This window comes from Hyaena hyaena, unplaced genomic scaffold (genome assembly GCF_003009895.1).
Source record: "Hyaena hyaena isolate Hyena2069 unplaced genomic scaffold, ASM300989v1 scaffold_30, whole genome shotgun sequence".
Classification (NCBI taxonomy): Eukaryota; Metazoa; Chordata; class Mammalia; order Carnivora; family Hyaenidae; genus Hyaena; species Hyaena hyaena.
In genome coordinates, this window is record NW_024080662.1 from 636029 (window position 1) to 919228 (window position 283200).

At 46.3% G+C, this 283200-nt stretch overlaps 10 protein-coding genes, 1 long non-coding RNA gene and 1 pseudogene across 30 annotated transcripts; 7 read left to right on the forward strand and 5 right to left on the reverse strand.

Annotated features, from left to right (window-relative positions):
• Positions 1-12848: 12848 nt before the first annotated feature.
• Positions 12849-40494, reverse strand: RBM5 (RNA binding motif protein 5). Of its 5 annotated transcripts, XM_039228058.1 has the most exons (25): positions 40376-40493; positions 38964-39033; positions 37203-37368; positions 36300-36455; positions 31567-31636; positions 31001-31074; positions 28467-28550; positions 27018-27078; positions 26289-26354; positions 25870-26030; positions 24721-24818; positions 24016-24103; positions 23773-23850; positions 23616-23688; positions 22001-22086; positions 21519-21603; positions 21212-21303; positions 18342-18503; positions 17280-17429; positions 17125-17196; positions 16324-16503; positions 15971-16045; positions 14629-14726; positions 14421-14550; positions 12849-13495 (listed from the first exon to the last, which is right to left on the reverse strand). In XM_039228058.1, the coding sequence occupies exons 2-25, from the start codon at positions 38978-38980 to the stop codon at positions 13370-13372; spliced, it is 2448 nt and encodes an 815-aa protein (XP_039083989.1). In that variant the 5' UTR covers positions 38981-39033; positions 40376-40493; the 3' UTR covers positions 12849-13369. The 5 variants fall into 5 exon arrangements, with proteins under 5 accessions (XP_039083989.1, XP_039083986.1, XP_039083987.1 ...); XM_039228055.1 differs by having other exon boundaries at positions 14421-14726; positions 40376-40494; XM_039228056.1 differs by having other exon boundaries at positions 14421-14726; positions 40372-40494.
• Positions 40495-47554: 7060 nt separating this feature from the next.
• RBM6 (RNA binding motif protein 6) lies at positions 47555-140163 on the reverse strand. Of its 6 annotated transcripts, XM_039228061.1 has the most exons (21): positions 140018-140163; positions 121837-121943; positions 116008-117286; positions 114320-114409; positions 113012-113081; positions 95080-95153; positions 67069-67143; positions 62238-62298; positions 60245-60520; positions 59050-59210; positions 57964-58061; positions 57257-57299; positions 57035-57116; positions 56713-56798; positions 56024-56170; positions 54805-54900; positions 53027-53287; positions 51251-51325; positions 50434-50531; positions 48416-48542; positions 47555-47801 (listed from the first exon to the last, which is right to left on the reverse strand). In XM_039228061.1, the coding sequence occupies exons 2-21, from the start codon at positions 121878-121880 to the stop codon at positions 47676-47678; spliced, it is 3369 nt and encodes a 1122-aa protein (XP_039083992.1). In that variant the 5' UTR covers positions 121881-121943; positions 140018-140163; the 3' UTR covers positions 47555-47675. The 6 variants fall into 6 exon arrangements, with proteins under 6 accessions (XP_039083992.1, XP_039083993.1, XP_039083994.1 ...); XM_039228062.1 differs by lacking the exons at positions 121837-121943; positions 140018-140163 and having other exon boundaries at positions 116008-117304; XM_039228063.1 differs by lacking the exons at positions 113012-113081; positions 114320-114409; positions 116008-117286; positions 121837-121943; positions 140018-140163 and adding an exon at positions 68097-68263 and having other exon boundaries at positions 95080-95156.
• Positions 140164-145185: 5022 nt separating this feature from the next.
• MON1A (MON1 homolog A, secretory trafficking associated) lies at positions 145186-158882 on the forward strand. Its single transcript, XM_039228402.1, has 6 exons — positions 145186-145441; positions 154377-154516; positions 155820-156305; positions 156879-157644; positions 158344-158491; positions 158591-158882. The coding sequence occupies exons 2-6, from the start codon at positions 154390-154392 to the stop codon at positions 158729-158731; spliced, it is 1668 nt and encodes a 555-aa protein (XP_039084333.1). The 5' UTR covers positions 145186-145441; positions 154377-154389; the 3' UTR covers positions 158732-158882.
• Positions 158883-162816: 3934 nt separating this feature from the next.
• On the forward strand, positions 162817-175747 carry MST1R (macrophage stimulating 1 receptor). Of its 7 annotated transcripts, none has more exons than XM_039228358.1 (20): positions 162817-164215; positions 167093-167281; positions 167362-167490; positions 167645-167815; positions 168103-168263; positions 168627-168792; positions 168906-169042; positions 169464-169625; positions 169721-169814; positions 169974-170183; positions 170284-170430; positions 170510-170672; positions 170823-170924; positions 171000-171206; positions 171569-171649; positions 171802-171983; positions 172070-172179; positions 172449-172614; positions 173019-173155; positions 175173-175747. In XM_039228358.1, the coding sequence occupies exons 1-20, from the start codon at positions 162983-162985 to the stop codon at positions 175420-175422; spliced, it is 4197 nt and encodes a 1398-aa protein (XP_039084289.1). In that variant the 5' UTR covers positions 162817-162982; the 3' UTR covers positions 175423-175747. The 7 variants fall into 7 exon arrangements, with proteins under 7 accessions (XP_039084289.1, XP_039084290.1, XP_039084286.1 ...); XM_039228359.1 differs by having other exon boundaries at positions 170841-170924; XM_039228355.1 differs by having other exon boundaries at positions 170510-170924.
• An 8696-nt stretch (positions 175748-184443) lies between these two features.
• On the forward strand, positions 184444-188210 carry LOC120229215. Its single transcript, XM_039228028.1, has one exon. The coding sequence runs from the start codon at positions 184444-184446 to the stop codon at positions 188182-188184; it is 3741 nt and encodes a 1246-aa protein (XP_039083959.1). The 3' UTR covers positions 188185-188210.
• Positions 188211-191552: 3342 nt separating this feature from the next.
• On the forward strand, positions 191553-203972 carry CAMKV (CaM kinase like vesicle associated). 2 transcript variants are annotated; one of them, XM_039228018.1, is made up of 11 exons: positions 191553-191705; positions 199526-199634; positions 199744-199875; positions 200056-200130; positions 200319-200457; positions 200593-200713; positions 200871-200946; positions 201033-201169; positions 201330-201408; positions 201644-201731; positions 202021-203972. In XM_039228018.1, the coding sequence occupies exons 2-11, from the start codon at positions 199540-199542 to the stop codon at positions 202600-202602; spliced, it is 1524 nt and encodes a 507-aa protein (XP_039083949.1). In that variant the 5' UTR covers positions 191553-191705; positions 199526-199539; the 3' UTR covers positions 202603-203972. The 2 variants fall into 2 exon arrangements, with proteins under 2 accessions (XP_039083949.1, XP_039083950.1); XM_039228019.1 differs by lacking the exon at positions 191553-191705 and adding an exon at positions 197236-197297.
• Positions 203973-204463: 491 nt separating this feature from the next.
• LOC120229406 lies at positions 204464-205227 on the reverse strand. The gene is made up of 2 exons (XR_005527722.1): positions 205020-205227; positions 204464-204646 (listed from the first exon to the last, which is right to left on the reverse strand). It is a non-coding gene; the product is annotated as an uncharacterized LOC120229406 (long non-coding RNA).
• Positions 205228-205343: 116 nt separating this feature from the next.
• On the forward strand, positions 205344-227862 carry LOC120229210 (TRAF interacting protein). The gene is made up of 15 exons (XM_039228022.1): positions 205344-205547; positions 213260-213317; positions 213831-213914; positions 215967-216006; positions 216608-216735; positions 217979-218073; positions 218566-218679; positions 219644-219731; positions 220355-220444; positions 220839-220927; positions 224463-224618; positions 226432-226480; positions 226751-226900; positions 227013-227063; positions 227275-227862. Exons 1-15 carry the CDS (start codon positions 205450-205452, stop codon positions 227392-227394), a joined length of 1410 nt encoding a protein of 469 aa, XP_039083953.1. The 5' UTR covers positions 205344-205449; the 3' UTR covers positions 227395-227862.
• LOC120229211 lies at positions 207299-207667 on the reverse strand (annotated as a pseudogene).
• A 6370-nt stretch (positions 227863-234232) lies between the features above and the next one.
• On the forward strand, positions 234233-243236 carry UBA7 (ubiquitin like modifier activating enzyme 7). 4 transcript variants are annotated; one of them, XM_039228311.1, is made up of 24 exons: positions 234233-234438; positions 234524-234692; positions 234788-234922; positions 235021-235127; positions 235469-235559; positions 235633-235762; positions 235967-236064; positions 236158-236304; positions 236737-236919; positions 237098-237205; positions 237362-237442; positions 237523-237678; positions 237772-237937; positions 238018-238223; positions 238322-238386; positions 238706-238889; positions 238963-239037; positions 239289-239472; positions 239984-240066; positions 240347-240439; positions 240534-240725; positions 242271-242369; positions 242447-242547; positions 243020-243236. In XM_039228311.1, the coding sequence occupies exons 1-24, from the start codon at positions 234383-234385 to the stop codon at positions 243147-243149; spliced, it is 3039 nt and encodes a 1012-aa protein (XP_039084242.1). In that variant the 5' UTR covers positions 234233-234382; the 3' UTR covers positions 243150-243236. The 4 variants fall into 4 exon arrangements, with proteins under 4 accessions (XP_039084242.1, XP_039084244.1, XP_039084245.1 ...); XM_039228312.1 differs by having other exon boundaries at positions 234384-234450; XM_039228313.1 differs by lacking the exon at positions 240534-240725.
• A 192-nt stretch (positions 243237-243428) lies between these two features.
• INKA1 (inka box actin regulator 1) lies at positions 243429-245214 on the reverse strand. Its single transcript, XM_039228279.1, has 2 exons — positions 245005-245214; positions 243429-244245 (listed from the first exon to the last, which is right to left on the reverse strand). Exons 1-2 carry the CDS (start codon positions 245053-245055, stop codon positions 243454-243456), a joined length of 843 nt encoding a protein of 280 aa, XP_039084210.1. The 5' UTR covers positions 245056-245214; the 3' UTR covers positions 243429-243453.
• Positions 245215-248492: 3278 nt separating this feature from the next.
• CDHR4 (cadherin related family member 4) lies at positions 248493-255709 on the forward strand. Its single transcript, XM_039228280.1, is given in 19 exon segments — positions 248493-248541; positions 248909-249093; positions 249236-249398; positions 249475-249566; positions 250088-250198; positions 251298-251401; positions 251575-251711; positions 251994-252177; positions 252276-252429; positions 252685-252778; positions 253080-253283; positions 253362-253501; positions 253723-253873; positions 253954-254174; positions 254407-254549; positions 255050-255106; positions 255208-255298; positions 255524-255593; positions 255596-255709. Coding segments are annotated over 19 exon segments (2418 nt in total). The 3' UTR covers positions 255664-255709.
• The last annotated feature ends 27491 nt before the right edge of the window (positions 255710-283200 follow it).

The window sequence follows — 283200 nt, forward strand, 5'->3', positions numbered from 1 at the left end:
CTGCCTTGAGTGAGGGAGGAGCAGGAGTGGGCAAGGCCTCAGACAGCCTAGGCCTCAATCTGGGGGCTCTTTGTAGCCCCTCTAAAGTCAGCTTGCCTGATTGTGTCCCCAGGAAGGCTACTGCTATGGGGTCTTGGTCCTTGAGTCCAAGGGACAGGGAAATTGGAAGTGACTTCCCTTCTGCCTTAGCACCCACCTGATGGCCCTGAAGTCCCAGGCTTTGAGAACCAAGCCCCAGGCTGATGGAGCTTTGGTGTCACTTTGCATCCATCCTTGGGAGGGGGAGGGGCGAGGCTCCCCCAAATTGACTGATGGGTGGGAGAACAGGCCTAGGGAGAGAGCAGGGGAGGTGGGAATACCCCTGGTGCAGGACTCTCACCGACTTCTTTCTCCTTGAAAACTCTTCTTTTGGGGGGCCCACCCGTGGAAGCACAAGACTGCTACAGACACAAGTCAAGGTGTGAAAGAGTTACATGCAGATGAGGGAAGGTCACACAGGGCATGGGACTTGGAGCCCCATTATCCCCTAGACCCAGTCTACTCTGTTCAGTCCATCCTGGGCTGTCAGCAACTCTTCTCCCAGGCAGGAGGCAGGTGGGGACAGGAAGGGGATGTTGGGCCTCATGGATTTACAATGACCAGACTAATGAAGCAGGTGCCTAGAGAGAGAGGACCCTAGTAGGGAGGGGAAGAGGCAGGTACTGGACAATATCTGCATCCCCTTCCCTCCATCCTTCTCGGATGCCCTCTGCCCAAATCCGGCCCAGGGTTCCATTAAGCTAAGCTCCTTAGCACCAGGATACAGTATAAACAACATTGTTTATAATAGGGCCCTGGTGCCCTATTGTCCTGGGGTCTGGGCCCTGGTGCTTGAGATCCTCAGATGAGCCTTAGGGACACAGGTCTGGGCGGGTCTCTGCTGACTCTCCCTGCTCCTGCACAGGCACATGGCCACACAGACTGCACCCTCGCCCAGGCTTTCCAGGTGAGCTGGCTTTTGCCTGCCCCGCCATGCAAAGCCCTCTTCTTCTCACCACAGACCTGGGCCTGAAGAGGGAATGGGGAAGAGGCTGCCCTGTTGGCTGGGGTCTAGTCTGGGTGGAGTAGTCAGGGAGGAATGGGGCCTGAATCTCCCACAAGCCCCTCTAACCCTCCACCTCTGGCTGGTGGCTGTGCAACACCCCCCGACAACCTTCTAAGATTCAGAGAAGAAAAAAAGAAGAATGAGGTGTCTGAGGATGAGGATTGAGGGGTGGAAATTACCTCAACTGAATTTTAAAAACCCCTGGCTGGTTGCCATGGTAACAGAAAGGTGCATCCCATTGCCATGGCAACAGGCAAACACCAAGGTCTGCTGCTGGGATTGGGGATTTGGGATGTGGCCGGAGGGGGCAGGCAATGGAGGCTGGGTCTGAGCTAGAGCAGTGGGGGATGCTATCCAGCCTGGGATCACCCCACCCCCCACCCCATTCGAGGGGCCAGAAATCTAATCATGGGGTCGGAGGAGAACAGACTGTTGGGAGAAATACCCTAGCCCCCACCACCCACCTCTATCTCACATGACTCCAGCCTAGGAGCCCCCAATGGGACCCTGAGCCTGCTTAACCCGGCTCCAAACTGGGCAGGGCCTGGGGCATGGAGACCATCCAAGTCAGCTCCTAACCTCAGGAAATGGAAGTAGGAGAGTCACCATTATAGCCACTGGTCCTGAGAAAGAGAAGCACACAGCCAGGAATCAGCTCTGTGAGGCCAGAAGGACAACTATGTAATAAATACCCTGAGGATAGTTACATGCACCTGGATGGTTGTTGCTACACACATCTGGAATATGACCACACATACACCTGGACGATGGCTCCTCAAGGTGGCAGTCCTGTCCTCCAGGAACCTACAGCCTCTGGGCCTCTAGACATCACTGGGACCCTAGTTGAATGTGAAGGTCCACGGAGGTGCAGAAAGACTCCTGTTCTGTCACCACCAAGGACACTGTCAGGAGGCCCAGGACAGCGGGGCAGCCAGAAGCACAGGTCACATTCAACAGGTCCTGGTAAAGACTCAGGACTGACTTGTGCAGCCGCTGGGCCCCCTAACTGACCCTCTCACACCCATGGGCTCCATGCAAGGGGCTGGACATTCAGACTCACGGGCCTCATGGCCTGATATCCTACCATCAGAGTCCATCTCTGGGGATCCCAGTGACGCCATAAGATGCATGTTAGACACACCTGGGAGCCACTGGGCTCCTGGAGTCTCAGGCTTTTCCATTAATGCATTAGTGTAGCCAGGTTCAGAGATTACATGAGCTGCCTGTGACCTTGGAGATGTGGCTCTGCACAGGCGTGTCTGTGTGTGTGCGCACTGGCAGGACATCAGCAAAGGAGGTGGGGGGTGTCTACCTTTCCAGCCTGCTAGCTTCAAGCAGGGTTGTCACATCTAGATTTCCAGACCCTTCCTCGAGAGCATGGCCTGGGCACAAGAGTTCCGAGGAGACACCAGAGCATCGGGGAGGCTGCAGCACCCCTGGGACTCCCTGGGGTGGGTGGGGAATGGAGGGGAAAGCAGCCCTCAGGAAGGTAAGAGATGCCTCCAGACTCTGGAGAAGTAGGAAAGAACCCAGGGCACTCTGAGGCCTCCTGCCCTCCCTCAAGGCTGCCTTTGCCTGCTCTTCTGGGCAGCCGCTCAGCAGCAGTGAAAGGGAAGCATTCCTTCCCCAGCTCTGCCAGGGCAAGGGCAAGGGCAAGGGCAAGTTAGTGCTTCAGACAGGGACCCCAGTCCAACTGCCCCTCCCACAGGTCCGAGAGCTGAGCCCCAGAGGGGCCTCCACGGAGCCCTGGGAGGGGAGATCCAGCCCAGGGAGATCCAACCTCAGATCCTGCCTTCCCACTAGCCCAAGTTACTCTAGGTTAACAATTTTGAGGTATGGCAATAGCAATCCTGCTAAACACACACACACAAAAACATCCTGATGAAGGCCCCATGCACCCTGACTTGGCCAGGTTGTGTGGAGGAAGTGCCTGATTTGGGTCAGATGGGGCATTCATCACAGGGGACAAAGGGAGCTCTGACACTTAGCTGGAGTGATGGTTGGCAGGTGGGGGCACTGACCCTGACGGTGGTGGGTGTGCCCTCAGGCCACACCTCTCTTACACACACGGGCACACACAGGGACTGATGGCACAGTGGAGCTGGCCGTGGGACTCAAGACCTTTGGCCACTTGGTACTTTGCCCACTTGGCTGAGCTCTCTTCAGAGCAGGGACCCTCACCTGCCTCCAGGCCAGGACTGCATCAGTCTCCATCCCCACCCTTGCCCTGGGCCATGCCAAATAGGGTGCAGTCACCTCTGCCCCAGGCATCTCGGACCACGTACAAGAGACCAGTCCAGGAGCTGAGGACCCCAGTCTGGGCCAGTCCACCTCGGCCCCTGCCTCACAGCAAAAGGAACCTGGCCTTTCTCTCAGAGGGCTCAGCTGGTGGCAGCTAGTCTCCCAGCACCAGTGAGCCAGAAGGACAAAGATCTAGGGCCCGCTAGGCAGGACCTAGAGACTGAGAAATGTGGGGACTGCTATCCCAGACCCCCGTGTCTTCATCACCAGGGCTTAGCTCAGCTTGGCAGAACCAAGTGGGTGGCCTTGTGGGACTGCACCCTGTGGGCAGGTTTAGAATCCATGGATGACCCCAAGGATCACCTGGGCCCCACTCCCTGGGCCAGAGTCCCATTGGACTCACCATTATTGACGTTTCCTTATTATTATTATTTTAAGTTTATTTATTTATTTTAAATTATTTTTTAATGTTTGTTTTTCCCTGGGGGGGAGAGAGAGAGAGAGAGAGAGAGAGAGAGCACAAGTGTGTGAGCAGGGGAGGGTCAGAGAGAGAGGGAGACACAGAATCTGAAGCAGTCTCTAGGCTCTGAGCTAGCTGTCAGCACAGAACCTGACACGGGGCTCGAACTCATGAACCGTGAGATCATGACCTGAGCCGAAGTCGGATGCTTAACCCACTGAGCCACCCAGGCGCCCCAAGTTTATTTATTTTTTTGAACAACAAACCAGTGAGAAGGGCCAGAGGATCCAAGAGCGCAATGCAGGGTTCAAACTCATGAACAGTGAGATCATGACCTGAGCCAAAGTTGGATGCTTAACTGACTGAGCCACCCAGGCACCTCTGAAGTTTCCTTTTTTTTAAAGGGGTGCCTAGCTGGTTCAGTCAGTGGAACATCTGACTTTGTCTCAGGCCAGGATTTTATGGCTTGTAAGTTTGAGCCCTGTGCTGACAGCTCAGAACCTGGAGCCTGCTTTGGATTCTGTGTCAACTTCTCTCTCTGCCCCTCCCCCACTCACTCTGTCTCATCTCTCTCTCCCTCTCAAAAATAAATAAACATTAAAAAATTATTTAGAGGGGCGCCTAGGTGGCTCAGTCGGTTGGGCATCTGACTTCAGCTTGGGTCATGATCTCATGGTTTGTGGGTTCACGCCCCGCATTGGGCTCTGTGCTGACAGCTCAGAGCCTGGGGCCTGCTTTGGATTCTGTGTCTCCCTCTCTCTCTCCCACAACCCTCCCCGGTTGTGCTCTGTCTCTCAAGAATAAATAAACATAAAAGAAAAGAAAGAAAGAAAGGAAGGAAGGAAGGAAGGAAGGAAGGAAGGAAGGAAGGAAGGAAGAAAGGAAGAAAGAAAGAAAGAAAGAAAGAAAGAAAGAAAGAAAGAAAGAAAGAAAGAAAGAAAGAGAAAAAGAGAAAGANAAAGAAAAAGAAAGAAAGAAAGAAAGAAGGAAAGAAAGAAAGAGGGAAAGAAAGAAAGAAGGAAAGAAAGAAAGAAGGAAAGAAGGAAAGAAAGAAAGAAAGAAAGAAAGGCACCTGGGTGGCTCAGTGGGTTAAGCGTCCAATTTCGGCTCAGGTCATGATCTCACAGTTTGTGGGTTCGAGCCCCGCATCGGGCTCTGTGCTGACAGCTCAGAGCCTAGAGCCTGTCTTCAGATTCTGTGTCTCCCCTCTCTCTGACCCTCCCCTGCTCATGCTGTCTCTCTCTCTCTCTCTCAAAAATAAATAAAACATTAAACAAATTTTTTAATAAAAAAGAAAGAAAGAAAATTAGAGAGAGAGTGCGCATGTGAAAGAAGGGCAGAGAGAGAGACAAAGAGAGAATTCCAAGCAGCCTCCTCACTGTGGATGTGGGTCGTGAACACACGAAATGTGAAATCATCACCTGAGCTGAAGTCAAGAATCAGACACCCAACCAATTGAGCCTCCTAGGTGTCCTTGATGTTTCCTTTTTAATTTCAGGGCTGCTTTAAATACCTGAGCAAAGGACTGACCCTAAATGTGGGTTCAGCCCCACCCTGGGTACAGTGGTAGACAGGGAACCATCCTGTCCACTCTAGAGCAGGAATTCAGTGTGTCTCAAGTATGTACCCATGCCCTCATACAAGACCTGCCAGGGTTGGAGGGACTGTCCTTGGCCAGTGTGGCACCTCAGAAGAAGCTTCTTCCCTCACCTCTGAATTCTGAACAAGGTCTCGTCCCAGGCCCCTCACTGGTATAGCGTCCAGGAGGTTACTACCCTTCAGGCCTGCCCGTACCCAGAACCTGGAGATCTAGTTCTGCCCCCAGAAACTCAAGTGTTGACTCTGCCTCCCCTCTCTGGTCCCCAGGACAATGGTTTGGGCTGGGACCTGGCAGATCCTGCTTATCTTATCATAAATATTTATCAGGCTCTAGAGGCCAGAGCCTGCAGCTGGCTTGGAGGGGGGGTGGGGGGGCAGATGCTTCAGAAGGATCTCAAAGCCCTTTCCTAATGAGGGTGCCATGAGGGAAGTGTGCCACCTGGGCCTTGGAATCCTTGGGGAGGGGAGGACAGATGGACAGCGGGACAGAGTGAGGGGGAGCCTGGGGGGACTTGGGCATGCTCCAGCAACCAGACCTCCTCCCCATGCACCCCAGGAATGTGGGGGAGGAGGAGTCAGAAGAAGCCAAGGCCAGGGGACACCTGGCAGCCTCCTCCCTGGACTGTCTTCTCAGAGTGTTCTTGAGAATTGTGCTCCCCAACCCCCCCACATCAGCCCCCTGACCATGCTCTTGCTCTCTGAATTCTCCCCACAATCCTCCCAGAGATGTGCTTCTGAACCACATCCTTTGAAGTGGTGCTCCCACCACATCATTCCCCCAGATTTGTGCTCCTACACATTCTCATACCTGCAGAGCTGTGCTCTCTGAATACTGTTCATCAGCACGGAGCCCGCACGGAACCATGCCCCATACAGACTTCTCCCCACCATCTCTCCTGACGCCACACCTGTCTCCTGGAACAGTCTTCCCAGAACTGTGACCCCAAAAGGCTACTCCCATCTCTCCATCCTCCAAAGCTGTGCTCTCCACACATTCAGGGAGGCCCCGATGCCCCCATTAGGAGCCCCTCCGCTTGCCAAGTGGGATTCTGACCACAGGGGCTCTGGTGAGGAGAGCGAGCAGCCTCCCCATCCCAGGGGTGGAGCCCGCACTCAGTCCCCGATCGCCTGTGCTGCACAGCCACCCCCCTGTCTCCCTCATTGGCATGCTAGTGGGACCCACAGGTGGAATCAAAGCCCTCTGCTCTGAGCTGGAGCCGAGCTGCACAGCAGGGAGCTAGGAGCCTTTGTCTCCCCAGCCCTGGGGGTGTAGGGAGCCAGGGGCAGGGAGGGCACATTTTGGGGCCCTGAGTCTTCTCACTGCGGAAGGCAAGCAGACACAGCTGCAGATAAGGGGGGCAGCCTGAACCAGTGAGCACCCCCAGTAGATAATGAGGGGCTGTGGGGGAAGGGATGGCCTCAGGCACAGCCTGGGGGGGTGGTGAAGGCTGCCTCCCAAAGCCCAGAGCGCTCATTAGTGGAAGCCTGGGAGGGGAGGCAGCTAAGTGGGTCAGTCTCCCTCCCCCAGCCTGCCTGACAGGTGTGGGTGGGAGGGAGGATTGCCAGCCTATTGTCCCCCGTTGAAGTCGGTCCCACTCTGAATTCCCCCCTCCCTGAGTCTCTACCCCTCCAACAGGCTCCACCTTGGAGCCCCCATTCCCTCTGGGACCCCCTCTGTGACCTCCTCCCCTTCCAGAAGCCCCTCTTCCCCATACTACCACCCCCTCCCCCAGGTGCTGGCCCCTCAGCCAGCCTCCTCAAGGCATCCTCCAGACTGAGCCACACCTGGGAGAAATTGAAATCTTAGACTCTTCCCCTACCCCCGCCAATGAAGCAGACATCCCCGTCCTGGCCACGAAAGGCAGTAAAACACAGCTCCACTGGGGCCGGCTGAGGGCTGTGCCAGAACAAGCATCCAGATTTGGGGGCGGCAGCCAGGCAAGGGGCCTTGTGGGCTCCAGACCAGGGCTTCTCTGTGCCCCCAACCTCACAGGCAACCGTCCCTGGGTGCCCACTCAGAGGTCTCCACCTCCCCTTTGCCCACTACTCCAGTTGGGAAGACGATTGCCTTGGCATATCTAGCTCAGGAGTAAGAGGCAGAGAAGGGATGGGGGGCAACACAGAGGTTAAGTCCCTGCGGGTGGAAAGGTTCAAAGAGAAAGGGTCTTGCTGCCTGGGTCCACCCTCCCAACCCAGGAGAGAGCCAGATGAGGGCAGGATGGGCAGCGGAAATGTCAGCCGCCCACCTCCTCAGCCTCCTTGCCCCTCCAGTCTTTTTGGCTGGGCCCCTCACTGATCAAAGACTCCCATTTCCTGTCAAGGCCACCTTCCTCAGGCTCCGAGAAATCTCTGGACCCGCCCAGCTGTTCCCAGGGCTGAGGGTAGAATATGTAAGGTGCTCTGCCACCCTTGATGTTGTGGGGACATAGTTCTGGGAGGAACTGAGTGACTATCCCACTTCCCCCAAGCCCCACCCCAGCCTGAGGCCAGAGGGTCACTGCAGTCTGATGTGTCTTGTCTGGCTGCACAAGAGTTAATCTCAGGGTGCCCCCCCCTCCACCACGTGTGCACAAATTCCAGGAACGCTTTCCATTAAGGACGCTTGCTCGGAGCAGATTTCATTTACATTAATAAGAACCAGAAAAATCTGGGTGGGGGGGGAAGCGACAGCGGCGTGTGGTAGCTACTCACGTTTTGCATCGGAGTCTGATAGAGCCCGGGGGGCTTGGGCTGGGGGTCCTAGTTTTGGAGGAGAGGCCTCATCAAGCTAGTGTTGGGGTGCTTAGTCCAAGGGGAGAAGACAGAGTCCATCTAGCCCTTGGAGATCCTTGTCTGAGGGAGGAGGCAGAGCCCAGTGGATTCTGGGGACCCAAAGCCTGAGGGGGGGTGGTGGGGAGTAGTAGAGCCCAGTGTTGGGTGGGATAGGACACCAGAATGACTAGGAGTAGGAGCCCTGGGTTTCCTTTTTTTAATGTTTTTTTGTTTTTGTTTTTTTGAGAGAGAGACAGCGTGAGCAGGGGAGGGTCAGAGAGAGAGGGAGACAGAATCAGAAGCAGGCTCCAGGCTCTGAGCTGGCTGTCAGCACAGAGCCTGACACAGGGCCTGAACCCACGAACCACTAGATCATGACCTGAGCCCAAAGCCGGATGCTCAACCGACTGAGCCACCCAGGCACCCCAGGAGCCCTGGGTTTCCATGAGCTGTTAATGAACTCTATTAGCCAGGGTTTGCTGCTGCCCATCTCTGAGCCTCAGTTTATCAGTTTGTTTGAGAAGGCTGCTTCCTCCACTCCCCACTAGGTGTGGTTGCGGGTATTAGGAGGGAACGTTTTCTGAGCTTTGAGCCAATCTATTTCAGGAGCACTATGCCACCTTCCTCAGCCTCTCCTTCCACTTCAGCTCTACCTCTCAACCTTAGAGCTGAGCAGTGGACTCTGTTAAGTGAATTCAAGAGCCTGTTCAAGGTGAGGACCCCCAAATCCTCCCACCTGGGGAGGAGGGAGCCAGAGTGACTGCATGCGTACACAAGGGTGAGCCTGTGCTCTGACAGCCTGAGCCCTGCCACACCATGGCCGAGCTCCCACCTAGCTGCTACACTAGGCTTCCTTCCTTCAGCGGCAGCTAGTCTGATTTCTACCTCCTTGAGCCAGAGCAGGCTGTAAGGCTCTGAGGCGGCGAGTTTCCTGACTGCACTCGGCCTGCCCATGTACAGGGCGTCAGGGAGAGGTACCTGTGAGCTTGTATGCTTCACACACGTGTGGGGCTGTTGGGGTCTGCAGGCATCTTGAGTGTCCTACCCCACAAACACGTCATCGAGGCTGCTGCTGAATGCCTGCTGCGGGATGACTATCTGGGCCTGTGCGTGCATGTGCATGCGCACTCTTGCGGAATGCTTGTGAGTACAGAGGGCTGACCCTCGGCCCAAGGAGTCGGCAGAAAGATAAAGAGGAGAAAGCCCCCAACCCTGGTGGCCCCCCACCCCAGATTTGCTCTAGGCTCCACAGATGGGCATCCTGGGGCACCCTGCACTGAACCCAACCCTTGCACAGCCGGCTGGGCTCACACATCTGCAACATCCCCATCAGGGCTGGAGCTGAGGGATTGTGGGGGGACATTTAATTACGTTCATGAATCATTCTCAAATAGCTCCTGTCTAGCAGGACTCTGGGGGTGGTGCTGCCTGCCCAGAGCTGGGAGCTGGCCTGGGTGCATCAGGCTCTTGGGGGCCTTTCAGTCTGGCAGGAGAGTGGGGGTCTGGACCAGACCTGCTGGCCCCTCCTCTCTCCCTGCCTGCTGTGGCCTCACCTCCCCCATGCAGCACGTAGAATTCACCACTGCTGCTCAGCTGTCTTATCTGGGCGGCTGAGGCCAGAGGGGTGGAGCGGAACTGACTCCCCCAGACCCAGCCACCCCTACCCCACGTTTATCTTGCCCCCGCAGGCTCCTCCCGCCCCTTGCAGCAGTGCAGACCTTTCCTGCTCCTCTTCCCAGCATCCTCTAGGCCTTGCTTTGTCTGCAGTTGTCTTTTTTCTCTTCGTCTCCCTGTCTTCTCTCTCCCCCCATGGCATTGTGGTGGTGGTGATGGGGCGTCCCAAAGCTCAGCTCTCTCCACCCTCAACTCCTCGGGTAGAGATAGTGCTGCCCAAGCCTGAGCCTGACCCTGTGCCTGCAGCCACGGACCCATCTTTGCTGATTTCCTTCTGCCCAGGAGCCAGCTAGGCAGGGGCACCTCAGTTGGAACTCAGGCTCAGCACTTGCCAGCTTTGTAACCTCCAGCAACTGTTCTGCTTTGGGCTGTTTTCTCTTTAAACCAGAAGAAAGCAATACAGGGACTAAGAGGATGGGAAGGCCCTGCCCTTGATTTGTGTCTCCTGCTGGAAAGCTCCCCACCCTTTCATCTTTGAGAGGCTGGGTGAGGGCACGTGAGTATCTCCCACCTTCAGCTGAGATCCCTGGGCAAGCTTGCCCCGATTCCCCCTAGCTGGAGACTGGCTGTGGATCTGTTTTGGGCTCTGCCCAGAGAGTATTTCTGTGAGTCAATAATCAGGCCAATGGTTAAGGGGAGTGTGAGAGGCAGAAATGCATTTTATCGACTGCAGAAATTATTTACCTAGGTTGGAAAGAATTGCTGAGACTGAAGCACTCACTGTGCATGGGACCAGCCTGGCCCATTTCCCACATCTGGGCAACAATTCTCCTTCTAGCTGGTGGGAATCCTGGGGGAACGGGGGTGGGTGGTGGTGGTGGTGGTAGGGGAACCTTCAAGAACCTGCAGGGTCTGAAAACTTGTTGCCTGCTTGGCGCCACAATTTCAAGGCCAGAGTTCTGATCAGGTCTTCCCTGAATCTCAAAGACCTGGATGTGGCCTGGGACCCTCTGGCACCTCAGAACTTGGTGAGTCCCTACCCCCCACTGCCTAAACCAGCCTAGCTCAATAGATGATGGAGTGCTGCCACCTGGTGGCCACCACCAGCAAAGTGCCCTCCTCCAGGGCCATCTCCCCCTCACACTCCACCTGTCCCTGAGAACATTCATCTCTCGGAATCTGGTTGAGTGGCTGGACTCTGGGTGCCCTTGAGACCCCCCAGTCAGACTGTGCATGCCTGGGGAGCTTAGCTCAGGCCTGGCTGCTCATCTGGGCTTTGAAACTTGTTTGATGCATGGCCATGACAGCTGCTCCTGGATGGCCCTCAAAGCCTGAATATTGCAGTTGTCCCAGCCAAGGGCAGGCTGGACTTGGGATCCCTGGAGGATCCCTCCAGTTCAGCAAGAGACCCTGCCAAATTTGGAACTTGGGTTTCCCTGATTAGGATGTTTGCACTGCCCTCACAGGACCCCATCAGGCATGGGGAGGGGCAGGCACTCTGTAGGCTGGGCAGGGCAGCACACCCAATTCCTTGGCTTGGGGTTGGAGCAGATCATGATGGGCTGAAGGTGGGATACCTGGGCTCTTGGAGCTTCAGCCTCAGGCCCTGGGGGATGAGAGCCATTCAGTACCCAGGAGCTCTCAAATTCAGCCTTGCAGGAGACCAGAGCCAAAGGTATGGCCTGCCAAACTTTTAAGAAATGGGCTCATGGGTTCTGTAGCAAGATGAAAGGTGTAGACACCTGGAGGGGTATGCTGGTGACAGGCTAGAAGTGGAAGAGGGCCTCCAGCTTCTCTGAGGGGTTGTCTCAGGCTGCTAAGAACAGACACAAACTTCACGTTTGAAGGAAAGCCCACACCAAGCTGAAAGATGCTATATGGTCCAGAGCAGTCTTTGTGGGAACCCTGAGAACTGGAAATGTCTGCACCAAGTAGCATGGGATAGATCCAAGCACCCTTCCTGATGTGGGGCAGCCGATATGAGCTCAAGATGGCTCCCCCAGGGACGAAGCTTCTACTCAGACTTCGAGGAGCTGGGTGGGTATGAATAATTAAGAGCTTCCCCGATCTCAGGATGCATGTCTTCACCTGGAAGAAACTTCCAGGCTGGCCATCAAGATGTGCCTAACCAGGTTGGTTATGTCTGCTGCTCAGGCGTAAAGAGCAGCAGCATGTCCATGGTGCATGAGCGCTTCAGAGGTGGGGCCAATCTGTGCTTCCCAGGGTGAGCCCTGGAAGGCAGGAATCAGTTGGTTGGACCCATTGTTGTGAGGTTCTCAAGTGCTATCCCACAGAAGCCCAGGCGTGGGGCTTCTGCATTTGCCTCAACATCTTCCAAGGCATCCCTGGGGAGGCTGGGCTGAGGGCACCTCTATGTCTTACAAGTGCCTCCTGAGCACTTTTCATCCTTTTACAATGGCTGGGCCTGCCTGAAGAGAAAACATAACCACTCATGAAAGCTATGGCGCTCTAGCTTTGAGATGTCCTCCCCCAACAACATGCAAAGCATGGAGCCCAGGCACTCAGTTCAGCCAGCCTGGCAGCGTGGATCCCCCATCACCACACTGGGTCCCGGAGCAGCCTCAGACACAGGCACACTTCTTGCCCTTGTCAAGTGCGGCCTTTGCTGGGGAAGATGATGACAAGGATGGGATGACCCATTTAGATAATGGCAAACCCTGCAACACAATGAAACAGCTCCTCAGCGGCTGACGTGAGAAGACAGGTGAGTGGAGTGCTGTGGGGGGTGGGGGACAGGGTCTCCTCAGCTGCTGCACCCCAGCAGAGCAGTAACACCCCAATGCTGCATGCTAGAATACAATCTGTGGCAACTGGAGAAACACAAGTGCTCATATTCACTTTGGTCTTTAGAAACGGCAAGTGGGAAAGCGGACTCAGATATGACTGAGTTTCCATGAAGAATTCTAAAACATGTTAACAAACTCTTGAACTTAAGAATCTGAGCATGACTGGGGTAAGGAAAATAGCATAAAATACTACTTATAAATAGCTTTTAACACACTTACCTCACCAACAGGCTCAACGAGCTCAGACATGCTCTGTACACCTGGTCACCCAAGAATAAAGAGACGCAGACACTCATTTTTCAAGGTATTTCTTTTGTAAAGGAGCCATATTTGGCAACTAGACTGAAAATCTTCCAAAATTCTGTACAAATGTGTAATATACAAATATACACAAGGCTTTTGCCAAGAAAAGACAGCACAACAAATGACAGAGGCGGCTTTGGTGTCACATACCACCTAGGGCATCTCAACACCCTCTAGCAATGAGAGGGGCTGATGGACCACGACATGGGCTACACATGTAAAACACACTACATTACACTATGTACACTGAAGTATAAAAGACTCACTGTCCCCTTGGCCAGCTCACAAGCCCTCTGGCAGGAAGGAAGGCCATTCGCCAGACAGCCCATATAAGGGGAACTCCTTTAAGTGGGAGAACCTTGTAGAATGGAGTGGTTCGCCCTAAAAACTATTAACAGCACAAGGCATGCCCTTAAAGAGACAGGCGCTAAGAGTGAATTCAGGAGATGTACCACTCCTTGTGCTCCGAGAAGCTCATCATCTTTCCCGCCCTCCCATTCTCTCTGAGCCTCACTCCATCTCCGTGAACCGAGCAAACATGGCCTTCCGGACAGCATCTTTGTAGGAATCTGCACCTGACAGTCCATATGCACTGCCTTTGGCTCCTAGGCCAGCTCCTTTTAGCCGGACTTGAGCCTAGGGGAACAGAATTTCCGTCAGTAGCTGGCAGGCAGGGTATAGACCGCGCCAACCCCGGCTCATCTAGCTGACTCCCAACCAAACAGGACTACCCACTGGGGACAGAAAAGAGGAAGTTTTGGAGACCAGGAATAGGGTTAAGGACTGAAGGAATAAAATAGACTAAGGAAGAGAGACAGAAACATCCCTCAACCCTATCCCCCAGTGCCTGGTCAGCAAACTTCTGTGCCTATCAAGGGCACTAAAACACTCCACTGAAGCCTAGGAAGGCCTTATAATCATGGGCAGATTGTAGCAGGACACACCAATGGTAGGAGAACTCGCTTGCACAAGACAAACATGGTCTAGAAGAGTCTGACCTAAGCTGAGCTGCTAGGTCGGGGAAGGAACAGTCCCTGGTGGTGCTCTTGTCTAGAAGGCCAGTGGGTGGTGGACTTCTGATCCTGAGATTATATCTCAATCTGAGCTCTGAGCAACTAAAGAACTTTCTTACCATGGATAAAAATCCTACTAAATCGTAACCAAGATCACCTACATGGTGATTAAGAAATTAAAGCACAGTATATCTTTAACAAAATCTAAGCTACCTGGATGAGTTAGTGTTAAGTAAAGGATTGTTTCTAACAGGAGATAAAACTACACAGATCTCAGAAAACAGCTTTTACCCCCAAATACCAAAACACCAGAAAAATCAAGTAGGGTACCACACCCATTCCTCCCAAATGACATCTTAAAAGGAGAGTGAAATAAAGGGAGGCAGCCGGAAACCAGACTCTCACTGGGTGGTGGTGCTTGCCTGAGGAGATGGCTCTTTGTGGTAAAAGTAAAGCTGCCCCTAGGTCCCAGCCTGTTTGGGTGCTTTAACCTCAACTCTTCACCAGAGTAAGCCTGCAAACCACTGAAGCCCAATCTCGCTGCTTACCTCAATGGGAGCTGTGATGCCTTGACATTTTCTTCCCAAACCTGAGCCTTCCCTCCAACCCATGGCCTGCAGCATCTTGTTGCCAATGTTACTGTGGTCAATACCATCTTTGGTGGGCTGCTCGTAATTCCTGCCAGTGGCAAACACACAGTTACTTAAAACAGCCACAGACCCTGCTAATGAAGTGGAAAAGGTGCACAACACATACACAGTGCCAGCATCAAACTGCTTCTTGCGCTTGGGCTCTGGAGGTTCTGGAATGCCGTATTTCTCCCGTCTTTCTGCGGCTCGATCTCGGTATTTCATCTACATGAGAGAAAAGATGGTGCTAGAGACATTCAGAGTTGAAGCTGCAACAATCTAACGCACCTAGACTTCGTGATTAACACCCTCAAACACTTCCCTAGTCTGGATTTTGGCTTCTTTGGAGTGGTCTGAAATACCAAACACCCTTGTTTCCTTCACTGTACTTAGCCACCGAAAATGGCGTGTTTGGGGGTGCCTGGGTGGCTCAGTTGGTTGAGTGTCCGACTCTTGATTTTGGCTCATGTCATAATCCCATGGGTTATGGGATCAACTTGGCGTCGCACTCTGTGCCGACGTTGTAGAGCTGTGGAGCCTGCTTGGGATTCTTTCCCCCGCCCCTCCCCTTCTCGTATGCACACATACCCTGTCTCTCTCTCTCTCAAAATGAAGAAACTTAAAAAAAAATATGTATAAGAAAAAAAAAAAGAAAATGGTAGGTTTGTAGGGATTAACTGTATGTGGAACTTGGGGCACAGCTACATCTCCAACAAGGAATTTTACTTCATTAGCTATCACTTGTCAAGCTCTTCAACAGACCTGCTGGGTCATGGGTACAGCCTCCCAGAGTCCTAGAGGAAGGGCAGGGCAGAAATGCCATTCCTCTTACCACTTGGGACAGGCCCATCTCCAGGGACAGATAGCACCATAAACAGTGGAAAAGAACAGAAAAGCAAAGGCCCGAACTACAGATAGCCCAAACTACAAAATTATTATGGAGTGAAAAATTTCACGTAACTTGCCCACTGGTTGATTTCTAACCATGGCCTTCAATTTGTATTTAAAGCCTGGCTGGCCTTCAACCTGCCTCATGAACCATCAAATGCCTGTCCATTACCGGCCCCACCTGCTTTTGCTACCTTCACACCAAACCCTGTCCTGCCCACTGCTTCCTTCTGTATCACTTGCGACTGTCTTATGCCCTGATATCCCCTGGGCCTAATTTGATATCTCCCTCGTTGCAAGCCAGACTATCTCTTTCTCTTTACTAAAATCCAGTATACTTCACCAGCAAGTATTTGGCATCCAGAACTTGTGAGCAGTCTTGAGGATGTGCTTCTGTGCATCCTCATGAAGAGATGGTGCAGAGAGCTCACAAAGCATCTATAATCTGACACAAGCCACAATGGTTGGGTGACATGTGGTGTGAGAAATCCTACCTTGCCCCTGGGACCTGGAATTAAGTCCTACAAATAAATGCTAAAAGCAAATAAAAGATACTTCTAGTGGCAGTGAACCTCATTCACCTCTCTCTCCCTTAGCTCCAAGGCTTCCAGCTCCTGCTCGCTCAGCCTGGATCGTCGGTAGATATCCATGTTTTGCTGTACAAGAGATTTGACAAACGTAGTAAGAATTCAGACCATCCTAATTAGAAATATCATAACATTATCAATCCCTATTCATTCTAAGAGTCCAAGCCCAATCAATACACTACGGCATGAAAACCAGAGCTTGGCTTTCAAGCTGCCATGCTCTTTGGCACTCTATGTTCTGGAACAGACTATAGTCAGAATAGTCTTCTAAAAGGCATTCACTCAATGTCAGGGCACCTGTATTGACTCCCCTCCCTGCCTCTGATCACTCAGAGCAGTATGGGCACCTTGTGAAGGTCTGAGAGCTGCTGGTGCCTGACCAGGGCGTCTCTGTTGGGGAACTGGCGCCGGCAAAGCAGGCAGGCCATCTTCTTCCAGTCAGCCAGCTTTTCTTCCTCACTCTCAAGTCTCTCCACCAACTCCTCTTCATTGTCACTGTCACCACTGTAAGCAGCAACCAGACCCCTCTGGGGACAAAAGGGCGGGTCATTGGAAATGTACAGTAGGAAGCAGTGATGACTATGTATCTGGATAAAGCAATGTGTAATCCAAGAAGTATGAGAACTCCCACTGCCCCATGCCATACTTTAACAGTGAATTGCATTTTATCCAGCTGTATACAAAAGTCAGGTCCTCAAGCTCTGGGCCTGATAGCCTCCTGGTAGTAAATCCCTTGGGGCCCAGGAAAAGTTCCTGGATGGCTGTTTTCAAAACTACTCACCACAGACGAAAACCCCAAAAATGACAGATCAGAGTAATGGCCCACCCAGACCAGTATCTATCAAGTAAAACACGTTTTATTGTCTTAATTTTCTCTTTCCAAACCGTTAAATCCCTCTATTTACAAATGCAGTAAAACTCAACTGAACTTAGGAATTTGACTTCATTCACTGCTCCATCTCTCCAGCTCTAACCCAGAAAACAAAGCTCTAGACATGGATTCTATGTGCAGAAGCTTTTCTATATACCCACCGACAGTGACCACATCCAGTTTTAAGTAGGAATCACATTAGCCAAGATGAAGCTGAGATTCATAGTGAGACACAAACCACAAAAATGGCCTTAACACACTGGTGGTCCTTCCTTACTTTGAGGGGATTCTCCTCGTCTCCATTTCGCACCAATTCTGGAATGAGCTGCTGTCTTTCAGCTAAGGCTCCCTGGGAAACAGAGAAACCAGTCGTAAGCTTCAAGTTTTACTTAAGTTCCCATGACAAAGTATGGCCATTCCTGCTACTGTTACCTTTTTCTCAAAGAGAGCGAAGCCAGCATCTGCTGCAGCAGACTCTCTTCTCTCTTCTTCCCTCAAGGAATTAACAGGTTGAAAACTATTTTTAAAATTTTCTTTCTGCTTGTTTAAACTCTTTGCCCAGCGTTCCATGTCTTTAGCGATCTAATGCCAAACAACCGTGGGAAAAAAAACCCAAACATTTAGATATAGGAGTTTAGACAACAGTCATCTTCTGTGCCACAGTAAGAAGCCATTAAGGATCTCACCTCAATCAGATACTCTGGAACAAAACCCCCTTTACCTTTACTTCTACCTACAAATATCATGACATGCTATCGCATATAAACAAAATCATTGTTTTAACTTTTTAATGTTTTTATTTATTTCTAGGACAGAGAGAGACAGCGTGAGCAGGCGAGGGTCAGAGAGAGAGGGAGACACAGACTCTGAAACAGGCTCCAGGCTCTGAGCTGGCAGTCAGCACAGAGCCCGACGCGGGGCTCGAACCCACGAACCGTGAGATCATGACCGAAGCGAAAGTCGGACGCTCAACCGACTAAGCCACCCAGGTGCCCCAATAAACAAAATCATTAATGAATGCTGCTTGAAAGCCTGGGAGTCTTTTAGGATATACTTCCCTCTAAGTATGTATACAGGCAACTAACAGACAACTATGGTAATACTAAAAAATTACAAAATGTTTTATGAACTTAATGTAAATTAAATGTGTGGCCCAGCTTTTTAAGAATCTAAATACAGCTGGGGCGCCGGGCTCAGTCGGTTAAGCGTACGACTTTGGCTCAGGTCATGATCTCACGGTTCATGGGTTTGAGCGCTGTGTTGGGCTCTGTGCTGACAGTCTGGAGCCTGCTTCGGATTCTGTGTCTCCCTCTCTCTCTCTGCCCCTCCCCACCTCAAGCTCTGTCTCTCTCTGTCTCTCTCTGTCTCAAAATAAATAAACATTAAAAAAAAAATATCTAAATAAATCTGAGAGGCCACAATTAAAAAAAAAAAAAAAAAAAGCCCAATACCCCAGAGAGAACTCAAAGTCCCCTGGCTGGGTCATGGTTTCACCTGCTGGGCTGTTTTGCTCTTGGGTTTCTCCTTCTTTTCTTTCCCTTCTTTTGCAGGAGGTAGGCCCGTCTGCTGGTGAGAGGTGGACTCCGCGGCTGGCACATACGTCTCTTTTTCTCCATCCCAGTAAAGGTACTGCTGGGTCAAGGAATTGTAGTAGTACTAGAAACAAAGCACAATTAATGCAGACTTTCTCTTTCGTCAAATCACTAAGGGATTATTTTATCATATAGGCATGAAAAATTATTTTGTCAAAAAAACCAAAACATACAAATTTTATAAAGTTTGTCTCACTCCTTTCCCTAGACTGTTTATATTTATACAAACCAGGAGACCAAAACAGGTGGTTCAGCAGGAGCTTTTTTTTTTAAAGATTTTATTTTTTAAGTAATCTCTACACCCAATGTGAAGCTCAAACTCACAATCCTGATATCAAGAGTCACATGGTATAGTGAATGAGCCAGCCAGACTCCCCTTGTTCAGAAGGAGCTTTTAATCACACATCCTACATGACAACCAGTTAACAGCTCATCACTAGGTTCAATCATCAAAACTTTTTGGAAACCCAGGCAACCAAACACAGGGTTTTAAAAAGCCAGGTCAGGAGCCTGGAAGACCAGATCTGATGTATGTACGAAGAACTGCAATGGCAGATACGTAGCACCCATCTCTCCATTTCTTTATTCTTTAGTTATTTGCTCTAATTGCTCAGCAAGTACCCATGAGAGACAACTGTTAGGTCTCTTCTGGGGAAGGTGGTATGGGTCAGACGTAGAATCCACAACAAAAACATGGCCACTAAGAATTGCCTGGATACTGGTCAGACTTCACAAGCAAGAGGAGCGGAAGAACCATGCAAGGCTTGGCTTGCTTAGGCAGGTCCCTCACAGCTTCACACCTCTTTCTCAGAAACCACAAGCTCTCAATACCAAGTACCTATTAAAAGCATTTATTTTCCTATTTATATACAGCCCCTGGTCATAAGTAATTGTTTATTTATGGAGTGTTAAAGTTGCCTTACCTCTTTAAAATAATCTACCACTACCAAAAATAAAACATCACCCCACAGATCTGCTAATTTCTACCCTCAAGAATATATCAGGATGTTAAGTAAAAGAGGCTGGACACCAAGAGGTCATATGTTATCAGCCTTCATTTATATGAAATGCCTCTTCTAAGGCAAATTTATAGAGACAGAAAGCAAATAGTGGTCACTGGGGTAAGGAGGGAAAAAGAAGTGACTGCTAATGGGTACATGGTTTCTTTATAGGGCGATGAAAATATTTTGGATTACTAAAATAAATAAATAAATAAACTTTAAGGGGTGCCTGGCTCAGTTGGTAGCAGCGTGGAACTCCTAATCTCAAGGTTGTAAGTTTATGGCCCATGTTGGGTATAAAGATAACTAAAAATAAATTTAAAAAATGTTTTGGAGTTAGTGGTGATGGTAGCACAACATTGCTACTATATTCAAATTATACATTCTAAATGGGTTAAAATGGGTGAATTTTAAGGGTGTTCGGCCAGCTCAGTCAGTAGAGCATGTGACTTTTTTTTTAATGTTTATTTTTGAGAGAGAGAAAGAGAGCGCGCGCGCGCGCGTCTCGGGGAGGGGCAGAGAGAGAGGGAGACACAGAATCTGAAGCAGGCTCCAGGCTCCGAGCTATCAGCATAGAGCTTGACCAGGGGCTCGAACCCACAAGCTGGGAGATCATGACCTGAGCCAAAGTTGGAGGCCTAACCGACTGAGCCATCCAGGTGCCTGAGCATGTGACTCTTGATCTCAGGGTTGTGAACTCAAGCCCCACACTCTGTTTATGCAAAAATAAAATCTTTTTTTTACTATTTTTTAATGCTTATTTATTTTCGAGAGATAGAGTGCAAGTGGGGGAGAGGCAGAGAGAGGGAGACACAGAATCCTAAGCAGGCTCCAGGCTCTGAGCTGTCAGCACAGAGCCCAATGCGGGACTCAAACTCAAACTGCGAGATTATGACACGAGCCAAAGTCGGATGCTTACTGACTGAGCCACCTAGGTGCCCCTATGCAAAAATAAAATCTTAAAAAAAAAAAGTGAATTTTATGTCATGTGAATTTCATCTCAACTAAAAAAAATACACAGAAAGACAAACTACAATTTAAAACTTCGATCTAGGTCTTTACATAATGACTAACAGCCCCCTATAATAACTGGACAAAATAATCCATGGTACTAGAAGTCAAGTCAGACTAGTGGTTACTGAAGGGGGTGGGTACTGACCAACAAGGGGCATAAGGGAACTTTCAGAGTGCCAGGAATGTTCTTTCCTCTCTGTGCTGATAGGTATATGAATGTGTATACATATAAACATTCAAAGAAATGTACACTTCAGCTCTGTATATTTTTCTTTTATATTTTTTGAAGTTTATTTTTGAGTGAGAGGGAAGGAAAAAGAGAGACTGTGCATGTGAGTTGGGGAGGGGCAGAGGGGGGGGAGAGAGGGAGAGGGAGAGGAAGAGAGAGAGAGAGAGAGAGATAGAGAGAGAATCCCCAAGTAGGCTCTGCACTGTCAGCATAGAGCCCAATATGGGGCTTGAACTCATGAACCATGAAATCATGAGCTGAAATCAAGAACTGGATGCTAAACTGACAGAGACACCCAGGCACCCCTCCTGTGTACTTTTCTGTATGTACGTTGTAACTCAAAACATTTTTTTAACCTTTAAAAATTAAAATTCTAAAATAGGAATTACATCTTGGTGGTTCTGAAGAACTTAAAACTAATCTGGGTCATTTGTTCCTTTATAGGAAGTATTTTATTTCATGTCTAACAGATGGACTAAGTGAAACAAAGTTATTTTTAGTGACGCTGAGGAGGAAAAGTGTATTTACCTGTGAATTGGGGTCATAGTACAGTCCTGTTGTCGGATCATAATAATATCCTGAAGATTCATCATACTGGTAAGTGGATGTGTCAGGCACTGCTGCAAAAACAAAATCCAGCATACGGTCATTCCAGATAAAGAAACTGGCTTTACTTCAAATTCTAAGCCACGGAGATGCAGCAGGTCTTAATGGTCATCTTCTCTCACATCCCCAAGTGTCCCTCTGACACCCACAAAGGGAGAGAAACTCTTACTAGACACAGACAACAACTAGGACCTTCCAACTGTCAATAGCCCCATGAGGTTTGGCTTACCATATTTGGTACCAGGAACTACACCAGTGGGGGAAGCGGCTGGGGCCTGTGTACTTGTGCTAGTGCTAGGCTGTGCTTCCTCAGTCTGGAAAGAACAGCAGCTTCAATATAATTTCAACTGTAAAGCCTCTTAAGAGAACTAAATCACTGCAATCATCCAGGAGGAAGGGCTCCCCTGACAGACACACTGTAGCAATGATCTAAGGCAATCCTTGAACAAAACACATGCTGACAACTTTCTTCCTAAAGGTCAAGTCGAAGCATGCAGAAAATATATAAATACACCTTGTTTGGAATCCTATGTTTTAAATACATACCCCAAATTATTTCATTACCTAATTCTACCAGACAGAGAGAAGTAAGGTTGGAATGTCTGTGTATTATTCAATCCTAGCTCAAACAGCAGGAAAGGATAATACTTGTACAGCAAAACAAAGTTTCCCCAACAGTCACCAGTTCTGTATTTAGGACGACAGGATTACCGGAGAGCCAGGCGGATTGGAGGTCTGATTATACAGCTGGGGACTCTGGGACACTACAGCCGCTGAGGTGGTGGTCACTGCTGTGCCTGATGACAAATGATATACGAGGGTTAGGAAGGGCCAAGGCACTGAACTCCAAGCCAACATCTTTATCTGTTAATACCCAAAACTAGCCTTCTGTCTTTTTGAGGTCAGTTCATTTTATTTTTATTTTGAATTTTTGTTATTATTATTTTTTTGGAGAGATACAGACAGAGCATGAGTGGCGAAGGGACAGAGGAAGGGGCAGTGAAAGAGATAGAGATAGACATAGATATATATACAGATAGATATATAGATATATAGAGAGAGATCTATAGATATATATAGAGAGATCCATCTACAGATAGATAATCTCCATTTCTAGATAGATATCTCTATATATTATCCATATATCTATATATATAGATTGAGAGAGAGAGAGAGAGAGAGAGAGAGAGAGAAACACAGAATCCAAAGCAGGCTCCAGGCTCTGAGTTGTCAGCAGAGAGCCTGAGGTGGGGCTCAAACCCATGAACCATGAGATTACGACCTGAGCCAAAGTCGGTCACTTAACTGACTGAGCCACCCAGGCGCCCCTATTTTTTTAATTTTTAGAGACAGCAAGTGAGAATGTATGTGCGTGTGCTTAAGCGGGGAGCAGGCACAAAGGGAGAAAGAATCTTAAGCAGATTCCACGCTCAGCAAGGAGCCTGATGTAGGGCTTGATCCCAAGACCCTGGGATTATGACCTGAGCCAAAATGAAGAGTCCAATGCTCAACCAACTGAGCCACCCAGGTGCCCTGATATGTCAGTTCTTAATAATCTAAATCCTACTAAACATCCTGGAACCTAAGACATTTTCATTTTTATAATCCTACCATGTCACAAAGTTAAATATTCTGTATGACAACTAAGAAAAAGGAAGAGAAGAATCTGTATCTGGTCTCGGGTTGAGAAAAGATTTAACCGTAAGGCTTTTATAAGTCTACAACAAAAAGGAAAGCAAAGGCTTCTTATAATGATCCTTGTGATTGATTTCTAGTCACCAGACTCTAGGGCCATACCCAATCTGCTCATTTGAATCTATGTGGGCACCCATGATTCCAAACAACAAAGAGAGGAGAGATACAAAGCTGAATTCCAAGAATGAATACTCCTCACAACATGGGTCTCTAAAGAGGTTACTATCCACTCTCAACAAACATCAAGTAGTCCTAATCTTCCCCAGAACCTTAGGCACATGGAGACAATGCTGAATGTGCACTCCCCCCGGCCCCCACCTTGCAGGGAAATGGACTCTTGGCTTGGGATCTAGTTAGAACATATATTTTGTTTTGTTTTTTTAATTTATTTGTTTTGAGAGAGAGAGAGAGAGCGAGAGCGAGCGAGCATGCCCACACAGGGGAGGGACAGAGAGAGAGAATCCCAAGCAGGCTCTACGCTAACAGCACAGAGTCCAACACAGGGCTCAATCTAATGACCGGGAAATCAACGCTTAACCAACTGAGCCATCCAAGCACCAAGAACATCTAGTTCTATCTCTTCAACCACAGCTACTTAAACAAAAGGTAAAACAGAGATGAAGTTTACTACCTGATGCAGATGACGCATCAGATTCCAATGCTCCAGTCTGTTGCTGATAAAACTGCTGGTAATCCTGTGAGTACTGAAGAAAAGCCCACTGTTAAAAGCTGCTATTCTCAGGTAGTCTGCTCTGGAGAGAAGTTGGATATTGGTCAGATCTACCTACCTGAGCATACTGGGCATAGCCATCTTGGCCTGGCTGCAGGTAACTGTAGTCAACATTGCCTCCTTCACCACTCTGAGACTACAGCATGTCAAAAGAGAACACACAGGCAAGCTTAGTAGACATCAAGGAAAGAACACAAGAAGTATTCCTTAAAACCGTCCTTAGAGAGCTTCTAAGGCACTACTTCTATGAATTTGGGCACCACCAACACACTACTTTGACAAAAAATATGCTTCATCTTACCTGGGTGGATGACCACTGAGCTGCAGCAATGGCTGTACTAGCCACAGAGAAGGCGCTGACCCGGTTACCATCTGGGAGGACCAAGTCTCTGAAACCACAAAAATCCAATCATGTGATTCCATCCTCAGTATGCTCCCAATGTGTGCCCCCCGAATGTCAAGGAAACAGAAATTCACTCTAGCCTTTGTTGGGAGCTCTCAAGTGCTAGCAAGGCCTTATTTCAGAGCAGGAAGGGGTCTCCATAGGCCAATTCCTCAGTGGGCAAATGTCTCTGTAGGGTCACCGTTTTACTCTGTATCCTGCCATCTAGTTAGGTAGCTGCTGGACGAGTAATGACACTACAAATGGGACACTTACATCTCTAGACCAAAGCTCTCTATACAGCTAGTAGCATGCTATTCTGGAAGGAAAAGATTATTTCCAGATGGGTTTGCACTATCTTAAAGCTGTTTGCATAGCACATATTCTCAACCCATCTGCCATGTCTGCCTTTGTCCTGCTTTGTAGTTTTCCAGCAACTGGTTCCTCAGGCCAGAAAAGAGTATGCTTTAAGAGAAGAAAGAAAACGGACTCCCTCCTGACTTGGCAACCAGGGAGGATCGTGTCTCAACGAGAAGAACATGGGCTTAGGGTACAGTCAGCAAAGCATCCCTGGGCAAGTGTGCAAGTACAGCAGTTTGAAATAAGGACACTGAAGCTACTCACTTTCTGGCACTTTTCGCAAAATCAACCCCAATAGTTTTGCCGTCAATTTTCAAAGGAGGATGGAGACTCTGCAATATCTGAAGAAGCTGAGAGGCATCCTGAAGGAGAATGTTAAGACCGTTTTGTCCTATAATTAAAAATCTCTCCCTACCACCCACCCCATTAAAAAAAAATATAGCTTTCTATTAAAAAAGAACAGTAACTCCTAATTGTTTGTGCACATGAAACGTCAAGGAAAAAATACAGCTCTCTCTCCTCCAGCACATGAAAGCATTCCATGTTATTAAAGGAGTAAATGCTGGGGCGCCTGGGTGAAGTCGGTTGAGCATCCGACTTCAGCACAGGTCATGATCTCATGGTTCGTGGGTTCAAGCCTTGTGTCAGGCTCTGTGCTGACAGCTCAAAGCCTGGAGCCTGCTTCTAATTCTGTGTCTCCCTCGCTCTCTGACCCTCCCCTGCTCTCGCTGTCTCTACCGCTCTCTCAAAAATAAATAAAACATTAAAAAAAAAAAAAGGAGTAAACGCTAATAAATTGTTCTAAAAAGTATGGCTCAAAACTTCAGTTCTACCAATTATTCATAGGTGTATGCATTATTTTTACCACTTATCAAAGTAACTGGTCCTCTAATTTAGCACTACAGTAACTATCATTATGCAGTCTTAAACTCTGGGCTCCAGGAGCCTTACAGAGTACTACAATTATATGACCACATTTGTCTCCCAAAGCCCAGTTTTTAAAATTTATTTACTTAAAAAAAAATTTTAATGTTTATTTTTGAGAGACAGAGTGAGCAACTGAGTGAGGAAGAAAGGGCAGAGAGAGAGAGAGAAGAAGAGAGAGAATCCCAAGCAGGCTGCATGCTGTTAGCACAGAGCCCAATGCAGGGCTCCAACCCATAAACCATAAGATCATGACCTGAGCCGAAATCAACAGTCGGAGGCTTACCCACTGAGCCACCCAGGTGCCCCAGAATTTATTTTATTTTAGAGAGAGAGAGAGAGAGAGAGAACATGAGCAGGTGAGAGGTACAGCGGGAGAAACAGAATCTCGAGCAGGCTCCACGCTCAGTGTTGGCTGCCTAACCGACTAAGCCACCCAGGCGCTCCAAGCCCAGTTTCTTTTTAAAAGAAAAGATTCAGTGAGCTCACCATTGCAGAAGACAGCTGCACAAATGCGAATCCTCTGTTCTGCTGGGTCTGTTTATCCTTTATGAGGCGAATGTTATTGACAGCTAAGGATGCGTAGGGAGACAGTGCTGTCATGATGGAATCCACCACAGTGTGCGGGGCTATGTTTCTAAGTATGATTGCTGGGGAAAAAGAGACAAATAACATTTATATACATTCCCACCACCAATGCTTTGGAAGGCAGGCTCAACTACAAATACATAAATCCATTTTGGGAGGTTCCTAGTATGTCTTGCACTTTGACATAGAGAAGATTCTAAAGACCAATCTTTCATAAGACTAACTGAAGCTAATGTTGTTCATTAAAAAAGTATAGCACAAAAACTCCCAACTGAGGTCAACTACTACCATAAGGGCCAAAAGAGCATACTAGAACTTACTGTCACAGTAGTAATCCACAGACTGAACAGATTCTGTGGTTCCAGGGGGCACTTCCTGTTCAGAGTCTACAAGAAGGGAAGAAGGCAGGGGGACTCAGTTACTGAAAACAAATAATAAACCAGTGTATTTTTAGTAAAGAAATACATTCAAACCCTGAAGTTTTAAATTTAAGTAAATGTAGCAGCCATTTTTTTTTTTTTTTTTTGCAGCCATTTTTTTTAAACATCTGTGACTATACTAAAACATTATTAATTTTGACATGATACATGTGGAATGCAAAAATTGGGCCAGGGGAGGATTGACATTACCTCAGTACTAAAGAATAGCAGATGCAGAATATAAACCAGGTGAGCAGGCTTAATTTTGGAAAATAAAGGTTCTACACCCACAACCATCAGAAGCATCTACCTAACATAAGGTAAGCCAAGTTTACAGAAAATACTTGAATTACTCATTGGAATGCTTTACAATCTATACTTTTACTCAGGTTTGCAGACAACCTAATTAATCAGGTTGTTTGTTTTTTTAAGTTTATGTTTGAGAGAGAGCAAGCATGCAGGGGTGCGCTACCAGCATGGAACCCAACTTGGGGCTCAAACCCATGAACTATGAGATCATGACCTGAGCCAAAAACAAGAGCTGGACACTCAACCAACTAAGCCACTCAGGTGACCCCTAATTAGTCAGGTTTTTAAATGCATATTCCAAATAGCTGAGTTTGGGCTTACCAAACTTGTCCGCTCCACATCGGAAGCATTTTAGTCTTTTCCTGAAATTGTTAAGGCAGCACTGGAAGAAAAAAAGTTTTCTCTGTAATTATTTCTCATAGTAGGCCAGGCTTACTAGTAACGAGGTGGGTTAGGGCTACAGGGCTATGAATAAGTCCCAATAATCAAATAAAAGAGCAGAGAGTAATAACATGCAAACAAGACACAGGGGCATTCACCTAAATATTTAAAATGTAAAATGTTTCACTATGTGAATTCTAACAAGAGAAACAAATCTTGACATAATCTGAAGTAGAATTCCCTTTTTATCAAGTTAGGGGAAAGTTTAAGTTCTCCCAAAAACCCTACAACAAGCAGTGGTGAAATCTGTTCTTCTATCAAAAGCACACTCTCCATATGGACACCTCTATACACACAAGCACAATGTGAATGGAATATGGTCAAGACCCCTTCTGGAAACAGGACACATAAAGAACAAACCATCTGGGGAGTACTCTCAGAATGGCAACCTCAAAATGGTGCAATGCTGACAGGACTACACTATTTTTGTTTTTGAATTTCTTTTAATTACTTTTATTATTTTTTTAAGTAAACTCTATGCCTGATGTGGGGCTTGAACTTACAACCCTGAGGTGCATGCTCTACCGAATGAGACAGCCGGGTGCCCTAATAGGACCATAACGGATCTTACATAACTTGAGCAGGGTCAGAAGGATTTTGTTAAATAATTAAGAGACTGTGCCACAAGTTGAGAGTTCTAAAAAGATCAAGAAATAGTAAAGTGGAACAAACCTAAAATCTTAATTGAACACTGGGCTTAGAACATGATCTTTCTTTTTCCAAAATGTTTATTTACTTATTTTGAAGTCAGAGCAAGTGAGCATGAGTAGAGAAGGTGTAGAGAGAGGTGGAGAGAGAGAATTCCAAGCAGGCTCCATGCTGTCAGCTCAGAGCCAATGTGGGGCTTGACCCCATGAACTGTGAGACCATGACCTGGGCTAAAATCAAGAGCCAGACGCTCAACCAACTGAGCCACCCAGGCAACCCAGAACCAAGGTCTTTTCTTTTTTTTTTAATATTTTTGAGAGAGAGAGAGAGACAGAGACAGAGACAGTGTGAGCAGGGGAGGGGCAGAGAGAGGGAGACACAGAATCTGAGCTGTCAGCACAGAGGCCAATGTGGGGCTCAAACTCGTGAACTTTGAGATCGCGACCTGAGCTGAAGCCAGAGGCTTAACTGACTGAGCCACTGAAGCATCCCAGAACCTGGATCTTAATAAAATCTCTAGCGTTCTAGGGATTCTAGTACAAAAAGAAAAGTCACAAACCAGGAAAATGTCCCTCTGATAAAAGGTGGCGATTGTACACTTTCTAGTTTCCTTGTTCAGACAGACAAAGAGAAAACAAAACTCAAAGGAGCCTGGCCTATTTGGGAAGAACATATGCTTACCTTGTTACAAAGCCAATCTTCAAACTTAGGCCTGGGATTGCTATAGTGCATCGCAATGTGCTTTCCTTGAATCACCAGCTTTTTCTGTAAAAAAAGAAGTAATTAGTTATTCCCATTGTGAGAAACATGTGTCCATTTTCCCAGGGCAGAGCACACTTCGGAAAAATCAGTGCTCTGGAATTAAATGGACAACATACGGGGAGGACCAACCACCGCCACCTATACTCTGCCCATCCAATCCTTCAGATAGGCAGTAAGAGAATGGGATGCGGAGTAAAGGTAAACGGAGTCAGGGAGTGCTGAGAAAGCTGCCAAACTCTAACCGCTGACATGCACCAGGCCGTGTCTCCAGCAGAGACAGAAGTCCTAACATTCAGCATTGCCAGGCTGCCTGAGAGTGACAGTCTATTTCAAAAAGCAGAAGACACAACTCTCCCAGTTCTGAGATTGCCTCCTACTTTAGCCTCAGCATGGTGTCCTTGGGCTTCGCTTCACTTCTCCCCCAGTCCCCCGTCCTTAAGTAAAGTAAAAGCCTTTCTATTTCCCCTTTCCCCAAACTCCTGCTTCAGCATGTGTCCTCTGGGGGACGAGGGGAGGGGAACTCATTTTTAAAGGGAATCTGGTTACAACTTTTTCTTAGGAGGGCCTATTCTGAATGCCATCCACTCTAAAACAGCTAAATGAGATTTCTTCCTGCCAACTGAAACCATGTCATGTCCTAGGCGATGGATGTGTTTTTCACTGAAATACATGGTACTCTCTTCAAGATGAGTAACCAGGAGGCCAATGAAGTTTCTTCAGGGGGGTCGGAAGAGTTTATAAATGCATACACCACCTTAACCTTCAAGTCAACCATGTGACTAAAAGGGAATCAACTTTGAAGGTCAAAACTCCAAGCTCAATCAGTCTAGCCAAGAGTATATCCAGCACCTGCCCCCAAAGAGCCTTCATTTAACAGGAGCATCTTTTCTTTTGCTTTTTATGGAGGGGCAAGAGGGGGAGGGTGTAGGATGTTTTGACACTATCAGAACAGATTTAGTAGGAGGTTAGATATCCAGATTTTTTAAAGGAGTCTAACCCCTCTAAATATACATACTGTTGAGCAATTTGGTTCTTGCAAATCCTGGAAGAGTTAAGACATGCTGTGAATGTTGTCTCTGCAATATCTAAAGGCAAGACTGCATGTCTGGCCAAGAAGGAAAGAGCTGAAGGGCCATCCACTCACTGTGTTGTACAGAAACAAAAATGAAGCTGGGAGATATGTCAACAGATCATCCCAGTAGGAGGGGTGTGTGCTGGGGGAGACTCCAAACTATCACTGAGTCCCTAATCCTATTAGCCTTTTATTTCTGGAGTGAATTTGAGCTGTAATAAAATATTACACAGTAACTTAGCTTTGTATACATTAAAATTGTGAAGACTTTTAAAATGTTTTGTGGGCTTTAATTTCTTTGGAGTTTAAAACTCCCAGGCAAGTCATTCTGATACCTCCACTGCATCAAAAGATGCTGTAACATCAAGAAAGCAGACTCACATGAAGCTTGTGTTTATATTCTGTATTTACTAGGATGGTGTCCATGGTATGAAATGAATGAAGCTTCACTTTTATAAGAGGCTGTCACCTCTGGGTTCAGAAAATGAGAGGCTTAAAAATCTAACAAATAAATCAAAATGATACCCTCATTAGTGAGTCTTGTTATACTAAAGAATATAACTCTTACTTATGGGTGACAAATAAAATGCTGCAGAAAAGCAACATAATGAGTTAAGCAAACTTCCGAGAATGCATTTGGTTAAGGCATTCAATACTGTGCTTTGGAGTTCTGGCAAAAAATGTTACTGAAGTGCCAAGTACTGACCGTTTTCTTGACAAACTGTGGAACACTTCAGTTAACGCTACATCAAAGAACCATCAATGATTTGCTTTGAACGGACTTTAAAAGGCATTCTCAGGGAGATTAGAATGTTAATGCCAGTTTAACTAGATTAGACAGCAGCAGGACACTAGCTCCCAGGCTAATCTCATTAGACTTATTGTTCATAAATTCCATGAGGTCCTTAAATAGTCCTGAAGACCCATATGAAGCTATGCCTCCAAGAGGCTTGTAGTCTCCAAGCAGAAATAAGGAATTACTTATAAAATGCCAGTAGCAGACTTCTACTATATCCTCTTCACTGTCAAATCGAGAGTTGGGCATTTTAAGATTACTCTCAACAGACATAATGAATAGGAACATAATCAACAGGGGAAAAGAGAACATTAAGATGTTTTGGTAATCATCAGGCAGGTATTCAGTGATTAACAAAGCCCTGCCAGGCAGCCATGTTTAAAGGCAGAACAAACTCTGCAATGCAGTCCTTGCTGCTGTATTTATTCTAGTATCAATTTTAATATATACAAAGCTTTTCTTTAAAAAAAAAAATCACTCCTTTGGAACAAACCACTCCTTCAACCTTTTTTTTTGTTTTTTGTTTTTAAATTGTACAGACTTGTTCCATTTTCATGAATATCTAGACTTGGTGAGTGAAGCAACCTGATTGGCTTCCATCCAGCTGGTAGCATCTTGCAAGTGATAAAACTCCACGAAGGCGAAACCACGGCTTACACCTAGAGACAGCATTCAGATATAGACGGGATACTCGTGTTAGTCAGTTCCTTTATAACAGGTGAATCTCTCTCCCACTGCTTCAACACTGCGTGACAAAGCCAATTGGGAAGCAGCTTTACAAATGTGACTTGACTTGGGGATCTTCTTGATACTTTGCCATGGCAAGGAACCAAGCCGCCTGAACTAAATGCCACTCGATTTGATTCCACGCTTAAAAAGTAACCATGCAACCGACTACAAACAGTCAAACAAGGAGTTTATAAATCACTACTTACCGAAGGAAAAAAAAAGCCCTTAAAAACAAAGTTTTTAAAAAGGTCCTCAGGTGCTCTCTAATATCGTTTTCAAAGAGTCACATTCCTTAGCCATGGCAAACCTTTCATTCTGAATTCATGTGCTTGAAGACTGGGGGAATCAGGATGGTCTTTAGGGGCTGAGGTGGGAATGGGGAAGAGGAGAGCCAGAACCGCTGGAACTATGCAAGCTCTCACCTGTTTTCCTCTTCATCAGCCTCACATCCGCAGGCTGAGGGCCTTCAAAGGACTCCATCATTTCTCGAATCTGCAGAGTTTTACATGTTTATAGTTAAAGCTTCAGCCACAAACTATTCCACACCAAAAAAAATTCAAGGACCAGGAACTGCATCAACTGCTTTAATCAGTCAAGTTTTTAACTTCTATCATCAAAATGCAATTATCCTAAAAACAGAATAAAAAAGGGAACGCTTCTCATACAAATGAAATGTATGCTTCAAAGTCATTCTTTATATGTTGCCTGGGAACTTCCCTCAGATACAAGTATTTATGTTATGATAAACAGTCTTGCCCATGGCATGCTGTCCTGCAAACTTCTCTTTTAAGTCTCACTTTGCTGTCCTTTGTTTAAAGGACAAGAAAATGAAATTTAGAAGGGGAAAAGGATATGCTATTGTCCTCTGAAGTATATGATCAAGAATCAATACCCAAAACACAAGAAACTCTCTCATACACATTTTGCACAATATGAAAAATAATTTTCTTCTATTTACATTAGTGGTGAAAACTAATAAAGCTCATAACGTTCCTAGGCTCCTAATAAATCAAAATAAACAATATTTTGGGGGCGCCTGAGTGGCTCAGTCGGTTGAACATCTGACTTTTCAGCTCAGGTCATGATCTCACGGTTTGTGAGTTTGAGCTCCGTGTCGGGCTCTGTGCTGACAGCTCAGAGCCCGGAGCCTGCTTTGGATTCTGTCTGTACCCCTCCCCTGCTCAAATTCTCTCTCTCTCTTTCTCAAAAATAAAACATTAAAAGAAAAATAAAATACAAATAGGTAAGTAATAATTGGTCTTAGAAGAATGAATTTTGGCTGGAAGGTTTGTTATTGATGTTAGACCAAGCCCATACTACAAAGGGCAATGAAATGCACTAATCTCTTTATCAATCATGCCAGGTAGCAATACTCCTAGGAAAAAAGAAAAATCAGGGCCAAATTTATGAAACAAAGTCTCCAACTTTCTACAATTAACTGCAAAGGCAATGGGATTATACACTGTCGATCCTTATTATTTGTGCATTCCATATTTGCACATTCACTAAAGTTTATAACTCCAAATCAATACTTTTGGCACTTCCAATTCATCTGTGGACATATGCAGGGGAAGGTAAGATTTGAGTCACTTGATGCACGTGTCCCAGGCTAGGGCGATGGTCTGCCTTGTTTCAGCTTTCTTAACGTAAGTAAATGTCTTTTTCACAATCTATTTAGTGCCAAGTATGTTACATTTTCGTACTTTTTGTTGATTTCACCATCTACAGATCTATGTAGTTGTTTTGTTTTGCTTTTAAGTAATCTGTATGCCCAACATGGGGCTTAAACTCACAACTCCGGAGATTAAGAGTGGCATGTTCTCCCAACAAAGCCAGCCAGGCACCCTGGTGATTTCACGATCTAAAATGGCTCTCCCAGGGTGCTTGGGTGACTCAGTTAGTTGAGCATCAACTTTTGATTTTGGCTCAGGTCATGATCTCAGGGTCATGGGGTCAAGCTCTGCGTTGGGTTCTGAGCTGAGAGTGGCGCCTGCTTAAAATTTTGTCTCTCCCTTTGCCCATCTCCCCTATTTGTGTTCTAAAATTAAAAAATTAAAGATAAATAAACAAAATGGCTCTCCAAATATACTACTGAAGTTCTGTCTACTGTTACTAAACGCAAGGCTGTGATGTCCCTTATAGAAAAAATATGTAACAAAAAAAAAAAAAAAAAAAGAAAAAATATGTAACATAAGCCTCATTCAGGCACAAGTTGTAAGTGTTGCTGGATATGAGTTCAAGGTTTATGAATCAACAATATATATTAAATAAGGTATATCTAAACCCAAATGCACCTAAAACAAGGTTATGTATTGATCTGTTGATGAAAATGTTGTGACCAGAGGCTCAGAGGAACCTAACTTTGTATTTTCTCTAGGAGTGATGATTCAGTATTCTATTCACAGTGACTTTATAAACTGACCATAACAACCCCGAATAAAGAGAATCAACTATGTCTATTTTTTCCACAGAGTAGAAGTTCTACATAGAGCCAAAACCCAGCATGTGACTCAGATCCATGCTTAGTAACATAGTAACTAAAAAGTTAGTCATCAGAATAACTATAGTTACTATAAAAGTATTGATAATAGTAACACATAGTAACATAGTAACTAAAGATAGTTACTGTAGGAGTTTGTCAGCCAGTGGGAGGGAGGGCTAAACTAAAAAGACAATCAATAATGAAAATGATAAACTGAAGTCCAGGAGATTAAATAGTATAATTTTAAAATATTTTAAAAATCTCAACAAGTGAATCTGCTACTACTGCATAATTTGGGGACCTGAGAAATTCTACTTTGAAAACCAGCCTTCTTATGGTAGGCAATTCTAATTTTCTCTGAAGAAGCCTGAAATACAAAAGCATTACAATCTTGTTTCACTGCCAGCAGGAAGGTCCCCAGAAGTCAGCTAGAGCACTGCTTCCCCAAGCTACTCACTTCCTCTGCAGACTCCCAGGATCACAGCTCAGCAGACTATTCAAGGGAACAAACTGCTTAACAAGCAAACTTTCCAAAATTGACTCCTGCAGGATTTCCTGCATCTCTTACTCTATACGCCCACTGCTGCCCCTACCTGTCCTCAGCTCTGCCTTCCCTGTCTACTCACTACCATTCTTTCCTCCAACATTCTAACTTGCACAGCTTTTGCTACCAGGCAAAGCCCTTAGTTTTGTTTTTTAGTTTTTCAAATTTTATTTGAGAGAGAGTACGCTCATGTGCAATCATGCATGTGCAAGTGGGGGAGAGGGACAGAGGGAGAAAGAGAGAGACTCAAGCAGGCTCCATGCTCAGCATGGAGCCCAACATGGGGCTCGATCCCATGACACTGGGATCATGACCTGAGCTGACATCAAGAGTCAGATGCTCCAGGGGCGCCTGGGTGGCTTAGTCGGTTAAGTGTCCGACTTCAGCTCAGGTCATTATCTCGCGGTTCAAGGGTTCAAGCCCCGCGTTGGGCTCTGTGCTGACAGCCAGCTCAGAGCCTGGAGCCTGTTTTGGGTTGTGTCTCCCTCTCTCTCTGACCCTCCCCTCCTCACGCACTCTCTCTCTCTCAGAAATAAATAAAACATTAAAAAAAAAAAAAAAAAAAAGTCAGATGCTCTAGTGTTTACACTGACTGAGCCACCTAGGTGTCCCAGTAACTTTATGCTTAGCTGGGCTTTTAACGATTCCAGCACCTGGCCTCAACAGCACCTTGCCACCTCCCTCTCCACTGCCAAAAGCCTTTAACCTTAGCCAAATCAACCTGGTTCAAGGCCTTGACTAGATTAAGAATCTTTCTATTCCCAGGTGTGCTTATGTCACCCTACTGCCTGGAAATACAATCTATTACACCTTTCCCCTAGTTCTCCACCAGACCCAAAACATTTCTATCCTTCAAGAATCTGTTCAACTAAGATCTCCCTGGAGCCCTTCTTTACCCTCCACTAGTAAAACCTCCTTTAAACCTCCAGAGACATTAAAAAAGAAGGGGGGGCGCGCGCCTGGGTGGCGCAGTTGGTTAAATGTCTGACTTCAGCTCAGGTCGTGATCTCACAGTTCATGGGTTCGAGCCTCACACTGGGCTCTGTGCTGACAGCTTGGAGCCTGGAGCCTGCTTCAGACTCTGTCTCCCTCTCTGCCCCTCTCCAGCTCACACTCTGTCTCTCTTTGTCTCTGTCTCAAAAATAAACATCAAAAAAAAATTTTTTTTAAATCTCTATTCCGGGCCACCTGGGTGGCTCAGTTGGCTAAGAGTCCAATTCTTGGTTTCAGCTTATGTCATGATCTCAGCATCATGAGTTCCAGCCCTAAATCATGCTCCAAGAAGCTGACAGTACAGTCTGCTTGGGATTCTCTCTGCCCCTCCCCTGGTTATGTTCTCTCTCTCTCAAAATAAATAAGTAAACTTTAAGTAACAATCCCTACTCCCAACGTGGGGCTTGAACTCACAATCCCAAGATCAAGAGTAGTATGCTCTACCAACTGAGTCAGACAGGCAACCCCCTTTTTCTTTATTTGTCCCCCAGAGACATTCTGCAGAACCTCCTTCAACAGGCCCTCTTCCAGTACCAATCTGCCTAGTAGATCAGGGAAGGCTTCACATAATGGAGACTTCAAGCAGAAAAAGGCACACTGGTAGAACAATGAACGTATTTGAAGGGTTTGCAAGGGAAGGCAGATGGTGGATGTCGCTAGAAGGAATGGGTAAGGGCCAAAGATGCCAGTAGAAATCAGGTAGTGCCCAGTATACCAAGGCCCTTGTTGGCGAGTCCGAGGAGTGGGGAGTCAGGGAAGTGCCTTCCTTTTTGACAGGGTTCTCAGGTCTCAAATGGATAGTGTAATTTTCATCAAATCAAAGGTGCTCAGATCATGAAGAAAATGTTTTGCTAATACATCCTCACTGAATAAGTAACCAATTCAATAAAAGTGTACTGACTACGTTCTAAGGGCTCCTGAAGGAAGAAGACCTCCTCTACATTGAGCTTCAAAGCCTAAATATAAATGGTACTTAACTTCTGAACGAATTTGAAAGAACTCCTTCCTAAAGAGAGAAATAAACTTCACTAGCTGAGATGTTAGCTTGAGATAAAACAGTGGCACAAAAAAATCGCAGAAGCTCCAAATCAGCTGTGCCTACTGGACTGCTCATTGTAACTGCTATCTCCCCTTACATCGCTCTCTGTGATGGTGATGGGAAGGCCGCGCAGCATGATGGTCTTGCTCTCCCTCTCATCACTGATGTCATGCCTGTAGTCATGCTCGCCATAGTCACCATCTGAATGGTAGCCATCTTCGGATCGGTCACTGTTCCTTCTTTCGCGTTCTCTCTGATTTATAATAAATAAAATTACAATTAAAATCACACTGGGTTTATTATACTCTTTGATCCAGGCCCTCTACTCCTAGGAATTTATCTTTAAGAACAGAGAGGATATTGGAACTCTATAATGGATGTTCATTGTAGTGTTTCTAAAATGGGGGGGGGGGGCATAACCATTAGTTCAGGAAGAATGGTTTAACAACTCACTGTACAGTAAGTACACTAACACGCAGTGAAATACCACATTACCTGTTACAATATGAAGATTGTATGTATGAAAAAAAACCTGCAAAATTATATGGGTAGCACAATTATTTCTAAACAAAGCTACATTTACATATGGAAACAATGAGGAAAACACTATGCTGACTGAAACCACAACTTTTAAAAGTAGCATCTGAGGCACAGTGCTGTATTGGTATATTATGCTCCAATAGCCTCATCTTTAAAATGGGAAGACATGTACCATAAGTTGTAGTGAGACCTACACGAATTCATGTAAGTCAAGTGCTCAAAAGAGTGCCTTGGTGCATGGTGAGCCCCACGTAAATCCTGGCCAGTATTTCTATTATCAGAGGCTCAGTTGTCTTTGAGGGTTAGAGTCATCTCAATAGATTTCAGAATAACAGAGTTTGAATTTAATACTCAAGAGAAAGTTCTACACTTGGTATACTTATTTCATTTCCAGAATCTTAAAGGCTTTGTGCATGTAATTCATAATCTAACTATTTCATTCCAACTGCTGACCACTTACCTCTGGGCTATCATAGTCTCGGTAGTCGTCGTATCTGTCGCCCCTCCGATCATCACTAGATCTTTTGTAATCTGAGTCCCTCCGCCTGCTTCTGGATTCACGCTCATCCCGGTCATCCCTGTCTATGATGGAACCGTACCTTCCACTACGCTCTGTTCTACTCACTCTGCCAGGAAAAATAATTTTCATTTACTCTGAAGTAAATCACACTTTATACCTTTACAAAACATGACTGAAAACACACACTCTTACAGATCAGTTTATAAGATATCAAAATGGTTTAAAATATCCAGTTGATAAAGACAATCACTAGGAAAACATCTACATCCCTTAAAGGCAAAGATAACTTTCAGGAAATCATGCTAAATTGGAAAATATGTGTATCAAAATGACTGGGTGTAATTTTTTTTTTTAAAAGGTCAGGGTGTCCAAGTGTATCCTGTGTATTCCCAAGCTTGTAGTCTACACACACATCACCCCCTTCTTCCCTGATTCAGTTTTTAGTGATCAAAAATAGGAAGAAAGCAATTTTTAGCATTTCACCCAATTTCAAAGGAGAGTATGTTCTGACTCATCCACTCTCCAGGGTATCACACTACTGGGAAATGGACCAACAACCTGGATGAATTAAATTAGTTTTTTTTCCTTAACTTAGTTAACTAAGTTCATTTGTTGGACATACCTAGCACCATCAGAGAACATTATTTCCTAGAACATCTGGTTTATTTCTGGTTACTGGGCAGCATTAAGTCTCACAGGAAAATCTAGTAATAAGAGGCTTAAACCCATTTGACCACAGATCTAGTTCTTTTATAAGGTTCATAAAACTACTATGTAAGGATAAGACAAAGGAAAGGCTTAGAAGGGCCTCATTTAGGGTATATAAATAAAAAGAAACCAACGGAACAAGTAATCTAGGATTACTTCATGATATGAACTATGGGGATTAGAAACCCTAAAAGGGTAAATATTAATTTAGTAAGTTATTTGGAACCACAGACTGCTAACAGCATTAAAACAATAATATAACATGACAAGAACTTTTCCTGAGTCTCTCTGGGCCATTAATTTGATTTGATCTACCACTGGGACCAGCATCAGTACTGAAGAGGAATGAGTAAGTAAAGGTATTGTATCTAAATCAAATGGTCTGAGTGGGAGAATCCCTAGATGACAGAGCAGTCAAATGCTTTCATCTTAATTTTCTACTAATTCTTTAGCAATTTTTCAACTCATTTATTTTTCATGTAACCCATGGTCCAGAACTTCTATAAATCTGGATCATCTTGCTATGGAGCAGAAAATAACAAGAACTGGCATTCACTGATTGCTTGCAACAGCCGGGTACCATGTAAAGTGGTAGACTATGATCTCCTGGCTTCCATATAGGCTGTTTTCCACACTGGGAACTCTCAGTGAACCACTTCACCCTGCCCTCCTTTGCTAACTCTTACTTATCCTCAGGCTTCACTTTAGAGAATACTTTCTCCAGGAAGCTTTCCTAGATGTCTCCAGGAAAACACATGCTTTCTATGTGTTCTAGCAGCACCCTCGACTTCTCTTATAAGACCGAGTTCACACAGTACTTCAATTCTCTCAGTAAACCACCTGCTTGTGAAAGCAAGGCTTATGAAGGTGCTAACAGCAATGCCTGGCACAAAACAGACACTTAAAAATATTTGTTTGATAAGCAAACAATTTTAATAGTTCAGTTCCTTCAACAAAATATTTTGAACAAAAACATGTACCCTAGTAACTTACCGTTTGTCTGAACCCATTGTCCTACTGAAGATGTAGCAAGCTGCTCCAAAAGGTTCAAATTTTGTTTTTTCTAGGAAACAAGAGAGGTTGGTCGCTAAAAATGTGAGAGATCACTTAAGGCCATCATTCCATAAGCTAGGACACTACTAAGGTTGGAATTTCATCAAACTATTAACAGTGATTATCCAAGGTGGGGGCAGGGAAGTGGTGGGGGGGAAGTGGGGTTCACCGTCAGTATTAAAATCACACTAAGGTTTTATTGAAATGAGCATAGCAGGAAGATAAAACATACTTTAAAATATTAGATTTTCTATTCGATAACAAACTCATAAGAGGATACAGGCAAAAAGCTCCTCTTCTACTTTAGGATTACGAAGCAAAAAAGGCAGAGATGCAATCAGCTCCCTGGGTTCTAATCAAAGCAACTCCAATGGGGTAGCTGACGGTTAAAACATTAATCAGGGTGTCTTTATTAATACAAGGAGCAGCATGAAATTCAAAATTTTTGATGAAAATTTTAAACATTTTAGAGGCCAGGATGCTGTGCTGACTGAAATCTACTACATTTATAACGCAACGGCTGATCCAAAGCTATTTCAGTCAGACAAGAGCAAACCTCGACACGACTTAATTCTTCAGTAACAATAACCACCACAAGCCCTTGAGGCGACTAGCTAGGCCCCGCAGCGCCCCGGCGGTGATAATACATCACACAGACCGCGTTCGATGAGTGCGAGGTCTGAGAAACTAGTTACAGTCGTCCCTGGCGCCTGTTCCAGAGCAGGCGCTCAACGAACATCTGCTGAATAAATAAATGGAAGAGAACCACCTGGGAGAAATAAGGCCCTGGGCAGAATCTCAGATGCCGTCCCTTGTCCCCCCGGCAGTGCCTGCCTGGACCCACCTCCGTGGGGTGTTGCAGCCGAGATGGCGGCGCCACAGCCTGAGCGACCCACTCCGGCGTCCGTCTTTCCCTTTCTGCCTGCACATGCCCCTCCCGAACCCCAAGAGGCTCCCAGCCCACAGATCAGCCTTCACCGAACCTCCCGGAGAGGGCGGATTCAGGTGCAGCTGCGGGGCGATGGCGGCTAAAAACTGCCGGACGCCCCCGAGGAGTACCCAAGGGACAGGCGACACTTCCACGTTCAGTTGCGTTGGGAAGTTGGAAATACGTTCCGGCAGGGGTACAGTCAAGAGACCGAAAAAAGTGGGCCTCACGCTGAGCGGTAGGACGCCCTCTAAGAGCTGACAACGCAGACGGCGAGGAGGGGCGCGGCCCTCCAATGCTTCGGGTAACTACCAGAGATACGGCTGGGGCTGATCGGCTGTCGCCTGCGGCTGTCAGGGAGGCTGCACGAGGCTTGCCTCAAAAGCAAGAACCGCTAATCGTTACGGGAGGCTGCCGCACTTACCCCCAGGAGAGACAGAAGTGGCAGAAGTAGCGGTTTTGTGCCCCAGAATCTCCAACAGGGTACGGCTGCCTCACAAAATGGCGCCTCGATCGACGGCCGTCTCCTACCCACAGTACCTCGCGCTTGTCCCCTCCCCCACACCACCCGCCTCCTGAGGAGGCATCCAATCCGCGACAGTGTCTGACTGCGCGTGGGCTGCTGGGAAATGTGGTCTCTAAAGTATCCTGTCACTCACGCCCTGTGTTAATTTCCTGCGTATTTCGTTGTTGTTGTTGTTGTTTTTCTTCTTGTTCTTGTTCTTGTTCTTGTTCCTGCTTTTCAAAATCAAGGGCGGAGTTGCCAATCTGCCATTTGCAGATCCAGATTAGAACTCTTACCTTTACTGGTAGTTCTTTGCCTTTGCTACAAAGGCCTTAAGAGAGTACAGTTTGTTTTCACTGACAGGATGTAGAAACTCACGTTTAACTCAGTTTTAAGAGAACTAAGATTAGTTGACCGACTATTTCATTATTGGACTCTATATTGTTGAGCTAGATGCTTTACAGATATCTATTTTCATTTTTATAATCTATGAGATGGTTATTAAACCCATTTTGCAGGTAAGGAAAATGAGGTTTATGGAAGCTAAAAGAATTCTTAAAATTTTTGTTCTCTTTAAAAACAATCTCTAGGGGCACCTTGGTGGCTTAGTCGGTTAAGCGTCCGACTTTCGCTTAGGTCATGATCTCGCGGTTCCTGGGTTCGAGCCCCGCGTCGGGCTCTGTGCTGACTGCCAGCTCAGAGCCTGGAGCCTGTTTCAGTCTGTGACTCCCTCTTTCTGCCCCTCCCCTGCTCACGCTGTCTCTCTCTCTCTCTCTCCTAGAAATAAATAAAACATTAAAAAAAATAAAAAAATAAAAACAATGTCTCTACCCAACATGGGCCTGGAACTCACAACCCTCAGATCGAGAGTCATATGCTCTTCTGACTGAGCCTGCTAGACACTCTGAAATTAAGAGAATTCTTGAAGGCAGATCTTCAGATTGTCATTTGATTGATATTTTCCAGTCTAAGGCAAAGACTCAGGAAAGTCATTTTCAAGAGTTAATTTAACAGTTAGTACTTGGATGTCTAATAGCATCTCAAAGTTACAGCCAAAACTCAAGATCATCTCCTTCACAGCCTTCCTCAGCTCCTAAAAGGCAATTCCCTACCTCCAGTTACTCAGGACAAAAGCCCTGGAGTCACTCATCCATGACTTTTTTTCTTGCACCCAATCTGTTAGTAAATTCTTTTGACTATCTTCTTTAAAAAAATTTTGTTTTTATTTTATTTCTGAGAGAGAGAGACAGCGTGAGCAGGGGAGGGTCAGAGAGAGAGGGAGACACAGAATCCAAAACAGACTCCAGGCTCTGAGCTAGCTGTCAGCACACAGCCTGACGCGGGGCTCGAACCCACAAACTGAGATCATGACCTGAGCTGAAATTGGACGTTTAACCAACTGAGCCACCCAGGTGCCCCTAAAGATTATTTTTAAAAAGTATTAAAAGTTAGACTATAACAAGGCAGAGGAAGATATCAGTTATAGAAAATTTCACCCACATTCCTCTCTGGATAAGAGATCTTTGAAGGATAAGTGGAAGGATATTGGTGAGTAGATTCCAAACCAGAAGCTTCGTATATACTGGAAAATCTTTTTCTTGGAAAAGCATCCAGGAAACATGTTCTTTAAACATCTTTTAACTATGGCTTATCTTTTTACATTAAGGGCATTAAGTGACAGACACTAGAAACTCTTTGGGAAAGGTAGAAATTTCTGATTTTGGAACAATGGGTAACATAGCTTTCTTTCCTTCTTCCTCTTTCCTCCTCTATAACATCTATCTATCTATCTATCTATCTATCTATCTATCTATCTATCTATCAGATAATTAATTTTGGTTCAGGCTGCTATAAATACCACAGACTGGGTAGCTTATAAACAACAAAAAATTATTTCTCATATAGTTCTGGAGGCTGGGAAGTCCAAGATCAAGGTGCCAGCATGATCAAATAAAGGTCCTCTTCTGAGTTGCAGACTTTTTGTTGTATCCTCACATGGTAGAAGGGTCTAGAAAGCTCTGTGGGATCTCTTTTACAAGAGCACTTTTTATTACTCCATTTTCATGAACTTAATAATTTTTCCAAAGGCCTCACCTACTAATACCTTTAACTTTGGGGGTTAGTATTTTAATGCATGAATTTGGTGAGGGGAGGGAACATATGCAGATCATTGCAGTATCTACACACACACACACACACACACACACACACACCTTTTCATATGTACTTATATATAAAGTCAAACTTACGGGGGACGAGTAGATATATGTGAAACTTATGTATATACTTATATATAGTGTCAAACTTAGAGGGAAGAGTAGATGTATGTAAAACTTTCATCACCAGAAAAAAGTAAAAAAGTATGTGGCCCCAAATATGGGTTCAATGAAATTTAAAAGTTAAACATAGGGGCACTTGAGTGGCCCAGTAGATTAAGCGCCTAACACTTGATCTCAGCTCAGGTCTTGATTTCAGGGGTGTGGGTTCAAGCCCTGCATTGGACTCCATGCTGGGTGTGGAGCCTACTTAAAAAGAAAAAAAAAAAAAAAGATATAAAAGTTAAATACAGATAAAGGTCATTGTAAACCCCAAAATGGATGATGTAGATGCTAAGAATCCAGAACCTGCTAGGCTTAATGACCATTAGCAGTTGACGGCCTCATTCCTAAAGCAGTTCAACAAGCACTTCTGAGTATCCCTGAAGTGCTTGCTAGATTGGGCTCATCACTTGCCATAAAAGCTGTACGGCTGTTCATAAATGGTACAAAATCATCTTTAAACTTGAAGGAGTTGCCTAGGGAAATAAAAAAAAGATGGACTCCATCCAGAATGAAGTACCACCCTCCCAAATTCTCTGGTAACTGATCTTTTTTGTGAGCACTGCCCAGTTGAGCTCCAGAGCAGTGCCCCCAAAGGCCTGTCCGGCAGCTGATATGGGTCTCGAAAAGTTTAACAAGTTCCCACCTAATAAAGAAAACAAAGACAATTATTGTTTGTTTAAGATTTTATTCTTAAATAATTTCCACACCCAACACAAGGCTCAAACCCAAAACCCGGAGATTGAGTCGCATGCTCTGACTGAGCCAGCCAAGGTACCCGTTTCTTGTTTTAAATAAAGCCACATATGTTCAATATAGAGCAAAGTCCTTTAAGACTGCTTTTCCTAATATTCTGAAGTAAAAAAAAAAAAAGTTCTCGGGTACTGGGTGGCTCAGTTAAGCGTCTGACTCTTGATTTCAGCTCAGGTCATGATCTCACGGGTTCGTGAGATTGAGCCCTCCCAGTGTCAGGCTCTGTGCTGACAACATAGAGCCTGCTTGGGATTCTTGCTCTCCCTCTCTCTCTGCTCCTCCCCTATTCAAACACATGTATACTCTCTCCCTCTCAAAATAAATAAGTAAATATGAAAAAAGTTAATGAAATGATCTTTTTTCCTTAATTTTCCACATCTTGGCAAAAGAAAAAAATTAGTTCACATATTTTGACCTCAGGCTGCTCCAGAATAAGTAGACTTATGTGAGAACTCTTGCCTATACCAAGAAACTGGTTTCTTTTGTCAGAGATGCACTTTGATGAACCGACAGAGATATGCAATCACACTTGAATTCAACTAGTATTATTCATGAGGCATTATTCTCTCATTTACTGGGTGCCTACTGTGTTAGACCCTAGGGATAGTAAAGAAAATTACTCAAGATCTCTGTCTTATGTAGCTGGCATCCTGATCAAAGGCTCAGAGAACTGCCCAGGGACACCATACACACCTTTCACATTCATTCCTACTTTTTATCAATACCCAAAGTACTGCTTTAAAAATATATGGAATACTTTACACCTTATTTCCAATAGCAAAATTTCCTTAAAGTAGCAAAATAAAGCTAGAAAACAAAACTAGGCAAACTACTCTGAGGTCTGAGCTTAGACACTTCCTTCAGGGAAGATGCTACCAATAGCTTGCTATACTCATTCCCTCATCATTTCAGTAATTGCTCAGTGTCCATCTTCCTCAGTAGATGATTCCCATGGACACAGAGACCAACACTGACTTTGCTATAAGCCCCAGTAACGAGTAGGCTCTTAACACATTCTTAGGGGGTGCCTGGGTGGCTCAGTTGGTTGAGCGTTCTATTTCAGCTCAGGTCATAATCTCATGGTTTGTGAGTTTGAGCCCCGCATCGGGCTCTGTCCTGACAGCTAGCTCAGAGCCTGGAGCCTGCTTCAGTTCTTTATCTCCCTTTCTTTCTGCCCCTCCCCAGCTCATGCTCTGTCTCTCTCTCAAAAATTAACATTAAAAAAATTAAAAAAAATTCATAAAATGACCACTAAATAACTTGATGGTGCTTTTGCTCGGCAGCCAATAATTGGTGTCAACTAAGCAGCCCATAAAGGAATCTTCAATAGTGAAGCATTTGATGTGTTCCACAGTTCAGTCTAGGCTCAACAGGGTAACACGAAGTTAACAAGGAAAACCTGGTCTTGGCAGTTTAGGACAAACTTGGACCAGCTTTTAAGAAGTATTTTGACATCCTCATTGATGTACTCAGAAAGAAATGAGATGCACCACAGATGTATCCATAGGCCATCAGACCAGAAAGGCTCTTGGAATGCATTTGTCTGGGGCTGAAAGAGTCAAATGGCCCATCTACTGTAATGCTACACTAGTGGTAGCAAGGCCCAGAACCCGGGACTCTTGATCCCTAAGCCAATGTGTTCCTGATTTCGTTTCCCTTTGGAAGGGGTAAAAAAACAAAAACAAAAACAAAACTTAAGATTAAGAAAAAGGGATTATATTGGAATGCTTGGGTGGTACACTTAGTTAAGCATCTTGATTTTGGCTCAGGTTACGATCCCAGGGTTGTGAGATGGAGCCCCGCATTGTGCTCTGAGCCGAGTGCGGAGCCTGCTAGGATTCTCTGCCCTCCAACCCCCCACCTGCCAAAATTAAAAAAAAAGAAAAAAAAAAGGGGATTATATCTGGACACAGCATGGCAAACAATGTAACTTCGTATTTATCATTCCCGTTGGCAGAAATGTTTTCTCCTAGGTATACATCTACTTCCTCTTACATCTCCCACCCCTCAATGCCGATTCCCTCCAAAACACCAACATCTCCAAACCCTATTTTACAGAGCTGTCCTTGGTTCTTCCTTATGCAACCAGACTATGCCCTTAGACCAGGGGTTGCAAACCACAACCTGTGGACCAATTCTGGCCTGCAACTTGTTTTTGTAAATAAAGTTTTATAGGAACTCAGCCACAATCACTTGTTTTATGTATTGCCTATGGCTGTTCTACCACTACAATCACAGGGTTGAACAGTTTCAAGAGAGATCATCTGACCTATAAGGCCTAAAATATGGACTTTCTGGCCCTTGATGGGTTGTTTACAAATTCCCACCTTACATCACCAACATGCTCTTATAAAGCTGTAGTTCTCTTCCTAAGAAATATTCCTCTGGGACACCTGGATGGCTCAGTCAGTTGAGTGATTCTGATTCTGGCTCAGGTCATGATCTGAGTTTGTGATTTCAAGCCCTGCATCGGACTCTGTGCTGACCATGCAGAGCCTGCTTGGGATTCTCCCTCTCTCTCCAGATAAATAAATAAACTTAAAAAAAAAAATTCCACCCAAGACATTTGGAAAGTGCAATTCTTAGTACTGTTACCTGGAGAATTACTTTTTTAAGTTTTAATACGTTTATAGGATATATAGTCCTTTTAACTGCAAAGAAAAAAAAACCTTCACTTTTGAGGCAAATCCTGTGAAATGGTATGAATGATATGGTAAAAACTTAAGAAAGATTTGAAAGAGGGTATCCAAAGATACCTCCTCTTTGGAGAGTTTTAGCCATGGAGGGTAAGAAAATCTAGGATATTGGCTGCAGGGGAGTGAAAATTCTTTTTTTATTTTTTAGGTGTATGAACTCTTTATTAACAGACAAGGCCTACAGATTTACTTCTTCTGGGACTCGCCCACAGTGCAGCCACGGTAGCCTATGGTCTTAGTGTGCTGGCCTCGGACACCAAGTCTCCAGAAGTGGCACAGTCCTCTGCAGGCCCCAACCAGCTTCAGTCGTTCCAGGTCTTCACAAAGTTTGTTGTCCAGACCACTGGCCAGAACCTGGCCGTATTCTCCATCCTCCACATCCTTTGTCTGTTCAAAAACCAGTCTGGGATTTTATACTGGCATGGATTCTGCATAATGGTGAACACACATTCCATTCATCCTCAGTGAGCTCTCCAGCGCTCTTGGTGAGGGCTTTTTTTTTTTTTTTTTTAAGTTTATCTATTTTCAGAGAGAGAGAGAGAGAGTGAGCAGGGGAGGGGTAGAGAGAAAGGGAAAGAATCTCCCAGCATAGAGCCAGATGTAGAGCTTGAACTCAAGAACTATGAGATTGTGACCTGAGCTGAAATCAAGAGTAAGAGGCTTAACCAACTGAGCCACCCAGGCACCCCAGTGATAATCCTTACTATGCCAACTCATTGTGGTGATCATAACTGGTGATGCACTGAGCACCCAGCAGGTCCCCAGAAAAAGAACTGTCACACTGCAACTATCCCAAAAGTGGTGAAGTCAGAAGACGGCTTAATGAGGTGCTTTTTCCACTGAATAGAAAAGGAAAGTAACTTTATTTATTTATTTCTGAGAGAGAGAGAGAGAGAGAGAGAGAGAGAGAGAGAGAGACAGCATGAGCACAGGAGGGTCAGAGAGAGAGGGAGATATAGAATCTGACGTAGGCTCCAGGCTCTGAGGTACCTGTCATTACCTGTCAGCACAGAGCCCAACGCGGGGCTTGAACCCACGAACTGTGAGATCATGACCAGAGCTGAAGTCGGACGCTTAACCAACTGAGCCACCCAGGCGCCCCGGAAAGTAACTTTAAAAACCTGATAGTACTGACACAAGTTAGAGTTCACAGGTCACAGCAACACATCTACTCACACTGAAGCAGGCCATGTCCCCAGGGCTCATGGTAGCACTTGCTGCCATTTCAATGTCACCTCAAAGGGCTGCACCAAGGCACACTCTCTCTCCTACCATAAGCCCTACCCCCACCCATCTATGGGAGAAAAATATAACAACCAAAAAAAAAAAAATCACATTGAAAAAAAGTTTATTTAAAAAAGTTCTAGCAGCAAGAACAGTAACAAAACAAAAGGAGACGGACAAACAAAACAAGAAGGAGGTTGTGTCCCATGGGACTTGTCTCTCCATCCTTTAATCTAGTTCTTTATACCGAGCAAACATGACTCTTCGCACAGCGTCTCGGTAAGTCTCGTTGGACTGTCTCTTGCTGGTTCTTCCTGGAGCTCCCACACTGGGGCCCCTCATCCGGCCTTCAGTCTATAACACAAAGACAAACAATGAAATGAGCTCTATGAATTAATTAACCTCAGGGCTGGCCTTTGATCACAAACATTTCTGGACCAGTAAGGAGCAGGATATAGGAAAAAATTTTAGAATGTTTAATTAATTAAAAAATACCTAAGATGAATAAGGAGGGCAGTGCTGCTATGGCTTCAGGATATGAGATTCAACACCAGACATAGGAGAAGCCAGTTTCCTATCTCCTATATTTGGCGTTTTCAGAGGGGAACCAAATCAACACAAAATGGGCAATGTTCCCTCCTATCACCTTTTCTCTCTTTTCGTCGTGAAATATGAGGGGGCAAAGCCCTTCATGCTCCTCAAACTTTAGCCATTTTAGCTCTTCTGATGACCTTCTCTCATAGATGGTTCTACTTTTTATTGTGGGTTCCCTGGTTCTTTTCACCACATTATTCATCAGTCTCAAACTGCTCAATTCCCATATTTCCCATCTTACCCATGTAAGAGTAAGATGAGCCCCATTCCCACTCCCAACCAAACTAAAAAGGACCCAGAATGCCTAGCTAGAATCCAATAATCAAGACTGACGGGCTTCACGCCACCCCCCAACAAGATGGAAACCATTTCACCTCCTCTGCTGAAGCCAATCCAGGATGGGCATATCCGAGGCCTGCCCCCTTCCTCCAGCCAGTGGTCTGTTGGACACAGCCTCCTTTGTTGCTGTCAATACCTTCTTTACCAACAGGTTTACGATCACTGCAAAAGAAGCAGAAATACTTAGATACCAACACTTTCAAAGTGACCATTTGTAAGCCTAATATAATCCTCTGTCCTCTTGATTCAGTTTTGCTTCCTCTTAAGTATATTAAACAACATTTTTGAGTGCCTACTGTCTACGCAACAGGGTTTGTCCTGGGGATGTAGAGAGATGACTAAGACCTGACCCTGTGCATGGGGAAGGACATGAAGAGGATAATATGTCCACAGATGCTTGTAACACACCGAAGAGCTCAGCCATGGACGTGGCACCAGGAGATATCTCCTATGGGAACACAGGAGAGAAAACACAAACTCTGAAGGTACATCACCAAAAATGATGAATTCCAACAAGAGGGCACATCTGAACTGACCAAAAGCATGAGAGGAAAGGAGGCCACAAATAAGTGAAAGAATACGATTTGTCCAGCAGAGCAGTGGTAGCCTTGAACATCATGCTAAATTATGACTCTGGACTGCATCCTTCAGGCAAAAACACAACAAAACAAAACACCAAAAAATCCCTGAATTCTAGGCCTCCCTCTAAGCAAGGTATACCTTCATAAAAAAAAGTGAGTTTTAGAGATTTCTGTTCATAAAGATAGTTTTGGTGGCAGAGTAGAGAGTACACTGAAGATTCAAGAACAGAGACTGAGAGTAAGGAGTCTAGTTTGGAGGTGACCTAGAATGGGGGACAAAGCTTAATTAGAGATGTGACCAGTAACAACACAGTGGATAAAGGAGGAAGATTGGGTTAGACCACGTAGACCAGGATGCAGTGATGTTATTAATCTGAAAAAGGAACACAGCAAATTTAGCAGAACTCGAGTATGACACATGATAAAATACTGAGTAATTGTTTAATATGAGGAGCCTAAGAGGTCTCCAAAAGAACATGCCCAGGAGGTAAATGGAGATAGTGATTTTGCACCTAGAAAACTGAACTGCCTTGGGATGGCTGAGGTCTTAGATACCTCAGACAGTCCAGGTCAAGAGGGTAGAGCAGCAAGAATAAAAGCATTGAGGGTAGCGTCCTGGAGAAGATCTGGAATTTCCCAGAAAACCAAGAGAAGCAGGAGAGAAGAATAAGAAGGAAGAGAACCTGTAGAATGTGGTAGGTTTGGTGCCAAGAATACAGAAGAGTGTCCTCCTGTGCCCAGCCCAACTGAGTCAGAGCTAAGGTGCTCTTGCTTCTCCTGACGGACTTCTTCATCATTGCCTTAGCCCAGTATATTTCAAACTGCGGAGAATGACCTAATACGGTGTTACATTGATTAAGTGGTCCTTCCTTAGCACTTCCTAAGAATGCAAACAGAAAAAACTAGAATAAAAATATCAAAGTTTTATTACACACAGTAAAGAAATATTTTTTAAATAAAGTTTATTTAAAACTTATTTTGAGAGAGAGAGACAGAGAATAAGGGAGGGTCATCAATAAATTCTATATAATTCTGGGCTCACGACTCAGGACTATCTGACTAAAAACAAGCACACAAATCTAGAGATCATGTATGTCTATCAGCAGCCAACCATTCATTCAGTGCCTATGTGTGAGAATGGAGGTTCTCTAGAGAAAAAGCCCAAGACCGTGACATCCTTATGAGGTACAGCATTACTGATGAGGAGAGAAAAGAGTTCCCAGTCATGACCACTCCAGCCCTGGCTTTGAGCAGCTAAGCAGCCAGACAGTTTTCATGCAAATACACGTATTTCCCAAATAAAGCCAGGTGGTCAGAGGCTGGAGTGAACCTCATGCTCAAGAAGTTCAGACAGAACCTGCTCCCGCTAATCTCAGTCACCCCTGACAGAAAAAGAGCAGCACAGCTGGAGAAGGAGACAGTTTCATCATTGGGCTCTGGGGCCAAGGCTGAGTGAAAAGTTCCTGGCTTACCTGTCAGTTTCCCTGGAGTATTTAATTCGTTTCCTTTCTGGAGAGTCAAAGGATTGGAGCTTTTCCCTGCGATCACTTCCTCTTTCTTTAAACCTTCCCTGTTGGTAAGCAGAATAAAAGATCTGAGATTTCCATCTAAGGGGGTGGAGGTAGTGGGGAAGCTTCACTTTATTCCTGATATTCTTTCTAACGTCAAGGGAGTTCAACTGGTAACTCTTGGAATCTCTTGCTACTTCAAATACTCTTCTTGAGAAAGCAGTGGCTTTTCTGACTGGTAAATTTGAGAACAAAGAGCTATTGTGCTGGACTCACAGCTGTGTTTTCCTCTTCTGAGGAGGAGGTGCTTTCCAGGGGGCCTTCAAATGAGGATTCCTAACAGTCACATAAGACCTGGCCCTGGCAGTGAAGCCTGTGGCTGTGTAGGTGAGTCTACCTAATTATGTGATCTAGGCAGCAAGTCCATTCAGCTCTAAATGAAACTACTTCCTCCAACCTAGCCTCAAATAGTAAAAGATGTCATTTCAGCAGCCCTATCCAACACTCATTTGTTAATTTTAAAAGCTGGACAGGAAAGAGAAATGCTATTTATTTGACCTATCTGAAGACCCTAAACTAACACCATTAAAAAAAAAAAAAAAAAAGATGTAATTTATAAACCATGAGCTGCACCCATTTTAATGTAGTTTGAGGAGTTCTGATAAACGTATACACCATCTTTTAGGGCCTCTTCATTTTCTTTCTTCAGCACAGCCTACAAATTCCATACCACAAAGTATAAAGGGTTGGGGTAAGGGAGTAACAGGTCACCAAAGCTTACCTCCTGTTCTCTCCTTTCCAGATAGGCTAGCTCCTGCTCAGACTGTTTTATCTTCCGATGGATTTCCAGGTTTTGCTGAGAAGAGAAAAAGTTCTAGGAGTACAGGTCTAGAAAAAGTGGACCTAGAAAGTGCTTCTAGGCCCTTCCTAATAGCTGTTTTAGGACTGTGGCTCCTTTCACGGACCAACTTTCCTGAGTGATCACTGTAACCTGTAAGCAACAATTCTTAGCTAGACTGGCTTTAGGCTCACAAATGAGAACCCCTAGTTCAAATGCTGGCTTGTCACACAGATTAGTTTTGCAGTGTAGCACGAGAGACCTTATTCTACTACTCTCTAAAACATAGAAAACACAAATCTGGGTTATAAAAATTATGAAAGAGTGGAATCTGAGCACACCAGTAAAGAAAATGAAATGCCCACAATGCTCTGCCTACCGCAATCCACAGCGCCCCCACCATTCTCAGACACTATTCACTTTTTCAACCCCCCAGAGAAACATGAAAAGGAGAAACCAAGGTCCTAAAAGAACAAACAGACTGCTCTGAGAGTCCTGTATTGCTTGAGGGTTCTACACTTCTCAAGCGTGGCACTATTACACAATACCCTCAGGCATATATAAGAAACTTGAGATGTCCAGAGCAGCTCTTGTATGGACAGGGGATTCTTTGCACTGGATCACTGCAAGGAAAGGAAAAAGTACTACGGTCCACTTTCTATGGTCCCAGGGTCAGTTCACCAGACTTCTGGCTCCTCTTTCCTGACATTAGCCATTTAATAGCATTTTCATCAGAGAGCTTAAATTTATTTTTATTTAAAAAAATTGTATTTATCCTTTTATTTTTTAAAAATTATGTCCAATGTGGGGCTTGAACTCATGACCCCAAGATCAAGAGTCACATGCTCTACTAACTGAGCCAGCCAGGCAACCCCAGAAAGCTGAAATTTAAATGTGTCAGTCTCATAAGTCAGAATTCTAGAAGGTCAAAGGGACTTGGGAAGTAATCTGTTGCAGGGAGTGTCAGGAGCTTCTCAACCCCTAGAAACTTTGCAGAGCCTCCACAGAGGCAGCTGGGAAAAGAGGTGTGCCTATTACCAAAAGCAGAGCTTCTTAACTTTTAGCTCCATAAGACTGTGTTTTATACTGAGGCAAAGTCTAAATCCAATCTCCTCACTAGCTCTAGCAACATCTGCTAGAGAAGGAGTGTGAAATAAATCACCCTATACTGAGAACACGAGTCTGTCTATGGGCTTTGTCCAGAATTTGGCTCCTTGGTCAGTATATCTAAATGGAAAGACTGCAGGGGAGGGCTGGTGTAGGTCAGTTTAACACCCCACAATAGACGTTGTGCCATTGCTTATAGCAATGCCTCACCACATGAAGAGATGGCAAAATGTACCCAGCTTTGGGGAAAACTGCACAGTATCAGAGCTAGACAGAACCAGGTGAAAGCACCAAGTATCACAGAAGAGGCTTATCTGAGGTCCAACTGTTAGCATAATTGAAGAGCTATGATGAGAAACTCAGCCAGTTAAGTTTCCTACTCTACGACCCCCTTTCCTCCTGTCTTCAGTGCAGCCTCCATGTTTGGTGCCCCAGTCCCAGCCATGCTGCTTGCCTTGGGTCTACACAGTGAGGCTTTGGAAGGTGAGCACAGCCTTAATGCAGAGCAACTCATAACAAAAGCTGGAGGAACAATTCATTTTGATACTGGACTGTGATGCTCATTGATAGTAAGGGTCCAAAGTCTGAAAGGTCAGAGCCCCTTCCCTATACCTTGTGCAGATCTGAGAGCTGCTGGTGTTTGATCAGGACTTCTTTGTTGGGAAACTGCCTTCTGCAGAGCAGACAAGCCAGTTTATTCCAGTCAGTGAGTTTGTCTTCTTCGTTCTCCTTCTTGGTCAGCTCCTCCCTTTGTGGGGTCTGTGCTGTGCGGGGCTGTGGAGGAGGGGTCTGCTCCTCCTCCTCTTCCTCCTCGTAGTCACTGTCTCCTCCATATTCACCCAGGAGGCCTATGAGTGGGTTTATCACCTTAGGCTGGAAAGAGAAGGCCAGAGATTAACACTAACCTAAATCTATATCGTGGGGCCTGTTCTCTGGATATTCCAATATGAGTATATCTCATTTCTTCTCTTTTAATTTGAATAATGAACAATGGGCTCAAAATAGGCCCACTGACCACACTGGTCCTTTCCCATATGGAAGGCAACATGGTTTAAGCTTGACTTTTCTCCTTGATCACTGAGATAAAACCAGAAAGCTTCCCTTAGAAGTGACTGTAACAACAGAACAGTGAAGAAAAAGAAGGGAAAGAGGAACTGACACAGACATGGCAGTTATGAGTTACAAAGAGGAAGAGATAACAACCCCCAAGCCACTGTAATCCATGAATAAAAGGAAAGATAAACTTTATTAAGGCTCTAGTAACCCCTATAGCAAAAAGGATTTAGGAGGAGAATTAAAAAAGCAATGAAGGAGAAACTAATTTGACAATAAACTATTTGTAAAAAAAAAAAAAATAAAATAAATAAATAAATAAATAAAATAATAAAATTAAATAAATAATAATAAAGTGTAAAAAAAAAAAAAAAGCAATGAAGGATAAGTTCTCAGGTAGACAGATACAGCTCCTGAGTGAGCCAAAGGCATGGATTGAACTGATGCTACAATGAATTATACTAGTACTATGGTGCAGACAAAGAATATTTACCAGTAGTTTATAGGAGCTGTGAAATAATGATGCACGGTCATTGGCCTATGATCAACCAAAATAAAAATAAGGCATGGCCACCACTGTTGTATATTTACACTTAACCTCCTGCGATTGGAGAAGACCATCATTTTAATCATCTAAAAAAAATGGGTACCAATTTTAGCACTGTTTACTCTGGCCAGGCAGGCAAACTGTCAAAATGACTATGCATGCACTCCACATCTGCAATTCTTATCTGGCACCAAAAAGGCAGGAAAAAATGGAGTCAGGAAAATGGATGTCCTGGGTCATTTAGAAAAGAAGGATTAACAAGACCAAGATTGGGGTGCCTGGGTGGCTCAGTCAGTTGAGCGTCTGACTTCGGCTCAGGTCATGATCTCTCAGTTCGTGGGTTCGAGCCCCACGTCAGGCTGTGCTGACAGCTGGCTCAGAGCCTGGAGCCTGTTTCAGATTCTGTGTCTCCCTCTTTCTCTCTGACCCTCCCCTGCTCACATTGTCTCTCTCTGTCTCTCTCTCAGAAATAAATAATAAAAACATTAAAAACAAAACAAAACAAAACACAAGACCAAGATTATAACTTGAAAAGGGCCAGACACTCCCCTGTCTGGTGGGAATGGCACAGGGTACAAAGAAAGAGGACAAATAAATGCCTCTGATTCTTCAATTATATCCCTATTAGCAGATAGGAACATTTATCCCAGGCTCATATTCAAGAAAAGTCCTTGTTTGTAAGACAGAGAGAACAAAAGGACCAGCACCAAAGTGAGGTATCAGCCTTTAAACTTCCTTTCCCATTTGGAACCAGCCCCAGCCTCAGCCCAAGGCCTTGGCTTAGCCTTACCGGTGGAGGGCTCTCTTCTTTCTTCACAGTGGGAGGCAGGGGCTTCTTAAAGACGTCCTCTGCGGGGGCTGTCCCCTCACTGGCATTTTCCTGAAACTGATCAAATCCATGATAATTCTTACATAATATTCATAAAAGCTGGGTTAAGAGTTAATCCTGTTGAAATTAGTCAGATTTTCCAAACTTCCTAATATGTAATGTTGCTATAATGCTTTCAAAATTAAAAAAAAAAAAAAAAAAAGCCTTTAAAAACATAACATTCAGTGTATATTGAGTGGTCACTATATGTCAGGCACCAGATGAGGCACTTATATGCATTATCATCCTCAGCCTTTACTACAACCCTCCCAGAGAGGCATTTACATCCTTATTTTACAAATGGTTGGGAATATGGTTAGAAAGACTAAGTGGTAAAAGCAGTCTAGGTTCTCAGAAACACACACATACTTTCTCTCTCTGTATCCCTAGATAAACAACCAGCAGTATTAGAAGGGGAAAAAAAGACGAGTTATGAATTGAGCCACAAGCAAATTCATCCATTTTCACTAATGCATAATTGGTGCCAGGGCAAATCAATATAATTTTTTGAAAACTAATGTGGCTCTATGTTAGGAGACACAAAAATGTTCAACACCTTCTATTTTGAAAATTTATCCTAAGGAAGTAATTTAGAAGGAGAAATAAAATACTAATTAAATGAATACAACATTACATATTACATACTGCATATTACAACAGAATAAGACTAGAAAGAAGAGACAATTATCGCAGGAATGATGAAGAAAATGAAGGTATAGTTTTACTGTGAGGTTTTTTTTTTTTTTTTAACATATAGGCATTAAAATAATTGAGTGTTATAGAGCCAAGGAAAAGCTACTTATGATCAAATATTAACTAAGCAGAAAACACAGAATGGCAGGTAGCCCCTACCACAATTACACCCACAGAAAAGTGTACAGAATCAAGCACTGAAGAGGGGGAACAGGAGAGTGAAACTGTGCAGTGCCCAGGCGTTAGGATTTGAACTCAGCGACTTTGTTCTACTAGCCATGTTTTTGACAATTGTGAAAGTAAAGAGTTACCACTGCCTGTAAGAGGCAACCGGATTACCAGGCTTTTTGGTCACTTGCCTCCTCAACTCCAGATCTCCTCTAGGACTTTATTCCTTTATTTGAATCTGTAATTATCTGGTAAAGAGCGGATTCACAAATCCTCTTACCCTTGTCACTCCTCGGTCTTTTTTCTCCTTGCCATCTCTTTTAGATGCCTCCTTCTTGCTGGCTGACCTTCCTTGAATGGTGGATTTCTTTTCCTTGATCTCTTCCTCTTCAGGTGACCCAGGGTCCTGGGGCACATAGACTTCTTGCTGCAGTATGATTAGAAACTATTAAGTCTACAGTCTCACTTTCCCAGTTAATTCTAGGTCTAAGGAGCAAGTTTCCTTCTATGGGAAAGAAGAGCTCTCTTCCTCACAAGCCTAAGAAGAGACCATATCAAACAATCTAGAAAGTCTCTCCAGGGCCAGGATACATCCAGATCACTCACTGTCCATTTTTCCAAGAGCAGCACTGTTCTTATTATAATGTCACAAAGCACTGATTTCCCATATAGGCAGCAGTTAACAGAAAGGTCACCATCTTTAAATCCTGAATGAACACAACTCAATAAATACAGCATGATATAACATGTGGACTTTAAAAGACACCCCCACCTAGGCATGAGGTACACACAATATAACAGAGCAGCTGCCAGGAATGGAGAAATATTGAAATTTCTCTAAATTTCAATGTTACCACTTTTCATGTAATGAGCAACCAGAAAATCCAGGGACTAAAATCTTCAAAGTAACAAATTACAGGTACTTTTCTCAAAAGAATCATTGATAAAGTAAACAAACCAAAAACCCACCTGAGTGTTGGGGTCATAATAAGTCCCTGCCAAAGGGTCATAATAGTAGCCAGTAGCAGAATCATATATGTAGCAGTCAGATGATGCTAGTGGGAACCAAACCAGAGCCAATGTTAGTCCCTGTCCAGTGAAGCCCTTGTTGGGAACTTACCAAGAACAACCTAAGAATCAGGTTGGCCAACCCAAACAGGTGCAGAACCCACAGATGGCACTCTCTCTGAAGAAGCACCCCCAGTCAACAGTATCTCTTGCTAACTTTGTGACTACAAATTAATGAGTAGTCAAGACAAAAAGACAAAAAGAAATAAAACCAGTCACTTACACTGTTGTCCTTGTCGATTTGTATCTGAAGACCAGTCTGAATTTCTGCCTCCTCCTCTCCTATCTCGGAAATACTTTTTACCCTATCACAGAAAGGCTAGTTAAAATTATGGAGCTTCTGATAGCTCTTAACCTTAACAGTTATCTACTGGAGAGAAATCAAGATCACTCTTTCAGTAACTTGAGGATTTTGACAGAGTACTCCCCAACTGCTGAAGCCTACCTGATAGTAGTGCATGTGGTCAGAATGGTCCCCAGAATCGTTTCTGCAACAAATAATACAATAGGTCTTGAGTTTGCTACAAAAAAACCCCAAGGACTGCCTACAGATTTGCCAAGAAACTTTCTTTCCCCCATTTTGTAGGGAAAGCTACCAACCCAGACAGCAAGCGGGTCTGGCAGTACAGAGACTCTTACAAAGCTGCTACTGAAGCAAAACAGCAAAGGAACTGAGGGTGCTAGTGCAAGATCTGCTCCATCCCTGTAAGCCTGCCTCTCTGATGCAGCCATTTCCCAGTTGCCACTCCTGGGGCAAAATAAATATAGGAGGAAAGAGGAATTAGATTTCCTAGTACTGTGGGGGTATATGAACAGAGTCAGGGGAGTGGGGAGTCAGAACATCATTTTTTTAGGATTCCAAGGGGCAAGGATATATAGAGATTTCTCTGCACATCCAAGACTATATCATCATTTGGGACCCAAAGATACCAGGCAGTAAAGAGGGAAAGAACTAAAGTATCTAGTAGTGCTTTTTAAGGGAGGAAAATCTAGAGTCAGAATAAGGCAAGCTTCAGAAGAAGAAAACATGCACACATATCTGAAGCAACTCACATCGGAAGACTCCATGTCTTACTATGTCCACCGTTTATCAATTTCCTCCCAAAAACTTGTGTAGGGGAACCACAAAGGAGCCTGACTCCTCTGCCTTACCTTCGTTTTCCAGTGGCTAAGTTTACAGCTACCATCTTCCCATCAATACTAAATGGTGGATCAAGGTTCTGTAAGATCTTCACTACACGAAGAGCTTCCTGGAGAACCAAAGATACATTTCAGCACAAAGAGAAAGAAAAGGCCATGTCCTCTGAAAGAGAACTGAACAAGGATTTTCCTTCTCAAAAGAAAAAAATTATTGAACATTATGTTCTGGTCATAACTGTAGTAGTAAGAGCACACTGGCAAACACAGGCAACTCTTGATGAAGTATTGATCAGAATAGTGTAGACATCAGTTTCTGGTATTGGTATCAGAAATTCAAATTCTCTTCTTTTAGGCTACAATTGTCATTACAGCAGATCCAGTTTACAAAGTCCCTTATGATTTATGAGCATGAAATCTAAGAAATATCAATGATTTTTATTACTACCTTCACATTGTTATGTAGAAAAGGGCCCCACAACTAAAAATTCAAGCCAAGCAAACTTTTGAGGAAAAAGGAGGAAATGTCCTATTACCATCAAATATAAAACCATCTATGGTTAAGAAAAAAATTTTAGAAATTAAAAAATTCATGAACTCTTGAAAAATTAGGTACACAGATTCCTCACAAGTAATTATGTTCTTATGTTTATCTATGTATCTATGTATCTATGTATCTATCTATCTATCGAGAGCATGCCAGCGAGTGGACATGAGGGTAGAGGGGCAGAGAGAGAGAGAACCCAGAACAAGCTTTGTGCTGACACAGGGCTTGAACTCACAATCTGTGAGATCATAACCTGAACCAAAATCAAGAGTCAGACGCTTAACTGACTGAGCCATCCAGGTGCCCCAGTTCTCATGTTGTTTCAACTGGACATTGTAATGCCATAAGACAAAGCCAGATTTGGAAAAACACTCAAGAATTCTAACTTTAAAGGATAGTCCCTTCATCTGAATGAGCATTAAACCCAAACGAAAGAACAAGAGGGACTGTGATACTAGATAGCACACGAGAATTCCAACAATAAGGAAGCCCCTCAAACCTTAAGGATTCTAGAGCCAGCTGTCCCTTGGCTATCCCAAAACAGAGAAACTTACCGCATGGGAGTCAAGGTCAATAAAACCGTAAGTGTGGCCCATGGGGCCAGTTCTGTTCTTGATGATACGGACATTGGCAGTAGTAAGGCGGACGTAGGGCTCTAGCACTTCCACTATGACCTCAGGTGGAGTAGAACGATAGATGCGCTTTAGCATGATTGCTGAACAAACCACGCACAAATGGGAAAGGAACAAAGAAAGCGTGAGAGGTTAATTTTCAAAGCCCTCAGAGCCTGAGTGTCTTATTTATTTGTTCATTCCTTCCTTCCTTCATTCATTTATATTTTTGAACAGCAGGCAAAAGTTTATTAGAGCATACAATAAGAAAGGATGAATAGTAGGAAAGCTCTCAGAGAGGGGACATTAGAAAGTGAATGCCCCTCTGATTATCTTTTTAAAAAAATAAATGCTTATTTCATTTCATTTTTTGAAAGAGAGAGAAAGCACGAGCAGAGGAGGGACAGACAGACAGATACACACACTGATCTGAAGCAGGCTCCAGGCTCTGAGCTGTCAGCACAGAGCCCAATGCAGGGCTCAAACCCATGAACCTGACCATGACTTGAGCCAAAGTTGCATGCTTTACCAACTAAGCCATCCAGGTGCCCCTAAAAAATGTTTATTTTTGAGAGAGAGAGAGAGGGAGAGACAGACAGAGAGCGAGTGAGCACACATGTCACGTGTGTACATACACATGTGAGCAGGGGAGGGGCAGAGAGAAAGGGTGACAGAGGATTTGAAGTGGACTCTATGCTGACAACAGAAAGCCTGATGCGAGGCTCTGACTCCTGAACTGTGAAATCATGACCTGAGTTGAGGTCGGGGAAGCTTAATTGACTGAGCCACCCAGGTGCCCTTTATTGTTCTGTTGTTTTTTTTTTAACTACAGATGCCATTCTGCTCTAGCAAGGCTGATTCTATAAAACAACACTGGTCATATACTTCAAACATTTCTTCACCAATATTCAGAAATCTAAAATGATACCTTGCCGCATTTGAATGGCAACTTACTATTTGGAGGATATAGATTACTTTGACTGGCATGGCAAGGCCTATAGAAAGCAAGAGCCTCTATCCTAACGTTGAGCAGTTTTAACAGGGTGTAAAAGAGAGCTGGTCCCTAGCCACACAACAGACCATCTATATTCCAACTGAGGTGGTCAAAATCTAGTACACCTCCTGACAAACCACTTACTTTTGCTCTCCCCATCCTGGCGTGTCTCCCCAGACCATGGCTCCTTCTCTCGGTCTCTTCGAAAGGTAAGCCCTTCCCTTCGAGAAGGAGGTAGATATCTTTCTGCTTCTCTCTTTTGATGTCCCAAGCGTGGTTCTTGTCCTTCTTCCCGCTTTTTAGATTCAGATTCCTTATCAGCTGACCTTGGAGACTGGCTGGGTTGTTTTTCTGATGGTGCTGGTATGGATGTTTTCTGAGGCTGAGGATAGGTTATTAATTCTTGTTTGGCCTCTGTCACTAGAGGAACAGAAAGAGAAAGAGAATCTCCATCAGGTTTCATCCAAAAAATACTACTGCTGTATTCCACCTTACCTGCATTGGAATGCTTTTAATGGTCTCAGAAATATCTACAAAAAAGTCCTCTAACAGATTTTAAGCAAGGCTAATGAGTCAGCACATGAAATACTTCAAGAAACCACTCAAGTATTGAAAAAATTTCACCTTACGAGTTCTCTATTACTTTCCAAACATTTAAATATAAATATAAGAAATCCTTCATGAGACTCTAGGCCTGAATATAAAACCAATGATAAGAATAGATTTGGCAACAAAATCACCAAAGATATGACCATTGCCAGAAGTTTGGTAGAAACAGACTTCCTGTTTATGTCTAGGAGCCTTGCTTCTTCCAGTGTTATGATACTATGACAGCTGCTTCAAATTCTCTACAACCATGGGCAGGCGGGCTCCCTCTTCTCTAGGGAAGTTAAGATTCACTTCAAATCTCTTTCTATAGCAGGACAATTAGTCCAACTAATTAGGAGCATAGTTTTGCAGTTAATTCATTCTTGGAGAGTTCACAAGAAGCCATGTGGCTCAAAAAAAAAAGACATTCTATAGGAGCAATGTAGACTTTACTTAATAGCAGTGATAGGCAACTAGTGAATACCTGCTTTACACGTTTCCAGGTTAAAGTCGTCTCAGCCCTCTCGGTGGTATGGTACCAAGGATTTTTATAAACCATCCATTCATTTGTTAGAATACATGGAGAAAGAAGTCTTTCTTGAGGGAGAAAACACAATTTTGCCTAATCTGAAGTAATACAAGTTAAAAATCTCACTTATTTACTCACCTTCTCATAGGTTGGTTTAGTCTCTACAGCATGTAGGGCCTTCCTTAAAGATTTTCAGAACACTTGCTTCACAGTCCTCACTAGAGAGTAGAATCTCCACTACAGCCCAAAATCCCAGCTAAGAAACTCTTTGAAGGCATACTAAGTTCTACACTTGGAACAAATAGGTCCTTCAGGCTATCAGGATCCGTACACTGAACTGTATTTTATGGCTGTGCCCTAGCTCTCCTGAAGGGGTAATATCAGAAACAGGCATATAACAGTCACTGCTATAGGACTGTTGTTAACAGATGCCTTTGAAAGACTCTTGAAAGCTGTCTTCCTAAAGGCTCTCAGCTCTCTGGAGAAATGTAAAGTTCAGGGGCTGAGAAGCTATTAGGTTTATCCTTCTATGAAAACCATATATACTCTCAATCCTATTTTCTCTTGTTCATATTTTTACTGTTATCTTAACAAATATTTTTCCGTTAAAGATCCTGAAATGTTTAGATAGAGTGTAAATAAGAACACCATTTCAATAAAAATGATCCCCAATAACTTCAAAGCAGTGGGGGTGAGGGTAACATGGACTAAAGCCACGTGGACTCTTTCTCGACATCCTTAACTGTATTCTAAATAGCATTACTACTGATCTCTGGTCAGCTGCTCACTTAGCCTCCTCAGTGTGAGGATCCTGCAAACCAAGCACTTTTCCCTAGTGGAACTCTGAGATCCAGTATCATTCACTAACAGTTCACATGAAGTCGGAGATCACAATGCACTTTGAAGAGCTTCACAGATCAACTTGTATTTAAGGATGACCACTCTTTCAAAACCTGAAATTTGTTTTGCTCAGTACACAAAATAGAAGCCACCACCACCGCCACCTCTGCCACAACTCACCTTCCCTTGGGCACTTGCAGAGTGAACATGAAGATCGGTACCCAGCTATGCTGGCCTTACACTGCATGGGAAAGGGAAAGACTTCAATTTGACCAAAGGCATTTTAAAAAATCTTACGTATATTGAACACAACAGTAACCTGCCAAACATGAAAGAAACAAACCATATCCCAGATCACCATAAAACCTAACAAATCTGACCCCCCCCCCCCCCCCCCCCCCCACCAGAGTGGGCAGACAGAATGTGGTGAGCTGCTGTTTGAGAGCAGCCTTCTAACAGAGCACCTAGCTCTGGAGCAAAAGCCCCAAATGCTTTTCCCAGAACAAAGACTTCTACAGGAAATAAATTTAACTAAGAAAACTGGACTGTTAGGGGCGCCTGAGTGGCTTAGTTGGTTAAGCGTCCAACTCTCGGTTTCGGCTCAGGTCCTGATCTCACACAGTTTGTGAGTTCGAGCACTGCACTGGGCTCTGCGCTGACAGCACAGAGCCTGCTTGGGATTTCTCTATCCCTCTCTCTGCCCCTCCTCGGCTTGCTGTCTCTCTCTCAAAAAATAAGTAAACATAAAAAAAGAAAAGAGAAGAAAAAAAAAGAAAACTAGACTATTAAATGGTTTATAGGATGGATACTGCCCCAAAACCATTGCCACTCACAGTGTGCATCCAACATTTCATCCTAAACTGCTTATGGCAGCCCCAACCAGGCTTGGCTGGAACTGAGAATTCATTTATCAATTCCCCCTTAGTCAAACACTGATTTAAAAAAGGGGCAACAAAAGAGGAGGAAGATACTGAAGTAGTGCCTCTGGCAGCTATTCTGAGGTTGTTGAAAAGGAACATTCATTAGCCGGAAAAGGGAAAAGACCCTTTGTAATGTGAATGTAGTTCTTCTTGTTTGAACCTATGAATAAAAAGGCAAGCACATGCCCAACCCAAAGACCCTGAACTTTTGCCAACGAGCTTCCACCAAGGAGTATGAGGACAGAGAACTGACTGGCAGGAAACCAAAGACCAGGAACACTGAAGAAAAGGCTGTTATTTGAGCAGGGCCTTGTAGGGCGAATAAGGGAATGCCAGATGGTGGAGAGAACAATAATCAGAGAAGCAGAAGCTAATGAGTAAACAGCACACACCAGGAATCAGGCCTGTTTCACACATCGTTACTTAAATGATTCGGACAACTATTATCTCATTTTGTAGAAGATGAAACTGAGGCCTGGAGAGGGTAAGTGACTTGAGTAAAGTCATTATAATCAATTATTTTGTTGTTCCCTTCTCTGTGAGCGCCACATTCCCTGTCCACTCTCAGGTGACTATGATACCTCCCTGCGGCCTGAGTGCACTCCCCTCTCCCTTCTCTATTGTCAGCTTTGGCCAACAGTGTGAGTGGGCCTGGCAGAAGCTCTAAGAGCCATCACTTTGTGAGAATGAGCCTCTCATCCTCTCCCTCAGCCAGGGGAAGAGTAGTGCAACATTGGGACTGTTCCATACACCTGAGTTCCAGAATGAGGCTGTGGAGCAGAACAGAAATAATAACCCATAGCTCCAAATATGTAATTTAAATTAACAATATGCATATCAATTTAAGTCACTGGTATTTGGAGGCTGCTTGTTATTACAGAAGAGTTGTAAGTGGTAGGTCAGGAACCTAACCTTGGTTGTTTTTTTGTCCCCCCACTCCCACACCCACTGCCTTGGTTGTTTTCAAGTACCATAACCTTCACCTGTTTCAAATGTCCAGTAATTTCAAGTATATGAGGGAGTGCAACGATCACTACAATCTAACTTTAGAAAATCTTCATTGCCTCCATTCTCACCAGTCCCATGAAATGGGACTATAAGGTCTTTTGTGTCTGGCATAGTGTTTTCAAAGTTCATCCATGTTGTAACATGTTTCAGTATTTCATTCCTTTTAATTGCGAAATAGCATTCCACAGTATGGCTGTACCATGTTGTCTATCCATTCATCAGTTATGGACATTTAGTTGTTTCCACTTCCGGGCCATTATAAATCATACTGCTATAAATATTGTTTTTATTATTTATTTTATTATTTTTTAGTGTTTTATTTATTTCTTAGAGAGAGAGAGAGATAGCGTGAGCAGGGGAGGGTCAGAGAGAGAGGGAGATATAGAATCCGAAACAGGCTCCAGGCTCTGAGCTGGCTGTCAGCACAGAGCCCGACGCGGGGCTCGAACCCACGAATTGTGAGATCATGACCTGAGCCGAAGTTGGACGCTTAACCGACTGAGCCACCCAGGCGCCCCTATCACAATTAATTTTTGTGCAAAAATCACTATAAGAAAGTGAAAGTCAGGAGGCGTCTGGGTGGCTCAATCAGTTGAGCATCCAACTCATGATTTTAGCTCAGATTGTGATCCCAGGACCCTCATGATCAAGCCATGTCATCTGGCTCTGTGCTGAGTGTGGAGCCTGCTTAAGATTCTCTCTCTCCCTCTGACCCTTTCCCCTGCCTGTGCTCATTTGTGCTCTGTCTCATAAATAAACAACTAAAGGGGCACCTGGGTGGCTCAGTCGGTTAAGCTTCCGACTTTCGCTTAGGTCATGATCTCACGGTTCGTGGGTTCGAGCCCCGCGTCAGGCTCTGTGCTGACTGCCGGCTCAGAGCCTGGAACCTGTTTCAATCTGTGACTCCCTCTCTCTCTGACCCTCCCCTGCTCACGCTGTCTCTCTCTCTCTCTCTCTCCTAGAAATAAATAAAACATTAAAAAAAAATTAAAAAATAAATAAATAAACAACTAAATAAAAATAAATAAAATAGAAAGTTAAGGACAATACAAAGGATAGAAGAACATATTTGCAAATCATATATCCGATAAGGGATTTACATCCAAAATGTATAAAGAACTCTTACAACTTAATAACAAAAAGACAACTCAGTTAAATATGGGCAAAGGACTTGAATAAATATTTCTCCAAAGAAGATACATAAGTGGCAATAAGCACATAAAAAAGATACTCAACATCATTAGTGACTACGGAAAAGCAAATTAAAATAACGGGATACTATTTCACACCCATTAGGATGGCTATTATCAAATAAGGGTTGGGGTGCCTGGCAGGCTCAGTTGGCAGAGTGCCTGACTCTTGATCTTGGGGTTGTGAGTTACAGCCCTACTTTGGCTGTAGAAATTACTTAAAAATAATTTTTTTTTAAAAAAGGGGGTTAAAAATTACAAATGTTGGCAAGGATGTACAGAAATTGGAATTCTCATTTATTGACGGTGGGCATGTAAAATGGTGCAGATGCTATCTATAGAAAACAGTTTGGTGATTCCTCAAAGAGTTTAAACATAAAAGTACCATATGACCTGACAATTCCTGGGTATATACCCAAAGAACTGAAAATGTGTGTTCAAGCAAAAACCTGTACATGAATTAACATTCACAGCAGTCTTATTCATAATAGACAAGATGTGGAAACAACCCATAAATTGATGAATGAATAAACAAAATGTGGTAGTCAGATAATATTATTCAGCCTAGAAATGAATGAGGTGCTGATACATCACAACATGGATAAACCTTGACAATATGCTGAGTGAATGAAAGCAGATACAAAAGACCACATATTATATGATTCCACTTAGATGAAATATCTAGAATAGGCAAATTCACAGAGCTAGAAAGTTAATTAGTGGTTTACTAGGAAGTGAGGGAAAAGAGAATGAGGAGTGACTATTGAATAGATAAAGGGTTTCTTTTTGAGGTGATGAAAAAGTTCTAGAACTACATAGTGTTGACAGTTGTACAGCATTGGGAATGTACTTAATGCCACCGAATTATACGTTTTAAAATGGTTAAAATGATAAATTTAATGTTATGTGTTAAGTTAAATGTTTTCAGAAAATGACACCATAAGGCAATATATCATGAAATATGATACTTTGGTTAATGACAACCACAGCTATCCAAATTATTTTTCACTGAGATTAACAAATTGTCAAGCTAAAGTTTTTACTGAATTTTATCAAGTTCTATAATGAACTTTTAATGAATCATGGTTCATGAACTTTATAATTTTTTAAAAAGTTTATTTATTTATTTAGAGAGAGAGAGAGAGAGAGCGAGTGCATGCGTGCGTATGTGAGCAGGAGAGAGAATCCCAAGAAGGCTCTGCACTGTTAGCATAGAGCCCAAAGCAAGGCTTGAACCCACGAACCGTAAGATTGTGATCTGAGCCAAAATCAAGAGTTGGCTGCTTGACTGACTGAGCCACCCAGAAACCCTGAAACTATAAATTTTTCATAATTATTTTTGAAACTAAGTAGGAATGAAAAATGACAAATTTTATTTTCATGTTCATTTATAATCTGGTTAGACTCCTCTAAGAATATAGCCTAAAATCTTTAAATGTGCTATTCAAGAAGAATATTAGAATTTAACAGAGGAAAGATGCCACAGTACCTAAATTTCTATATCCTTGGAAACCCTTTAATATCCAAAAAAATGTATACCTCCCACAGAACCAGCCTTTCCAAATACTAATTATCCTGTAACCACCCCCAGGAAGGGTAACCAAGGAGAGGCTGTAAGTCTAGGCACTGCTTTCAATTCATCATTAATAGAAAAACATGGCATATGTCCCTTGAGAATGTGTCTCCAACAGGCCAATAAGAACCCTCTATGGCCACAGAGAGCAGCTGGGACGTAGGAATGATGGCTGACCTTGCTCTGACCCTCAGTTCATCTGAACTAAGGAAGAAGAGCTCAGTCCTCAGCAATGCATACTACCAGGTAGCATCCTAGAGACATGGAGAAGCTATGATGCTGGATCCTTACTTCTAAGGAACAGAATTCCAGGCACTTACCCGTTTGCAGTACCAAAAATCCGGGCCTGATATATACTCAAGGATGACTTCTTTGTCATGGATCATTAGAGTTCCCTGTGAAGACAAAGACAGAAGCCATCAACGTCAACCCTCAGAGAAACCAAGAGACAGGAAGGCACAGCCATGCCTTTCCAGTCCCCAAGCCGAAACATTTTACAAAGAGTGACCTATTCATCGACAAAAGGAAATGGCTGTTTTAAGCCACAGACTTGGGGCAGTGTGGCACAGCAAGCTTAAGCTTAGGGAAAGGGTGTGGCAGAAGGTGAGATCAGTCTTCAGCCTTGGCTCCTGTGGGTCAGGGTGCTGTCCTTGGGCAGGTTAGGCCCAGTCTACTTCTCCAGAGGTCATGTAGTGCACTTTCACATGAGTCCCAGCAAGTCTCCCCCACCTGGCTTGGAGCTAGAACACTATCAAGAAGCAAACTCTTCCTTCTGCATCACAGAGGCACAGGAGCCCTCTCAATTGTCTTCTTTTCCATGGCTAACTTAAAAATCTCCTTGGGAGAGGTAGGTGGGGCTCTTAATTTAGGTGCCTGAAAACTTTCTTTGGAACACTGGCCGCATGGCAAAAGCACCAGGAAAAAGAGGTACAACCCCAATGACAGGCAGAAAGGAGAAAGGTGAAAGCTTCATAGCAGGTCACATCCTTATGGCAGGAACCTGAATGGCTGGTGGTGGCAGCACAGGTGCTGGCGGCAGTGGTGGCAGCAGCATCACTCTGGCTTGGAGCCTACGGAGTGAGCTAGCCATGAAATCTGAGGAGCAACCATCGGCAAATAAGCACTTTGGGGAAGTCTGGCACAGGAACGGGTAGGGAAAGGGGCTCAGTAAGCCTACAGTTACAGAGTTCCTTTGCCTCTGCATTTTAGAAAAGTCACAAATTCTATATCATATCAAGAAAAAGTTAAGTTTTAATAAACACTAGCCAGCAGATACGTGTTAGAGTAGAAGAAAAAAATCTCTGCCTACTGACAAGAGACCCTCACCCACACTGGTAAGTGAACTAACCGAGGATGCGACTCTGGAACTAGCCCCTGCGCTGTGTTCATTCTCCGCCCTCTAGGGTCCTCTGTGTCTCCTCAGACAGGGCTCTGAGTTCTACAAGGCATTTCTTTGCAATTGGACCTCAGTTTCTTGCTTGAATCCATACATCTGTCAAATAATGCTTTACCTCTCTGCTTTTCACACCAAAAGAGTCAAGAGAAATACATAGAATAAAATTATTGTCTTGTCAAAACCAAAGGAAATCTGCCCACCTGCCTAGGTCCTAGAATCTGGTCTCTGAGAAATTGTGTCTTGGCTTGTTCTCAAGGTTAGAGGATGATGATAATAAAAATTTGCTAACATTTATTAAGCACTTACTCAGAACCAGAAACTGTTAAGTATGTTATTTTATTTAATCCCCTAAACGATCCCATAAAATAACATTATCTCCACTTTACAGATGAGGAAACATGCTCAGAGCCAAGGTCACCTAGATGGTGAAAGGTAGAGCCAGATTCACACGTGGGGCTGTAGATAAGGGACCTCCTGCTGCATTCAACTCCTGTTCTGTGTTAGGGACAAGGAATCTGCTCTCAGAAACCAATCCAGAAAAGAGAAGAACTCTGCAGGCACGGAGGGTCAAGGAACTATCACTATGCCAAGCTCTACTCCTACAGGAGGTTGGTCAAGATAGTACCCTTCCACGCAGAGACAGTATGTCATGTCATTTAAGAACATGGACTCTGGGACAGGTGCCCTAAATCTGAATCCTGCCTCCACCTCATGACCTTTAAACAAGAACCTTAATTTCCATGTGCTTTAGTTTCCTCATTTGTAAAGTAGGGATAACAGTATCTATTTCATAAGGTGGTTATGAAGATTAAGTACATTAATACATGTAAAGAGCTTAGCATGGAATATAGTGAGGGCTTAATAAATGTATTTCAACTCCTAAGTGCTAAAAAAGGACTAGAATCAGCAGGCGAGATGAGACAAGGTCAAAATGCCACTGACTTCACCTCATTTGCTTGACAGGTTAATATTTCACAACCCATTTCAATCTACTAAAAGACCAAAGCCTTCACAGGAAACGGTCACCACAAATCAGAACCTCTATCTTCATGACACCACTTAGTGTTGGTTGTCAACTGCTGGGCCAGATCTTAGTGTCCAGGCTAAATCTTGCTGGCCTTTTATTATCAGTACCAAGTGCAGTACTTGGTACAGAAAAGAAACTAAAGCCCTTGGGGAATGAACAAAAGACTGGATCCAACCACCCCTCGACGGCTGAAGTGCTTAGCACACAATGGCTCCAAAGGAGGTACTGCTGTCATAGTGTGCATCTGTACACCCAGTCCACAGATGTGTGGGTTGCCATTTGAAGACTGAACGGTGCTGCAGAACAAGGCACTACTGTGAATACGGTCAATTGCAAATTTTGATTTACCACTTGAAGGCATCAATAAATAGATTCAGGAATTCCTAAGGCAAGGAGTGTAACAAATATGCCACTCCAGGAATCACGGATGACATTCTGTCTGGGGTAGGAAACTCCTTCTGCCAGGAGCACTCATTAGCATATCAACTTTGAGAAAATTGCCTTCACCTCCTCTATTACAAAGGCAATGATTTCCAATCCCTCTGAGTTCCATACAGGTAGGAAGACTCTTTCTTTTCAACCTGCACATTGCTAGACATAAAGCTGCCAGAGGAGACCACTGCTAAAGAATATGAAATGGTTTTAATATCACTATTGAAGAACAGCCAATTGTTTTGATAAGAATAAACTGACACAGAAATCACCTGAATGAGAACAATCAGGTTTATCTATGATTATCTCCCAGCTGCTATCATACTTAGGCTGTCCACATACACCAAGCACAGGTGTAACACACACTATACCCCTTCCTATCCTGGCCAGGCCTTTCTTCAGATTGCATAAACATCTGCCAGTGTCTCCTAGGGAAGCAAACTGTGGGGAGGTGGATTAATAAATAAGTTAAATATTAATAAGTAAAAAAGTAATGTCATCAATAAATGATTTAATCACTTTTGGTTGTCTTTTAATTGTCTATTATCTACCATCTTCACACATTAGGGTTTTTATTCATCATTTGAATTATTGGGTTGTGATTGTTAAACTACTAAAGCAAAGATACCATGAAAACCAGGAGTCTAATTAACCAGGACTGGCTCCCAAAGAGGAATTTCAAATTTTACATTTGAAAGTAAAACCGTAAAACCAAAGACAGACACCTCCTTTCTCAGTAGTGTTAGATTGGGCTCAAATTAGATTAAAACCTGTTAAAATTCTCCAAGCCTAAAGCCCTCCCTTAACCAAGTCACCTATAGATGTTCCTACATATAATCTCAAAGGGTTTTAATGTGAAGCTTCAGGAAGCTAGAGAAAACTGCGCTCCTGGAGAGTAAAGCAAGTCCTTATTCTCCACCTTAGGGACACCATACAGGAGAATACTCTGGGTCTTAGGGCTGTTGAACTCAACACAAACACTTCCATTTCCCTTTTCAGCTGCTGCTCCCAGAGACTTCATTCATAACTTCATTTTGTGACTGTCAACTTGTGAAAAAGACTTGGGTCAGAGATTTAAATAAGAATCTACCATATGGTCCATCTGGCTCATAACCAAGCCCCAAGAATTCTTAAGGTCCTGGGGAGGTACAAGAGCACATGTAAAGGAAGAACATTTCTGACCAGCAGCTCAGCACGTGTGCTGAAGATCTCCAACACAAGTGCAGTCCCAGTCACACTGTACTGACAGCATAGCTGCTGTGTGGCAGAACTGGTCATTCCATTAAAGCACGGAGAGGCACAGAAGGATCAAAAGGCAGGGAGAATGTATGTGAGCCTTGTGAATACAACTCACACTGAAGCATCAGCAATCCCTCCTCGTAGATTTGTGCTTCTTCCAAACTCAGGATGGGAGAATCAGGTTACTGGTGGCTGAGAACTGGTACTGTTTATCAGAGACAGTAATCTTAATTCACAAGGTAATTACAGTTTACAAAGGCATTTTTCACAAAGTCACCTTGCTCAATCCTCACATGTAGGGCATATGTAAAACTTACTTCCACATGGGAAAGAATGGATGGAATATATGGAGTATCCTGCCCAACGTTACAGAGCTAGTTAGCAATATATAAAGAACCAAATAGAACCAAAGGTTGGGTGTTCTTTTCGCCATACTGCTTTTGTTTTTAAACTTCCAGGGAGTCAGCCATCTCAAAATACTTGCCACACCGAAGAGGTGGCTTCTGATGAAAAGATGCATAAAGTTTAAAGAAATTTGCAGGCAATGGCCCCAAAGGGATTTCTTAGAGAGACTGTCGTAAAGACCCTGCTCCTTGACTACGTTGCCAATCCCCCCAAACTGGCCTGCTCAAGTGATCTTTATGTTCTTAAAGCACCACAATTACTTTAGGCACACGGCCTAGGACAAAGAGAGTTGGTAATAAGTTGCTACTACCAGCAGTTTCAACCACCCAGCAATCAAATGGTCCTGGAGAAAGAATAAAGCAAGAGGAACAAAACAGGTTTAAAACAGATGTATGTCATTCTTCTTAGTATAAAAGTGTACCTTTTTTTTTTCCTGTTAAGTGTAGTTTTTATAGAAATCTTTTGCAAAGCAGACAGGATCATTCTTTCTGGTGCAAGGATATGCTCTAGTTCAAACATTTTATAAAACTCAGTATTTCCAAAGGTCAAAACCAAAATGAGACAGGAGGAGGAAATGGAGGAAGGAGGTAAGTAGAGGTAGAAATCCAAAGATGAAATGCTCTGTGACAACTCTGTATTAGCTCTGTCCAGTTATCCCCATACCCACTGTCAGACTGGCTTTTCATGGAGCAGAGTCTAAGTGCCCCTCTGAGCAGCCAGGAGATGAGGATCCGATGGGATGTCCACCTGAAACAGAATCCTACTTCAGAGTCCAAAGTTGAGGAACAACATTGCCTGGCTAGCTCAGTCAGTAGGGCACGCAACTCGATCTCGGGGGCGTGAGTCTGAAGCCCACATTGTGTGCAGAGATTATTTAAATAAAAAGTAAAATCTTTAAAAGACACTTCACTCTCAGCTACTTCTTTTTATCTTTTCTTGTCTAGATGAAAGCACATCTTTTCCCCTAAGACACTTCCTAATAACATATTTCACTACCTGACCAGTTTATCTGTCATTTCCTAAGAGGACACAACCAGCATCTTGCTAAAACCTTATCTGTATTCTCTGAAGCAATATGGCTGACCTTGTTTCACTCAGCCCAATACACCAGGCTCAGCAAAGTCAGGGGCTCAAGATGAACTATGCTCCAGAACACAATACACTCTCAACCAGGCCCTGACAAAATATATTCTACCCGCTTTATGACCCCTCCCTGATAATCTTTGGTGCATTTTTTTTTTAAATTAGAGAGAGAGAGAGCATGGGTGGGGAACAAGGGCAGAGAAAGAGAGAGACAGAGAGAGAGAGAGTGAGAGAGGACAGAGACAGAGACAGAGAGAGAGAGTTTCAAACAGGCTTCATGTTCCATGAGGAGCCCAACAGGGGGCTCGATCACATGACACTGGGATCATGACCTAAGCCGAAATCAAGAGTCAGATGCTCAACGACTGAGCTACCCAGGTGCCCCTCCGTCTTGGTTGTATTTTTAAGTAAGATCTCAGTTCTTCTAGAAAATGCCTCTTGTCATTATGAAAGAACACCAGTAATCTACAGTCTTAGAGATAATTCAACAACTTAGCTCCTCGGAAGACTTAAGGAAGACTTGTTTGCCAAGGAATCCACAAAACTCTCCTATTCTAAGAGTCATTTGGGTCAAAAACAAGGATGGAAAATATAAACAAATTCATGAGTAAGCAAATAAGTAAATAACCAAAATAGCCCAGTTTTTTCTTTCATTGTGAGAACGTGAGGTTCTATCACAGAGGCTAAGACCAGGTAGATGGTTGGGGTACTCAGCAAATTCCTTCACCACAAACATATTGCTACAAATAAATAATAACTAGATCCACCTATTGGTACTTAGAATAATTGAACAATTGTGAACCACTAAAATGCAAATATTTTTGAAAATTTCACGTAGTTATAATTGTATATATTTTAAAGCAGTACTTCAGTCAATGTTGATAAGGACCTCAGTCTAATCAAACAATTTCCCTGGTTAATCAATAACTTATTTCCAAACAATTCTTAGTGGAAGTAGAAGATCACATTTGAACAGATCTTACTGATAACCCTCAGAATTTCCTTCAAAATTCAGGTTTCTATAACCTGTTTTATTTTTTTTTCTCAGTTGGTTTCAAGTGCATTGTAATGAAATCAAAGTACTCATAAAGTAGAACAGATACAAAAACAAGTTACAGATTGTTTCTTCCTAAGGATTTTCTCAGTTAACCCTAAAATAATTGTGAGGTATGCAGAGCAGAGGTTTTAATCCCAGATAAAAGAGGAGCTCTCTGCCTACTGCAGTTAGGGCCTTTTTTTTTTTTTTTTTAACATTTATTCATTTTTGAGAGAGAGAGAGAGACAGAGTGTAAGAAGGAGAGGGGCAGAGAGAGAGAGAGAGAGAGGGAGACACAGAATCCAAAGCAGGCTCCAGTCTCTGAGCTGTCAGCACAGAGCCTGATGCGAGGCTTGAACTCACTAAGTGCAAGATCATGACCTGAGCTGAAGTTGGACGCTTAACTGACTGAGCCACCCGGGCCCCCCAGTTAGGGCCATTTTCTCCCCACACTGCTGAATACTAGAACACTATATATAACACTCTTTCATATCCTGAGATGACTATTGCTCTAGCTCCCCCTACTCATTTCTCTGGAAAGAGTGGACCCTAAAGTAAACATCTACTCATGCTTCATTGTCTAGGTCTCTAAATCGACTCACTGTAGGGGAAGAAAAAGGGAGTATCTAAAATCAGTGTGGTAAATGTAAAGCTTCTTATTTTGTTTATTGAGTAACATAATCAAAACATTTCTCATTTCTTTTCCTGTATACAGAGCTCATGCTGGAAGGCGGGAGGGAAAGCCAAGAGAGAAAATGAGGCACACAGCTCCTAAGAAACTGCAGATCACATCCTGTGCCCACCACAAAGGCTAGAGTATTCCCCAGGTATCCCCCAAAGAGCCAGCAGCTATTCTTCCAGCCTCCCATTGAAGACATTATTTCTACTGCTACCTCCCACCCAAGAACCTTAGCTTCTTAAAGGCTGTCTCTATTATAGTCTCTCTCCCTTCAATGTCCTTCCTCGGCCATTTCAGAAAACCCTGCTGACATATTTTCTGCAGAAACAATGTCCTTAAAAGATGGGAAAAAAAACAAACAAAAAACACAGTGCCAGACTTCTGAACACACAATGTTCAATGGCCACTTCAGGAAGGTAACCACCCACCGTTCTTTTTTTCTTAGACAAAAAGCTACAGATCCAAGGTACAGAACCAGGCTAGCTCAGTAGGAAGAATATACGACTCTGGATCTTGGGGCTGTGAGTTTGAGCCAGCCCCATGTTGGCTATAGAGATTACTAAAAAAAAAATTAATAATAATTAAATAATTATTTAATTAAATATTAATAATTTAAAAATATTAATAATTACATAATTATTTAATAATTAATTAAATATTAATAATAATTAAAAAGAAAAAAGAAGTGCTACAGACCCAATGCCACTCTTGACAGTTGCTACAAGACTAAGAATGGAAGCTGAGTCAGAAAAGGTCCAATGGGACAAAAGATTAAGTGCCTAATCCTTTTTGGTCTACTCATTCTCACTTGCAAATAACAGAATTATCACACTTCAGTTCATAACAAAAACGAGGGTAGCTTTTCACATGTAAGGCATGCTCAAGTCAAATTAGTCCATACTGAGGAAGCAACATTTGCTGAGCTATATAATCGCTGCTATTGCAGCAGGTACACATTGAGAATGAGGGAATGATCTCTGCATAGGGCAGAAATCTCAGGTAATCCAGGAATTTGAGAGAACACAAAGCTAAGAGGTCTCTAATGATGTCCCAGCCAAGTGCTACAAAGGCAGAGCCCTCAGCCATCAAGAAACTCTCCCTGAACAGACCTGAATGCTCTGTCTGAAAATCTAACACAGACTTAACTCTTGAATACCGTTAAACACCCTCAGGGCTAAGATATACTATCCAGTGTATGAAAAGGCATCCTGGGATGCCTGGGTGGCTCAGTCAGTTAAGTGTCCAACTTCGGCTCAGGTCATGATCTTGCGGTTCATGAGTTCAAGCCCTGTGTCCGCTCTGTACTGATAGCTCAGAGCCCAGAGCCTGCTTCAGATTCTGTATGTCCCTCTCTCTCTGCCCCTTCCCTGCTCATGTTCTGTCTCTCTCTCTCTCTCTCTCTCAAGAATAAACATTTAAAAATAAATAAATAGGGGCGCCTGGGTGGCTTAGTCAGTTAAGCGTCTGACTTCGGCTCAGGTCATGATCTAATGGTTTGTGGGTTAGAGCCCCGTGTCGGGCTCTGTGCTGACAGCTAGCTCAGAGCTTGGAGCCTGCTTCAGATTCTGTGTCTCCTTCTCTCTCTGACCCTCCCCTGCTCATGCTGTCTCTCTTTTTCTCTCTCAGAAATAAATAAAACATTAAAAAAATAAAATAATAAAATAAAAATAAATAAATAAGTAAATAAAAGGCTGTCTAAAGAAGATCAGGGGTGCCTGGGTGGCTCAGTTGGTTAAGCATCTGACTTCGGCTTAGGGTCACGATCACAAGGTTTGTGGGTTTGAGCCCCGCATCGGGTTCTGTGGTGACAGCTTATACAGCAATATAAACCAATCTGAGGTTTTGTAGATTTAAAAAAATTTTTAAATGCCTTTACCCTTTCCCTACCACCTCCTCATCCTCCAAAAACATTAACCAGAATAGGATATGTATTCTTAATCAACAAAAACATTTTTTTATAGCTGACTAGGTGTGTTCTCAGTAGTGAACAAAACCTAATAATGCTCTCATGCAGATGATGTTTTAAACCACAAGGACAAATAAACAAGTATACTATTAAACAAATAGGAAACACATAATTCTTAGAGGAGAAGTACAGAATGGAAAGAGTTCTTTAAAACTGCTAGAAGTGAAGAGAGACAGAAGGAGAGTAAGAAAGTTTATGCTAAGAGGTCAACTGTGCTCATGGTTCAACAGGTATAAAGTACATTGTGAACAGCACGTATAATGGGCAAAGCTGGACATGACCCAGAGAGGAGAAAATGATCGACCACACTTAACAAAAGTAAAAAAGCCCAGAAATAGGTAAGATCAATATATACTCTTCTTCTTGCTAAGAAGGGCCTAGTAGAAATGCTGGTGCTTTCAGAGGCTAGTTTCTATCTTCTTTAATAACCTGTATATTTATATGTAAGACTCAGAACTAATGTAGAAAAACTACATCCAAAGCTGCCAGGGTAAAACATGGTCTTTATCACACTGTAACTTCTCTAGCTTCGGGATCTATTAATTTTACATTCATTCTTTTTTTTTTTTTTTAAATTCAAACTTTAGACATTGACGCCAACAATGGTCCATTCCATAGCATATGCTATAGCTGCTAACCATCAGTTTATGTGGTTTTAAAAAATTTTTTTAAGTTTATTTATTTAGAGAGAGAGCGTGGGCTTGAGCAGGGAAGGGGTAGAGATGGAGAGAGAGAATCCTAAGGTGGCAGCACAGAGCCCATTGTGGGGCTTAAACTTACAAATGGCAAGATCATGGGGCGCCTGGGTGGCTCAGTTGGTTAAATGTCCGACTTTGGCTCAGGTCATGATCCCACAGTTCGTGGGTTCGAGCCCTGTATCGGGCTCTGTGGTGACAGCTAGCTCAGAGCCTGTTTCAGATTCTCTCTCTCTCTTTCTCTCTGACCCTCCCCTGCTCACACTGTCTTTCTCTCTCTCTCAGAAATAAATAAAACATTTTTTAAAAAATTATAAAAACAGGGGCGCCTGGGTGGTTTAGTCGGTTGAGCGTCCGACTTTCGCTTAAGTCATGATCTCGTGGTTCGTGGGTTCGAGCCCCGCGTCGGGCTCTGTGCTGACTGCCAGCTCAGAGCCTGGAGTGTGTTTCAGTCTGTGACTCCCTCTCTCTCTGACCCTCCCCTGCTCACGCTGTCTCTCTCTCTTTCTCCTAGAAATAAATAAAAAACATTTTTAAAAAAATTATAAAAACAAACAAACAAACAAATAGCAAGATCATGACCTGAGCTGAAACCAAGAGTCAGGCACTTAACTGACTGGGCCCATAGACTAGGTGCCCCAAGTCTACATGTTTTTTTAAAGAATACAGGAACAGAAGTGTACATTATATTAAATTTATTAAATACATTTTACTATTATTTAGTATATATTTTATTATTATAAGGATAATTAAGGTTTGGAGAAACAAAATTCTATAACCTGAAAGAATTTGGAATTTGGTTCTTACTCTGGATAATTAAGAGACTTCAGGGAGTCTCCCAATGCCTATTTGCTTCCTTTTCCTTGGAAACAAATCCTTGATTTTTAACTGAGCACATGGCTAGCTGGAATAAAGAAGTCTCTCAGAGCCCCTTGCAGTTAAGCATGGCCATGATTAAATTCTAATTACCTGGACATAGACAAAAACAGTGTTTGCAAAGTCCAGTCAGTATTCTTAAAGCGGCGGGGGGGGTGGGGTGGGGGGTGCACATGTACATTTTCTTCCTGCTTCTTTCCTATTGGTTAGCAAGTCAAAGTGATGGCTAATACTCAAGCAGCCATCTTGAAGCCATCACTTTGGCTTGACAAATCTATGAACAAGATATACAATAGTCTTCAGAGTTATAGAATTTCTTCTTGTTCTCAGAACTGTTCAGTGCAATAAATATTATAATAAGTACTTATTATATACCTTCCATTTGCTTGTAAGAACTTCTCATCCACACCAAGGTACAGAAAACCAGTTTTTAAGTGATTCTGCACTTTCTCGGGTAGTTTTGAATACATTTTTAGTGCATGTAGATATTTAATACTATACTAAAAAGAAAAAAGCCATCATAAAGTGGTCATATGTTGAGGATGAAAGGGCTACATGACTGAAGGAGCCTGGGTCTCTGAGGTTCATGAAACCACCAGAAGATAGGCTGGATAGCTTAGACTTCATTTACATTAGAAAAAAATAAACTCATTTAAGCCAATCTAATCCTAACTGGTACAAATGCTTTTGGAAATTAGTGGGGACAGGGGTGCCTGAGTGGTTCAGTTGGTTGAGCATCTGACTCTTGTTTTGGCTCCATCATGATCCCAGTGTTGTGGGATCGAGCCTTGCATCAGGCTCTGTACTGAGCATTGAGCCTACTCAAGATTCTCTCTCTCTCTCCCCCCATGCTCCTATCTCCCCCAACTGTGTGTGTGTGCTTGTTCTCTCTCTCTCTCACACACACAAAGGATAAAAACTTTTAAAAATAAAGAAATTACTGGGGATAGGCAAAGGTAGGTATTTTGCTCAAAAAATATCAGACTATGAAATAAAGGGAAAGCTGTAGAATAAACTAGTTAAGTAGTGGAACAAAAGATGGCAATGGAAAAACCTCATGATTTTTCTGCTAAGCTACAGTGTTGTAAGGTTCTGATGCTACCTCACACTCAACATATCTAAAATAATCATCTTCATCCCTCCCTCCCAAATGCATTCCTTCTCCACATGCTTTATTTCTGTTTAAGGTACTACTTCTTCTGACCTGAGTGGCCCTTTGAATCTGCCCTCTTTTGGCCTTTCTGTCCAACATTCAGTGTTAACAGACATTAGAGATTCTTTGTGCAAACTTTTTTTTCAAACCTGACTTTTCCCTTACATACCTGTTGTCAGCCCTTAGTGGAAGCCACCACCTCTTCACATCTCTGTCCTAGATCTGCAGTTTCTCCCCGCTAGTCAAGACTATATACTATCACAAGAAGAGTTTCCCTAGAGTGTCATTTTGATTTTGTTTCACTCTTGTGGTTCTCCTATGTTTTCAAATTAAAGATTAAATGCAAGGCTCTTGATTACCTACCTTGCACTTTCCAAGTTATTCCTTTCATTACTCCCCAGCGTATGAGGATAAGAATCAGACAGGAGTTTGGAAGCTGTAACAAACAAGATGTGGCTACCTCTGGCAAAAGCAAAAACAGCATATTACTATTTGGTATTAAAGATTCTAGGGCAGAAACCTAATAGAGGTACCAGAATCTGGCAAGTCAAGAGGTTACTCAGGTAGGAAGGAGAAACTAAAAAGATCACTAAGAGCTTATGAAGAAGGAATATGGAGTCAGATACTATTCAACATTTATTAATCTAGTTAACAAATATTTATTTAGTACATCATATGTTGCCAGGTATAGCTCTAAGCCATTTGGGTAGTGAAGGGGAAAAAAAGATGAAAAGAAGAAAAGAAACACTCCATGCCTTCTTGAACCTTTCAATCTAGAGAAGTTCAATTACACCTGGTGGCATTTGCTTTACTGTACATAGACCTTTGCCAGTCATTACTCAGGTACTTTGTCTGATTTAGCAGTTTACCCCTTTATTCCATACTTCTAAAGATTCTGGTACTACCTTTAAAATACCTAAGAAATGCCTGACAATGGAGAGCCCCTTCATTCAAGCACTCAGAAGAGCCACAAGAAGCATTCTTCTAGGCAAGGTGGCCAATATAATGTTCCCTGATCTTAAAGAGATCTCCTGAGCCTGGAACCTTGATAGGAACAAACATAATATGTCTCTGAGCTGGCGCGCCTCCAGATTGCAGGGAACCCAACATATCCTGTATTGCTGTAGATTCACAGTATACAAGAATCAAGTCAAAGAAAAAAAGGAGACTTTTACTTTGTAACTTTAAATAAATACCTCAGGAATTAGGCAACATAAGCATTATTAGATGCATAGGTAGAAACAATAAATGTGCAACTTAATAGTTGCAGGAGAACCTATAAGGAATGGAAAGAAGAAAATTAGCTCTTAAAATGTCAACTGCAAATCCTGGATATGCCCAAAACCCAAATAATAAAAACAGATCCACATCTAGGGCAGCAAGTACTCGGAGACATCCCGTAAACAAAACAAAACAAAACACCCAACCAACCAACCAACCAAAGCACCCAACCCAAAGGAGAATTCAAATGGCAACATGAATGTCCAAAATAGAAATGAAACCTGGCCACTGGAACTGTGAGTATTCCATGTTTTTAATACTACACCACTCTAATACTACACCACTCTAATATGGGATCTAATGAGCTATCCATTTGGAGTAAGCTCCTGAAAAAAACAAACAAAAGCTTTACATTTCCACTCCTAGATATATAACCAAGAGAAATGAAAACATATGTCCACACAAAAGTGTGGACATGAATGTTCATAGTAGCATTACACACACACACACACACGCCTGCGTGTGTGTATAGCCAAAAGTGGAAACAACCCAATGTTCAACTAATTAACAGATAAAGAAAATGTGTTACATCCATATGATACTCAACCATAAAGAGATGAAGTACTAATTCATACAGCAACATGGATGAACTTTGAAAACATGATGCTAGGTGAAAGAAAAAAGTAAAAAAAAAAAAAAAGTTTATGATCCCATCTATATGAAACATCTTGAGTAGGCAAATGCATAAAGACAAAAAGTAGACTCATGGACATTTAGAAACTTTGGGTAGGGGAGAGTGGAAGGAAATGGAAAGTGACCGCTAACGGATACATGGTTTCTTTTTGAAAGGAATACTTATTTTCCCAACAAACAGATGGCCAAAAAGCAATATGACTAATTCTGAATGAATGAATTTTTAGTGATGTGAATGAAATAGACAAACATCCACTTATACTTAATTTATTAACTTAGTTTTATACATTTAAATTATAAATAATAAAGTCTTTATTATGACTATACCCCCAATACCTACACAATAGCAGACATATAAACATAGTGGGGGATCAACGGCTATTGAATGATTATATCTAGGCAGCAATCAATGAAACTTTAGTATTATTATTGTTGTTTTTTATTTATTATTTTTGAGAAAGGGAAGCAGAGTGCAAGCAGGGGAAGAACAAGAGAGAGGGAGACACAGAATCCGAAGCAGGTTCCAGGCTCTGAGCTGTCAACACAGAGCCTGACATGGGCCTCAAACCCATGAACCATGAGATCATGACCTGAGCTGAAGTCAGACACTTAACTGACTGAGATACCCATCTGCCCCAATCAATGAAAATTTAAACTATTGGGTCATGGATTGGAGATAACACACAAAATCTAGCAAGTCTACTCATGAATTTATATTAAGAAAAATGAGTATACCTATTCATCAAGAGAATTGATTTTGAAATAACACCCCCTCCAAACTTACATGTCCTTTAACAGTGGAACTAATGAATAAACTGTAATATACTCTCTCTCTAAAAAAATTTTTTTATATAGTTTATTTTTGAGAGAGAGACAGAGCATGAGTGGGGGAGGGACAGGGAGAGAGGAAGACACAGAATCTGAAATAGGCTCCAGGCTCTGAGCTGTCAGCACAGAGCCCGATGTGGGACTCGAACCCACGAACTGTGACATCTGACCTGGGCCAAAGTTGGACACTTAACCGACTGAGCCACTCAGGCGCCCCCCCCCCCTCTCTTTTTAAGTAGGCTTCATGCCCAGTGAAGAGGCCAACATGGGGCTTGAACTAATGACACTAAGATCAAGACCTGAGCTGAGATCAAGAGTCAGATGCTTAAATGACTGAGCCACCCAGGGGCCCTGTGATATAAACTTATACTGTAAGACTGTATAACAATGAAAATCAACCCAGCTATACAGAAGATGAATTTAAAAAATAATACTAAACAAAAAAGTCAGGTAGAAGAATACATCCTGTGTGACTCCATATACATAAGGCTCAAAACCAAGTCAAAGGCCTCTTCAGTATTAGAACTTACAACAGTGACTACCTCTGGTAGGGGTAGAAAGGAAAAGCAAGAGAGGCAGGAGGGACTTCTACATATAACACAACATTTTGTTTATTAACCTGGGTGGTGGCTACAGGTGTTATAGACAGAATGTCTGTGACATCCCCCACACACTTTCAATTTACATATTAAAGCGTTAATCCCCAATCTGATGGTATCTGGAAGTGGCATCTTTGGGAAGTAACTGGGTCATGAAGGTGGAGCCTTCATGAATGGAATTATTACTCAAAGAGATGAGAGACAGAGATCATCTTTCTCTCCACTATGTGAGGATACACCAAGATAGCCATCTACAAACCAGGAAGAGGGCCTTCACAAGGAAACGAACTGGCACCTTGATCTTGGACTTTCCAGCCTCCAGAACAACAACAAACAAATTTCTACTGTATAAACCACCAAGTCTATGGTATTTTGCAACAGCAGCCCAAACTGAGACAACAGGTATATACAATTTGTGATTATTCACTGAACAGTAATGCTTATGATGTATGCTCTTTTCTGTATGTATGCAATACTGAAAGAGAGAGAGAAGGAAGAAAAGAAAGGACTAATGATTTCAAGACATTACCCTTCCCATGTGTACCCTTCTATTTTATTCAGGCTCCTTATATGTTGCAGTTCTCTCACTGATAGTGCCAATTTAGGTCATCTAGCAATTTTCTAGAGCACATCATTTAAAAAATTTATTCATTTGTTTATTTATTTGTGTGTGCCCGCGCTCACGTGCGCACGTGAGAGAGAAAGAGAGAGAGAGGGAAGGGGGAGGGAGGGAGGGGGAGGGAGAGAGAGAGGGGGAGAGAGAGGGGGAGAGAGAGAGAGAGAGAGAGAGAGAGAGAGAGAGAGAGAGACAGACAATGAATGAATCTTAAGCAGGCTCCATGCCCGGCTTAGAGCCTGACACAGAGTTTGATCTCATAACTGTAAGATCATGACCTAAGCTGAAATCAGAACAGGGGGACACTTAACCCACTGAGCTACCTAGGTGCCCTTGGAGCACATTATTTTAACTGCCAGTGAACTTGCTTAAGGTTTACCACTTGGAATATTCTTGGACTGAGAATAATGTCACTTGGGGAAAGTTTATCCTAAGCCACGAGTACCTTTTGGCATAAAATTACGATAGCAAAGGTCATTCTTTTGTTGGTCCTGTAAGTGAATATGAATACTTCTTTTATTAAAAATGTTATCCAAGGGATGCCTGGCTGGCTCAGTCGGTTAACTGTCTATCTTCAGCTCAGGTCATGATCTTGTGGTTCATGAGTTTGAGCCCCATATATGGCTTTCTGCTGTCAGTACAGAGCCTGTTTTAGATCCTCTGATCCTTCTTTCTCTGCCTCTCCCCCACTCACACTCTCTCTCAAAACAAATAAATTAATTTAAAAAAAAGTTATCCAACATTTTGTGTGATTATAACCTCAGAATCATCACTGAAATTGTTAAATTTCTTTACTTCTTTAAAAAACAAACCCCAGGGGCACCTGGGTGGCTCAGTGGGTTAAGCGACCGACTTCGGCTCAGGTCGTGATCTCACAGTTCGTGGGTTCAAGCCCCACATCAGGCTCTGTGCTGACAGCTAGCTCAGAGCCTGGAGACTGCTTCTGATTCTGTGTCTCCCTCTCTCTCTGACCCTCCCCTGCTCATGCTGTCTCTCTTTCTCTCTCTCACAAATAAATGAAACGTTAAAAAAAAATTAAAAACCCCAGAATCTAAAATTAGAATGGGCTGAAATAAATGATTAATATATCATCCTTAAATAACAGTGACTCAAAAGAATTCAGAAAAGACTCCAGAACAGCAGACTTTATAAGATCTTAAAAAAAAGGAGGGGGTGGGGTGGGGTGCGCCTGGGCGGCTCAGTCGGTTGGGCATCTGACTTTGGCTCAGGTCATGATCTCATGAGCAAGGGAGGGTCAGAGAGAGAGGGAGACACAGACTCTGAAACAGGCTCCAGGCTCTGAGCTGGCAGTCAGCACAGAGCCCGATGCGGGGCTCGAACCCAAGAACCGCGAGATCATGACCTAAGCGAAAGTCGGACGCTTAACCGACTAAGCCACCCAGGCGCCCCACTTTCTTTTTTTTTTTAAATGTTTTATTTACTTCTAGGAGAGAGAGAGAGAGAGAGACAGCACGAGCAGGGGAGGGTCAGAGAGAGAGGGAGTCACAGACTGAAACAGGCTCCAGGCCATGAGCTGGCAGCCAGCACAGAGCCCGATGCGGGGCTCGAACCCACGAACCGCGAGATCATGACCTAAGCGAAAGTCGGACGCTTAACCGACTAAGCCACCCAGGCGCCCCTCTTTTTCTTTTTTAAATGTATTTATTTATTTTGAGACAGAGAGAGAGAGAGAGAGAGAGAGAGAGAGAGAGAGAGAAGGGCAGATATAGAGGGAGAGAGAGAATCCCAAGCAGGCTCCCTGCTGTCAGTGCAGAGCCTGACGCGGGGCTCAAACTCACAAACTGTGAGATCATGACCTGGGCTGAAACCAAGAGTTGGATACTTAACTGACAGAGCCACCCAATCATTCCAACACTGGCAACATTCTTAAAAGATATAAAAATGTTTCTAACACACACAAAATCAGAGAACACAATAAAATATCCATGAACCACTAAGGAGTATAAGTACTTTGTTGTTAATGCTTGGCACTGGTTGGGATGCAGGGAGGACAGGTGCACTCAAACCCTGATGGTAAAAGAATAAATAAGGAAACTTCTAGTGGCAATGTGACTACATTGAACAAGTCATAAAACATGTTTAACTCTTAATCTGGGAAGTCTATCTGGAGGAAATTCACTTAAAGAAGTAATGAAGGATGTGTGATGTGACTATTTAGCTATGGGGGTATTCATCAAAGCATTATTTAAAATGGAAAAAAAAAATTCCATGCTCCTGGATTGGAAGAACATTATTAAAATGTCGATACTACCCAAAGCAATCTACATATTCAATGCAATCCCTATCTAAGTAACACCAGCATTTTTCACAGAGCTAGAACAATCCATTCCAAAATTTGTATGGAACCAGAAAAGACCCCGGATAGCCAAAACAATCTTGAAAAAGAAATCTGAAGCTAGAGGCATCACAATCCCAGACTTCAATTTGCTGGGAAAACTGGATAGCGACCTGCAGAAAGATGAACCTGGACCACTTTCTTACACCATAAACAAAAATAAACTCAAAATGGATGAAAGACCTAAATCTAGGACAGAAAGTCATCAAAACCTTAAAGGAGAAAGCAGGCAAAAACCTCTTTGACCTTGGCCACAGCAACTTCTTACTCAACACGTCTCCAGAGGCAAGGGAAACAAAAGGATAAATGAACTGTTGGGACCTCATCAAAATAAAAAGCTTTTGCACAGCGAAGGAAACAATCAGCAAAACTAAAAGACAACTGATGGGAGTGGGAGAAGATACTTTCAAATGATGTATCAGATAAAGGGTTAGTATCCAAAATCTATAAAGAACTTATCAAACTCAACACACAAAACACAAATAATCCAGTGAGGAAATAGGCAAAAGACAGGAATAGACACTTCTCCAAAGACATTCAGATGGCTAACTGACATGTGAAAAAAATGTTCAACATCACTCATCATCAGGGAAATACAAATCAAAACCACAATGAGATACCACCTCATACCTGTCAGAATGGCTAACATTAACTCAGACAACCACACATGTTGGTAAGGATGGCCACCCAGGTGCCCCTAAATTTTTTTTTTAATGTTTGTTTATATTTGAGAGGAGGGGGGAGGCAGAGAGAGACAGAGACAGAATCTGAACAGGCTCCAGGCTCCGAGCTGTCAGCACAGAGCCCAATGTGGGGCTCGAACCCATGAACCACAAGATTATGAACTGAGCCGAAGTTGGATGCTTAACTGACTGAGCCACCCAGCTGCCCTGAAACCTTCTTCTAAAATAAAGCTAAATGAGGAGTGCCTGGATGGCTTAGTTGGTTAAGTGTTTGACTTCAGCTCAGGTCATGATCTCACAATTTTTGAGTTCGAGTCCGGCGTTGGGCTTTGTGCTCACAGCTCAGAGCCTGGAACCTGCTTCAGATTCTGTGTCTCCCTCTCTCTCTGCCCCTCCCCCATTCTCACTCTTTCTGTCTCTCACAAATAAACATTAAAAAAATTAAAAAATAAAATAAAATAAAGCTAAATGAAAAGAAGATCCAGAGAGACTTAAAATGGTTAATATACTATAATCAGGGCTATGAAAATCAGCACCTACATTTAAAATATTTCTTGGAAAGCTATCTGACATGTTGACGGTCAATTTGTCTTGAGAAATCCCAACTTTTTTAGTTTTTCTAGTAACTGCTCCAAATGTGCAATGTGCTGACCCAAAACCCCCATATCCAGCAGATATGTCTCCTGAATTAACGGAATATCTTAGTCTTGTGTCTCAGACTGAGTCTAAAAATCAAGTTTGGTTATTTGATAGTGAATACATTAGACAGGTCTTATTCTAAAGTTCCTCTCCCAAGGGCACAAGCTGGGCTTGGGATGCTAGTCTGGAGGGGGAGCAGGAGCATTGTCTGCACTCTTGCTACACTTCTAACCCCACCCATCACTTCTACTCTGTTAGGACCAGGAGGAAGGCAAGGAGAAAGATGATTCATTAAGAGACAACCCATGGCAAGATGGATCATTTTCTCTTTGGCTAACCACAACTCCTATCCTTTTAAATCAGGGTTACTCAACCTCAGCACTATTGTTGATAGTTTGAAGCAGATAATTTCTATGGGGGCTGTCTTGTGTGTTTTAGGATATTTAGCAGCCTTTCTGGCCTCTACCCTGTAGATGCCAGTAGCAACTACAAATATGTCTCCAGACATTGCCAACCGTCCAATGGTTGGGGAGAGGAGGAGGGTCAAAACTGCTTCTCTCTCCATCCCCCCACTGTTAAGAACCACTGTCTTGCAAAAACATTATCAAGCCAGTGCAGGTAATTTTGTGTCCCCTTTTCTCTGGTTGCTGTTGCTTCTTGGTTTAATGCTGACTAGCATGTAGTCCCTCTTTGAGTATCAGACATCTGAATGCCAGCTCTCACATGGAGAAACACATTTGTTGGTTTACTGAAAAGCCCCACAAAAATCTTCACAGTGCCCAAGCGGGACATTTGAATCTAGCCCTATTTCCTATCCCTCAAATTCAACTCCAACCTCAGCTCATGCCCAGCAGAGGACCTTCTTGGGAGCAAAGAAAGAGGGAGACACAGATTCTGAAGCAGGCTCCAGGCTCAGCGCTGTCAGCAGAGTCCCATGAGAGGCTCGATTTCACGAACAACAAGATCATGACCTGAGCCGAAGTTGGACGCTTAACCAACTGAGCCACATAGGTGCCCCAAATTCACTTTTTTATTGTGCTTTATACAATCCAATGGGTTTTAGTATATTCACAAGGTTGGACAACAATCACTACTAATTCTAGAACATTTTTCATCAACCTCAAAAGAGACCCTATTACCCATTAGCAATCACTCACTATTCCTTTCTTAATGTTTATTTAATTTATTTTTTTAAATTTATTTTTGAGAGAGATAGAGACAGCGTGAGCAGGGAAGGTCAGAGACAGAGGGAAACACAGAATCCAAAGCAGGCTCCAGGCTCTGAGCTAGCTGTCAGCACAGAGCCCGACGCGGGGCTCGAACCCAAGAATGGTGAGATCATGACCTGAGCCAAAGTCGGACGCTTAACCAACTGAATCACCCAGGCACCCCTTTTAATGTTTATTTTTGAGAGAGAGAGAGAGAGAGAGAGAAAGAGAAAGAGAGCGCGCATGCAGGCAAGAGGCAGAGAGAGGGAGACAAAGGATTCGAAGCAGGCTCCATGCTAAGAGTGGAGAGATTGATATGAGGCTCAAACTTACGAACCATGAGATCACGACCTGATGATTAACTGACATAGCCACCCAGGAGTCCCAACTCACTATGCCCTCTTGAGAGCACTTCCCCCTAAGTGGCTGATAAAACCAATAATCTACTTCTGTGATAAACTTCTTCCTCCCCTACTGATTTTCCTTTGAAAATAACATTTATACAGATTAAACACAAATTTCACATAGTCACAGAATTTAGAAAAATATACATTAGTATATGTTAGCATTGCTAACCTCACATTATGAGATTAAAAATTATTGATCTAGATAAGCTAACCCATGATTATCAGTCATATCATCAATGCTCTCAATAAGAAATAAGTACATATTATATACAATATGTATCTATTTCCTAGGTAAAAATGGAATCTGAACACTTAGCCTAGGGAGAATGAGACACAAAGACACTTTATAACCTCCAAGTTCATCTCAGATGGACAAGATGCCTACTAACGTTGAATGTTACCTGTAGCCTAAGTGAATTCTGTGATGGGAGAACTACCAGTAATGCTAGCCTCAGAAACAAGGCTCCCCCCCTGCAGGAGTGGTGGTGTGGCCACGGTCCTCTTCCCTTACATACCTGGATGCCCGTGCAATTATCCCACAGATGCTTTCAGTCTATGCATCCTAGTCTCAAGCACCATCAGAACCAGCTGCTAAAGATCTAGCTGCCACCCAAAGCAGCAATGCCACTTCTCAGGCATCCCTGGGTCCCAAGAGGTGGATAAGTAGCCAAAGAAAAGAGGGACAACCAAGCAGGGTCTAGCATTATAGAATCGCTCTCCTTAGTACCTCTTCTGCTAGTAAGCACGCACCACATGCTGGCCACCATACCAAACACTTCACACACAACTAATCTCACAACTGCTCTGAGGTGGGTACTGTGATTATCCCCCCATTTTACAGATGAAGACACTGAGATTATGAAGTTACAAATGAACTAGGAGGTGACAAAGCTGGAATTCCAAACCTTTCAGTGCTCCTAACCCTATACTCTCTGGAGATATACAAAATCAGAAACTGGTGGGGGAACCTGGGTGGCTCAGTTGTTTAAGCGTCCAACTTCGGCTCAGGTCATGATCTCACAGTTCGTGGGCTGAAGCCCCACGTCAGGCTCTGTGCTGACAGCTAGCTCAAAGCCTGGAGCCTGTTTCGGATTCTGTGTTTCTCTCTCTCTCTGACCCTCTCCTGCTCATGCTGTCTCTCTTTCTCTCTCTCAGAAATAAATAAAAACATTTTTTAAAAAATCAGAAACTGGTGTTATAATAATCAAGATCACAAAGTGAACTGTGCTTTTGTATAACCCCCAAGCTAGTTAATTAGAATATAAATATTGGGTGTTTTTCCAATAACTGTAATCAAATTCCAAACACTACAAGGCTGAAAATTAGCATTTCACACAATGCCGTTCTAATAAAAAGTACAAACATTAACTAAAAATATCAGCTAAAAGAGAAAGGACAACATTGAAGAACAAGGTTGAAATATATAGGTACATTTCCAATTTAGAACAAATTAAGAACTAAATTACTTCAAGAAATGAACGGAAATTACTACAGAAATGAATCATGATATATATATATGTATGACAAAAATAATTATAAACCTCATCACAGGAGACACACTGAAAGTTTCCCCTTAAAACTGCCAAAGATTCGGGGTGCCTGGGTGGTTCAGTTGGTTGGGCATCCGACTTCGGCTCAGGTCATGATCTCACAGTTCGTGGGTTTGAGCCCACGTCAGGCTCTGTGCTGACAGCTAGCTCAGAGCCTGGAGCTGTTTCAGATTCCGTGTCTCCCTCTTTCTCTGACCCTTCCCTGTTCACTTTGTCTCTCTCTCTCAGAAATAAGTAAAACATTAAAAAAAATTTTTTTTTAACTGCCAAAGATTCAAGAAAATTAAACTGAATCCAATTCAAACACCCCTTACAATTGTTGCAGAAAGTCTGAGATATGGCAAAGGCAAGGGCTGGTCATCAGAACTTAGGGTTTTAATGCCACAGGCTGGATTTCTGGTGTGGTCTAACTACACACCACATCCCTCGTATGGTGCATCTCCAGCTCTTTCTCTTGAGAGCATTTAAGATTTGAAGGTTAATGCAGCAGAAGCTCCTCAAGAGATCTCAAGGTGGTCTCCTGATAATCAATCCCGGTCAACAGGCTAAATGGGAAGTACCGCTGAGGTAAAAATAATCCTCCTGCACACTGCCACCAAATCCCTATTTAGCTAGATACTCCACGAAGCCAAGACTGAAGCTGCTGTACCTTAAGCTTTTCTTTCTTTCTACTCAGATGCGAAGTTGCTATGATAATAATAAATATACGCTCAATGTTACTGTGTGCCAGGCCCAGTTCTAATCATGCATTAACTCATTTAATTCCTGGAAGTGTGAGAGGACACTGAGACACAGAGACATTAAGCTACTTATCCAAATCACACAGGAAAAGGTGACAGAGCTGGGGACACAACACTAGGCAGTCTGCATCCATCTATTTAACTACTAGGATATAGGCCTCATGCCAGCCAAGACTCAGTTACTAGATAGGTAATTCTTTTACATATGCTGACAGAGAAAATCTTCAGTAACTAGTAATTTACACTCGGTTTAGAATGCACTTTCTTTTCTGTTTCCCACCAATAACCTCTGCTGAGGACAATCAGGAGAAGGCAATGAAATTGAGATTTCCAGGAAGAATGGCATGATTCAAGCCACGAGTTTTAAAGCTGAGCTCTGGCTGGGGTGCCACATTCTCTGCAGTGAAGTAGATTTGGGGTGTGGGTTTAGGCAACACCACAACCTTGCAGGAATTTATGATTATTACTTTTTTTTGTTACTTGGAATGTACACAACTTAAATACTGGAGTATTTCACACAGTACTGCTATCAACTTGAATAAGATTCCAACAAACGGGGTTTTCATCCATTTTTTTTCCATTGGGCTCACAAACAGTCTTCCTATTTCCCTAAATAAGCTTTTCCTATTGATCTCATTTTAATCATAAAGACAGATACCATTTAAGATTTGGCATCCTTCACATTACCGTCAGAAACACCCTGGACATCCTAGTATCTTTAAAAACCCAAATTCTCTTAACTTTGTTGACACAAAAAACAATTATTTCATATAACTTCATGTATTCTATAGCCTCCATTCCCCCTCCATGCCAGCAAAGGCCAGTGTCTGAAGGAATTTTCATGTTAGGGGATAATGGCATCTTTTCCTTACACTTCAGGCTAATTCTGTCATACAGACATGTCATCTTCAGCTAAAGAAGGCCACCGAAGCTAAGAAAGTTGAGTAAAAATTCCAGAAAAATTAATTCTTCCAAAGTTATCTTTTAAAAAGGCATTTTACTAAACATTTGGCTGAATGGGAACAGGCAACAAACACCACACCTACAAACTGAAGAAAATGAAATGCTAATTCCTTTAGACCCACTGACAACAGTTTCAAAGAGCTAATATATTCACAATTGGGCCGCTGATGAAAAGAATCAATACGCTAACAAATGCTCTTACAGCCCTCCTTCAAGTCCCAGTGAAATGGCACACACAGTAAGAGGAGACAATATTCACCCTCAACCTACAGGGACTTGGACAAGGAAGCCCCAGGTATGTGACACTGCTAGAAATACCTTTCCCAGTAGGGGTGGAATAAAAAACCCCACCTCACAGTGTTTCCTGACTTTCTACATCTCCTAGACATAAGATGGTGAAGGCATGAGCTGACAGATCTCTGCTAGAAATTACTTCCCCAGTCAGACAGCTGCCGGCTAAATGATGCCCTGAGGAGTCCTCTTGACCACAATGCTCAGTATTGCTGCAGAGTGTCCTACTGCTTGATGCCTCCATGAAGGCGCTGGGAAAGGGTTAGTGGGGCCTTGGTTATTATCCTGGACAACCTCAATAAAGAAGGCTCCTTTATTCCCTTCCCCTAGACTTGGAAGTATCAGTCAATGATAAATGAAAGGCATTTCACATCAAGAATCAGGATAACAAAGAATTATGAAACAAAACAACAAAAACAAAAAAAAACAACCCAAAGCATTTGATAAAAACCTCTTCAGAAGCATATGCACAGATTCTACTTAGGGGTGCCCAGTGGATGGTAACTCAGAATCTATACCAATTTGGACTAAAAATAAAACCTGGAGGGTAGGAGAATGAATGAAAAGAGAGTCATTCATCTTCCATAAACACTTGCTTTATATACTCTGAGAAGGACCTGTCTCACATTCTTACGTCTCTCATAAGATTTTGTATGGTGTTACTGAGAGCTTGAACCATATCCATTTTCTTAAAGAATATTCAGATAAAAAAAGTAAATTTATTTTCCTAGAATTATGATTAAAAATTACTTGACATGAAGAAGGGAGAGGGAGGAGGAGGAGGAGATGATCATCTAATTTCAAATGCTTTTATTAGGTACCAGATCCTATGTTAAGTGTTCTGTATACATTATTCACCAAACGTAATGTCACTCTTCAAGAAGCTTTCCTGATTACCCCATCTAAAACTGCCCTCATCATGCATTCTTTAATACCCTGCTTTGTTATCTTTACAGCACTCAGCACTTCATATATTATTTTAAATTTGTCTACTTGCTTATGCTCTGTCTTTAAACACTAAGACAAAGGTTATATAATCTGCCTTGTTTACTGCAGCATCTCTAGCATTTAGAAAGGTGCCTGGCACACAGCAGGCATTTGTGAATGTAGATCTCATTGAGTCCACACCAGAGCCCCAAGAATTATTGGTAACAGAGGGAACTGAGACTGAGGGAGGTAAAGAAACTTGTCAGAGAAAACTCAGCTAAGAAGAAACATCGGAATGCAGAACCTATACCCCTCTTTGTTGTGCTATACTACCTAGGTACAAGACCTCCCCTGGAGATCCCATTCTTAAAAATCTTTCCATCAAAATGACCTGCATACTCCCTAGGTTGTGGTAAGATTATTAGGAGGACGCTGAGTGGATCATGAAATCTATGCAGTTCAGCAAGAGGATTCTGTTGTGTGGCAGTGCTAAGCAGTATGCCCTCTGTCCCATGACTAGAGGAAGAATAAAAAGCTAGGAAAGGAGGCTGACTTAATAAGGATACGGTGCTACTTTATTAAGGAATAACTCCAGTGAATATTAAAAATGAGATCACACAAAAAATTGGTATTTGAGAGAATACTCTATGGGATCTATGAATATCACATAATGTCTGTCACCTTTCTTAGTCTGCTATAAGTTCCTAGAAGATAGAGCCTGTCTCTTACTTGTACTTCTGCACAGAGTACCTCATGATACCATATGCATAAGGATGGCTACCTGTCAAAAAATCCTATTTCACCCGGAAAGCATTTTGGCACTGTTCCTCCTTTGTTCTGGTATCTCATTCACTGGGCAACGGTCGGTCATCAGGGACCTAGGAGCCCTAAGAATGTTCACAGAATGTGTGGGGAGGCTGGGAGTAGAGATGTCTAAAGGCCACTCTCTCTCCATACTGCCTGTGTAAATGAATGTTTTTCCAGATATGGCTCCAAAAGAAACCCTGCCTCAGGATAAACTGTTTTTAAAGAAAGTTATCTTAATTCTATCTGACACTCCTCTTCAAGGGGCTAGAAATTTCAGACAGGATTTATTGTTGGGATAGAGGGAAAAGGCAATTAAGACACAATATTGTTATTTTTTAAGATCAAAGATTAAATAGCTCTGATAAAAAGTAACACCCTTCTAGGAGACACACACAGTTGGGAGATGGTATAAAACAGAATGGCATCTGCCATGGCTCCCTCATTTATGTTTCCACCACTCAGAGTATTATATAGCACAGTGGCAAAAGGACTTACTCATTATTCACTGATAACAAGACGTTCATAAATTAAATGAGTGTTCTCAAATTAGGACAATCAGAATAGAATCTAATAGGCAGAAAGATGAGGATCTTCATTCTTCTCTCAAAATATCGTTAGGCAGCACAGTTTCTAACACATAATTATTATCTATTAAATGACTGGCTTATTGGGCAGTGAACAAATCAGTCAACAAGAACTCTGTCACAGGGATATGGTCCTAATCCAGTCATTCTCTGAGGATCTAACAGTATTTATACTACTAACAAAAGGTATGGATACATCAAGTTTCCCCTAATTAGTGCTTGCCCCCAAAGGATTACAGTAGGTCATCTCCATACCCATAAGGGGAGAACATGGCCAAAGAAGGGAAAAGGTGAAGTGTATGAGCCATCCTGAATGGAACAAAGCTGATGAAAGGACATCGAGCTGTAAGAGAGGAAGAGTTCTCATACACTACTACTCTTCTCTGGCAGAGCCTTAAGATCTTGGACATACAGCTGTTGAGTCACACTGTTAAGTACAGGCAGTGAGTTCACAAAAATAAAACTGTATCATTAAGCTTCTTTCTCCCTAACAGAGAAACTAAGACACCACTTAGCAAATAACTTTCCCCAAAGAAGCACCATGACAAGAAAGACAATCCATTTCATAATTCCTTCCAAAATTATTAAAGATCCAGATGACAGCTCTAGGTGGCAAGCTGAATATATCTAGATATTTCAAACATAAGTTAAGTCCAGATTCAGATTCACCAGTTCTGTCTACATGCAGCCAAGAAGTTGAGTAGGAAACTACAGATTTGTAAAGAACCATGATGAATGCAATACACACGAAGAATCTACTCCTCTCTCCTCCCTGATGGCTCTCTTTAGAAAGCAGCACATGCAGGCAGGACCTGAGTGCCACAGGAGTTGCCATCAGTAGTCTTCACCCTAGGTCTGGGTGTAAATATTGACCTAGAATTCCTGTGCCAGGCAAATCCTTGAGATGACAGTCAAGGATTGTTCTTTGCATTAGGTTCTCTGGATCAGTCACACTCCAGACCTGTCATTTTTACTCATCTACTGTCTTTGGCATCTAGTCCGACTGCAATTGGGCTCTAGTTTTTAAAATGTACTTGTGCCCATTAACTCTTCTAGAGAAACTTTCCCAGCCTCTTCTGGAGTTTCTCCTCACAACACTTTCTGGTTGGAATGTGGTATGCTCGAAATACAGATTTCTGGTATCTTTCCAAAGTTCGATCAGGTGAAACCCTCCCTCCCCATATAGAAAAAATATATCCTTCCAGCATCATTTGACCGAAGTATAAAGCAACCTGGTTGGCCTCCATGCATCCGATGGCATCTTCCAAGAGTGAAAACTCCACGCAGACATAGCCATAGTCGTAACCTGGGGACAGCATTTAAATACAGACGGGAGTGGTGTTAGTGCCTTGCAAACACAAAAGACACACTTAAATCCCCTGTTTCTGAACCCCTTAACACAAGCCCTCCCAACTAGCCCCTCCCTCCCCTATACTAGGCAAAGCTGCTACCCCAAACAGAAAAAAGTACTGGAGGAAATCTGGATGTTTCTGGACTTTGAGAGTCATTCCACAATGGCTTTTTCTATTAACCGAGAAGATCCTTTGCCATCTTTAGCACTGATGGTCTGGTGAGGGTGTCCCAGAATTAGGTAATCCCACAGTAAGTTCAAGTGGGTACCTGAAACATTTTAATTACAGGCTGAATCTTCTGGGAAAACAAAGTCAAAAAGAACAGGGAAATATCTGGAAAAAAAAATGTATCCCAAGAGAGGAAGAAGAAGCAATTATCCCAAAGCTATGCTAATAGTCACCACTTTTCAAGCAGAAACCACCTTCAAACACAGAAGTGCTGACAGATTGAGGCAACTATTCTGTTTGGATACCACAGGAGGCTTCTGGTTGGCAGGGGACAGACCATTTCAGGTCTCCTCTTTTTTTCCTTGTTTCAACTCAAGTCATAAACCAGCTTAAATCTTTATGAAAGGAAGAAGGTGTAAAAGCATAAATAAGTTCAAATAGCTGGGTCCAAAACTGTGCTTGTGCACAAAGACTGGCGATGGGGTAGGCTGGGGGAGAGACAGCAGTTGTTAGCAATCAGTACATGTTCAAGAACTGTATGAACCATCAGAGTTACAGAATACCTTTACCTTTCTCCTAAGCAAGTGTCATTTGCAACTCTCATGACCCATGAGGTTGGAGGCTCATGGGATTTACAGGCTGCTGAGCTCTAATACTAACCCATCCTATCATTTCCCAGATACTGGCACCACATGACTACAATAACACACTTGGCAATGCAATGCTCCACCTTGGCTTCCATGCTTCCTCCACTGCCTCCAAGGATAAAGAAGCTCAATCTTTAGGAGCAACGCTGTGCAAATGAACAGCAAGAAAAAGATGTGACTTTTTCAGATGAGAAAAAAAAATCAGGGAAAGAGAAAGAGAAACAACACAAACCAGGCCAATTCTGAGCAGTAAGTATATATAAAAATAGGAAACTGAGTATCATTAAATTAAGGTATCAAAGACCAAAAAGTAAAATAAACAAACAAAACAAAACAAACAAAAACTAGAGCAACAGAAAATGTAACAAAAAAAACAGACCAAACTTGGTAAGATGGGCTAGGTTCTTTGTCACCTGGATTGAATGGCCTGAAATGTTTTATTATGATAATAATAAAACTGTGACTTCAGACTTGTTAAATACTTCAAATTCATTATGAAATGCTACAATGATATAGGCTGATTCTTGCTTAGAACTTTAGGAGATAACCAGGAAGAAGAAAACAAATCTACTAGAAATCTCAGCATCACCTTAGGCTGAGAGATTTTCTATTTGATTTCATATCTTTGACCAACACTAACCCCTGCAACCTCTACTAAAATTTACCACAAAATCAGCCTCCTCTGATTAGTAACTATTAGAAAAAATGAAACTACTTTAAAGAAATGGTGTATGTATTTATATATACCCTGTTAACAATGGAAAATGTTTTGTTATTTAAATCCTTTCAAGTGACTTTTCTTTTTTTCTTTTAATGATTTTATTTATTTCTGAGAGAGACAGAGACAGCGTGAGCAGGGTAGGGTCAGAGAGAGAGGGAGACAGAATCCGAAACAGGCTCCACGCTCTGAGCTAGCTGTCAGCACAGAGCCCGACGCGGGGCTCAAACCCACAAACTGTGAGATCATGACCTGAGCTGAAGTCGGATGCTTAACTGACTGAGCCACCCAGGCACCCCTCAAGTGACTTTTCTTGATCAAACTCGGTGAACATTTACAGAAAACATTGGGAATTTTGTAAAGGGCTCTGGATATTCTTAGGAAACACTGTAGAATAACAGAAGCAACTAAGGTGACTTTTATCACCAAATATTTACTACAAACACTGAAATGCATGTCCACAATCAGAAGGGGGTACCCAAGGAATAAGCAGATACACTTTCAAGTATGGGGGTCACCTTTACAGAGCATATCAAAGGTCAGGTGTGTGGAAAGCAACTGTCTCTACAGTTGCCAAAATGGACAACACAGGGAACTAACTCCAACTGGGAAAGCCCTGAGTTTCCTTTCTGTATTTAAAGAAGTAATTATTGTGGCCCAGAAGGGCGTATAGAATCCGTACACAGAGAAAGAGAAGATTCATGACAACATTCATACTTTGCTAAAGGACAGACAAGACTCTGATACTACACTCACTGGAAAAGAAAAGATAAAGTCTGCAAGGGACATTATGAGCATCTTTATACATCAACACTGCAATACTGTAGGTTTACAATGTGCTTCAGATTTAATATTAAAATCACAATCTCAACATTTCATTTCTTTGTTTGAAACATTAGCTATTACACAGTAACAAAAATTTAAAGTTTAATTATAATGCCTAAAATTTAAAAATTAAAAAAATACCCAATCTTGATCCTAGGCATTTTGTGTGTGTATCTCACAGCTATAGAAGGATTTTTCAGGAACTGCCAAAGTGGACAATACTAAGTAATACTTACATAGCACTTGTTGGTGCAAGGTTGCATTCTAAACACTTTACATATACTAATTTAATCCTCACAAGATTACCTTATGCGGTAAGTACTATTAATCTCATTTTACCCACAGGGAAATAGGCGAAAGAAGAATAAATAATTTGCTCAAAATCACCTCAATAGTAAGGCGCCTGGGTGGCTCAGTTGGTTAAGTGTCCGACTTCGGCTCAAGTTCTCACGGTTCGTGGGTTCGAGACCCACGTCAGGCTCTGTGCTGACAGCTAGCTCAGAGCCTGCAGCCTGCTTCAGATTCTGTATCTCCCTCTCTCTGACCCTCCCCAGCTCAAACTGCCTCTCTCTCTCTCTCTCTCAGAAATAAATAAAACATTTAAAAAAATTTTTAATAATTTTTTTTAAAAACCACCTCAATAGTAAGTAGCAATATGGGCTCAGAGCCAGGCAGTACAGAGTCAAATCAATGCTATTAATTAACTGCTACACTGAATAGCCTCTCACCTTTTAATAAAATCATAGAGTGATACAAATAATCTGAGTTCTGAACTTTACAGAGCCCAATCACAGAAAGGGCACAGACAGATAAGACTATGTCTATCGTTAAGAAATACTGAGATCTGGGGGTGCCTGGGTGGTTTAGCCGGTTAAGTGTCCGACTTTCGCTTAGGTCATGATCTCGCGGTTCGTGGGTTCGAGCCCCGCATCGGGCTCTGTGCTGACTGCCAGCTCAGAGCCTGGAGCCTGTTTCAGTCTGTGACTCCCTCTCTCTCTGACCCTCCCCTGCTCGTGCTGTTTCTCTCTCTCTCTCCTAGAAATAAATAAAACATTAAAAAAAATTAAAAAAAAAAAAAAAGAAATACTGAGATCTGGATGCCTGGGTAGCTCACTAAGGTCAGCATCCAACTTCAGCTCAAGTCATGATCGCAATGTTTATGAGTTCAATAACTTATATCGGGCTCCATGCTGTCAGTGTGGAGCCTGCCTGGGATTCTCTCCCTCTCTAAAACAAACAGAAATTGAGGTGCCTGGGTGGCTCAGTCAATTAAGTATCCAACTCTTGATTTTGGCTCAGGTCATGATCTCACAGTTTATGAGTTCAAACCCCGCATCAGACTCAGCACTGGCAGTGTAGAGCTTGCTTGGGATTCTCTCTCTGCCTGCCTCTCTCTCTCTCAAAAATAAATAAACTAACATAAAATGAAATGAAAGGAATACTGAAATCAGCATACCAGTTATTCTTATTCTAAAATACCTGTAGCAAACCTTTTGAGTGTGCCTGAGTAAGTTAGAAAGCATTCACACTCATGGACTGCTATACTGGCTACCAAAAGTCTTCTGCAAAGACAAAAGCCCAAAATTCTTATTGTAATGATGGTTCCAAAAGTACAATACAGTAAGATACTTGATACAGGATACTTAATATAGCATATTTTAAAATCTTTAAAAATGAGGACAATTATTTAAAACATGTATAGGAAAAAACTAGAATTAAACACAGCGAAGTCGCATCTAACTCCTAGGTTAGATATAAAGTCCGCATATGAGATGAAAACCATGCACTGTCAAAATCATACTCAAACACCCCAACATGAAGAACAACATACCATCTCTCAATATAGGTTAAGTCCAACACTGCCAGTTTTTCCTCCAGCGTCGCAACAGATCGCTTTTCTTTTGGTTGACACCAGATGAAGAGGCTGGCTTGCATTTAAAGGCCACAATGTATGAAAAACATATCACTATAAATAACAGAATTACAGCTAGCATATAGTGAATGCTCACACTTAGAGAAACGTGGAGACAGAGACCAACTGAAGCCATGACCAAGTCACATCCCACCTCTCATGCTCACTTCATGAAAGGAAGATGGGGTTGTAGACAGGGGTTGAGCAAGCACAGGTGAAATCTGAAAATGATGTAATGCAACACAACTGTACATGAACATGATTACAATGGTTGTATTGTTATAGTGGGATAATAGGGGATTTTTTAAATAATTCAAAGAAAGAAAAAGTTCTAGTAGACCTGTTCCACCCATAGATCTAAACATTCTGAAACCAACCAACCAACCAACCAACCAACCACAACCAACCAACCAACCAACCAACCTTGCATTCAGAATTGCTAGGCAACATTTGGAATAATTAAGATGATAAACTCAGTGTTGTTGTTTTTTTTAATGTTTTTATTTATTTCTGAGAGGGGGATGGGGTAGACAGCGTGAACAGCGTAGGGTCAGAGAGACAGGGAGACACAGAATTTAGAACAGGCTCCAGGCTCTGAGCTAGCTGTCAGCACAGAGCCCGACACAGGGCTCGAACTCACGAACCGTGAGATCATGACCTGAGCCGAAGTCAGACGCTTTAACCGACTTAGCCACCCAGGCGCCCCGATAAACTCATGTTAACAGTCCCACAGAAAGATTCTTACCTAAAGCGTAAAAATTCTTTTATTATGTTTTTCTTCTGCCACCACATGCTGGAAGAAGTCTGGTGAGCTGATGAGTCTTTGTGCTTATTTACAGGACTATTAAAAAGCTTATTTTACTCCATTTTCTAACCTAAATGTATAGATTTCTCAAAGAAATGTGAATTTGGGTTTGTTTAGTTTTTGGGGCAGCTGAGGAGGATGAGAACAGGGAAGGAGAAGGAAATCTATAAAGGTAACATTAAAATTTCAATTCTTGGGGAGTCTGGGTGGCTTAGTCGGTTAAGCATCTGACTTTGGCCCAGGTCATGATTTCACGGTTCATGGGTACAAGTCCCACATGGGGCTCTGTGCTGACAGCTCAGAGTCTGGAGCCTGATTTGGATTCTGTGTCTTCCTCTCTCTCTCTGCCCCTCCACTGCTCATGCTCTGTCTCTCTCTCTCTCAAAAATAAATAAATATTAAAAAACAGGTTTTTAAAAAAATATTTTTATTTATTTCTAGGAGAGAGAGACAGAGAGACAGCGTGAGCAGGGGAGGGTCAGAGAGAGAGGGAGACACAGACTCTGAAACAGGCTCCAGGCTCTGAGCTGGCAGTCAGCACAGAGCCCGAGGCGGGGCCCGAACCCACGAACCGCGAGATCATGACCTAAGTGAAAGTCGGACGCTTAACCGACTAAGGCACCCAGGTGCCCCTAAAAAACAGTTTAAAAAATAAATAAAAAAATAAATAAAATTTCAAATCTTCATATTCATTAATCATGTGGTTGTCTATTCTCCAAAAAAGTATCTGTGATAAAAACTAACTAGGTGCTTAATGGGGAACAAAGTACAGAAAACAAAGCCCTGATAAATAATACCCAGTATCTTTTAGTCTCTACTCCTAAAAAAGCTGACTCAGAGATGCTGACAAAGATGGCCCTCAATTGTTCAAGTGTAATGTCTATACCAAACCTCAGTTTTATAACAATTACAGAGCAATATTTACTTAAGCAAATGAGAAGAGCAGCCCTACGTTCAAACTAGTCTAGAAAAACTCAAATAACATAGTCTGGCTCAATTTCCCAACAGGAGGACTAACTGATTTTGATAAAACCCAGAATATACATACCAACTATGAAACGTAAAAAGAAATCAGGATTTTAAAGGACATAGGCAGAGGGAAATCATGATGAACACTGAGTAAGGTACAGAAATTGCTGAATCACTGTATTATATACTTGAAACTAAACTATACTGGGGTTCCTGGGTGGCTCAGTCGGTTGAGTGACTGACTTCAGCTCAGGTCATGATCACGTGGTCCATGAGTTTGAGCCCGCGTCGGGCTGTGTAATGACAGCTCAGAGCCTGAATCCTGCTTCGGATTCTGTGTCTCCCTCTCTCAAGCTCTGTCTCTCTCTCTGTCTCAAAAATAAATAGATGTTAAAAAATTAAAAAAAAAAAAACTATACTGAAATAATAATTAAAAAAAAAAAGACATACAGGGACAAAGAGTTCCTTTATTTTACTGGGTATCACTGAAGAAAAAGAAAACACAAATTTTTTTTCTCTAAACAAGGATTATTATTTCTGTGGGAAGAAAGCATTATGAATATAAAAAGCACCATGAAAAACCTTAGTTAAGATTCAACAGGACTAAGTTCTATAGGTTCTATTTTTGTAATTCCATTTCATTGGGGCTACAGGCTTTTAGAAGAAAAGTAAAATATTATCAAGTTAGAGACTTTAGCAAAAACTAAAACAATTTATCCAGGTATCTGAATTCCTATCAATGGGAATAATACAACAAAGGAGGCCGGTGTGCAAGATTTCTAAGAGGTACTTTGCCCTATTAAACCTGCAAGTGAATATGCACCTGCAGCTTGCATTATGAAAATTAAGAAAATATCTGATTTACGTGTCAACCTACCATGTGGGAAGAATAGAACTGGACCCAGGAGGGGCCCCTAGGTGGCTCAGTAGGTTAAGCATCCAACGTTGGACTTTGGCTCAGGTCATGATCTCCTTTTCCTGAGATCAAGCCCCACCTAAGGTTCCGTGCTGAGCAAGGAGCCTGCTTGGGATTTTCCCTCTCCCTTTCTCTCTCTCCCACCCTCAATCGTGTTCTCTTTCAAAATAAACAAACATTAAAAAAAATAATTGGACCCTATGAAATTCATTACTTTGACATCTTACAAGCACTTTCAATCCTTTCCCCCTCAACTATGCACATAAGGGTCGCTGGTTTCTAACAAAAAAAGATGAAACAAGGAAGATACACACTTATGACTACTTGCTAAATTTTTGAAAACTGCATATGGGGGCGCCTGGGTAGCTCAGTTGGTTGAGTGTCTGACTTTGGCACAGGTCATGATCTTGCATTTCATGGGTTCAAGCCTTGCATCGGGCTCACTGCTGTCAGCGTGGAGCCTGCTTCAGATCCTCTGTTCCCCTCTCTCTCTGCCCTGTTCCCTACTCATGCTCTCTCAAAAATAAACATTTAAACAAACAAACAAACAACTAAATAAAAGCTTAGAACTTTTGGCTCTAAAGCCTCTGTCCCTCAATTTGCAGGGAGGGGAAAGGAGCTGGAATTTAAGCTAATCACCAGTGGGTCAATGATTTAAACAACATGCCTGCATAATAGAACCTCCATATAAACCCCTCAATGATAAGATTTGGAAAGTTTCCAGGTAAGTGAAAGGATCCACATGCATCTGTGTGCAATTTTCTCTACTTTTTGTCTGATTATTTCCTATAACACCCATGAAAAGTCCCATTTTATTTTACCTCCTCTGAAAATCAAGGGACGTCATTAACAATTATTTACTGACCTCTCTAACCAATAATTATCTCTGAGCATTCATTTAGGTGTTACTCTTTTTGAAAGCCTGTTGTCTCTAAAATTTCTGTTTGCCATCTTCTAATGACTTTAGGATTAAAGTAACTGAACATTTTTCATCAAGTTATCCAGAGTAGTAAACTTCAATCTTAAAGCCAAAAAAGAATCCATGATGCATGAGAACTCCCAAATTCCTTTACAAAAATTGATTTTTAAGATACTGTAGCCTATTCAGAGGAGGAATACAGAACACTCATCCCATATGTCCATTTTTCACAGAAACTAAAGTCTCTAAGGTCAAAGATTATAGTACTAATGATGGCCAGCATATCCTCTGCACAACACACCATAGGTATTGGTTGGATAAATAAATCAATAAACAATAACATAACTCTGTCCAAAAGTTTCAAAGGTAGAGCCATACACTAAACAGAATGGCACAGACATAATCTGGCTGGCTCATCTGGTAGTGTGACTCTTGATTAAAAGGGGGGTGGCTCAGTCTATTCAGTGTCTGACTCTTGATTTCAGCTCAGATCAAGCCCTGCTTCAGGGTCTGCTCTAGGTGTGGAGCCTGCTTAAGATTCTCTCTCTCCCTCTCCCTCTGCCCCTCCCCTGCTCGCACTTGCTCTTGGCAGTTAACATCAAAAAATGAATCGTAAGCTTTTCAAGGCTATAGGGTGTTGTTTTATTTTTAAATGATGAAAAAAAGAGATGAAAATATAATAACATTTTCTAAGCATAGCATAATGAACTGAACTGAGACGAGGGACAATTAATTATCAACTCTACCAGTAAGTACCAGTTAGTAGGCCATTAATATCTGTGCTAAAACTTGGTAAATATTCTATATACTCAGGAAAATGCTTTTTAAGAAATCAATCTTTATATGACTTGTCAACCAATTTCCAAGAAGGCTTATCTTCTAAAATTGAGATGTAATTCAAACCATAAACTACACCCTTTTAAAGTATACAATTCAGGAGCTCCCTGGCTTAACTGGTGGAGCATGCAACTCTTGGTCTCAGGGCTGTGGGTTTGAACCCCACATTGGCTGTAGAGATTACTTAAAAAAATTTTTTTTAAAAATTAAAATAAAATAAAAGTAAAATAGGGGCGCCGGGATTGCTCAGCCAGTTAAGCGTCTGACTTCGGCTCAGGTCATGATCTCATAGTTCCTGAGTTCGAGCCCCACCTCAGGCTCTGCGTTGACAGTGTAGAGTCTGCTTGGGATTCTCTCTCTTCCCCCCTGCCCCTCCCCCAATGGCACACTCTCACTATCTCAAAATAAACTTAAAATGTACAATTCGGCAGTATGTATATTCACAAAGTAGTGCAACCATGACCATTATGTAAGTCCAAGGCTTACGTGTAAATTAAGACCTAAGTGATAAAATAGGAAACAAAGAAACAGGTAAATATTGCTTTAATTTACATTTTAAGTGTAGAGAATTTAAGCTAGAAAAGGTGAGCACAGATGAGATGTTCTCGTGCAAGTGGAAAGTTAAAGGAAGAACCCGATGTACTTTTTAAAAATTTTATGTTTATTTATTTATTTATTTTTTTTTATTTTTTGAATGTTTTATTTATTTCTAGGAGAGAGAGAGACAGCGTGAGCAGGGGAGGGTCAGAGAGAGAGGGAGTCACAGACTGAAACAGGCTCCAGGCTCTGAGCAGGCAGACAGCACAGAGCCCGACGCGGGGCTCGAACCCACGAACCGCGAGATCATGACCTAAGCGAAAGTCGAACGCTTAACCGACTAAGCCACCCAGGCGCCCCTATGTTTATTTATTTTTAAAAGAGAGACAGAGTGTGAGTGGGGAAGGAGCAGAGAGAGAGGGAGATACAGAATCCGAAGCATGCTCCAGGCTCTGACCTGTCAGCACAGAGCCCAATGCAGGCCTCGAACTCACAAACCACAAGATCATGACCTGAGCCAAAGTTGGACGCTCAACAGACTGAGCCACCCAGGCGCCCTGACTATGTATTTTTATATGCTGTAAAGAGTTTGTATGGATGGCCTCTATCTTCTGCCTATTGAAGGTAATTATATAAATGACTTTTCCTACCTAGACTGAAGCTGGGAGTCAACCAGGCTGCTGTATTCAGGCTGATCAATGACCCTTTTATTCCTGCTACTCCAGCGGAAGAAACTCTTTCATGAATTCTTCTAACCAACCAAAGGCACAGGAAGTGCCATCTCTCATATGACAGGTAACCACTTCAAATGAGGGTAAGAGTCACAAACCACTCATGCTCTCTAATAGAACCTTCCAATCAGTTTTTAGGGTGGGAAACTTTAAAGAATGAAATAAGGCAGGGGAGCCTGAGAGGCTCAATTAAGCGTCCAACTCTTGATTTTGGCTCAGGTCATGATCCCAGGGTCAAGGGATTGAGTCCTGCTCCATGAGGAGCCTAGTTAAGATTCTCTCTCTGAGGGCACCTAGGTGGCTCAGTTGGTTAAGTGTCTGACTCTTGGTTTCGGTTATGATCTGATGGTTCATGAGTTCAAGCTTCAACGTCTGGCTCTGCACTGACAGCAGAGTCTGCTTAAGATTCTCTCTCTCTCTTTCTCTGCCCCTCCCCTACTGGTGCTGTCTCTCTCTCAAAATAAATTTAAAAACTCAAAAAAAAAAAAAAAAAAAAAAAAAGATCCTCTCTCTCCTCTCACACGTTCTCTCTCCTCAAATAAAAATGAAAATAAAACAGACAAATCTCAGGTAATTCCAAAGACGAAAATTAACTAGTTGCATTCACCTCTCCCCACACTGACCTGATCCTTCCAGCACCACATGGGATTTTTCTCTAAGGTGTGCTGTTTGCACTTGGCCACAGGGTCTATCCAATTCCTCCACAAGACTCACCCAGCCCTAAATAAAACGTGTCTCTTGGCTTCCTAGACATTCTTATTTTTATTTATTTGCTTATTTAAATTTATTTCTGAGAGAGAGAGAGAGAGAGAGACAGCGTGAGCAGGGGAGGGTCAGAGAGAGAGGGAGACACAGAATCTGAAACATCTCCAGGATCTGAGCTCACTGCTAGCACAGAGCCCGAAGCGGGGCTCAAACCCACAAACTGTGAGATCGTGACTTGAGCCGAAGTCAGACGCTTAACCGACTGAGCCACCCAGAAGCCCCTAGGCATTCTTATTTTTAAAGATCTGCCACATTTGCTTAAGGCTTCTCTGTAAACATCCTCCCCAAATGTGGCACCAAACCTAATTAAGACTCCTGGCTGAAGACAACACCTTCTTCAGTTTTAGAAATTGACAAATGTGATATTTTCTGATTTGCCTATGATATTTCCCTAAAAACTAAAAATATTTACTTGTCTATTCTATAAATGCCAAAAAATAATGTAAAAAATGTTCACTTGCATTTTCCAACTCAGTTTTTTTCTAAGAGATGTTAAACTATTGTGTCCTTAGCTACCCCATTTGGATTATCATAAACTATGCATGTTTTGTATCTTCAGTGTCAATACATTTCACGATGGACTTCTGCCCCTAAAGTGACAGATTCTCTCTGGGTTTTTCTTTTCTTCAAACTTCTATTATATCAACATGGTCATAAAAACTAAAACCATTTCAGGTGGCTCAGTCGGTTAAGCATCCAAATTCAGCTTAGGTCATGATCTCACAGGTCTTGAGTTTGAGCCCCATGTTGGACTCTATGCTGACAGCTCAGAGCCTGGAGCCTGCTTAGATTCTGTGTCTCCGTCTCTCTCTGCCCCACCCCTGCTTGCATTGTCTCTCTCAGTCTCTCAAAAACGAATAAATGTTAAAAAAAAACAAAAAAAAAAAACTCGAACTATTTAAATTGTGAAAAATGAAAGGATAGGATATGAGCATGTCACAGAAACTGTACCCATTCATTATATGAATGAACACTGAAAGAATCAAAGCAAGATACTCCTTCTTCCTAATACCACTTACATCAGCCATCTAACTTTGCTACGCTGATTAATAAAACAGTACAATACTGTAGGGGTGCCTGGCTGGCTCGGTCAGAGAAGTATGTGACTCTTGGCCTCAGGGTCATGAATTCAAGCTCCATGTTGGGTGTAGAGATTACTTAAATAAATATATATATATATTTTAAATGTTTTATTTATTTCTAGGAGAGAGAGAGAGACAGCTTGAGCAGGGGAGGGTCAGAGAGAGAGGGAGTCACAGACTGAAACAGACTCCAGGCTCCAAGCTGGCAGTCAGCACAGAGCCCGACGCAGGGCTCGAACCCACAAACCGCGAGATCATGACCTAAGCGAAAGTCGGACGCTTAACCGACTAAGCCACCCAGGCGCCCCAATAAATATATTTTTTAAAGTTTTTAAAACAATAATTCTGTAACACTTCAGTGAATTGGAGAATTCACTTCTATGAAGAAGTGAAGAATTACTTTCTATATTTGAGACTTGTTAGGAAACAATCCAAAAACGATGTCATTTGTTGCTTAAATAACACAAATTCCTTTGGAAAAAGCATCACAGCAAGCTTATATACCATATAGTATGTAGTAAGTCCATCTAAAAACCAGGAGCAATTCTCTCTATATTCATAAGTTACAGAAACACTTTGAGAATGAGAACATCTACAACCATTCCAAGATCTCTGGAGGAGATATGCTACATACACAGAAAGTACAACAAAGGTCATAGAGTAGCATCAGCCCTACTCTAGCATCAGGTAGGCAAGGCAAGTGTTTCCCATAGGCTCCTAAAGCACAAAAGCATTATTCTTCTTTACTTAAAGTCTAAGAAGACTAAGTCTCTTTTAGAGACTTTCGGCTCACCAGGTCTCTTTTAAACTGTGCCAAAAAGTTCTAGAATAAAGAATATAAACATAGTCAATCTAATGCAGTGGTTCTCACAATTCAGGGCACATCAAAATAAAGTCGAAGATCTGTTAAAGCAGAGATAGCTGGGCCTCACCCGCAGAGTTTATAATCTGGCAGGTCTAAAGCAAGGTCTGAGAATTTTTATTTCAATAAGGTCTGAGGTAGTACTGACACTGAAGGTCTAGAACCCACTCTGAGAACCACTGCTCTATTGTTCACAGAAGCTGTTCATTATAATCTTTATCTTGCAAGATTTCTAATCACATAACAATAAAATACATCAGCTGTATGCCAGTTTTTAAAAATGTTTTAAATATTTTATTTCTGAGAGAAAGCGACAGAATATGAGCAGGGGAGGGGTAAAGAGAGAGGGAGACACCGAATCCAAAGCCGGCTCCAGGCTCTGAGCTGTCAGCACAGAGCCTGACATGTGCTCAAAGTCATGAACTTTGAGGGGCGCCTGGGTAGCTCAGTCGGTTAAGCATCAGACTTCAGCTCAGGTCATGATCTCATGGCTCATGGGTTCGAGCCCCACATCGGGCTCTGTGCTCACAGCAAGCTCAGAGCCTGGAGCCTGTTTCAGATTCTGTATCTCCCTCTCTCTGACCCTCCCCTGCTCATGCTGTATCTCTCTCTCTCTCTCTCTGTCTCTCTCTCTCTCTGTCTCTCTGTCTCTCTCTCTCTCTCTCTCTCTCACANTCTCTCTGTCTCTCTCTCTCTCTGTCTCTCTGTCTCTCTCTCTCTCTCTCTCTCTCACACACACACACACACACACACACACACACACACACAAGTCATAAACTTTGAGATCATGACCTGAGCCAAAGTAGGATACTTAACCGATTAAGCCACCCAAGGCACCCCAGTTGCTTATGTTTTTCAACTTTTTATTGAAAATAATTTCCAAGTTACAAAAAAGTTCCAAGAATAATAGCACAAATATATGCATACACCTGTTACCAAAATTCAGCTACTGATATATTCTGTTGTATCTACTTTATCATTATTCTCTTCCTCCCTTCTCCATATGCATCAAATATTTTCCCTAAACCACATGAGAGAAAAAAGTATACACCATGGTCCTTCGCTCCTAAAAAACTTTAGGAAGTTATTTCTTAATAAGGATATTCTTATTAATAAATTCTCTTAAATACAGTAGTTACCAATTTCAGTGAATTTAACATTGATGCACTACCACAACGCAGACACAGAACAGTTCCATTGTACCCCAAAACTCCCTCATGCTTCCACTTTCCAACTCCTCCCCCAACACCCTGGCAACCACTATTTTCTATTCCTATCATTTTGCTTTTTCCGGAATGTCAAAGAAATGGAATCATGTTGTATATAGTCTTTTTAAAAATTATGATTAAATACATAAAACATAAAATATACCATTTAATCATTTTAAAATATGCAATTCAGTGGTAGTAAGTACATTCACAATGTTACATGCCTATCCTCACTATTTCCAGAACATTTTTATCACCCAGAAAGGAAACCTTATACCCATTAAGCAGTCACTCCTCATTTACTCCCTTTCCAGCGCCTGGTAACAAACAAACTACTCACTCTGCTTTCTTTTTCTATGGGTATGTCTATTTTGGATAGTTCACATAAATGGGATCATGTCAGGGGTACTTGGGTGGCTCAGTCGGTTAAGTCTCTGGCTCTTGATTTTGGCTCAGGTCACGATCCCACAGTTTGAGGGATTGAGCCCCATTATTGGATACTGCACTGACAGTGCTAAGCCTGCTTGGGATTCTTTCTCTCCCTTTCTCTCTGGCCTTTCCCCACTCCTGTGCGCTCGCTCTCAAATATATAAACATTTTAAAAAATGGGATTATGTGAGAGTATGTGCTCTTTTGTGCCTAGCTTCTTTCACTCAGCACAATATTTTCAAGATTCATCGAAATTATAGCATGTTCCAGTATTTCATTCCTTTTTATGGCAGCACATAGCCTTCTGAATTTGATTTCTTTTACATAATACCTAAAATTTATCCATGTTGTTACATATATGTGTAGTTTCTTCGTTTTTAATGCTGAGTAGTATTCCACCATATGTACATACCAAAGTTTATTCATTCAGTCACCAAAAGACATGTCACTCCTGATACTTTTTCCAGGAATGTAATCATGTTACTCAAGGCAATTTACACCTAATGGGGTTATAACATATTTGCAAATGGTAAAAGAAAACCTCAAATATACACAATATTATGTAGGTTCACGATTCTTAACTGCAATTCTAAAATCCTAAAATTTCTTAAATATCATTTTTTTTGGTAAATTTTCAAGTCATGTGAAGTCATTTGGAGACAAATCCTGACCAGTCTATTTACTGTCTTTAGTCAGTCCTCTTAGTGAGAATATTCATATATTTTGCTGCAGAAGTATTACTATGTTTGATATATATCCCACCGGGGATAGAATTCATATATGACCTATGTATCACATCTTTCTATATTCAGAAAGTTATAATTTTGACTTTTGCCCCCACATATCTTGGATAAAAGTTGTAACCCTGTACTTACAAAGCTCTAAATGAAACAAAAATTAAATTCATAATTACTGAAGTCAGTGAGCAGGCATTAATCTTTTTTCTGTTACAGACTGGCTCCCCCATTACACCAGTGAAAAGGATGAACTCTACAGTCCCCTTAGGAGCAATGTCCATCTTGCAAGATCAATGTAGGTTATCACACAACCTAAAAAAATGGACCGCCATTTATAAAAGTCACCTCTTCCACTAAAATCCACATACAGTCTTTTAACAAGCAACTGTTAAAGTTGTTAAAACATCTGATTGGTCCAAGGCGTACTCTTCAGCAGATGTAAGACTGCATTGCTATGGAACCTAAATAACCCTTTACTATTGGTCACCTGAGAGGAGATCATAGCTGCTCTCTGTACACATAATAGATATTCACTCATTCCATGTGTACTGGGAACACATCAGTGCCGGACAGAGTGGCAAGCATAACAGGAGGGAACAAGACAGACAAGGCTCTTGCTATCACGGAACTAACTTTCTAGTGGGAGGAATAAGATACACAAAACCACTGGAAAACATCAAAGTGATAGATCCTATGACAACAAACAAGAATATGATGAAAATAACCAAGGAGTGATTTTGGAGTGGATGGTGAGGCAAGGCCCTGAGAGGTGAAACTAAGGCCAAGAACTAAATCCCAGAAGACAAGTGAGGATCAGAGGGGAAAAAAGTGCAAGAGTCCTAACAGAGAAAGAAGTCTGTATTTGGTCAAGTCTCGAGAAAGGCTCAGTGTGGCCAGAGCATAATAAGAAAGGTGGAGAGCAGTATAGGATGAGGTCAAACAACCAAGGGCCACCTCATGCAGGATTCTGTAAGTCAGAACAAGGAGTTACGAATTTCTTGCAAGGGAGATGGAAAACCATTAGAGGATTTCTGGCATGGCAATAACATGATCTGACAGGTATTTTCAAAACTTCATTCTACTTGCCATGAAGAAATGTATGATAATGTGGGACTGGTAATCCAATTCTCTCATTAAAAAAAAAAAAAAAAAAAAAGAGCCAAATATCTACTTTTAATACAGCATCACTTCATATAATAAAACGCCAAGAAAATATTTTATTTCCTGAAAGGTGGTTTTTTTTTTAACCACGGTCTTGAATGATTTTACATGAGTATTAATGTCTCACATCTGCCAGTTACTATTCTAACAGCTACTACAATAAGCAAATTTAAGAACAACTTCTATGGACCTTATACGTTAATGTAAGTATTACTCTGCTAATAAATCTGATAACATAAAGTCCGTGAGTACTAAAGAAATGAAGAGTTTAAGGTGCTATTTATACATCAAGACATCTCCTTTCCTAAATATACCAATCCTTAAGGAAAACACAGTTCAGGAAACAAGGCCAAAGCTGAGGTTACTGCTGTCAGCTGAAAAATAACTGCAGCCTATAAATTCTGCTTTTAGTTCCTAAAGATAATAGTGAACTAAGAAAGTGTGCACGAAACACGCGCACAAAAAAAAAAGACGTGAATGTGTAAGAACATAACTACTCTTCTGTTTCCACAAATTCAGAATTGATGCTTTTAAAACAAAAAAAAATTAGCTTTCTAAAAGATAATGTTTCTGAGTTTATTCTCAAATTACAGACCAACTATTTCTAGACATGACACAAATGCCAAATTATTTCAAGCACAAAAACTGATTTTTATGGATAGTTTCCCTCTGCAGAACCAAACTGAAGAAGAAGCTAACTAGTAAACACAAAAAATTTATTCCATATGAATTGTTTAGAAGTAAACTATATCCTCAAAATACAGCACATTCTTTCTTGAAGAGTTCTTTAATTTGGATTACTAAAATTCTGTAAATAGATTAACGCTCTACGTTTTTCAATTTAAAATTCTGCAAAAGAGATCACTTAAAGATTACTTTCATTTTTAAACCATTTCATATTACGTAACCTAAAAACATCAGTCAATGCCTTGAATGCCTAACATTTCACTTCCACTTTTTCTGTAATGTATTAAGATTTGAAGGAACTGACTGAACTTGGTACTCTAAAACACTAGGAGGATATTATGAAAAGTTTAATCTGCAGTTCAGACCACAGAGCAGAGGTCAAAGAGAAAGCTCTTCTGGATCTATTCGTGGATTTCAACAAAACAGCTGTTGCAGGACTTCATTCTCAGAGCAAGACTAAAAATTCAAGAAACCACTAAGTTGTACAATTTCTCTGCAAAGTTTTAAGTTTCACGCTGAAGTAATGAAATGTAAATTTTTAAATATAGTAAGTGTATTAAAATCTATGGGCTTAAACATAAAAACACCACCACCATGAAGAACATAAATAGCCAGTTAAATGATTATATAAAATATATTCAGGGATAAATGCTACAACACTCACTTTATATCTCATAGTCACCCAGAAGAACTGGAACATGCATCCTCATCGCCCACGTGTGGACAAAGCCACAAAGAACCACAGCTAAGACTAAGCTGGCTGTTATTTGAAGGCATCAACAGGAGGCTTCTGGAAATCTTAACTGTGGTTTCTTAAAAAGATTGAGTAGCACATGATGCAGAGATCTGACAAATACCCTTTCTAACCCAATGCCACATGCATGTCCAGAAACTCACCTGTGTTATACTCCTTCAACTGCAAGTCCTTTACAGGCATGCCATCAGGAGTCCGAAAGGCATTAAGAATCTGCAAGAACACGGTGTTTACACTGATGACACAAATCATTATCCGACATGAATATTTAACTTTCCCTACTGGTTTTTATTCTACGTAATTTAAAGCTATCATTACTTTATAAAGGCAAACTTAACCCATGCGTACTCTAGGCATTCAAACTGTTAATGAGTAGAACATAATTATTCAAAACTTCCTAAGTATGTAAAAAAGGCAGAAAGAGCATAACTGTCAAGAACTTGGGCTCTGAAATCAGACTGTCTACATTTCAAGCCTCCCCTGCTCTCTTGCTGTGTAACTTTTCAGTGCTGAGTGTCTCATGTGTTAAAGAGAAGATGATGCCCTGGGCTCAAGTCAGTACAAGGCAAAGGCACTTAACTTCCTCATACCTAATCAGTTCTTTTCCCCATCTTCAAATGGATTGTTCTCTCACAGCATTCAAGCTTGGCTCAAATGTTATTTTCTTAGTGATGCCTTCCCCAACTACCCAATCGAAAACAGCTCCCTACCCCAGTTACGCTCTACACTTTTATTTTAGTTATCTTCAGAGCATTTATCACTGCCTGAAATTATGGGCTTTTGTTTACTTTTTTATTATCCATGGAGGCAGTGACTTTATAATATCCACGGCTATATTATTCAGGGCCCAGCATATGCTTAATATTTGGAGGGAATGAATAAAGAGTACCTATTCATAAGGTACTGTGATAATTAAAGAACTAATGCATGTAAGCATCACATAATGTCTGGCACAGAGTATGCAGTTTGCTCTTCTTATTGTAATATTCTGACCAGATTTCCCTGTACATTCAGCCATAATTTAGTCAGCCTGTTCTTTAACAATGAGGAGTTGTTAGGCAGCTACCAGTTTTTACTGTTGTAAATAAACTGCATCTTTATGTGTGCAATCCAATCCTCCCTCTTAGATTATGCCCTAAAGGATGGTTATCAGGTCCAAAGACAGCAATCATGTCTTTTTTTTTTTTTTTTTTTAAACAAACCCCACCCCAGTGAGTGAATGTATAACTGCTGAAACCTAAATAAGTTCCATGGATTGTACCAGAGCCAATTTCCTGGTTTAGCTATCGTACCATAATAATACAAAACGTTAACCCTACAGGAAGGATACCCAAAACTTCCCTGTACATTTCTTTGCACCATCCTGTGAATCTATTAACTTTTCAAAATAAAAAGTTAAAAAACATTTTTTAATTGACGGAAAAAAAAGGAAAAACAAAAAAGAAACTTACCTCTTCTTTTGTGGCATTTTCAGGCACCCCACTTAATCGAATAAGCTTGCTTGGTTTCTCCTCATTTGGGCCAGTCCTATAATCTTGATCCTTGAATCCACAATAAAAGATTATTTCAGAAAAACGTATGTTAGTATGCAAATGAAAGTAAAGGTTAAATACAGGTTCTAAGGAAAAAATTACCTTATCATATTAAGAAATGAAAAATTACATTTTTCTCTGTTTTTTGAGTTCCAAATTTGATTTCAAATCATTAGTATGTAAGTGTGCTAAAGCCAAGGCTCACTGAAGAGTCTTGAAATAGTAAAGCAGAGCATTAAAAGAAACAACACTGAAAGGACTTATAATCAGGAAAAAAAAAACCCTAACATATTCTCATAAATATAATTTTCTTTTCCTGAATGAGAAAATAGAAAAAATATTTAAACCAGATGCTACTTGTCAAAGATATCAACTATAAACAAATTTCAGAACAAGATCAAAAGGTATCATCTGACCATATAACTTAACAGTACAATTCAGAGAAATCTTCATTTTCCATATTCACAAAAGCTCAAAACTCTGATGTCTTTTACTCTTGAAAGTATCTTGAACAATAAATTATATAGTCAATGAGTTCTAACATTCTCAAAATCCATTATTTGGTTAGCATGTTTTAGGATTACTGTCCAAAATAATAAAAACCTGAGTACAGATTAGAAAAATCTATTTCAAAAGATAGTATTTGCATTAACCAACTGCAAACATAACTCTCTTCTCTTAGATTATATACACATTAGATTATATATTATATATATTGAAATTCAACAATTAAGTCAATTAAGTTAACTGTAAGAAGATACTTGTAACATTACCATCACTTCCTCATGACTAGGAAAAGACTCGTAGGTATTCTGTGTATCCTAAATGAGTTTAAACAAGAAAATGCACCCTACGGTGTCTGGGTGGCTTGGTCGGTTAATCGTCCAACTCTTGGTCTCAACTCAAGTCATGATCTCTCGATTCGTGGGTTCAAGCCCTGCATAGGACTCTGGGCTGACAACGCAGAGCCTACTTGGGATTCTCTCTCTCCATCCCTCTCTCTGCCCCTCCTCTGCTCATTTGTGCACATGAGTTCTCTCTCTCTCTCTCAAAATAAATAAACAAGAAAGAAAGAAAGAAAGAAAGAAAGAAAGAAAGAAAGAAAGAAAGAAAGAAAGAAAGAAAGAAAAAGAAAGGAAGGAAGAAAGAAAGAAAGGAAGGAAGGAAGGAAGGAAGGAAGAAAGGAAGAAAGAAAGAAAGAAAGAAAATGCACCCTATATAGCCACAAGGTCTGACTAGCAAGAATTTAGAGAACCAACTCCTGAAGACATACTTTCTAACTAAATCATCCCAATGCATTTCAATCAGCACCATAAAGCAAAAGAAGTATGATCACACCAAAAGTATGATCCTCAAGCTGAGAGCCACTGCTCTAGAGACGTACATTCCATTCCTGAATATACATTTTGGGGTTTTTTTTAAGGGTTTTATTTTTAAATAATCTCTATACCCAACCTGGACTCAAATTTACAACCCCAAGATCAAGAGTCACATGCTCTACTGACTCCCATTTGTTTTTTAATAGTTATACAAGAAGGGTCCCAGGACCAAGGATCCTAGACTTTACACTTCATCCAGCAGAAAAGGAATCTACTCCATTAACATACCTGAAGGTCTCGTTGGGCATCTCGGGAAGTTTTGCCCTCTGGAAAAGACTTGCTCTGGCCATAGCCAAATATTTGGCTTCCTGGCAGCCTGTGATCCACATCACGATACTCCATGCTTCTGTAATCAGTGTCTTCTCGGCCAAGAAAGTCTAGACCACCTTCTTCTTTAAACACACCAGCATTTGAACTCTGTTGTTCACCTCCAGAAAGCTGTGACTTGTCTTGGTCTTGAAGTGGACTTTCGCTGTTTTGAAAGTCCGATGAAGACTCATGTTCAAAGGCTACATCTTGTTTTTCTCCTTCTCTTGTTTCTGAATGTTCAAATTCTCCTTTCTGAATGCCAAAAGCAGGCCTTTCTGTTGTATGGTCATGTGTGGATTCTTCTCTCTTGTTCATGTTCATACCAGAATGTTCTCTATCTTGTGTAGAGGGTTGTATGTAATCCAAAATATTTGGATCCACAGAGGGCATCTCCCTATCTTTAAACTCCATACAAGGTCCCACCTCTCTGCTCCTAAAATCCTGATCAGTCCTGGACCTGTGTCTACCTCTGAAATCTGAATGTGGCATATCCCTGTCCCTAAAGTCTAGATCACTAGTACCTGAACCTCGGCCTCTAAAGTCCACCTGTGTTCCATCTTTGTCCCTGAAGTCCAAATCGGATACATCTCTATTCCTAAAATCAGAACGGGACTGGTCTCTGGCCCTGAAATCCAAATCTGACAAATCTCTTGCCCTAAAATCTGCATGGGATCCATCCCGACCTCTAAAATCTAAATCATAAGTGCCCCGGCCCCTGAAGTCAGATGAAGGAGCCTCCCTACCTCTGAAGTCAACAGTGTGAGCATCCCTGTCTCTGTAATTCATGTGAGATGTCTCCCTACCTCTATACTCCATAGAAGTACCATCTCCTCCCCTATAGTCCATAGGTGGTCCTTCTCTATCCCGAAAATCCCCAGAATGTATATCCCTACCCCTGAAGTCCAACTGTGATGAATCTCTGCTCTGGAAATCAGAAGATGAAAAATCTCCCCCCCTGAAATCATGTCCAGGTCCCTCCCCTCCTCGATAGTCACCATGTGGTCCGTCTCTAGCTCCATAGCTGAAAGAATGCTCCTCTACATTTGCAAAGGGAGGCCCCGAATGCCCCTGGAAATCAAAGGGAAGTGAATCTCTGCCAGGAAAGTTGCCAGAGTGTCTCTCTTGAGCATGACTCTTAAGGGGAGGAGGAGGATAATCCCTGTTCCACCCGGGAGCAAACCTTTCTTCTTGGCTCCCACTGTAGAAACAAAGACAGTGTTATTCATATTGTCCAGAGAGTTTGAAATCTACACACCAGCATATTCTTCTCTAATCACAGCACATTCTTCTGCAAACATTTTTTTTTTTTGGCAGAGTTCTGTAACAAGGTCCTAGATCTGCAGAAAACAGCAATGTTTTGCTATTTTAAGACGAAGTGGCGGAGTAACTTTAATGCTCCCATTTCAGAACACGAGGAAAGTCAACACAAGGTTTTCAACATGACTGCTGCAGAAAAAGCTTTCACCCAGTCCTGCAACAGGGAAAATCCGCAACACCAGATAAGCTAGCAATGGTGACATACTACAAAAATTTCCATTTCCTACAGCCAGGGAACTTAGAATTCCAAGATCAACATGATGATTCCTATATATCAAATAAATCAATGCACCATAAATGTATGACAGTAAATTTTAGGAGGTGTCTTTGGCATTTCAGTATACAGGGATAACATTCCAAAATATCTGATTACAGCTACAGCATAGCTGGACACTATTTAGATCAGAATGGATGCAGGTCCAAAATGAAGGAACACTGGCTGTAAATCACCAGCAGGAGCACACAAGTGTATATTAGCTGAGCATCAGCCCTGGCTGCATCTAAAATCCAGTTCTACAGTCGCTCCACCTAGAAGCACTCTCACTTGGATCCTATTATTAATACTATCCAAGAGTATCACAAAAGGCAGCATGAATCATGCCACAAAGTGTTCATACATCAACCTAGCCAAGCAACAGCATCCAGAAGCTTAATGCTGAAAAGGACTTAGAGCATTAAGGCCTTCAAGTATTATCTCCAGGTCCCAAAGAAACTGATATCCCAGATTCTAATGTCTCATGCTAGTTTTTAATAGTAAAAAAATATATTTAAAAATAAGCAAAGTAATTTAAATTCACATTCTCAGCTTACAAAACTCAAGAGATAAATGAGAACTGTCCTAGTCTTTCATTCTACCCAGTTCTTCCCTAACCTTCAGAGCATTTTACATGCTTTGGCTTTGGTAAAAGGGAATTTAAATCTGCAATTAGATACCTAGATCCTAAGCTTAAGGGAAAGGGGAGAGCATGAAAGAGGAAAACATGAAATGATCTGATGAGTTATCTGCTATTTTGCAGTAAAACCAAGTATTATATTAGGAAATCAAGTCCAAATCAGTTATCTTCTTCCAGAATATATAGGTTCTATTATATGGCCCTTCTGAGCGCATACCATACCAGAGAAAGACTTAAAGGACAACTGATTCTAGGTCACTCAGTTCGGGAGAGACTGTTACAAGGCCAAATCCTCTCTTAAAATAATAGGACTTTAACAACAGTAACCTGAAAATTAGAATGATGCATATTTAATGGATTTTCAGAACATGATGATTTCTATTAGCTCCCATTAACATTAGTTATGTCTATGTGGTTCACCATAAGAGGAGAAACTTTAAATGTTCTTCATAAGTTAATACAGTATTGTACTAAAACTGAGACATTACCACTAACTCTAGTGTCTTATTTACAATCATCAAATCCCAATAATTAGCTTGCAGGAAGATTTAAGCCTCAGTAAACACTCATGGGTGCTGAGGCATCTAAATCTACATGTTTTCTGAACAAATGCATCTAACACTATCTTTAAATACTGCCCTAAAGATTATCTTACTCTCTTAAGTTGGGAAGATCAAATTGATCTAGAATAACCTACTATACTCTAGGGTTCTTAGAACTGTATTTTATGCAGACTATTCAAGACACATTTCTATTAACATAAATTAGCAGTGACTATGAAAATCAATTTCAACCAAATAAAATAAAATCTAAGAAGTTAAAATGAAATACATAATCATTTTCCTGCAAGATATCTTTTTAAAAATCCAAACTAGTTTCCCAAAAACTTATGCTATATAACTTATGTCTCCCTTTTAGTCAAAGATCTTAAAAATACCATGTAATAACTTATTTAAAATGAAGGTGGGGGAGGGACGCCCGGGTGGCTTAGTCGGTTAAGCGTCCGACTTTCGCTTAGGTCATGATCTCGCGGTTCGTGGGTTCGAGCCCCGCGTTGGGCTCTGTGCTGACTGCCAGCTCAGAGCCTGGAGCCTCTTTCAGTCTGTGACTCCCTCTCTCTCTGACCCTCCCCTGTTCACACTGTCTCTCTCTCTCTCTCTCTCGCCTAGAAATAAATAAAACATTTAAAAAAATAAATAAATAAAATAAAATAAAATGAAGGTGGGGGAATAGAATTTTAGATAATAAATTGGTCAAAGAAAAAATGTTCTGAAAGTTTTTTTTTCCAGTTATGCAATAGAGCTAAGGTTACCCAACATTTCTTAAGGCTTACCCAAACAATTTAAATTAAATTAGGTATATTTCTATACGAAACAGCCTTATTTACAAAATAGTCATCCATAAACATAGGTAAAAAAAGATAGATTACAATCTAAATATTTAAAAATGTTAAAGTATAAACTGATCTAGATTAGGGACTGGCGAAGTTTCCACAAAGAGCCAGACAGTATTATATTAGGCTTTGTAGTTTTCATCATAACTATTTAACTTTGCCATTGTAACATGGAAGCAATCATAGACAATTTATAAACAAATGATTAGGCTGTGTTCCAATAAAACAAAAGTGAGCTGCAGGCTATAATTTACTACCACTGACACACACCTTAAATTTTAAAAAGAAAAACATATCCAGCATCACCACCATTGCTTTAATTTAGACCGCTGAGCAAGGTGCCTTCTTAGCGCAGCGGGCAGTGCGTCAGTTCATAAAGACTGCTGAGCAGAAAGACCCAATCATTTAGTATTTATGAAACACTAGCTTTACTAAATATTATATGGATTTTAAAAACCCAGTTCTCAACCTAAAGTTTTCATTGGAACCCCAAGCTTAAGAATAGTGAGAACGCTTTTTGAACTGGCAATCTTGCAGATTGCCAATCCAAACGAAAATTTACTAGTAACAGAAGTTTCAAGGGCACATCAATACTTTTTAACATATAACCTTAAAGGTTGGATTTCTTTGCCATACACCAAGTAAAACAATAAAAATCACATTCCTTTGGCACTTTACTGTCAGCACAATACAAAGGTTTTATAAATACAATCATGAGGGGCGCCTGGGTAGCTCAGTCAGTTAAGCATCTGACTTCAGCTCAGGTCATGATCACATGGTCTGTGGGTTTGAGCACTGCATCAGGTTCTGTGCTGACAGCTCAGAGCCTGGAGCCTGTTTCAGATTCTGTGTCTCCCTCTCTCTCTGCCCCTCCCCCACTCATGCTCTGTCTCTCTCTGTCTCAAAAATAAATAAAACAAACAAAAAAAATTTTTATAAATACAATCATGAGAGTTTATTATATTGGCTATAAAAAAATTAACTCCCTGCAAATCTAAAATATAATCTACTAATCTACTAATAACTGAATCGTACCACTTTCTCAACTACTTTTTGTACCCAGTAATCCCTAAAATTGAAATATACCTCAGAAACTTGCATCAAGTAATTTTTTTTTCTGAGAACTATTTTTGGTAAGTGAAACACAATGTAGCATGGGCAAAACACAGTTCTGGATTCTAGATATAAATTAGTGAACTTAATAAAACGCTTATGTACATATATGTTTATGTACGTTTTTGCTAACTTTCCTTATTAGCCATGTATGTATTATTTTGTTAAAAGAATCTTACAAAAATAATGAGGGGATTCTTTTTTAATGTTTAAAAAAAAATGCTAATTTGTTAGCACATGGGTGGCTCAGTCAGTCAACTCAAGTCATAATCTCATGATTCACGGTTCAAGCTCCCTGTTGGGCTCTGTGCTGACAGCTCAGAGCCTTGAGCCTGCTTCGCATTGTGTCTCCTCTCTCTGCCCCTCCCCTGCTTGTGCTTACTCTTTCTCTCTCTCTCTCTCTCTCAAAAATCAACATTTTTTTTAAAAAGGTGCTAAAATAAAAAACACTTGTATTGGCATGCTTGGTATTCAACCTCACAATCACTTTGGAAAGGAACAGAAAAAAATTTTTATGTTTATTTATTTATTGCCGGGGCGGGGGGCGGGGGGGAGCAGAGAGAAAAATCCTAGGTAGGCTCCGTTCTGTCAGCAAGGGGTTTGAACTCACAACCCTGCAATCATGACCTGAGCTGAAACCAAGAGTCAGTCGCTTAACTGACTGAGGCATTCAGGCACCCCAGTTCTGGTTTTTTAAAAATAACAGAAACTATTTAAAAATTTTCTAGAGGCTCCTGGATGGCTTAGTCAGTTAAACGTCCTACTCTTGGTTTCAGCTCAGGTCATGATCTCATGGTTGTTAGACCAAGCCCTGAGTCAGGCTCTGCGCTGAGCATGAAGCCTGACTGAGATTCTCTCTCTCTTCCTCTCGCTCGCTAGTGTGTGTGTATTCTCTCTAGGTAAATATACAAACAAACCAGAGCTGGGTTTTTTTTCCCCCAGAGCTGTTTTTATACAAAGAAAATATCCCCCTTTATGCCGACCGAAAAATGTTATCATTAAAAATTTCAATATTCAAATTTCAAGACTTACCGAAAAGGTCCTGTTCTATTAGCAGATCGAGAATCCCCCCACATCTCTATGTCAAGAGGGCCCAGTAAGTAGATCCTTTTGCTACCAAACTGTGGTTATAGTAGTACCTGTATATAACAAACCACAAAGACAAACACATTAGAATATGAAGTAAAGGCTAAACTAATTTCCACTACCTTGGCTTATCAGGAACAACAGCAGAGACATTTTTGGAAGTCACTTTATAAAAATTTTTTTTATACAGTGTTTACTTATTTTTGAGACAGAGGAGACAGAGCATGAGTAGGGGAGGGGCAGAGGGAGACACAGAATCCTAAACAGGCTCCAGGCTCTTAGCTGTCAGCACAAGGCCTGCCACGGGGCTCGAACCCACGAACTGTGAGATCGTGACCTGAGCCGAAGTCAGCCGCTTAACCGACTGAGACACCTAGGCGCCCCTGCAAGTCACTTTTAAACATTTACTTATTAATTTATAACAAGAGAAATACATTAAAAATTTTTTTAGAGCAAGGAGAGAGAAAATGCACAAGGGTAAGGGAGAGGAGCAGAGGAGGGTGGCGGAAAAGGGGGGGAGGGAGGGAATCTCAAGCAGGCTCCACATCCAGTGCATAGCAGATACAGGGCTCGATCTCCTGACCCTGAAATCATGACCTAAACCAAAATTAAGAGCTCAACCAGACTAAGCCACAAGTACCTCAAGAAATACACTTTTAATTAAAAATGTATATTATGGGGCATCATAAATTCCTCAATGTACTAAGAATGCATTATACTTACTAAATACTCAATAATTTTTCCAGCATTCATTCATCTTCCTTTTTGGAAACAGCATCTTAATATTAACACCATTTTCAGTCTGTAGTTGATCCCACACAATCCAGCCTGGCCAATCAGAATAGTCTACCACCCTCATCACAGTGATTGCTCAAAAAATGGCCAGGCAATGGGGTCTGGGTGACTCAGTTGTTAAGCATCTGATTCTTGATTTTTAGCTCATTTGAGGTCATTATCTCACACTTGTGAGATCAGCCCCGCATGAGGGCTCCACACAGGGCATGGAACTTGCTCCCTCTCCCTGTGCTCCTGCCCTGATCCTGCTCCCAAGCTTGCTCTCTCTTAGAAAAAAAAAAAAGGGCGGGGGGGGGAGAACACATACTAAGATATACCACTATGGTATAAACATTATTTTGAATTAAAAGAAATCAAAACCTATCAGGAAAAGGTTTTTACCTCCTTAACTGCCTGATTACATCAGGAAGAGAGCTCCTAAGAGACAGAGCATGAGCAGGGGAGGGGCAGAGAGAGAGGGAGACACAGAATCCGAAGACAGGCTCCGGGCTCTGAGCTGTCAGCCCAGAGCCCGACGTGGGGCTTGAATCCATGAACCGTGAGATCATGACCTGAGCCGAAGCCAGACGCTTAACCGGCTGAGCCACCCAGGTGCCCCGAGATTCCTTTTTACTAAAAATCTTATCTGCATAATAGGGCAAACTTTGTTTCCCAAACATCTCTTCTCACCTTCCTGCTAATGGTCTTCCTACCTAAGACTCCTACCCCTCTCCTTATTCAGTATGTCCTCATTTTGCGATACTACTTTGAGAATTTCATGGCTGTATGGATTCCTCATATCTATGACACTAAATTTAATTTTCTACTGTTAAAAAAATAAATACAAAATAAAATTAAAATGGGTATGTAACCCAAGTCAAGCCATCTCCAGGATTTTTGAGGCAGCTACTAAAAAAGATGAAGGAACTCCTAGGTGGCTGATTCAGTTAAGCCTCCAACTCTTGATCTTGGCTCAGGTCATGACCTCACAGTTTCTGAGTTCGAGCCCCATGTTGGACTCTGTGCCAACAGCACAGAGCCTGCTAGAAATTCTCTCTCTCTCTCTCTCTCTCTGCCCCACACACGTGTGTGTGGCGCTCTCTCTCTATCAAATAAATAAACTTCAAATAAATAAATAAGATAGAAACTTTCATTACCTTGGATTTAGCAATGGTTTCTTAATATGACACCAAAAGCACAAGGAAAAAATTAAAGTAGACTGCATCAAAATCCAAACTTTTGTGCAAAGTACACTATCAAGAGAGAGAGAAGACAATCCATATTTCAACAAAATGGCAGATGAGGAAGTTCCAAAGCCTCATCCCTCCACAGAAATATCAAATAACAACAGCAAGTGTCTGAACCAGCTCTGTTGGAGCTTAGAAAACAGCCAAAGGTATACAACAAAGTGAAGGCTCGATCAAGAAAAAAATCTTCAAAATAATAGGAGGCTTTTGTAGTGTTTTTATTCATTCCTATCCCAACACATCCTTGCATGGCAATGGTTTTGGTCTTGAGAAAGTGGCAGCCCAGGGATGCCTGAGTGGCTCAGTGTGTTGAGGGTCTGACTCCTGATTTCAGTTCAAGGCATGATCTCAGCATTCATAGGTTTGAGCTCCGTGTCGGAGTTTGTGCAGAAAACTCAGAGCCTGCTTGTGATTCTCTCTTCCTCTGTCTCTCTGCCTGTCCCCGGTGCATGCTCCCTCCTTGGGCGTGCGCTCTCTCTCCCTCCCAAATAAATAGACGTTAAAAAAAAGAAGAAAAAGTGACAGTCCAAATTCCTGTGTACATCTGTTCTAATCTATCTGGGAGATCATCTGAAGGACTGTTGCAAGGTGCTGGTGTTTGTTGCACCTAACTCAGAACTTCAGTGGCAGGTGGGGGTGGAGCAAGCACTGCTAATAAAAGCTGAAAAGCCTACTCAAAGATAATGAAGAAGTTGGGGTGAAAATACTGGTAAATTAGGACATTTCAAAGCAACAAGTATGTGGGAAAACTTAGAAAACTACACACCTACCCAGGCAAGACATATGATGAGACAAGACCTGAAAAGACCTTTAAGCTTTCACCTCAGGCTGATCCCAATGCCCAGAGCAAACCCATGAAATGCTGAAGGAGTGCCTCAGCACAGAACCAATCTGCAAAAACAGACAGAGCTGGTTGTTCATTTTTCTGCTTTTCTCTTTTTTTTATTTTGTTGGTGTGTTTTTTGTTTTTCATTTGTTTGAGCTGGCATTCACAGAAATCTTGGTCTAAATATTAGATGAACATGAGCAAAAGGAACAGAGACATCAGTGATCACAGAGGACAAAGAACAGTCTTGGCAGAATAGTTTATGAAGAGACAGAAATTTATACAGTGGAATTAAAAAAAAAACAAAAACCTGGAGCTGAAAAGTACAATAAGTGAAAAGTTCACTAGAAGGGTTCAAGAGATTTGAGCAGGCAGAAGAATTAGCCAATTTAAAGATCAGCTGATTGAAATTATGTCTGAAGAACAGAAAGAAAAAACAATAAACAAAGGTGAACAAAACCCAAGGGGCCTGGAGATACCATCAAACAGACATTGATTATGGGAGTCTCATAAGGAGAAGAGAGAGAGAAAGGATAGAAAGATTATTTGAAGAATGGCCAAAAAAAAAAAAAAAAACACAAAAAACCCCAAATTTTATGAAAGATATGAATATATAAATCCAGTAAGCTAAGAGAAGTACAAGTAGGATAAACTCACATGACACATTATGCTCAGTCAAAAGACAAAGAATTTTCAAAGCAACAAGAGAAAAGTGACAAAAGAGCCTCAATAAGATTATCAGCCAATTTCTTATTAGAAACCTTAGAGACCAGAAGGCAGTGGACGATTTATTAAAATACTAAGGGAAGAAGTGATGAATCAGTAAATTCTACCCCTGAAACCAGTATTACACTGTTAACTAACTAGAATTTAAATAAAAACTTGGGGGGAAAAAAAAGAATATTTAGCAACAATAAATAAAATACTAAGGAAAAGAACCCAACTGTCAATCACACGTTTTTTTCATTTTTAGAGAGACAGTGCATGCGCATAAGTGGGGAAGAGGGACAGCGAGTGAGAGTGGGCAAGAGAATCGTAAGAAGGCTCTACCTCACGACCCTGGAATCATGACCCGAGCTGAAATTAAGAGTTGGACGTTCAACCAACTGAACCACCCAGCTACCCCATCAATCAAGAATTCTGTATCTGAGAAAACTGTCCTCTAAGAAATGAGGAATCTCCAGATAAACAAAAGCCGAGGCAGTTCACTATCACTAGATGAACCCTGCAAGACATGTTAAAAGGAGTTCTTCCAGTTGAAATGAAAAAGAAGCTAAATAGTAATCAAAGCCATAAAAAGAAATGAAGGGGGCGCCTGGGTGGCTTAGTCGGTTAAGCGTCCGACTTTCACTTAGGTCATGATCTCGCGGTTCGTGGGTTCGAGCCCCGCGTCGGGCTCTGTGCTGACTGCCAGCTCAGAGCCTGGAGCCTGCTTCAGTCTGTGACTCCCTCTCTCTCTGACCCTCCCCTGTTCACGCTGTCTCTCTCTCTCCTAGAAATAAAAAAAAAAAAAAAGAAATGAAGATCTCTGGTAAAGACAAATACAGGGGCAATTACAAAAGCTAGTATTAATATAACTTTGCTTTGTAACTCCACTTTTTATTTTCCACATTATTTAAAAATAATCTCTCAAAAATAAACATTAAAAAAAATTTTTTTAATTAAAAAAAAAAGTCAAGACAACAGAAGCAGCAGCTTCTCCAACCAGGAAACAGCAGGTGAGTTCTCAAAGCCACTAATCACTGAGGGAAAAAGAATATCTGAGTTATAACAAAGATGAATGGGCCCTACTGTAGGGGGGAAAAAATACCACAAAGGACATCTATTAGTATGGAAAAGAAGAGAGCACCAAGATATAAGGCAGGAAAATATAGGCTAACTCTACATTTTGAGCCAGGCTCATGATTTGTAAAGCTGTTTACCCCTGAGCCAGTCTTTTGGTTGTAAAAAGGAAAGTCTGAATAAGAATGCTTTTCCTGGACTTTCACTGATGCCATGTCCCTGAAGTCTGGAAGTATCTGGCTGGTAAAAATTGACTTTTCAAGTTCTTTTCAGGGGCACCTGGGTGGCTCAGTCGGTTAAGTGTCCGACTTCGGCTCAGGTCATGACCTCACAGTTCGTGGGTTCGAGCCCCGCATCGGGCTCTGTGCTGACAGCTAGCTCAGAGCCTGGAGCCTGCTTCAGATTCTGTGTCTCCTCTCTCTCTGACCTTCCCCTGCTCACGCTGTCTCTCTCAGAAATAAATAAAACTTTAAAAAAAAAAAAATAAAGTTCTTTTCATATTGGACAATGCCCTTGACCACCCAGAACCCCATGAGTTCAACACCAAAGGTGCCAAAGTAGTCTACCCCCCCAAACACATCTCTAATTCAGCTTTTAGATCAAGGGATCATAAGGACCTTTAAAGTTTATTAAACATGGTACTCTATGGAAAGGACTGTCAGTGCTATGAAAGAGAACCCTGACAGAACATCATGAAAGTCTGGAAGGATTACACCATCAAAGATGCCATTGTTGTAGAAAAAGCCATGAAAGGGGCACCTGGATGGCTCAGTCAGTTAACGGTCTGACTTCGGGTCAGGTCATGATCTTGTGGTTCCTGAATTTGAGCCCTGCATCAGGCTCTGCACTGACTGTGGAGCCTGTCTGGGATTCTCTCTCTAACCCTCTCTGCTCCTCCACAACTTACAGTTTCTCTAAATAAAACAAACTTAAAAAAATAAATAAACCTATCTGTTGTATGTGTGTGTCTTTGGATGAAAATGTAATAACTGTATGGCAAGCACCACATGAGATGTTCTGTGTTGTCACCCAAGCATTTATTGTGTAGAACATCAAGTGCAAGACTTGTATGGAAGTGGACAGTCTATCCTTACATAGTCATAATGTGGGTGATACTTAATAGAAAATTAATAAGGTGCTAGTTTTCTTACTGTTTTGTAAATATTTTTTCAAAGAATTACATTACCATACAGTATGCCTCTCTCTCCCATTACTGGAGAAACTGCCTATCAGCCTATCATCACAGGTAAGCATTTTAAAAATCTGTTTCCAATACTATATTATAAATATGACTGCAACACTGTATGCCACAAAAGTTTTATAATGATTCATTCACTAGTGTACAGGTTAGGCTACCATAAAGCAATCATATTGTTGTTTCCTTGGTATCACTGCATGAATCGTTAATACCTGTAAATAAATATGAATCCTCATATATTTTTTTAATATTTAATTTTTGAGGGACAGAGAGAGCATGAATTGGGGAGGGGCAGAGAGAGGGAGACACAGAATTCAAAGCAGGCTCCAGGCTCTGAGCTGTTAGCACAGAGCCCGATGTGGGGCTCAAACTCACAAACCATGAGATCATGACCTGAGTCGAAATTGGGACACTTAACTGAGTGAGCCAGCCAGGGACCTAGTTAACTTCTCACTTTTGATATCTAGTATTAGTAATATACATATACATCTACAGTGTTTTTAACATATAAGATATGATAATTGATAAAATATGACAATATTGATATCGATACAATTCATTTTTGTAAACAATAGATGGTATTGATTAAAAAAACAGCACTGTAAATGTATTTTCTCTTCCTTAAGATTTTAATAATACTTTTTCTCTAGCTTACTTTTTCATTAAGAATACAGTATCTAATACTGCGGCGCCTGGGTAGTTCAGTTGGTTAAGCAGCCTGTTTCAGCTCAGGTCATGATCACCCCACAGTAGGCTCTGCACTGACTGCATGGAGCCTGCTTTAGATTTGCTGTCTCCCTTTCTCTCTGCCTGTCCCCAGCTCACACTCACTCTCTCAAGAAAACAGTAGTATATAATACATATAACATACAAAATGTGTGCTGACTTTTTATGTTGTCAGTAAGGCTTCTGGTTAACAGTAGGCTATTAGTAGTTAAGTTTGGGGGATTTTAAAGTTATACATATGGATTTTCAACAGTGCATGAAGTTGGCACCCCAACCCACCATGCTGTTCAAGTATCAACTGCATATGCTGTATACGCCATATAACTGTATCAGCTGTATATATTTAAAGAGACTCACTTTAAATCCAAACACACAAATAGGTTGAAATGTTTATTTCTGAGATAGGGAGAGAGAGATGGCACATATGTGTGGTGGAGGGGCAAAGAGAGAGGCAGAGAGGGAGAATCCCAAGCAGGCTCCTCAAACTCAGTGCAGAGCCCAATGTGGGACTCGAACTCATGAACTGTGAGATCATGACCTGAGCCGAAATCCAGAGTCGGATGCTTAAGCGACTGAGTCACCCAGGCACCCCTCAGACAAAATAGACTTTAAATCCAAAGTTTATGAAAGGCAAAGGAGGAATTAGTTATAAATAAATAAACATATTTTAAAAATTAACTTAAAAGGGATCAAAGATCTAAATGTAAGAGGTAAAACTACAAAATTCTTTTTTTTAAATGCCATAAAAATGGCATAAATCTTTATGACCTTGGACTAGGCAATGGTTTCATAGATAAGACAGATACTAAAAGCAACAAAAGGAAAAATTAATTGGATATCATCAAAATTTAACACCTTTGTGCTCTAAAAGACACCATCAAGAAAGTGAAAAGGCAGCTCACAAAATGGAAAAATGTGTGCAAATCATATACTTGATAAGGGATTTGTATCGAGCATATATAAATAACTTTTAAAATAAATGTTTATTTATTTTGAGAGAGAGAGAGAAGAGTGTGCTCATCAGCGGAGAAGGGGCAGAGAGGGGGACAGAGAGAATCCCAAGTAGGCTCCACACTGTCAGCACAGAGCCTCACGCAGGGCTCGATCTCAATGGTGAGATCATGACCTGAGCCAAAATCAAGAGTTGGGTCCACCCAGGAGTCCCTATATAAATAAGTTTTACAACTCCATAACAAAAAGACAATCCCATGTACAAAATGGGAAAAGCGCGTGAGCAGACATTCCCCTAAAGATGACACAGAAATGGCCAACAAGCTTAGGAAAAATGTTCAACGTTACCCATAAAGGAAACGCACATCAAAACCACAATAAGATACCACTTCATATCCACTAGAGTGGCTATGAAAACAGGTAAGTTGGTGAGGATGTGGAAAAATTAGAATACTCAGACACTGCTGGTGGGAATGGGGCAAAAGATTTGTCAAACCATCTAGTAGTAGTTTAGTTCCCTCCAAAGTTTTACTCAGGAAGGATGGAGTTCTTACAGACAGACATGCAGCTTAATTCAGCAGAGCAAATGATTATGGGTCTTGGGCTGTAAGGATCTCAAACTGTTCTGAAACTTTAAATAGACAAAAACGGGTGGCGCATGGGTGGCTCAGTCAGTTAAGTGTCCGACTTTGGCTCAGGTCATGTCTCATGGTTTGAGTTCGACCTCCACGTTGGGCTCTGTGCTGACAGCTCAGAGCCTGGAGCCTGTTTCAGATTCTGTCTCTCTCCCTCTCTCTCTTTGCCTCTACTCCACTCACATTCTGTCTCTCAAAAATAAACAAACATGAAAAAATAAAGAAAAAAAAGAAAAAAGAAATGAAAACATTCTTCAACAGGCAAAAACTGTTGAGCTGGGGGCATGAAGGCAGGGCCACTTCTGGTAAGCAGGACTGGCACTGGAGAATGAACCCCAAAGCTTTAAACACTGAAGCTCATCAGATCCCAGCAAAAACACTAGTTGATATACACATAAAGACAGTAGCCAAGAAAGTCAGAATCTCCTAAGGAGTATATAACAAGTTAACTAACATGTCATTTAACCCTGAAAATAAATGGTACTAAAACATCAATTCCATACAAACTGTGGCTGGCCATAAAACATCAAGTGGGATTCAGAAGGGTCTACCACCTCAACTGCCTGGATCCCACCTCCAACACATGCTACCTACCAATCAGTAAAAGAAGGGCCCTTTGGTGAATTCTCAAGACTAGCATATGAAACCAATGCAAGTACACATCCGGATGTAAGTAGTAAATAGTCAAATGAGAGTTTTGGAAGACTGAAGTGAAAAATGGTTCCACATGAACAGCAGTTGAACAGGGTCACCTGTTCTGGAGCTGGTGAGCATTCCTAAGCTTTAGGCTATACTCTTAGTGACAGCCTTCCATCAAATCCTTTAAGTTTCAGTTTTGCAAACACACTCCCTTAGAACCTAAAGACAGGTTTCCTGGAAGCTGTTTGGCAGAAAAGCTTCTCCACTGTAGGTCAGCATTCTTTATGGTTGGAACTATGATGGTAGCTGATTGTCTTCAAGCTTCTTCCGCCTTTCTTTCTTAATAAAAATATTCTTGGCAAATGCTTCCACTCTGGTCTATCTTGCAAAAGTCCACGAATTTCACCTCTAATGGCCTAATTCCAATACCCAGAACCACCCTTTTAAGTCATGACTTCAGTTCCAAAAGCCAACAAAGCAGAACCAGGGTCCTACTCTATTAGTTTGCTATATGCAGCAGCTTGATCCTGCATCAAACACTCTAATTTTTTCCAAAGTAAATGCTCTGGGCCCCAGAGGACATTCAGCTCAGAACATTAAGGGGGCATCAATAGCCAAAGGTTGGTCTGAGCACCTACCAAATAAAATCCAACTAGAGTTGTTAAATAGTAGCAACTTTAAAATGCACTATGGGAGATGGAATTAGTAACTACTGGCAGCACCCTTGTCCCTCATAAATTTTCCATTAAAAGATTTAAATGTATTAATTACAATTATGGGGCCTCTAAAGAGTCTCAGATTTGGAATGGGAATTTACATGTCTGCTGCCATCCCTAGATGACATCTGTTTCTCAGGCTTCCTCTCCAGATTCTCCTTTGATGGCACTTGCCTTGCCTACCATTGTACTACACTTAAAAGCTAATTAAAAATGAATCAGACATAAATGTAGAAACTAAGACTATAAAGCTTCTAAAAGAAAACACAGGAGAAAAAAATTCTTGAGAGAGAGAGAGAGTGCGCACACGAGTGCACCCCGCTCACAGGAGGAGCAGAGGGAGAGAGAGAGAATCTTAAGCAGGCTCCATACCCAGCACAAAGCTTGAAGCAGGGCTCAATCTCATGACCTGAGCTGAAATCAAGAGTTGGACACTTAACCAAATGAGCCATGCAGGTGCCCCAGGAGAAAATTTCTTTGAGCTTGGTATCAGCAAAGACTTCTATAAAGGTTCTAGAAAGCATTAACTATAAAAGAAAAAGATTAAAATTAAAACCTGTTCCTCAAAAGACACTGTTTAAAAATGAACAGGCAAACTAGGGAAAAGGAGTAAATATTTGTAACATAATTGACAAATGCTTACTATTATTAGTCATAAGGAAAACAATAAAACCACCAAAAAAATGAGATACTAGTACACACCCACCAGAACTGCTAAAATGAAAAAGACTTACAAAAGGAAATACACAAGAATTTTCAACAATCAGAACTCTTATACATTACTGGAAAGAATCCAAGATGGTACAACCACTTTAGAAATTGGTCAGACAAACACTACCCTGACGCGGCAATTTCATTTCTAAGTACAATATTTACCTAAGATAAGTGAAAACAAAAGACTTGTACAAAAATGTTCACAAAACTTCTATTCATAATAGCTTAAAAAAATGGAATTAACCCAAACATCCTTCAAAAGGAGATGAAATAAACACATAGAATGATGTCCGGAGGGTTTCTGTCCCTGGAGTAGTGTACTTTATATAGTTAGATTTCAAGTGAAGAGAGGGGCGCCTGGGTGGTTCAGTCGGTTAAGCGTCATGATCTCTCAGTTGGTAGGTTCGAGCCCCGCGTCAGGCTCTGTGCTGACATCTAGCTGGAGCCTGCTTCAGATTCTGTATCTCCCTCTCTCTCTGACCCTCCCACGCTCACGCTCTCTCTCTCTCTCTCTCTCTCTCTCTCTCAGAAATATATAAAACATTAAAAAAATTTTTTTAAAAAGATTTCAAATGAAGAGATGCCTTTTTGGTAAACTGGAGAGAAGGGTTAGTAAAAAAGGGGAGGTGGAAAAGGAGAATCAACAAGATCCAAAACTTTATAAAAGTTATTTTTACAGGGGCACCTGGGTGGCTTCAGTTGGTTAAGTGTCCAACTTCACTTCAAATCATGATCTCACAGTTTCTGAGTTTGAGCCCCACATGAGGCTCCGTGCTGACAATGTAGAGCCTGCTTGGGATTTTCTCCACCCCACCACCCCCACTCCCGGCTCCTCCCATACTCATACTTTCTCTCTCTCTCAAAATAAATTTATAAAAATTATTTTTACAAACTGTTGTAATATACATAATATAAAATTTACCATTTTAACCACATTTAAGTGTACAATCCAGTGGCATTACATACATTCACACTGTTATGTAACCATCATCTCCATCTATCCACAGAACTCTTTTCATCTTCAAACTGAAAATCTGTACTCATTAAATAGCAACTCCTCATTCTTCTCTCAACCCAGCCCCTGGAAGCCACATAATATTAGTGGAACCATACAATATTTGTCCTTTCATGATCGGCTTACTTCACTTAGCATACCTTCAAGTTCAGCCATATTGCAACATCTATTAGTATTTCATTACTTTTCAAGGCTGAGTAACATTGCAATGTATGTATATACCATATTTTATCCATTCATCCACTGATGGACACTTGGGTTACTTCCATCTTTTGGCTATTGTGAATAATGAATCTGGGTGTACAAATATCTCTTTGAGACAGTGCTTTCAATTATTTTGGACATATACCCAGAAGTGGAATTGCTGGATCATATGGTAATTATATTTTTAATTTATGAGGAATTCCTATACTGTTTTCCACACCAGTTACACAATTCTACATTACCAAAAACAGAGCACCTTCAGTCATGGCCTGAATTGCGCCCGCACCCCACTCAGAGGCTTAACTTCCAGCCTCAGGGGAAGAGAGGCCCTTTAAGGACATAAAGTTAAAACAGGTCTTAAGAGCGGGACCCTAATCCAATAGGTCTGAGGCCAGAAGAGGAGACACTACGAATTATGTACAGAGGAATGTTTGTGTGACAACACAGCAAGAACACAGCCTTCTGCAAGCCAAGGAGAAAGACCTCACCAAAACCCGACCGTGCTGGCACCTTGAGCTTAGACTTAGCACCATCCAGACTAGGAGAAAATACATTTCTGTTGTTTAATTCACCCCATCTGTGGTATCATTATAGCAGCCCTACCAGAATACAAGTTCTAATTTCTCCACATCATCACCAACACTTGTTATTTTCTGTTTTAGAGGTATTTTTGTTATTTTGATAATCACCCTTCTAATGGATGTGAAGTATAACCTGTCAATTTGATTTGCATCTCCCCTAATCATTCATGATGTAGTGTGTCTTTCCATGGGCTTATTGGCCATCAGTATATCCTTCTTTGGAGAAATATCTATTCAAGTCCTTTGCCCATTTTTAAATTGGGCTGTATTTTTGTTGTTGTTGAATTTAGTTTTCTATATAGTCTAGATGTTAATTCCTTACCAGATATGTGATTTACAAATATTATCTCCCATTCTGTGGGTTGCCTTTTTACTCTGTTGACAGTGTTCTTTGATGAAAGGTCTTTCATTTTGATAAAGTTCAATTTGTCTACTTTTGATTTTGTTGACTATGCCTTTGGTGTCATATTGAGATCATTTCCAAATCCAACTTAAACATGTTCAAGGTAGTAACATGTTTTTCAGAATTTTAGGGGGGGAAATTCTTAAAATTTTAAGTGGTCCAAGAATAAAAGGGTTTCAAGCTCACTGCCTACTGTATGTGTTTTAGAGTAGAATGCCAGGTTTGAATCGCAACTCCAGTTTTGTGGTGCTCAGTTGGTTAAGCATCCAGCTTTGGCTTAGGTCATGGTCTCTCGTGGTTCACGAGTTCGAGCCCCATGTCAGGCTCTGTGCTGACAGGTTAGAGCCTGGAGCCTGCCTCAGATTCTATGTCTCCCTCTCTCTCTGTCCCTCCCCTGTTTACACTCTGTCTCTCTCTCTCAAAAATAAATAAACATCAAAACCATAAAAAGTAATTTTAAAAACCACTCCAGTTTTCTAACTACTGCACCCTTGATAAGTTATTTAACTTCAAGCTCTACTATACAATAGGAATAATGGTACCTACTTCATATGATTACTATCAAGAGTAAATGATATCATGCCTAAAAAACAATCATATTCATAGCCCCATTGTTCATAATAGCCCCAAACTGGAAACGGTTCAAATGTCCCTCAACAGGTAGATGGACAAACAAAACAAGATATATCCATAAAAAGGAATGAAAAAACATAGATGAACCACAAAAAACTTTGCAGGTGAAAAAAGCCAGACATAAAAGACTGAGAACTGTGTGACTCCAATTACATGCAATTTCTAGAAAACATAAAACTACAGAGACAGAAAGCAGATCAGGGGATGCTAGAACTTGCAATTGGAGTGAAAAGTAGGGATAAACAACAAACAGGAACTCAAGATTATTTTGAGGTGTTAGAAATATTCTAATACTGAACAGCAGTGATGACGACATCAAACTGAACACTTACTACGGAGGAATTTTATGATATGTAAACTACATCTCCAAAAAAAAAAGTCTTAAAAATTCTAAAACAACGTTTTGAATATTAAAATATTATTACTGCCACTATGCCCCAGTTTTAAAATCGTAACAACATTGGGTGCCTGGGTGGTTCAGTCAGTTAAGTGTCCAACTCTTGATTTCAGCTCAGGTCATGATCTCAGGGTCATGAGATCCAGCCCTGTGTTGCGCTGGGCTTGAAACCTGCTTAAGATTCTCATTCTCATTTTCTCTCTCCCCCCCCCCGCCGCCTTTAATCACAAGTCCTCTATGGGATAAACTCTGTTACTATTCCCACTTTATAGACCATGAAGCTGATACTCAAACAGGTTGAGACTTGCCCCCCCAAAAATTAACTGATAATGAGGAAAATATGCAAACTCAAGACCATTTAATTCAAAAGCCAATGTTTAGGGAAAAAAAAACCTAGGGGCGTCTGGGTAGCTCAGTCTAAGTGCCTGACTTCAGCTGAGGTCACAATCTCATGGTTCATGGGTTCAAGCCCCGTGTCAGTCTCTCTGCTGTCAGTGCAGAGCCCCCTTCAGATGCTCTGTCCCCTTCTCTCTCTGCCTCTCCCCTGCTCTCTCTCTCTCAAAAATAAATAAACTTAAAAAAAGAAAAGAAAAACCCATCCTGAAATTCATACGGAATTTCAAAGGTCTCTAAATAGCCAAAACAATCTGTAAAAAGAACATACTTGGAGGACTTACACTTCCCAATTTCAAAACTTACTACAAAGCTACAGTTATCAAAACAGTGTAGCATTGTTATAAGGACAAACACAGATCAATGGAATAGAGAACCAAGAAATAAATCCTCACATATGTGGTCAGCACCCTTTCAACAAGGGTGCCAAGATTTTTCAAGGGGAAAAGACAGTCTTTTCAACAAATGGTCATAGAAAACTGAATAACCAAGTGCAAAATAATGAAGTGGGACCTCTACCTAACACCACACAACAAAATTATCTCAAACTAGATCAAAGACCTAAATGTAAATGCTAAAACTATAAAATTCTTACAATAAAACATAGGGGGAAAGCTTCATGCATTGGATTTGGCAATAATCTCTTGGCTATGACACCAAAGGCATAGCCAACAAAAGAAAAATAGAGAAACTGGACTTCAACAAAATGAAAAACTCTTCTGCGTCAATAAAGTAAAAAGGCACCCTGACAGGATGGGAGAAAATATTTGCAAATCACATATCTGATAAAAGGTTAATATCAAGAAAATGTATAATGTATATATTCACCTTCATAACAGCATTATTCTCAACAGCCAACAGGTGGAAACAACACAGTTGTCTACCAACAAATGAAGAGATAAACAAATGTGGTCTAGTCACACCAACAGAATGTATTCACCCATAAAAGAGAATGAAGATGTCAATTATATCTTAATTAAAAATTTAATTTGTAAAAAATGAATGAAATTTGGATATATGCTATGACATGAATGGATTATGAAAACATTATGGTAGGTGAAAGAAGTCAGACAAGAAAGGACAAATACTGTATGATTTCACTTATATGGAGTACCTTGAACAGGCAAAATCACAGTGACAAGACTATAGATTAGAAGTCACCAGGAGGGGTGTCTGGGTGGCTTAGTTCGTTAAGCGTCCGACTTTCGCTTAGGTCATGATCTCACGGTTCGTGGGTTTGAGCCCCGCGTTGGGCTCTGTGCTGACTGCCAGCTCAGAGCCTGGAGCCTGTTTCAGTCTGTGACTCCCTCTCTCTCTGACCCTCCCCTGCTAACGCTGTCTCTCTCTCTGTCTCCTAGAAATAAACAAACATTTAAAAAAAAAAAAAAGTCACCAGGAGCTGGAGGAGGGGACAATGAGACTTAATGGGCAGAATTTCTGTTTGGGGTGACGAAAAATTTTGGAAATACAGAGTGGTGATGGTTGCACCACAGAGTGGATGTAATTAATGCAATGGTTTTAAACTTAAAAATGGTTTAGGGAAACCTGGCTGGCTCAATCAGAAAGAAGAGTGTGTGCCTCTTGATCTTGGGGTCATGAGTCCAAGTCCCATGTTGGGTGTAGAGATTCCTTAAGCAAATAAACTTTTAAAAAATTAAAAAAAAATTTTTTTTGGATACATGCTATGAGAGAGAGATTTTTGTAAATAGGTTTTTGTGTATATACCGATTTTCTTTTTTTCTTTTTAATGTTTATCTTTGAGAGAGAGATCAGGGGAGGGGCAGAGAGAGAGGGAGACAGAATGCCAAGCAGGCTCCACACTGTAAACACAAAGCCCAACGCAAAGCTTGAACCCACAAACCATGAGATCATGATCTGAGCTGAAATCAAGAGTCAGTCCCTTAAGGAACTGAGACACCCAGGCGCCCCTTTTTTTAATAGTTTAAATAGCAAATTTTGTTCCGACATATGTAACAAAGCGTATTCACTGCAACTTTGTAAGAAATCAGCAATATATAAAAAGCATTGAATTATACACCTTAGTTAACTGCATGGTATATGAATTATGAATTACATCTGAACAAATCTGTTTTAAAAACAGAAACTAACATTTAGTGACCACTTTCTGCACACGATGCACTGTTCTAACGGCATTATATAAACCTCATTTCACATACGAAGTAAGGTAATTCACAAATTGAAGTAAAGTAATGTATCCAATGTCACTGTGGTTAGTGAAGGAGTCAGGGATTCAAATCCTATCAGATTCTAGAGCTCCCCTAGTCATTTGCTCTGCTATTCTGTGTCCCACAGTGTGACAGGGTTATAAAAGACATTCAACAGAAGCCCATTAACTAAGTGAATGAGATGAAGAAGGTATTGTGGGAGAGTAACAGAAAAATTAATTCTAAGCTCTTGGTATATACAACTAAAAAAAATCCATCAAGGAATGATTTATGATCTTTAAAATTTCAGAACTTTCTGGGACACCTGGGAGGCTCAGTTGGTTAAGCATCTGACTTCAGCTCAGGTCATGATTTTATGGTTCTGAAGTTGAAGCCCCACATGCAGCTCCCTGCTAACAGCTTGGGATGCTCTCCCTCTCTCTCTCTGGCCCCCTCTCACCCGTGCTTTCTCTCACTCAAAATAAACTTAAAAAAATTTTTTTCCAGAACTTTCTGATGGTTTCAATCTTTTTTTTACTAATGTTTTTTATTTATTTTCGAGATAGAGAGTGAGAGGGAAAGGGGAGAGAGAGAGAGAGAGAGAAAGAGAAAGAGAGAGAGACAGAGACAGACAGACATAATCAGAAGCAGGCTCCAGGCTCCAAGCTATTAGCCTAGAGCTTGTCATGGTGCCCAAACCCATGAACTGGGAGATCACCACCTGAGCTGAAGTCTGACACTTAACCGAATGAGCCACCCAGGCTCCCCGCTGATAGTTTCAGTCTTAATACAACCCCGAATCAGATGAGTAACAGCAGTTTATACCTTTAAACACTGGCAGAAGAGTAAAACCTTGCTCAAGTACCAGCAATAAAAGAGTTCTTTTAGTAACACACGCTCACCTCCCCCACCCAGGCCTTGACAAGTCTCCTCTGAAAGGCTTCAAGAACCTAGGATCCTAAAGGCAACAAAAATAAACCCAAGTCTGGTAACAGAATTCTATAAAGAAGGGTGCTACAGATGTCCAGGCCTAGTACCTATCCTATAGAATAAGTACCTAGTTAGGTGCTAATTAAATGAGACAAGGTTCAGGTCCAACTGTGTGTTTCACTTAATATGCCATTATAGACATTGCCAGTCCTACGGTCACGCATCATCAGTTCTTCATACCTCTCTCTACAATCCTCACAAGTTTGCTGATGTTGACATTATTAAACTATTCACACTGGTGGCATTACTCAACAGGAAGTTGAAAGCTAACAAACCTAGGGCACAATCCAGAGTTCAGAAAATGAGCCAGGTGATCAGGCACATCAGAGTCTACTGAACTCCTTCACTTAGATCCAGCAACTCTGACCTTCACAAGCAAACCTGGAATGTGTAAAATACAGTTACCCTTAAAAGTATTTGTACCTTACAAAACAAGGCCTTTTCTATTTATTAAAAAATGCACTCCTACAGTTGAATCAAATAGCACATCAATAGTAAAGTTAGAAGAAAAACAGATATACAACACCAAAAGAACTCTAAAGAGTAAATACGAAGAAACATCCCTCCCCATATTCTCCCAACGGGCACAGAACCCACCAGACCACTCCCCGGCCTCCGAGTTCTACCACCCCGCGTGCTGGGCTCCGAGATCCCTCGCCCGGTCTGTGGTCCGGCTGAGCCCACCCACTCGTGTCTGGCCAGGTCTAAGACGAGGCTTGAAGGCCTCCTTCTCGAGCGATGCCTCAGAACTGGATCAGATTCCTGCAAAAGCAGGAAAAAAGGAGGAAGAAAGGGCCCGCCTGAGGCTCCGCAGACCAGAAGCACCAAACCGTAACCACGCGCCAGCCCGGGACCCCCACAGCTAACAGCCCCGAGGCTGGACCGGTAATTCTACAGCCGCCGCCGCCGGGCCCCGCCCCGGGCCCGCGACCGTTCCGGGGCGTTCCTCCCGAAGGCGGCGCCTCCCTCACCACACCGCCACTTGGCTCTCTTCCTCCCGAGCGAGGCCGCGGCCACCCCGCGACACCGAAGCCGCAGCTTCCAGGCCGCGAGGACCCCCGACTTCCATAGTAGCCTGGCAGGCCGGCTCCTTCCCTGAAGGCTCCGGCACGCCCTCTCTATCGCCCTAGGCCCTTACCGAGGCAGCGCGGCCTCCGCGGCCCGCTCCTCCTAATCCTCAGCCGCCGCCACCGACCCAGCGTCGCGGAGACCGGAACTTCCTCCGAGCCGGGCCGCTGCCTCCACAAAGGCGCCGCGCTGCCGCTTTCGGCGCTCGGCCCGCCGGGAGATGGAGTACAGCAGCAGGTCGCACCGACTCCACTCCCGCCGTGCTCCGCGCGAGGTGGATGGGGAGGCGTGGCTGCCTACGGGAGCGAAGCGTGAGGGCACGCCGCTCGCCGGCGTCCAATGGGAGGGCGTCCTTCCCCAGGTCCGCGGGGTCGGCTGGGGATTATGGTTTAGACCCTGGCTAACCTTCCGGCCCTCTTTTTGGAGTTGAGAGAGGCGCGCAGTCTCCGGTTGACTTGGCCTCCACGGGGTTTGTTCTCTGCCCGAGGGGCGCAGGCAAGGCCCTGGTCGGCCTAGTTGGGGGCCGCAGTATTTTCCGTCGTTGTGAAGGCAGTGGAAGGGAGACTTCTTCTGTCGAAGCTTTCTGGGAAGGTGGCTGGTGGCCCACACAAGCGCCTGACTCCTGACCCCCTGAGTCCAGGAGCTTAACCCTTTTGGCCCAAGACCCGAGGATAGGTGCAAGAGAAGCACTTGAATTAGAGTCTGTCCCCTTTTCTTCTAATGGATTTCCAAATTAAGCATCCCCAGCTTAAGAATATCAGGCAAATACCATCTGTTAAAGGTTCAGTAGTCCTACTTAATGAAGGAAAGTTCACCCAGCTTCCCCAGAGCCTTGCTAGATCTCAGGCAATAAATCTGGTCAAGAGTGACTTGTGCAAGGTGTCAGAACTGGAAAGTTCTCTATTAATCTCCCAATCTAGCGAGAAAGCTTTCAGTTTGCAGCTCATTTCCAGAATCTCCTTCCAGCTAATATTCAAATAGCGAGCTCCAAGCTTCCAGGTGGGTTGTCTACACTGTTGATATGCTTTCTGGTTACCGGCACCTGATGTCTCTTCAGTGGCTCCTTAGGAAAGGTAACCTGATTTTATAGCCTAAGTTCAACATCATGGGTTCAAAGAAATTCACTGCAAGAAAAACCTATAAAGCATTCTAAAATAAAGCAATCCTTATCTGTAGTGAAAGGAGGTTGTTGGGTTAAGGAGACTTGAAAATTACCTTCCCACTTTCCAGCCATCTTGTCTGGAAGTCATTCCTTCATTCAAGGACTGTATGAAGGGCCTGTGCGGGCCAGGCCACTGTATCAGGTGCTGGTGATCCAGGAACAAACAAGGTTGATAAAATTTGCTGCCCAAATGGAGATAGGTGTGGGGTTATTATTGGAGATGGACAACAAGATATACACTCTGTGAAATGAGTTTGATTTCTGTAAAATGGGATATGGAAAGCTATTGGAAGGCTCTAAATAGAAAAATATGACTTGGCATCCATGTTTATATGATCCCTCTGGCTGCTATGTGGAAATAGGCCAAAGGTAGGAAGGGCAGAAGTAGTGCAGCTGGTTACAGTGTTGCAATAATACAGGCACAGAAGGATGGTACTTGTACCTGTGTGGCCACAGTGGAAACAGGAGACATGAACTGGGATGAGGGCAGAGAGGGAAGAATGTGGGAGAGGCAGTTTTGGTAGGAAGAGCAGGAGCTCAGTTTGTGGTAGGTTGAATTTTTGATGCCTCATATTCAAGTGGAATGTGGAATTGGCAGTTGGATACATCCCATCTGGAATTCAGGGTCAAAGGTCAGGGTTAGAGATACAAATCTCGGAGGTATCAGCATATTGCTGGTATTGGTATCTGAAGCCATAGGCTTGGATGAAATAACCAAGGGAATGAGGGAATGACTGTAGACAGGAGAACAGTGTTCCAGCCGTGAGTCCTGGGGCACACCAGCACCGAGGTTAGGAACTGCTACACAGAACTGTGGGTACTATGACTTTGCCTCCCAAACTGGACCGTTGTTGGTGGGTCTCTCCTTTATCAGATAATATTTTATTCTTTGAAGAAGTAAACCATATTAAGGCTAATTATTCTTGCCTTACATCCGATCTCATTCAGTAATAATAATTGCCCCTCTTTATCAAACTATAGGGCTGGTATTGTGCTGGCACTTCATTATCCCACTTAGTTTTCACAACAACCAGATAGGGAAACTGCTTTTATAGTTAAGGAAACCAAAGACCAGATAAAGTAAACACAGTAATTTCCACAGCTGGAAAGTAGGGGGTGGGGTGATTCCAACCCAGATCTGTCCTCAAGGTTTATGCTCTCAACTATTTTCCTCTTTTCCTTAAGGTGATTATTGAGGTCTTTCAGAGGAAGCATCTGGAATTTTCTTTTTTTTTTTTTTTTTAAGTTACAAAGGCCCTTTGTACTTGTAAGAATTTTTTTGTTTTGTTTTTTGGTTTATTTTTATTTATTTTTTACCGCCTTAGAACAGGAAGTATGATCTATTTAGAAGAACTGATCTGAACAGCATCCTCACCAGGAATGGGCAGTACAAGGTCTAGTCAGGGAGGTGCGCCCACTTTCAGCCCCTAAATGCTCACAGGAGAGGACTCAGCAAAGAAAAGACCATGTCCTGTCTGTTGTTCCTTGTTGCCTTGGTCTTATTTGGGTCCATGGCTCCTAAGCATGGAAAGTAGGATTTGATCAAATGTTAAAATGAGAGACAGGAACCAGGAGAGATACAGATGATAGAAGACCACAGATGAAATTTTCCAGCAGAACAAAAAAACCCAGCTGCCTTATCAGGAGCTGCAAAGTAATAAAGGCATGAAGAGAAACTTCAGACTTTCCAAGGAGGGACTGAATGTCATTATTAGCTCAGAGTATTTCACATTAAGTATCTTGTATTTGCAGGAAGGGGAAAGTACTGAAGGAGCTAGAAGGGTAGTTAAAGGGTTTTCCCCCATAGCAAAAGGGCAGGGAACAGATCCCAGGCTCAGGGCATAATCAGGGGTTTTCACTTTTGCAGCACATCAGGTTCTGAAATGTCCTCTAAAGCTATGAAAGAAAAGAGATCTGGGAAAGAACAAGAGGTCTTATTTTACCATTTACTAGTCCCCACTAGTCCTTGCTGCTACCATTATGGAGAGGACATGCTTAGTCCACGAAAATCACACACCCAGACAAAACAGAAAGCTGAGATTTAAAGGAATCCCCGACCTAGAGGGTGACAGCAAGGTGCACTGTAGTGTGTGGTTTATGGCAACACCCAAGGTTTGAAGCATTGACCTGCAGAGCAGCAGAATCATCATGGGACTGGCATTTATTATTCCAAAAGACTAAGATTTATTTCTTGGTAATTCTATCAGCAAAAAGTGACATATAGGAAAGGATTGTCCCAATATTCAAATATAAGTCAATAAGTGGATTAAAGAGAGTTTGGAATAATAACCTTAATATGTTTTACTAAGTAGCCACAATGGTTTCCTCTGTGAGTGTCCTAGGCACAAGTCTTAGCCAGAAGCACATGGATATAGTCACTTGCTTGGCTAAGTAGATGCATTACAATGGACCCCTGAACAGCCTAGGGGTTGGAACACCAACCCCACCCCATCCCCACCTGTGGAGTTGAAAATCCACGTAAAACTTTGGACTCCCCCAAAACTTAACTGCTCAATGGTGAGAACCACAAGAGGTCGCTTTTTACTGTGATATGCAATTTAGCAGAGAGACGAACTGCTCACAAGGAGATGATTAGCATTGCATGGGGTTTTAAGTGGATACTAGAAACACAAGCTCACCACAAAAGCAACAGGTGGCTAATTATCACAGTAGCACAGTATGTTCTATAGTAAATTGTACGCAGTTATAATTTAATACTACATCTTTATTCTTGTTTACATTTCTCTCTGCAAATGGTACCATGTACATACAGTCTATACTGTATGGAGTATACATACAGCATGGGAGGAAGTTAATAAATTTTAACTTTTATATTTTGTGTATATTTTTTGTGGTAGTAAATGGTAAGATGGACTAGTATGTGTATATATTTTATGCATTCATGACATACCTTTTTCTTAACTTTTTAATATTTCTAGGCCACATGGTTCATCTGCAAGGTTTTTCAAATTGTCACAAATCCCCTCCTCCAAATTTTCCAATATACTTATTGAAAAAAGTCTACATATAAGTGAATTTGCTGTAACAAAACACCTGTTGTTCAAGGGTCAGCTGTACTTCCAAATGACAGTGGTGCTGTCTGGTGGAGCTGATGTGCTTGAAAACAAGAGTGAGACTCTAGAAAAAACTCTGAGGTCAACCTAAACACTGTTGAGGAGACTGGTTAGGTATGTTAGGAAACTTTTAAGTTTGTCTTCAATAAAGATCAATTCTATGGAGTGCAATTTTTAGTTAATGGAATATAGCCAGGATACTTCTGTACCAATGTGAGAATATGACATCTTCTTGGCTTTAACTCTCTCTCTTTTTTTTAAATTAAATTACATTAAAAAAAATTTTTTTTCTGAGAGAGAGAGAGAGAGCGTGAGCAGGGGAGGGTCAGAGAAAGAGGGAGACATATAATCCGAAGCAGGCTCCAGGCTCCAAGCTAGCTGTCAGCACAGAGCCTGGAGCCTATTTCAGAGTTTGTGTCTCCCTCTCTCTCTGACCCTCCCCTGCTCACGCTGTCTCTCTCTCTCTCCTAGAAATAAATAAAAATATTTTAAAATAAAATAAAATAATAAAAAAGTAAAATTTCCCCAGATCATTCTATGTGCAAAGCTGAGAGCTGTTTTAGAGCCTCATACTGATAACATTAAAATGTAGCTAAAAAGACGTCTTCAGCAGCAATTGGTGTGCCTACATCCTTTACAACCAGTGTAGCTGGACCCACTAATTGCATTTAGCCAGCTCCCAAACTTGCACTGCCTTTCCACAATCAACAGAGGAAACAATCCCAACGTCTCTTCCTCTGCCTTGAAATAAACCTCTAGATGGCCCGGGCGGACGGGGCAGGGAGTCTTAGGCTTGCGATCCACCCTGGACTTTGGGTTCCGAGGAGGCATTTGAGCCAGGCCCCACGCAGGAGAAGGAGGTTCCAAATGAGACAAATCCTGCTCCGGGTGACGCCCCGCCCTCAACTTTGCGAGGATACTGTGCCCAACCCCGCCTCTGAGTGCCGCAGGCAGCGGTGAGCGCCGACTACATTTCCCACAATGCACCCCGGGACGGGCAGGGCCGGGACGAGCGGCTGGAGCTGGGCCTCCGCCACGAGAGGCCAGCGAGGGCTGTCTTCCTGGGCCGGCGTCTGGGTGAAGGGCGGTGGGAGGCGACGGTGGCCTGCGCTGTGGCCATGTCTGCGTCCGCAGGGGTCCGAGAGTCTGACCTGCGTCCTCCGGCCGACCTCGGCCGGACACCTGCGCCCTCCTGGGGGTCCGGCAGAGAGCAGTGACCGGCAATCTCTGTGCGTCCTGGGCCCCTCCGGAGAAACAGGTGAGTACGACTGCCAACCCACGTGGCCTGGGGGTACCGAGAGACTGGAGAGCTGTCATCCTTGGAGCCAGGGGCGTGAAGACTGGGAGCCCCTGACACCTATGCTCCACTTGAGACAGGAGGACTTAGTCTCTTTGGGGTGCCTTAGCCGGTTGTCCTCCAGCCAGAGAATATAAAAGGTGAGGACCAGAACCCTTCCTTTGGCTGGCAGAGCAAAGTCCTGTAGGAGGCAGTGGGCTGGTAGGACCCGCCCACCAAGGCATACACATTTCTCCCCACCCCACCCCCAGCAGAATCCTCTCAAAAATCTGCAGAGGTGACTGTGAGGTGAGCGGACAACTCCTGGAAGTGTCCTGGGGCTTTGGACTTTGCTCTCAAGGGTGCCCTGACTCAGATAACCAGTCTGCCCCTTGTACTGGGAAAGCAACCCTTTCTGGGTTCCAGTTTGCTGGGGGAGGGTGAGCAGCCTTTGTCAGAGAGGGGAGTGGCCACCAAGTGTGACAAGTACCAGGCCACGCTCACGGAGTAGGCATCCTGCTGAACCAGCTACAGCAGAGCTTCACCAGGGCCCTGTGTGCCACAGACCCATGCATTCTGGCACCACCCTCTCAGATAGCCCACTCCCAAAAGAGTCAGGGCAGGATGGAGCGCTATCCAAGCAGGAAGAGGGAGCAAGAGTGGTAAGAGCCAGTAGGGAGGGGCTCTTGAAGGTTCTCCCTGCTACAGGGTGGGCGCTGGAGGGAGGGAAGCACACAAGAAGGGTTGATTGAGCCAACCTGTTTGGTGACATTGCTTGTAGGCACAGCAGAACACTTCTAGAGAAAGTAGCATGCCCTAGGGGCTTCTAGAGAGGCTGTCTGAGAAGGAACCCCGAGAGCACATATGGAACTGGTTCCAGGAGACCTCTCTCGCTTAACTGCTTCAGGCCCAGTCTCCCAGGAGTTTTAGTCATGCACGTTATGGGATTTACTGTGAGTCACTCAGCCTCCCTGCCTAGTTTCCAGACTAAGTGTCCAGAGAACTGTTAGCTTCATCAGGACTTTTGGCTGGATCCCCAGATTGGCCTTGGAGATGCTGAGCTGCTACATGATCTCAGGTAGCAGGGGAACTATTGTGAAGGAAGCATCCACTAGCCCCAGCCAGCTGATCCTGCCCTCGTTTCATGTAGTTACCATGCTGGGTACCACGCAGCCATGCTGGGTTCAGTCACCTGAAGTCCACAAGGGATCAGTGGGTAGTAGGCCCCCAGGATGTTGGGTAAGTGCCATAGACCTTTTTTGGGTCTTTGAGCCAGAGGTACAAGGCCACAGAGCAGGAGCATGTGGCTGACCAAGGATTCAACTCGGGAGAGACTTCCAGGAGCAGCAGACAACCAATGGTCTGTACCTGCAATGTCAGGCCCAATGAATAGCCAGTAAGCCTGGAGGAACCCCCAGCCCGAGGCCCACAGACATGTCTTTGGCTGGACATCACAGGGGTCACTTCAGGCCAGAAGCTACCCAGGTACCTTCATGAGGTCAGAATCCAGTTTTCCCAGGCCAGGTCACTCAGGGCCTGGCTCAGGGTAGGCCAACTCTCAAAGGACTGATTTACATGGCAGAGACCACTTTTTGTGTATAAGTGCAGCTACATATGGTCTGAATGCTAAGTAAAAATAATCATGATATGTTAATGGCAGTAGCCATTAAGTGTACTAGTGCCTACTGTGTGCCAGGGTAAACAAATTACATGGATTATCTCTTAATCCTCCCACAATCCCATGAATCGGTACTATCATTACCCTCATTTTATAGATGAGAAAACTAAGACTTATGAAACCAAACAAGGTCCATCCAGGTCCCTCTGATTCCAGGACCATTGTTCTTGAGCACTTGACTACTACCAAAAACAAGTCTTCTCCACAGGCAGGGGTCTCCAGAGGCTGCATTATAACTGGATATTCTTTGAGAATCTTTCACCTTTTCCCTTCCAAAGTTATTTATCTGGAAAATGTTGATTAAACTCCACCTGCGTGTGGAGCTTACATATTGAAATTTGTGACTGACCTTCAGTGTAGAAAAATGAAGCAGGGCAAGAGAGGTAAGAATCAGGGATATTGCAGGAAGGCCTCTCTGATAACACTTGAGCAGCAACCTGAAGGAAGTGAGAGAGTGGGTCATGTCAATATCTAGCCCCAGCGGTGGAATAGGTGAATGAGGGGCAAAGGGAAAAGCAGAAGATGTGGTCCAGACAGAAAGCTCAGCAAGGACAAAATTCTGAAATGAATGAGTGCTCAGGATTTACATTTACATTATCCTAGAGGAAAGCCATGAGGTCAGTGTGGCTGGGCTGAGGTGAAGGGAGCCAGGGAAAGGATAGGAGATGAAGTCAAAGAAGTAATGGGAAGGGGTAGAGTGGGGCCTTGTGTGCTGCACTGAGGAAATTGGCTGTCTCACTGAATGAGTGACAACCATTATTGAGTTGTGAGAGAAGAATTAAACGACCTGACTTTGTTTTCAAGAGGATCTCTTTGAGTGCTGTGAGAGGGTTAGGCTGTGCAGGACAAAGGCAGATGTGGAGAGACTGGTTAAAAGGCTGGTGCATCACTCCCCTAGAGAGATAATGGTGACCTGGACCAATGTGGCAGTGTGGTGGTGATGAGCTGTGGTCAGATTCTGGATATGGGCTTTTCCCATATAACGTCAGTAATCTGTTCCACAAAAGTTGGACATTATGTCTGGAATCACTGACTTAGTATCTGTTTCCTGTTATTTTATTGTATTTTTTTTTAGTTTTTATTTATTTTGAGAGAGATCAGGACAACATGAGTGGGGAAGGGGCAGAGAGAGAGAGAGAGAGAGAGAGAGAATCCCACGCAAACTCTATGCTGCCAGCACAGAGCCTGACATGGGGCTCAAATACATGAAACCATGAGATCATAGATGACCTGAGCTGAAACGAAGAGTCGGACATTAACCAACTGAGCCACCCAGGCACCCCTTTTCCCACTATTTTAAATTTTTAAAAATGTTTTTATTTATTTTTGAGAGAGTGAGAGACAGTGTGAGGAGGAGCAGAGAGAAAGACAGAATCTGAAGCAGGCTCCCGGCTCCAAGTTGTCAGCACAGAGCCTAACACGGGGCTCAAACCCACAGACCACAAGATCATGATCTGAGCTGAAGTTGGAAGCCCAAAAGACTGAGCCACCCAGGCACCTTCCCCCCCCCATTATTTTAAATGGGAAAAAGTATAATGCTTCCCTCCTTGACCACAAACCCCCAATTTTCTAAAATGGCGCTAAAACACAAGAAAATATATACCCGATACATGCCCAGTAAGTTATAGTGTTAGATAGAAAATGCTGGTAACATTCCCTCCTGATCACCAGAGTTTGCTGCTTTGATGCATATCATGGCCTCTTTCAGTACCTGCAACAGGCATGATGCAAGTAAGCCCGTTTTGTTGCTACTTAGTGGGTGATGTTCTATCCAATTTGGAATGCAATTTGAGGATTTAAATGTACATCACTTGTTTAAAATATAGATCGGGTTTTGATGATGTAAATATGCATTTTTCTACATAAATATAAGCTGAATCAATACAAGTTTGTTGTATTAGTTATCTATTCGCTGTGTAACAAATTACCCCAAAACTTAGCAGCTTAAAACAACAATAAATATTTATTATCTCATGCAGTTCCTGTGGGTATTGGGGAGAAATTTGGGAGCAGCTTTGCTGGATGGTTCAGGATCAGGTTCTCTCATGAAGTTGCGAATATCTAAAGGCTTGACTGGGGCTAAAGGATTGCTCACTCACATGACTGGCACATTTGGTACTGGCTGTTTGCAGGTCTCAGTTTCTTGCCATGAGGTTCTCTCTGTAGACAGCTGCTCGAGTAGCCTCACAATATGGCTGTGACCTCCATCCAAGACAGCAGGGCAGAAGCCACAGTGTCTTTTATGACCTAGCCTCAGAAATCACACATTGTCATTTTCACATTATCCTATTGGTTACATAACTGCTCAGTGTGGGAGGGGAGTCTGCAAAGGCATGAACACTAGAAATTGAGGATCACTAGGGACCGGCTTGAAAGCTGCCTACCACAGTTGGGTATTAAAAACCAAAAGGAATTCTATAGGGAAAATATTAACTAGAGAGACATTTTGCTGTGTGTGCCTGTATTCACAAGTACAGGTGACAGGATTTGCTCGTGATTTGATATATAAGGTGTGAGGAAAAGAGACGACCCCAAGATTTTTTTCTGAAAAACTGAAAGGATGACATTGTCTTTCACTGAAATGGGAAAAAACTCTGGGAGGAGTAAATTTTTAAGAGAATAATCAGGAACTCAGTTTTGGACATATTACTTTGATATACTGTAAGACATCAAGTAGACAGTTAAATGTGTGTGCCTCTAGAAGTCAGAAGAGAGATTGGGGCTGGAAATAAAAATTGAAATCACTAATGTATCAGAGGAGTTTAAAACCATGCGTCATCTGGTTGGCTCAGTTGGTTAAGCATCCGATTCTTGATACTAGCTCAGGTCATAATCTCACAGTTATGAGTTCGAGCCCCATGTCAGGCTCTGCACTGGTAGTGTGAAGCCTACTTGGGATTCTCTCTCTCTCTCTCTCTCTCTCTCTCTCCTCCCTCTCCCTCTTAAAATAAACATTTAAAAAAATAATAAACGCACAAGACTGAATAAGATCACCAGTGGATTGAATGAAGACAGAGAAGAAATCCACAGGCTGAAATCTGGGTCCCCTAACTGAAAGAAGAACTGCAGAAAGGACTTAGCAGGAATGGTCTATGAGGTAGGTGGAGAACCAAGAAAGGAGGGTGTACAAGAAGAAAAGTGTTTTAAGAGAGAGGAAATCATCAAATATATATCAATTATTGGGGCACCTGGGTGGCTTAGTCGGTTAAGCGTCCGACTTTCGCTTAGGTCATGATCTCGCGGTTCGTGGGTTCGAGCCCCGCATCGGGCTCTGTGCTGACTGCCAGCTCAGAGCCTGGAGCCTGTTTCAGAGTCTGTGTCTCCCTCTCTCTCTGACTCTCCCCTGTTCACGCTGTCTCTCTCTATCCTAGAAATAAAATAAAAAATATTTAAAATAAAAAAATTTAAAAAAAAAAAAATATATATATATCAATTATTGCTACCGAGTGAGGTGAGAGGATCAACTAACAACCTTGATGGGAGCAGCGTTGCTGGAGTAATGGAGGCACAAGTCCAGTTGGAATGGCTTTAAGAATGAGTAAGAGAGGGGTACCTCGCTGGCTCAATAGTAGAGCATGCAACTCTTGATTTTGGAGTTGCGAGTTCGATACCCGCATTAGGTGTAGAGCTACTTAAAAAAAAAAGTGGGAGAAGTGGAGAGGCTGTGGCAGGTGTACTTCTTGATTACCAGATACCCGTGAGCTCCCCACATTTCCCAGTTCCTCTGGCCATGTGATTACTTCTGGCCAATCTATTTCTGGCCAATCTGGGCTTTGAAGTATTTAAGAGCTGGCACATGGCCTTCCTGCCCAATCTTTCACTGTCCAGTGATGTGGGAAAGGCATATATTCCAGATGGCAGAGCTATGAGATGCGAGTACCCTGGATTCCTGAATCACTGCTTGGAAGGGAGCTGAACTGCTACCAGACCCATGGTAAATTTTGTGTGAGCGAAAAATAAGCCTTTATGTGTGAAGCCTTTACAATTTTGGCATTCATTTGTTACACAGCATAGCCTAGTCTACTAATTATACTCCATGTATTATTTACTATTTTGAGGTCTGTTTGTTTTATAAAGAGCAGCCAAAAAAAATGGGGTAGAAACTAGAAGGGAATGTAGAGTTAAGGGGGGGGGATTCTCTTAACTTTTTAACTGAAATAATACAAACATAAAGTTCACAAATCATAAGTACAGCTCAGTGAATTATAACGAGTGAACACACCCAAAGGAAGGTGTTTTGAAAATGGAGGAAGCGTCAGCATTTTGGTGCAGGGTGGGAGAGAAGGGGAAACGAATGACCTGGGGGACGGAGAGGGACAGCTGCTGAAGCCATGTGCTTGTGCTCAAGAGCGAAAGGGACTGCAGTGGGGGAGTTTGCTCCCAGTGAAGCAAAGACAGCTCATCTTCAGTGAGAAGGAAGGCAGAGTCTGGCAGGTGAGACGAGGTGGTGGTGGGAATCTTGGAAGTTATCTTTTGCTGACTTCTGCTCTCTCAGTGATATCATGGATCGTGATCTATGAGTGAGCGTGGGAGAAGTAAGTGATGGAAGTCTGAGAAGAGAGAAGGTGTGAACTTATTGACAGGGAACGGGAAAGTGAGTCGACATAGAAATGTAGTAATTTGAAGCAATGGTTCTGGACCTACTCCCCGGAAAGAAGCACATAGTAGTCCAGGTCTCCATCCAGGGAGTCAGGTCCAGAAGGCTTGGCCACAACCCTGGGACTGTCAGTAGCAGCTTGCCCTCTGCCTGGATACAGACAGACTCGTCTGTCTCTCTGGGGACACTCCATCTTCACATAGCAGTGCAGACCCCAATCTCGCTTTTAGGTTAGCTTGTGAAATCATGCTGTGCGAGGTTCTCATGTGACCTGTATCTTGCTGAAAGACCTAGGCATGGCCTAGTTATGGTAGCACCCACTGCCCCAGCCTCTGTGGTGTTACAGTGCTTGTTTGGCCTGTTTGGGATTACTCCTCTTGGTCTCTGTTTCTGAGCGGACCTTTCTGAACTGGTAGCTGTTGAGGGCAAGTAGCCTTTTAGTTACTCTGGCCCTCTGTCAGACAAGGTGGCCCATGCCTTGGTCCTCTGGGCTCTGACTCACGCTAGGAAGCTTCACTCTTTTTTTCTTTTTTTTTTTTTTTAATGTTTTATTTATTTCTGAGAGAGAGAAAGACAGCGTGAGCAGGGGAGGGTCAGATAGAGAGGGAGATACAGAATCCGAAACAGGCTCCAGGCTCTGAGCTAGCTGTCAGCACAGAGCCCAATGTGGGGCTCGAACCCAGGAACCGTGAGATCATGACCTGAGCCGAAGTCGGACGCTTAACCGACTGAGCCACCCAGGTGCCCCTAGGAAGCTTCACTCTTGACTGTCCTAATGGATGAGGTTAGTGACCTAGAAAATCCCCAAAGGTAGATGTTCCCCCAAATTATCTTTCTTTGGTCCTACTCTAAGCAGGGTGCTACTATTGGCCAGTGGTGCCCAAATTTCACTTGTTCTGTGATGCTCCAGGTTTGGTGCAAGAGTGGCCACCAGGCTTCCCTGTCTGCTTTGCCCATTGAATTTCTGCAAAAGATGCATTTGAGAAAGGATTCCATAGCTTAGAACAAAGATGACCAAACAAACAAACAAACAAACAAAACCCCAAAAAACTTGAAAGTCAGTTCTTTGGGTATATACAGAAACTGCCTGATAGGAGCTCTGGTGGGATGAGGATAAGGGGTCTGAGAGAGTGACCGTGGACACAGGCAACCTGGGAACACACAAACAAGAGTGATGGGGATGCTGTCTCTTTTGTGGAGCTAGTAAGAAACAAGGCTTCATTTATTCCCTAGGACTCTGCCCTAGGAGGCCAGGGACAGGGTCTACTTTGCTCACACTAACACCAGTCCTTCCCAGGCCCTTGGCCTGCCTTCTTCATAAGTCTCTGACTGGTCTTTGCAGTCCTCTCGCCTATCTAGCCAGATTTGTCTTCGCGAAAGGGTCAGTGCCTCAGTGGAACCCCTCCCCTGTGAATGTATTTTGCCTGCCAAATGAAAGTGCTTCAGCCTGCCATTCAGGGGCCCTTAGAGGTGACTCCAAGTGAGCCATCCAACTTTGTTATCCTTGTCATCCACTCATCGCCACCTCCACTTGGCCCTGAGGCTGCCGAAGGACTAGGAGATCAAGCTGAGTCTGTTCTGGCATTCAGGTGGGCACTGACAACTGTTATGTCTATAGTTGTACAGCTGTATAGTTGTAAGGCAAGCCGTGGTGCCAAATTCAGAAAGTACAAAAGTGTACTCAGAAAAAAGCAAGCCTGAAGACAAGCCTGTTTGCTCTTTCTTTGCAAATGCTTAGATATTCAGAAAGAACTATTGGTCATTTCAGTTTTGAATGAGGAAATGTTCATGGTAGGATGTGTAGTGAAAGATACCAGGGTACAGAATTGTTTCAATTCCCAGCTCCCAGTGCTTCCACCCTGTTGTGACATTGGGCAAGGTATTTACTCTCTCAGCCTCAGTCACTTTATCTATAGAGCCAGCCTGAGACAGGAGCACCTGTCGCAGAGTGCAGTGATCAGGCTTAGATAACCGTGTCCACTTACACTTCTTAGCACACTACCTTGGTGCTCAGTGGGTGTTAACTGCTGTTATCAGTTTGTAAAACAGACAAAAAATTATTTACATTTTATGTGCAGTCAAAAAAAAACCTAGAGGGGCGCCTGGGTGGCTTAGTCAGTTAGGCGTTCGACTTCAACTCAGGTCATGATCTTGTGGTTTGTGAGTTGAAGGCCCACCTTGGGCTCTGTGCTGACAGCTCAGAGCCTGCAGCCTGCTTTGGATTCTGTGTCTCCCCCTCTCTCTTTGCTCCTCCCCTGTTCTCTCTCTTTCTCTCTCTCTCTCTCAAAAATAAACATTAAAAAAACTTTTTTAAAAACTGGAAAGAAATGCACCAAAATGTGAACAGTGAAAGATCCTGAATGGCAGGGAAATGGTGACATTTCTTTCTTTATCCTTTTTTGTATTTTCCAAGTTTTCTACAATGAATAGGTACAATGAATTCTTCCTTTTCTATTTAGAAAAAGAACATCATACCTCATTTTTTAGAGGGGAATACTCAGAACCCATTCCCCAGAGGTTTGAGCTAGCTGGATCTTGGCGAGGGATGCTTCCTGTACTAACCACTGTTGCTGTACTGGCAGTGACCCCTGCCAACAGCACCTCCCTCCTTACCCTTGACACTGCCTTTGTTTGCCCCACAGGAGAGCCCAAGGGATGGCTGCTGACATGGAGAGGAACAGGAGCAGCGAATGCCCCGATGGCACCCTGGCCCCTTCTGATGGGCAGAGTATGGAGAGAGCTGAGAGCCCCACACCAGGACTGGCTCAGGGAATGGAGCCAGGTATGGGCAGGGTGTGCAGCTCCAGGCAGATGACAGTGAGAGCAGCCTCCAGGGCAACTGGGATTCCCACCAAGTCTTTCATTCCCACTCATTCATGCACTTGTCCAGTCACTCATGGGCAATTTGTCAGGTGCTGGGGATACCGCAGGGCACCGGGCTCGGTCTGTGTCTGGCCTTCCTCTGCACTTCATGTTGGGCTACTCAGCCTGTGCTGTCTGGCTGCCAGCATGGGTTCTCCTCCTGTTCCCTGGGTCTACTGTGTGCCTTCCTGGCTCCTTTTCCCTCCCTCAGCTCTCAGCTTAAATGTCACCTCTGCACGAGTTAGGCCTGCCTGCTCTGACCATGCTCTGTATAGGACAGTAGTTATTTTGTCATTTTATTTGTTTCTTTTATTTTTATTTTATTTTGTCATTTTATTTGTTTATTGCCCATCTCTCATCCACAAGATTTTGAGCTTTTTGAGCACAGAGTAGTTGTATTCCAAATGCCTAGTATGGTACCTAATTCATCGTAGAGAGTCAAAAATACATCTTTTGAATTATTCTGTCAAAAAAAAAAAAAATCAGTAGAAAAAGACTGACATGGTCCCTGCCCTAGGGGAGCCACTCCTGGGCCAGTGGAGTGAGTTAGGAACTATGGTTTGAACAGGGTCAGGGAAACTGCTCACAGGGAGAGAGAGTCACTGCGCAGAGGAGGTATTCCACGCACAGGGCAAGGTGCTGGGCACACAGCAGTGAACAACCACCTTGCTGCCCCTCAGGAGGAATCCCACTGTAGTTGGGGAGAAGGATAATAACTGACTAGTGGTACAAGAGAAATCAAAGAGAGAGAGATGCTAGAGTGCCCCGGCTTGGAGGTCAGGTGAGGAGGTAACTAATGTCTTTGCTGAGAGCTGAAGTGTGACAAGGAGCCGGCCATGAGAGGAGGTGGGAGTGCTTTCCAGACAGAGGGAACAGCAGGTGCAGAGGCCCTGAGGTAGGTGGGGGCATGTTGAGGGTGTCAAAAGAGCAGGTGGATGAAAGTCAGTGTGACTGGACTGGGTAAGGGCTGTGAGATGAGAACGTGAGAAGCAAGTTATTCCTGCAGCCATGAGGGGTTTGGATTTTATTGCCAATGCGATGGGAGGAAACTGGTGGGCTGTAAGATTCAGGGATGCATAACTTGTAGCAGGCAGCAGCAGGAGGGAACAGTGGCTTGTCTCTCCGGGACAGGCGGCAAAGCTAGAGTGCCATATTACGCATCTTGCTGGTAAGACGGTCTGCCAGTGGCTATTGCTCTAAGCACCAGTGCTTTTGGCTGGCAGGTGCCGGGCAGGAGGGTGCCATGTTCGTCCATGCACGTTCCTATGAGGACCTGACTGAATCGGAGGATGGGGCAGCTTCTGGGGACAGCCCCAAGGAGGGTGTTGGGGGTCCTCCACCACTGCCTACAGACATGCGACAGATCAGCCAGGACTTCAGCGAGCTGAGCACCCAACTGACGGGTGTGGCCCGAGACCTGCAGGAGGAGATGCTGCCAGGAAGCTCTGAGGACTGGCCAGAGCCTTCAGGGGCAGCTGGCCGGCCAGCCACAGAAACCCCCAGGGAGGGCACAGGCGAGGGGGATGAGGAGGAGGCTGCTGAGGCATGGCGACTGCACCAGAAGCACGTCTTCGTGCTGAGCGAGGCGGGGAAGCCTGTGTACTCCCGCTATGGGTCAGAGGAGGCACTTTCCAGCACCATGGGTGTCATGGTGGCCCTGGTGTCCTTCTTGGAGGCAGACAAGAACGCCATCCGTTCTATCCACGCAGGTGAGCCATCTGGAAAGGGGGGCAGGGAGGGCTCCCCTGACCACGATTAATTCATAGCACAGGGTGAATTCATAGTCCCCCAGAGACTAGAGGGCTGGGATGTGCTGTATGACCAAGGGCAGCCCTTCCACCTCACTAGAGGGCAATGACCTCATTGTCATCTGAACATAGGTAGCAACAATGACTGCCTTACAGGGTATTGTGAAGGCCAAAGGTGGCTCTACGTGGGCTTTGCCCTTGGAGAGAACTAGAAGTCCTAGGTCCGGAGCCCCACCCAGCTCTTGACATTTAACACAAGAATGTTTTTCTGAAGTGCTCACTGCATTTTGGCTGGTGCCGCTCTGTGAAGCAAGTGGCAGGGACATCCTAGAATCCTCAGGGGAAGGGAACCGTGGGCTGCTGTTTTTATCTTCATCATCCTTAAGCCCCTACTGTGTGCAGAGATCTGAGGGAGGGTGGAGAGGATGTAGAAAGCTACAGGCTGCGTAGGAAGCCGGGGCTCCCAGGGAGCTGGGCAAGGCCAATCCCGGAGGGCTCCCCGGAGAAGCTGACATCCCCTCCCTCCACCTTCAGATGGCTACAAGGTAGTATTCGTGCGCCGGAGCCCACTGGTGTTGGTGGCAGTGGCGCGCACGCGGCAGTCGGCGCAGGAACTGGCGCAGGAGCTGCTCTACATCTACTACCAGATCCTGAGCCTTCTTACCGGTGCCCAGTTGAGCCACATCTTCCAGCAGAAGCAGAACTACGACCTTCGGCGCCTGCTCTCTGGCTCGGAGCGCATCACCGACAACCTGCTGCAGCTAATGGCACGAGACCCCAGCTTCCTCATGGGGGCAGCGCGCTGCCTGCCCCTGGCGGCGACCGTGCGCGACGCGGTGAGTGCCAGTCTGCAGCAGGCGCGAGCGCGCAGCCTTGTCTTCTCCATCTTGCTGGCGCGCAACCAGCTGGTGGCGCTCGTGCGCCGCAAGGACCAATTCCTGCACCCCATCGACCTGCACCTGCTCTTCAACCTCATAAGTTCCTCCTCGTCCTTCCGTGAGGGAGAAGCCTGGACGCCCGTGTGCCTACCCAAATTTAATTCCGCCGGCTTTTTCCACGCACATATCTCTTATCTGGAGCCTGACACCGACCTGTGCTTGTTGCTCGTCTCCACCGACCGGGAGGACTTCTTTGCAGTCTCTGACTGCCGCCGCCGCTTTCAGGAGCGCCTGCGGAAGCGCGGAGCCCACCTGGCGCTGCGGGAGGCACTGCGCACGCCCTACTACAGTGTTGCCCAAGTGGGCATCCCGGACCTGCGCCACTTCCTCTATAAGTCAAAGAGCTCAGGACTCTTCACCAGGTGAGGGAGGACCTTGGGAGCACTACTTGAGGGAGACGGGGACGGGAGGGGAAGCAGTTGGTCCTGAACCCTGATGCAGTCCTGGAGCTGATGAGCATCTGGGAATGGACTGACATGTTGGGTCTGTTTTACTCTGACATCAGGGACCCAGACTCCCTATCACTCTTCTCCCTATGGGCATATACCTCTCTACTTTGTTACCCAGAAAGCCTTGAAATGCCCAGTACACCAGAAGGAAGCTGTAACAGAGGTCTCCTGGATCTCCTGCTCTGGAGCAGGTCTGCCTTAGGGGTCATTTTGATACCATCCAGGATGCAGAACTCCTCCAACAGAGGGGCTGTGGCCAGATGTGGCGTCTTCTGCCCTCCCATTACCCCTTTTGGGTTCCCAGAGTACTTTTCCTCCACTTCAGACATGTCACTTTTGTCTTGGACACCTAAACTCAGATTGGCCTCTCCAAGGGAAGTTCACCAAAGATGCTATGAACTTGGGGGAGGGGGGAAGAACAGGGCTCCAGTCTGGGTGGGCCCAGCTCTGTCCTGGGGAGTCTTCTGTGGTAAGGAGACAATGCTCCATCCTGGGAGAACATTTGGAGGGTAGGACACATGGCAGAGTCTCCCCGGCTAGGACGAGTTTGTTTAGATCTCCAGAGAAGGCAATGAAGGTTATTTCTTTGCCAACCCACTCCCCCATCTCCAGCCCTGAGATTGAGGCCCCGTACACCAGTGAAGAGGAGCAGGAGCGGCTGCTGGGCCTCTACCAATACCTGCACAGCCGGGCCCATAATGCCTCCCGCCCACTCAAGACCATCTACTACACGGGCCCCAATGAGAACCTCCTGGCCTGGGTAAGGCAGCCCTGGGATGGGCTTGGCTTCATCGGGATCCCGGGCAGGGGCCCCAAGAGATGTCTAACCGCGATGACTACCCTGTGCCCCCTCCTCCAGGTGACAGGTGCCTTTGAGCTCTACATGTGCTACAGCCCTCTGGGGACCAAGGCATCTGCCGTCAGTGCCATCCATAAGCTGATGCGCTGGATCCGCAAAGAAGAAGATCGCCTCTTCATCCTCACGCCCCTCACCTACTGATGGGGATATGTGTGGGTTCAGCCCTCTTAGGCACACTGGGCCATGGAAGCTATGGGAGCCTCCACATGGGCTGGCCTCTCTTGCCCAGGCAGCAAACAAGCAGGGACTGTGGGTTGGGGCATGCATTAAAGTGCTCTGGGGAAGACACTCATTAGGCCTTGTCACTGGTCCCTTCACTCACACAGTCTCACTCCTGCAGATACCAGATCCCCCTCCTTAGTCCTTACCTGTGCTTCCCCATGCACAGGAGCACAGGCACTTAGAATCGAACCTTGGGCTGGGTCTTTTCACTCAGCTAAAGTCTTGCCATACATAAAATGCTCTCTAGCACCCCACTGGCCTTGGCCCCCACAGCCCCACCCCAGTACTCAGTCTGAGTCCCTGGTGCCTCCTAGAAGGGCACAGCCCCTCTCTCTCACCCCTAGCAGGGGCCCCCAGCTGTGTGCCCCAAAGGACCACTCATATACCCTGGGGGCTGTGGCTCTGCTTAAAGGGCTGCTGTAGTTCAGCAGTGACTAAGCTGAGTAAGAGGACAGTCAACTAGGGAGAGTCTGGGCCTTGGTACTGGTGGGTGAGATCCCTTGGTGAGGTGGTTGGGTATTCAGCACAGATAAATTCAGAGACCAGCCTCACTCCCTCAGGCCTCTGGGGAAATTGTCTTGGTCTTCCTCATGAAGAGCTATCCACCTTGGCATCTGTACTTTTGGCCATGCCTTCCTCAGAATGTCCCCAGGAGTGAGCTGGAGGGCCTGCAAGAAGAGCCAGCTGACTTCTGGGGTAGGGGTGGACCCTGCCCTAGGAAGGGCAGATGCCACTAGGCACACTGGGCCCTCTTCAGCCATGCTGGCATGGTCCAGCCCACAAGGGTCACTGTGGACATCTCAGAAGGCTCAACAGTGAAGGCACAGACCCCTACACTCTTATCATGAGACCCTCTTCGGACAGAGCCCAAGGCATAGTGCAGAAGGACTCTATCTTGCTGTTGGCGGGGGGGGGGGGGGGGCGCTTTAGACTGTCGAGGGAATCACCCTTATGCAGTCTCTGAGAGCTGGGCTAAGATACTCTGCCACTAAAACCAACCCATGTTGGAAAATATATTTGGTGGGCGGCATAGGCCAAGGGTACACTGGAATGGTTCTACTTACTATCTTAGGAAATGGCAGCATAGCCCCTGCCCTTGGCCCTATCCTGGATCACATTAGAATGTGTATGGCAGCAAACTGCCTGCCTAGGCCCCAAGGTGCTTGGGGAACAGCGATAGGCTTGGTGGTGCTGCTCACCCTGCACATGTGCACATTTCTGCCTGTTCCTGCTTCTGTTTTCTCCCCCTTGATCTTGGCCAGTGCACCAAACCACTGCCTCTGGGGCCAGGGTGATGCCGGGCCAGCAGTCCATGGCTGCTATTGGCATTCCTGTGGTCAGTGGTCAGTCCCTAGGTACCCTTGTGATTCTTGTAGGACTCTCAGCTCCTCTGCAGTTTAGCACCTATTCTGGGTGGGTGTGGAAATGGTGGTCACAATTAGGTGAGTGTGTGTACCTAGGACAGTAGGCACCTGGAGCGTGGGTTTATCTGTCTGGGGATCAGACAGGCCAAACAGGGAAGGTGTTCTAGTGGAGGAACCAGCATGTGCAAAGTGAAGGATCTGGTGAAGAGCCTGGTATTACTGGTTTACAGTGAAGCTGGAGAAGCTTTCAAGGCCTAGGGTTCTTCCAACTCCAGGAAGTCTAGCAGCGGGAAGCCACTGAACTTGTTTTAAAGCTGCAGAACGATATGGTCATATTGTAGTTAGAGAGATCCCCTGCTACCACTCAGATGATCTCTTTGGGTTGGAGAAAAAGGCTGGCAGTAGGTTTTTATTTTTTGGTTTTGTTTTTTGTTTTTTGTTTTTGTTTTTGTTTTTCTGAGTAATGTTCAGAGTGATGTGAGAACCCAAAAAGGGAAAAGAGGGCACTCCTTCAAGGTGATAGATACTGGGGCAGTTGGGCAGGTCGAAACCAAATATAGGCCAGGCCTTGTGAGTTCAACTTGGGGGGAGCACTTAAACTTAGCACTCCAAGGCCCCACTAGCTGACTTCCCCTACATGGTTTGCCTGCCCTGCTCCTGCAGAGTGAGCAGATGGGGAAGAAGGGAGGGGCGTTCCTGTGGATGCTGGTTCTCAAGGACTGGGCTGTCCATGAGGGGACGCTGTCCTGGGAGTAGCCAACATCTTGGCCACACGGTGGCAGCAGGGAATCAACTGTTGATGGCTGCACCCCACCCCCCAAATGAGTGGACAGGGTGATCAAGGAGGGTCCCTGAAGTCTCCTCCCAACCCACAGAAGTCTCTCTGAATGTATGACTAGGGTCCAAGAAACTGTCTTGGTGCCAGTGGAGAATGTTTCATTTCAGTTTTGCTGGGCATGATCTTTAATCATGTTGACTGTGGAACACAGGAGCTGTGCCATGACTTTATGGGTATTTATTCATTTCCGGGCCAATTCTGGTTAGAGAAGGGAGTGCCATTTATGTTGCCTGAGGCTCTGAATCCTCCCAGTACTGGGTGTGGCTGCCCACTCCTGCTGTTTCCTCTCACTACCTACCAGGTGCTCACTACCTACGTCCAGCCCCAAGGGGGAGGGGAGTCCAGCACTAGGAATGGGGAAAGTGGGAAGTCAGGTATTCAGAGTCAACTGTGCTGGGGTGATATAGCACATGATTTGTGGGACCCACAAAATGGACTGGGCATTGACTGGATCAGGAGGGCTTCCTGTAGGTTGTGCCATCTAAGCTGCAAGAGAAGGAAAGGGAAAAGGTGCTCCTGGAAGGAGAAACGAGTAGTATTGTCTGGATGGGGGAGTAGAGGGGATACAGCTCCAAAAGTCAGGCTGAATGAGTCTGCTGAGCTGAAAGCTCCTCTCTCCCCCACCCCTTTTACCCTCCAAAGCCCTGGGCCCCACAGTTCACAGATCCCTCAGACCTCAACCTCGGGCCACCCTATGAAGGTTGTCCTCCCACCAGGGTCAAGACCCACCTGACTAAGGGGGCTGTCAGGCTGACAAGTTCCCCCAGCGCCCCCTTTCAGTGTTAGGGAGAACCAGTTATCAAGGAGCAGCTGCTGAAGTCCACATGCAAGAGGCAAACTTGCCTCTCCTCCCCCTAATCCGAGATGCTTCAGACTGCAGAGAGAACTCTGGGCAGCCACCTAGTTAGAACTACATCCTCATTTCAGAGACGGAGAGACTGAGGCCCAGCATAGCTTACAGAGCGGGTTAGAGGTGCCCTGTCAAAGCCCATGTTTCCCCCATATCAGGCGGGCACAGCAGCACAGCCAGCAGAGAAGGCCAGCACTGTGTGTTTTGTTAGCCCCATCCTGCAGCTTCTGCCTATTGAGGCAGTGGTGGAGGGACCACAGCTAGGTTTGGGCCTCCATATAAGCAGCCTCTCCTTTGTCTCTAATGTCCAGCCAGCAGGCTGGCCCTAACTCATAACCTCTACCATCTTGGGCAGGCAGGGGGCAATGCGCCTTCCTTTGACACCATCTAGTCACTGACATTCCAGGGCAGGCCCATAAAAGGATGACCCTTGACCTCAGAGGGTACCCTTCAGGTACAGATTCTTGGTCTCTCAGGGGCCTCCAGGCCCTGTTCTGGAACCAGCGTCTGAGTGTGTTGGCTGTATACTGGTGCCAAGGGAAGAAATAAGCCAGGTGGTCCTCAAACCCACACTGGTGCTGGGGTGGCTTCTGACCCCTCCTCACTTCAGCCCAGTCGGTCGTGAGCGGCAGGAAGGGATGACTCAGACCTGCCTACCTCTCTCTGGGCCACTCCACACAGGCTCACCACTGAAAGAAACGCCCCCAAGAGAAGGTGTAGGTGACAGGCTTGCGAGGGCCTGGAGAGTCCCGCGGAGGAGCTGGCTAGGCCCCGCCTTTAGCAGGCCCCGCCCACAGCCCCGCCCACACGCCCTGGCCCCGCCAGCCCCACCCGGCGCCCTCCGGCCGACTTTGCTCTGAGCGCCTGCTTGGAGTAGCAGCTCGGGCTGCAGGTGAGGGGGCCTCTCCGTTCACTGGCGGTGTGTGTGTTCTCCTGGTGCCAGGTGCTCAGACCCGAGGGCAGGGGAGGGCGCTGGGCGTCACGCTGGGTGTGGGTCAGCTGCCCGAGGGCTCTCAGGACCGGCTGTGGACTCAGGTCCCAGTCGGGACCTCGAGTCTGCTCCCAACCAGGCCCCGGCCTCCCTCCGGAAATCCCTGTGGGGCCCCAGCTGGGCCTCGATGGAGCTTCTCTCGCCGCTGTCGCAGCCTTCATTGTTACTGCTCCTGCTCCTGCTGTCGCCGCTGCTGACCGGAGGGTCCTGGCAGTGCCCGCGCACCCCCTACGCCGCCTTACGCAATTTTGACGTGGAGTACAAGGTGCCCAGCTTCTCGGCCGGAGGTCCGGTACAGGCCATAGCGACCTACGAGGGCGGCAGAGATGGGAGTGCCGTGTTCGTGGCTACACGCAATCGCCTGCACGTGCTTGGGCCTGGCCTGCAGCCAATAGAGAGCCTGGCCACAGGCCCTGTTGGGGACCCTGGCTGCCAGACGTGTGCGGCCTGTGGTCCGGGCCCCCACGGCCCACAGGGAGACACAGATGCACGGGTGCTGGTGCTGGAGCCGGTGCTGCCCGCACTAGTCAGCTGCGGCTCCAGCCTGCATGGCCGCTGCTTCCTGCACGAGCTAGAGCCCCAAGGGACAGCCCTGCACCTGGCACCGCCAGCCTGCCTCTTCTCTGCCAACCACAACCAGCCCGAGGACTGCCCTGACTGTGTGGCCAGTCCTCTGGGCACCCTCGTGACCGTGGTTGAGCAGGGCCATGCCTCCTACTTCTACGTGGCATCCTCACTGGACCCGACGATGGCCTCGAGCTTCAGCCCCCGCTCAGTGTCCATCCGGCGCCTCAAGGCCGATGCCTCAGGATTTGCACCCGGGTTTGCGGCACTGTCCGTGCTGCCTGAGCACCTCGCTTCCTATCCTATTGAGTACGTGTACAGTTTCCACGCCGGAGCCTTCGTCTATTTCCTGACGGTGCAGAGGGCCCGCGTGACAGCCGCCCCGGGAGCCTTGCACACACGCCTGGCACGGCTCAGCGCTGTTGAGCCCGAGCTGGGCGACTACCGCGAGCTGGTCCTCGACTGCCGATTCGCGCCCAAACGCCGGCGGCGCGGGTCCCCCGAGGGAGGGCAGCCCTACCCGGTGCTGAGGGTGGCCCACACCGCTCCAGTGGGCAGCAAGCTGGCTGCTGAGCTGAGCATCGCTGAGGGCCAAGAAGTGCTATTTGGCGTCTTCGGGACTAGCAGAGACAGCAGCCCCGGTGTGAATCCCAGCTCTGTCGTCTGTGCCTTTCCCATCGACCTAGTGGACACTCTCATCCAGCAGGGTGTGGAACGCTGTTGTGAGCCTCCTGTACCCCCTGGCATCCGGCGAGGCCTCGACTTCTTCCAGTCGCCTAGTTTTTGCCCCAACCCGGTGAGCAGAAAGAAGGGGCCTTCACCTGTGAGCAGGTGGTAGAATCCAGTAAGAGGGTCTGGGATGGAAGGACAGGGGGGAAGAAGTTTTCTCTTCCACCCAGTTCCATAGTGCTGGGGGGCAGGGTGGGGGAGTGGAGGGTGTGAGAGAATCAGCCAAGCACAGGCCAAACTGGGGGCTCACCTACTAGCCAGACTAGCCTCTGTTTTCTCCTCCATTTTGCTCTTTTCACTCTCTCTCTTAGGTACCATGGCCTCTGATTTTTTTTAGGTAGTTTCCCAGATTGTGTGAGAACCAGACTGCATCACAACTGTCTCTGGCAGAGACACTGCCAAACTCCTGGTAGAATGATGAGATCCCCTTATCTGCCCACCACACGTACCCTCAGGGACATACACAGAGAAACAGCCTCCTGCACAAGCAGATGCTAACAGAGTCACACAGATACAGCTGCTCACCAGCACAGTTTCTCTTTTCCTTTGGAAGCACTTGTTTTGTTCTGCTTTCCACAGAGGGTGGGGCAGGAGCTGTTAGAGGATGCCCCCACTCCACCCCCATTCCAGGGAGCCTCCTGGGCCTTGGAAGTTTGGGAGCTTGTCAGAGAGCCTGCATGGCTTGGGCTTCACAGACAAACTCTTCCCTATTGTTTTCTGTGGGGTGACTGGGGAAGAACTGAGGACATGATGGTAAGGCGACTTGGCTCTAGTAGATTCCAGGAAGCTCACCCAGTCTTGTGCAAGCAACTGTAAACATCTGGGGATGAGTAAAGGCTTAGGAGGGGCTGGTTGGGATTGGTTCACCATGAAAGAGTCCCAGACTTTCTTCCACTATGGTTGGGGTCCTGCTCCAGCTCACCATCTCACCCCAAGCAGGAGGTCTCCCAGCCATTGCTAAATTGGGGGCTCTTTCCAGCAGACTGTACCCAGGTTCTCTCCATCCATGGTGTCAGGGATCTGGAGCAGAGTTAAACAGGACATTCCTTAAAATGCTAAGGACAAAACCAAAACCAACCCTTTCGAGCCATTGAAATAGTCCTACCCTAGCTTGTAAGAGATTAAACCAAGGCAATGGGTGAACAACGTTGGATGAATGGTCTTTCAGTGAGCTGACTCACAGTCACTGCTCTGTGTCCTTGGCTGCACTGTGACCCTGATACTTCTGTGATGTTCCCCACTGACTCCTTTCTAGCTCTCATTAATGCCTCAGAGGTGGAAGGAGAATGTACAAACAGTGAGGAGTAGGGCATCTACAGCCTCCCTCCCTCAGCTGGGTCCATCTGGGTTGAGGAGGCCGTATGGGTGGGGAGCCCTCATCTGGGCCTGGACAGCCCTGTCTGCCCTCCTCTCTTTCCTTCTGGGGAATCTGAACCTCTCACAGACTTGGCTAGTGGTCAGTGGGTCAGAAGACATTCAGCATGAGTTGGCAGTGCTAGATTTGAGGAAGACTGATCTCAAGACGGCCCACAAGCTGGCCAGGGAGGTGTTGTGAACCAGCCTGTACAGTGTTTGTCCAGTGACTGGGCCTGTAGCCTCCAGGGCAACACCCACTGTGTGCTGTTTGTGGCTGGCCTAAGGAAGCCCGTGGGGCTCTGAGCTGGCACCTGCCTTCCACGGGTTCAGGTGGGATTTGACTCTGGAGCAGTCACCCTCCTCTGTGGGGCACTGGACACTGAAGTCATGTTCTCAGGAGCCACAGGCTCATAGACAAACCTGAAAACCCAGAGATAAGGCCCTGGAACCCGGGGGCAAGCAGACAGGGGTGTGGTCCTGACTGGGGTAGGGCCTCTTTGCCAACGCTCAGCCCCACCTGTCCCTGAGTCATGCTAAAAACACCTAGCTGGCTTCCGGCTAAGGCCAGGCCCCTTTCCCACCTCAAGTGAGGACAGAGTCCCAGTTCCCACCCAGCCAGGCTACAGACCTCAATCGTGTGGAGTTTCTGTGCTCTGCACCCTCAGGGCTCCTGATCAGCACTGAGGTCTGAGGACTAAGTTAAGCATACTTGGTTTGATGGGAGCTTCAGGGCTGGCAAGGGAATGTCGCAAGCCGCTAGGGCTACTGAGCCCTGCCTGTGCTTTGCACCCAGCTCCAATACCTTGCGTTCATACCCTGATCTGATTTCCCAGAAGCTTCCACAATCCTGCCTTGGGACCTTGAGTGCAGACCCCCAAAACACCCTCCTGTTAAGAGCAGGTGACAGGTGTTTCCCAATCCCTGGGGCCTAGCCTTCAGGCCTTGGTTTTTCCCTTTTGTACCCTGAAGGAGATACAGGTAGCAGCTTGAGGTGTAGGAAGATCTTTGGAGTCTCAGGGAGAAGGACCATGTTACCAGCTCCATGCTGGCCAATTAAGTTCAGAGTTTAGCCACCTTAGGCTGGAGAGAAACTGAAGCCCAAAAAGGGGACAGGGTTTGCTGCAGTGCAGGGAATAACCAGCAGGGGGCGGAAGAGGACTCTGGTCAAGACTGACTTCTTACCTGGCTCCTCTCCTGAAGGCCTATTAGGCCTTGGACAAGTGACCAAATGCTTTCTGAGCTCATTTCCTTATCTGCAAAATAAGGGTGTTGAGAGCACCCACTTTACATAGCGGTTGTAAGAGAGAATGAGGTTGGGTCTGTGAGACTCTAAGTCATTATCAGAATAGACATGGCAGGTCAGGGCAAGACATAGGGGAAGTTGGCTTTCTAGCCTGGGCTTTCCTTCCTGGCCTTACTACCTCTAAGAGCCCCACAGGTGGGAGGAGGTGGGTAAATGACAGACTTGGGGCCTTATCTAGCCAAGCCAGATAACAGATGGGGGTTTGGGCTGCTGTGGTCACTGACAGAGATCTCAGGGGGTGAGTGTGTGGGGATGAGCCCTGACTCCTTATCTGACACTCCTCAGCCTGGCCTGGAGGCCCCCAACCCCAACACCAGCTGCCATCACTTCCCTCTGCTGGTCAGCGGCAGCCTATCACGTGTGGACCTCTTCAATGGGCTATTAGGACCAGTGCAGGTCACTGCACTGCATGTGACACGCCTTGCCAATGTCACAGTGGCCCACATGGGCACAGCTGATGGGCGACTCCTGCAGGTAGGACCCCCATCTCCACAGCTCCATGTTCCTGGGTCCCCTTCCCTGTTACAATTTTGCTCACAGCTAACCTATCCCAGGTGGAGCTAGCCAGATCTCTCAACTACTTGCTATATGTGTCCAACTTCTCACTGGGCAGCAATGGGCAGCCCATACAACGAGATGTCCGTCGCCTTGGAGACCACCTGTTCTTTGCCTCTGGGGAGCAGGTAAGGTGGGACTGGGGTAACTGTGGAAACAAAGCCTCCCCATCCAATCCAGGGAGGCATTGATATACAATGCCTGACCTACAATGGGACCAGGCAGTCTCTGGGGCCTAGTTTTCCCTCCAGCCACCCCGAACCACCTGTCTGCCATTCCAAGGTCTTCCAGGTACCTATCCAGGGCCCTGGCTGCCGCCACTTCCTCACCTGTGGGAGTTGTCTGCGGGCACAGCGTTTCATGGGCTGTGGCTGGTGTGGGGGCATGTGTGGCCAGCAGAAGGAGTGTCCTGGCTCCTGGCAACAAGATCACTGTCCACCTGAGCTTACCAAGGTATGGCTTGCTTGGCGGGGCACAGGTAAGGGTGGGACAAGCTGGGCCTGGGGTGGGGGTCAGCATGTCTTGACCATGATTGTCAGGCCTGGAATGTCCTCAGTATCAACAAGGGGAGGATGGCACATGCAAAGACTTGGAGGCAGAAAAGTGCCTGAGTGAGGACTACAAGTGACCTGGGAGATTGGAGGGAGGGCAGGCAAGGGGCATGGCGGAAAACTCTGGGAAAAGCAGATAGCTGAGAGCCCGGACCCACACAGGGACTCAGGCTCTCTCCCCCTCTTCAGTTCTACCCCCAGAGTGGACCCCTAAGGGGCAGCACAAGGCTGACCCTATGTGGCTCCAACTTCTACCTGCGCCCTGATGATCTGGTGCCTGAGGGCACCCATCAGGTCACCGTGGGCCAGAGTCCCTGCCGACTGCTGCCCAAGGACAGCCCAAACATCAGGTACAAGCTGGTCTCTGCCCTTCCTATCCCTGACAGGGGTGACCAAGCGTCCCCTTCCCTGTGAGACACTGTCTTGTGCTTAAATGGGGGCAAGGAGGTATCAGGCAAGCTGCAGTGGCTCTGGTTGCCTGGTGTCTGAGGAGACATCTCTGTCCCTGCTTGAGCCTGCGTATGTCCTACCTGTCTGTTGAGTCTTGGGACTAGGCAAGATTAGTCCCTGCCTCACCAGATCCTGCTTACCCTGGAGGAAGACACTGGTGAAGAGATACCATCCTCAGACTCAGAGGAGACCTGTGGTATGTGGGAGGCAGGCAGCCAGGCCGTGTGACCCCTGGCTGACCTTGGGTTCCCCTGGTACCCTAGCCCAGTGCCCCGGAAAGACTTTGTAGAGGAGCTTGAGTGTGAGCTGGAGCCCTTGGGCATACAGCCAGCCGGGCCTGCCAACGTCAGCCTCACTGTGACCAACATGCCACCAGGCAGACACTTCCGGGTGGATGGCACCTCCATGCTGCAAGGCTTCTCTTTCATGGTGAGGCCACCTTGCCGTGTCCGTACCCTTGGCCAGCCAAGCAATATGGGCAAGGAAGGGCTTGGAGTGGAAGGCCTTATATGCCAAGCTAAGCCACCTCTATATCCTCTTAGGAGCCGGTGCTGACAGCAGTAGAACCCCTCTATGGCCCACGGGCAGGGGGCACCCGTCTCACCTTTGAAGGCCAGGGCCTGTCTTTAGGCACCAGCCAGGCTGTGCTGATCAATGGGACTGAGTGCCCGCTGGAACAGTAAGTGCCAACATGCAAGGGGAGGGGAGGCTACAGGGCTCCCCACTCAGGGAGCCCTTACCAGGTGGGACTTGGATCCTACCAGGGCAGGAAGAGAAGAGCTCAAATGGTCAGTGTAGGGAGCAGGTCTAGGAAGAAGGGTCTGTTGCCCCCTCCAGCCCACAGGTGATTTGGGGATGGTAAGAGGGCCCATCCCAGAGTTTGGCTCTCGCCAAGGCTGTGGGGAACCTATTCCCACCCTGCCTCTTTCTTGGAAGTTTTAATGACCCTATCTTCAAACAGACCCATTGATAATGGGCAGGTTGGGGAGATGACCAACAGAAGAACTGAGAGGGATTGGCAGACCCTTGGAAGAGGTGGGGCTGGCCATCATGTGGAGAGTGATCCTGAGACCATTCCCCCCTCCCACCCCATTCTGCAGGGTCAGCGAGGGGCAGCTCTTATGTACTACGCCCCCTGGGGCTGCTACGGCCCGCGTTCCCATTCACCTGCAGGTGGGGGGTGCTGTGGTGCCTGGCTCCTGGACCTTCCACTACCTGGAAGACCCCATTGTGCTGGGCATCAGCCCCAACTGTGGCTACAGGTAAGTGCCACCCCCTTGCCCTATCTGGTCTCTTAGGAATGAGGGAGCCAGCCTCAGAGAGCACCCCAAGCCCACCACATTCCTTTCCTCCACAGTGGCTCTCGTGTCATCATCTATGGCCAGCATCTGACTTCAGCGTGGCACCTAGTGCTATCATTCCATGATGGGCTTATGGCAGTGGAAAACAGGGTGAGTGGTCACTGGCAGCTGCCAAGTGGACACTAGCCAGGAGGGAGGAAGTTTGGACCAGTCCCCTGAGTTCCAGCTCTACCCGATGTTGGGCTGAGGAGACTGGGGTGGCCCACAGGTGGGATGCCTGGCTAACCACTCTTGCATGGGCCCCATCAGTGTACAGGGCACCTCTCGGAGCAGCGTTGGTGCCACCTGCCTGAATATGTGGTCCGAAGCCCCCAGGGGTGGGTAACAGGGAACCTGAGTGCCTGGGGGGATGGAGCTGCTGGCTTCACACTGCCCAGCTTTCGTTTCCTGCCCCCACCCCATCCACCTACCACTGGCTTGGCCCCACTGAAGCCTGAGGAACATTCCATTAAATTTGAGGTAAGTATGAGGGGTCGAGGGCAGGGACGGTGAAGGGTTAGGGCTGAAGCCTTGCCCAGAGGAGATGGGGGCACTGGCCAGTCCTCATGACTCTCTGCAGTATATTGGGCTGGGCGCTGTGGCTGATTGTGTGGATGTGAACGTGACCGTGGGTGGTAAGAGCTGCCAGCATGAGCTCCGGGGGGATGTGGTCATCTGCCCTCTGCCCTCCTCCCTGCAACTTGACAAGGATGGCGCCCCACTGCAGGTAGGCAGCTCAGCTGGCCCTCCACATGAGACATGGCCCAGGGCTTGCAGGCTGGGCCTGAGCTGCCACCTGCCCCCAGGTCTGTGTGGATGATGGATGTCACATCCTGGGCAGGGTGGTGCGGCCAGCCCCAGAGGGGGTCCCACAGAGGCTACTCCTTGGTGTCCTGCTGGCCCTGCTCCTGCTTGTGGCTGCACTGGCCACTGCGCTGATCTTCAACTACCGGCGGAGGAAACAACTGGGTGAGCTCTTCATTCCCCTCTTGACTCAGCCTATACCCTCCCAAACATGGTATCTCCAAGTTCTCTTTCTGCTCAGGCCTTGGAGGTCCACCCACACCTCCTGGGTACTGAGTTTGGATAGACTGGCCACCAGGGGCTGTCTTTCCACAGTCCTTTCTCCAAACCTAGATGACCTGGTATCCTTGGACCAGACCACTGGAGCCATCCCCTTGCCTGTGCTCCGCTCAGGCTCTGACTACAGAAATGGCCTTGGTGAGAAGGGGGAGGCGCTGAAAGTTGGGGCCGCACCCTCTGCTCTACAAGCCCCTCACTCCCTCTCCTCCACAGCAGCCCCTGCCGCTGATGGTCTGGACTCCTGCACAGAGGGCCACAAAGCATCCGTCTCAGACAGTGGGGATAGGTCCTGCATCCCACTGCTGCAGACAGAGTCCATCCAGCTTGGGGACTTGGACTCTGTGCTCCTCTCCGAGGTCAAGGATGTGCTGATCTCACATGAGCGGGTGGTCACCCACAGTGACCGAATCATTGGCAAAGGTGTGGGGGCCAGGCCAGGTGGGGTTGGGGCAGAGATGGAGTCCTGAGATGATATGGACTCAAAAAGTATTGGGCAGGACTCTGATCTGGCCTTTTCACCAACGTTTGTGACCTTGGGCATACCACATAACCTCTCTGAGCCTCCATTTACTCATCTGTGAAATAGGAATTAGATCTGTCTTCAGTGGATTCTGGTGCAGATCAAGTGGGCATGGGAGGGGTGCAAGCTCTGTCATTATGTAGCTGCTATTTGTTTTTAATGTCAGATTGGCCAGTTGGTGCTCTGAGGTTTGGATGCCGATGAAAGGGTGTGGTGTGCACCCTGGACATTGGGGCCCTCTCACCATCCCCCCCCTCACCAGGCCACTTTGGAGTTGTCTACCACGGAGAATACATAGACAAGGACCAGAGTCGAATCCACTGTGCCATAAAGTCACTGAGTCGTAAGTGGGGAAGAGGCTTAGGAGGGTCCCCATCCCTGCAGTGCTACCACCTTGCTGAGTAGCCCTGAACAGGAGAACTTTCTTCTCCATTTCCCCATCTGACCCTAGCAAAGGGTCTCCCTGCCCTGAGCCTGACTCAAGCCACTCCACAGGCATTACAGAGGTGCAGGAGGTAGAGGCTTTCCTGCGCGAGGGGCTGCTCATGCGTGGTCTGCACCACCCAAACGTACTGGCTCTCATCGGTATTGTGCTGCCCCCTGAAGGGCTGCCCCAAGTGCTGCTACCCTATATGCACCATGGAGACCTGCTCCAGTTCATCCGCTCACCCCAGCGGGTCAGTGCTCAGGGGGTCAGGAGACCTGGGCAGCAGCTGGGGATGAGTTGCTATGCCCTTGCCTACTGACCCACCTGCGCCCCTAGAACCCCACGGTGAAGGACCTCATCAACTTCGGACTTCAGGTAGCCCGCGGCATGGAGTACCTGGCAGAGCAGAAGTTTGTGCACAGGGACCTGGCTGCTCGGAACTGCATGTGAGGGGCCAGAGCATTTGGGGTGAAGCAAGGGGGGCAGGGCACCAGGGTGTGCAGCTGTCTAAAGGCACCTCAGGGAAGGGCCCATGCTCTAGCCCTTGTTGTGCAGCCCTGGGCATGTCCTCCCCTCTCTGGGCCTCAGTTTCCCTGTTTGCCCAGTGCAGGCTTAGATTGGACGCAGTGGCTCTGAAACCCTGTGAAGGCCTGGAGTAAATGGGTTTGGGGTCTGGTGGGGGCCAGTCCTCAGTGTGATCCCCCACTCCTCTCAGGCTGGATGGGTCATTCACAGTCAAGGTGGCTGACTTTGGCCTGGCCCGCGGTGTCCTGGACAAGGAGTACTACAGTGTTCGACAGCACCGCCATGCCCGCCTCCCTGTCAAATGGATGGCACTGGAGAGCCTACAGACCTACAGATTCACCACCAAGTCTGATGTGGTGAGGCCCCACCTGCCCCAGAGTCCCCATGGCCTCAGTGTCCTGGGACGAGCACTTGGCCTTGCCCTTTCAGCTCCAGATGATGATGTGAGCCCAGGGAATTCCTAAGCTGCGCAGCTCCCACAGCCCATTTGCCCACCTTTTGAGCATGTCTAAGATAGAGCCCTCTTCATAACAAGAGGGGACTGTGAACTAATCAGCTCCTTGCAGACAATACAGGGCCTATAGGCCCAACTCTCAGCAAGGTCTGGTGGAGAGAGGAGACTGAGGGAGGATGCTTGTGAGATACTGAGGAGTGGGCTCTGATTGATTTCCAGCTGGAGGACTCGGAGATAGAGGACCTGAGGGTTCCACCTGCCTGCAAATTTGGGGTAAGAATTGAATTTCCTTTCTCCTTCCTACAGTGGTCATTTGGTGTGCTGCTATGGGAGCTGCTGACACGGGGCGCCCCACCATACCCCCACATTGACCCTTTTGACCTCACTCACTATTTGGCCCAGGGTCGACGCCTGCCCCAGCCTGAGTATTGTCCTGATTCTCTGTGAGTATGTGGAGGTGGTAGTGGGAGGGAGCTGGGCCTTAGATATAAGAAAGATAGGAGACAGAGCTCTTGCCTGGTTTTCTGACTGATCCCCTGGTTGACCTGGAAAGGGACCCTCTCTGGGCCTCAGTTTCCTCATCTGTGGTCTGGTTCCACAGCCATTTGGGGCTAAATGCTGGGAGAAGATCATGGTTGCCATGGTAACAGTACTCCCCACTCAGAGTCTGGGTTGAGGCCAGTGATTTGATTTCTCAGCACTCTCTCACCCCACCCCCGCTAAGGGGGGCCTGTTTTCCATCTTTTCCATTCACTTAACCTCAAAGAGAGGTTCCATTAGCTCCCACACTAGCCCCCACCCCCAACATCTCCCTACTGGATATAGTTTCAGATTCCCTGTTCCCAAGGCATGGTGACAACTATGACACAGTCACGGTGCCTGCCCAGTGGGCCTGTGCCGGGATTTAGCTTCAGAAGCAGTATGTGTGCCTCATCTGTGCCCAGATCTTTGTGGTTAAAACAGGAAGAACCAGGTCACAGGTAAAGGTAGTTGATGACTCCTGTCTCAGGCTGTGCTCTAGAAGGGTACGAGTAACCCTTCTTCCCAGCCCCTACCTGCCTTGGGTTTGATCTTTATTATTCATTTCACTAATGCCTCTGGTTTGAAATAAAAGAAATCATCTTTACTACACGTCTGACCCTGGGTCAGGTTCCCTGAAACAGAGTCTGACCTGTAGCTATATATATGGGGGGTTTATTGGTAGATTGGGGGCCAGAGAGGCAGGACTCGGCAGGGGGGAGAAGTTCAGCTGCCATGCAGATGCCACAGATGCTATAGCCCATCCCACAGGGGCTGCTTGATCTGGAGTGACTCTTCGGAGTTTTAAGAAATATATGTATATATATTTTTTTTTTTTCTATTTTTTAATTTTTTTTTTTTTTTTTTTTGAGAGAGAAAGTGATAGAGACAGAGTGTGAACAGGGGAGGCACAGAGAGAGAAGGAGACACAGAATCTGAAGCAGATTCCAGGCTCTGAGCTATCAGCACAGAGCCCAATGCAGGGTTGGAACCCACAAACTAGGAGATCGTGACCTGAGCTGAAGTCAGACACTTAACCCCCTGAGCCACTCAGGCGCCCCAGAGTTTTACCAAATTTAGATCAAGGGGCCAGGTCCTTGTAGTGGACATTAATAAGTCACTGGTCACAGTGTGGGTTTAGGGGAGGCAGCAACTTTCTGCCTGGGGCAATTCCTAGGGAGGGCTTTTAGCCAAGAGTCAGCAACAGCCACTAGAAGAATGAAGGGGGATTTGGGTAGACCACCACAGCAGACCAGACCAAGTCCCTTCTCAGTTTGAGGCCTCAATTTCCTCAACAGTAAAGTTGGGATGATACCAGTACCACTCTCAGATTCTTGAGAATTATGAGATTATTGTGTGTAGGGCACATTTAAGTCAGAGGCAGCATTTCCAAGATGAAGAGGTTTGTATTGGGGCCCACCAGGTAAACTCAGAAAAACAATGGCTGGGAATCCCATATGGCCATGTCTCAGAACTTCTAATCCCCATTTCATTGGACATGGGCTTCCTTCCTAGAAGATATTAGAGGATAACCGTGATAGCCTATGAGCTGCGCCCTAAGCTAACTAAGCACTTCACAGGCATCCTCCCACCCTATGCCACCACAGCTCTGTGATCAGAGGAGGATCCAGAGACACAGAGAGGCTAAGGATCTTGCCCAAGATCACATTGCTCAGGTCACTGGTCTCAGGAGTCCAAGCTCTTAACCCCTGGGGCAATCCAGCCTCTGCCAGGGTGGGGAGGCAGGACTGGAACAGTGATCACAATGCTGAGAAGAGCTGTCCCTGAGAAGAGCTGTCCCTGACTGGGCAATGCTCTGCACTAGGCCCTGTCACCTGTCCTCATCCCTATGCTGCCTGCCAGGGGATTAAGAGCAGGTGGGCAGCCCAGAATCTCTAGGTGGGGATGTGCCCTGCCTCTGACATCCCCCTCTCCCCACAGCTATGCAGTGATGCAGCACTGCTGGGCTGCAGACCCTGCAGGGAGACCCACCTTCTCAGTGCTGGTGGATGAAGTGGAGCACGTGGCGGCCAGGCTGCTTGGGGACCACTACGTGCAGCTACCTGCAGCCTACGTGAACCTGGGCCCTGGTACCTTGGATGAGGCGACCATGCCCCCAGAACAGTCGCAGACCCCACCTGTGCACAGGATCACACGTCGGCCTTTCTCAGAGCCACCACAGCCCACATGACCTCAGCCCTAGGCAGGCCCCAGGGATTGGACCTGCCTAGCAACCAGGAAGTTAATCCCAAACTGCCTCTAGGCCATGCCACGCCAGGGGCAGCCCAAGCTGCCCTCTGCCCTGTCCCTGCCCCCTTAACCTTCAGTGGTGACAGGAGGGAGCAAGGCACCTTGGCCCTTCACTCTAGAGAGGGAGCAGTGAGAATGATCCTTGATGTGAGGAGTATTTATGGCGTACCCGGTGTGTGCTTGACCTTCTGGGCACAGGGGACTCAACAGTGACCGTACAGACACTGGTCCTTGAACTAGTAAATGAACCAACGAATCATCAAGTACAAATTGTGGTCAATGCTGTGAAAGAAAGACAGGCTGCTTTGAGGGAAGAGAGGTCAGCTTTAGAGAGAGAAAAGAGGTGAAAAAAGCCTCTCCAGGAGGTGACATTTCTGCTATTACCCTGTCAGGTGGGAACTGTGCCAGAAGCAGAGGTGGGAGAAGAGAGTTTTGGGCAAAGTGAGCAGCACATGCAAAGACTCTGAGGCTGGAAAGGGATTGGGTCCAGAGAACAGGAAGGGTAGGGCAAAGCACTGATCCAGATTACAGGGCCCTGGCGACTTCTTGATGGAACCAAGAGGGTGGGTTGAGTTCCCAGGCTTGCAGTAGCCAGAATGGCTTCTTCCACTGCCCTGCCCATGCCTGTCCCTTTCTCCAGGCCCCAGACGCTCTCAGGGCTCCCTGCTCCACCTGCAGCTACCCCTCACACACACACGCGAGCGCACACACTGTCAGGGCCTAGAGACCAGCTCCCCTGCCTCAAAGCCTGCCAGCATTGCCCTGGCAGCCTTGAGAGAGATGAGCCAGCAGCAAGGCCTCAGCTCCATACTTTCAAGGCACCAGCTTCAAGATGCAAGACTGCCCAGGCTATTTATACTCATCAAGGCCACTGCACAATAGCCACTAGAGGGGCAGACTCCACTGGAGAGCAAGAACAATTTCCTTCTTGTACTACTACTCCCCCACACCCTTGATGCTGAGGGGGCAGCTTGGATGCCGGTGACCGGGCCCAGGGCATGCATCATGGTGGTTCTTCTCTCTTACCCAGGACCCCTATAGCCTCCATCCCACCAGTTGGGAGACCCCAGCTCACCCTAAGGGGAGCAAGCTTCAGCTCTTGTGAGTTCCCAACTCTTTGCCCTATCACACATGGAACTCTGGGTTTGGAGCAAGAGCTCCCTGGTAAATAGAGTGGGGGTTCTCTACCTTTACTGAGGCCTACTCTGTTACCTCAGGCCATAGGAGGCCCTGCCATGGAGAGACTAAGGACCCTGAAGACATGTGGGTAAAGCTTAAAAGAGAATCTTCTGCTCAAGCACAGGGTTCCAAAGATCAGGGGTCTATGATCCGGAGAGTTGGACTCTATCTGCCTGTTGACCACTGTCCCGCGGATCCCTACTCAGTCATAGAGGAGGTCTTATAGCCTTGCATGCTCAGCCAGAGACCCCTGGTCCCTGTGTGTGTGTGTGTGTGTGTGTGTGTGTTGTGGGGGGATCAGTTGTGTCACCCTGAGGCTACAGGAGAGATGAGTGGAATGTCCTACCTAGAGTACCCCTGACAGCCACAGTCCCCATACTAGTTGGAAAGCGCTGTCTTCACCCCTCCAGCCTGCAATCTTCCTGCTCTGACCTCATGCTGGGAATCTTAAGGTCACCCAGAGCCCCCTGCCCTGGGTGGGGAGTAAGGAGGGGGCCAGGGGCTGCTAGACTGAGGGTCCTTCCCCATTGAGTCCCTGAAGCTCATGGACCACTGTCTCATCTGCTCATGAGAGAGGGGCTTGGAGGGGAAGGGGGTCTCTCCTTGGGAGGGGAGCTTAGCAGGAGAGGGTTCTCAGAGAAGGGAGATGGAGGACAACTCAAGAGGTGTCAGCTTTCCTGTGCAACCAGAATGTGGGGCTTTCGACATATTTCTGAGCCAAGGGCCTCTGGGGCCAGGATTCTCCGGGGAAGGGGCCTACTTAAGCAGGTACTTGGGCTCCTGGGTCGTGGCACAGATGCACCCCCTCCCTCCCAGTGCTGCAGCCCCTGAGCTCTGAGCTCTGTTCTCAGAGCCACCCAAACAGTCACAAGCTCAGCTGGAGTGTCAGAAACTGGAACTGTTTCAGGGTTTCAGATTCCTGACTGGGGCACCAGGGAGAAGAAGAAGTTCTAGGCACCCAGATGGGCTGGGGGAACTAGAAGGTTTCTGAGTGGCTTCCAAGCCAGTGAAGTCTGAGCTCCTTTTCCCCTGCAGAGGCCTGAGCAGTATCTCAGGCATGGTGGGGGGGCTGGTGCAAGGGGAAGGTTGCTGGTGGCCATGGTGGGCCTAGACCTGCGACTAGGATGGGATGGGGTGAGCACAGGCTTCTGGGGTTTTGGGAGTCCAGTCTTTCCATCATGAGCTGCTGTGGAAAGAAGGTACCAGCTCCCCTGCCTCATCTCCCTCTATCACAGCCCAGCGGGGCTGGGGGCAACAGGTGCCAGTAAAGGCTGGAGGGAGGCTAGGATGAGAGCTGGGGCTGAGGAAGCTGCAGATGACTCACAGCCTCCTGACTGCCCATTGGTGTCACTGTTGTCTGGCACCTGGAGAGCACGCATGGGGTAGAACAACCTGCTTTGACAGGGGACAATGAGTCTGGTCTGAGATCCTCTTTATGCCTCAGTTCTTGCCTTTCAGAGAATTTTCTCAGGGGCCCAAAGGCCCTCTAGTGTCACGCCTGAGGGCTCCAGATATTGTCCCATTCCAAACTTTGGGATCTTCCTGGGACACTGGCCTCACCAATCACTCCCTCATAGCAGCCTGTGAGGCCACAGCTCCACCTACTTCACAAATTAACTCCCTTTACCTATAGGAGAGAGAAGGACCCCCCAGTGCCAGGGTGGGGTGGAGGAATGTGGGCACTGCTGGGAGTGTCTGAGGCTCCAGAGGCCCAGGTAGCATCTTACACTTACTGCCTCTGCCTGGGGAGAAGCAGTCCCAGGAATCAATAGCTGAGAATTGAGCCTTAACTACCAGGCCCTATGAAAAACACCTTTTACTCCATGCTGGGTTGGAAAACTCCCTTCTGTGAAGTCCCCAGGAACTGAGCATCTCTTCACTCAGAGCCTTTGCTCTGCCCATGTGAGGATCCTAGCCCAGAGGTGGAGCGCCGCCAGCCCCGACTCCGTGAAGAGCCCCCAGCGTTCCCCATCTGGCACAGAGGGGCCTGCTGAGCCTCCTTCTCTCCTGCTACTCCTTTGGGGTTTGCTCTAGCCAGAGTTTTTAATCCAATGAGTGTAGATGCCAGGAGAGCCTGGGCAGCTGTGACATTCACATCTGGCTGAGGTGGCCGCCTGGGTGGGCTGGGTTCTTCAGGTTTAAGGATGGTGACCTGGAGATGGCCCTCACACTTGGTCCTCCCCTGGTGGGAGTCCTTGGCCCAAAGCTAGATAGGTGGTGCCCAGCAGCTGGCAGAGTTTGCTTGACCCAGCTCAGAACATAGGTGTGGCACTTGGATCCCAGCCACCTCACACTGATAGCCTCAGACCCCCTGAGAAATGACCCTTTCTCTTGAACCCCCACCTCTCTCAATCAGTCCATCTCAGAACTTTCTGTTTTTAAGCCTCCCTGATAGCCTCTGCATTTTGTTCTCTATCCCCTCAGTGCCCTGAACATCTTCTGTCCCCGGTTCCAGGATATCCATTCTAGGTCTAGCAGGGATGGTAGTGCTGCCTGGAGAGGGAGGCAGCAGCATCACACTCTCTTCTTGTAGGATGAGGATCCCAGCACCTGCGTCTGTCCTACCACTGTGCTCATTCCTCTGCAACTTCTGCTTCTCCCTTTCTGGCAGCCCTGACCTTGTCAGGGAAGCAGAGGTACTTATGGCCCTGACAGCCTGGACAGAGGGCCCTGACAGGAAGCTCTTATATTTGGCCCTCACTAGTCCCTTTGTTGCTCAATGGAAGCTCAGAGGCAAGGCCCATGGTGGTTCCTATTTTGAACTCAGGTGGTGGCTGCTGAGGGAAGTTGCTCAGGAGACAGAACACCAGAGGCTCTCAATGCCAGGGGCATCCTTGCCTTCTCTCCTTTCTATTCCCTTTTATGTTGGTTTAGCCACCTGCACACTTGTGGAATGTCTTGGTCTGGGTGCTTGGGATCTGGGAACATATTCGGAAAGGCAAGGGAAGGGGCACCTGGGTGGCTCAGTCGGTTAAGCGTCTGACTTCAGCTCAGGTCATAATCTCATGGTGTGTGGATTCAAGCCCCGCATCAGGCTCTGTGCTGACAGCTAGCTCAGAGCCTGGAGCCTGTTTCAGATTCTCTGTCTCCCTCTCTCTCTGACACCTCTCCCCCCACCCCCACCTCCGGCTCATGCTGTCTCTCTCTCTCTCAGAAATAAATAAAAACATTAAAAANAAAAAAAAAAAAAAAAAAAAAAAAAAAAGGAAAGGCAGGAGACTCAAAGCAGCTGGTAGCCAGGAGCACAGGATTCGGTCTGCTTGGAAGCCAGTGCTCACTTTCTCATGTCACACGTCCCACCAATACAGCCTGGACTATGGAGACTTACAGGTCCCAAAGGAGTCAGCTTCACTCCTGGACTCTGTGGTAGTGCCAGCTCTAGCCAAGCATCGGTCCTGCTGACAGTTCCTCCAAGCTGGGGAGATCCCACTTCAAAGGGGGAAAGGAATCCTTCAGGCAGCCCCAGACACCCTTCCCACATGTCTCCTTGCCCATGGGCTCTGACCCAGCCATCTGTTCTTAAAGTTGCCCCCACCCTCCACTGGGTCTGGGTTCCCCAAGGACCCTGAGGGAGGGCAGATCTCACCTCCCCTCTGCAGATGTGGTTGGAAGTCTCTTCTCAATAGTCAGGAAGTTGTACGTGCTTCTGGCAGCACTTCCTCTGCCCCCACCTATGCTGGCTCCTGGCTGGGGGGTTGCTCCCAGGGATGGTGAGGAGCCTGCCCTGGCCCTGAGGTGGTCAGGGTGTCTCTGCCGTTGCCCTCCCTCCAGGCTGGTGCGGCTGGCCATCTTTCACGCAGAGTTACGTAAGCTTGAGTCAATTGGAGCTCAAGCAGTTCATTGTGGGCTATTTTAAGCTGTAACACATCACAGCAGAGGGGTCACTGCACTGAGGCTTGCAGGGAAGGTTGTTTAAACATCTGTTATTTAAATTTCCCTATGCCTTAGAGCTCAAAAGCCACTTCCTCCTTGCACTCTTGGATCTGCATTCCACATCCCAGATTAGGAGTAGATTTCACCCCTCCCCCCACCATTGGTTCCCCTAGGGCTGTTCTCTGCACTCTGGCTGTCTCCCTTTGGGGGCAGGCATAGGGACCAGGGAGAGGAGGGGTCTGCTGTCTCTAGGGACTGGGTGCACTCTGGCCAGGAGAGACTTCAGGAAAGCAGGAAGTTATTGCTCACGGGTCACTTAGATGGCCCCCCAGTGGAGGGTCAGGAGAGGAAAATACAGAGAGAGCACTGTGGAGCTGTTTGTGGAGCCAGGAGAGCAAGAATGCCTCCTTCCTTTTTGGGGGCCTCGGTTTCCCATCAGTACCCAGAGAGGGTTGGGTCAAAACATCCTTTTAGGTCTTTTCGGAAGCCTGCCTTTACGTGGGCTATGCTCCTATGTGGAATGCCCTCCCTTCACAGTTCTAAATGCCACTTAACTGCACCCTCTGGGGCAGATGGGCTGGAGTATGAGCCCCTGGACAGTGGGCATAAGCCTCTCAGGAAAGAGGCCTTGCTTTTTACTCCATTACCAAATGGTTGCCTCCACTAGGAGCTCTGTACGGTTCCTTCTGATCCTAGATTTTTTTGGCAATATCCAGAGTCTTCCTGGGGCACAGGGAGGGGGAAGACAGGTAGACTGGAGGAGTTCAGGGCCAAGGATTTGACAGAGCTGTTTCCTGAGAGCACAAAGAAGCCAAAAATACATCTGCATTGGAGAATCAGGTCTGGGAGACCTGGCTAGTCCTGAAACCCTCCCCTTGGTGCTCTTTCTGCCCACCACCCTCAAGACATCCTAGGTGGGAGGGTTCTAGCCTGATCCACAAGAAAGAATGGTTTCTCAGAATGCCCTGACTCCATCTCTTGAAATCTGACCCTGTCCCCCCGGGGTTGGGGCCTTTCCCCCCCGAAGTCTGCCCAGAGGTCGCCAGGTGAGGTATGAGAGGAGGCAATGTCAGGACCTGCCCTCCAGAGGAGACTCCTAATGGCCTTGCCCTCAGACTCGGCTCCTTCCAGTTCTTTCTTGGTCCCCGCGTCCCAGAGAGCTCTCAGCCTGGGGAATGGGCTTAGTCTCAGGGAGGGGCTCTCTAGTTTGCCATGGCAACATGTTGGCCCTCCTCACTTCCCAGAATCAGAAATAGAATTGGATGCCCTTCTTCGTGGTGAGAGACTGTTTAAAAACATGTAGGGGGAGGGGTACAGTGGCAATGTCCTTGCCCGAACCCTGGGGGCTAGGCAGAACGGGTCCAGCCTGGGAGCCTCTCTGGCTGCCCTGCTGCCCCTCCCCTTACCTGGATGAAATGCAGTGGGCTTTGGCCAGCCAAGAATTCTGAGTACAAAGGACTCAGCCTGGTTCGGCAGGGTGTGTAGCTGGCCCCTCTTCAGCACTGCCGGGCTCCTGGGAGGCCGCTGGATTATAGGCGCCATTAGGGGAAATGGTCCTCCCAGGCTTAAACCACCTGCTAAGCTATTGGGAGGAGGAGAAGGTTCATGTGGGACACCGCTTAGGCGGGGGCCTAGGACTGCAGCACTCAGAAGGGAGGGTCCATGTGTACAAGCCCTAGGCATGGTAACTAGTGGTGGCACATAGATTTCCAAAGTGTGGGGCCAGAGCCTGGTGGCCTGGCTTCAGATTCTGGCTCTACTACTCATTAGCTAAGACCCCTGTGAATTCTTTCTCCTCTCTGTGCCTTGATTTCTTCATTTGTAAAAATAGGGATGATAGTTATCATGAGGCTGGGTTCCATGCATTCAGCACTGCCTGGCTCGGAAGAAGAGCCCAATCACTATCAGTCACCGTTATTGTTGCTATAAGGGGTTTTGCTTCCCAGAGGGGAAGAGCTTTCTCCTCTCTCAGGACTGCTTCTTTGGGCCTTCCTTCACGGGCCCACATCCTTCAGCTGGCTCTGCTCCCTTCCCCCAGGACACCTCGGGAGAACATGCTCAGGTCAGTTGTTCACAAAGCTCCCAGCCCTGGAAAGGAGGATCATGCCTCACTTCTGTAGGAGAAGGGGGATGGCTCTCAGGGCCTCCCTCCCTGCCTCCCCAGCCCTCCCAGGTACAGCCCAGCTCAAGGCTTGCACGTGCACCAGAGGCTGCTACCAGCATCTCTGTTGTGGGGGAAAAATGTTTGCTCAGGGCCAGAGATGAATGACATTGATAGTGTTCGGCATGCACATGCGTGTGCATGTATACACTCGCAGGCCATAGACCCTTCAGCTCTGCCACCTTCTTGGGCCACAGTGTGTGGTGACACAGTAGTGTTCAGAGAAATCTGTGCCCATTCTTAACTGAAGGCAGCATCTGGGGAAGGGGGAGGGGGCCTGGGGGGCCTGAACATGGCTGAGTCAGGCTTCGCCCCGTGCTGCATCAGGAAGGTGCAGATGCGGCACAGTGCTAGCCTTGGTCCCTGGTCACATCGTTTCACACCCCACAGTCAACTGTAAGCACTATTTTTAACCTTTGTGAAAATGCTGCTTCAGAGGAAAACCTACAGCTGTATTCTCCACAAACCTGTTTCCTGGGCAGAAAGACTGAGGCCTGAGAGGATACAGCCCTGGGGACCAGACCAGGCTCAGAACTGACAGCTGGCAGGAGGGAGGAGGACTAAGGCAGCCCCAGGTCAGAACCTCTAGACTAGGCCTGTGGTAACAGGTGGTTCCCCAGACTGCTGCCTAGGCCTGTCTTCTGTAGCAGCAGGGCATATCTAGTGCTGGTGGTCCCACCCCAACCCATCCTACATTTATTTAACCACCGAAGAGATGAGGGTGAAAGTGCCCACCCAGTCTAATAGCTTACATTTCCTATGTGCCTACTCTATGTCCAGTCCTTTGTCCAGCTTGTCCTCACTGTACATAGAGCTGTGCCCACTGCGTGCCCAGTCCTGCACCAACCATACCTCCACTCTGTAGCCAGCCCTGTGCCCCCTGTGTCCCTACTGTGCCCCATCTGTAATTGCCACTTGGCTGGCCTTGTGTCCACTGTGGCCTAGCCCTATGCCAAGTGCCCTGCTCCCCTCCTGACCAAGGTGAAGTTGACACAATTGTGACAAGAGCTAGAACATTCTGACTTGAGGATTCTGAGCAAAGGCCCCGCCCCACCCCTGTGGCTCCCATAGCCACCTCTGTGGGATACTGACTGGTTCTAGGCTTCAAGGACATGTGGCTCTGGGGAGGGGGCTCTGTGAGGCACAGGCAGAGGAGAACCATCTGGAGCAGAAAGACTGCCAAGAAGCTGCTGTCCCTGGAGTGGGAGCCAGGGAACATGGGGGAGGGGAGCATGGGCCTGAGCTGGGCCTCTCACCCTCTCTGTCTCCCAGGACTAAGTGGTAAAAGGCCTTTGATGCCCCAAAGAGCCTTCTATCACATGCTTGGAACTCATCCCTGGGTCAGGCCTTAAGCCACAAGTTGACACATGAGAAATGAGGAGAAAGAACCAAGTCTGTCATCTGAGGTACGCTGGGAATCCAGAGTCTCCCCTGCCTACCTTTGATGGCCTTACACTGCCACTCCTAGGCCCTGCCACAAGGGGCACTGTCTTCACTCTACAGCTGGCCTGGGTAGAGTAGTCACCTGGCTGGTAAGGGGAAAGGAGGCTGGCCTAGGGTTGGTGGACTTCATCAAGGTGCCTGGGCCTTTCTGTTTCCCAAGATTCCCTGGGCAGGCTGCATTCCTCAAGGGGGTGGGGCCCCTGGTTTCCCATACTGTCACCACCCCCAGGTCACTGGAGGCTGTGATGTGTGGGGTCGCCATGGCAACGAAGTGGGGGCAGGGCACCTAGGGCATGGAGCAGGACTATGGAAGTCACCAAGAAGGTGGGGGGCCCTGATATATCAGGCCCCCAAGGCCACTCCTCGGCCAGCAGCCAGCAGCCGGGGGATGACCTCAGAGGGTCCCAGGGACCATGGATAAACTCAGGAACTGTATACTTCAGGCAGGGGTTGCCATTGTCCACTGAGGCCATCACTGATGGGACCTGTGGCCCTGCCTCCCAGGCTCATGCCTCTGATCCCATTCACCAGCTACACCAGGACCCTGCTGAGGTTAGCTCCCAGCGTGGCTATGAGCAGGCCTCCCAAGATACCCTGAGGCTCCCCTCTACTAGCCCATTTCCAAGCTCCATCGTGGGAACCCAAACGCATCTCATCGTGGAGAACAGGACCCTGGCCCTACCAGTGTGCACACGCAGTGACAATACCAGTGACATGGCCCAGGACGGATTCTGCCGCTCCCAGCTTCAGGTGCAGGTTGCAAGGCAGGGCAAGGCTCCAGCTAAAGTCCTGGTAGGCTGGGGCAAAGGCCCCTGCAGCCCTGACCAGATAGCCCCCTTGGGCAGCAGGAAGAGCCGGTGGCTACCCTATTTCCTTTCAGGGGAGGATGGCTTAGCTGTAGCCCAAGGTCCTCCTCTGGCTCCAACCCAAGGTCAGGGCCAGGGCAAGTGCCCATGTCCAGCCCAAGCTCCTCCAACTCTATCTCAGGCAAATACTTCAGCTGTGGATACAACCCCAATGCCAGCAGCAGCTGAACCTTGTACCTGCAACCCTGACCACTTGACAGATACCATTACCATCACCAAAGGCCTGTCCCAAGACCTTCTGCTCAGGAAGTGTGGCGACCAATGGTCAGTTGTCTTGGAGTCTTCCAAAGTAGTTACACCCTGCCAGGACAAAGTGGATTTTCATTTTCCGGAGGAGCCTCCTGCCCCAGCGCCCACTCCAAAGGAGTCCTCAGACCAAGAGCTTGAGGTTGCTAGAATGCAGGTGTTACCCAACCAGTCCAAGAACCCAGCAGAGAAGCCCCTGGTCTACACCTCCAGGCCAGGCAGCCCAACACCAGGCTCAGGACCCCTGGGGACCCCCAAGTCCCAGAGGAGTAGCCATGAGATCTGCAGCTCTCAGCCAGACCAGCAGCCTCTCAATGTTCACAACAAAACTTGTTCCAACGTGCCAGCGTCTGCCTACCAAGTATCCTGTCACAAGCAGTCCCCAGTCCAGTCTCCCAAGGAAGCCATACAGATTCCCCCTTCCAGTGCCCCTACCTGCCAGCTCCGTGATGCTGTGGAAGACCATGTGATGGTATTTGATATGGCCACGGGCAACACCAGGATGGGGCTGCTGTGCCATGACCCCATGGGTTCACGGGCAGTGCTGGTGGGCCTCATGCCTAACCACCCATCCATCTATGTCCCTGAAAATGTGTTGTCCACTCGACCGTTACCCATGCCGATCTTTTCCCCTGACAACAATTGCTCCAGATTCTGGTCCACTTCACCCGTGCTGTCCAGCCCTGTGCCCTCTAGCCTCTCATCGGGAAGCTATCGAGAGGTGGCCCTGGTTCCCAAGGAGGCCAATCTCAACTTGGAGTCACGGGGCTCCCCTGGTACTGAGACACCCATCAGACTGGTCACTGGGCCCATTCCACTGGGGATGCCCCTCCAATTTGGTGAGAGGATATTGAGCCATGTTCATGAGCCTGGCTTGTCCAAACCTGATGCTGAAAAAAGTGAAGCTAGTCGCACCATCTTGATGCTGGATACATCCAGGATTCAGGACACCTCCATGGTCCAGCCCAAGAAACTGCAGTGGGTGAACTCACAGCCGACCCCAGAGCCTGATCCACAAGCCAAAACCCAGGAGATGTCCAGATCCCTACTCCAGGTGGACATAGGCACCCACAACCAGAAAGCAGTCCTTACTGCTCACTCTGACAACCTTAGGGCTGAAGGTGCTGGGCAGGCCTCCCTGAGTGGTCAGCCCTCGCTAGCTGAGCAGTGTCCCCTGGCTGGACAGCCCCCTCCAACTGCTCAGCCTCCCTCCACTGACCAGTGCCCCCTCACCAGGCACACCCACCTTTCTGGTCAGCCACTCCTGGCTGAGCAGCCCCCTCCCACCAATCAGCTACCCCTTCCTGGTCAGCCCCTTCTCACAGGAACCTGTCTTGCCAGGCAGCTTTCTCTCACTGGGAAGCCTCCTTTTTCTCAAGAACCCCCCATTTCCAAAGAGCCCACCATCTCAGGAGGGTCCCCCATCCCCAGGGAGCCTGGCCAGGCCTCCACCTTGCACCAGGAAGGAGAGCCTTTGGGCTTGCTGGCCCATGTAGGGCCACCTCAGGTGCCCCTGGCCCCTGATGAGACCTGTGTCTATGTGAATAGAGAGAAGGTCAGTGTTGGTGCCACTCAAAGCGCCAGCACACATCAGCTCTCATCCTGGCAACCTGGCAGCCCCCCTGGGACCCAAGAGGAGCAGTTTTCCCTGGTCACATTCTCTACACCTGGCACTGGCTGCAAGGTCTTGCCCGTGGCCGTGGTGGGCACTGACCCCCAGGGTCTCCAGTTCAAGCTGATGGCTGAGGATATTACACAGTCACCAGTGGTTGCACACCTTGGCCTGCTCCGTGGGGCCTGCTGTGAACTGGTGCCCACCATGGATACTCTGCCGGTACAGTCCCCGGTGCTCTGCCGCCACTCACTGGGTCCCTACCAGGACATGGCGGCTGTGGTGATTGACACAGGCACGGGCTTCACCAAATGTGGACTGGCTGGAGAGGACCACGTCCTCAGTGTGGTGTCCTCACATGTCCAGCTGCTACAGCACCCAGCCCAAGACGAGCCTCGGTATGTGGTGCCTGAGGACCAAGAGGGCTCCTGTTCAGTGCTGAATAGAGGAGTGGTCTCTGACTGGGATGCACTGGAGGTGCTGTGGCAGCACTTGTTTTACTGCAGGCTGGGCGTGCAGCCGGAGGAGCTGGCTGTCCTCGTGGCTGACTCGCCCATTTCACCACGCACCAACCGAGAAAAGGTGGCTGAAATACTCTTTGAGCGTTTCCACGTGCCAGCCATGCAGACGGCGCATCAGGCCCTGCTGGCGCTCTACGCTTACGGGCGCACCACTGGGCTGGTGCTGGGCAGTGGCCATGGCACCTCCTATGTGGCACCTATCCTCACTGGGAATCTGGCCCCACTTGACACTTACCGGCTGGATGTGGCCGGTGCTGACCTCACTGAATACCTGGCCCAGCTACTGCTGGCAGGCAGCCACTTGCCACCCAAGGCTGGGTTGCTCAACCAGATTAAAGAGGCCTGCTGCTATGTGGCCATGGACACGAAAGCTGAGATGGCCCGCACCCAGGCTCAGGCCCCAATGGACTTCGTGCTTCCAGACAAGCAGGTCATCACACTGGGCTCTGAGCGTTTTTCCTGCCCTGAGGCTCTCTTCCAGCCCAATCTGCTAGGCCTCAACCAGCCTGGCCTCCCACAACTAGCCCTCTTAAGCATCAGCCGACTGGAGGCCAAGCAGCAGGAGCAGCTGCTGGCCAATGTGGTGCTGGAAGGTGGCACCACCCTGGTGAATGGCTTTCCTGAGCGCCTAAGACAGGAGCTGGGCCCCCAGGCCACTGTGCTGGGCTCTCCCCACCGTGCTGTTGCTGCTTGGCTTGGAGGCTCCATCATGGCATCCCGGGACTCCTTCCAGAGCTTGTGGCTCAGTCGCCGTGAGTACGAGGAGGAAGGCCCCTGGGCCATCTACAAGTACCATCTGTGAGCACATAAAAGTTCTGGTTCTGCTTACTTTGAGCACTGTGGCATGTTTTAGGCACAGAGTGGTGTGGGGAAGGACAGAAGTCCAGGCATGGAGTTAGAGATGGGGACCCTGGCGCTCCCAAGACATACCCTGCCTCTGCACAATGGAACTCCATGGGTCCTGGCAATCTTATCCTTTCCAGAGAACCTCAGAGCCCCTTGGCTGGCATCAGCTCTGGTTTAATCTGACCTTTACTGCACCCCAAGGGCAATCATAGACAATGGCTGCTGTGGGTTTTGCCCCGTTGCCCTGGCGATAAGTGCAATTACCCTTGATTGCCAGCTGGTTGCCATGGCAATTTCAAACATAATGTAATAACCCACACAGCCTGGAGTGAGTCATGAAGGGGGGGGACAGCCCCCTCCCCTAGCTCCAGAGGAAAAGATGGCTTGCCCTTCTCCATCTTGGACCCTCTACGGAGAGCTAAGGACAGCAACATGGACAACAGCCTAACAGTTCCAAAGGTGGCTGGGGATCTGGAACATTTGTTGCCCCCAAGGGAGGGTACCTGTCAAAGTCTGTGATTCTTGGGGTAGCTGGCCTGGTAAAAAAATCTAAACCTTGTCTAAAGCTCTATACTTCTGTGGGCCAGAGTATGAGGGTTTGGGAGTTCTGGCCTTTGGTGCCCTGGGGCAGGAAGTCAGGGTCATGCAGGGCGGCAGACAAGTCCTGGATCCTGGGTGGGAGGTGCAACCTGAGCTGGGTGATGAGGATCTGGCCTGCTTTGTGGGCTCTGTGGATAGGGAGGCTCACACTTTACCCTGCCTCTCTGACTGTCTAGCTCTGGTAGGAGCCAGAACTGTCAACCTTGGGCTCCCTTCCCCGCCTCAGCCTCCCAACCTGGGCTATCCCTGCCCACTGGCCTAGGACCTTCAGGATCTCTTCACAGAGGCTACTGGACAACACCAATGCAAACTGCCCATGCTTTTTCCCCCAAACTCTGCCCCATGCTAAAGGGCCTTCCACCATTCCTCTGGCCGGGGGAGTGGCTAGAAGCCATGGCTCCTGACCTTGTCTAGCTCTAAATAGTGGAGGTGGGAATAAAGTTCCATGTGGGCCCAGTCCATGGCCTGGAAAAGATGAGAGGATGGCATTCAGCTGGTATTGCTATTTTCTTGCCCAGAGTGTGGCTAGAGCTTGAAGCCAAAACACTGAAGCCCTATCCTGCCTGTGCCTCCCTGGCTGGGGGCTGAAGGACAAGCATGCCCCCACCTCAACACTGTGTTCTCATCTTTAGGTTGCTCTATCTACAAAGGGCAAAGATCTGGCTACTCCTCAAAAGCCTGAGAGTGAGGGGCTGTCCTGGGTGGGGAGACTGAAAATAGCCTGTGATATAGGGTCATAACAACCCCTGCCAGCCCTTGAACATGACCCAGCCTCTTCCCACATCCTGCTCCCATACCCTGATTCAGCCTCCACAGTCCTGAGGCCTGTGTCAGGCAGGAAGGGCACCGGTGGCTCCAGGGATCAGTGGCTCCAGGGACTAGCAACAGTGTCCATGTACATGTGCGAGCAAGCATGCCTGGTTGCACACAGAATGCAGATACACGTGCCACTGGGCACCACTGCACACACTGTGCTATTGTCATCTCCTTCAGCATAAGAGTGCGCACACACAGATACACTCACACGTGTACACACACACCCCACCACGTGCACTCACCCACAGGCACATGGAGTGTGCACACGACCAAGAAGAGGTGGAGCACTGCCAGCAGCAGGCAGGGCTCTAGCGAACCACCTCTTTCCCTGCCTCTAAATCCCCCATTCTAACTTCTCCTCAGCCCAGCTTCTTCATACCTAGAGAGCTGTGACCTTCAGGAAAGACAGAAAATGTATGTCACATGTGTGAGGTCAGCAAGCCATGGCTCAGCTACACTAAACAACTCAGAAAATCATTGTTTCAAGGACAGTGGGCAGACAGCATGAAGGACCGAATGCCGGGCGATTCATTCATTTTGCAGACATGAACTGAGCATATGGAGATGAAACACAGCCTCTGCCCTGCTGATGCCCAGCTTCCTTCCTACCCAGTGGTGGGGCTGCTGCTGTGACTGAGACCACCCAGAGCACAGAGGGCCCAGAGGTGGCATCAGCCTGGCCTGGAAGAGGTGACCCAAAGCCAGGAAGGATGTGAAGGGCTCCTTGACTCCCTTGTCTGGAAGAAGATATTGAGGTGCCTTGTTTGAATGGTCATTTCCCAGGCTCGCTTTCCCAATCCCAGCCCCAACTTCCTCATTTGAGCAGTCACTCCTGTCAGCAGCCATGGGGAGCCATGCAGGGAAGACTCACTCAGATCCAAGGGTTTGGAGATGACCTTACCCGGGATGGGGTCAGAAGGCTCACCAGGAGGTTTGGGTGGAGTGCAACCCAGCTCCAGGCACCAAGAAACCTGTCTGGTCTTCCAGCATGGGCCTCAGGATGGTTCTCAGTGTTTGTGAGAGGGAAGGGGCAAGCATTGGGTCCATGTGCCTGCCTGACAAAGGACAGAGAAATGGCCAAGGACTTCCTTCAAATCTCCTTCCTGGCAGTTCTTAGCCTCCTCCCATGAGAGGGCAGGGCTGATGGGACACCTTGGTGCAACAGTTCTCCTGGATCCCCATATCCCAGCCCAGGCTGCTGGGAGATGCTGCTCATAAAGCGTTTGAGGGCGACAGAACTGGAAAGAAAGCATTCACACCATGTCATAGGTGACTTACAGGCTGGGAAATTCAGTGCTGCACAAAGAGGGGGCAGACTGGGCCAGCCACCCTGGCTGGGACTTCGGGATGAGATAGGCTGAATTGCGATGGTGTGAGGAATAGAAGGTTCTGCCACCATGGTCCGGAGCCCTCACTGACCACTTGCCCGTATATTCAAACTTGTGCTTACCATTCTTAACTAGGAGGTGCCAATCTGTAACAGCAGCTTGCCCTAGTGACTGCCCACTTTGTTCTTGTAAGTAGGTTCCACCCTTTGGGTCAGGTTTTGGGAGCTAGGCAGAGCTCTGGTCTCCTGGGGACTACTACCTGCCAAGTAGATTCCTGTGCAGCTCCAGGACTCAGGCTTTCCCCACACCTCCTACTCCCCACTCCCTACCATGTGTACAAGAAGGCCCCTCTGGCCCCTGTTGCCCAGTCAGTCCCAGGGCCTAAGGGAATCAATCTTTCAGTGCCTGTCCAGCCCTAGGCAGGTCAGTGCTCAACAACTCATTGTCCCTGGTCGTCCGCCCCCCTCCGAGGGGCATTTTGGCCTCAGTCTCCTCAAGGGCCCGGGCGGAGCTGGCTGAGAGAGGCCCCGCCCCCAGCCCGCCCCCGGCCCCGGGTGCGAATCCGGTGCCGGCGAGCGGCGGGAGATGCTGGAGGTTTGCGAGCCCAAGCGGCTGCAGCTGGCGCCGCGTCTGCCCCGTGTGCCCGGAGCGGATTCTGCCCGCCGCCCCCGGAACCCTCGGCGCCCCACTGAACCCGAGATCTCTTTCTCCGTGTGATCGACCAGCGCTGCAGGTGCGGGGCGGGCCGCGCGCGGGGGGGGGGTGCGTCCCCCGAACGCATGTTGTGGGGGTCTTGAGGGATTGGGTCTCCGACTAAAGGTTCAGGTCGCTCAGTGAGCGGGGGCTCCGCGAGGTCTTAGGGGTCTCAGCGGGGGCAGAACACAAGAGATCTGCAGATCCGGGGGTCGGCGCAAGAGGTTGGGCTTAAAGTTCCCCGTCACCTCGCACGGCTCGGGGTCCCAGGGGAAGCCTCTGAGACTCAAGTCCAGGCGAATCTTCCCCCCCGACATCCCCCCCACGACCCCCCTCCAGCCCCTTGTCTTGCTGGGCTACTAATTGTGAAAACCTTAGCCCTCGAACATTCGTGGTGCCCCTTGGGGGTAGGGGCCGAGGGCAAAGCCGACCCTCTTGACTCCCAGAGCCGCCTTCAACCCCTCCTAACTGCCCCCGGGTCCCCTTCCTCCAGCTAAGCAGTCACTAATTTCCATGACAACGGAGAGTTCTTTATAGGCGACAACCTGAAGGGGGCTGGGCGGGGCTGCCGCGGGGTGGGGGAGGAGGCTCCAAGCCCCTGGGGGGCAGCAGCCCCCTAGCCAAGACCCGGCTTCCGAGCCTTAACGTGGGGGCCAAGTGGGGATTCAGGGCACCGACCCAGAGCTGCGCGGTGGGGGTAGGGGACGCACATGTTTCTGCTGGGAGGTGCGGGGCTTGGTGCTCACACGTGTGCCTCCCGCATGTGTGTTGCTGTGCCAGCGGGGGCGAGTCAGCAGCGCTGGGGAAGGGGGTCAGGGTGGCGCCACGTTGGGGAGCAGGGCCCCTGGCTGTGGGGGGTGGGCAGTTGGACAATGAACAAATGAATTTATGCCTTCTCCAGCTTGTAGTGTCTGGCAGAGACCCTAGGCTCTCCCAGCCCCCCACAGCTGTGCCAAACTGCTATTGTCCGCACCCCGTAGACAGAGCTTGCTCCACTAGGTTCCCTTTTGAGGAGCAGAGCCTTCTATCCTTCACCAAAAGCTTAGTCTGCAGCAGTCCAGCTCCCGTCCTACTGCCCCCCTCCAAGGCCCAGACTCTGAGCCCCCCAGGACCACCTAGAGAGACCCCCCCACACCTCCTCAGTTGTCCCCCTCCCCCCACCCCACACCTCCTCAGTTGAATTTTAGCCACCTGCTGGACCCCAGTTTCCTCCACTGGGAAATTGGTGTCTCTCCTTCCCTCAGTGTCAGGCTGGGCCTAGGGTGGGGCAGAGATCTCTCTGCCCTTTATAGAATTTGGTGTGAACCCCCAGGTGCCAAAGGCTGCCTTCCTGGTATCTGCTGCTGACCCTCCTCTCCAGCCCATGTCCTGGCCACCACTCCTTGCTCTGAAAGAAGGCCACAGACCTCATGATCTCCATCTAGGGAAACTGAGGCAGGGATTTGATGCTGTGCAGTTGTTCCGTTTCTGGGTTGTTTAGGGTGCTGTTTCTGGCCCTCCTGACAGGATCCACTGTTGGAAAGTGGGATGGCTGCAGCAGGAAATTAGCCTGAACTGCCAGAGGGGCCCTGGGGACCCAAGGCCTGGGGAGGATGGCAGATAAAGGGGGTGTGACTGAGGAGTCTGGGAGGGGCTGGGCCAGCTGAGAGAAGGGGCTATAAAGGGAAGCAGCCTGGTCTCTAACCTTCATTCCGGGCCCCCCCCCCTTTCCCAGGCACGCGCCCTCCACCTGATGGATCTGCCTTATCTATGCTGCCTAATGATTGGGAGAGGGGCCCTGGAATTGTTCTGAGGGGACTGCAACAGCTGGTCTCTTCCCCCAGGCTGTGGTTGTGCCTCCCACACCAAGTTCAGTGCATTTCTGAGGGATACAGGAGGGTTCAGGGTCAAAGGTCCAGGCACCATGGGCAGCTCATGGCCCAGGTGTTCAGCACACATGGCCATGAAGGCCTTTGGGCTCTGCTGGGTGCCCACAGGCCCCTTCAAAACCCCTGCCTACCTTTCCTGCCTGTGTCGTTGTGCCTGTGTCCTTTTTATTGTTACCTCTTTGCTTCCCTTCCATCACTTTTTGCCATTGTCCCTCACTGTCCCTGCCCCCTTCTCTCTTTTCTAAAGTCTCTCAATTCTCCCTCCTCCCCTTCCTTGATGGGGCTAGGTGCCAGAACTCATGGGGAAGGAGTTGGGCCAAAATCTCAGGGAATTCTTAGAAGAGGGGTTGGCCAACACCTCTCCCCTTCCCCTTCCCTTTGTTTCAAAACTTCCATCACCATAGCAGTCCTTTACTCTGGGGCCTTTCCCTGCATTTCCCTCCTCCCCCCATAGGGTAGCAGGGCCGCCAGTGGCTTTTCCTTCAGGGGTTCAAAGACTGGGACCCCAGCTGCTTGGAACGGGCCAGTTGATTCTTAGCCCTGCCATACCAAGTTGAAGGCTGAACTTTCTGGAGGCAGCACTGGACTGTATGTCCACTGCTGAGGCTGAGAGGCTCCCCTGTTCTTACCCCGTCATTAGATGGGGGAGTCAGCAGCAGGAACTATGGACCATGATTTAGCTAGAGCCTGAGGCCCAGCCACAGCAGCCCCTGCCCTTGGCCCTGAAGCAGTTGGACAGTGGGCTGGAAGCTTGGCTCTGCCTCCTGACACCAGACCCTGAGGGTGAAGTCTTTATTTCCCCCATCCTTCTAGTGAGACCTCAGCTGAGTCAACCAGGGAAGACTTGGGCCTAGGCATGTCCTTTGCAGCAGGAAACACAGCCCCAGTCCCTGAGAGAAGAGAGTAGGGGAGGGGAGGGGGTACCTGAAGGCTGGTGTTCACAGCTGCCACTAAATCAGGAGGTGTTGCCCACAGTTGTTGGAAGGTAGCAGGAGGCCTCTTGAGTCCTTCCTGGCCTCCCAAGATTTACTGCAAGCTCTGGAACTCCACATGGGAAAGAACCAGGGCAGCAGGAAACTTGTCTATTGCTGTGACAGGTGGGGCCTGAATCAGGCTGACCCCAGTGGAGAAGGGAACAAGACTCTGATGCAGGACCACAGGACTTCTGGAGCCAGACTTGTTTAAGGCTGCAGCAGGGCCCCTAGGGGACCCTTTATTACCAGGGCACCAACAGGTAGAGTCTCCCTCAGGGTTGCCTGAGGCTCGACTGCCCAAGCCCAGGGGTCAGACCTGAGGAGCAGGCAGTAACTGGGAGTGCTTGACCCTCAGGCATCCTTAGAGTCAGCTGGAGGGCACCAGCAATGCCAGGGTCCATGCTTCCCCGAAGCTACCTTTGGACAGCCCCCTGTGCACACCATTTCTCTGCAGAAAATGGAAGGATCCACCTCTCTAGGGAAACAGCCATTATAGGGCTTCTGTGCCCTCCCATGTCCCAGTGTGGACCTGGGCTCTGCCCCTGTATCAGTGGTAGGAGAGCTCTCCACTGTTAGGTATTGGGTCTGTGCTGACTGGGCCATGGGGGTGAGAAATGCAAACCCCTTTCTGCCTGGCTTTTCCACTGTTCTTGAAGCTGTCCCTTGACCACTCCCCCCTGCTTCAAGACCAGGGCCTCCCTTATTGCAAGCAGGTGCCAGGGACTTGGTACGCACACTGGTATCCTCTCAGGCAGCACCAGTGGGCGGCACATGGTAGGGGTAGAGGAGACCCCTTTTCTTCTTTTTTTGCCCTAGGGCTAGATTGGGGGTGGAGGCAAATGAGTGCAGTTTGGTGAGGGAAGCAGTAATTGGCTGAGATCAGGGCATCCACAGGAGGGAGAGAGGTACATCTGTCCCTGCCCCATTGATGAGGTTTTAGGATTTGGATCCAGGCTGATGTGACTGTAAGCAGAGGCCTGGATTTCTGTGGTGGAGGAGACCTCAGGACTAGTCCCAGGTCCTTGTGAGCACAAGAGCATATGTATGGCTAAAAGCTGGGCCAAATTAGGGATGGGCATATACAAAATCTCCCACACCTCACGGTACAGCAAGGAGCTGATGGGGTGGGGGGAAGTGAAGGTTGTGGAAAGTATCCCAGAGAAAGGCCATTTTGAGTCTAGGGCATCAGAATCATTTTAGACAGTTGGTTGCACAAACAACCTTATAATGTCAGAAATCACAGCAAACCAAGAAGAGATTAAGCACTGGTCTCAACACCTAGCTCATTGGGAGGCTGCTTCACAGGGAGGCCAAGGTGGGCAGTACCCTTGCCAGTGTCCACACTTCCTGCCATTGAATGGAGACAGTTGAGCTGGTTAGTCACCTGTTGTTGGATTTTAGGTAGTTGCTGATTTTTTTTTACATTATAAATAAATTTGCCGTGATAAATAGGATACTGATGGGAAGCTTTGGGGGAAGGGCATTCCTGCCACAGGGAACAGTGTAAGCAAAGCAACAGAGCTGGGACACAGCTGCCTCCCAGCTCTTCTGGGGGGCCCGCAGGCTGAGGTACCACCTTCCTGACCAGTACATGGCTCTTGGATTCCAGCCTGGAAAGTGCGTTAGAGCCATTGAGGGGCTGATGAAGGCCCCCTCCCCCAGATTGTTAGGGTGCAGAGATGAGTGGCCGGCAGTAGTGGGTGGTTGTGCCTCTGCTCTCAGCTGTAAGTGTGGGATTCCAGCCACATGCTCCTCTCCAGCAGACTCAGGAGCAGGGCTGTGACCATGGTGGCAAAGACATGCAGCCGAGGACAATCTTCAAAGCTTCTCTTGTTTGCCTCTGCAGTGCCTCACAAGATGGCTTAAGCCCTGGCTTAAATCATGCCGATGAAATGCATTTGCATTCCCTGAGCCCAAATAACCCAGATGAGGGAAGTATGGAATTTGTTTCCTAATGCTGAGGGCAAATTTGAGGGAAAACTTCCAAGGCTATGACCCCTGGGAGTGGGTGGCCTCTGCCTGGGAGGAAACAAGGAAAAGCCAGGGATGGCCATGGGGCTTGTGTGGGTCCTGGCCTTTGACCCTGGCTGGCAGAGTCCCTGTGACCCAAGCTGCTTTCTCTGGGATGGCTTCTTCCCTTTTCTACTATCATGTAGCTGTGAGTGAGTCCAGGTGGGGAGCATCTAGGTGCACAGCAAGTGCTAATTGGCATGGAGGGACAGTGTGCATAGCCAGCAGTGGCAGGGCCATTTGAATGCAGCCTCCGTGCAGCGCTTTTGCCATGGCCTTGGTATCATATTGACCATGCATTATGGAGGTCCAGACAGTCACCAGCTCCCCTTCTGAAGTTCACCTCTAGCAAGAGCTGTGAGTGCATTTTCCATTGGGTGCTGGAGACAGTCCACCCAGCACTGCAGGCGAGGATTGGGTTGGCAGGGTTGCAGACCCACGGGTGCCATGTCCCAAGTGCCAGAGTGCCTGGAGCCTGCTGCAGTCAGCTGCATGTGGTCACCTTTGTGATACCCACGCCTGGCCGGGGTCTTATGCCCTGAACCTGATTGCCCAGGTCTCCTGTGGGCCCTGGCACTGAGGCCCTGGCAGGCTTGTCTAGCTTTTCCGGATCGTTTACCCCAGCACGCCTCGTGGCAAATCCTTCCCCTCTAAGGCCCAGCCCTGATGCTGCATCTTCCTCAAAGCCTTTCCTCACTTCCACCCAAATAGGTGGCCTCTCTCTCTGAGGAAACTCTCCAAGGACTGTGCCTGAATGCAACTTTTATTAAATCAATAAAGGTAATCATAGTAAAAATCCTAACAGAAAACAAATACAAGATATAAATCTGCCCCTTTAACACCCAATTCTTTGCCCCAAAGAGCATTCTGATTTTCTTAGCTGTCTTTCCAGAATTGAGTTTGGAGTATACATTGGAATATAAACTTTAAAAAATTTACCCAGGGGTGCCTGGGTGGCTCAGTTGGTTAAGCGTCTGACTTCGACTTAGCTCACGATCTCATGGTTTGTGAGTTCAAGCCCCATGTTGGGCTCAGCCGGCTTCAGATCCTGTGTCTCCCTCTCTCTCTCTGCCCCTCCCCTACTCACGCTCTGTCTGTCTCTCGCTCTCAAAAAACAAACATTAAAAAATATTTTTAATAAAAAATTTACCCAAATAGGAGCACCCTTGACCCAGCATTCTGTCCCTTGCTTTTCTATTTAACATATCCCAGAAACCATCCAACAGCAGTGCATTTCCCTACTTTATTCTTTGTAATAGTTACCAACTATTCTTCAAAATGGAGAGCTATAATTTTATTTTTTTAATTAAACCATTTTTAATGCTTATTTTATTTTTGAGAGAGAGAAAGAGACAGCATGGGTAGGAGAGGGGCAGAGAGAGAGGGAGACACAGGATCCAAAGAAGGCTCCAGGCTCTGAGCTGTCTACATAGAGCCCGATGTGGGGCTGGAACTCATGGACGGTGAGAAAATGACCTGAGCCGAAGTCTGTGCTCAATCGACTGAGCCACCCAGGTACCCCATGGATGGCTACAATTTTTATTAACATGTTAAAATTGTGAAATATATCAAAACTCTAGAAATGTGCCCCAAACTTTTCTGTACATTTTTACAAATTATAAAGCAAACATCTGTGAAAACCACCACTCAGGTTCAGAAATCAGCCCTCCAGAATCTCCTATTGTGTCCTGACTCAGTTGCAACTACTCTCTTTCTCATAGAAGGACTCAAGGTACTTATTTCCTAGCTTTTTTTAAAAAACAGCTTCAGGGCACCTGGGTGGCTCAGTCAGTTGAGCATCCAGCTTCGGCTCAGGTCATGATCTCACAGTTCGCGGGTTCGAGCCCCGCGTTGGGCTCTGTGCTGACAGCTTGGAGCCTGGAACCTGTCTTCGGATTCTGTGTCTCCCTCTCTCTCTGACCCTCCCTTGCTCATGCTGTCTCTCCCTCTCTCTCTCTCTCTCTCTTAAAAATAAATAAAACATTACCAAAAAAATTAAAAAAACAAAAAACAAAAAAAACCCAAAAAACAGTTTCACCAGAATGTTTGTATCCTTAGTACAGGTTAGCTCTGCATGTTTTGAGCTTTGAATGAATAGGATTATGCTGTATGTATTATCTTGTGTCTCACTCAACACTGTATTGGTGAGATTCACCATGTGGTTGGCTATAGCTATCGCTCCTTCATTTCCATTGCTGTGTAATATTCCATTGTGCGACTATACCATAATACATCCTGCTGGTGGTAGTCCTGTGGGCTGTTTCTAGTTTGGGGCAGTTAGGAGTATTGTCACTCTGAGCATTCTTTTTTTTTTTTTTTTTTAATAAACTTAAACATTTTTTTAATGTTTTTTATTTATTTCTGAGAGAGAGAGAGAGAGAGACAGCGTGAGCAGGGGAAGGTCAGAGAAAGAGAGGGAGACACAGAATCGGAAGCAGGCTCCAGGCTCTGAGCTGTCAGCACAGAGCTGGACATGGGGCTCGAACCCACAAACTGTGAGATCATGACCTGAGCCGAAGTCGGACACTCAACTGCCTAAGCCACCCAGGCGCCCCGACTCTGAGCATTCTTATATGAGTGTCCTGTTGCACAAATGTATGCACTTCTGTTCATGTCTTTGCTAACACTTGGTATCTTCAGACTTTCAGAGATGGCTATCTGCTGGGTGGGTGGTTATATTTCCCCATCATCTGTGTAATGGCTGAAATTTAAAGAAATTGGTAAATCTTTTTGTTAATGTACATAATAGAAAATGATTCTCTGATATGTGAGTTTAATATGTTTTTTGTAAATAGAGGCTGCTGTAGTTCAGGCAGCCAAGCTGATGGCAGGAGCTATGGCCAGAAAAGCAGGGGTAGGAGGCTGACCACCCTCTAGCCCTTCCTACTACAGTCTCTGCCCCATGCTTTGGCCTGAGCCACGCTGGGGTCTCCCAGAGCCAGCCTCTATACTGTGGGGAGAAGCCTCCATGTTTGGTACAGCTGAGCCAGACTCCATCCTGCCTGCAGCTCAGAGCCTGGCAATGCCGTTTGGGTGTGTGACTCTGGGCGATAAGAAGAACTATAACCAGCCATCGGAGGTGACTGACAGATATGATTTGGGACAGGTCATCAAGACGTGAGTGCTGGGTCTTGTGGTCAAGGGTGGGTGGGCAAGGGCTTGGGAAAGGAGAACAGAGGGCAGCCCACATTGAGGCCAGGGCTGAGTGGGTGCTTGCTGGCTACAGTGAGGAGTTCTGTGAGATCTTCCGGGCCAAGGACAAGACGACGGGCAAGCTGCACACCTGCAAGAAGTTCCAGAAGCGGGACGGCCGCAAGGTGCGGAAGGCGGCCAAGAACGAAATAGGCATCCTCAAGATGTGAGTGTGAGGCCTTGGGGTAGGGTGGCATAGGAGGTAGCAGGGAACGGTTTTAAGGGCAGGTGGCCTCAAGCAGCACCAGGCTCTGGCCAGTTAGTTTGCTGTGGCCCACGGTAGCAACCAGAGCCTTTTTTAGAGGTTTATCCAGCCCTAACTGTTGACCCCTCTCTCTGCTGCCAGGGTGAAGCATCCCAACATCCTGCAACTGGTGGATGTGTTTGTGACCCGCAAGGAGTACTTCATCTTCCTGGAGCTGTGAGTGTGGGTCTGGGGTCCCCAGATTCCTCAGAACCCAGGGCCTTTCCCTCTGCAACCAGGGAAAACCCCCTTTCTGGACCCTTGGGGTGTTGGGTCCCCATGCCTTGCCCAGCTAGCAGCCTGCCCAAATACTCTGCCCCACCCCCGATCCTGCCCACGCGGGCTCAGGGGCTGGTGTCCCTCAGGGCCACAGGGAGGGAGGTGTTTGACTGGATCCTGGACCAGGGCTACTACTCGGAGCGAGATACAAGCAACGTGGTGCGGCAGGTCCTGGAGGCCGTGGCCTACTTGCACTCACTCAAGATCGTGCACAGGAACCTCAAGGTGAGGCCAGGAGCCAGGTCTGTTGGCACCCAGTTTGGGGCTGAGTTGGGCAGCACCTTGGGGTTTTGGTCTAGCCTCTGAGGTCCTCACGGAGTCTTTCTCTGCCCACCCACATGTCATTCCTGCCTGGAGCAGCTGGAAAACTTGGTTTACTACAATCGGTTGAAGAACTCAAAGATTGTCATCAGCGACTTCCACCTGGCTAAGCTAGAGAATGGCCTCATCAAGGAGCCCTGTGGGACCCCCGAGTACCTGGGCAAGCAGGGGGTGGGGCAGGGACAGGGTGGGAGATAGCCTTCAAGGAATGGCTCTGGGTAGGGGGGAAGGAAGTCTCCAGCCCACGAAGTGGGTATGAGCAGTCCCTGGCCTGGCCAGGCCTGATATTGACTACCAGATGGATACTGTGTTTGCAGCTCCAGAGGTGGTAGGCCGGCAGCGGTATGGACGCCCTGTGGACTGCTGGGCCATTGGAGTCATCATGTACATCCTGTGAGTGAATGGGTTTGCAGCCAGGCCAGGTGGGGTCCTGTGTCCATGGCCTTCCTAGGTGACCCTGCCCTTTGGCCCCCATGTAGGCTTTCAGGGAACCCACCTTTCTATGAGGAGGTGGAGGAGGATGACTACGAGAACCATGACAAGAACCTCTTCCGCAAGATCCTGGCTGGTGACTATGAGTTTGACTCTCCATACTGGGATGACATTTCCCAGGCAGGTGAGGAGGTGCCCAGTGCGTGGGTAGAGGGAGGGTTGGTATGGGGGACCTGCTCTCAGCCTTCTCTGCTGGACTCTGCTCCTACCTCCCAGCCTATTCATCACCTTTAGACAGTGAGATGCGGTGGCAATGCCTCACCTCTCCTTGGCTTTGTCCCCAGCCAAAGACCTGGTCACAAGGCTGATGGAGGTGGAGCAAGACCAGCGCATCACTGCAGAAGAGGCCATCTCCCATGAGTGGTGAGCAGGGCCCATGGAGGACAGAAGGAGAGGCTGGATTTCCCCTGGTCTCTGTCCTCCTCACATCTAGTAGCCCCCATCCTTGAGGCTTTGAGTAGGGGTTGGAGGTGCCCAGAGCTCAGGCCCAGTCCAGAGGGCCTGACTAGTAACTTCTGGACCTTAAGAGAAAAAGACTGGGCAGTCTCCATGAAGGCCTATACCACCTCAGATCCAGGTGCACTTGTACCCTTTCTAGGATTTCTGGCAATGCTGCTTCTGATAAGAACATCAAGGATGGTGTCTGTGCCCAGATTGAAAAGAACTTTGCCAGAGCTAAGTGGAAGGTAAGGCTTTCATGACTCCCTTTCCTGGACAGATCCCAAGTGGCACACACAGTTTCTTGCCTATATCACACCCCTGCAGCCACACATAGGCATTTCTTCAGCTATCAGGTGTGGCTGTAGCCACTGTCACTACTTTAAGTGGGTGTGTTGAATAGCTGGGTCCCTGGCCCTGCAGTGGTCAGAGGCAGCTAGGGATGCCATGGAATGGTCTGCCTTTGGCTTTTGCCAAGGAATAGATCCAGGTTCTCTGAGCCTCACTCTAAACATCTCTCCACTGCCCTCCTTTCAGAAGGCTGTCCGAGTGACCACCCTCATGAAACGGCTCCGGGCACCAGAGCAGTCCAGCACAGCTACAGCCCAGTCTGCCCCAGCCACAGACACTGCCACCGCTGGGGCTGCAGGCGGGGCTGCAGCTGCAAGTGGAGCTGCCTCAGCCCTCGGGGGCAGTGCCACCTCAGCCACAGCGGGTGATGCCGCTCTTGCTGCAAAGAGTGATAATATAGCCCCGGCAGACCGTAGTTCCACCCCAGCCACAGATGGCAGTGTCACCCCAGCCACCGATGGCAGTACCACCCCAGCCACCGATGGGAGCATCACCCCAGCCACCGATGGGAGCATCACTCCAGCCACTGACAGGAGTGTTACTCCAGCCACTGATGGGAGAGCCACACCAGCCACAGAAGAGAGCATCGTGCCCACCACCCAAAGCAGTGTCACACCAGCCACCAAGGCAGCTGCCACCCCTGAGCCGGCTTTGGCCCAGCCGGACAGCACAGCCCCCGGGGGCACAACAGGCCAGGCTCCACCCTCTAGTAAAGGGGAAGAGGCTGCTGGCTATGCCCAGGAGTCTCGGAGGGAGGAGACCAGCTGAGTGGGTAGTCTCACTGGTGTGGGGCAGGGGACGGGCAGGAGGGTGGGAGAGTGGATGAGGGGCTTCTCACTGTACATAGAGTCACTGGCATGATGCCCTTGCTCCCCCCTGTCCCTGCCTCCCAGTGTGGGGCATGTCTGGGGGCCATGGGAGAGCGGTCTCATCTCCTGTGTGTATGTGCGTGAGTGGTGGGCAGGCCAGAGGCAGGACCGGCCCCAGCCCCTGCATGGATTCCTTGTGGCTTTTCTGTCTTTCGCTAGCTTCACCAGTTTCTGTTCCTTGCGGGATGCTGCTCTAGGGATACTCAGGAGGTCCCTGCTCCCCTGCCCCTTCCCTTTTTGCCTCACAATTTCCCCAGGCAGGCCCTGCAGGTCCCATCCTCTCCCAGGCCCTAAACTTGGGTGGCCTTGCCCTGAGAGCTGGTCCTCCAGCGAGGCCCTGTCAGCGGTCTTAGGCTCCTGCACATGAAGGTATGTGCCTGTGGTATGTGGGATGCTGTAAGAATGGACACAGGCTTGTAGAAAGAATGCAAAAATCTAGGGCAGTATGCTTTAAGACAAGACTGGTCGCATGGTTGGGGGCACTGCTTGGTAGTTTTATGGGTCCTCAGAAGTGAGAGAGAATGAGTAGGGGGTTAGAAGCTTCCATCTTTGTCCCTGGAAAGTTCTCACCAACACCCTTGTGCTATTTCCTGCCCTCCTGGGTTCTGCAGTGGGTTGCCCTGTGCCCTGAGCTTCATGAGCCTGTAAGGGGAAGGAGGGACAGTTGGGAGGTGGCAGTGAAAACTGGGAAGGCAGAGTGCAGGCCCAGCACATAGTGCACCAGCCTAGCTTGGTCCTTACCCTTAGCCAAACAGGAAGGGCTCATATCCCCTGGCTCTTTTCTGATGGAGTCTCTTGGGTTCAGTGTACAGTCCTCTCCATCCCAGGGGGCCTGCTGCATGGCAGTGTCCCATAGTCTGATTTAGGGGGTTGTCCTTCACAGGGGAAGATTTCTGCCCTCCTAATTCAACAACAAAATAGAGAGGAACCCCCTCTATATCTGTGACCCACTTCCCCTTCTATCATGGCTTAAAGAGAGGCCCAGGTGCCTCTGAGCCATTCTGAGTTGCTTTTTCTGGGATGAGGAAGTGGAATAAGGCTCCCCCGTTTCCTGATCAAGGCTCCTGGCAGGTGCCCTTTGTCAGACCCCACCACAGCTTGGGCAGGCAGCCACACTGGTCCCGGCCTTTGCTCGGCACTCCAGTGTCAGTCCTGCCCTTCTCCCTGCATGCCTGTGGGTCTGCTCTGGTGTATGAAGGTTGGTAGGCTGTGTGCCTGCTGAACCTGGCAAATAAATGTCACCCTGCCAAAGCCTCTGGCCATCCTCTCGCCTTTGCTTCCTCTGTCTTACTGGGGAGGGGCCCCTGGAAGACAGTGGGGAGGGAAGAGGCTGGGAGCAGGTTCACAGGTATTGGTCTGTGCTCAGTGCCATGAGGATTGCTTGGACTGAGAGTGCAGATCATCCTTTGCCACTGTGTGTTCCTTGATGATGGTGGCACGTCCTCTGGACTCTAGAAATCCTTATGGATGGGGAGTCCTGTTCTGGGCTTGTGCCAAGGAATAACCTCTGGGCTGCTGTTCTGACAAGACCTGTTGAACAAGAGCCCTTGTCTTGACTTTGACATGAAACTGGAACCCACCATGGGGCAGCCACCATAGGGAGATAACTTGCCCAAGGCCAAAGTGGGTTTCCCTCAGTTGGGGAGAGGGTGCAGGGTGGGCATTGCAGAAAAGTTCTATGCTGCCCTTTGTGTTGATTCCTCCCTGTGAACAACACCTGTGTTTTCCACATAGGCTCAAAGGACTTCACTCTGGGTCTATTTCAGGTGGAAAAATCAGCTTTATATCATGGGGCTCTACATAAGGTTTCTTCTGGGGAGAGGGTAGTAACACTGCTAAAAAGAGTTAACCATGAAAACTCCTAGGAAGACTTGTTCCAGCTCTGACTTGGCAAGGTGAATTCACCAGGGATGCTGCTTACTCAGGGAGGACTCCAAAGATAACTTCTCTCATGTGGAAATCAGAAAAAGGGTTTGTTAGTCACTGTTCTGTGAAGCATCTGGGTTTCTAAAATTCCAACCCTGGTACAGTATGGAGGCATGCTGATCCTCTTGGGAGCTAAGAGCTAGTCAGGGTACTGGCCTTGCCACCTCCAAACTGAGGGATCATCATTCCTTGCTTGGATAAAGCCAGAGTGAGATTAGGATGTCCTGAGGGGTTAGGACCTGTGCCCATCTTTCTAAGATCACTCAGACCCGACGGCTGGGGGCGGGGGGGATAACGAGCTTCCGGTGTTCGGTTGCGCACTGCCCAGAGCCCAGGGGATTGCTCTCCATCGTCCCATTCCCCTACAGCTTCGGTCTTCTCGACACTCACGAAGTGCAGAGAAGGCTGTCCTGAGAGAAATGGGCTGAGGAGCCCGTGCCCGGCGCTCCTCGCACGAGATCTGGCTTAGGAGCATAATGCCGTGTCTTGCCCCAGAAAGGGCTTCGCCGACGCCATGGCTGCTACAGGTACCTGCCAAATCCTTAACGCAACCACTGGAGTTACCGCTGACAGACGCAGGTTCGCGCTCAGCCCCAGGATTCTCTACGGCCGTTAAGCCCCGCCCCCTATCGCTCGTCCAATCTGGACCCAACCTTCAGGCCCCGCCTCCATGTTGCTCCTACGACTTCCGGTCCACTCCCGGAAGTCCCGCAGTGGAGCCAAATTTGAAGCCTGCGGAGAGGTGGGGGCGGGGGTGCGATCGCGAAGCTGGACCCGTCGAGGTTTTCTTGGCTGCCTGAGCCTCTTAGGACCAATCAGTATGCCTATCCGTGCGCTGTGCACCATCTGCTCCGATTTCTTCGACCACTCCCGGGATGTGGCCGCTATCCACTGCGGCCACACCTTCCACCTACAGTGGTAAGTGAACGCTGTGTTGGGGCTGGACGCTGGGCCTAGGGCTACAGGACTGTGGGGTCTCTGGGCGGAGCCCAAAGAGGTGATTAAGAAGGAAATAGACGGAGACCCCAGGTAGGTTCCCTATCTAGGCAGAAGCAGGTCAGGGCAGGATTCCCAGAGGAGGTAACAACTGAGCCAAGTCCGGGGAAACAGAGTTGGTTCAGTGCGGATAGAGAGGGAATTTCTTGGTCGACTTGCAAAGAGATATCACCTTATAACTATTAGTGTGGTCGGAGGTGAATTTTTGCCAAAATTTTTATTAAAGATTTTTAAAACTTTTTTATTTATTTATTTAGAGAGAAAGCAAGCAGGAGATGGGTAGAAGAGAGAGAATCCCAAGCCGAATCCACGCTATCAGCACAGAGTCGGGTGCGGGGCCTGACCTCATGAACCGTGAGGTCATGACCTGAGGAGAAATCAAGAGTGAGACACTTAACCGATTGAATAACCTAGGCGCACAACTTTTGCCAAGTTAATGAGCCCTTTTATTTGTTTGAGATAACCTGGTTTGGTTAGCCTCTGGGTATCCGACTTGTTATGGTGTGCTTGATGGTTTGCCATTATTCAGAGTGATAATCTGGGTCAGACACCCCAAATTATTCGCTGATATCAGATAACTCAAGTTAACATCAAAGGGCAAGGAGATGCTCCCTGATCAAGTCCTGCTGACCCTATAGGACCATTTTATTGAATGTACAGCTGGTGAGGAAAGATTCCCCTAGCAGCTGTGGACTGGCTGATTCAAAGCTCCTTTTTAAAACTTGAGGTATAATTGATGTACCATATTATGTAAGTTTCAGGTGTACAACATTTAGATCCAACAATTGTATACATTACTTGATGCTTACCACAATAGTTGTAGTCAGCGTCTTTTACCATACACAGTATTACTGAGCATATTTCCTACGTTGTATTTGTCATCTCCCTTATTTATTTTATGACTGGAAGTTTGTACCTCTTAATTATCTTTATTTCACCATCCCCCCGCCCACCTTCCCTCTGGCAACCACCAGTTTGTTCATTGTATTTAAGAGTCTGGTTTTTTCGATTCTACATATAAGTGAAATCTCTGACTTATTCACCTAGCATAATACCCTCTAGGTCCATCCATGCTGTCACCATTGGCAAGATCTCATTCTTTTTTTATGGCTGAGTAATATTCCAGTGTGTGTGCGTGTGAGCTTGGGTGTGTGCATGCATGCTACTACTTCTTTGCTCATCAATCAATAGATATTTGGGTTGCTACCATACCTTAGCTATTGTAAAACCTCCTTTTTTTTTTTATTGTGGTAAATTATATATCACGTAAGATTTCCCATTTCAGTTGTTTTTGACTATCACAAGAGTTTATTTAACGAAGTTCAGGGGTACCTGGGTGGCTCAGTAGGTTAGGCCTTCGACTTCGGCTCAGGTCATGATCTCACAGTTCGTGGGTTTGAGCCCCGCGTCAGGCTCTGTGCTGTCAGCTCAGAGCCTGGAGCCTGCTTCAGATTCTGTGTCTCCCCCTCTCTCTGACCCTTCCCCCGTTCATGCTCTGTCTCTCTCTCTCAAAAATAAGTGAATAAACATTAAAAAAAAAAAAAAAGAAAGCAAAGAGGTTCAATATGAAAATGTACATGACCCAATTTTTCTATTATAGTAAAATGGACCCTTTGGAGAGGGAACAAGTGGAAGGAGTTGATTTCTCTGGTGAACACAGCCATTGTTTATACTCATTCCAAGGCTTCTAATATGATTATACTATTCTCACCTATTACCACTATTCCAGTATTCTGTTGCCTAGTAGTTGTCGTCTGTACACACCTATCTATCACAAGATTCTTTTTTTTTTTTTAATGCTTTTTCTGAGAGAGAAAGAGAGAGAGAGAGTGTGTGAGCAGGGGAGGGTCAGAAAGAGAGGGAGATACCGCGAGATCATGACCTGAGCTGAAGTCAGACCCTTAACCGACTGAGCCACCCAGGCGCCCCTATCTATCACAAGATTCTTATAGGGATCAAATCCTTGCATCATTCCTTGGACATATGGACGAGAATTTCTTGTCCATAATTTTTTTTAATTTGGGAGGTTAAGCCTTGCTCATGATGTTTAATTGGTAAACTCAAAGATGCCTTTGATTTTAACCATTTTTAAGTGTACAGTTCACTGGCATTAAGTATATTCACAATGCTGTGTAACCATTACCACTTTCTATTTCCGGAACTTTTCCATCATTCCAAACAGAAACACTGTGCCAATTAAACAACAATTCTCCATTCCCTGCCCCCCACAGCCCCTGGAAACTTCTATTTTACCCTCTGTCTCCTTTTTTTTTTTTTTTTTTTTAAGTTTATGTGTTTATTTTAGCAGAGAGAGCAAGTGGGGGAGGGGCAGAGAGAGAGAGAGAGAGAGAGAGAGAGAACGAGAGTGAGCAAGAATCCCAAGCAGGTTCTGTGCTGTCAGCGCAGACCCCTATGTGGGGCTCCATCTCATGAACCATGAGATCATGACCTGAATTGATATCAAGAGTCAGAAGCTTAACCAACTGAGCCACCCAGGCACCCCTGTAGTCTTCTTGAATTTTCCTATTCTAGGTGCCTCATGTAAGTGGAATCACACAATATTTGTTCTTTTGAGTTTTGCTTACTTCACTAAGCATAATGTTTTCTTTTTTTTAATAATAATTTCCCTTTTTTTTTTTTTCTTTTAATGTTTTTTTATTTATTTCTGAGAGAGAGAGAGACAGCATGAGCAGAGGAGGGTCAGAGAGAGAAGGAGACACAGAATCGGAAGCAGGCTCCAGGCTCTGAGCTAGCTGTCAGCACAGAGCCCGACTCAGGGCTTGAACCCACGAACCATGAGATCATGACCTGAGCCGAAGTTGGATGCTTAACCTACTGAGCCACCCAGGCGCCCCAAGCATAATGTTTTCAAGATTCATCCATGGTGTAGCATGTATCAGAATTTCATTCCTTTTATGACTAAATAATACTCAATTGTATGGAAATACCATATTTTATCTCCTCATCTGTTAATGGACCTTGGGTTGTTTACATGTTTTGGGTATTATGAGTAATGCTACAATGAATTAGTGTGGAAGTATCTGTTCAAGTCCCTGCTTTCATTTCTTTTGGGTTAGACCCAGAGGTGGAATGAATGTTTAATTTTTTGAGAAACTGCTTCACAGTTTTCCAAGCCAACTGCACCATTTTACATTCCTACCAACAATACACGAGGGCCCAATTTCTCCCCATCCTATTAACTCTTGTTATTTTCTGTTTTTGTTTTGTTTTTCATAATAGTTATACTAATGGGTGTGTGTGTGTGTATAGCTATCAGTTTCCCTCTTAGCATGCTTTCACTGTATTCTGTAAGTCTTGGTATGTTGTGTTTTCATTTTCATTCATCTCAAGGTATTTTCTGATTTCCCTATGGTTTTTTCTTTGAGCCATTGGTTGTTTAATAGTGTGTTGTTTAACTTCCACATATTTATGAATTTTCCATTTTTCCTGTTACTTATTTTTAGTTTTGTTTCATTGTGATCAGAAAAGATGTTTTGTGGTGCACCTGGGTGGCTCAGTAGGTTAAGCATCCAACTTTGGCTCAGGTCATGATCTCGTAGTTTGTTCGTGGGTTAGAACCCCACATCGGGTTCTGTGCTAGCAGCTCAGAGCCTGGAGCCTGTTTCGGATTCTGTGTTTCCCTCTCTCTCTGCCCCTCCCCCACTCATGTTCTGTTTCTCTCTGTCTCAAAAATAAACTATTAAAAAAAAAAAAAGAAAATGGGGCACCTGGGTGGCTTAGTCGGTTGAGCGTCTGACTTCGGCACAGGTCATGATCTCATGGTTCGTGGGTTCAAGTCCTGCATCGGGCTCTGTGCTGACAGCTAGCTCAGAGCCTAGATTTCAGATTCTGTGTGTGTGTGTCTCTCTCTCTGACCCTCCCCTGCTCACGCTGTCTCTCTCTCTCAGAAATAAATAAAACATTAAAAAAAAATAAAAAAAAAGAAAAGATATTTTGTGTAATTTCAATCTTTTAAAATTTATTAATACTTGTTTTATGACCCAACGTATGGTCTGTCCTGGAGAAATGTTTCATGTGCACTTGAGAAGAATGTGTATTCTGCTATTATTGGATGGAGTATTTGTCTGTTTGATCTAGTTGGTTTATAGTGTTTTTGAAGTCCTCTATTTCCTTATTGATTATCTGATTGTCCTATCCATTATTAAAAGTGTGGGGTATTGACCTCCTCAACTTTTATTGTAGAACTGTCTATTGTTCTCTACTTCTGTCCAGTTTTCTTTCATATATTTTTGTTCTTTGTTGTTAGGTTCATATATGTTTTATTATTTATTTATTTTGAGAGAGAGAATGGGAACAAGGGAGAAGGGCAGAAGGAGAGGGAAAAGGAGATCATTTATTTTGAGAGAAGGGGATGCATGGGGGGAAGGGCAGAGAGAGTGGGAGAGAAAGAATCCCAAGCAGGCTCTGCACTGCCAGTACCAAGCGCAACTTGGGGCTCTGTCTCATGAACTGTGATATCATGACCTGAGCTGCAATCAAGAGTTGGAGGCTTAGTGAACTGAGCCACCCAGGTGCCCCTTTTAATATATTTTTGGTTTTGTCTCTTGTAACCTTTTTGATTTAAATAGCCACCTCAGGTCTCTTTTTGTTACCATTTTTACTTATACTGTTTGGGATTCCTTATATTTCTTTAACTTATGGAATGGTTTCTTTAATTTTGAAAAGTCATCAGCCATTATTATCATCTTCATGTATTGCTTTTATCCCATTATCTCTTTTCTTTTCATATTAGCTTCTTATTTCTGTTAAAACAAATTACTACTAACTTAGTGCTTTTAAAAAAGCACAAATTTATTATATTGTAGTTTCAGGGGTCAGAAGTCCAAAATGGGTTACTGGGTTATAGTCAATGTGGGAATATACCTTTCTTGGCTTATGGCTCCATCTTCAAAGCCAGCAATGTTACTTCTTCAGATTTTGTATGATTCTGACGCTTAACTTAAGGACCCTTGTGATTACGTGGGGGCACACCTGGATAATCTCCCCATCTCAAGATCCTTAATCACATCTGCAAAATTACTCTCGTCACGTAAGTTAACATTCACAGGTTTGAGAAATTAGGACATAGACTTCTTCTTCTTCTTCTTCTTTTTTTTTTTAATGTTTTATTTATTTTTAGGAGAGAGAGAGAGACAGCGTGAGCAGGGGAGGGTCAGAGAGAGAGGGAGACACAGAATCCAAAGCACGCTCCAGGCTCTGAGCTGGCAGTCAGCACAGAGCCCGACGCGGGGCCCGAACCCATAAACCGCAAGATCATGACCTAAGCAAAAGTCGGATGCTTAACCGACTAAGCCACCCAGGCGCCCCTCTTCTTCTTTTTAATGTTTTATTTATTTCTGAGAGAGAGAGAGAGAGAAGCAGCGTGAGCAGGGGAGAGTCAGAGAGAGAGGGAGACACGGAATCGGAAGCAGGCTCCAGGCTCTGAGCTAGCTGTCAGCACAGAGCCCGATGCAGGGCTCGAACCCATGAACCATGAGATCATGACCTGAGCCGAAGTTGGACGCTTAGCCGACTGAGCCACCCAGGCGCCCCAGGACATAGACTTCTTGGGGAAAGGTTATAATTCTACCTAATACTTTCTTTTTGAAGCTCTTTATCATATGTATGCTAGATCTCACAGTATCTTCTATATCTTTTATAATATTTAATATATTTTTCTATCTTTAGGCTCCATGCTCAATGTGGAGCTTGAACTCACTACCCTGAGATCAAGAGCCACAAACTCTACTGACTGAGCCATTCAGGCACCCCCATTTTTCCATCTTTTTAATTCTCAATGTTTTCTCTAACCTATCTTTTCATTTTACTAATTCTTCAACTGTGCCTAAAGAGCTATTAAACTGATCCATCTAATTCTTGATTTTGGCCATTTTTTGTTTTAGTATTTCTGTTTGGTTCTTATTAAATTCTGCCATGTCACCTTTTATTTTGTAGTTCTCTACTGATATTTTCTTTTTTCCCCCCTTTGTGTATTTATTTATTTTTAATTAATTTATTCTTGAGAGAGAGAGAGAGAAAACATGCATAATTGGGAGAGGGGCAGAGAGAGAGGGAGAGAATCCCAAGCAGGCTCTGCACTGTCAGTGCAGAGCCGGATGTGGGGCTCAAACCCATGAACTGTGAGATCATGACCTGAGCTAAAATCAAGAGTCAGATGCTTAACCAACTAAGCCATCCAGGTGCCCCTTTTTTTCCTTAAAAAAATTTTTATTTAGATTTTTTATAGTTTATTTTTGAGACAGAGAGAGACAGAACATGAGGGCAGAGAGAGAGGGAGACACAGAATCTAAAGCAGGCTCCAGGTTCTGAGCTATCAGCACAGAGCCCGACACGGGGCTTGAACTCATGAATCGTGAGATCATAACCTGAGCTGAAGTTGGATGCTTAACTGAGCTACCCAGGCACCCCCTTTTTTTCCTTTTTTAAAGTAAACTCTACCCCCAACATGAGGCTCTAACTACAACCCCAAAATCAAGAATCACATGCTCTACTGACTGAGCCAGCCAGGCTCCCCTCTAATGATATTTTCAATTTTGATTTTTATTTCTTTAGCATAATGTGTTATGTTGTATCTGACAATTCCCATATCTGAAGTCTTTGTGGATAAATTCTGGTTTGCACTTGTAATGCTCTTTTCCTTGTATGACTTTACTTTTAAAAAACTAAAGCATTACTTTATGTAAATGGAGTCATACACAGTATACCTTTTTTGTATTTGGTTTTTCTTCTTCAATGTTATGTATATGTGATTCATCTGTAATATTGTTCTTCATCGTAGACTCAGTCATTCTCATTGCTGTATTGTATTCCACTGTGCATGGCTAGCTTTGATTATAACTTGCACATAGTGTATGAATTTTTTTTTTTAGAGTGCACAAGTTGGGGGTAGAGAGAATTTTAAACAGGCTCCTCCACATTAAGTGTGGAGTCTGGCATTGGGCTCGACCTCATGACCCCGGGATCATGACCTTAGCCGAAATCAAGAGTCAGGTGCTCAACTGACTGAGCCACCCAGACACCCCTATGAAAAATTATTTCCAGAAAAACTTTGAGGACTGGGATGATGGTATCATCTTCCAGAAAGACTTCTGTTTTCCCCTGTTCCCAGGTGGGAAAGTCTACTTGTAGGAGACTAATTAAAATTTCAGGCTTGAGGTTTTGTTGGACTGCTCAGATCGATGACGAGAAGCTAGACAGTCTTTTATTTTTACCACTACTTGCATTTACTTCTAGTTTACCCTTACTCTGAAAGTGTAGCCCTTTGGAATCTAGCTTAAAGTGAACATGTTATTAGAATCCCCATCTCTGAGGGACCCTGTGCTTTGACTGCTACTCCCTAGTCCAAGCCTAGAATGTTTTTAAATGAGCAGCTGAGGGATAATGAGGGCCACACCAACAGGGCCAAAAACAAAGGGCCAACTGGTCAGAGTGCTTGTCCCAGTCAGGCCTCATGGGATGTGCTATACCACCTGTGGTAACTGCCCTCCTATGTGGGCAGGCTCTGGGTCAAGAAAGAACAAGTCAGACTCTGTTGTGGTTGGAGTGGCTACCTGGTCTGTATGTCTCTACCCAAGCAAGGACTCACCAGTCTGCTTTTCTGCTTTTCATTCCAGCCTAATTCAGTGGTTTGAGACAGCACCAAGTCGGACCTGCCCACAGTGCCGAATCCAGGTGAGGGTGGTGGGGTGAAAACATCTCAGCTGAAGATATCTTTTCCTTGCCAGGGAGCAGGAATAAGGAAAGATCTCTGAAACTGAGATGTCTTTGACCTTTTTGGACCCTCATGGTTTGAGGCTAATTAAACCTTACTTGTGCTTTTGAATGACTCCGGAGGCTTATGCCCATGAATGGCTGGCAGATGGACTCATTGCCTGGCCCAGGCTTCACCTAGGTAGATCTGGCCTCCTTCCCTGCCTTTCCCCATTTCCTCAAAGCACTTAGAGTTGGGGTATCTTTTGAGCAGTTACCACATGGGTTTCTGGTGGCATGACTTTAGTAACCACTAAAGCGGTGGCACCAGCTTAGGGAAACTGTAGGGTTAGGGAGTTCATGTGATTCCAAGGGGAGTGCTGTGAAAAGCTGGGCCCGAGAATAGGCCTGGCTGCATGTTAGGTTGCATGTATATCCTTGTCTTTGCTAATGACCCAGCTATACACTCATACTCTATTGTGTCCTTCCATCCAGGTTGGCAGAAGAACCATTATCAATAAGCTGTTCTTTGACCTTGCCCAAGAAGAGGAGAGTATCTTAGATGCAGAATTCTTAAAGGTACCTGGGATTTATGTCATTCTACTGAACTCCAAGTCCTCTGAGAATTTGCTTTCTGCTCCCACCCAGGGTGGGTACCTAGAGTGTCGCAATGGAGTCTGGAGGGAGATTTTGTAGAGTTTTCAAGGCAGAGGGGAGGAGAGCAGAGGAAAAGTGATGATAAGACCCAGTCATTGGAGAAATACACTGTTAGGGAAGAAGGGAGCCTCTTGACCATGAACCTTCCCTTTGGGATTTCAGAGCAATTCCCATCAAAGGCCAAAGCATCTCTCCTGAGTTTCTCTCACCTTGCAGAGGTTCTACAGCCATCCTTCCCAGCCGACTTTGCTGCTTGGACAGATTAGAAAACTCCTATAGTCCACACAGGGAAGATGTGTGGACCCACTATTCACAAACCTGGCTGTGCCTCAAAACTGTGAGAAAGCTTGGTATATATCCAGATGCTTGAGTCTTTCCCAGACCAGGAATAGAGGGCAGAACACCTGGAATCAAGATGTGAGCCAGGGTAGAAACCCACGCTGCAGGGGAGAATGGGTGGATTCCCTCCTATACTTCTTCCCCTCAAGTCCAAGATTTAGCTTTCTTTGTGTACCAGGGGGCTAGATTGGCAGAAACCTGGGGTTTGCAGTGAACCTGGACTCTGAGGGTTAACTTGCTGGGCATCTGTCAGTCCAGGGTTCATTTGGCTTTGGCCCCAGGGTACTATGATGTCCTTGGAACCTCATTGCTTCAAGAATGTAGAGCTTTTGTGCTTAAAGCAACATGTTCATTGTCATGGTAACTGCTCCTGGTTTTAAGCCGCATCCTCCCTGTGATAAAGACAACAAAGGCAGCTTCGTTTCTTTCTGGCTTTTAAAGCCAGATCTAGGAGAGAGAGAGGCAATGTCTTGAGTAGTTTGGAGCAAGGGCTTGGAAGGCATCCTGCCAGGTGTAAAAAAAAAGAAAAAAAAGAAAAAAAAAAAGCCAGGGGACTTGGAGGAGCTTTGGGCTGGTGTCTGTTCTCCAGCAACCCATGCATGCCCTTCTCTACCCACCTCTTGCATTCTAGGCTGTTCTTCCCACAGTGACCAGCCCAGCCACCAAAAGCTTTTGCCCCAGAGTCCCCAGAGTGCTGGGTGAGGATTTTTGACAGCAGGGGGCTTATCCACCCACCTGGGGCTGGGTTTTAGTATTGGTCACAGGGAAAATTCTGAGTCTTGTATTGACCCGAGAAAGGTGATCTGGAGGAAGATTTGCCTGGATTTCATCCAGCTACCATCCTGAACCGTTGGCCAAGCCTTTCAGTTCTGCAGAGTCTGGTCTTCTTGCTTATGCAGTAGGTACTTCTCTTGCCTACGGGGATGTTGAGTGCTTTGAACTCCTGAATGGAAACTGGGCTCAGTTCTACCCCAGCCTCTCAGTGGTTCTATGGCAGTAGCTGTGTAACTTATGCACAGGCTTTGAGATCTTCATTTGACCCTCAGAATAGTCGGGTTAGGGCCTAACATATGTGAGGTTTCATCCAGAGATAATAGAGTTGTCCCAGATCATCTACCTTATTGGGGTTGGAAGATTCGTGGTACACAAAGCCAGCTTAGAGCTTGGAGAGAAGCAGACTGTGAAGCAAGGGTGGAGAGAAGGAGTGACGACCCAAGGTCCCTGGCCATCCCAACTCTGTGTCCCAGTGAGTGCAGCTGAAGCCCGGAGAGGGGAAGGGTCAGGCCAACAAGGGTCAGGGCCAAGGAAATGATGGAAGCTATTGCTGTGAGACTGATCACACAGGTCCATCTTCACTCCTCTTGCCCCTGTTCTGCCTCGCTCCCTGTCCCAGGGTTCTCTACCCGAGATTATTTTCCTTTACCTCACCCATTCTTCAAAAAAGGATAGAGATAAAGCAAGGTGTATCTCTACACAGTTGGCTTAGCTTGCCCAGGACATACAGCAGAGTCTGTGCCTCCCTGGACCTACAGACCTCATTGTTCCCTCCTGGATTTCCCTGCATGCCTTTTGGGGTGCTGTGTGGAAGCCAGCTTTGATGCCTTCCTGCTGCTTATTGTGGATATTGCCTTGCAGAATGAACTGGATAATATCAGAGCCCAGCTCTCCCAGAAAGGTGAGTTACTAGGAGACTGGGGGCCCTGGGAAGTCCCTGACCTAGGTGCTGGAGGGAGAGGCCCTGGGAGGAAGGCCTCCAGCCTTCTGGTGGAGCTAGGACCTCTCCCTGTTTTGTATTCCAAGAGTTTTGCCAGGTCTTGTGATTGGCAAGAAAGGAGAGGAAAGGGAGGTGCCTAAAGCTGTCCACCTAGATTAGGTGGGCTTCTTCTTGTCTGAGGCTTCCTGCCCAGGACCCAGACTGGGAGGGAGCTACCTAATGGGACAGAGTATTTGTAGGAGAGGGTTTGGCTGCTGAGTTTGGCTGGAATCCTGCTTGAGTTCTTAGATAACTACACTCATGGGAGTGAGGAGCACTGAAATCTTTACTCAAGTAGTTCCAAGTAGCAGAAAGAGGGTCTCATCCCCTGAATGAAGAAACTCTGGCTCAGCTTCCCTGGTTTGGTGCATACCAGAGAGAGAAGCAGGCCATCCAACTGCTGACCTGAGACTTGTTCCTTACCTGGCTCTGAGGTGGGGTACTGGAGCCTTAGGTCTCAGGTTCTTATGCTGATGGGTAAACGGGCCTCCCCTCCCCCCTCCCCCCTCCCCCCTCATTCCAGAGAAGGAGAAAAGAGATAGCCAGGCCATCATTGACACTCTGCGGGACACGTTGGAAGAGCGCAACGCCACTGTGGAATCTCTGCAGAAGGCCTTAGACAAGGCCGAAATGCTATGCTCCACCCTAAAGGTTGGTTCCCAGGTTCTATGGGCATAAGTCGGTTGGGAGACATAGCTTGATCCTGGGCTTACCACTTTAGGCTTAGCTTCTGTTTCTGCTTTTGTCATTACCTTCATTTATGCAGTTGTAATATGAAGGCAAATCCCTTTTTTCCCAGGCCTCCCATATTGTACCCATCCAGCCCATAAGCAAAGGGCCAGATTGGGTGTACTCCTGGATTTTGTACCAGGTAGTTTGAACAGCTGAGGACTTCCCAGTGCTTTGTGGAAGGGCTGCTCAGTCAAGACCTCAGTGAGGCTGGACCTTGTTTCCAAAAGTGGTTTGTACTCCACTGATGAAGCCAGACAGAAGAACCTTCCATTAGCATCTAGTCCTTGGCTGGGCTGCTCTCTGGAGCCAGATCAAACAGCATCCCAGGGAGGAGCAGGGGCCCTTTGAAGTAGGCTGTGCTGAGCTGACCAGGCAGATCAAAGCCTGCAGAGCAAGCAGCTCTAGACCCAGATGAATTTTGTATCAGCCTGGGTTGGTGAGCCACTTGCTCTCTAAGGGGCATGAGGCGATTGATCTGAACCCACAATTGATATGCTGGCCTCGTAGGAAGGAGCAGTCCTTGCTGGATGCCATTTGTAAGGGAAAGGGAGCCATCTTTGTGAATAGACAGGGCCCCAGGGTTTTCGTTGTCTCTGTTCCTGCTTGGTGGCTGGGCTGGAATCACATGGCCTGGCCAGTGGGAGGGAAGGAGTGAATCAGTACCTAGCTGCAGAGCAGGATTCTTTGATGACATTCCCAGGTCAGAGATGGAGTGGTTTTGTGCTGAGAACAGGCTGGCCAGCTGCTTCTGTCTCATCTCTTCTACCCTGATAACTGTCCAAGGGTCTAGATGGTGGATAGTGAGGCCTGGATCTGTGTTTCTTCATATTCCTATACAATATGCACCATGAGCCCTTAAGTCATAGGACCTTGGCAGCCCACAATGGGCCTGTAGATGATGGCAGTGGGCTGTGCCTGCAGTAACATATTTCAGGAGGAGGCAAGCAGGGAGGTGAGGAAACAGTTGGGCCTAGGGCCTCATAGCAGAAAAAGCACAAGCCAGAGTGGGGCCCAGGCACCTTCTTCCCTGGGGGCTAGGTACACATGGTTATCAGCATTTTGAAAAGGAGACAGTTCTAGAGTAGAGTTCTCCTAATGACTTTAGCTGTGGTCCCTGGGATCGTCCAAGCAACAGGTTTGTGTGGATGTGTTTGCCCTTCAGAAGCAGATGAAGTACTTGGAGCAGCAGCAGGACGAGACCAAACAAGCACAGGAGGAGGCCCGCCGGCTCAGGAGCAAGATGAAGACCATGGAACGGTGAGCTAGGACCTGGGGACCGCCCTCTGCCCTTGCTCCTATGGCTCCCAAGTGCCACAACTCTCAGGACTACAGGGGGCTTGGGTCACCTCTGTGATTCAAATCTCCATAGGCCACATGGGGCTCAGGCAAGCTGGGTATGGGTATAGGTCTCCTTGCTCGACCTCTCCTTCCCATGGGGGGGTGCTTGCCTCACTCCTTCCTGTTCCTGTTGCCTGTGGCCTGATGACCTGGCCGGTGTTTTGCTCCAAAAACCTTTCTCTAGGGATCCCTGACCTTGAGGACCCGTCAGCACCCATTTTTCCCCAGCAGCATCCCTGCAGCTGTGTTCAGCTCTGCTGTGGGGCCTTTCTTTGGGTAGACCCGCCTGCTAGAGCATGCTGACAGCCCAGGCTGTCACCATAGCAACAGCAGCAAAGGGAAGCAGAGCTGTACTGGGTACCTACCCATCAGCCTCCAGATTTTAAATGCCGTGGGCTGGGTGTTTTTCAGGATTGAGCTCCTACTCCAGAGCCAGCGGCCCGAGGTGGAGGAGATGATCCGAGACATGGGTGTTGGACAGTCAGCGGTGGAGCAACTGGCCGTGTACTGTGTGTCCCTCAAGAAGTGTGTACTCTGGCCCCTCTGACCCAGCCCAGGAGCTAAGCCATGGCATCTAGTCCGTCTGCTGTCCATCTCTTGCACAGCAGGGCAGGCAGAGTTACGGAGCAAGCTCAGGAGCTATGCTGCCTCAGTTTGCACCCTGACCCTACCTCTCACAATGTGGCCAGGAGCCAGTTTCTTAGCCTCTGACCCACAGCTTTCTGAATGGAGATAATAATAACTTGCCACATAGGGTTATTGAGAGAATGAGTGTGAATTAGAAGTGTTATTTCTTTCTTTTTTTTTTAATGTTTTATTTTTTTCTGAGCGAGAGAGACAGCATGAGCAGGGGAGGGTCAGAGAGAAAGAGGGAGACACAGAATCCGGAACAGGCTCCAGGCTCTGAGCTAGCTGTCAGCACAGAGCCCAACGCAGGGCTCGAACCCACGAACTGTGAGATCATGAACTGAGCTGAAGTTGGATGCTTAACCAACTGAGCCACCCAGGCGCCCCTAGAAGTATTATTTCTAAGAGGCTCAGCACCACTCTCTGAGCTCTGTAAGCCCCATCATGATAAATGGAGCCTGTTTCCCACCAGCACTTATTGACTCTGCCTGATTTGCATCAGAAACTTGTTTCAGATTCTCCACTATTGTGGAGGTGAGGTTGGGGGAAAGGGGCAACTTGGCCTACAAACACGGAGATCCCAGATGTCCCCTGTGAGGGGACAGATGAGGTAGGGGGCCTCTTTGTGAGGCCTTAATGAGGGCAGGGCTTCCTGCACACCCTCTCAAATCACCAGTGCCTGCACGACAGGCAGGGGACAGGACTCCCCAGCTCTCCTTGCAGGATCTTCCATGACACCACCCTATTGTGCTCAGGTGCTGGCCTAGAGGACAGCCCGGGCTTTATGTTTGCTTGGTGCTATGGCCCAGTCTGACCAGCAGGGTGTCCTATTCTGATGTCTCTTTCCCTGGCCCCCTTGTAGAGAGTATGAGAATCTAAAAGAGGCACGGAAGGCCTCAGGGGAGCTGGCTGACAAACTGAAGAAGGACTTATTTTCTTCCAAAAGCAAGGTAACAGTGGGGAGCAGAGGATGAGGGGAGAGGTGGCTTTTTGTCATGCTCATTCCTGTCTCCTGAGCAAAGCCATGGGGCCTGATGGTGCAACGGACTCCATGGGGCTGTTGGGTGATTCACAGAGACTGGTTACCGGGCCTTGCTGGGCTCGGGCTCTGGCTCTGGCTCTGTGGCTTGTCCACCGAGGGTGGCAGGTCACGCAGGCATCGCTCCCGATACGTGCACGCTTACGCTCCCCTATATTCTTCCTGGTTCCTGGGCACCTCACAGGTGGCTGGAGAGCACAGATCCCTAAGGTGACAGTGTCAGAGGCCTGTGTTTGTACTGGGCCCCGAGTAGGAGGAACCTACTTGGAATCTGGTTCAGTCAGCACAGCTGTTTTATTTATGGGCCCAGTACATCCATGGGCTGTTGGGCATAGAACGAAGCCCTTGTTCCTGGGTAGCTCCAGAGGGACATTGACAGTTTAAAGCCGTGCCCCATAAGGCAAGGGTCTCTGCATGTGTCCTCAGACTCTTCTGGACCCTGGGCTCCTTTGAGCATGCACTGGTGGCAGCAGGTGGGGGCAGAGCCTAGGGCCACCTGTTGGCTTGTCCTTTACTCCCTACACTTTCTTGCAGTTGCAGACAGTCTACTCTGAACTAGACCAAACAAGGTTGGAACTGAGGTCAGCACAGAAGGACTTACAGAGTGCTGACAAGGAAATCGTGGTAAGTGACATCCCTGGCCAGACGGGAATAAGGAGTATTTCGTGTTTCCTCCAAGAGCCTGGGAATCTGTGTCCCAGTCAGTGGCAGTGGTTCTGGGTTCCCTTTATCCTGCTGGGTCAGAGTGGGTTAGGATACGCACCTTGGCCCTGATTTGGAGCCTGGGCCTCCTTGGTAGGGGACAGACACCTGTCCTGTACCTATGTCCCCAGGGTCACCAGAGGAGAGGCTTCCCCAGAGAGGATTCTGAGGCTGGGTAGTCCTGGCCTCCTGAGCCTGATGTTGGGGGTTCAGGCCTTGGTCTGTTCCCAGCAGGCATGTTGCTCATGTCCTTGGCCGTCTCTCCGGACTTCCTGCTTCAGCCTTCCTTTCACACTCTTCTCTTTCCTTTCCTAAGAGCCTGAAAAAAAAGCTAACGATGCTGCAGGAAACCCTGAACCTGCCACCAGTGGACAGTGAGACTGTAAACCGCCTGGTTTTAGAGAGGTTTGTTGACCTTCTGGGGTGGTACAGGGGTCATAAGCTGGAAGAACTCCCTGGTAAGGGTCTTCATTACTTGTGGCTTTGGTCAGGTGGGTGGTCCATGTGGGCCTGTAGGCTGTGGGCCTTCTGCCCTGGGACATAGCCAAGATTTAGTGGGCTTTGAGGCAAGTTCTGGGCTCTGACAAGAGGCCAGGATAGGCCACAGAGGACCTAGGGATGGGCAGGGAAGGGGAAGGAGCATGCACTGTCTTCAGGAATCCTGTTTATGGAATGCTTACTAAATGCATCTGTCCACCCCAGATTCTGAAACAAACACAAAACCAGTTATTAAAATAATTCCCCTGTGGGCTCAGGAATGTGTGCATTAAAGCTTCCAGCAGAGGGAGCCAGGAGGCAGAGGGATGGGTGTCTCTGCCAGGACTGGCTGCCCATTCCTCCTGGGTATTTCACAGAAGCCAACTGGGTGAGAGCATCAGGGCTGTTCTACCTAGATGCCCAGCTGATGGTCCAGACAGAAAACACGTTAACCCAGTGACCCAGCCTTTTATTTGAGCCACTTTTCAATGTCCTTTGGGAAATCATTATGCTCCTTCCCCGTATCGAATGAGGTGCTGGAGTCTGCCCATCTAACCTGTGGGGTACTTCCTGGTCCTATCCCTTGCCACCACCTCCATGTGAGGATTGTGACCCATCTTCCTGCTCCTCTTGTCTGCCCAGCTAATCAACACCTGGGTATCATGTCATTCCTCTCCCACCAAACACTCCTAGACCTCTTTGCACTATGCCAAGGCACTCTGAGAGCCAGACTGGGAGCTATAGTAGATCTTAGGCTTCAGCCAAATAGTACTGTCAAACCTAGAAGAATATCCCTTGCCTTCCCATTTCTGGGCCTCTCTGTATATTAGCTCCTGTCCACATTGATGGGTCAGTTGCCCTGCAGAGGCTTCCCTAGCATCCTCAGCAGGATTAAGCGCATCCTCTTCAGCACAGGCAGAACCTATTTAGATGCTGTGTCAGGCACCATGGCGTCACAGAGGTGCTCTAGAGTCCTGCTATGACTATGAGTAGACAGCGAGCCACATCTTAATCTGTGTCCCTCACCACCAACCTCCTTACACGCACCATCTTTTCCCTGTACCATAGCACCTGCACGGAGGAGTGGGTGCCAACAAGCAACAGCAACACTTCTTATTCTCATTGGACCTTTAGTTCCTCAACCTGTCCTTTCTTTCTTACCTTTCTTACCTCAGAGCCTCCCATGTCTCTTTATAGAGCCAGAGCTGCCTGCCCACCTCAGTTTTGGCTGGACTGAGAAGCAGCTGTGGGGGTGTGATGGACACGTGACTGTCTGTGAGGTCCAGTGTGTGGCTGATTTTGATGAATTAGCCTCTGTGTCTGAACCTTCCTTCGCACTCCACCCTCAGAGCCCTTTGGCTGTGCCAGCTTGGAAGCCCCAGGTAGCTCAAGAGCCCTGTCAGGAGCTTGATTCTTAGGGAGCTGATAGTCTCAAAGTGGTCAAACATTTAGAACTTAAGCTTCCTCAAGGCAGGGAGTAGAAATCCTTCTGCTAGGATATCACTCAGGGCTGCTATCTACGAGCTCTACGGTGCTCCCTCCACTTCCCATTCCATGGTCCTCAGACTATTTCCACACACTTGTCCTCTGTGTCCAACATCCACAGTGAGGGATGCCTCCAAACTCCCAGAGACCTGCTTTTGCTTACTTTCATTACCACTACAGGCTGGAGTGAGGCCTAGACTTCTATAACAGGTTCTTACTGAGCGTATGCTGCATATCAGGCCCTCTCGGTCCTCTGGGAGCTTGTGTTCTCGTGGGGTAGACAAGCTGGGGGGTTAGATGGCTAAGCCCCAAAGCCCCCTGGCCACACAGCATGACAGGCTAAATCCCATGGCAAGAAAAGTAGCGCTTGTGCCATTTGTACCCAGAAGTTTTTGTGAGGGGTGAGCCCTGGCTCTCAGGGATGAGGCATGCAGGAGCCGCCAGGGCATCAGCTCGGGCTGGCTGGGGGTTGTCACTTGGTTGCGGAGAGCAGGGTGTGATGAGGTTTGTTGGCCCTCTGGGGTGGTAGGTAGTGGCAGAATAACAGATACTACAAAAATGTTGTCATGACTGCTCGCGGCCGCTGCTTTATGCTGTAGTTCTCAGTGGGCTGGGAAGCAAAGCAACCAACATGGCGTTGGTTTGAGGTGTGTTTGTACGACATTTCTTTTCACTTGCAAGCAAGAAAGGGTAGAGTGTCCAGGGACCTGGCCAGGGAAAGGAAGAGATAGTCCAGTTTTCCCACATTGCTTAGCCATCCAAATCAGTGCGGGTAGTTAATTCCCTTTTCTCTGATCTGCATGACCCAGTGGGCTCCTGGCCAGTGACTAATACACTCACAATGGATCCCCCTGTCCTTGAGCAGTGGGCATAGGGCTTTGGGCAGCCCTAAAAAGGTTCCTTCCTAAGGGAAGGAAATAGGGATGTTCTTGGGACTGCCCTGCCATTCCCCCAGAGTTTTCTGACCACAGGAGCTAGGGAGCTCCACCAGGTCTAGATGGGCTAGAAAAATCCTATTGGCTGCAGTTTTCTTTTTTTTCTTTTTCTCTTTTTGTTTGTTTACTTTGAGAGAGAGAGAGAGAGGGGGCAGGAAGGGCAGAGAGAGAAGGGGAGAGAAAGAATCCCATGCAGGCTCCACACTGTCAACACAGAGCCTGATGTGGGGTTCGAACTCATGAACTGTGAGATCATGACCTGAGCCAAAACCAAGAGTCACTTAACTGACTGAGCCACCCAGGCAGTTCTGTATTACTTTTTATTATTTTATTATTATTATTTTCTTTTTTTTAGAGAGAGAGTGCACAAGTTGTGGAGAGGAGCAGAGGGAGAGAGAGACAGAGAGAGACAGAGACAGAGAATCTTAAGCAGTCTCCCTGCTGAGAACGGGGCCCAACACAGGGCTCGATCCCACACCCTGGGATCATGACCTGAGCCAAAATCAAGAGATGGATGTTCAACTGACTGAGCCACACAGGTGCCCTCATCGTACTTTATAAATGCAACATAGGAGCATTTCCCCATGTTACTTAGCTTACTTTCCAGAAAAACTACTGTAATGCCTGTATCATAGTCAGGCTATGAAAATGCCAGTCCCCTAGGGGAGTCATTTTGATCATTTCCAATATTGGGCCATGTGCCATCTACATCAATCTGTGGTCACCTCTCTGGCCCCTTGCACTGCATTCTGAGCAATGAGGCTGTTTGGTCAAAAGGCAGTAACCTTTTGTTTGTACGCTTGGGTTTTGTGTGTGGTTTTGCTTGCTTCCGTGTCTTGAAGACTTTCACTGGTCCCACCACTGTGTGAAGCACTAAGCCAAGTGGTTTTTTTCTATAGAGATTCAGGCTTCCTTGCAGGGTGGCCCTGAACCATGTGTGGCCTCCAGACCCTTGGAACCAAGCCATCTCTGATGCTGCAGGGGCTGTTGTCCTTCTGGACTGCCACAGTGGTCTAGAGTAACCAGGCCATCTCTGCCTATAGCCCAGCCCCTATGGATATGCTGAACCTGAAGCTTCGCCGACCAGCCTTTGGTGATGAAATTGACCTCAATGCCACCTTTGATGTGGACACCCCTCCAGCCCAGCCTGCCAGCAGCCAGCGGAGCCGTGCCAAGAATCTCTGCCAAGAGATAGCACAGTAAGTGGTAGTGCCTGGCTCTGTCCACAGCCTGGAGGGAGGATACCAAGAGGTGTCCACAGGCCCTGCGCTAGTTGCTCTGAGTGGCTGATAGGGCAGTAAGGGTCACCTGGGGTTGACTATTACTTTGGCTCTAGCCACCTCTTCTTCCCTTTCCTGCGTACTCACTCTGTGCGAAGCCCTTCTCTTGCTTCTTTCAGTCATCACTATCACCCTTCAAGCAAAAGTGTTGGGATGTGAGTTGGAGAGCACACAAGTGTCCCACTAGGGGTAGGACTGGGTTGATGGTGTTGGGGTATGTGTGTACTCCCCATACCTTGAATGCCTGCCCACCAGAGTCCTGAGTCAGGGACTCTGAAGTTCTTCTTCCATTGTGTGCCTCTCAGGTTCATGCTTGAGGACCATCTCAAATCATGGTGACCAGGGCCCCAGCATCTAAGGGGGTAGCCCACAGGGGCAGGCTTGAGAAACTGTGGGGAGCTATAATGGGATGGGCAGGACCTGTACTGGGGACACAGTGGGACTGGGAATGGGGAGGTTGTCTCCTTGGCCACACAGACCAAGTATAGTTCATCAGGGAGACAAGAACTACTCCCCTACGTACATGTAGGTATACATTGCTAAGGTGAGGGGGTCAAGGGCTGAGCAGTTCCCTTTTAATCAGAAACCTCGGACATGAGAGAAAGAAATTGAGGTGTTAGGCAATGAAGATGGAAGAGGCCAGGGAGAGAGCAAAAGGGAAAGCCATCTGAGCTTCACCCCTCCCCATCCTCAGTGGGAAGCAAACCTTGGGCATGTGGGCTGCAGTCAGGGGGCCTGATAGCGCCTGCTGCACAGCCTGGCTTCTTCATGTTGTCTCTTCTTTAACTGGAAAGGGTGAAAGTGGATACCTGGGGCCTGCAGGCTGCCAGGTCTTTTAGAGACATTTTTATCATCTTTAGGGCATGCACGGACTGTGAGGGAGCCCAGGCTGCTTCTACCCTGCATCAGCCTCCCGAGAGCCAAACTTGCAGCAAGCGGAGAATCTTCCCATCATCTCCATGTAGCCTCACCACAGGCTATGGGGACAGGAGTGAAGGGATCCAGAGGTGATAGACCTGATCCTGCTCTTGTCTTCATGGCTATGAGAAAACACAGGGTCAGCCTTTAGGTCAACCTCCTTCCACCTACCTGGGAAAATACCAGGAGAGGGTGTTCATCTGGTAGTGTCCCCAGGGATTGGATGGAAACACTGTGTCTAGCTCTGGAGCTGTGAGTGAAAGGCCAGGACTTGGAGCTGTGATCCATTCTGCCCCTGACTATGCCTACACAGATTACCTAGGTAGATGGCCTAGTCCTGTGTTGTGAGAGTACTTTATGGACTATCTACTGAAGGTATTATGGAGATGGTGGCCCCCCTCTGGGCAGATAGGGCTAAGTCTGAGCTCATGAGGTGCCTTCTGCCTATATCAGGACATGACTGGCTTTCCCCTGTGGTTGGTGAATCAGTTGGGCCTCCAGCCACACATAGAGCCCAGGACATAGTGAGACACCTAAGGCTGTGAGGAGGATTGGAATTGGCTTGGCCCCAAGTGCAAGCCACAAAATAAAAAATGGGCCAACTTCCCCTTCCTCCTCCACTCTGGCAGCTGTAACAAACAGCTGTTCATAGACCTGCACTCGGGGTGGCACTCGCCAAGGTCCCTTGCCCAGGATACAGCCATTGCAGCAGCAGTGCCACATGGTGGATACCCAAGGGCCATGTGCTGAGCCTGGCTTGCCCGGCCTTGTGTCTTGCTCACCTGCCTCTTGTCTTTGTGTCTCATTCTCACAGCTCTCCTGTTCAGGACATCCCTAAGAAGGTGCCCAAAGGCCCCAAGCAGGTAAGGCTTCCCTGAAGAGGTCAGGCAGTCCTCATCCAACCCTTGCCAGGACTGAGTGTGAAGCTGGACTTCTGACAGGGCAGGGTGTTGCCAGAGGCCTCTCACTCCTGGCCTGGGACTAAGACATTATGAAGCCACCCTGGGAACTCCACTCACTCTCCTACCTGCCTCCTGGTGAAGCATCAGAGATCCTGGTCCTGCTCCACCACCCCTACCCGCCCCTTTGCTGCCATCTCTCTCATCAAGTCTGGCTTTGGGGTCTCCCCCCAGGAGTCCCAGCTCTCTCTGGGCGGCCAGCACTTTGTGGGAGAGCCAGATGAGGAGCTGGCTAGTGCCTTTCCCGTCTTCATCCGGAACGCTGTCCTGGGCCAGAAACAGCCCAAGAGGGCCACAGCAGAGCCCCGTCACAGCACAGATGCCGTGAGTATGGCTTCCCACAACTGGCAAGTGCCAGCCTTTGGCAAGGGGGAGGGGAGGGGGCCAGCTCCCCACCTTTTTAACCTGGCCCACTCACGTCTTCCTTCTGCTTTAGGTAAGGACTGGCTTCGATGGGCTTGGAGGTCGGACAAAATTCATCCAACCTGTATCCTTGTTCTGTGGCATTGGGCTGAGCAGAGCTACCCATACCATCCCTCAGCTGTACCTTCAAACCCCAGGCTGGCAGTGGCTGCAGCCTAAGGTGTGCAGAGTCAGACCTCACTCAGTATAGCAGAGCTGCCCACCTCCCACTCTGAGCCTTTGCCGGCCTGCATTCCAGTCTCTTCTTTAGGCTTCTTCCTTGACATTTTCTTCAGACTGACACAACTATGATCCGCCCACTGCCTGTTAAGCCCAGGCCCAAGGCTAAGCAGAGAGTCAGGGTGAGGACACCGCTCCCTCCCTCCCAGGCCAAGATGGATGCCTTCTTTTGGTAGTGAGAACAGTGAGTCTGCTCAGTGCCTATAGGCCAGGACTGCCTCCGCAGGAGGTTTTGGGGGCATAGCCCCTCTTCCGACCGGAGGATGGAACCAGCCCTGAGGGTGAGGGGAGACAAAAAAATGGGGGTAGGGGTGAGGCACAGGGATTGTGCTTTTCCAAACTTGCCTTGCCCACCCCCACCATACTGGGTCTACCGTACTGGGCCTACGTGCGACTGCTGATGTGAGACCAGCAGGACCTGCTCTTTGTTAAAGTTTCTTGTTCATGGCCAGATGTAGCTGGGCTGCTTCTGGTTCTCCAGATTAGGGTCTTTTTTGCTGACTGTATGGACCAAAGTGCTTGAGGCTTCTCAGGCAACTTCAGCCTGCCCAAACTTCTGCCAGCTTCTGACTTGCTGCTAGGCATGGCCAGAGCCAAGCAGGGTCAGGAATGAGGGGGTGGCAATGGGGAGAGGATTGGGGGGAAGACTTCTATGTAAAATAAAAATGATAGAACCCTGTCTTTCTGGCTCTGGGAGTGTAAATTTGCACCCAACACTTTAAAAAAGCATTTTGCATAATTTTCTAAAGTGGGACCTTGACCTCAACTCAGACTGAGAAATACTATCCTTATGCATGTGCCCCCTCATAGGACACAGGGACACTCTAGCAAGAATGCTATCACTGCAATTCTGTCCACAGCCTCTAACCTGAGCACAACCCAAATGCCATAGACAGGAAAGCAAATGGGTAAACAGGTATAGCCATACAGGGAACTCCCAGCAAGCAAGACAAATAATCAGTGACCTTTGGGTCTTAACTTCAAGAGCACTTTCTCCTAAAAGTCTTCCTTTCTTGACCTGCAGCTTGGGTGAGGCCTCCTGAACTTCCCCTCTCCCACTACTGCATGGGAGTTCGTCTGTCTCTGCAGGGCCCAGCATGGGGCTGGCACAGGGAATGAGGGTGAGCACCCTCATGCTTCAGGCTGAGCATGCCCAGCTGCCCCCAGTATATCTGGAGGAACGAGTCTCATGGGGAGGAAGTAATGCTCTTGGTTATGGGATCTGGACCCCTTTGCTGCTGCCTTGAACCAAGGAGGTCTGGTGACGGGAAGTGCAGCATCAAGTTAAGGGTGAAGTCAGGCTGGCCAGTTGCCCTCCTTACCAGCTGAGTGATCTTGGGCAAATTACCCAGCCTTTCTGTGTCCAGTTTCTTTAAAGTAGGGACAATAACTAAATTCCCAGTTGTGGGAACCTAATGCGTCAGCATTACAGGTTAGGAACTTATGACCCCTAAGGGAAATAAGTCAGACACAAAAGACAAATATTGTATGATTCCACTTAAATGAGGTATCTAGAATAGACAAATTCATAGAGACAAAGTAGAATATAATAGAAGTTACCAGGAGAAAATGGAGTTGTTGCTTAATGGTTATAGAGTTTTTGTCTGAGGTGATTTGTTTTCTCTCGACATAAATTCTTCCCCCTGTTTAAAAAATTTCAGTATAGTTAATATACAATGTTATGTTAGTTTCAAGTGTACAATATAGTGATTCAACACTTCTGTACATTACTCAGTGCTCACCACGATAAGGGTACTCCTGATTCCCTTCATTTATCTCCCCCATCCCCCTCTGCCTGGGGTGATTTTAAAGTTTTAGAAATTTTGGGGCGCCTGAGTGGCTCAGTCGGTTAAGCCTCCAACTTCAGCTCAGGTCATGAATTTGCAGTCCATGGGTTCAAGCCCTGCATCGGGCTCTGTGCTAACAGCTCAGAGCCTGGAGCCTGCTTCGGGTTCTGTGTCTCCCTCTCTCTCTGCCCCTTCCCTGCTCATGCTCTGTCTTTCTCTGTCTCTCAAAAATAAATAAACGTTAAAAAAATAAAAATAAAGTTTTAGAAATTTTAAAGTTTTTGGGGCGCCTGGGTGGCTCAGTCGGTTAAGCCTCTAACTTTGGCTCAGGTCATTATCTCGCAGTTTGTGGGTTCAAGCCCTGTGTCAGGCTCTCTGCTGATAGCTAGCTCAGAGCCTGGAGGCTGTCTTCGGATTCTGTGTCTTCTTCTCTTTCTTTCCCTCTCCTGCTCATACTGTCTCTCTCTCTCTCTCTCTCAAAAATAAATAAAACATTAAAAAAATTTTTTTAAATTTAAAGTTTTAGAAGTGGGCTGGCTCAGTAGATAGAGTATGATAACTCCTGATCTTGGGGTGATGAGTTTCAGCCCCACGTTGGGTGTATAGATTACTTAAAAATAAAATCTGTAAAAAATAAAGTTTTTGAAATAGCTGTGATGGTTACAAAGCAACAACAAAACAACTCTGGCAGACCTAAATACAAAGAGCTGGAAAAAGCAATTGTCATCAACTATTTCAGAACTCTGATGCCTGATCAGACAACAAGAAAAATACTTGAAGGAAGAGCTGGACTTGAACCAGCCATCATCCCCCATTCCTCAGGGTTATAGGGACAGCAGCTCCAGTTCCAAAAGGCGCTGACTGATTTCAAGGCAGACAGTGCTTCTGATGCTGTCTCCAGGTAGTTTCAGAATTGAGTTGAATTTTAGGACTCCCAGTTATTGTTGGAGAACTGCTTGGTGGCCGTGGAATAAATGCACACGTTGGAATTGGTGTCAGAATCCTAAAAAACATCAGAGAAAACCAAGAGTTGCTTCTCTGAAAAGGTCAACAAAATTGGCAAACTTTTAAATAAATTGATTAAAAGAAAAAAGACAAATTATCAAAACCAGAAATTAAAATGGGGACATTGTTACCAGTTTTACAGAAATAGAAAGGATTATAGGAGAATATTGTGAGCAACCGTACACCAACAAATTGGGTAGCCTAACTAAAATGTATAAATTTCTAGAAACACAGAAACCAACAAAATTGACTCAAAGAAGAGAAAGAAAACACGAACAGACCTACAACTAGTAAGGGGATTGAATCAGTATTCAAAAAACTCCCAGGGTGCTTGGTTGGCTCAGTTGGTTGAGTGCTGGGCTCTTGATTTCAGCTCAGGTTATGATCCCAGGGTCATAAGATGGCATCAGGCTCTGCACTGAGCATGGAGCCTGCTTAAGATTCTCTCCCCCTCTGCCCTACTTGCCCCTTTCACATGTTCTCTGTCTCTCTCTCAAAATAAATAAATCTTAAAAAAAGAAAGAAAAGCCCAGGACCACAAAGCTTCACTGGTGTTTCAACAAAACACTTAAAAAAAAAAAAAAAAGGCTGGGGTACCTGGATGGCTAGTGGGTTAAGTGTCCAACTCTTGATTTCAGCTCAGGTCATGATGTCACAGTTTGTGAGATGGAGCCCAGCTCCAGGCTCTGCGCTGACAGCATGGAGCCTGCTCGGTACTCTCGCTTTCTCTTTCTCTGCCCATCCCCTCTATCTCTCTCTCTCTCAAAACAGACAAACATTTTTTTAAAATTTAGAATTTAAAAAGGACAAAAAACAATTAAAAATGTTTTTAATGTTTTACTTATTTCTGAGAGAGAGACAGTGTGAGCAGGGAAGGGTCAGAGAGAGAGAGTGAGAGACAGAATCTGAAAGAGGCTCCAGGCTCTGAGCTCAGCACGGAGCCCGACGCAGGGCTTGAACCCATGAACTGTGAGGTCATGACTTGAGCTGAAGTTGGATGTCAACCAACTGAGCCACCCAGGCACCCTAAAAAAATTTTTTTAATGTTTTTATTTTTGAGAGAGAGAGAGACAGCATGAGCAGGGGAGGGTCAGAGAGAGACAGAGAGGGAGACACAGAATCCGAAGCAGGCAAAGGCTCTGAGCTAGCTGTCAGCACAGAGCCCAACGCGGGGCTCAAACCCATGAACTGTGAGATCATGACCTGAGCCGAAGTCGGACGCTTAACTGACTGAGCCACCCAGGCGCCCCCTAAAAAATTTTTTTAAAAGGACACCAAAAGACACTATCTGCATAGTAAAAAGGCAAGCCCAGAAGGGAGAAAGTATTTTCAAGTCATATAACTGATAACAGATAATATCCAGAATACATAAAGAACTAAAACTCAACAACAAAAATCCAATTCAAAAACAGGCAAAAGACTTGAATAGACATTTCTCCTAAGAAGATATCTGAGTGGCCAATAAACACATTAAAAGATGCTCAATATCAGGGTGCTTGGGTGGCTCAGTCAGTTAAGTGTCCAACTCTTGATATCACCCCAGGTCATGATCTCTCAGTTCATGGGATTAAGCCCCACATCGGGCTCTGCACTGACAGCTCAGAGCCTGCTTGAGGTTCTCTCTCCCTTTCTCTATCCTCTCCAAAATAAACTGTAAAAAATTTTTTTTAATTAAAGATGCTCAATATCATTAATCATTGGGGGAGTGCAAATCAAAACTACCATAAGAAACCACCTCACACCCACTGGAATGGCTACTGTCTAAAAAACAAAACAGGACTAGGGAGGATTTAGATAAATTGGAACCCTTGTGCACTGTTGGTGGGAATGTAAAATGGTACATCCACTGTGTAAAACAATATGGTGACTCCTCAAAAATTAAAAGAATTACCATGTGATCCAGTAATTCCACTTCTGTGTATATATTCAAAAGAACTGGAAGCAGGATCTCAAAGAGGTATTTGTACACCTATGCTCATACACCATTATTCACAATAACTAAAAAATGAAAGCCAACCAGTATCCACCCACTAATGAATGGATAAGCAAAATGTGGTATATACACATAAGAACTATTATGTGGCCTTAAAAAGGAAGGAAATTCCATAATATACCACAATATAGATGGACCTTGAAGAGTGTTGCTAAGTGAAATAACCCAGTCATGAAAAGATAGTCTAGCTGTAATTTCAATACCTAGTACATTTGACACACCCAGTAAATGTTTACTGAATGAAAACAAAATTATATACTATTTCATATTCATTAGGATGGGTATAAGTTTTCTTTTTCTTTTTAGGTTTACTTATTTATTTTGAGAGAGAGAGGGAGGGAGAGGGAGAGAAAGAATCCCAATCAGGTTCTGTACTGGCAGTGCAGAGCCCAACTCTGGGGCTCAAATCCATGAATAGTGAGATCATGACTTGGGTCAAAGTCAGACACTTAACCCACTGAGCCACCCAGGCACTCTGGGTATAAGTTTTTTTTTTCTTTTCTTTTAAAGGAAAAACCAATGTTGGCTACAATGTGAAGAAATAGGAATTTTGTACGCTAGTGGTAGAAAACACTCAAAAAAATTACACATTACTGTACAACCCAGCAATTCTACTCCTAGGTATTTCCCCAAAGAATTGAAAACAAGTATTCAAATACATTTTCAAGAATGGTCATAGCAGCACTATTCATGATATCCCAAAGGTGGAAACAACTCAAATGTCCATCAACGGGTGACTGGATAAACAATTCGTGATATATGCATACGATGGAGTATTATTCAGCCATAAAAAAAAAATTAACAATACATGCTACAGTTTGGATGAGCCTCAAAAGTAGGCTAAGTCAGAGAGAGAAGATATCAAAGGTCACATTTTGTATGATTCCTTTCACAGAAATACCCAGAATATGCAAATCCCTAGAGACAGAAAGAATCTAAGTGCCAGGGGATTGGGGTAGGGGATAAGTAGTGATTATTTAATGTGGTGGCAGTGTTCTTCAGTGGGTTATGAAAAAGTTTTGAAACTAGAGAGAGGTGGTGGCTGTACAACACTGTGAGTACACTAAATGTCACTGAGTTATACACTTTAGAATAGTTATTTTAACATATTAATTTTACCTCAACTTAAAAAATGAACCTATGGGGTGCCTAGGAGGCCCAGTTGGTTGAGCGTCCTACTTCCACTCAGGTCATGATCTCATGATCTCTCTTTGTGAGTTCAAGCCCTGCATCGGGCTCTGTGCTGACAGTTCAGAGATCACTTCAGATCTTCTGTCCCCCCCTCTCTCTGCACCTTCCCCTTTCATGGTCTCTCTCTCTTGCTATCAAAAATAAATAAACATTTAAAAAAAAAAGAACTTATGACCACATCTGGCTTAGCTACTGTACAGTTTTGTGAGAGAACTGTGGTCTGTCCTCTGGAGAACTGGCCCCAGCTTCCTAAGAAGGCCAAAGGACACATCTGTGGGTGAGGGGTACACAGGACCTCTCTACTTTTTTGCAACTTCCTTGGAGCCTATAATTATTTCAAAATAAAAGTTTAAATGAAAAGTGAGGACACATGTGATCATGGCTGCCCCATGTCTGCCACTCTTAGGTCTGGTGCTCAGAGACTGACCACCCTCTTTGAGACCCAAGACTCATCCCTGACTGGCCACCTAGGACTTCCATCTGTCCTGGGCTGGCAGCTGTGGGCAAGGGTTAGCCCAGGGCCAAGCAGGTGGGTACTCCCAAAGAGATCAGGCTCCACCTGGCTCTGGGGTTTGGGCCCCGGGGTCAGGACAATGTAACTTCAAAAGCTCCCAAAGCCTCTGGGATAGAACTGACTTTACTGTGTGGTGGACCAAGTGAGGCCTCAGGACATGGGGGTTCCTGCCAGCAGTCTGTGGGCCGGAAGCCCATTCAGGCAGCGACACCTGGGAGATGTGCTGGATAGCAGCTGTCAGGGGTTCTGCCTCTGTAGGGTCTTGCACGTGAGGTGTGGGACATTTAGGGAACCACAGGAGACCATTGCCTCCAGCTCACACGGATCCCTCCCGTGGCTCCCTTCCTCAAGAAAGACGCCTGCTCTTGCAGAGGTTGAATAGACCCAGGAGTCTGTTCCACTTTGCCTGTGCCCTACAGCTGCCAGAACTGTTCCGAATGGTCTGGAGGCGGGACTAGCAGGACTAAGCCGGCTCAGGCTAGTTTTACTTTCACTTTCATTTCCCCTGAAATGACAGAGGAGCCAGGAAGAAAGCTGTGACTGGTTGCATTCTTCAGTGCCGTAGACTTCGTGCCTGTGTACACTAGCCACAGTGAGGCACTGGCCTCTGCTGGCGCAGCCTCCCACACAGCGATCCTATCTATAAGCACTGCAGCCTGGTGTCCAGCCTCAGGATGACTGTCCCGGAGACCTCCAAGTTGCTGGATGAAGAGCTATACTCACGGCAGCTGTGAGGCCCGAGGTGGGGAAGGCAATGGGGAGGGCTTTCTGACTTCTGATCTCCGATTGCATACCTTCTTTTTCCCCACCTGCAGGTATGTGCTGGACTTGCCTGCCATGCAGAAGATTCAGGGAGCCAAGGTCCTGCTGTCAGGCCTTCAGGGCCTGGGGGCTGAGGTGGCCAAAAACCTGGTCCTCATGGGTGTGGGCAGCCTCACTCTGCATGATCCCTACCCTACCTGTTGGTCTGACCTGGCTGCCCAGGTGAGGGTCGGCGGGCACTGGGGGGAGGCTATGGGTTCCCAGACCAAAGACCAAGAGACATCTCCTTGCTCAAGCCAGACTGTGTCTCTCTCTAGTTTTTCCTCTCAGAGCAGGACTTGGAAAGAAGCAGGGCTGAGGCATCTCAAGAACCTGTGGCTAAGCTCAACAGAGCTGTCCAGGTTTGCATCCACACAGGTGACATCACCGAGGAGCTGCTGTTGGACTTCCAGGTACCCTCCCTGCCCCACTGTCCAGTTGAGCCCAGTCCCTTCCTCTAGCCCTGAGCTGAGTAGCAGTTCCGGCCCTGCTGATGACAGGGTCCATCCAGGTAGTGGTGCTGACTACCTCGAAGCTGGAGGAGCAGCTGAAGGTGGGCGCTTTATGCCATAAGCTCGGAGTCTGCTTTCTGGTGGCTGATACCCGGGGCCTTGTGGGGTGAGTGAGACTATCTACCTGCCTAGCCTACCACGTCACAGGCAGCAACTGGTCCCAGTGCTATTCCTAGCTCCAGGCTTGCTCCAGTGCCCCTCCACCCAGCCCCAGGCCTGTCCCAGCATCCCCTTCTCATTCTGGTCCCCACTCCCACCCCTCTGCTTCTTCCACCCTGGCTTCCAGACCCACTCCAGTAAGTCGCTCAAACTCTAGCTTCCAAGCCTCTCCCAGCATCCCTTCCCAGTGCTGGCTCTCTGAGCTTGTCCTAGTGTCTCCCACCCTTCACCACAAGCATGGTGATTAACCACTGAGCCGTCTCAGTGACCCCTACCACCACACTGCAGGCAGCTGTTCTGTGACTTTGGTGAGGACTTCACTGTGCAAGACCCTACAGAGGCAGAACCCCTGACAGCTGCTATCCAGCACATCTCCCAGGTGGGTGTTGCAGTGTAGGTGCTCACCTGCTGACCAAGGAGGGCACCCCTGAACCAAGCCACCTCTTCTCCAGGGCTCCCCTGGAATTCTTACCCTGAAAACAGAGGCCCACAACTTCTACGATGGGGGTTTGGTGACTTTCTCAGGCATTGAGGGCATGGTAGAACTCAATGGCTGTGATCCCCGGCCTATCCACTTGCAAGGTAAGCCAACCCTCTCCACCTCCAGGCTCAGCACCCAAGCCCCAACTGGGGGCACACACAGCCTGGTTCTGGTCCTTGGGGATAGGTTCTCCCTTTACCTTCCTCAGCATGGAGCAAAGCCAAGGACACAGATGCAAGACAGGATAGAGTATAAAGAACTACTCAGGGTCAGAGGTCATACTGACGAGGCTGGATCTCCCCTAGAGGATGGAACCTTGGAGATTGGGGACACAGCAAATTTCTCCTGTTACTTGAGTGGTGGAACTGTCACTGAGGTCAAGAGGCCCAAGACTGTGAGCCATGTGAGTGCAAGTGCATCTGAGGTAGGGGAGCTTGGGAGCCTCAAGGGGCCCACAGTCTTCTGAACCCGACCCTGAGCTGAGTACCTGCTACAGAAGCCCCTGGATGTAGCTCTGCTCCAGCCCCACGTGGTGGCCCAGAGTTCCCAGGAAGTTCACCGTGCCCGCTGCCTACATCAGGCCTTCCGTGCCCTGCACCAGTTCCAGCACCTCAACGGCCGCCTGCCCCAGCCCTGGGATCCTGTGAGTGGCCCCTCTGCTCTTCCCTTGAACCTCTGTCTTACTGGGGTCTCACCTACCAGGAGGCAACAATGATTATCTCACAGACCCAAGTTATAGTCCCAGAGGCAGTTTCCCATTTACATGTAGGAAATGATAACACTGTCTCTAGGCCAGAGAGTGGGTCCCTGAAAGTACCAGGCACAGAGGCTGGGGACCCCGCCACCTCCTAACCACTCAGTTTATGGCTGAAATGTCTACTCCCAGTGGTGAAGCCCCCATGGGCGTTGTCTGGGCGTTCTCTGGTGGGGCTGCACAGTTTGGCAACTGGTTTGGGCCTTCACATTCAGGTTCTGCTTCCTCTTCTGTGGAAATGGGGGATGGCTGCATGAAGGGTTTGAATAGGGGGTGGAGTTCAGGCCTGGGCTGCCATGCCCAAAGAGTTCTACCTCACAGGTTGATGCAGAGATGGTGGTGGGCCTGGCCCGGTCCCTGGAACCACTGAAGGGGACAGGAGGAGAGCCGCTGGAGGAGTCTCTGGATGAGGCTCTAGTGCGGACAGTCGCCCTGAGTAGTGCTGGTGGCTTGAGCCCCATGGCAGCCTTGCTGGGTGCAGTGGCTGCCCAGGAAGTGCTGAAGGTGAGCATAGGCACAGGCAGGGTGGGACTGGGAAGGGTGTGGAGATAAGTGTGGGTGCCAGAGGGTGCCCAAGTACCAGACAGTGACCTTGGAGGCTTTGCCCATCTGGTGAAGCCCAGCCAGGATCCCAAGGGGTTGGAGCTGGTAGGAGTCCCTACAATGAAATGCTGGCCTCTAGGCAATCTCCAGGAAGTTCATGCCTCTGGACCAGTGGCTTTACTTTGATGCCCTCGATTGCCTTCCAGAAGATGGGGAGCACCTTCCCAAACCAGAGGACTGTGCCCCGGTAAGAACCTGGGACAGGAGTGCAAGCCTTCTCCAAATTCAGGACTAGGGAAGAAACAGAAAGAATGGCCCAGAGATCCTGACCTGGAAAGTTAGTATAAGAGGGAGACACAGCATGGGACAGTGGCTATCACTGACCCCTGTTTGTGTCCCCTAGAGACACTGCCGCTATGATGGGCAAATCGCAGTGCTTGGGGCTGGTTTTCAAGAGAAGCTGAGCCGCCAGCACTACTTCCTGGTGAGCTTTGTGGTCCAGTTGGGAGATGTCTGTGGGAGGGCCAGGCCAGGCCCTCTGCCTAAGTCTGCTCCTGCTGGCAGGTGGGTGCTGGAGCTATTGGCTGTGAGCTGCTCAAAGGTTTTGCCCTAGTGGGCCTTGGAGCTGGCGCCAGTGGGAGAGTGACTGTTGCCGACATGGACTACATAGAGCGCTCCAATCTCAGCCGTCAGTTCCTCTTCAGGACCGAGGACATTGGTGTGAGTGCCAGCCCCTACCCACACCTTGCATCCTGGACTGTCCTCCCACAATGCCTCCCCAACACATCCAGCATCTTCCTGCTCTCTTCTCAGAGGCCCAAGGCAGAGGTAGCTGCAGAGGCTGCTCACCGCCTGAACTCAGACTTGCAGGTGATCCCGCTCACCTACCCACTGGATCCCACTACAGAGCACATCTATGATAACAATTTCTTCTCTCATGTGGACGGAGTGGCTGCTGCCCTGGACAGTTTCCAGGCCCGTAAGCACTCACCCTTGAAACTCAGCCTCTTGGTCAAGGCAGTGCCAGCCCCACTCCTGACCCTCTGGCCCCCTCACTAGGGCACTATGTGGCTGCTCGCTGCACACACTATCTGAAGCCACTGCTGGAGGCCGGAACAGAGGGTACCTCAGGACATGCTTCAGTATTCATGCCATGGGTGACTGAGACCTACAGAGCCTCTGCCTCAGCTATAGACTCTGAGAATGCTACCTACCCTGTCTGCACCCTGCGGCACTTCCCCAGCACAGTTGAGCACACCGTGCAGGTAGGAAGTAGCCCAGAAAGCCCTAGCCCACCCATCTCAGTCCTCAGCGGCAGACCGGTTACCCATGTGACACCTCATGGTTCCTCTCTCCCCCACAGTGGGCCCGGGATGAATTTGAGGGGCTCTTCCATCTGTCTGCAGAGACCATCAACCGTCACCAACAGTAAGGCCACCAAGAGAGGTGGATGGGAGGGGCGCCTGGGTGGCTCAGTCAGTTAAGTATTTGACTCTTGGTTTTGCTCAGGTCATGATCTCACAGTTCTTGAGTTGGGGCCCCACATCGGGCTCTGTGCTGACAGGCTCTGTGCCTACTTGGGATCCACTCTCTCCCTCTCTCTGCCCCTCCCATGCACTCTTTCTTTCTCAAAATAAATAAATAACTTAAAAAAAAAAACTTTTAAAAAAGGAGGAGCAGATGGGAGTCCAGAGCCCCTAGCAAGAGTCTTTAGGGTTTAGCCTCGAGGCCCCTCCTTTCTCCACAGGGCACCCACTTCTCTGGCAGAACCAGATGGGCTAAAGGTGCTGACCGTGCTGCAGGAGGTGCTGGGTGTCCTGAGAGAGCGTCCACAGACCTGGAAGGACTGTGTGGTGTGGGCTCTTGGCCACTGGCAACTCTGCTTCCATAATGGCATCATGCAGCTGCTGAATCGTTTCCCACCCAATAAAGTGGGTAGCTAGGTACTGGGGGGCTGGGGGCTCAGGGGGACCAGACTGAGCCCAGCAGCCTCGATTTCCCTAGGTGCTCGAGGATGGAACTCTTTTCTGGTCAGGTTCCAAACAGTGTCCCCAGCCCTTGGAGTTTGATGCCAGTCAAGTAAGTGGGGTCCCTTAGGAACCCCAAGATGGGGGTGTGTCCCCTCAGAGCAGAGGTGGGCCCCTGTTCTGCATTCTTCAGAGATGAGCAGATGCTGATGGAGATTGCTGTGTTTGTGTACATGTGGGTGTCCACCTGTGAGACAGAGGAGACACTCCAACATTTCCACAAATGGGTGGTGACCCCTACCCCATGTACCTGTACTGCTCAGTCTACCCATGCATCTTCCCATGCTTTTGCTCTGACTGCAGGACACACACCTCCTCTATGTGCTGGCGGCTGCTAACTTGTACGCCCAGATGCATGGACTGCCTGGCTCACGGGACCAGACTGCACTCAGGGAATTACTAAAGTCGCTGCGCCTGCCTGTCACCCAGCACCTGGCCCCCATCTTTCCTTATGACCTGGAGCTAGCTCGCGCTTCTGCTGAGTTTGGTGAGGCTCCCGACTCTGGCTCTCTATGCTGCCACCCAAAGTCATAGCCCTCAGCCTATGCTGCAGAAGCAAGATGGGGCCTGAGGACCCTGAAGTCAAATACTATCTCTCAGGCTCTCTGATTTTGCTTCTCTCAAGGCTTGGGCTCATCCTCTAGCCCCTCAGTAGGCCCTCTCCCTGCTACCCATATCCCTGCACCCCTGTTCCCATGGCAGATTCTCAGCAAAAAAAAGATCCCTACAAACCACTGGATGCTGGAGAGCACCTAGTTATGTTCCCCAAGTGAGGACAGAGATAATTGGTGCATGCATGCACACATGTGCACGCGCGCGCACACACACACACACACAGACGAATAGGGTTGGGGCTGCTGGAGAGGAGACTGCAGCATCAATCGGGGTCTCCCTGAAAGTGGTAAGTTTAGGCTTAGGAGAGATCAAGAATAGGCACCAGGCTCCAGGGAGAACATAGAAGGTAGGGGCTAAGAACTTCCACCCCCTTCCTCTGACAGGCCCCGAGCAATTGAAGAAACTGCACAAAGTTCTGGAAGTCTGGAGTGGGAGCCCTCCCCTCAAGCCCCTGAAGTTTGAGAAGGTGGGAGTCCAAGTAGGGGTGAAGGGCCAAGTTGGGGAGGTTGTTGGGGAAGGTCAAGAGCTAAGAAAGTAGCTTTGAAGTCCCTTGGCCTGAATTCTCCTCCCAGCAGGACCCCAAAAGCAGGTCACCTTCCCTGAGCCTCAGCTTCCTTATCTGATAAGCGGGGAGATGTAAGCATCCACCCCACAGAATTGTGGGAAGACCTGTACAGTGACACATGGTTCGCCATGGTGAGGGACTCTAGGGCAGTGTTAACACAACTGTGACTTGGGCCTCACAGGACAATGATAGCAACTTCCATGTGGACTTTGTGGCAGCGGCGGCAAGCCTGCGAGCTCAGAACTATGGGATCCCCCCTGCCAACCGTGCCCAGGTAACTCTGCCCCTTAGGGCTCAGGCCGAGAGGTGGAGGTCAAACCTTAACCCTACACCTTGGGCCCAGACCCCAAATCTCTTGTCCTTGGCAGAGCAAGCGAATTGTGGGCCAGATTATTCCAGCCATTGCCACCACTACAGCAGCTGTGGCTGGCCTGGTGGGCCTGGAGCTGTATAAGGTGGTGGGCAGGCCACGGCCCCTCAGTGCCTTTCGTCACAGCCACCTGCATCTAGCCGAAAATCGCTTTGAGCGCTGGGTGCCTTGTGCCCCAGCCATCCAGAAGGTGAGCCCTTGACACCCCCTCACACCAGGCCTGGGTTCTCCTTGCACTTACCAAAACAGGGTCTACTCTGGCTTCGGGTTTGTATCAGAATCCAGCCTCTGGGGGAGTCCTTAAGACTGCCTCCAGCCCCCTGCCTGCTGTGAAGCCAGACTGGGACCTGTCAGACACAGGAAGCAGCCGTCAGCCACCCCCACCCCTCCACTGCCTCGAGTCTGGGGGAGCTGCAGCTTTAACTCATTAGTGGAGCCAGACATCCCTCACAGCCTCCTCCCAGCAGAGCCCTAAGGGGGAGGTGGTAGGGAGGGGGGACTAGAGCCCTGGCCCCAAACAGAGCCTAACTTCAGCCTGCATGGCATGGGGATCCTGGCCCATCCTCTCCAAGCTAAGTTAAATAAAGGCTCACTACCGAAGGTGGGGTTGTGAGTACTTATGTCATAGGTGTGAGTGCACAGGGGTCTGGGCATCCCTGGCTCTGAGGTGTGTGGCCATGGAGGGAGGATGCTTGTACATCTGTGTGCCAGATGGGAGTACAGGACTCTTCTTCAATGTGGGCTTGTGTGGGTGTGCATGTGAGTACACATGCGGGCGTTCCCAGGCTTGTGTGCATGTGTGTTCCTTCCAGTGCAGGGCTGAGAATGCCCCTGGCTGTGTGCCCAGGCTAGAAAGTAGTTAGTTGGCATTTTATTGGGGCACAGGAGAGGGGATGGAGAGAATACCCTCACCAGGGGAGAGGGGAGAGGTCATGGGCCAGCACTGGGCTATTACTGGGGACCCTCAGGGCACAGTGCACAGAGCTCCTTTGTGAAGGGCCTCTCCTCTAGCACATAAGCTGCCTTTGTCTGTGGTAGAGGGGGAGGGATCAAGGGAGGATCCCCCCCAGCTCACCTCTGGCCTCATCTCAGCTTGACCCCACTGTGCTTTCTGGAGGTGGGGGTCTGCCCCTGGCTGCCTGCCACCCTCAGCTCTAGTCACCAGAATCCCAAGACTCTTGAAATGGGGAAGGAAAGGGGACAGGAAGAGGAGACCCCTGCCGACTGTGTTCCTGCTGGGGTCTCAGCCATTGGGGCCCTAGTGGTCGTTGTGCCCCTTGAACCTCTGTGCTCATGCAGTCCAAGGCCCTGGCAATACAGAATGAAGGGGCAGGATGTACCCCCCAGCTTCCAGCCTTGCATTTGAGGATCAAGCTGCTTTATCAGAGACTGCAGCGGCCCTACTCCTGTTTCCTCAGGAAGCAACGCCCCCCCTCACACACACACACACACACACACACACACACACACACAAAACCAGCCTGTGTGATGGATTGCTTGTTTCCCTGTGCGGGGGCCCCATAGCCCCATTTCCTGTGCTGGCCCCAGCATAGGCGGGGAGGGTATTGAGACTCTGGGCCCAGATCCCACCTTTCAACCCCACCCCCCTGGCTTCTGCTTCCTGCCTCTAGTCCAGCTCCTTCCCTAGGAAAGGGGCCATTAGCTGCTGGTAATGGAGAGGGGGAGGGGGTGTGTGAGAAGCTTCTCATTCCTCCCCCCCCACCCCGACCCCCAGTGCCATCACCTGACATGGACCTGGACCTGTTGGGACCGCCTGAAGGTGCCTGCTGGGCAGCCAGAAAGGACCCTGAAGTCGCTGCTGGCCCATCTCCAGGTGAGCCCCATTCCTACTCCTCGCCTTCAGGCTTGGCCCAGCCTGGCCTAGCTGGCACCTGATCTGACTCTCTCTAGGAACGATATGAGCTGAGGGTGAAGATGCTGCTGCACGGCAAGGCCCTACTCTACTCAGCAGGGTGGTCACCTGAAAAGCAGGCCCAGCACCTGGCCCTTAGGTGAGCCCACACCTGCCTTTAGCCAGGACTTGTTCTGTCCTTGGAGGTTGGAGGTGGGAGACATGCTGAAGTCTTTCCTATTCCCAACCCCATTTGGGCCTCTCACACCCTCCTGAAGCTTTCTTTTGCCAAATGGAGCCAGCAAATGGGCTGGGGGTGGGGTGAGGGCTGAAAGCCTGAGGAGTGGCCTCCAAGCTGCCTGCTTGGCCAGCCCCATCAGTTCCTCCACACTCTGTTAAGCCCCCCTTTCACAGCCCACTCCCAGGGGACTCACAGCTTCCTGCCTCCTGCCCGCCCTGCCTGCTGCTCCTAAAATAGTTTCAGATGTTTCCTGTCTTAAGCTGCTCCTGCCCCTGGCTTGGGCTCCTTCTGGCCCATCAGCACCATCTGGTCCATGTCAGGTCACTCTGCCTACCACTGCTTACCTACCCAATCTCCCCCATCCTCTTACCCCTCCACCCCACACTACCAGGGTGACCAAACTGGTGCAGCAGATGACAAGCCGGATGCTTGAGCCTGGGCAGCAGGTGCTGGTGCTGGAGCTCATCTGTGAGGGGGAGGAGGAGGACACTACCTTCCCACCCCTGCACTATGAGCTGTGACAAGGCAGCAGCCCTATCACCTGGTTCTATCGAGCCCTGTATCCTGAGCCCACAGTAGGCACTCAATAAACACTTGTTGAAGGAGGGCATAAGTGGAGAGGATGGATGGCAAAACATGGGGTGGTAATGCATAGGGTGGGTGATGCGGGCATGATGGGGACCCCTGAAGGGAAGGAAAAGGCTCTTTAGCTTCGCCTGCCTGGGCTGCATCTCAAAGGGCTGGGGCCACCTCCTAGAGCCTCAGGGGTATGGAATCAGGATAGACCAGAGAAAGGCCTTTATTGTCCCAGGCTGGAGGGCAGGGTCAGAGGTAGCTGACATCATTGCAGATGATGGGTTGGCGGCTGCGGCAGCTCATGAGGGCTGCAAATCTTGAGACATCTGCAGGCAGTTCAGGTTCCGGGCGAGGTGGGCACGACAGTCGCTTTCCCGCCATAGCTGCCCGGCGTGCCCTAGCCAGCTGGCGCCGCAGCTGCTCAGAGAGCCCAAGCAGGAACTGAGGGGGCCGAGCACGGACACGGGGCCCACCACTATCGTCCCCCTCACTTGCTGCCTCTGGTAGCTCCATCCAGTTGTGCACCAAGTCAGCAAAGCAGTTGTCGCCCAGCACTAGGGGCTGGCGACTGCGACCTCTGTTCAGCAGGGCTGCTGTCCAGTCCTCAGCTTCCAGGCCCTGCCAGTGCTCCAGGCAGGCATCTGGGGTAGACTTGGGCCGTGGTCGGTGGGCAGGTGGTGCACTGGCCACAGGAGCCCTGCTGGGCAGGGGAATGCCACTGGCCGAGAGACGCTGTCTGTGGGGGGGCCATGCTGGGGGTGCTGGGTGTTGGAGTACAGGCAGCTCATCCTCTCTCCATGTGCCGCCTGACACCTCAGAGAAGCCAGAGTCCCAGTCCAGGGCATGCTCCCTTGGGCTCCTCAAGGCAATACCTTTGTCTCCTGTCACCACACCTTCCTCTTCTTCCACACAGCCAACTGAGTCCTCTTCCAAGGCATCTGAGGCCCTGAGTCCATGGCTGAGCCAAACACCTGGGCCAGGTTTGGGTGGTGGTGGAAGGGGGCCAGACATGGGGGGTGAGCCAGTGTCCCGGCCACACAGCTGTGGAGGAAGAGAGGGTCCAAGTTGGAGGGGTAGTTGTCACCCTGCCTGTGCAGCCAGACTAGTCCCAAAGCAGAAGGCCCAGGAGGACTGGATAGGCCTGCAGGCCTGGGCAGCAAGGCCTCTAGTGGGCACAGGGCCGGCATGGGGGCGCTGGCACACGTAGCTCGTGTGACTCGCATCAGCCGACCTGGTGGCAGTCCGGCAGGCTGCAGCACGCAGAGCTGGGCAAGTTGGTACCCGCCACCAGGGCGGGAGGCAGGGTTGCGGGCCTGCCTGCATCGGGAAGTAGGTCCTGTTTAGGGCTGGGGGTGGGGGGGCATCCCCTGCTTCCTGAGAGATTCAGCTCCCCAAAGCTCACAGCGTCTTTCAGAGAAAGAGCACTTGCCAGGTGGGGGGTAGAAGTACAGGTCAGCCTGGGGTAGAAGGCATCCATAGTAGCGCTAGCACCTCTTTAGTCCCTCGCAGCCCCCTGCTCCGCCCCAAGATAAGTTTCTCCCCGCCAACTCCCTCCGCCGCCGCCGCCGCCGCCGCCGCCGCGGCAGCTCGGCCAGCTGGGCGGCTGTTACTTGATGCCCAGGGCAGCTCCCAACCGTCCGAAACCCGATGCGGGCCATCTGGGCCATCTGCGTCACCCCGCCCCCATCCCGCCTTGGATGGGCACTCGGGACGGCCCCCTACCCGTGTGTCGTTCGGGCCTGAAGGCAGCTGGGCACCCTACACGCGTCCCCACAAGCCACACCCGCTCGCAAGCCTCACCAGTTCCCAGCGGAGCTGGCCCAAGAAGCTGTCAAGCCGAGCGCTGTGCATGCCCGTGGTGGAGCCACCGCCAGGCTCGCCAGTTCCTCTTCGAACTCCAGCGGGACAAGCGCAGCGAGGGCCCAGCAGGCCGGCCAGCGGCACCCTGGCCCTCTGACTGGCGCCGCTGCTCTTTGCTCTAGGTAGCTCCCGCCGCCGCCGCTGCCCCAACATCTGGCAGCCGCGCCCCGCCCCTGGTGCCGCAGCCAATGGGGGCGGGGAGGGACTGAAGTGGCCCCGCCCCCCGGGCCCTGTTAGGTGGGTGAGCCTGACGCCCACTCCCCACTCCGCACCAGCTGGGGTTAGGGGGAGGGGCAGGGCTGTGGCTGGAAGCCCGGCGGGTCGGGCCCGGGACTCCCCGATACCCTGGGCGGTTGAGCTGACTCCAGGTTCGCTGCTTGAGCCAGGACAAGTCATTACCCGCAGTAGCCTTAGCTTCCCCTTTTTTCCCGAGATAGAACCACAGTCCCTCCCGCAGGAAGCCTCAAGAGCGTGCGGATCCCCTAGCTACGTCCACGTGCAGGCAGAGCGCCCCCAGCCGTCGGATCTAGCAGTGCTATGGCCCATTCAGGGCGCGACCCACTGTATACGTTACTGGAACCGGCCTCGACAGACCCTGGAAGTGAGTGATGGGAGGGTCCGGCCCCACAGAGGATTCCAGGAGCTCCGGACCTCGCGGCAGCGCAGAGGAGGGGCCTCAGACAAGGCCCAGCCAGCGCCCTCTCCGCCCCGCGTCTGGGCCAAGCAAGGCGTGGCCGCCCTCTAGTGGGGAGGGCTCGGTTAGCCGCGATTTCTGCGGCAACATCCGCATTCCCTCTGCTCGTACCACTAGCCTACCTAGAGTGAGAGCAGGGCGGGTAGGGCGGCGCTTTCTGTCCAGAATGGTCAGATCCAAGACTAGGTTAGAGGATACAGTCTAACTTGAGACAGACTAATCAGTAGACAGAAAAATACCGGAAATGGGGGCAGACGGCCTCGTTTGGGAGAGGGGGACTCACAGAGGCAGCGTTCTCTATGTAATCTGAATGGGTCATCATGGGAGATAAAGAAGGGTATCTTAGGTGCACCTGGGTGGCTCAGTCGGCTGAGGGTCTGACTCTTGATTTTGGCTCAGATCATGATCTTAAGGTTTGTGAATTCAAGCCGGCATGGGGCTCAGTGCTGGCAGCGTGCTGCCGCCTTGGGATTCTGTCTCCCTCTCTCTTTGCGCCTCCCCCGCTTGCTCTCTATAACTCTATCAAAATAAATAAAATTAAACTTTAAAAAAAAAAAAGAGAGAGGGGTATTCTAGACAGACGGATCAGCCAGTTAAAGGTCCCAAGAAGAGAGGATTTGGACAGGGCTTAACATAAAGGACCAAGTGTCTAGACAGTGGTGGGGGAGTGAGGAGATCAGCAAACCCAGGCTCCTAGTGACCTTAGATGTTCGTGGAGTGATGGGGAGCACTGGGACTTTTGAGCAGGGAATGACCTGGACTGGCTTCTCTTTAGATAATCCCTGCTGCTTTAGGAGAACCGCTCTGTAATCAGAGTGGAGGCTCCTGCCCTCATCCAGTAAGGGAGGGGAGGACCTGGGTCTGTGTAGGGCTGGGACACAGAAGGAGGTGTTTGGGGCATGTTCTGGAGCTAATATCAAGCTTTGCTGATGCATGAATATGAGTAGGGAAAGAGGAGCATCTAACCTGACTCCTAGATTTCTGGCCTGAAAAACTGGTTGGATGGAATTGCTGTGAAATGATCCAGGAAAGACTGGAGAAGAAAGGGTTTGGGGAGGAAAACCAAATGATTATTTGTGGACATGTGACCTTTGAGATATCTGTTAGACATCCTACATAAGATGCCGGGTCAGTCACTGGGTATGTGACTCTGGAATTTGGGAGAGAGATCAGCACTGAAGCCTTAGACCTGGGAGGCAAAGTGAGTAGATGGTATTTAAGGCCATTGGCTTCAGTGTGATGGGGGGAGGTAAGTGTAGACAGAGGAGGGCAGCAGTCAGGACCTGAGCCCTGGAACACTCCTCTGGGTGGTGGTAGGAAAACAGAACCAGCAAAGGGGCTAAGCAGGAGCAGCCAGGGGGGTGGGAGGAAACAGAGAGTGCAGGTACCTTAGGAGCCAAGGGAGTAAGTGTCAAATGCTGCCAAGGAGGTAAGGTTGGACAATGAACTGCTGTATTTGGCAGTATGCAGGTCTCTGAGGACTCCAACAAGGGCAGTTTCATGAAGAGAGAGATCAACTTGATGATAGTGGGCAGAAGAGAGTGAGTGATGAAGAATTGGAAAGAGCAAGTGTAAACAAATTTTAAAATTTGACATATGACTCTGGGGTGCCTGGGTGGCTCAGTTGGTTAAGTGCCTGACTCTTGATTTTGGCTTAGGTCATGATCTCACAGGTTTACAAGTTTAAGCCCCACATCAGGCTCTGGGCTGACAGTGTAAAGCCTGCTTGGAATGTTCTCTCTCTCTCTCTCTCTCTCTCTCTCTTTTTGCCCCTTCTCTCTCTCTCTCAGAATAAACTTTTTTAAAAAAATTAAAATTTGACATATAGTGTAAATATAACAAATGGGCAACTCTCAAAGATACAGCTCAATAAATGTTTTTTTAAGTTTATTTATTTTGAGAGAGACAGAGACAGTGCGAGTAGGGGGAGGGGCAGAGAGAGAGAGAGAGAGAGGGAGAGAATCCCAAGCAGACTCCATGCTGGCAGCACAGGGTCTGATACAGGGCTCAAACACACGAAGCCGTGAGATCATGACCTGAGCCTAAACCAAGAATCGGACTCTTAACCAACTAAGCCACTCAGGCACCCCCAGCTCAATAAATGTTAAATTCTTGTACATCTGTCACCTAGATCAAGGTATAGACTATCCCCAGCTCCTCCAAGGGGCCACTTTGTGCCCCCTTCAGATGATATCCCCCCCAAATAACCACTATTTTGATTTCTATCACCTAGGATTCTTTTTGCTTCTTAAACATAGACAACTTTTAAGAAATTTTGTTAATGGCTGGGCTCAGATTTCGTAGACAGATAACGTTCTAATGGTGAAGGGAAGTGGGCAACTGGAGTTTAGACTCTGTGGGGTAGCGAGTCCTGAGCCCAGTTTTCCTGGGTGCTATGCTTGTGCTGTCTCCAAGGACTGCATGACTGAGACTTACTTCCCTGAACTTCAGTTTCCCTGAAGCTTGATCCTTTTCTCCTAATGTTTCCTTTGGGTTGTAGTAATGAATGAGGAGAATTCATCAGAAGCAGTGAAACCTGGTGTTGTTCAGGCCTCTTAATGCCCGTCTGGAGTCTAGAGCTCAAGTACCAGGGATGGGCGGAGCTGGAATCTGGAAGGTCCAGGAGTCCAGCCTGCTCAGCTGTGTTTAAGCGACTCACCTGGCAACGGGGTAGGCCTGACAAACACGTCTGGTCTTCTGGAGTCTCCTCTGCTGTCTGCATCTTCAGGCCATTATGGTACTGCTCAGGCCCCTGGCGCTTCTGCTTGCTCTGACTGTCTTTGGTGAGGAGCTGGTGGGTGGGGAAATCCCAGTTCTCATTATCCTCCCCCCCCCCCCGCCCAATTCCTACACTGGGGTGGATTTGTGACCCTCCTCAGATAAGCTACCATAGAGTGCAGGGGCTGGGGGAGAGCCAGGAAAAGGGCAAAGATCGAACTCCTTGACCCTTATTTCTTATCATGGCTACTTCCTCAACCAAGTCCTCACTCCAATTCTGTGAAATGAACTGAGCCATAGTTGGATGTGGGGGACAAGGAAGAGTTTTTGGCTGCTTGGCCGTGAGATGTGACCAAGCCCTGAAGGAGAAGATCAGGACTATGCTCTGGGGGGAGAGGGGGGGTTCCAGCCTGAATTGTCTATTCCTCACAGAACTCCACTGCCTGCCCTGGTTCATAAATGTCTCTGAGAGCCAGGGACCCGGCACGATCCTTCAGTCCTTCTCCTTCAACTGCACTTCTCATATCCCCACCCTGCAGCTGGTCCACGTGCAGCCACCCACCACCTTCTTCAACCCACCCAGCCTGACCAGGTGGCAGGGGACCTATGTGGGCATGGTAGGATCATGGGCACAGATGGGAAGCACGGGCACAGATGGGAACCATGGGGGAACAAAGGCAGACCTTAATTCGCAAGGCCACAGGTAGTAGAAGGGAATGGAGAGGCTATAGTCCCACATGCACTGCCTACCTGGTACAGGTGACCTTAAGCAGCTTGGCCCGGCTGGATGCTCTATCAGTGAATCACTATCAGCTGCAGCTGCGGTTCACGTGTGGCAACCGTGTGATGGAAGGACCACTCTCTGTGAATGTGCAGCGGGACCCTGCTCATAGTGCATGTGCTGGCCGATTTGCCAGCCCAGGTGAGGCCAGGGGCAGCAAGCAGGGGGTGGGCAGGCATAGCCTGAACAGAGCCTCCCTGACCTCTCCTCTGGCTAGCTGGAGAAATAATTCAGGTTCTGGAGACAGTCACACCTGGGGCCCGGCTGTACACTCTGCTGCTCCCAGGTCTGGAACTCCAGCATGCCCAGGTGAGCCCAGCACATAGGCAGTATGGGGGGGGGGGCAGAATGAGGGAGGCACATGGAGAGACCAAGCCCAGCCCTTCCTGGCCCAGCCCTCTCTAACCAAACACCCCTCCCCTAGCAGAGGGACACTTTAGTGTCAGCTAATCCTCTACATGATGCCTATTCTTGTAAAGAGCCATTGATGGCTGCCCACTCCCAATGACCATGACTGTTTCTATAAGGGCATCTCAAGGGCTTGTTTTCTTTCATGTTCTCTGTGTGTTCTGAATTCTCCATGAAAACTGAGTCACTTTTGTAATCCAGAAAGAAATGCAGTTTAAAAAACAAAATAATTGGATTAAAACCAGAGAAGATTGAAGATCAGGGCCAGAGGTCAAGGTGGAGGTTGGGGACCCACCCTGCATCAGGGTATAGGAGGGTTGGGTGTGGGCAGGTACTTGCTATGTTGCTGGGGGATTTTGTCAGGGATGCTGTGGGGGCACTGGGGCCTGGGGCTGGGGTCTCCAGCCTCTCTGTCCTGTCAGATAAGTGTCATCAGTGCCCAGGACCCTCCATACTTCCCTGGACCTTTCTCCATCAATGGTCAAGGTTGGCTGCTGGCGCCATCCCAGGGCCTCAGAGGCCAGGCTCAAAAGGTGAGCATGACTTGGGATGTAGGGATACACAATGGACAGAGCCACACCACTTCCTGGAGGTTTGTTCTTGGCCTTCTAGATTTTGCTGCCTCATTCAGACATAGCCCAAACCTATACATGCTGCCACATTCTGGCTGTTCTTCCACATTGGCCTGGTTCTGTGCTGGGTTCTGGAGTTCTAGAAAGAGAAGGGATTCCTGGCTCTGGGAGCACCCAGTGCCTCTAATAGAATTGAGAATACTCAAAGCAGTCACACCGGAAGAGAAAGTTCTGGGTAAAGTGGCTAGTACAGTCTGGAGGAGGCTAGAGAAATTCCTTGTTTATTATTATTTTTTAAAACATTAGCAGTTTTGTTTTTTGCTTTTAAAGTTTATTTATTTATTTTGAGAGAGAGTGTGAGAGCAGTGGAGGGGAAGAGGGAGAGAGAAAGAATCCCAAGAAGGCTCTGCACTGTCTGCATGGAGCCCGATGCAAGGCTCATTGTGGGGCTCAAACTCACGAATTGACCCATGAGATCATGAGCTGAAATCAAGAGTCAGGTGCTTAACCAACTGAGCCATCCAGGCATCTGGAGAAATTCTTTCTTTAACATTTCCAAGTCTTTTTAAAAAAGTTTATTTGTTTTGATAGAGAAAGTGCAAGTGAGTGAGGGGAAGAGAGAGAGAAGGAGAGAAAGAATCCTAAGCAGGCTCTGCACTGTCAGCAGAGCCCTATGCAGGGCTCAAACTCATGAGTTGTGAGATTATGACCTGAGCCAAAATCAAGAGTCCAACGTTTAACTGACTGAGCCACCCAGGTACCCTGATAAATTCCTTCTTTAAAATTCCATGTCTAGTGACAGACTCTAAATGATGTCTCATTGTGAATAACTCAGATATCACACTTCTTTGAGCTGTTTGCATCCTAATGGAAGTATTTATGGCCCCAAGAACGGGACTCAAAGGAGTGCCTGTCTGCAGAATGAGAGATGATGGGGGGGGGGGGGGCTCCTTGTGGAGGGCCCCAGGCAGGGGGAAGGGGCCTATTTGAAGAGAAGACTGGCACAGACATACAGGTATACACACATTGTAGTTCCCTTACTGCTCTGTGTGCACTGCAGGTCTTCCAGCTTCAGATTTTGGTGACTTTTGGACAAAATCAAAGCTGCCTTGGGATGCTCAAGGTGAAAGTTTTGCCTGTTCCCTCCAGCCAGATCTCCTTCCTGTAAGACTCCCCTACCCTGGGTACAGTGAGGGAGGAAATTAGGAGTAAGGTTAAGGTGTGGGGCTGCTGGGGTGTCCCCAGAGAGCTGCGTATGAGGGAAGCCCCAGAGGGGCACGCGGATGGGGCCAGGGGTGGCGGAAGAGTGCATGGCTAGTGCTCCCTTTTTGGTCCAGGAAGCAGGCCTCGAATATCACCATCCTGGAGGACCTGCCCCCCGGGGGTAAAGTGGTTCAGGTCCATGCCCAGGGCTTCGATATACGCTACGAAATCCTCTCCCCGGTGCCCTGCCCGCTGTTCTCCATCGGACGTGGTGAGGAGCGTAGCGGGGCCTGTGCGGGATGCCTGCGAGGCTGGTCCACAGTGATCCGCACTACCTCGTCGCCCTCCTGAGAAATGGGGCTTAAGCCCAGACAGACGCCGGCGCGGTGCAGTTTGGGGGCCGGGCTACAATTAGAGGCGAGCCTTGGAGGAGGGAGCAGGGGTGGCCAGGCTCAACCCCCTCGCGCTGAAGGTGGATTAGGTGTGACCGTGGGGATCGAACTGACCTGGGGGCGGGTCTAAACTCAGCATTCCCCGCCCCTACCCCGCCCAGCCGACGGTGTGATTCGCACCACCGCGCCCCTGGAGTTAGCGCAGGCCCGGGGCTCGGCGGTCACCAGTCTGCGGGTGAAGGCCTACGAGCGGCTTTGGCCATGGGCCAGCGTTGACCTGGAGCTCACGGTGAACGTGCGCTCAGTCAACCGCTGGCCTCCACGCTGCCTCCCAGCGATGCTGGTGTGAGTATACAGGAGACTTACCTAAGCTACAGGGGTGAGAGCCATGGTTCTCCTGGTCCACACTGACTTTTGCCCTGCGGCCCGCACTCTGCTTTCAGGACCCAAATCCCCGAGACCACGCTGGTGGGCACCGTGCTGAACACCTTCACTTGTGCCGATCCAGACTCTCCTGGCTCCATCCTGGACTACCAGCTGCAGTTCCACAGCCCTCCTGGCTCAGCTCACCTCTGCCTTCGAGACAGGGTCCTAGAGGTGCCCAGTCCGCGCCTCCAGAACCACATGCAGGGTGCTGGGGACCCGAAGGTGGAGGGTTAGGGGGCAAAGGTCTGTGGGAGCTGAGACCGTGACCATGAGGGAGATGGTGGTGGAGCCAATCTGCACCCACAGAGCTGGAAAGCAAGAGCTCAGGGTTGACCATGTGTGGTTGCCCTGACCTGAGGCGCCCCAGTGTGATTCTAGACTTCTCCAGGCCTTAGCTCAGCCTCACTCTGTGGCCCCTCTGGCCAGGTGAATGCCACCCTGGACTGTGATGCTCCTGGGGCCTGCTTTCAGCATGCAGCCTCCATCCTGGTGCTCGATGGTGGTCAGCCCCTGATGACCAGTGAGTGACCATACCCAGCCCTGGACATCCAGGACAGGGCTGTTCTGTACCTCTCTCTTCTCATCCTCAAGATAGAGTCACCTATCCTCCCATAGAAATCAAAAGGGCAGGGTTGTCTCCCTAGGGTGGGGCATATCTCTCCTTGACACCTCCCCACCCAGCAAGAGATGGCTATTGTTTGCCCTCCCTCCAGACCCTCTCCATCCTTAGACCCCCAGAGCAGGGCCATGTCTCCCTCCTCAGACCCCAGGGAATGGCTGGGCACCCCACACCAGCTCCTTGACTACCAAATGGTCTCCAGCTGAGGTGCCAGTACTGGTGATGGTGACTCCTGTCAACGAGTTCTCCCCAACCTGTGTTCCACACAAGTTCCGGATCCGGGAAGATGCAGGGCCCCATACTCTGCTGGGCTCTGTGGTGGGCATGGACAAGGATTACCCACACAACAGCATTGAGTACTACATCTCTGGCGGGCCTACCATCTTTTCTGTGGATCGTCTCAGTGGTACTCCCACCCTAGGGCTGGGATGAAGGGGTGAAACCAGAGTTGACTGCAGGCTGAGGCTGTGGGCATCTCTTTCAGGGGAGGTTCACCTCCTGGGATCTTTGGACTATGAACTGCAGACATTGTACAGGCTCACTGTCCTGCTGATTGACCATAGCCAAGACCAGGACCCCAATCACCACCGTTCTGGTTCCTGTACCATTACCATTGAGGTTGAGGTAATTGAGCCCTGAGGCCTTGGGAAAAATCGGAAAGTGTTCACATCTTCCTCTGGCATTCTGCTTTTCTACACTTTGCCTAAATTTCCTCCATTGGTTGACTGGAGAGGGATGGTGCCTCATTGTGGAAAACTTTGGAGCCTGTTGCCTGACACCTTGGTTCTGGAGGAGGCTGAGGAGCTGGCCTGGGGATTTGGGGTGACCTGGCCATATTCCTGCAGGATGTGAACGATCATGCCCCCGAGTGTCAGCCTCCGTTTCAGGAACTCACCATCTACACTCTCCTGGGCCATAGTGTGGAGGTGACCAAGGTGTCATGTTGGGTTCCCCAGGAGCCACAGCGTCTGGCCTTCTCCTACAGCATTGTGGGAGGTGAGGATCATGGGGGGCCACCAGGCTGTTGGGGAAGGAGCAGGTCAAGGCCAACAATGGTCCCTTTCTTCTGCTTTCAGGGAATAGTCAGAGCCAATTCAGCCTGCAAGGAGACACCCTGGTGTACAACAACATCATTTTGGGGCCCTCCTGGCCAGAGCAGTTCTATACTTACGAGCTACTGATCCATGTAGCTGATGCAGGTCCCTCCATCCCCCACCTCAGCACCACAGCCACTGTCATTGTGCATCTAGTTCCCTGGAGCGCCAGCACAGTGGCCACTCACACCCACAGAGCCACAGTGAGGGGGGTCCTTGGGGCTTTGGGGGGTAGGGAGAAAGGATCTTGAAGGGCAAGGAGATCTAGTTTTCCAAGTGGAACTATGGGGGAAGGCATTCCAGAGGGAACCATTGAATGCATGGAGGCTGACAATACAGAAGAGCAACTCTGGGGTGCGGGGTAGCCCAAACTTTGGAGTGGTTTGGAAGCTGGATGATCAGGGCATTTTGGCAGGGCTGTGGCCCCCATTTCAGGTGCCTTCAGTGAGGACACCCTTGCTTGTGACCGACACAGAGACTTTCTGGCAGCCGGAGCCCTGGTTTGTGGTGGTGCTAACAGTGACCAGTGCCCTCTTTGTCTTGGCCCTGTGCTGGCTCCTCAGCAAGCTCTTCCAAGGGTAGGGCTCCTAACCCTGGGCTCTTACCCCAGCCCACTAATGGTCCCCATCTGTGATAGGTTCTTTCACCAAGATTTGATGACAATGCCCAAGTTGATGAGCAGGCAAACTGCTATTAGTGGGAGCTGCTCCCCCTCCAGAGGTTGTCAGGTTAGAGGCAGAGAGGCACTAGGGGGAAGTTGTCTCCATTGTTGACAGAGCTGGGTCTTGGAATGCAGTGGATGTGGATGAGGCCCAGTGCTTTAGACTCAGAGTCTATCATGCACTGGGCATTTGCCCCTATTCCTGACCCCTACCCTCCACTCGACACTTATTCTGCCCCTCGGGATGAGTTTTTTTATGGGCACAGGACTGACTCAGGGGAAGGTGGGGATAACAACGTGGGCATTGTAAATGGACATTGGCTATCTCCAGTATAAAGGGAGAGATGAATGGTGCTGGTTCCTGGAACCAGCAAGTCTGCTGCCCTCACTGCTTGGTCCCTCCTCCAGGCATTTTAGGCTGGCCCAGATGCATCAGACACCAAGCAAACCAGCCCAGGCTTTGCTACTAAGCAGGTCAGTTTCCTTTGCATACCCCTATGCTTGAGAGTCCATCTCTTAAATTCAGGCTGGGGCCAAGAGCCTTATCCTGTATTCCTGCTTTTACTTTACCCCAGCATCCAGGGAACTGAGGAGTCCTTTCAGGGATTCATGGAGGCACCCAGGATGGAGATGCCCCAAGCACCCAGCAATGTCAACCTGAGACTGGTATGTCAACCTACCATCCTGTATAGTGGGCACTGGGCTGCTCTAGAGGACTTCCCTGACAAGCCTGCCTCCTTCCTTGTGGCTGTCTACCTCTGTGGTAGAGTCCATGCCAGCACCATCAGGGTGGAACAGGGAAGTGGGCTCCTAGCCCCTATGGAAGCAGACCTTCACCTGCTCCTGGGGGGCAGGGCTCAACTCATTACTGCCTCTCATTCTTCCCTTCAGCAGCACTTTGATGGCAGAGCACAGGACTCCCGTGAGTCCCCCTTTTCCCAAACTACTCTTCACCTGGGTCCACTTCTCTCCTTAGCCCATCTCAGCATCTCCTCCTACCACCAGGCATCCACTATCTATTCTTTCCCTGAATGGGGTCTGTTCTCACCTTTCAGCCAATGTTTTTTTTTTTTTTTTAATTTTCTTTTTTTTACATTTATTTATTTTTGAGAGACAGAGAGAGACAGAGCAGAAGTCGGGGAGGGCGAGAGAGAGAAGGAGACACAGAATCCAAAGCAGGCTCCAGGCTCCGGGCTGTCAGCACAGAGCCCGAGGCGGGACTCGAACTGACAGACTGTGAGATCATGACCTGAGCTGAAGTTGGATGCTTAACCGGCTGAGCCCCCAGGTGCCCCCAGCCAATGTTTCTCAAACACCTGTTGGGCCAGGAGGTGACTCAGACCTGGTCTGTTTCCTGCCCATGGCAGAAGGGTTGGTGAGGAGAAAGGCTCTCAGATATTACATTGTCATCAGTGATTTATGGCAGAGTAATCTTGCACTGGGGCTTAGTTAGAGGAACTGGTGTTCAGTTTGGGGGCAATCAAGGATGCTTCCTGTGAATTTGAGTTAGACCTCAAAGGATTGGTGAGGAAGGAGGGAAGGGACAAGTCAGATCAAGCAGAAGAAGGGTCTCACCAAGGGTTCTGGAATGTCTTCCCCTACGTTTAAGGGAAGGAGGCTGTTCTGCTGAGGCCAGCAGTGCCCTCTCTCCCTCCTGACTATTTGAACTCAGGTACAGGCAGAGATTACCTGTTCAACACGCTCACGGGAGCCCGGCGCTGGCTCTGAAGCCAGGAAGCTGCTTCACTATTTGTGGAATTTTTTCTTCCCATGATCATGCTGCTGAGTTTTCAAGTTGATTCAATAATAAACAAAATTACAAACAGAAGAGTCCTAGCCTTGAAAACCACCTGTGGGAGAAGCTCTGGGATCTGAGCTTCCTTGTTCTCAATTGGAGAGTGCCTTGCTTTCTGGGAACACTCTAGGGAGTAGTAAGATTATTTTTCTTATAAGAAGGCATTGCATGATGCTCTGACTGATCATGATTAATGCAGAGGTAAGAGGCTGTTATCCTTATTAGTGACAGAGAGGGCCTCCAACCAGCCTGTCCCTTCAAAGACCACCTGCTCTAGCAGATGGGGAGGGCCCAGTAACTTTCTTTTCCCACTGAAAGGAATACATTGTTGCTGTTTGAAGGGCCCCACCGACCTCTAGGGCTTTGTTGACTGTGTGTGGAGGTTTTCTTGGGAAAGAACTGGAACTTTTGCACTGAGGTGGGGGTTGGTGCAGACTTGAGAACCCCTGTGGCATGGATGGCTATGAGGGATTGATGGTAGCCCTCTTCAGATTGGATATTCCTCTTTCTTCCTGATCTGTGTCTTCTGATGTCTTAGCCCTCATCCCTCCCTATGCTGAGCTGAGCGCTGCACATAACTAGGTGGCCTGCTATAACCTGCAGGAGGGCAGGTTCTGTTGGGGGCAGTGTGAGCTCACTCCCTTTGCCCAGCCTCGAATCAGGTCTCAGGTTACTGCCAGCTCTCTGAGAGGACCTGCTGTCTGGGTAGAGGCTACCTTTCCTGAGGTATCCCTAAGTTCTTTCGATCTTCTCCCCTGTGCCAACTCTGTGGGCCTGAACCCTCTCAGGGCAACGGAGGACCTCCTTTCCTGAGCCAGATATGATGTCCAAGTCAGGGAAAAAGCCGAATGCCTTCTGTGGGAAAAGTATGCTTCATGGTGCTCTCGCAAAAGTGAGGGTGTTATAGCTGGCCCCAGTGACAACAACCTGAGAGCAGGCTGTTCCTGGAAGTGGTTACAGGCAGACTTTTCCCTGCTCTAAGGGCTCATTTGTTATTCTCGTTTTACAGATGGGGCAACTAAGCCTCAAAAGTCACATAACTAGCTAGTTCTGGCACTTCACTTGGGTCCAAGCTGTGTGATTGCATTTGAGTTCCTAACCCTGAAGCCAAGCCCAGGGTTAGGTGCTCTGTATGGGGGACCAGGGAAAACTATTTCCTGGGACTCCTAACCTCTGAGATAGATCATGATGGTCCAGGGCAAAAGCTGTGTCACAGGTATTAAAGAGAAGATGCTCTAGGGGAGGAAGAGAAGAGTTTCTGTTGTGTGCCAGGGCTTGTGCTGGGCACTGAACTCATAGCAAAAGGACAAACGTGGGCAACGGGCAAGGGACTGCTTGGAGGAGCACACAAGACTGCACCTCGCCATTGATGAGGGCAAAGGTGTAGAAGTCACTGGGAATAGGGAATTATACTTTGAAGCCAATAGGACGAGGTATGAGATCCGGTGCCTCCATTTCCAGAGGTGGGGTGACCTTGGCCAGGCCTCCCCCTCTGTACCTCAGTTTCCTCACCACTGAACCTGGACAACCCCTCCCTTCCAGTGTGGGTGATAAAAACAAACAAACAAACAAACATATAGCACATAGCAGACACTCCCTAAGTGTGTACGCATGTATGAGAAGACGCCGTGGGCTCCTGCAAAAAGGCTGCACACGCAAAAAGACCAAGGGCGCTAGATCCCCAGAGTCGCCAAGCAAAAGATCTGCCGCCAGCGACTCCAGGAACGGGGCGCATGCGCCAACCCGTGCCGTCACAGTCACGTCCTGAGGCGTTCGGCAGGGCCGTGAGAGGCAGGCTTTGACTGACAGGCCTGCCGACCTGTCAGAGAAAAGCACTCCCTTAGGCCTCGGACGAAGAGGATGTTGATTGGGGATATCTTAGCCTGGGGGCGGGTTCTTTGCCGTCCTGGTTACTATGACGCCCGGCCCCCGCCCCCTCGGCTGGCCGCCATCTTGTTGTTGATCCGTACCCAGTGGGCAGCGCCGGGAGCTGGACCGAGCGGCCGGTGCGGGGCCGCTGCTGCGGGGCTCGTCCACCTGCGCTGCCTGCCAGGGGCGGGCCGAAACCTGGAGGCCCGGGGGGCCCAGCTCCCGTGGGGAGCCGTGGGCGCCCACTGCCCGGGCTGGGCCGGTGAGTGACAGGAGCCGGGCCGAAAGACCGGCCTGACGCCGGCAGGGCGGGCGGCGGCTGGCGCGGGGTTGGAGCCGGCACGCGCGGGGCTGAGGCATCAGCCAAGCATCACTCGAACAGCCCTCGAGTGCCCTGACCCGCCTCCCGTGGGGCCTCCCAGATGCTGGCGCTGAAGCGGGTGGACAGCCTCGGGGTAGAGGTCTGAGAACCCCGCGCCCGAAGGCCGGCCGGCGGGGTAGCGGGAAATTAGCTCCGCGGACCCGTACGGCTGAAACGTGTCCGTTGCCAGTCTGATGCTCTCTGGGGTATTCTGTTGCTCCCGAATGAGAAATACACTTACCTCTTTCTTAGATGTGGTTCCTGCAAGTGTTTTTCAGACTGCTTGGAAACTAAGACTAGACGAATCAAGCTAAAGCCTCTGCGAACCGAGGCAGGCCAGTGTCACGGCCCTGTGATTCTGGCAGGGCTAAGGCCCTCTGCCAGGCTCCTGCCTCCTGTGCTCCTCGGAGCTCACTGTTTGCTTCTTCTTGAAGAGCCTGCTTAAATGTTCATGATGCCTGAGTTTTATTTTGGAACATAATTTCTTTGGTTTGTGACCATTTTTTGGTCTTGTGGTAAGGTCTTCTGTTTGCTCTAGAAGAAAGTGAATTATTATGGTGATGAGTTGGTTGATTTTATGTCCTAAAGAGGTATTCTGTCAGTGTATTCAGGAGACAAAGGAAAAGTAGGACTGTGTTAGAATCAGAAAAAGAAATGAAACTTAATTTTTGTCCTTGGAGATGTATGGAACTGCCAAATTAACTTTTAAGAGTCGGAGTTTATCTTGCCCAATGAAAACAGAAAGTCAGGCCCCCCTTTCTGCGGGGATGGGAGAGTTAGAGACCGTGGACAAGGTGTTAGATCTAGGAAGAGTTCTGAGTGCTCCAAAACACATTGCTCTTTCCATGTGGTCCCTTGACTCTGCAAAGGCTCGTTGTATATGGTCATACAAAAAGGCTGCATGTATGAACTAAGAAGTGAGGCAGCAATACTTTGTGTGTTTGTGTCAGGATCTTGTCATCTTAGAATGTTTGATTTTGAGGGGCGCCTGGGTGGCTTAGTTGGTTAAGCTTCCGACTTTCGCTTAGGTCATGATCTCACGGTTCGTGGGTTCGAGCCCCGCGTCGGGCTCTGTGCTGACTGCCAGCTCAGAGCCTGGAGCCTGTTTCAGAGTCTGTGACTCCCTCTCTCTGACCCTCCTCTACTCATGCTGTCTCTCTCCTAGAAATAAATAAAACATTAAAAAAAAAAAAAGAATGTTTGATTTTGAAAGAACCTAGCTCCTTGATCAGGAGATCCTTTTTGGGAAGATGCTGAAACCAGAAGAGTCCTGTTGCTGTGGCGTTACTTGTGAGAACACAAAGATTCTTCCTTGTATTTATGTAACTCACCTGTAAATGTCAGCACTTTTAACTATCATGAGCAACAGACACACTTCGTGAGACTCTGGAGATCCTACAGTGAAGTCAGAAACTGCTGCTGGCTTGGGATGAGATCTGATGTCCTAACTTGGCATTCAGGGTGCTGCTGCCCACCTGGCCCCAGCCCACCTCTCCAGGGCTTATCCTAATCCCCATTAGCCAAATGATTTGCTAGACTTTCTGTACATGGTATTTCCCTACACAGTTCTCTTGCCAGCTGAGTCCAGTGACTTTTGCTCCTCTTTGGAATACCCTTTTTCTTCATCTCCACTTCTCTTTTCTTGAGGATCCAGCTCCGCAAAACACTCCCCACACGTTCCAGTCCCAGAGGGTACTCTGACCTGCAGCAGCAGCATCATTGCCCTTATTCAAAAAACAAAACAGTATTTGCTCTTTTAAGAATTTTTTTTGTTTCCTCTGCTAAGACCAAACTCCTTTCTTAAAGCGACTGTATTTTTGTGTCTTCTTGTACCTGCATATAGTAGATGAAAACCAAATGTTTACAAGAGTGTGTTAAATTTGTCTGAGTTTGAAACACCCTCTGTATTTAAACAGGGAAATGGAGAGAATAGGCATGTAAAAATGGGAATTTGGTGGCCGTGGATCTCTGCCTCCTATCCTGCCTGAAGTGCTTACACCTCAGTGCTGTAGAACAGAGGCAGAACTTACTCAAAGTGCAGAACTGAAGCCTTAAAACAAAGTAATTCTGCATCTCAGAAGGGCCCGTGTGGCCCATCTACTTCCTGGCTAAGATGCCATATTGATTCTTGGAAAACATGTATAGATAGGGTTAGCGTAGTGCTGGGTGCTTAGATTCTTACACCCTCTTCTTGGGTGGTCTTGGTCTCACTGCCACCTTGGACTACTGTAAATGTGTCTGTTATTTGCTGCTTGCCTTTCTTCCAGTGCTGCCCTGAGGCTGTAAGGAGCAGTGATGAGAGAGCTGGGGAAAGGCTGCACAGTACACTCCATCTCTGGCTTTGGGCAGTGGAGCAGTCAGAGATTTTGTTTGTGCCACTGGATGTGTGCTTTGCCTCGATTTTAAATCAGATTTTATTTTTCTCCTTCTATTACAGCAGAATTTGGGCAATGGATTATGAGTGGGACAACCTAAGACATGTTGGTTCTCTTATGAAAAGTGATAGATCAAGACTGTCATATTTGCTACTATGGTTTGAAAGTTTCATTTATGTAAGAGGCATTACAGATGAGTTTTGATGGGAAAACATGTTCGTTTGAGGGCTGGATCCTTGTTAGGGACTTTGCTTTGTTGAATGCTTAGAAAGTCTGCTAATCTCTTCTGTAAAAGTTTCATTTGTGGGTGGGGGTTTAGATCATTTATTCCTTTCCCTTCATTTTATAGAAGGTGGACAGTCTAGGTGAGTAGGTTAGGACTGGACTCTTTTCAAGTCTATAAAATTTGATGTCTGTGAATCAGCTTGAAATTCATAAAAATCAGGGTGTGTGAGGATTGAATAAATCCACTTATAAATGACTTATTCTGTAATTGATAAGTCAGGTAGTGACAAGGGTTGGTGACAATGTGGAGAAATCAGAACCTTCATACACAGAAGATGGTATGAATGTAAGATAATGCAGCCAGGGACGAGTCAGGTATTTTGTATAGTTGTGCCAGTAAATTGGTGCTTTTGCCTGGATTTGGAAAACAGTCTAACAGTTCTTTAACTGCTTAAACATAGGGTCACCATATGGCCCAGCAGTCCCACTCCTGGTTATCTACCCAAGAGAAATGAGAACATATGTCTGCACAAAAACCTGTATATGAATGTTTATAGCAGTGTTATTTGTAGTAGCCAAAGGGGCAAACAGCTCAACCGTCTATCAGTTGATAATAAATAAAACGTGGTATATATATACAATGGAATGTTATTTAGCAATAAAAAAGAATGCAGTGCTGATACATGCTACAACATGGATGAACCTGGACAACATGTAAAATGAAGGAAGCCAGACACAAAAGATCTCATACTAAATGATTCCATTTGTATGAATATCCAGAATAGAGATCAGAAGTAGATTAGTAGGGGCGCCCGGGTGGCTTAGTCGGTTGAGCGTCCGACTTTCGCTTGGGTCATGATCTCGCGGTTCGTGGGTTCGAGCCCTGCGTCGGGCTCTGTGCTGACTGCCAGCTCAGAGCCTGGAGCCTGTTTCAGAGTCTGTATCTCCCTCTCTCTCTGACCCTCCCCTGCTCACGCTGTGTATCTCTCTCTCTCTGCTAGAAATAAATAAAACATTTAAAAAAAAAAAGTAGATTAGTGATTGCTTAGGGGTTGAAGGTTGATGAGAGCCTTGGGGAATGATAGCTAAAGGTTATGGGGTTTCTTTCTGATGTGATGAATATGTTTAAAAATCGTAGTGGTAGTTGCATATGCCTAGAATATACTAAAAACCATTAAATTGTATACGTTAAGTGGGTGAATTGTATGATGTGTGATTGTAACACAAAGCTGCTATTAAAAACAACTTATGTAAGGGGCGCCTGGGTGGCTCAGTCGGTTGAGTGTTCAGCTTTGGCTCAGGTCATGATCTCGCAGTTCTTGGGTTTGAGCCCCGCGTCGGGCTCTGTGCTGACAGCTCAGAGCCTGGAGCCTGTTTCAGATTCTGTGTCTCCCTTTCCCTCTAACCCTCCGCTGCTCACGTTTTCTCTCTCTCTCTCTCAGAAATAAATAAAACCTTAAAAAAAAAAAACTTAATGTAAGTAATATACACTAGTTAAAAAAATAAGATATGAGTAATAGGAAGAAATAAAAATAAAGGACCATTCATAACTTTCACTGTGTTTTAGTGTATAACCAGACTTTTTTTTCCTTTGTCTTTAATTTTTACAAAAATGAGATGATGCTATACATCCTGACTTGTGCTTTTTTTTGTAGTCAGCAATATATTATAAACATCCGTGTTGGTAAATGATGCATTTACATCATGGGCCAGTTGGCAGCAAATTGAGGGAAGCAGAATGTAAGGGCATCATGTAGAGCGTAGGGACTAGGGTGAACCAGCAAGTGCAGGCTTATCTAAAGGGTGAGTGTTGCTCAGTTTCAGCCAGTTGTGTTACCAGATCTTGTGATTTTTTTTTTTAAAGAAAACAAATCTGAATTTTTATGTGAAATTTCCTGATTATTTATTTAATTTTTAGAAAATGTTTTATTTATTTTTGAGGGAGAGAGAGTATGAGCAGGGGAGGGCCAGAGAGACAAGGAGACACAAAATCCAAAACAGACTCCAGGCTCTGAGCTGTCAGCACAGAGCCTGATGCGGGGCTCGAACTCAGGAACCATGATATCATGACCTGAGCTGAAGTCAGATGTTTAACTGATTGAGCCACCCAGGAGCCCCCCGCCCCCCGATTTTTTAATTTGACAATGAATTAGGAAAATTTGAGCCACTTTGCTGGTGAAAAAAAAATCCCTTTGCAGACCAGAAATGGCAAAAAACTTGAGTTGCCTGTTGTGTACATTACCAGCTAAAGAGGAACAAGGTGACAGTCTGCCTTCTTGTTTCAGCTCTAATACTGTAAACAAATGTCCTTTTCGTGGTCTGCTTAGCACCATTTTTAAAAAAATATTTTTGTGTTTTTTGGGAATTGTGCTGCTTAAGATGGCTCTCAAGTGTATTGCAGAAGTGCCGTTAATCTTCCTAAGCACAAGAAATATGGAGAAAATGGAGAAAATATGAGTATTAGATAAGTTTTGTTTGGAAATGAATTGTAGTGCTGCTGGCTGAGAGTTCAGTATTAATGAGTCAGTAATATCCAGCAGTCCCCCCTTATCCACGGTGTATACTTTCCAGGACTCTCAGTGAATGCCTGAAACTGCGGATGTCACTGAACCCTATATGTGCTGTTTTTTCTTATACGTACCGTGCCTATAATAATGTTTATAAATCAGGCACAAAGACTAACAATAACTAATAATAAATTAAAACAATTGTAACAATATACTGTAATAAAAGTTATGTGAATGGGGTCTCACAGTATCTTAGTGTATTGCACTCAGCCTTCTTCTGATGATGTGAGATAGTAAAATGTCTACATGATAAGATGAAGTGAGCTACATGAGCTACATGATGTAGGCATTGTGACGTAGCTGTTAGGCTACTAGTGACCTTTCTGAACATACCTTAGGAGGAGGACCATTTGCTTCTGGATCTTGGTTGACTCTGGGTAACTGAAACCATGGAAAGCAAAAGCATGGATAAGTGGGACTATTGTATTTTAAAGTGTCTTTAAATAGAAACATAGGTACAGGTTATATATTTTGTATATGTAGCTCTGGAACTTTATGAATTGATTGGTTGACAAATGTGACCTAAAGCTCACAGAAACCTAACCCTGTTTTTCCCCTAGTAGTAGGGCTTGATACTTGCTAACTTGGTGTTAGTAGTGACTTTATGAAATGTAACTACAGAGAATAATGAGAAGTCTTCTATATCAGGCTTATTTTGTTCAGTGTGATGTTTTTGAGGTTCATCCATTTTGTTGTGTTCCTTTTTATTCCTCAGTAGTATTCCATTTTATGGCTATATCACTTGCTGATGGGCATTTGGGTTGTTTCTAATTTGGGGCTTTTATGAATAGAGAGAGATGCAATAGATGTTTCCACACAAGTCTGTGTGTATACATATCTTTATTTCTCTTAAGTAACTGAGAGTAGAATGGCTTTGACTCCCAGACTACCATCAGAAGGGCACTGTTTCAGGAAAAGTTAAGAGTAGTGCTTTGGGCTCTGGGCCCAGTTTTATTATTCCTCCCTCATAGTTTTCAGCTCCAAGTTTCATTTTCTACTTTTGCCGGATTCCCATACCTACCCATCGTGAGACAAGAACTAATGGATACTCCATTGAGGTGGGAAGATGAAGTAACCAGGAACTGTTTATTGCTGGTAGACACAAGCTTCTAGATGGAGGGGGTCTGTTTTCTTTAGAACTTATATCAGTGCTTATCATGCTTCTGGATTTCTGTTAATTGATACAGGCCAGGAGGCTTCTTGGTCATTCACAGGGTTCACAGAATTCATCCCTCATCTCTCTATGCAGCTTGGCCTTGGTGATTTTTTGCCTTTGTAAGTGTTCAGGCCTAGTTACTCCAGTGGACACTTCCTCTTTAGACTGTTAGTCAAGTGGCGTGTATTTTGCTACTTTAAATTTTAATTTTGCTACTGTGAATTTTAATTCACATAGAACTTTTTAAAGTTTGAGGCTTCTTCTGTGATCGTCCATATGTAGTGTTAGAAAACTGGCACCGACCCAGAGGGTCTTAGTTAAGTGTTCTAGATTTTAATTTTTGGGAGCAGCAAGCAGTGATTTTTGTGAGGAGTGTTTATCCCATAAGTCCACACTCCCACCTCCCATTAAAAGCCACCCACACGCCCCTATCAAAGTCTTCTTTTATTATTATTTTTAAAATTTTTATTAAAAACATTTTAAAAATGTTTATTTCTGAGAGAGAGAGAAACAGCGTGAGCAGGGGAGGGTCAAAGAGAGAGGGAGATACGGAATGTGAAGCAGGCTCCAGGCTCTGAGCTAGCTGTCAGCACAGAGCCTGATGCGGGGCTTGAACCCACAAACAGTGTGATCATGACCTGAGCCAAAGTCAGATGCTTAACCTACTGAGCCACCCAGGTGCCCCCAGAGTCTTTTAAAGCTTTTGCCTGGATGGCAAAAATTCATGAGTTTGAGCCCCTCTTCGGGCTTCCTTGCCTCGGGCTCTGTGCTGACAGCTCATAGGCTGGAGCCTGTTTCAGATTCTGTCTCTCATACTCTGTCTGTCTCTCTCTTTGAAAAATAAACATTAAAAAAGAAAGCTTTCTTGGGGCGCCTGCGTGGCTGAGTCAGTTAAGTGTCCGACTCTTGGTTTCAGCTAAGGTCATGATCTCACGGTTTCTTGGGTTCATGCCCCATATCCAACTCTGCCCTGGCAGCACAGAGCCTGCTTGAGATTCTCTGTCTCCCTCTCTCTCTGCCCCTCCCTTACTTGTACTGTCTTTGTCTCTCTCAAAATAAATAAACATAAAACATTTTTTTAAATTAAAAAAAAAAACCCAAAGCTTTCTGGGGCACATGGGTGGCTCAGTCGGTTTAGCGTCCGACTTCAGCTCAGGTCATGATCTCATGGCTTGTGAGTTCTAGCCCCATATCTGGCTCTGCTGACAGCTCAGAGCCTGGAGCCTGCTTCAGATTCTGTGTCTCCCTCTTTCTGTGCCCCTCCCCCACTCGTGCTCTGTATCTCTCTTTCTCAAAAATAAACATTAAAAAAATTAGTGTTTTAAATCTCTCTCTCTCTCTCTTTTTTTTTTTTTTTTAAGATTTTTAAGTTATCTCTACACCCAGTGTGGGGCTTGAACTCACAACCTGAGATCAAGAGTCACATGCTCTACTGACTGAGCCAGGCAGGTGCCCCTAAGGCTTCCTAAATCTCTTAAAGAATTAAATTGATTCTAATGGAGCTGCTAAAATGATATTTTCTGGATGGAAGGTAAGGTGGAGATGAATGAAACTTTCATGTGGGAGTTTGTTGAAGTGAGAAAATTACTCCTTAAATACTGCTTCTTTAGGGGATGTTTTATTAATTTTAAGTCTCTATATTTATTTATAGTTCACTATATTTCTTATAGTTCGTTGGAAGAGAGAACCAATATGTGATATTGCTCTCACTTGATTGGAATCTTTATTTCCTGGTCTGCCTGTTTTTCTTTTGAATAACTTAGTGGATGAGAAAAGGAATTTCTTTTGTAACAGATAAAAGAATTAAAACATTTTAATAATTTGGCTCTTTAGAAAATATTTTTTTAAAGTTTATTTTATTTATTTTGAGAGAGAGAGAGAGAGTGAGCGGAGTAGGGGCAGAGGGAGAGAGAGAATCCCAAGCAGGCTCCTCACTGTCACTCACAGGCTCCTCACTGTGACGTGGGGCTCGATTTCATGAACCATGAGATCATGATCTGAGCTGAAATCAAGAGTTGGACACTTAACTGACTGAGCTACTCAGGCACCCTGACTTTATTTTTTAGAGCAATTTTAAATTTATAGAAAAATTGAATGTCAAGTACTGAGAGTTCCCATGTACCTCCAGCCCTTACTCCTTCCGCACTAGCCTCTCCCATGATCAATATCCCACGGTACAGCGGTACATTTGTTAGTGAATGTTAATGATTGACATCATCACCCAAGGATCATAGTTTATGTTAGGGTTCACTCTTGGTGTTGTACATTTCATACAATATATTTGTTTTGACAAATGTATAATGGTATATATCCACCATTATAGTACCATACAGAATAGTTCTGCTGTCCTAAAACTCTAGTGGTCTCCTGTTCATCCTTCCCTCTCCCTCAACCTCTGGAAACCACTAATATTTTTACTATTTTCATAGTTTTGGCTTTTCTAGAATCTCATGTAGTTGGAATCATATAGTATGTAGCCTTTTTAGATTGGCTTCTTTCACTTAGTATTCTGCATTTATTTATTTATTTATTTATTTTTATGTTAATTTATTTGGGATGGGGGGAATGGCAGAGACAGAGAGAGAGAAATTCCAAGTAGGCTCCCACTGCCAGTGCAGAGCCCAATGGGGGGGGCTTCGTCCATCAAACCATGAGATCAGGACCTGTGCCAAAACCCAAGAGTCAGATGCTTAACTGACCCACCTACGCACCCCTAGAATGAACAGCTCTTTTTAAAGAACTAACAAGGCGTTTCATATTTGTCATGAGTTTAGACAGATGTTTAGATTCAGAGCCTATTATAAATTAGGCCAGATGCATCTTTTTCATGTTTGTGCTTTAGCTTTCATCTGCTTATTTTATGTGTGATTTAGTTTCCTCATCTTTTAAATGTAGACAACTTTTCCTTTCCTTTTGTTCCTTTCCTTTTAAGCAGCAATGCACCCTGGCATGATACCTGGGAAACTGAGCTGTGGGTAGGTAATTATTTTACTTGGAAAAATATAATCTGTGCTGTTGAGCAAGCCTTAGTGCTGTTCTTTGGCCCTTAATGAAATCTGGCCCTTCTGGGCTGCTGAAGGTCTACATCTTGGAGTTGTTTGTAAAACTTTCCTTGTGGTAAAAATCCTTATCAAGAATCTGAGGGCGAATAAGAAAACTCTTGTAAAGCATTAAGAGTTACTTTCAGGCAAAAGCAGGTAGGGTGGATAAAAACAAATCAAAACAACTTTACTTTAAGGATTTTATCTTTTTAAATATAAGACTGTTGTTAGGATCATTCCCATTGAACAGAGCAGGTCAGATTTCTAGTCTTCATGCAACCTGAGATTAAGATAAAATCCTTCAATGGAAAAAGTTCAGATAATTCATTCTGTAGTTCTTCATTTGACTAATAAGTCATAAGAGCCAGGCAGGGGACTTGGTTTCTCCTTTCTGCTCATCTTGGAGCCCTTTGGTGGCCATAGCCTTTGCTCCTTGTAGTCTCTCTCATTGCTGTGTCTTCTGAAGACTATGTGAATGGTTCTGGTATGCTGACAACCTTCCTTTGCTGTACTTTCTTCCCCTGTGAATTACTGTCTCTGTGTGTGTATTATTACTTCAGTTTTTCCTTTAAAAAAACTGAAATTTTGTCTTAACCAGTGTAGTCAGTGGGCATTGTGAGGCTTTGTATCTGAACTATAGCATTATTTTGGTAGTTGAGGTAATGTGAACAGGTTTGCTCCCCTGCCAGGGTAGAGTGAGGGAGGATGGGAGACCATCTCTTGTGATTTGACTTAAAGTTAGATTTGTTTTGTTTTTGTTTTACTCACACTTATTTACTTTTGAGAGAGAGAAAGTCTGCGAGCAGAAGAGGGACAAGGAGACACAAGACCCGAAGCAGGCTCTAGGCTCTGAGCTGTCAGCACAGAGCCCGATGCGGGGCTCGAACCTATGAATCGTGAGATCATGACCTGAGCCGAAGTCAGCTGCTTAGCCAACTGAGCTACCCAGATGCCCCCTTAAAGTTACATTTGTAATGCAAGTAACTGCTATAGGGTTTAGATGTGTTTCCCCCCCCCCCCCTTATTTATTGACTAAGGAAACGTTTTCAGATACTGTTATCAGAAAGTTTTCTCCTGACCATGGACATTGATGCTGGTTGTTAGCATCCAAAGTGTTGCTGGGAGAATTTGAAACTCTCCAAGATTATGTTCCCAACCTTGAAAATATTGTGAAGGTTTCCAGGATACCATGCTTTCTTCAGATGGGATAGCTATAGAATCTTAGACAATTTTTAGAGTGCAGAGACTTTGGGAATTATTGTATTTGGTTTCTAGGTGGTGACTGCAGTTGTAGAGAATACATGATATTCTTAAGTGTATGTCTGGCTCTGAAATTCTTGGTATCCTTGACCATTTGGTCTCTCTTCCTTATCTCCCGTGGCCTTACTTCCCTGCATTGTGACAAAGGATGGAAGGAATATTGTTTCATGAGTCTGAAAGTTTTGGGGTTCCCACATCATTTTGTAAAGGCAAATGAACCTTCAGGTGTACTGCTGACAGTGCTAATAAGTTGATGCACCAAGAGATGCACCAAGAGATGCACCAAGTGATGCACCAAGTGATGTCTGCCTCAGCTCTCCTAGGAAGCAGGCAAGGAGAGTGAATGCTGGTATTTTTAAGTGCTTTCTAGCTGTGGAATCTTAATTTGACAAGTCAGCTGACTGACTTCTCTGTTTACTACTATGCATGTAATATTGGGTTAACCATACCTACTCCTCTCCCTCATGGAGTTGATCAGATAAAGGGGAAGCTTGTCAGGTGGTTTAATGTAGGACTTAACTTTAATTTCTCAAAAACTATTTGAGAATGGTTTCCTTTGGCTCCCATAGTTTTGGCCAATCCAGTCCCCTCTGCACTGGGCTGTGCAAATCTGAGTCCTTGACTTGCTTAAAGCTCTTTGGTGAGCTTCTAGTAGGAAGTGGGTCAGGTCCCAACTCCTGAATCTGGTAGATGAGGCACTGCCTCTTCTGGTTCTTAATGGTCTCTAACTGCATTTCTTGACCCTCCAACGTCAGATGTTTCAGGTGACTCTTTCTCCTCCCTCTGGGCCATTGCCCATACTTTAATTCCCCCACCTCCTCCATCCTGCTTCTTGTCAGACTCTAGTTATCTTTCAGATTTCAGTTTAGATGCCATATCTTCTGTAAACCCTTTCTTGACCCGCACCTTCCGTCTTGTTAATGGTCACTCTTGGTGTTCACAGCACATTCCTCATTGTGACATTTACCATAGTCTTAAAGTTGCTTATTTGCCTCTCCTCTCTACCCGTCCTCCATCCTCACTTTCAGTTTTCTGAGGAAAAGAACTGTGTTTGTCTTAGTACAATATTTGTTCTATGGGATCTCATTCATCATAGCCACTCAACATATACTTGATTATATACTTTAAACATTTTTTTGCAGATTTTATTTTAACGGTCCTGGATTGATTTGGAGACTTTATAGTTGCTATTTGGTCACAAACATGACTTAATGGAGAGTATTTTGAAACTTATTTATAAAGATTCTACTCAACTGGAGGATGTATGGGTCAGGGCCAAGTAGCACACTAGATAGTTTAGGCAAGCACAAGATGTGCATAGGCTGTTTTATTTATTGATTTTTTAAAAATATTCTCATGAAAATTAAAGTTATTTCTTTAGCATAAAACATAGAATGAATCCTAAGAAATTTCTTCTGTGTTTGGGAAGATATATTATAAAATATGTGGTTGTGTTAGATATTTTATGAGTGTGTCCAAAGAAAGTGCTAACTTTAGGGGCACCTGGGTGACCCCGTTGGTTAAGTGTCTGACTTTGGCTCAGGTCATGATCTTACGGTTTGTGGGTTTGAACCCTGCATCGGGCTCTGTGCTGACGGCTTGGAGCCTGGAGCCTGCTTCGGATTCTGTGTCTTCCCCTCTCTCTGCCCCTCCCATGCTCATGCTCTGTCTCTCTCTGTCTATCAATAATAAGTAAACATTAAAAAAATTTTTTTTTAAATTCTTAAAAAAAAAAAACAAGAAAGTGCTAACTTTGGCCTCAGTGAGCTGAATATTAAGCTTGAGTAACTTCCCAAAGCAGAGTGTACTGGGCAGGGCTTCTTGGACCCTTAAGCATGTTAACTTGACTGTTTACAGTGTTGTATTACTTGTGATTGGTAGAATTGTGAATAAAACAGAGCTATGTGGATTTTATTTAGATAATAAAATTTCTCACTTTTGGTCTATGCTACTTAGCCTTTTCAACTCCTTCAAACAACTGTCAGTGACCATTTGGGAGACAAAAACTACACAGGAATTTGAACAGGTAAAGTTTAATATAAAGAATTGTTAACTGTAACTGAAGATCAGAGTAATGAGAATTTAGCTAATGAAAAGTAGAGTCAACTCTAAGTAATACAGGAATAGCATATGTAGGAGCAGCCATTACCCCTGGCACTGATACAGAGCACTCAACGGAGACACCCTTTCAGGGCTGAGGTCCATATGTTGGAGATGGGTGTGGTCATGCCTAACTGGATGGCAAAGAAAGTCATTGTGGTGCCACACTGGCAGATCATACTAGAAATCTACCCTCTAGGATGTTGGAGAAAGCCATTTATGGAGAGGTGTTTTGCTGGAAGCACTCGGACACAAAGCTACATGAGTGAGGTGTCAGAGGAAGCTGCTGGCCACTGTGTGCTGCTGACCATGATACATTGTGGGAGTCAGGCACTCACCAGCGGTTGGGCACTGAAGGGAGCTGACTGGGTGGCAAGGGTGTGGTGAGAGGAACATACTTTTTTGCAGAATTTCCCCAGTGTCCTTTACTGACAGACCTTAATATCAGCTGGCAAAGGAAAAATATTTAATGAGTCCAGCTCCATTTCTGAAGAGCAAGTGGTGATAGTTGGGTTTGGAACCAAGAGATAATACACTGATAAGTGGTAAGCTGCTATTTGTCAGTTACGTGAATAGGTTGTTAATAATTTAATAAGTATTTTCTCCACAGAGTACTCTTGTTGCTACCATCTGTGTTTTAAATTTGTTTTAATGTAGGGATTTAGTGCTTAAGTGCTATTCTGTTCTAGCCAGAGACAATGTCTGTTCTGAATTTTTTCAGCATAGGTTAGTCGCCCAGTTTTAAAATTTCATATAAGTGGAATAATACTGTATGGACTAATATTTGTGTACTAAATACTAAATACTAAATGGAATAATACTCTTGTGTAAGGCTCCTTTCACACAGTGTAATGTTTTGAGAATTCCTGCTGTTGTTTGTATAGGTAGTTCATTCCTTTTTATTGCATTTCATGAATATTCCAGTTTATCTGTTCTGTTGATAGGCATCTGGGCAGTTTCCAGTGTTTGACTACAGGTAAAGCTTCTATGAACATTTTTGTACAGGTATTCTTGGGGGATATACACATACATTGATTTCTCTTGGGGAATAGAGGGGAATAGAATTCCTGGGTCACAGGGTAGATGTAGGTCTAGTTTTAAAAGAAACTTTTGGGGCACCTAGGTGACTCAGTTGGTTAAGTGTCTGACTTGGGCTCAGGTCATGATCTCACTGTTGGGGTTAATTTTTCTTCCTAAATGGATGTTTTCTTGTTCCAGTACTAGCACCATGTGCTAAAAAGACGTGTATCCATTATCTATTGACTCCACAACTTAGCAGTTTAAATATTTTGTTTTTGAGGGTGGGGGGCAGAGAGAGGAGACAGGATCTGAAGTGGGCTCTGCGCTGACAGCAGAGAGCCTGATATGGGGCTTGAGCTATTAACCTTGAGATCATGACCTGAGCCCAAGTTGGACGCTTAACTGACTGAGCCACCCATGCACCCCAAAACTTAGCAGTTTAAAATAGCAAACATTTATTGCCTCAGTTTATGAGGATGAAAAATTTAGGAGTGGCTTAGCCGGGTGGTTCTGGCTCACAGTCTCTCCAGTCTCTCATGAAGTTGCAGTTAAGATGTTTCCTGGGACTGTGGTCATCTGAAGGTTTGCCTGGAGCTGGAGGGTCTGTTTCTAAGGTGACTTACTTGGCTTTTGGCAGGAGGCCTCAGTTCTCTGACATGTGGACTCTGAGTATCCTTATGGCATTCAGTGATCCTTCTCCAGAATGAGTGATCCAAGACAGAGTAAAGAAGAAGCCTCTTATGACCTAGTCACAGACTGTCACTTCTGCCATATTATATTCTGTTCCTTAGAATTGAGTCACTAAGTCAGCCCATACTCAGGGGGTGAAGAGAAGAAGGCTCTACCTTTTGGAGGAACAACTATCTAAAAATTTGACAGTTTAAAACCACCACAACTTTCACTTTCCATTTATTTGCCTTAACACTTATGTTAGAAATGAATTGACTGTATAGGTATGGACCAATTTCTGGGATCTCTGTTTTGTTCTATTGATCTATTTGTTTATATGCCAGTACTCACTGACAAGTTTTAAAGTCAGGTAGTATAAGCCACCCAACTTTATTCTTCCTTATAAGATTGATTTGGGTATTTAAGGTTCTTTGTATTTCCATACACATTTTAGAATTAGTTTTCCAATTTCTTTTTTTTTTTTTAATTTTTTAATGTTTTATTTATTTTTAGGAGAGAGAGAGAGAGACAGCGTGAGCAGGGGAGGGTCAGAGAGAGAGGGAGTGACAGACTCTGAAACAGGCTCCAGGCTCCGAGCTGGCAGTCAGCACAGAGCCCGACGCGGGGCTCGAACCCACAAACCGCGAGATCATGACCTAAGCGAAAGTCGGACGCTTAACCGACTAAGCCACCCAGGCGCCCCAAGTTTTCCAATTTCTCTGTAAAAGTCTGCTGATACTGTGGTTGGGATTCCATTGAATTTATTGGTTCATTTGAGGAGGATTGACTTCCTAACCATATCAAGTCTTCTAATCTATACACATGATGTGGATCTCCATTTATTGATGTCTTCTTTAATTTCTCTGCATTGTTTGATTGTTTTCAGTGTAGAGATTTCACAAATCTTCTAAAATTTATCCCAAGATATTTGATGTTGTTTTAATGCTATTGTAAATGAAATGTCTTTTCTTTTTTAAAGATTTTATTTATTAATTTAATTTTTTAAATATTTACTTTTTTGAGAGAGGGAGAGACAGAGCATGAGCAGGGGAGGGCCAGAGAGAGAGGGAGACACTGAATCTGAAGCATGTTCTAGGCTCCAGGCTCTGAGCTATCAACACAGAGCCTGATGTGGGGCTTGAATTCATGAACTGCGAGATCATGACCTGAGCCGAAGTCGGACACTTAACCTATTGAGCCACCCAGGCACCCCTATTTATTTTTTTAAGTAATTTCTGCACCCAACACGGGGCTTGAACCTACAACCCCGAGATCAAGAGTTGCATACTCCACTGACTAAGCCAGCAAGGTGCCTCGTAAATGAATTGTCTTTTAAAAAATTATAGTAAAATGTAGATAACAAAATTTTAGTTATATTTTTTAACTATTTTTAAGTGTACAATACAGTAGTATTAAGTACATTCATACTGTTGTGTAACCATGTCACTATTTCAGGAACTTTTTCCATCATCTCAAATATAAGCTTTGTATCCATTGTACAATGCCCTATTTTCCCCTTCCCTCAGTCCCTTGTAACCTGTAATATACTTTCTACCTCTATAAATTTGTCTATTTTAGATATTTGATAAAAGTGAATTATATAATCTTTATTTTTTGATGCCTGGGTTATTTAATTTTTTCAAGGTTCATCTATGTTATAGCATGTATCAGAATTTAATTTCTTTTTTTTTTAAATTTTTAAAAAATATTTATTTCTGAGAGAGGGGCAGCGTGATCAGGGGAGGGTCAGAGAAAGAGAGAGAGAGAGAGAGATACAGAATCCGAAGCAGGCTACAGGCTCTGAGCTAGCTGTCAGCACAGGGCCTGATGTGGGGCTCGAACCCATGAACCGTGAGATCATGGCCTGAGCCGAAGTCAGACGCTTAACCGACTGAGCCACCCTGGCGCCCCTTAATTTCTTTTTATAACCAAATAATATTCCATTGTATGTATGTAACACATTTTATCTGTCTATTCATCTGTTAACAGACATAGGTTGTATCTACTTTTTGGTTATTGTGAATAATGCTGCTATGAACATTAGTATATAAATAATTGGTTTGAGGGGCGCCTGGGTGGCTTAGTCGGTTAAGCGTCTGACTTTCGCTTGGGTCATGATCTCGCGGTTCGTGGGTTCGAGCCCCGCGTCGGGCTCTGTGCTGACTGCCAGCTCGGAGCCTGGAGCCTGTTTCAGTCTGTGACTCCCTCTCTCTCTGACCCTCCCCTGCTCACGCTGTCTCTCTCTCTCTCTCTCCTAGAAATAAATAAAACATTTAAAAATAAATAAATAAATAAATAAATAAATAATTGGTTTGAGTCCCTGCTTTCAGTTCTTTTGGGTAGGAGTGAAATACTTAGGAGTGGAATTACTGGATCATATGGAAATTTTGTTTAATTCTTTGGGGAACTATCATCCTGTCTTCCAGTGACTGAAACATTTTATATGCCTACCAGCAGTGCATAAGAGTTTCCAGTTTCTCCACATCTTGGCTACTTATTATTTTTTTTAATAATAGCCATTCTAATGAGTGTGAGGTAGTATCTCATTGTGGCTTTGATGTGCATTTCTCTAATAACTAATGATGTTGAGCATCTTTTCATGTGCATACTGGTCTTTGCATATCTTCCCTGGAGAAATGTCTAGTAGCCAAGTTCTTTGACCACTTTTGAATTGAGTTGTATGTTTTTTTGTCTTTAAGTTGTGGGAGTTCTCTATATTGGATATTAATCCTTTATTAGAGGTATGACTTGTAGATATGTTCTCCCATTCTGTGGGTTGTCTTTTCATTCTCTTGACAGTGTCCTTTGATGTATAAAAGTTTTTAATTTTGATGCTGTCCAATTTGTCAATTTTTTCTTTTCTTGCCTGTGCTTTTGTTGTCATAGGTAAGAAATCATTGTCATATCCAGGGTCATGAAGTACCCCCCCCCCCCATGTTTTCGTGTAAAAGTTTTATAATTTTAGCTTGTAAGTTTAGGTCTTTGATCCATTTTGAGTTAATATTTGTATATAATGTGAAGTAATGCTCCAACTTCACTCTTTTGCATATGGCCGTTCAGTTTTCCCAGTATCACTTGTTGAAAAGACTGCCCTTTGTCCCCTGAATAGTCTTGGAACCCTTGTTGAAAATCATTTGACTGTGTGGCACCTGGGTGGCTCAGTTGGTTGAGCATGCAACTTTGTTTCAGGTCATGATCTCACGGTTTCTGGATTTGAGCCCCACATTGGGCTTTGCGCTGACAGTGGGGAGCTTGCTTTGGATTCTCTGTCTCCCTGCTCTCTCCTTCTCTCTCTCTCAAAAATAAATAAATGTAAAAAAACCATAAAAAATGTAATTAATGTGGGGCACCTGCATGGCTTAAGCAGTTAAGTGTCTGACATTGGCTTAGATCATGATCTCCTGGTTTGTGGGTTTGAGCACCCCCACATCAGGCTCCGATCTGACAGTATAGAGCCTGCTTGCAATTCTCTCTTCCCTCTCTTTCTGCCCCTCTCCAACTCAAACTTTCTCTCTCTCATAAACAAATGAACTTAGAAAAAAAAAGGTGCTGGGTGGCTCAGTGGGTTAAATGTTTGACTCCTGATTTCAGCTCAGGTCATGATTTTGCAGTTCGTGTATTCGAGACTTGAGTCAGGCTCCACACTGATGGCGCGCAGTTGGCTTGGGATTCTCTCCTTTTCTCTCTGTGCCTCTCCCTTGCTCATGTTCTCTCTCTTTCTCTCTCAATAAATAAACATAAAAAATGAAAATCATTTGGCCAGTATGTGCAAGGGTTTATGCCTGGGCTGCTTCTTGTGTTCTCTTGGTCTATATGACTGTGTTTATGCTAGTACCACACTGTTTTGATAATAGTGGTTTTGCAGTAAGTTTTGAAATCAGGAAATGTGATCCTCCAATTTTGTCCTTCAGGAATTTTGGCTATTCAGGATCCCTTGAGATTCCCTGTGAATTTCTGGATAAGCTTTTTATTTATTATTTTTTTTTCTGGATAAGCTTTTTAAAAAAAATTCTGCAGTAATTGCCATTGGCATTTTGTTAGGGATTACATTCAGGCTGTACATCTCTTTGGGTAGTATTTGTCATCTTAACAATAGTAAGTCTTCCAATTCGTCCATATGGGATGTTTTTCCATTTATTTAGATATTTAATTTCTTTCAGAAGTGTTTTGTAGTTTTCAGAATACAAGTCTTTCAACTTCTTAGTTACATTCATTCTTAAGTATTTTATTCTTTATGATATTATTACAAATGGATTGTTTTCTTAATATCCTTTTCGGATTGTTCAGTGCTAAAGTATAGAAATACAACCAATTTCAGGGTGCCTGGGTGGCTCAGTCGGTTGGGCATTTGACTTCGGCTCAGGTCAAGATCTTGCAGTCTGTAAGTTTAAGCCCTGCTTTGGGCTCTTTGCTGACAGCTCAGAGCCTGGAGCCTGCTTCTTCAGATTCTGTGTCTCTCAAAAATAAGTAAGTCTAAAAAAAAAAGCAACCAATTTCTGTGTGGTGGTTTTGTATCCTGTGAATTTACTGAATATATTTATTAGCTCTTTTTTTTCTTTAAATTTGTTTTTCTTCTTTAATGGTTTATTTATTTTTGAGAGAGAGAGAGAGAGAGAGAGAGAGAGAGAGATGGCGTGAGCAGAGGAGGGTCAGAGAGAGAGGGAAATACGGAATCTGAAGACAGGCTCCAGGCTCTGAGCCAGCTGTCAGCACAGAGCCCCATGCAGGGCTCCAACCCACGAATCGTGAGATCATGACCCGAGCTGAAGTCGGATGCTTAACTGACTGAGCCACCCAGGTGGCCCTAACAGTGTCTTTAAAAACATTTTTCTTAATGTTTATTTTTGAGACAGAGAGAGAGACAGAGTGTGAGTAGGGGAGGAGCAAAGAGAGAGGGAGACATAAAATACAAAGCAGGCTTCAGGCTGAGCTGTCAGCACAGAGCCCAACGCAGGGCTCAAACTCATGAGCCATGAGATCACAACCTGAGCTGAATTCAGATGTTTAACCAACTGAGCCACCCAGGCGCCCTTCTAACAGTGGTTTTGTGTGTGTTTGGGTAGTTTTAGGATTTTCTGTATATCAGATCATGTCTTCTGCAAATGGTTAACTTTACATCTTACTAATTTAGATGCCTTATATTTCTTTTTCTTTCCTAATTGCTCTTGCAAGAACTTCCCTTGTAATTTCTTTGGCTATTGGTTGTTTAAGGATATGTTGTTTAATTTCCACAGATTTGTGAATTTTCCAATTTTCTTTTTATTGACTATTTTCTTTTTGTTATGATTGAAGAAGATATTTTGTATAATTTCAGTCTTTCAAAATTTATTCAGACTTGTTTCCTGCCTAATTTATAATCTGTACTAGAGAATGTTTCATGAGTATTTGAGAAGAGTATGTATTTTGCTTCTGTTGGGTTGAATATCTATCTGTTAAGTCTAGTTGGCTTTTAGTGTTGTTCAAATTGGTTTTTACTGTTGTTCAGATTCTCTGTTTCCTCATTGATATTATATCTGATTGTTCTATTCATTTCTTTTTTTTTTTTTAATTTTTTTTTTTTTATTTCTAGGAGACAGAGAGAGAGACCGTGAGCAGGGGAGGGTCAGAGAGAGAGGGAGTCACAGACTGAAACAGGCTCCAGGCTCTGAGCCGGCAGTCAGCACAGAGCCCGACACGGGGCTCGAACCCACGAACCGCGAGATCATGACCTAAGCGAAAGTCGGACGCTTAACCGCCTAAGCCACCCAGGCGCCCCTTTTCTATTCATTTCTGAATGTGGGATATTGAAGTCTCCAACTATTGTACAGTGGTCTTTTCCCCACTTCTATCAACTTCGCACATTTTGTGGCTCTGTTATGTGAATGTATAATTGTTATTTCTTCTTGTTATGTTTAACCATTCATCATGGGGCCTGGGTTTAACCTTTCATATATGGGGCACCTGGGTGGCTTAGTCAGTAAAGCATCTAACTTTGGCTCAGGTCATGATCTCGTGGTTTATGAGTTTGAGCCCTGCATCCAGCTCTGTGCTGACAGCTCAGAGCTTGCAACCTGGTTTGGAGTCTGTGTCTCCCTCTCTCTCTGCCCCTCCCCTGCTTATATTCTGTCTCTCAAAAATAAATAAAACTATTAAAAAAATTTAAAAAAGTCTAATGTCCTTTGTGTCTTGTAACCTTTAATGTTTTATGGTCCATTTTATCTGGTATTAGGATAGTCACCCCAGCTCTCCTTTGGTTACTAATTCATGGAAATATCTTTTTTCATCCTATACTTTCAACCTTTTTGTGTCTTTATATCTAATTTGAGTCTTTTGTAGACTGCATATAGATGGATCTTTTTTTTTAACTTTTAAAAAATGTTTTTATTTTTTAAATAAAAATAAAGGGGCAGGGGCAGAGAGAGAGGGAGACACAGGGCTCTAGGCTCTGAGCTGTCAGCACAGAGCCCGACGCAGGGCTCGAACCCATGAACCGTTGAGATCGTGACCTGAGCTGAAGTTGGGCACCTAACCGATTAGCCACCCAGGTGCCCCTAGATAGATTGTATTTTTAATCCATTCTGTTAATCTCTGCTCTTTAATAGGAAGGTATCTGTGATTACTGACCAAGGAGTTACTTTTGCCATTTAACTATTTTCTGTATGTCCTGTTTTTTGTTCAGTCCTCCATTGCTCCTTTTTTGGCATATAGTTAATTTTTTTTGTAGTGTACCATTTTCATTCTCCTTTTTACTGTATTTTTTTTCCAGATTTCTATTTTATTTATTTATTAACTCTTACACATATCTTTATTCATGTGATTTTTACCCAGTGTATTTCATGAACTACAGTTTGTTTAACATATCATTTATGTTAAATAACACTATTAGATTTGCGATTAACTAGCATTATTAGAATCTTTTTTACATTTCTTCACTGAAATATCACTGTACTTAGTACACTCTTTGAAGCATCTTTTTTACATTCGCTTTTGGAAAGTATTAAATGCAACACACTGTTAGCTTTTCTGTGTATTTTTATGTTATTTTCTTAGTGGTTACCTTGGGGATTGAAATCAACATCTTAAATTGATAACAACCTAGTTTGAATAATACCAAGTTAGTTTCAGTAGTATGCAAATACTCTTCTGTACACCTCCTCATTGTGTGTGTTTGGGTGTGTGTGTGTGTGTGTGTACTTATAAAATACACATATGTTTTTGTATTTTTATTGTTGTTAGAGTACATCTTTTTATATTGTATACCATTAACAAATATTTTATAGTTTTATGCATTTATCTATTAAATTATGTAGAACGAAAGTTACAAACAATACCAGATATACAGTAATACTAGCTTTCATATTTATCTATATAGTCATGTTTACCAGAGTTGTGTAGTTTTCTTATGGCTTTAAGTTATCCTTTGATTTTAGCTTGAAAGATTCCCTTTAGCATTTCTTATAGGACAGGTCCACTGGTGATGAGCTCCTTTAGTTTTTGTTATTTGGAAATATCTTAATTTCTCTATCATTCTTTTTTCTAAATTAAGAAAAGTTTTTTAACCTTTATTTGTATTTGAGAGAGCATGAGTGGGAGATTGAAAGAGAGAGAGAGAGAGACAGAGGAGGTAGGGGAGACACAGAATCTGAGGCAGGCTCCAGGCTCTGGGCTGTTAGCATAGAGCCCAGTGTGGAGCTTGAACTCACAGACCAGATGATTGTGACCTGAGCCAAAGTTGGATGCTTAACTGACTGAGCCACCCAGGTTCCCCTTTCTTCCATTCTTGAAGGATAGTTTTGCAGGATATAGAATTCTTGATTGACAGGGGCGCCTGGGTGGCTCAGTCGGTTAAGAATCTGACTTTGGCTCAGGTCATGATCTCACGGTTCATGGGTTCGAGCCCCGCGTTGGGCTCTGTGCTGACAACTAGCTCAGAGCCTGGAGCCTGTCTCAGATTCTGTATCTCTCTCTCTCTCTGACCCTCCCCGGCTCATGCTGTCTCTCTCAGAAAAAAATAACACATTAAAAAAAAATTAAAAAAAAAAACACAGAAGAATTCTTGATTGACAGTTTTTTCCTTTCAGGACTTTAAATAGAGGATTCTGGAGAGAAATCAGCTGTTAATCTTATTTGAGGACCTCTTGTACATGAGTTGCTTCTCTCTTGCTTAAATATTCTCTTTGGGGTTCAACATTGTAATAGTGGGTTTTTGATTTATAATGTGTCTTGGTTAATCCTCATAGGGGTTCATTAGACATGTCTTTCCTCAAGTTTGGAAAGTTTTTGGACACTATCTTCAGATATTTTTTTCCTCTCTTTTCTTTCTATAATCATATATTGTTAGATTTGGTGGTGTCCTACAGGTCCCTCAGACTCTTTGGTATTCCTTATTTTTTTTTTTTATCTTTTATTTTTTTTGCCTCTGTGAGTAATTTCAATTATCTTCAGATTCACTGATACTTCTTACATACACTCAAATCTGCTGTTGAACCCCTCTAATGAGTTTTTCATATCAGTTATTTTACTTTTCTGTTTTCAGATATTGCAGACTTTATTTTGTCCTTTTTATAATTTCCATCTCTTTATTGATAGTTTATTTTGTTCATATTTCATTTTTCTGAATTCCTTTGACCATGGTTTCTTTTAGTCTGTTGAATGAATTTAAGATGGTGATTTAACATCTTTTTGTTTTGTTTTATTTATTTATTTTGAAAGAAAAAGAGAGAGCAAACTGGGGAGGGGCAGAGAGAGAGAGAGAGAAATCCCAAGCAAGCTGTCAGCACAGAGCCGGATGTGAGGCTCGAACCCATGAACCATGAGATCATGACATGAGCTGCAACCAAGAGTCAGATGCTTAACTGACTAAGCCACCCAAGTGCCCCTAAGATTTTTTTTTTTAATGTTTTATTTATTTCTAGGAGAGAGACAGAGACAGCATGAGCAGGGGAGGGTCAGAGAGAGAGGGAGTGACAGGCTCTGAGCTGGCAGTCAGCACAGAGCCCGACGTGGGGCTCAAACCCACGAACTGCGAGATCATGACCTAAATGAAAGTCGGACGCTTAACCGACTAAGCCATCCAGGCCCCCCCCCTAAGATTTTTTTTTTAAGTTTATTTATTTTGAAAGAGTGTGTGTGAATGTGCAAGCTTGGGAGGGGCAGGGGGAGGGGGAGAATCTTAAACAGGCTCTGCAGCGTCAGTGCAGAGCTGGATGTGGGGCTTGAACTCACAAACTGTGAGATCATGACCTGAGGTGAAATAATCTAGAGTCAGATACTTAACCGACCAAGCCACCCATGTGCTCCGTTAACATCTTTGATTAATAATAATTCCAGTGTCTTTGCTTCCTCAGAAACTTTTTTCATCCTTTTCTTTTTCTTGTGAATAGTCATTAAGTTTTTGTTTCTTTTTTGTGTAATTTTTTGTTAAAACTGGATATTTGAGTATTGTAATTTTACAAATCTAATTCTCCCACTTCCCAGGGATTGCTAGTTTTTGCTCATTGAGTGCTAGCGACTTACATTTGTGGCTTTTGCAAACTAATATTGGAAATGTGCATCTGTTTGTTATCTCTGCAGTTAGTGGCCTGGTAGAGATTTCCTTAAATAACTAGCTCCCAGAAGGGGAAAACAGTAGAAACAAGTACTGCCCTCTTAAATATCCCTGGAAGCTGCTTCAGCCTGTGAGTGTTGGTCACCGGCCTCTGCCAGCTCCTTAGTGATCAGAAGCAGCCATCATCCATCAGAATATCTTTATTGCCCATCCTAGCCTCCAGCAAGCTGTACCAGGAATGAGGGCTGGAGGTTGGTTACCCAAGAGGCTGAAATTTACCAAAATTCACCAGCCTCTTCATCAAGCTACACCTTCGAAGCTTATGTTTCCCAGCTACACTCCAGAGTTCCCAAAGTTACTTCAGTTTCTCCAAATTCAGTAGTTGTTTTGGTGGAACAATGATGGATTCTTAGAGCTTCTTACTCTGCCATTTTCCATTAATTTATGCCAATGAATTATTTTTTAGTTTTTGTTTTCTGTTACTGCTAGCATATAAAAATGTAATTGAATTTTATATATTGGCTTTTTGTATCCTGTGACTTTGTTAAATGCACATATTAATTTTAGAACTTGTTGGAGCATCAACAAATAAGATTTTCTCAAT

What these genes read in the sequence shown, in the direction of transcription:
- RBM5 (XM_039228055.1), bottom strand. An exon ending in GCTGATGAAGAGGAAAACAG is followed by an intron (nt 31,075 to 31,566) that starts GTGAGAGCTTGC and finishes TGCTGTCTCTAG; the next exon opens with GTGTAAGCCGTGGTTTCGCC. An exon ending in TGGAGCTAAGGGAGAGAGAG is followed by an intron (nt 14,727 to 15,970) that starts GTGAATGAGGTT and finishes TCTCTCATGTAG; the next exon opens with ATGAAATACCGAGATCGAGC.
- RBM6 (XM_039228061.1), bottom strand. Translation starts at nt 121,880, where the DNA reads ATGTGGGGGGATTCTCGATCTGCTAATAGAACAGGACCTTTTCG. An exon ending in CTGCAAGTGCCCAAGGGAAG is followed by an intron (nt 60,521 to 62,237) that starts GTGAGTTGTGGC and finishes CTGTTCCTCTAG; the next exon opens with TGACAGAGGCCAAACAAGAA. An exon ending in ATTATGACCCCAACACTCAG is followed by an intron (nt 56,171 to 56,712) that starts GTGGGTTTTTGG and finishes ATCATACTGCAG; the next exon opens with CAAGAAGTCTATGTGCCCCA.
- MON1A (XM_039228402.1), top strand. Translation starts at nt 154,390, where the DNA reads ATGGCTGCTGACATGGAGAGGAACAGGAGCAGCGAATGCCCCGATGGC. An exon ending in CATCCGTTCTATCCACGCAG is followed by an intron (nt 156,306 to 156,878) that starts GTGAGCCATCTG and finishes CTCCACCTTCAG; the next exon opens with ATGGCTACAAGGTAGTATTC. An exon ending in ATGAGAACCTCCTGGCCTGG is followed by an intron (nt 158,492 to 158,590) that starts GTAAGGCAGCCC and finishes CCCCTCCTCCAG; the next exon opens with GTGACAGGTGCCTTTGAGCT.
- MST1R (XM_039228355.1), top strand. Translation starts at nt 162,983, where the DNA reads ATGGAGCTTCTCTCGCCGCTGTCGCAGCCTTCATTGTTACTGCTCCTG. An exon ending in AAGGACAGCCCAAACATCAG is followed by an intron (nt 168,264 to 168,626) that starts GTACAAGCTGGT and finishes CTGGTACCCTAG; the next exon opens with CCCAGTGCCCCGGAAAGACT. An exon ending in TGCCATAAAGTCACTGAGTC is followed by an intron (nt 171,650 to 171,801) that starts GTAAGTGGGGAA and finishes GCCACTCCACAG; the next exon opens with GCATTACAGAGGTGCAGGAG.
- LOC120229215 (XM_039228028.1), top strand. Translation starts at nt 184,444, where the DNA reads ATGGAAGTCACCAAGAAGGTGGGGGGCCCTGATATATCAGGCCCCCAA.
- CAMKV (XM_039228018.1), top strand. Translation starts at nt 199,540, where the DNA reads ATGCCGTTTGGGTGTGTGACTCTGGGCGATAAGAAGAACTATAACCAG. An exon ending in TCGTGCACAGGAACCTCAAG is followed by an intron (nt 200,458 to 200,592) that starts GTGAGGCCAGGA and finishes TGCCTGGAGCAG; the next exon opens with CTGGAAAACTTGGTTTACTA. An exon ending in TTGCCAGAGCTAAGTGGAAG is followed by an intron (nt 201,732 to 202,020) that starts GTAAGGCTTTCA and finishes CCCTCCTTTCAG; the next exon opens with AAGGCTGTCCGAGTGACCAC.
- LOC120229210 (XM_039228022.1), top strand. Translation starts at nt 205,450, where the DNA reads ATGCCTATCCGTGCGCTGTGCACCATCTGCTCCGATTTCTTCGACCAC. An exon ending in AGCCCAGCTCTCCCAGAAAG is followed by an intron (nt 216,007 to 216,607) that starts GTGAGTTACTAG and finishes CCCTCATTCCAG; the next exon opens with AGAAGGAGAAAAGAGATAGC. An exon ending in CTCTGCCAAGAGATAGCACA is followed by an intron (nt 224,619 to 226,431) that starts GTAAGTGGTAGT and finishes TCATTCTCACAG; the next exon opens with CTCTCCTGTTCAGGACATCC.
- UBA7 (XM_039228311.1), top strand. Translation starts at nt 234,383, where the DNA reads ATGACTGTCCCGGAGACCTCCAAGTTGCTGGATGAAGAGCTATACTCA. An exon ending in AGCCCCTGAAGTTTGAGAAG is followed by an intron (nt 240,067 to 240,346) that starts GTGGGAGTCCAA and finishes TGGGCCTCACAG; the next exon opens with GACAATGATAGCAACTTCCA. An exon ending in CGCTGCTGGCCCATCTCCAG is followed by an intron (nt 242,370 to 242,446) that starts GTGAGCCCCATT and finishes GACTCTCTCTAG; the next exon opens with GAACGATATGAGCTGAGGGT.
- INKA1 (XM_039228279.1), bottom strand. Translation starts at nt 245,055, where the DNA reads ATGCACAGCGCTCGGCTTGACAGCTTCTTGGGCCAGCTCCGCTGGGAA. An exon ending in GCCAGCTCCGCTGGGAACTG is followed by an intron (nt 244,246 to 245,004) that starts GTGAGGCTTGCG and finishes CTTCCTCCACAG; the next exon opens with CTGTGTGGCCGGGACACTGG.